General features: G+C 37.4%; 4 protein-coding genes, 1 long non-coding RNA gene and 1 pseudogene across 7 annotated transcripts; 4 read left to right on the top strand and 2 right to left on the bottom strand.

The window, feature by feature from the left end:
• Nucleotides 1-33,092: 33,092 nt before the first annotated feature.
• Ift74 (intraflagellar transport 74) lies at nt 33,093-97,476 on the bottom strand. Its single transcript, XM_048359518.1, has 20 exons — nt 97,328-97,476; nt 94,599-94,737; nt 92,305-92,440; nt 90,580-90,628; nt 87,899-87,997; nt 87,662-87,722; nt 84,920-84,979; nt 83,226-83,287; nt 68,481-68,619; nt 67,153-67,215; nt 63,999-64,142; nt 59,629-59,669; nt 57,142-57,221; nt 48,545-48,598; nt 47,501-47,598; nt 46,608-46,734; nt 40,464-40,627; nt 39,774-39,899; nt 35,320-35,380; nt 33,093-33,693 (listed from the first exon to the last, which is right to left on the bottom strand). Exons 2-20 carry the CDS (start codon nt 94,716-94,718, stop codon nt 33,575-33,577), a joined length of 1,803 nt encoding a protein of 600 aa, XP_048215475.1. The 5' UTR covers nt 94,719-94,737; nt 97,328-97,476; the 3' UTR covers nt 33,093-33,574.
• Nucleotides 71,209-81,539, top strand: Lrrc19 (leucine rich repeat containing 19). 2 transcript variants are annotated; one of them, XM_048359730.1, is made up of 6 exons: nt 71,225-71,315; nt 72,562-72,649; nt 76,049-76,138; nt 78,449-78,962; nt 79,627-79,815; nt 80,637-81,539. In XM_048359730.1, the coding sequence occupies exons 3-6, from the start codon at nt 76,058-76,060 to the stop codon at nt 80,963-80,965; spliced, it is 1,113 nt and encodes a 370-aa protein (XP_048215687.1). In that variant the 5' UTR covers nt 71,225-71,315; nt 72,562-72,649; nt 76,049-76,057; the 3' UTR covers nt 80,966-81,539. The 2 variants fall into 2 exon arrangements, with proteins under 2 accessions (XP_048215601.1, XP_048215687.1); XM_048359644.1 differs by lacking the exon at nt 72,562-72,649 and having other exon boundaries at nt 71,209-71,315.
• An 8,269-nt stretch (nt 97,477-105,745) lies between the features above and the next one.
• Plaa (phospholipase A2 activating protein) lies at nt 105,746-146,399 on the top strand. Its single transcript, XM_048359389.1, has 14 exons — nt 105,746-105,894; nt 112,684-112,877; nt 115,889-115,989; nt 116,073-116,193; nt 118,439-118,606; nt 119,024-119,159; nt 121,853-122,022; nt 124,648-124,805; nt 125,537-125,756; nt 128,030-128,098; nt 137,031-137,099; nt 139,889-139,990; nt 143,849-144,013; nt 145,664-146,399. The coding sequence occupies exons 1-14, from the start codon at nt 105,746-105,748 to the stop codon at nt 146,227-146,229; spliced, it is 2,388 nt and encodes a 795-aa protein (XP_048215346.1). The 3' UTR covers nt 146,230-146,399.
• Nucleotides 146,400-152,654: 6,255 nt separating this feature from the next.
• Nucleotides 152,655-153,414, bottom strand: LOC125361376 (annotated as a pseudogene).
• A 3,700-nt stretch (nt 153,415-157,114) lies between these two features.
• Caap1 (caspase activity and apoptosis inhibitor 1) lies at nt 157,115-188,418 on the top strand. Its single transcript, XM_048359193.1, has 6 exons — nt 157,115-157,516; nt 162,074-162,274; nt 163,535-163,619; nt 164,491-164,566; nt 174,278-174,351; nt 186,988-188,418. Exons 1-6 carry the CDS (start codon nt 157,208-157,210, stop codon nt 187,332-187,334), a joined length of 1,092 nt encoding a protein of 363 aa, XP_048215150.1. The 5' UTR covers nt 157,115-157,207; the 3' UTR covers nt 187,335-188,418.
• Nucleotides 188,419-217,196: 28,778 nt separating this feature from the next.
• On the top strand, nt 217,197-222,841 carry LOC125361047. Of its 2 annotated transcripts, XR_007212893.1 has the most exons (3): nt 217,197-218,480; nt 221,440-222,063; nt 222,431-222,841. It is a non-coding gene; the product is annotated as an uncharacterized LOC125361047 (long non-coding RNA). The 2 variants fall into 2 exon arrangements; XR_007212869.1 differs by lacking the exon at nt 217,197-218,480 and having other exon boundaries at nt 220,707-222,063.
• The last annotated feature ends 3,973 nt before the right edge of the window (nt 222,842-226,814 follow it).

The following is a 226,814-nucleotide window of genomic DNA, read 5'->3' as shown; positions in this document are numbered from 1 at the left end:
AGATTTTAGCCCTCAGCTGCTCCATCTGTTTGGAAAGGTTGAACTGCTCCTCTCATTCAGCCTAAGAAACTCCTTACTACCTTCCAGGTCTCAGCCTCATAAGATCTTCCCAGACCATTCAGTTCCAATTGGATCTTCTCTGTAGTTTTCTCTATTCCCTGCTCTTTTTTTTCATAGTAGTAGTGTTGTTTCCTGTTTTGTGGGTTTTTTTTTTACTTTTTTAAATTCAAATATATTTATTTGCTTTTTCTAATAATAACAGCTTTTGTTTTTTATTTTATTTTTATTGTAAAGGCAATGTACAGAAGGGTTACAGTTACATAAGTCAGATAATGAGTACATTTCTTTTTGAACAATGTTACTTCTTCCTCATTTTCTCCCAATTTTTCCCTCCTAACCACCCCCCCCCACTGACCAAAGTTGTATAGTTAGTTCATTTTCAACATAGTGAATATCATTGCTGCATTTGTTACCCTTTGTCCAACCATTTCTTGTGCCCTGTCCCTTACCCTCTCCAAAACAGATAAACTTACATACAAGACAAAAGGCACAGGAATTAAAAAAAAAAAAAACAGTGACAAAGGAGGGGGGGAAGCAAAATAACAAAACCCTCTTGTTTCCACTTCTTGAAGTTCATTTCAATAAACTTCACTTTATGCACATAGTTCTTGAGCATTTGTGATCCTCTCGTACGAATGTCCTCCTTTGGTCTCACTGTGTGAATGTTTAGGGTCCAGTTTAATTTACCAAGTCCATTTGAAATGTACATTTATAGGTACTTTCTAGTTACAAGAAGTGAGAAAAATATGCAACCCATGTTTCTTTGTATCTCCTTAGGAAAGGTATAATATGATTCTTTCTGATGGAAGCATGGAGTTTCTATATATATACATATATATATACATATATGTATATATATGTATATATATGTATATATATATCACATTTTCTTGATTCATTTGTCCACTGAGGGGGTTTCTAGGTTGATTCCATTAATGCCTTTCCCTGCCTCCTATTGACTGTGTTCTCTAAGAGGTAAGGACTTTGCCTACACGTATTCATCACTGAATTCCCAGAGTTGAGCACAATGGATGAAACATAGTAGGTCTTAAATAGATAATTATACCAAGAAAAGGATTTTGAAGCCAGGCAGACTTGGGACATATCTGTCATTTACTCTCTGTATGACCAATACAATTGAATTCAAATCTCTGAATTTTACTTTTATCATATTTAATAAAATTAGAGGGTGTTAGCCAAGCATTAATGGCTTACTCTTACAACCTTGGCTACTCAAGAAGTTGAGATCTAGAGGATTGTGGTTTGACCCAAGATCTGGGCAGAAAAGGCTCTAAGATTCCATCGCCAGCAAAAACCCAGGTCGGAGTCATGGCTTAAGTGGTAGGACACCAAGCTCTACCAAACAAGCAAAGAAATCATCAAGCCATAAGTTCAAACCCCAGTACTTGAAAAAATGAAGATGTTGAATTAATGAGTATAGATATAGCTATAGCTATAGGTGGTATAGATAAATAGATGAGAATATAGGTAGAAAGAGATATAGCACACCTGACACAAATATATATTGAATAAAGGCATTTTATGAGTTCCTAGTCTACTCACAACCACTACCACCACCACTAAACTACTTTTAAAAAATCCAATGAATATGCTTCATACTTATAATCTCACTTGTTGAATTGAAACTCCCTAGTACAACTACTTAAAAATTTTAAATAATATTAATTTTAATTTTTCTGACAGTACTGGGGTTTAAAGGCAGTGCTCCAGTACTGTCCCTGAGCTTTTTCTTTCAAGGCTAGAGCTCTACTCCTTGAGCACTGTATCTGGCTTTTTCTGAGTAGTTTATTGGCAATAAACTCATGGATTTTCTTGCCTAGGCTAGCTTTGAACAGTGTATCCTCAGATTTCAGCCTCTTGAGTAGCTAGAATTACAGGCGTGAGTCATTGCTGCCTTGTATCAATTTTAGTCTTATATTACTTTGTGGTTTGCCATGATAACACATGCATCTATTATAATTTGGTCCTCTCATTTATTACTCTCTCTTTCCCCATTCCCTAACCCCCCCATTCCTTCTCCCCTTCCCACCCCTCCCCCATCACTCATTACTTTCTATGAGTTTCCTTATACTTTCTTCTTTATACCATAATTCTACCATCTTTTAAAATAATGAGCATATCTATACAAAAGGAAATAGAGGGGAAATCCTTGACAGTTGACCCAGGGCAGTGGGATGTACTTTAAAGCAGTCACAGGTCAAGGGAGGAAAAGAAAGAAAGAAAGAAATCAAATCTGAGGAAATGGTCCTTTCCAGGATCTGAGCGAACAGCCCAGGTGTTCATGGCGGCGTGCACCTTAGCCTGGGCATCCTGCCTGGGCGTCCTGTGTCTCTGAGCCTCCAGTCATCACAGCTGGCATCTTAAGCATTTCCATGAACTTTTCTGTAGCTGAGAGAAAAGGAAGGCTCATCAACAACTAAGTCTTGGCCTTCAGCCTGGACACCACAGTAAAAAGGGGCAACACCCACTCAGGCCCGGAGGTGGAAAATACCAGACCCACTCCAGCCTGTTTACTGTAAGTGCTTCTAGCTATTTCTGCTCTTCTCCTTTCCTTTTCTCCCTCGTTTTCCCTCTTCTTCCTTTTTTTCTTTTTAAGCATCGAAATGTCATATTCTGTACAAGTACTTGGCAAGAATAGAAAATGTGGTCCCTGCTTTTGAAGTTCACATTTGCTCAAGCCAGGCAATCATGCATCAAAACAGGAAAAGTTAACTAAAAAAAAAAAAAGCAAAAACAAAAAACAGGCATTGTGTGCTTAAATCCTGAAGGGTGGCACAACCAGTAAAGGGTTTATTAGATCACTGCTTTGGTGCCTTTCAGGCCATGAAGCATCAATTCTCACACCAATTTTTATTCTCCTAGAAGCTCCTAGGAAGGAGCTCTCTACTTTATTTCAGATGACCCTGTGCTGTTAAGGGAGAGAACCACCAGTATGAGGCAAAAGCTTAAAAATATCAGGCAATCCATCAATGAAAAGGAAAAAGAAAAAGAAATGATGGGAGGGGTACATTGGTCAAGATACATTGTACTCATAAACAGATGGGATAGTTTGTACAACTACTTCAAGATAATTTTTTGTTAAGACAAAACCTAAAATTACTATTCCTCTTTCAAACCACAATTGAGGTATCATTTTCACCATGAAACCTTAACTAACAACCCACCCAATTACATAGCTCACGTAGCTCACCGCCCTAGGATAAGCTCATGTAGCTCACCGTCCTAGGATGAGTCTTGAGGACCATGAGCTACATATCTTGGGACTCTGTGGTGCACAGCTCAGTTGTCCCAACAGCTGTAATCCCAGCGAGTCTCCTCTGAGTGTCCACAATCAGGAAGATGGTCCAGCTTCAGGCCTGAGCGTCAGGATTGATGGAGTCACAAATCTCTTATCCTCCAGCAAGTTAGTCTAATGCTTCAGTGCACAGGCTCAGAAGTCCAGTGGAGCCAATTTCTTTCAAAGCCCAGATGAAAAATGGACGATTACTTCAGATATCTCCTATTAACCAAGTCATTTGTTTTGAGTCTAGATCCAGAGTAGAGAAACCAACTCAGCCATTATTTTTCCCTCCATGTGGGTACTGGTGATCAAACTCACGCCTTTATCGTGATAGGCAACTATTCTACCCCAGAGCTACATCCATATCCCTTACCATAATATTTTGATATGTATAGGTCATAAAAGCATAATGCAAGAATAAGATTAAAAATTAAAAATGATGCTGGGCACCGGTGGCTCATGCCTATAATCCTGGCTTCTCAGGAGGCTGAGATCTGAGGATTGGGGTTCAAAGCTAGCCCAGGCAGAAAAGTCCATGAGACTCCTATCTCCAATAAACTACTCAGAAAAGGCTAGAAGTAGTGCTGTGGTTCAAGTGAAAGAATGCTAGCCTTGAGTATAAAGACTCTCAGGGACAGTGCCTAGGCCTGAATTCAAGCCCCAAGACCTGCACACACACACACACACACACAAAAGAATGTTGATCATTTTGTAGAGTGAAATTTCTTGATTTAATTTACATATAACAAGATAGCAGTGCTTACATATTTTCATTGTGCAACAGATCATTAGAACTTCGTTCATCTTACAAAACAAACTCTAGGAAAAGTTGGGGTAGTACATGCATGTAATCTCACTTATTCCAGAGATCAGATCACAGTTGGAGATTAGCCCAAATGTTAGGGACAGTCCATTTCTACAAACAAGCAGGACTTGCTGGCATATGTCTGTAATCCCAGTTAGTGGGAGAAGAAGGTAGAAAGATCTAGTCCAGTCCAAAGCTGGCCCCAGGCAAAAACATAATAGACCTTATCTGAAAAATAACTAAAGCAAAAAGGGCTGTCAGTGTGGCTCAAACAGTACAGTGCCAGCCTAGCAAATGTGAGGTTCTGAGTTTAAACACTAGCACCATGAAAAACAAAAAAGCAACAACAAATACCCATGCAACAACAACTCTCCATTTGTCTTCCTTTCAACCCTTGTAAATTCCAACTCTACTGTTTCTTCTTTCTTCCTTCTTTTTTTTTTTTTTTTGTACTAGTATTGGGGCTGGGAGTTATACTTACAGCTACACTTTAGCTTTTTGCCTCGAGGCTAGCAATCTACCATTTGAGACACAGCTCTACTTTTGATTTTTTTTTTCCGGGACAATTTGAGATAAGAGTCTCACAGATTTGTGCACCCCACCTATCTGTAAACCATAATTCTCAGCTCTCAGCCTCCTAAAGCAGCTAGGAATACAGGCATGAGCCACCATGCTCAGTTTATGCCACTTTTCTTTTTTTATTCATGTGTTAATAGGCACCTACATTGATTTAGTACCTTCGCTATGGTGAATAGTGCCAAAAAAATCATGGACATGTACGTGACATTTGTGTGCTGGCTTCACTTCCAGTTGCATCATACTGAGGTTCTGCTTTTAGGTTTTTTGTTTTTTTTTTTAATTTTTATTGTCAAAGTGATGTACAGAGAGGTTACAGTTTCATACGTTAGGCATTGGATACATTTCTTGTACTGTTTGTTACCTCCTCCCTCATTCCCCCCTCCCCCTTCCCCTTTCCATTTCCCCCCATGAGTTGTTCAGTTGATTTACACCAAACAGTTTTGCATGTATTGCTTTTGTCGTCGTTTGTCTTTTTACCCTATGTCTCTTGATTTTGGTATTCCCTTTCAGTTTTCTATTTCTAATACCAGTATACACAGTTTCCAATGTACTCAGATAAGATACAGAGATAGTGCAGGTACAACCACAGGAAGGGCATACAAGAGGGTCATCAATAATAGAAGCTACGGTTTCACATCACATGTTGAAAGTAATTACAACAGTGATATAACAGTCATTTCCATAACATGGAGTTCATTTCACTTAGCATCATCTTATGTGTTCACAAGGGTATAGCTATTGGGCTCTTGTGATCCTCTGCTGTGTGCTTTTAGGTTTTTGAGAAACTGTCTTACTGATTCCTATAGTGGCTGGACTAATTTACATTTCCACCGACAGTGGGTTCCTACCTGAAAGGGTTCCCTTTTCACTACATCCTCACAGCATTTGTTTCTTTTTCAGAATTTACTTTTTCTTGTTTCCTTTTTTGAACTTGATCTTCTCTGTTTCCTAGATTTTGTAGAAACTACTGCCATTAATTTGAGATTTTTCTTTTTTTAATGTAATCATGTAATGCTGTAAAATTTCCTATAAGGATTATGTTCGTTTCACCCTATAAATTTTAATGTGCAACTTTATTTTCATTTAGTTCAAAATTTCATGTAGTTTCCCCTTATCCCATGAATCACTTGTGTTGTGTTACTTAGTTTCCAAAATTTTAGGGGATTTCCCAGGTCTCTTTCTATAAATGATTTCTAGTTAATACAGTGGGATCAAAGGGCATGCTTGGGATAATTTTAGTTATTTTAAATTTGTTGAAGTTTCCTTTATGCCTTAAAGTGTGACCAAACTTGGTAAATGTTCCCTTTGCCTTTGTGAATTCTACTATTGGGTGAGATGTTCTTCAGTTTTCAATTATGTTCAATTTGTTTGTAGTTTTGTCTTCTAAATCCTTACTGACTTCATGTGTATTTTTATATCAGTTCCTGAGCACAAAATACTAGACAAAATAATAGACCTATAATAATCAATTTTGCAAACAACTTCTTAATAAAATTTTCCAAGTCTTTTCATTTTCTTACAAATATCATTCTTTCATTATCTTACATCATTTCTTACAGTATCATTCTTTCTGATGGATGAGTAGGATCCCATTGTGTATATGTACCACATTTTCTTGATCCATTCTTCCACGGAACGAGATCTAGGTTGATTGCATTGATTTCATATCTTGACCATGGTTAAAAAAAAATGCCACAATGAACGTGGTTGTCCTTTAGTGTGGCCTGGTTTGTGATCCATTGGATAATGTCCAAGAGTAGGATTGCTGGGTCATAGGGACAGGTTTATGTTTAGTCTTTTTTGTTGTTGTTTTGTTTTTGCCAGTCCTGGGGCTTGAACTCAGGGCCTGGGCACTATCACTGAGCTTCTTTTGCTCAAAGCTACCACTCTACTGATTGAGCCACAGTGCTACTTCCGTTTTTTTCTGTTTATGTGCTACTGAGAAATCGAACTCAGGGCTTCATGCATGCTAGGCAAGCACTCTACCACTAAGTCACATTCCCAGCCTATGTTTAGTCTTTTAAGAAACCTCCATACTGCTTTCCAAAGTGGTTGAACCAGTTTACACTCCCACCAACAGTGTAGTAGTGTTCCCTTTTGGCCAAATCCCTGACAACATTTGTTGCTGTTAGTTTTCCTGATAATGGCCATGAGGTAGAGTCTCAATGTTGTTTTGACTTGCATTTCTTTTATAGCAAGAACATTTCTTCATATATCTATTGAGGGAAGTAAGCCAGATCCATAGAAAGAGGCTACATGGTTTCCTTCATTTGTGGTAACTAGAATGTGCCTATAAATCCACAAGTAAACATACTGAATGATTAAATAAATATATATATATACACACATATATACATATGTATATATGTATGTATATGTGTGTGTGTGCTCAGGCTAGTACTCTACTACTTGAGCCACGTCTCACTTCTGGCTCTTTTGGTAGTTTAGTGAAGATAACAGTCTCACAGTTTTCCTGCCTGAGCTAGCTGCAAACCATAATCCTCAGATCTCAGCCTCCTGAGTAGCTTTGCTATAGTAGTAGGATTGCAGGCATGAGCCACCAATGCTAACAACTTCCTAACTCTTAAACACAAATATTTAATGGGGTGATTCCTGGGATGTAGCTTCCTAGTAGAGTGCTTGCCGAGCACATACAAGGGCCTACCTAGGTTTGACCTCTAACACTGCAATAAAGTAAATATATGAATAAATAAATAAAAGTTAATGTCATATCATGTGAGGAAGGGAGAAGAATCTATAAACCCAAGTGAGGTTCCACCTACCTAAGGCCATTGCTCTGCTAAGACCTTGGGTAAAGCCACTGTCACCATGTCTGACCAAGAGGCAATACCTTCACTTGAGGACTTAGGATATAAAAAGGGAAATGCATTAAAGTCAAAGTCATTGGATAGCAGTGAGATTCAATTCAAAAGGAAAATAACAACACATCAAAAAAATCAGCCTGTTCAAGGCAGAGAGTTCCAAAGTTTACCCAGATCTGAAGGTCAGAGCATTGCTGATCAGCATATTCCTAAAGAACTGGGAATGGAGGGAGATTTGATGGACATTTATCTGGAACACTGGGGAAGAAGATCATTTAATGATTTCAGAATTCTTTTTTCTTCTCCCTCAATCTTTTTTAAAAAATAACTTTCCTATAGTATGTTAAAAATGTAATTGAATTCTGGCACTCCTTCTCTTTAAAGTATCTGAAAATTTGAACTCTAGTGTTCATTATGCACTATCATTGGTTTTCATTGAGCTGATATTTGGTGAGCATGCCTCAGCCCCCCTCCTTTTCCCTGTCCTTTAAAATAATTCCATATGTAAGCTTGGCACATACCTATAACCTAGATATTCAGAAGTCCGACATCTGAGGATGACACTTCGAAGCCAGTGTGGGCAGAAAAGTCCATAAGACTCTTACCTCCAATTGAAGCAAAAAGCTAGAAGCAGAGCTGTGGCTCAAGTGTTAGAATACCAGCCTTGGGAAAAAAGGAAATAAAGTTCAATCCCTAGAAATTTGTTTGTGCACAGAGAGGCCACCATTTTTTTTCAGGACTGTGTATTTTAAGTAGGCTCAACCCATGCAAGTGCTCACAATGACATTCTGATTGGACCTGAAGTTCTAGCACATGATTGCTTCACTCCCAGCTATGTCTTTCAGTGGCAGATGGAAGTTTTTCAGAGAACAAAACTGTGGGGAAATGACCTTTTCTTGACTTGAACCTACTTTTCCAATCTCTGGGTTGGGATCAAAAGAAGAGGAAGGTTTGGAGTCACGCTGGCAGACATGATGAGAGTAATAATGACTTGAAGATGATGCCATTGACAAGTTTTAAGATTAAAAAATAATCTTCTTAAAAGAACCCAGCAAAGCTCTAATTTTCATTAAAAGTTAATGAAGTTGTTCATCCGGAAATGAATACAACAGACAGTGCTTCTTTTAATTTTATTTGTACTTTTTGACCTGGGTCATAGATTTTAAGCAGTATACCAGCCTTATGAAAACAAAACAATATCTATAAAAAACATTTTTAAAGAGACTATATAGCAGCACCAAAGGTAGAGAGAATGACAAAGAGAGCTGGGACAGAGGGAGAAAAGTAGGATAAATCCAAGGTTGTTATTTTGTATAATTTGTGCAAAACATCTAACATAGTACCTAAAAATAATAGTGATAATCAACATCATCACCAAATATAACTCACATACTTTCCTATAGTCCCCACAGAAAAAGCTGAGTCAGGGGGCTGGGAATATAGCCTAGTGGGTAGAGTGCTTGCCTTGTATACATGAAGCCCTGGGTTCGATTCCTCAGCACCACATATGCAGAAAAAGCCAGAAGTGGTGCTGTGGCTCAAGTGGTAGAGTGCTAGCCTTGAGCAAAAAGAAGCCAGGGACAGTGCTCAGGCCCTGAGTTCAAGCTCCAGGACTACCCAAAAAATAAATAAATAAATACATAAATAAATAAATAAAATAAAAATAAAAAAGCTGAGTCAGGCCTCTATTGTAGCACCTGGCCTCTTGTGGACTCACATGCTGCTGTGATTATGAGCTTATCTCTGTATCTCCAGCCATTATCTCTGTAAATGTTTATCGAGTTGTGACATGAAATAGAGATTTTTGGTACCGTTTAGAAGATATTCTGGTTGGAAGTGTGTTTTGCTATCTCAGAAACCCAAATGGAAGGAGCTCAACTAGTCCTAAAAGAACTGTTGGATTACTGCAGTTGTGTTAGTACTGATGGCTTCCATGTCCAAGAAAAGACATCTGAGAGAGGCTCGTTTTGCACGTAAGATTTATACTATCCATGTATATATGTTTATGAGTGATATTGAAGACATTCCCATAAACCTAGTCAGCAATGTGGGCTTGTCACTTTAAAATAGGGTCTTTCACAGTGACGAGCCCATACCGCCACTGTGAAATAGTGTTGATAGCCACTTAGGCTGAAATCGCTGCCATTCATTCCTTGGGGATAGATTAGTGGGTGCTCAATTCCAGGTCATCTGGAAGCCCCCTGTCCTTTATGATGCCAGGCCTACTCAGTAGCTCTGTACTACAAACTACTTCTGAACAGATGCAGAAACAATGAAACACTTACAATGAGATATGTAACTAAGACAGCTCAACATAGAAATTAGCAATTTTAAAGTAAAGAGATGATATTCTTTTCTTCTGTATTTGACAATGTACTAAGTCAGGAGTATAGAATCTGTGCTGTGACTTAAAAACAAAACAAAACACCAGGAAGTCCAAGGTTCCAGTCTCAAATTAAGTTCATAGAATAAACTGGTAATAACTTTATGACTCTTAACCTTAAACAAGAGAAAATCTATTTGTAGGAAAAGCTTACTTAATCATTTATATGTGTTTAATTTGAAATAGAAATTACAATATGGAGACATTTTAATAATACCTACATACTTATGCACAATGTGTGCACAAAATGCTTTTGCAGACTTAACCAACCTATGGTCTGCCTATTCATTGAGCAAAGTAGATCTCTTTTCATATAGTAAAGAATGCTATTAAGAGCTGGATGCCAGTGGCTTGTATCTGTAATCCAAGCTACTCAGGAGGCTGAGCTCTGAGGATTGTGGTCTGCCATTATAGGCAGGAAAGTTTATGAGACTCTTATCTCCAAATAACCACCAAAAAGCTGGAGGTGAAGCTGTGGTTCAAATAGTAGAGCACTAGCCTTCAGTACAGAAGCTCAGGGAGATTGCTCATGCCTTGGATTTAAGCCCCTGGACTAGTGTGCATGCGCACACGTGCACGCGCACGCGCGCACACACACACAGATGAAAGTAATCTAAGATACATTTATATTCTTTTAACTGAACCACCATGCATAATTCAAGTATTCATCTGTTTTCATTTATTTCCAATGGTAATGTTTAATGTATTGTTCCTTATTCTTTACTTCTTTCAGAAATCAGAAACTTGCTAAGCCTCATTCTTTCATCTATACACAACCATGTCTCAGTGCAGTTGCAATGAAAATAAACTTCTAGTTTACATTCTAGATATACATTATCTACTTCTCTCTTCCTCTCTCAAAATCCATTAAAATAAAATAAATGACTTTTTAAGGACATAAAACTAACAAGATAAATAAAATGTAGGCAAAGACAAACCAGGAGACTGTGGAAGCTAGTAGTGGTTGGGAAAGAGTTGATACAATAGACACAGAAATGATACTGCAAAGCAATCATGTGGAACAATACAGACTGCAGAATCATGAAATCACAAGTTAATGACTTGTGGTGGGGAAAGTGAAGCAGAGAGTAGGTAGAACTAGACTTTAGAGTGGAAGGTTAACATACATTTAAAATGTGTTGGGCAAAATGAGATCTCAAGTCACATAGAACAGACTGGGTATAACAAAAATGATGGCAAAGCTGGTGGCCCATACCTGTAATCCTAGCTACTCAGGAGGCTGAGATCTGATGATGACGGTTCACAGCCAGCCCAGGCAGAAATGTTCCCCATGAGACTTTTATCTCCAATCAACCACTTAAAAACTGGAAGTGGAACTGTGGCTCAAAGTAGTAGAGCACTAGCCTTGAGCAAAAAGAGCTCAGAGACAGCACCCAGTCCATGAGTTCAAGTCCCAAGACTGACAAAAGAAATGATGGTTACCAGTGTCACACAGGACAGTGATATGGCTGGTGTGAATATAAACAATGCAGTCCTTTGGAAAACAGATCAAGAGTTCTTTGACTGGTTCAATACAGAATGATCATGTAATCCAGCAATTCCATTCCTAGATACATACCCTTGAGAAATTAAAACATGCCCACACAAAAATTTATACATGATTATTTACAACAACATTGTAATAGCCCAAAGTAGGAACAGCTCCCTATCATCAACGAACAAATGAATAAATAAATATATATATGCAATGGAATATTACTTGGCAATTAAAAATGGATGCATTCCGGAACATTGACAGACCTTAAAAATACTTGCTAAGAATCCAGTTGAAAAGACAGAGTATATGATTCCATTTACATAAAAACTCCAGACTAGTTTTAGTTTGTTGCATGTGTTGAGCAAACTAGATCCTTATATATCACCCTGCACCAAAATCAATTCCAAATGGATTAAAGACCTTGAAATCAAAACAGGCACCCTGAAAACACTAAAGGAAGGAGTAGGAGAAACACTTGGGCTCCTTGGCACAGGACAGAACTTCCTTAACAAAGACCCTGAAAGGCTACAAATCAAAGAAAGGTTGGACAAATGGGAATGCATCAAACTCCAGAGCTTCTGCACGGCAAAGGACATAGCTCTCAAGATAAACAGAAAGCCCACAGACTGGGAGAAGATCTTTACCGGACATTCAACAGACAAAGGCCTCATCTCTAAAATATATGCAAAACTAAAAAAATTACCTTCTTCCAAAACAAAACCGCAAAGAACCAATAGCCCCCTCATCAAGTGGGCTAAAGACTTACAAAGAAACTTCTCTGATGAGGAAATGAGAATGGCCAATAGACATATGAAAAAATGCTCTACATCACTGGCCATAAAGGAAATGCAAATCAAAACAACATTGAGATTCCATCTCACTCCAGTCAGAATGTCATATATCAAGAAAACTAATAATAACAATTGTTGGAGGGGATGTGGCCAAAAGGGAACCCTACTTCATTGTTGGTGGGAATGTAAACTGGTTCAGCCACTCTGGCAAGCAGTATGGAGATTCCTCAGAAGGCTCAATATAGAACTCCCCTATGACCCAGCAGCCCCACTGTTGGGTATCTATCCAAAAGCCCACAAACAAAATCACAGTAATGCCACCAGCACAACAATGTTCATGGCAGCACAATTTGTCATAGCGAGAATCTGGAACCAACCCAGATGCCCCTCCATAGATGAATGGATCAGGAAAATGTGGTACATATACACAATGGAATTTTATGCCTGTATCAGAAAGAATGACATTGCCCCATTTGTAAGGAAATGGAAGGACTTGGAAAAAGTTATACTAAGTGAAGTGAGCCAGACCCAAAGAAACATGGACTCTATGGTCTCCCTTATTGGGAATAATTAGTACAGGTTTAGGCAAGCCATAGCAGAGCATCACAAGGCCCAATAGCTATACCCTTAGGAACACATAAGATGATGCTAAGTGAAATGAACTCCATGTTATGGACACAATTGATATATCACAGTTGTAACTACTTTCAACGTCCTATGTGTAAGTGTAGTTTCTATTATTGATGATGTTATTGTATCACCTTCCTATGGTTGTACCTACACTATCTCTGTAATCTTATCTGAGTATATTGGAAACCGTGTTTACTGGTATTGGAAGTAGGAAATTCAAAGGGAATACCAAATTTGAGAGACACAGGGTAAAAAAAGAGAAATAACTACAAAAGCAATACTTGCAAAACTGTTTGGTGTAAGTGAACTGAACACCTGGGGGGGGGGAGAGAAAGAGGGGAGGGAGGGGGGCATGAGGGACAAGGCAACAAACAGTACAAGAAATGTAAACAATGCCCAACGTATGATACTGTAACCTCTCTGTACATCAGTTTGATAATAAAAATTTGAGAAAAAAACAACAGTTAAAAAAACAACAAAAAAAACTCCAGACTAGACAAACCCATGGAGTCAGCTACTTAGAAGAATGAGATTTGCCAGCCCAACTAGACAAATAATGAGCCTCCTGTCTCCAAATAACCAGGGAAAAATAGGAAGTGAAAGTGTGGCTCAAGTAGTGGAGCAATAGCCCTGAGTGAAAAAATCCAGTAGGAGTGCCTAGGCCTGAAATTCAAACATCATCAGCACCAAAAAAAAAAAAGAAGAAGAAGAAGAAGAGGAAGGAGGAGGAGAAGGAGAGGAAAAAGGGAGGAGGAGGGGGAGGGGGAGGAGGAGGAATAAAGAAGGGAGGAGGGGGAGGGGGAGGGGAGAGGAGAGGAGAGGAGGAGGAGGAGGAGGAGAGGGAGGAGGGTGAGGAGGGTGAGGAGGGTGAGGGGGGTGGGGGGTGAGGGGGAGGGGGAGGAGGAGGGAGAGGAGGAGGGGGAGGGGGAGGAGGAGGAGGGGGAGGGGGAGGGGGAGGAGGAGGAGGAGGAGGGGGAGGGGGAGGAGGAGGGGGAGGGGGAGGAGGAGGAGGAGGAGGAGGGGGAGGGGGAGGGGGAGGAGGAGGAGGAAAGAAGTAGGGGAGAGAGGAGGAAAGAGGTTTAAAAACAATATAGGCCTGCCTTGGAAAGGGGAGTTGTAGGGGCATTGGAGGATGAAAGGAAAGTGACTGGCTGCTATAGGGCACATGGCATTGCTAGGGCAATTAAAATATTCTACAAATGATGGCAGTCGCATAACTCTGTGGATATTTTTTAAAGCACAAATTATATACTTTAAGGTGCTATGTGAATTATCTTTTCATGAAGCTGTTCAAGAAGGCTAAGAGTCTTTTCTGTGGGGTTGGTTAAAAAAAATAGGCTTTCTGGTCCATGGAGTAATGGGCAGTAGAATTAGGCTGCCATTTTGAACTTAATTTAAATTTGGGGTCATCTTTCCCCGTTGGCCTCCTAGAGAGCTGGCGACAGTTTATCTCCAACTAAAAAGTGTAGTCTGGAGAATCAGAGCAGCCTAGGTGAATGAATGTCTTGCTGCAGGGCTCCTGGCCAGAAAAGGAATTGATACTCAGAGCTCCCAGGGAGCCTTTTGGTGCCCCAGTCATTGTCAAGCAGATAGCAGAATCAGAGACTGAGGAAAGTCTCTCATGTAAAAACAGAGTTCAACAGAAACAACCAGAAGAAAAGCAAACCTAGAGGAAACAGAGACTACCATAAGGAAGAAGACATGCTAACTTTCACAAAGGACTATGATTAACAGTAGAACTGTATGAGACAACATTGCATGCATGAAAGAAGAAGATAGTATATCTTAAATATTAAGGTATGTCCATACCACAACAAAAAAACTATTCAGTGTTCCAAAGGATGAGGTATCAAGCCATACATAGATATAATAATATGGATGAACATTAAATGCATGAAAAAGCAGCCTGGAAAGCATACTCCTTGTGTATTTGTATTACATGTAAAGACAAAAGCTATAGTGACAATAGCAGATCAGCAGTTGACTAGTTTGGGGGTGAGTGTTAAATAAGTGAACCATAGTAGATTTTTAGGACAACACTATTCTGTACAATGCTGTCATAGATACACAGCATTATACATTGTTTAAGCCACAGAACTTTGCAAAGCATAAACCTTACAGTATGCAAATTTAAAAATAAATTAAGACCATGGGAGTCTCAGGATGGAACACAGAATATGATGAGAGAAACTATACGCATGACAAATATCTGAAAAAAAAAACTTTCTGAAAGGAATGGAGCGAAATAAAGGAATCATTTAATTTTTTTAACTTCAGCATTCAAACGTTTGACATGGGATTCTCTTAATGTTGGTAAAATTAGGAATGCATCATAAAAGATATGATTCAAAGATGATAGTGTTACAAGACAAACTGTCTAGATAGGTATGTCCCTAATTTTTGAGAACTTTAGCATGTTCTACTTCCACTCATTTTCAGAGAATATGTTTTAAAAAGAGAAAGTAAAACAGGCATTTATGCCATAACCCAGGTCAAGCACTAATAAATTGCATTTTCATAACCTTAAAAAACAGCAAGTGCCATTCCTGTATGACAAAGAAATGTTACATAGATAATGTCCAAAATCAAAGAATTTGTTATCTATTTCAAGTACATATTTATTGGGAATAAATATAAGAATAAATCATTTAAGCACTGAGTTCTACATGTAGAACAGTTTATTGGCTAGGCATCAGTAGCTCATGCCTGTAAATCCTAGCTACTCAGGTGGCTGAAATATGAGACTTATGATTCAGAGCCAATCTGGACAGAAGTCTGTGAGTCTGTGAGAGTTTTATCTCCAATTAATCAGTTAAAAAAAAGCCAAAAGTGGAGGTATGGCTCATATGGTAGAGCACCAGCATTGGACAAAAAAGCCAACTTAAGAGTGCAAGGCCCTGAGTGAGTTAAAGCTTCAGCAATGCCATGAGAAATAGTTTATAGAAATTGCTATGGGCTGAAATACATATGAATTTAAGCATTATTTAGAGAATTCCATTATTTTTCAATGCTCATGAAAATTTTCAGAAAAGTCATCAGAGGATATGAGAGTTTAGGAAGGGAGGTTGAAGTGCAAATAGATAAATAAATGGGTAGGAGAAAAAAGAAAATACCAAGTAGAGGCAGTTACACAGGCAAAGCAACTCCATTGAGACCATGTTATGCAGAGAGGAAATTGGATTAAAGCACTTGTCAGGAGACTTTCAGGTTTATTTTAAAACCTGTCATATACACAAGTTCCACAATCTATATCTGAAAATTTTGTGGCTCTCTTAATGTGAATATTAATTTTCTTTAATATAGAAGTAAGTATAGATCTCATCAGATAAAATCGCTGAGAAAGATTGTAAGAATTGGGCACCGGTGGCTCATAACTGTAATCCTAGCTACTCATAAGGCTGAAATCTGAGGATCCCGGTAGGAGTCAATCCAGGCAGGAAAGTCTGTGAGATTCCTATCAACAAGTAACTACCCCAAAACCAGAAGCCAAACTATGGTTCAAGTGGTAGTATTAGCCTTGACCACAAAAGTTCAAGCCCTGAGGTCAATCCCCAGGGCACACACATGTGTGCCTCACCCATGTGCTCACCCATGTGCTCACTCATGCACTTGTGCACACGCACGTGTGCACACACACATATGTAAGAACTAGAACACTTAAAATTTCCCAGAACAAAAACACATGTTAAGTGCCTGAGTTGGGGTATAAGCAGACAATTCTGGTTTCTTAGTTCTATATTCTTTCTACCTACATGGCTTGATTTCTTATTCATAAATGAGGAACTGAAATCTGCAAAAGCTGCATTAAGTAATTATAATTAAAGACTTAATGTACAGGTTGGAGGTGTGGCTCAGAGCACTAACCAATGAGTGGAAAATGTCAGGTACTACGTTCAAGTCCCGATCTCAGGCCTAGAAAAGAAAGAAAACGTTATTTCTGTGAGGTTTTTTCCATCCCAGTTTCTCTTAAAATAAAAACAATGATAATACAAAACACTAATAAGCACACAGCTACCAGGATCTGTCTTACAGAAACAAGAATCAAACCAGAAAAATAGATTGAGGAGAAACATGATTCTGTCTGGTTTGATTTGTGTTGAATTTCAGTATCTGCTAAATATGCTGTGGGTTTTCAGGGCATCCATCTAAGAAAAGTCGGAAAATAATAGAGGAAAAAAACCACTTGGATCCTGGGCAGATCTTGTAATATATTTGCGTGGATATTTCTTTATTCTAATTTCCAAATTTTCCTTTTCTCCTCCAAGTTGTGAGATGCCACTCTGACACAGGTAATTAGGTTCATGCATTTCCTTGGCTTCATAGTCTAAATTACCTACTAATCATAACCCTCTTTGAAGATTTAGACTTAAAAGAAGAGATATGCACTTCTTAGCCAGGCCCACACTAAAAGATATGCCTGGTCTCCACCTTCACCCCCTTCTCTGCAGTTCAATGGAGAGCTGATGAAGACCAGGCCCAGGACTAAGCCAAGAGCAGATGAAAAGACACAACCCCAGTGCGACTGCAAAGGATATTTAAACCCTGATCCTTTCTTTTCCCAGGAACTGACAAAGAATTTCTCTACCTTCCTTGGAGTATGTCATCCACTTGAATTAGTGTTATTTAAAATATCAATATGAAGGATCTTTTTAAAAACTGACAAATTACAAATCATATACATATGTATATTCTAGAATGTTCTTCTCTTAGATCAATAATTCTAATGCAAAACAAGAAAATAAAGCTGAACAGAAAAAATCTCAGATTTCTCAAAGTGTTCACAAAGCAAGCTAGTAAGAATGCAGATCAACTTATGTGAGAAATATGTTTGCATGTAAATTAGCCCACTTGCCATGGACTACTCAGGTTCTTCTCCTGTTGGGTATGGGGAAAGAGATCTAATCATTTGCAGTGGTTTGTTTTTGTTTGTTTTTGTTTCAGGCAAGCACTTTGCACTTTGCCACTGAGCTACATCCCAGCCCAGTTTTCAGTTTTTATTAGCCAATTTTCATCTCTTGACTATTTTGTTTTGAGACAAGATTGTGTCTATGATCTTTTTTTTTTTTTTTCCAGTCCTGGCGCTTGACCTCAGAACCTGCCCACTGTGCCTGAGCTTCTTTTTTTTCAAGGTTAGCACTCTACTACTTGAGTTACAGTGCCACTTCTGGCTTTTCTGTTTATGTGGTAGTGAGAAATCGAACTCAGGGCTTCATGCATGCTTGGCAAGCACTCTACCACCAGGCCACATTCCCAGCCCTGTCTATGATCTTTTCTCTGGCCCAAGCTGAACTTATACTCTTGATCATCTGGGCTCAGCCTCTCTAGCAGCTGGTATTATAGATATGCACAACTGTGCATAGCTTTCCATCATATTTTTTAAATAATTGTGCAAATTGTCTTTTTTTACATATTATATACCTACCCTTACAGAACTTATAGTTCCTAATGCAAACTAATAATGGTGACATTCTTAAAACATTAATAAGCCAGGTGCTAATGATTCCATGCCTATAATTCTAGATATTTGGGAAGTTGGTATCAGAAGAATCATGGTTCAACGCCAGCCCAGACATAACATGAGACCCTTTTTCAACCAATAACTGGGCATAGTGGCACAAAGCCATCTTCACAGGTATGGGGTGGGGAGAGAGGCTGAAATTAGCGGAGTTACACTCCCAGGCTAGCCCAGGCAAAAACATCTGTGAGATTCCATCTCAATGGAAGAAGTTACACATAGTGTTTACTCTCATCAACCCAGGTATGATGGAAAGCCTAAAAGAGGTGGATCATAGCCCAACCATGGGTTCAGGCATTTTGTGAGATACTATCTCAAAATATCCAGTGCAAAAATGGGGCTATGAGGGTGGCTTAGTGGTAGACTGCCTGCCTAGCAAGCATGAGGTCTTGAGTATGACCCAGTAATAACGAATAAAAAAAAGAAAAAGAAGTGTTAGCCCTATTATCAGGAATACTCTGCTAAATATATTTAGAAAGGAGAAGTGTGTGCTTGTTTTCTTTCTAACTCATAAACCATGGTAGTTTATTCTCTCTCCCCAAAGATGCACAGCAACCTTAGGGAATTGAGCAGTTAGCTCCACTAAGCCTCTTTGCACATTTGTCTAAGGACTTGAAAGCATCACTTGTATCTTTACGGAGAGTCTTCATCCTCCATTCTTTCCCTTTCCTCCCACTGTTGTTCACAGAATAGTGAAAAAAATTTAAGTGGTATGTAACTATGTGCTACACACTACAGCATATTTAGCCAAAAGTAGTAAATAAAATGAGAAGCCAATGAGCTTGAAAGGAAAAGTGCTCAAGAGCCCCATGATTGTACATTACCAAGACGCTCAGACATCCTGTTTTAGAACAGCATTGCTCCTGAGGGGAAAGTCACCTATTGATGAAAGGGAATTTGGGAAATTTTCTATTTCAAGTCTTCTGGCCCTGCCCCCAACCCCTTGCCCAACTCTACTTCCCACTTGTCATAATTAAAAGAAAGGACACAACCCGATGGAATGCTGCTTTGTTTGAAACTTCCTTACCAGAAGTTTATTGTCCTCTCTCGTTTGGAAAAAAAAAAAAAGATAACACATTTAAATCTATATAGGTCTGTGTACAGGTGATGTTTTCTATAAAAAAAGGCATTAAAATTTTCTCTTATTTCTTGCTACAGTGATTTCTCTGATTACTACTAGATCTAGCAATAGCAAAATTAAAAATGCAAATATCCTCCTAAGCTTCTTACTCCTATAAATAGTAAATAAAACATGCTTAGATAAAATTGTACAGGATGCTTATTGATGTACTACCAGTAGTGACAAAAAAAGAAAACAAAATTAATCTTCCCTGAGTTCAAACTCTAGGACTGTCAAAAGACAGACAGAGAGAGAAAGAGAGAGAGAGAGACAGATAGACAGACAGAGAGAGACAGAGACAGACAGAAAGAGGCCTCACAGACTACTTTAAAATGAATGATCATCCAAGTGCTGGTGGCTCATGCATGTAATTCTAGCTATTCAGGAAGCTGAGATCCAAGGATCACGGTTCAAAGCCAGCCAAGACAGGAAAGTGCTTGAGACTCTTATCTCCAATAAAATATTCAGAAAAGGCCAGAAATGGTGCTGGGGGGTCAAGTTGTAGAGTGCTAGCCTTAAACACAAAGCGGCTCAGGGACAGCTCCCAGGCCCTGAAGTCGAGCCCCAGAACCAGCAGAAAAAAGAAAAAAGAAAGAAAGTATTCAGAACAAATGATTTCATTCTCTAACATATACTACAACCTGTAATTTTTAGGACAGTGTTTATAGTTTATTTCTTAGCACTCAAGTTAGTGAATATTATTTTGATTAAAATTCTAGTTGGCATATAGCACCTTATACAAAGATTTAAAAGATAGAACATATTTGCAACATAAACAATATAAATGAGTAGGATCCAGTAATAACAAAATTCCAAAATGGAAGAGAAATAACATAGTAAAAAATGGGCAGAAGATAGGAACAGATAAGTCATAGAGGAAAACAATAATCATATGAAAAGACATTTGACTTCTCTAGTCATCACAGAAATGCCATTACAACAACAATAACAAAACCCTGTAACATTTGAAAATACCAAGTTCAAGAATTGACTGGAGAGAGTGTAAATGAGAACAACTTTTTTTAGAGACGACAGTTTGAAAATGTGCATTCCTGATGACTTCAGTACTTGAGCTTTAGATAAAAAGAGTTGTATGCATGTACACGAAGGCTTGTGCTAAAATGCTCACTTGGAAATAGTAATGGGGAAAATATAAAGCAACCTCAATGTCCACCATTATGACAACTGAAGGAAATCAACTGTAGTTCATTTATACAGACATATAATACACAGCAATTTTTAAAATACAGAATCTATAAAAGCTAACAAGGGACCAGGCATGGTAGTACATGCTTGTAATCTTAGCATTCAGGAAGCTGACACAGCAGGATTTTTTTTGAGTTCAAGGTCAGTCTGGGCTACACAGAGAGACCCTGTCAAAACCAGAAAGCAACAAGGATTGCTTTCAATACAATAATAGGCAAAGGAAAAATCAAGGTACCAAATCAAGGCTTATATTTAAAATTTTAAAGCATATAAAATGATCCTGTATTTTGTATACAAACATAAATGGAGGAAAAGCATAAGAAATAGCTTGCAATTAAGATGTCAATTAATTCTAGTCTGAGTTTGGGAAGAGAAAAAGACAAGACATTGTCAGTTTTGATGTCTATTTCTGTTATCATATTTGTAACAACAGTTATCTGCAAAGACAAGATATTAACAATTTGTAAATTCTGGATAATGGTGTTTGTAAAGACTTTTTGGTATTTTGTATTTTTTGTATTGACTGAACTTTTATTTCTTTTTTTCAACAACATCATACATATTCAATACCATGACTGCTCTTAAAGAACAAATGAATCATAGAGAGGCAAATTATCAGTTAAAACATCAAGCAAAACATAACAGTGTCTTGATCTAAAATTATAATCATGGAAATGGAAAAGAATGGATTTATCAGGTGATGTTTTGGAGATGAAATTTTACAAGCTACCAAAGAAATGAATGTAAAGAGGATGACAAAGGATGATATGAATGATCTCTCTGAATTTCAAATTCAGGTTTGCATGTAGACTTATTTTTTGCTTGGAGTTTAAGCTGCAAACAACGTGCAAACAATGTTGGGTAAAACTGTAGGTAATATGAAACTACCTATGCAGTTCCACTAAATGCCACTTAAAAGTTGCCACATGGAACTGCTTGTTAATCATTTCTGTCATCATGGTAAGAAAATTATATACTTCTGTAGCTTGCTGGGATGTACTCCAATACCAAATAATGCTTGGTTGGTATCTGCCATATTTTTAGTTAACAGTGAAAATTATCACAAATATCCTGGCTTATATCAACATAAATGTATTATTATTTTACAGTTTTTGAAATCAGAAGTCTGAAAGAAGGGTCTATCCCTTGTCTTTTCCAGGTTTTAGAAGCTGCCTACATTTCTTGGCTCCTCCCCCCTTCTTTGACTTCAAAGTACATCACAACCTCTGCCTTGTCACAGTTACTCTCTGGTTTTGATTCCCTTTCTTCTTTTACTTGGGATTACATTCCATCTTTCTGAGGAATGCAAAATAATCTAACCATCTCAAAACCCATAGCTTAATCACATTTGCAAAATCTCTCTTTAGGGAGTAATTTATTTGCAGGCGCTAACAATTAGGGGCATGTGGACATCTCTAGGAGTTTTATCTATCCACCATCACTCTGAAATTTTATTTGCATTGAACTTTTACTTCTCATTTATTCACTGATACTATGATGTAAACATCTGGAACCTTTTTAAAATTCAGAGACAGGCAAGAGAGCTTCACCATAAATCAGCATATTTAGAAATTTATTTCTATTATAGCCAAGTCTTTTGATAAGCGCTAGGATATTTTGTCTTCTTTCAAATATGTTAAATTACACAGTAAGCTATAAATGATAATTTTCAAGTTTTAAGACTGATCCTTAATCTCATTCCCATTTCTATCATCCAAACATAACCTGCTTTTCAGTTATATTCAAGTGTGTATTGTGCTTTTAAAATAGCCAATTTGGTAGGGCAGGCTCTTAGTCTTCATCAAGGATGTTGTTTTTATTCTCCAAGTTTTTATAGCTTCTTTTTTGGAATTGTCTTTAAAGACAGTTCACCAGACACAACGGAAAACACAGCTTGTTATTTTAAGGTCACAAGGTACCTTGCCTACTCTGACTTCTTCCCTTCCCCATTGTTCTAATCCACTTAGTTTCATCCCCACTCCTTCCTCTGCTGGTATTAGTGCCAGGGATCTGTGAGGTGGAGAGGAAGACCCAGGGAGACAGAATGTGTCTGGAAAGGGACAGAGAGTGTGTCCTGCTCACCAAGGAGCAGACTCCCATACAAGTTTTTATGTGATCAGTCCACTACATTTCACAAAATATAACCTGCTGAGAAGCCATGCCATTAAAATAAATGTACGTTCAGAATTATACATAACCTAATTATAACCCCCATTAGTTCCCAAAGTAAATGTTACTTTCAATAAAGCAATATGCTCAAATTGATCTTTGATGTATTATTTTGTAACAGTAATATATAAATTACTGATAATATTACTACAGAATGATCACTAAAAGAGAGAGATGGGAAAATGTCAGAATGCACTAAGTGAGTCATTGAGAACTTTCTAAGAACAGCTTTAAAATTCAAAGCTTTCCAACTCTGGTCATAAATTTTCTAGTTATGGACATGGATAACTGAGAAAACTATTGATATGGCATCATTGGAACTATTTATGAATATAGACTGAAAGTGTTTTTGAATACAAGAGTTATTGAGAGCATAATTCATAAAATATCTGATATTTTTAATTACAGAATTTAAATAGCATTTATTAGACTCTTCTAGCGGCACTATTCAGACAAAAAATTAAGATATTACTATTACCTACATATATGTGTGTATATATATTATTTCTTCTTCTTTAGTAAATTAAGATTATTCCTCAATAAAATATGGCTATACATGAAGAAAAATCAAAGGAAATGCAAAAAGTCCTACTTTAGATTGTAATCTCACAGAGGAAAATTGGAAGTTTTTCCCTTACAAAACAGACTTCCTCTATTTAATGCAACTGCTGTTCAGCTTCCTCCAGGGATTCATACTCTTGCTACTAGTATGTCAAACTTAGTTCTAGACTCGTGTTATCCAGCCACACGTGGCCATATGAATATTTGGAATGTTCCTAATCTGAACTGAGATTTCCTGTATGTGTAGAAGGTACCTCAAAGATTTAGAATGAAAAGAACATAAAGTATATATGAATAATTTTCTGTTTATTTCATGCTGAAAGGGACATTTTTTCAATCTATTGTACTGAAAGAAAGTTAACTTGGTCTTCTTTGCTTTTTTTTCTATTTTTTTACATATTTTGCTCATATCTATAACACACAGTCTTCCTATTAGTCAGAACTGTGGTAAATAATCATTGTAACATTTCTTCCTGTAGGATTAGAGAGCTTTATTTCTGAATACACATTTGAGTAGAAGCATATTTATGCATTAAAATGTATTTAGCTCAAAATGTTTCAGAGCCTTATCTATTTAGTCAGCAACTCTCCAAGAGAGTAACTGTGTATCCTTCTTTCCTAGTGCAGCACTACAGAGGTCTAAATGGCTCACAATTGTGAACACTGTATAGATATTCCAATTTATGCTAAGTTGCAACAATGCCACTTCGGTGCTTCTTTGCATACTTTCATTCTCTCTCTCTATATACATATATATGTATATGTATATGTTTATATATGTATATATGTATGTATGCATATGTATATATTATAGGAGGGGGTGTAAAGTACCTGTCCTGAGGCTTTAACTCGGGACTTTGAGCTCTTTTGCTGAGGCTAGTGCATTACCACTTGAGCCACAGCTCCACTTCCAGATTTTTTGGTGCTTAATTGGAGATAAGTCTAGCAAATGTTCTTGCCTGGGCTGGCTTTGAACCCTGATGCTCAGATCTCAGCTTTCTGTAGCTAAGATAACAGGCATGAGCCACCAACATTTTCAACTTTTTAAGGCAGGAAAGTTTATTGTCGTTGGAATCAAACTTAAACTAAACATATGAGGAAAATTAACTAACCTGATATAAATACATAAGGTTGTGAAAACCTTACTTAAAAGAATCTTTTATAAGAAACATACACTAAGGTAAAATGACAGCCTGGAATCAATTATTTCACTTCCCCTCCAAAGCACCAAATTTCTCAACCATCACCATTCTATTCAGTAGCACAGAGATTTTTTTTTTTAAGATTAAATAAAATACTTGGAGAAATGAAGCATGTTGGGGGCTAAGATGTTTTCTTGTTCAGATCCAGAAGTATAATATTATTTTCCTTATAGAATTTGTAAGACAATTTTTTCCAAGTCCTTCCATTTCCTTACAAATGGGGCAATGTCATTCTTTCTGATACAGGCATAAAATTCCATTGTGTATATGTACCACATTTTCCTGATCCATTCGTCTATGGAGGGACATCTGGGTTGGTTCCAGATTCTCACTATGACAAATTGCGCTGCAATGAACATTGTTGTGCTGGTGGCTTTACTGTGATTTTGTTTGTGGTTTTTTGGATAGATACCCAAAAGTGGGGTTGCTGGGTCATAGGAGAGTTCTACATTTAGCCGTCTGAGGAATCTCCATACTGCTTGCCAGAGTGGCTGAACCAGTTTACATTCCCACCAACAATGAAGTAGGGTTCCCTTTTGGCCACATCCCCTCCAACAATTGTTATTGTTAGTTTTCTTGATATATGACATTCTTACTGGGGTGAATTGGAATCTCAATGTTGTTTTGATTTGCATTTCTTTTATGGCCAGTGATGTAGAGCACTTTTTCATATGTCTCTTGGCCATTCTCATTTCCTCATCAGAGAAGTCTCTTTGTAAGTCTTTAGCCCACTTGATGAGGGGGCTATTGGTTCTTTGCGGTTTTGTTTTGGAGGAAGGTAATTTTTTTAGTTCTGCATATATTTTAGGTATGAGGCCTTTGTCCATTGAATGGCCAGTAAAGATCTTCTCCCAGTCTGTGGGCTTTCTGTTTATCTTGCGAGCTATGTCCTTTGCCGTGCAGAAGCTCTGCAGTTTGATGCAGTCCCATTTGTCCAACCTTTCTTTGATTTGTAGCCTTTCTGGGTCTTTGTTAAGGAAGTTCCATCCTGTTTTGATTTCGAGGTCTTTAATCCATTTGGAATTGATTTTGGTGCAGGGTGATATATAAGGATCTAGTTTTAGTTTGTTGCATGTGTTGAGCCAGTTTTTGCAGCACAATTTGTTAAAGAGGCTATCTTTCTTCCAAACTATTATTTTAGCCCCTTTATCAAAGATTAAGTAGGCGTAGTTCTGTGGGTTCATTCCCGGGTCTTCAATTCTGTTCCATTGGTCTTCAGGCCTGTTCCGGTGCCAATACCAAGCTGTTTTTATTACTATAGCTTTATAATACAGCTTGAAGTTGGGTATTGTAATTCCTCCAGCACTGTTCTTTCTGCTTAGGAGTGTTTTTGCTATTCTAGGTCTTTTATTGTTCCATATGAATTTCTGGATTGCTTCCTCTATTTCATTAAAGAATGGTGTTGGGATATTAATGGGTATTGCATTGAATTTGTAGATAGTCTTTGGCAATATTGCCATTTTGATTATATTAATCCTCCCAATCCAGGAGCATGGGAGGTTTTTCCATTTCCTTAGTTCTGACTTAATTTCATTTTTCAAGGTTTTAAAGTTGTCCTCAAAGAGGTCTTTCACGTCTTTCGTTAAGGTTATTCCTAGGTATTTTATGTTTTGGGGGGCTATTGCAAAGGGAGTTGCTTTCCTGATATCAGCCTCGGTCTTCGGGTCATTAGCATAGAGAAAGGCCGTTGATTTTTGAAGGTTTATTTTATATCCTGCAACTTTGCCAAAGTTTTGGATCAGCTCTAGTAGCTTGGGGGTAGAGTCTATGGGATTCTTTAGGTATAGGATCATGTCATCTGCGAAGAGAGAAAGTTTAACTTCATCCTTACCTACTTGGATCCCCTTTATATTTTCTTCTTGCCTGATTGCTCTGGCTAGGAATTCTAGTACTATGTTGAAGAGCAGGGGAGAGAGTGGACATCCCTGCCTTGTTCCTGATTTTAAAGGGAATGGCTTTAGTTTTTCACCATGTAGAGTTATGCTTGCTGTTGGTTTGTCATAAACTGCCTTGCTTATATTCAGGAATGTTCCCTGGAATCCCAGTTTTTCCAGGGCTTTTTGCATAAATGGGTGCTGGATTTTATCAAATGCTTTTTCCACATCCAGAGATAAAACCATGTGGTTCTTTAGCTTGGAAAAAATTATACTAAGTGAAGTGAGCCAGACCCAAAGAAACATGGACTCTATGGTCGCCCTTATTGGGAATAATTAGCACAGGTTTAGGCAAGTCACAGCAGAGGATCACAAGAGCCCAATAGCTATACCCTTATGATCACATAAGATGATGCTAAGTGAAATGAACTCCATGTTATGGAAATGATTGTTATATCACAGTTGTAACTACTTTCAACGTCCCATGTGTATCTGTAGCTTCTACTATTGATGATGTTCTTGTATCACCTTCCTGTGATTGTATCTACACTATCTCTGTAATCTTATCTGAGTATATTGGAAACCATGTATACTGGTATTAGAACTAGGAAATTGAAAGGGAATACCAAAATTGAGAGACACAGGGTAAAAAAAGAGAAACAACTACAAAAGTAATACTTGAAAAACTGTTTGGTGTAAGTGAACTGAACACCTTATGGGGGGAAAGGGTAAGGGGGAGGGGGGAGAGGGGTATGTGGGACAAGGTAACAAACAGTACAAGAAATGTATCCAATGCCTAACGTATGAAACTGTAACCTCTCTGTACATCAGTTTGATAATAAAAACTTTAAATAAATAAATAGAATTCGTAAGACAACAAGTAGGTGAAGTGGTGGTGGTTGTGGGGAATCGCGCAGACCCCCCAAAATAAAATAAAGTCCTCTTCAGTAATTAACATCTTATAATGTTCTTGACTACCTTGTGAAAAGAAGATGGTAATGAGTAATCTTATTAAAAGTATCTCCTATATTAACTACTTTCATAGATTTGTTTTAGTGTTATTTTTTAATTGAAATATGACTCTTATCACAAATTTCACCCACTTAAAGTATACAATAGCTTAAAATATTCACATTTGTGCAATGAACATTTTCATCATTTAAAAATAAATGTTATACCTTTGATTATCACCACTTCAACTCTCTCATTTCCCATCCCTATAGGGAACCACTCTAATTTACTCTATGGATTTAAATATTGTGAGTATTTTAGACAATACATAAGAGGAAACTCTATCATTTTCTACTTAGCATGTTTACATGGTTCATCATGTTGTAATATTAATACTCTACTCTTTTTTATGACTGAATAATGTTCCACTGTATGTATATCCATATTATATTCATACATTCATCAGTTGAACAATTGGGCTATGTCCACTTTTGATTGCTACAAATAATGCTGCAAATAAGTCTCTAAATACATATTTTCACCTCTTTGTGCAATGTATTTAGGAATATAATTGCTACCCTATAGTAACTTAACTGTGTGTTTGTGTATGTGGTGTGTTTGTGGCACTGAGGCTTAAAGTTGGCACCTTGTGCATGTGAGGCAAGTGCTCAACCACTAAATCCCATTCCCAGCCCAGCCCTTGGAGGTTTTGAGACAGTATCTCACTGTGCAGCCCAAGCTGACTTTGAACTCATGATCTTCCTTCTCCCCAGGATTACAAACACATGACACCATGTGACAAGGTTTAATTTATTTTTGGGGGTGGGGAGAGGAGGGAACAGAGATATGGGATTTGAATTCAAGAGCTTTGCCCTTGCTACATAGGTTCTCTGGTCCCCCTTTTTCCAAGACTGGCCCAGACCATGATCTTCCTATTTGTGGATGATAGGAACACACCAAGGCCCTAGGTTCTATTGTTAAGGTGAGATCTCATGAACTTTTTTCTGATCTGGCAAAAAGGGGTGATGGGGATGGTTTGAGTATACTGTATACAGACGTAGTATATCACAACGAAATTATGTCTAATATACCTAAGGTATGCTTTTTTTTAAGGTATGGGTTTTTAAAAGAGCAAAGTGGAGATTATAGGGTTAAAAACTATGAGAGAAGAGACATCTAGGAGAAGATCATTATTTGGCCTTCTATATTACAAAGGCAGTAACTCCAACACACTCCAGGATGAAGCCTAAATCCATCTATCTACTGTGGCACTTTTGTTATTTCCTCCCAAGGGATGCTTGCTTTTCTCTGTAGGCTACATGGGAAGTTGGAGAAGCTGGAAAAGCAGTTTTCTTTTCCTCTCCTTCTTAACCATTTCCCCTAATCCTGAGACACAAGGTCTCTGCTTTGTCCTTGGTGGGGGTGGGAAGCTATGACTTGGACTCAGGCTGTGCATCAGGAAGACAGCCTACCCAACTGCAGCTTGTTCAGGGAAGGTTCATTTTAACAAGAAGCTAAAGACAAAGGCTTTCAAACATCAACTACCTATTTGATTTAAAAAAGAATTCTGATTGTATCAGATATTTTCATCTACATGTCAGGCTTGGCTTCCTGCCATAGTGAGTTAATGTTGAAAATGATAACATAGAAAATGAGATATATTTCAGCTTGGGTGGTTAGCTCAACTATTGTCTTCTAATCTTAAGTAGCTTGGTAATGGTTCCTGGTTCACTTTCTGCCAGATATAAACTTAGCTGATGAAGTCTGTCCTTCTTCCCTGGTATTTTCATGGTAAGAATATCAAGTTTCACAAAAGTGTGTGTGTGTGTGTGTGTGTGTGTGTGTGTGTGTGTGTGTTTGTGTGTGTCACACAGATGGGCTTCAAGCCAGGGCCTGTGCACTGTTCTTGAGCTTTTTTTTTTTGCTGAAGGTTAGCACCCTACCATGTGAACCACAGCTCTACTTCCTGCTTTTCAGAAGTTAATTGGGCCTAAGAATCTTACAGACTTTCCTTCCTGGGCTGGCTTCAAACTGTGATCCTCAGATCTCAGCCTCTTGAGTAGCTAGGGTTACAGTTGTGAGCTACCTATACCTGGCTTTAGTTTTAAGTAAAATTACTTTGAATTAATGAGGCTAACCTCATTCTAGCTTTTCTTCTTTATGTTTGTCCTGTTTAGTGTGTCTGAATCTCAGATAATTATAGCCCAACTTCTGACTCATGTTTCCTTGAGACTTGCTCTATATTAGACACTCCAAAGGGTATTATTCCCTCATATGACAGTCTCCTTCCATGGTAGGAAGATAAATAAAATGATCAAGCAGAAGAAATGTAGTTATTCTTTCTCAGGCTGTCCCCATTCCTCTTACACAGTAAGGTTTGCAGGACAATCATTCATTACCATGTATTATGAAAGAGAAATGTAGCAAAATATAAGATCTTCCAAAATTAGAATCCAAAATTTTTGTATGTGTTACAAAGCTTATTGTATTTATTTTGAAGTAAAAGGTTTAAAAAGTAAGCCTTTAAAAATGCTGTGGGGGTATAAAAATATATCCAGTATACTCTTCATTAACACAATAAAATTTCTAATTGTAGTAATAAGGTCAATTTGGTTCATAAAAATTAAAAAGAAACCAAATATGGTAGCAGACACTTGTAATCCCAGCACTCAGGAGGCAAAGGTAAGATCATGAATCCGAGCCTACCTAAGACCCAGTCTTAAAAAAACACACAAAAAAATAAAAGATCTCATTTATTTATTGATAGAAAGATGGGAAAGAGACTTGCTAGATTTCCCATGTGGATTTTCATTACTAAAACCACTCAGCATGTTTGTTCAGTCTGCAGTCTCTTCCCACAGGATTTTCAAGGTGTTATTTTAACATAAATTGAGCTCACTAAGTGATGCAACTGACTGAGAAAGAGATGGTTTGTGTAGATATTCATCACTAGTCATTGCCCAGCAGAAAATATTCTTGCTGGATTTGTTGAAAGTCTCTGAAAGGAAGGAAGAGACATTAGTGAGAATTTTCCTCAGATAAACCATGTTTTAGTTTAAAGAAATTCTGCTCAGTTATGTTCCCCAAATATCATATATAAGATGAGTAAGTTAGGGTGAAGTTGGAAACCTTGTGTTTTTTTTCCCCTCAAGGATTTTTTTTCCTGCCAAATTTCCTATTGTTATGAAACAAAACAGAAACATACACACACGCACACACACACACACACACACACAAACCCCTGAGGAATAGGTAAATCTACTAGAATTCAATAATAGCAGTTCCTCATGGCCTTAATCTAATTTCATAACAACCCCCAGCCCCATCCACAAACTATAGTCAAATTAAGTTTCCACTCTACTAGGACCTCATAATAGGGGCTAAGTTTTAATACATGAAGTCCTGGAGGACAATCAAACTATATGCAAATTACAGCGCTAACATCTAGCCTCTTCTTGGCCAGATTTCCTGCAAGTGGTGGATACACTGTCCAACCTGTTCCGGCCCCGTAAGAAGTAGATACATAAAACTTAAACTCATTGCATGTCTAATGTACATCACAAACAATTCTGAAATATTTAAAAGTCAAGGGAAGATTAAATCATCCAAAATCCTACCATGCAGGAAAAAGAAAACCCTAACAGTAAACATACATGTTTTATAGATATATACATATATACACATATAAACATAAAGTTGATAATTAGCTTCAAGGATACAGAAGAAAAAGGTCAAGAACATTTTCGAAATAGAAGAAACTAGCTGGGTACTGGTGGCTTATGCCTATAATCCTAGCTACTCAAAAGGCTGAGATCTGAGGATCATGATTCAAACCCAACTCAAGCTGGAAAGTTTGTGACACTCTTATTTCCAATTAACTACTAAAAACCCAGAAGTAGAGCTGTGGCTCAAGTGGTAGAGCACTGTCCTTGAGCAGAAAAAGCTCAAGAACAGCACACAGTCCCTGAGTACCCACTCCAGGACTGGCACAACAAAACAAAAATAAAAAAAAAACATGTATAAATAAATTTTATGGTATGTATATGGTATCTCAAGAAAAGCTCATTTTCCTGGGATCCTTTATTTCATTCTGAGATTCCATCTTACCCCAGATAGATTGGCTAGCATTGTGAATTTCAACAACAAATGTTAGTGAGGATGTGGGGAAAGGGATCCTTATAGCCCTGCTGTTGGGAATATAAACTGGTACAACCACTCCTGACAGCAGTTTGTCAAAAAATTAAACATAGAGCTGGGAGCCGGTGTCTAATGCTTATAATCTTCACTATTCAGGAGGCTGAGAACTGAGGATTGCAGTTCAAAGCCCTGTGAGACTCTTATCTCCAATTAACCACTCACAAAACAGATGTGGTATTGTGGCTTAAGTGGTAGAGCATTAGCCTTGCACATAGAGGCTCAGGGACAGCTACCAGCAACCAGCGCCTGAATTCAAGCCCCACACCTGACAAAAAAATAAATATATTCCTTACAACCCAGTCATACCACCCCTGGGCATCTATCCAGATCACAAGCCAGGATATTGTAAAGACATTTGTACATTCATGTTCATTGCTGTACTATTCACAGTAACCAAGTCATGGAAACAGCCGAAATGTCAAACAATAGATGAGTGGATCCAGAAAATGTGGTACTTGCACAGCTATTAGAAAGAATGTCATTTTTAGGAAAAAGGATGGACCTAAAACAAATCATGTTAAGTGAGGTAAGTCAAACCATGCATGTTTTCTCTCATATTCACATAGATCTAAAATACACTGAGACATGATAAATTATATAGCACTATAGGCATTCACACACAAGGAGACCATAGGAGGATACTTTTAGAGGAGGAAAATAAAGGTGCAATGCATATGTGTCACTAAGCATATATAATATTTAGCAAAATGAAGTCCAGGAAATAGAAACAAGATTTTTCTGTTGTTGCTTTTGTTTTCTTTTTTTGTCTTGCTCATTTATCTGTTTGGGGAGGGTAATGGAGGGGCACAGAAATGGTAGGACAAAGGGCAAACAAATGCAGGAGTGATAGTGACTAGACTATGTTGAAAATGAACTATACAACTAATGAGTGGGGATGGGAGGGGAAAATTGGGAGAGTAAGGGAAGGGATGACATTGTCCAAAAAGAAATGCACTCTTTACCTGCCTAATGTAACTGTAACCCCTCCATATATCACCTTTATAACAACCATAAAACATTAAAAAAAAAAAAAAGAAACATGTGTTTCAGAAATACTGAGGAGGTTAGTAAATATGAACAGAAGGAAGATGGTTTTAGAGAATACTTTATGCTGGCCAAGGTGACTCATTCCTGCCCCACAGGGAGGATACATCTGCACTTATATCTCCCAGACTCCCCTAAGCTCTGATGTCTACAGTTCTCACCAGTCTGGCTTTTCTTTAAATGTTCTAACGTTTGTAAATCTGTTTGCAGGTTCTCCTATGAGAGTGATGCACAGACCACAAAAGAAATGAGACCACCACGCATGCAGCAATGCTTTCAAACCTCACGGTCTTCCTGACATGTATAAGTGAGAAATTATTATCAGGCTTAGGATGTGAAGATTAAAAGGTTTTTTTCTAAACCTTTGGGATAGTACCTAAGTGGTATATATTTACTTATGGTCTTTATATGCTTGAACACACAGGGCTCTTAAGGAGTACAAATCAGTACTAAAAATCTTCCATCTATCTTATTCTTTCCAGAGCAAAAATGGACAAGGTTGATAGGAGTGCTAAATAGAATCATGTTCCCCTTGTCTACCCAAGAGTTGACACAGGAAACAATTACCCCTGCTGCCACAGACAGGCATACAAGCTATGTGAATATTCATAGTCAATTTCCATTTCTTTCCCTCTTTCCCTACTGAACAAACATAAACATCACAGAAAAGGAGATGACACATTTTTATATGCAAACATTTTATTAAACTATTGTGTTATTTAAGATATAGCTTTCTTTAAAGAGGACACAAAATCATGGCATTCAGAAATTTTGGAGATAACTCTTCAAGAATAAGTTATTTTCTTTTTAGCCAGCTTGTACCAAGCTTAGTAAGAAATCTCTGTAGACCACTGTTTCTTTCAGACTCAGTTTCTGCTAGCAGCATGGAGAGCTTCCATGATGGTTTTATTATACTCTGCAATCTGCTTGGTCACATTTTTAATAATTGGCTGGTAATCACTCTCTTGACTCTTGGTTGCTATGACTAATTACACAAGTTAAGGAGGAACACTGTCAAGAAAAATAATCTGTGGATCAGACAAGAGGTAAATCATATTAGTGTTCTTTCTTACAGTACAAAAATTATTAATTTTAAGGAATGACATACTGTTTCAAAAGACTAAGCATTAACTGAAACCTAGTTAAGTCAAGCAAAATTTATTTCAAAAAAGTTTACCTGTGAATCGTTTACTATTTAATATTAGACATGTCAACCTAATTCTGGACTTAGCACAATCAAATACACAGAAAGAAGCATGTTCTCTAGAATACCAAAGAAAATTTCAGGCAACATTATGGTCTACCCTGTTTCAAAACCACCTGCTTTATCTTGCCTACAACTAGAGTGCTGAACATCACACATTCTGTGATTGCCACAAGTTCCACTTGAAACTAAGTTATACTACCGTAAGCTGGGTTTCATGCCATCACGGAACAGAAGTTCACCAGTACCCGAGAGACCTGTGCTACTACTGTGTCAGGATCTGGTTCTCGAAGGAACAAAGTCCCTGAAGAAGTCAAAGGGAACAGGACACAAATTCTAGGAAGATGTTTGTTATAAATACATGTCCTCAAGTGCTGATATCTCCTAAAATCACTAAGAAAGGTACAGAAGAAGATGAGACTTTAGCAACGCCTTGGGTGAAACATGGATTAAAAACTTGCAAGTCAAACTTCTCATGGTCCTACCTGATTATTTCCCTTCACTGCCTAGATATACAAGGTACAGCATCACAACAAACTAGTACGCATTACTATATCCAGAATCTCCCAATAATGCCATGAGAAGGAAATAATAACACTAGACGTAATAAAACTGAGGCTTAAAGAGTTTACATAGGGCTGGGAATGTGGCTTAGTGGTAGAGTGCTTGCCTAGCATGCATGAAGCCCTGGGTTCAATTCCTCAGTACCACATAAAAATTCAGAAGTGGTGCTGTGGCTCAAGTGATAGAGCCCTAACCTGGAGCATAGAGAGGCTCAGGGATAGAGTCCAGGCCCTGAGTTCAACCCCCAGGACTGATTAAAAAAAAAGGTTATATAAACTGTGCCAACTCTACAACTTGTAAGACTCAACATTTAAAATTAAATCTCATGTCAATGGAAAGGATGACATTGATCAAGATGCATTGTACTCATAAACCCACATGTTGAATTGAAATGCTTTTTACAACTATATAAGGCTATTAAAAAGAACAAAGTTAATACATAAAATTAAATCTCCTGATTTCAAAACTTTTATACTTAAACACACTAGGCTGTATTATGACTGTACTCCTTTTGTGGCTAGTCTCTAAATTGGCAGTTACTCTGGGCTATACACACACACACACACACACACACACACAAGCAAATACACATGCACACACATATGCACACACATATACACACATGCATATGCAACTACATATATACATGTATTCATATATTCTCATGCACACATATATATACATGCACACAACTATTGTAGAGTAGAAAATAAATTATTTATTATGTTCTGACGTATTACTCAGTGTTTTGAATATATTAGATAAGTATGTGTTAAAATGAATTGTACTGGAATTGCTAAATTCCTAGAAAAAGTTAGTCATTTGCAACATTTTAAAGGATACATTCTTTCATAACAAAATTATTTTGCTCATGGTGTTGCCACTTTCTCTCCAAATTTGTAAGCTGAAAACACAAAGGAAAAATGTTAACGGATGCTCACGTTCTAAATACATTACATACACTTTTCAGAGGATAAGAAACATAAACACCCAATTTAAAATCTTATCAATCCTTGCATTATATTGAGATAAAGCTAAGGTAGATAAAAACAAAACAGAGGAAAGATTAAACAATAGTAAATACATTCATACAATATAGAATTCTAGAACAGATTTTATTCTATATGTTTATTTTAATTAGAAAATATTTAAAGTGTTTACTGTACCAATGGAAATGCCAGCTGAAAGACAATTTATGATTTTCCTTTTCCTAAAAGAACTTAAAAGAGAAAAATGGGACACGATGGGAATCTCTCCTTGAAGTCTGGAAGTCTAATGCCACAAAAGTAATATATATTCTAACACTGTCAAACGTTCAGCCACATAGGAAAAACTTCCTTATTTCCAGGGCTAAATTTCCTGTCTAACTTCACAACTGTGATAAGAGCAGAGCTGCAGTGTGAAGATTGTAAGCGGGTTTGTAAAAAGCTGGCACTGTTACAATAATTTCTGCATCAACAGGAAGCTAATGTGGATATTATATTGATGGTTGCTTCCTCAGAAGACAATTTTACTGTTATAGTATTAAACTGTTTTTCTGATTTAATTAACCTTGTAACTCTGGGTTACAGTCTTTCTTTTTTAAGATGCTCATCATCTTTCCCTAAACAAGGGACTGTCTAAAAAAAATGAAACAATAATGTTCTGCTTGTATATTTAAAAAATAATGACTATTTAAAAATTATTACATTGAAGCAACATTAAAATTGTTTCTATTTTGGTGTTAAAATTATTTTGAGGGCATAAGTTCAGTCTGGATGTAGCATCCATGCTTGTTCCCTCTAGAGAGAGAAATCTGATATAAGTATGACTCATAACTAATTGATGATGTGAATACATGTGTTGCTCATTAATACTACTAAATCAAATCCATCTCCAGCAAATAGAATCTTAGAGTGATGATAGTCTTAGAGAAGCAATCAGCATTTTTTGGTAGTAATCTCCAATAATGTTTTGCAAAGTCAAAGTACCAGATACTTTTCTCTTGGTTTTACTCAAAGAGGTGGCCTTCTAATAATGCAAAAGAACTCTTAAGTGCTACACAAATAATGTTATAAAATCCACACCATGTCACCAGGGCAAATACCTTTTACATTATACATCTATGTTATTGGCTTTTTTTGAAAGAAACAATCAAACACAGTCCATTTTGGGAAATCGGGGGGGGGGGGTCACTATAACTTCCTTAAATTATGTTATTATGAAATTCTTCACTGGTATCAAAAGCCAGTTTTTAGTAAAATGAAGATAAAAGACCGAGAGATCAGGTTTTCAATCATTTGATCAGAATTTACAGAAGACAACAAGTAATACAGAGAAGAATCTAACATTGGGGTCTATGTTATGATTTCTGGTTCACAACAAATGGAGGTAAGGAGATGATTAGCACTGAATATGCTGAGTTAATGTGGAACTGACAAGGTAGCCACAGTTAACTCTTGCTTCTATTGTTGATGATCCTCTTGTATCCCCTTCCTGTGGTTGTACCACATTATCGCAGTATCACATCTGAGTACACTGGATACTGTATATACTGGTATTAGAACTAGGGAAGTGAAAGGGAATATCAAAATCGAGAAACAAAGGATAAAAAGACAAACGACTCCAAAAGCAAAACTTGCAAAACCATTTGGTATAAACCAACTGAACAACTCATGGGGGGAGAGGAAAAAGGGGAGGGGGAAGGGAGGAATGAGGGAGGAGGTAACAAACAGTACAAGAAATGTACCCAAGGCCTAACATATGAAACTGTAACCTCTCTGTACATCACTTTGAAAATAAATAAGAAAAAAAAGAATACTGTTTGTCCAGTGATTCCTACCTCATATCATCTATTCTGTAGCAGAGGAAGGCCAGCAGTCCAAAAACATTAGTATTTTTTTCCTAAGAACAATTTTTTTAATCTTTTTGTTGTTGTGGTGGTGGTACCGGGGATCAAGCCCAGGACGTTGCACTTGCTAGGCAAGTGCTTTGCCACTGAGCTACATCCCAACCCTCTGAGAACATTTAAGATAATATTTTTCCTATTTTCCTTCTCTAGTACTTAGCTGCATTCCAAGCAAACTAATTTTGGCATATATAAATCTAGGTTTATATTTTAGAGTAACTGCCAGGCCAATTTAAATTATGCAAATTAGTCATTTCTAAGAGCTGAGACTTCTTTCAAGAATATATAGTGTGGGGCTGGGGATATGGCCTAGTGGCAAGAGTGCTTGCCTCGTATACATGAGGCCCTGGGTTCAATTCCCCAGCACCACATATACAGAAAATGGCCAGAAGTGGCGCTGTGGCTCAAGTGGCAGAGTGCTAGCCTTGAGCAAAAAGAAGCCAGGGACAGTGCTCAGGCCCTGAGTCCAAGCCCCAGGACTGGCAAAAAAAAAAAAAAAAAAGAATATATAGTGTGTCTTTTTATAAAAAAAAATGGTGTTTCCAGCCAATGAAAAAGCTGATGTCAGACAAATATTGTGTTTACACTCAAAGAATTCTTTCCCTTTTTGTGAACTAAATATTAATGTATGAACAAAAAGGCAAATAGCCTGCAAAGTTTTCAGCCTGGTAAATGCACATTTATAACCCAAAGTACTTGGGAGGTAGCTATCAAGAAGATCATAGTTCAAGGCCAGCCGGGACAAAAAAGTAATTATGGCTCCATCTCAACACATAAGCTGGGCATGATGGAGCTCATTTGTTGTTTCAGCTACATTGAAAAGCATAGGTAAGAGGTCAAAGTTTAAGGCTAGCCCAAAGTAAAAATGTGAGATCATGTTCAAAAAGTAAGGGGTAAATAGCTGGAGATATTGCTCAAGTGGTAAAGCACCTACCTAGTAAATTTGAGCCTGAGTTTAAACACAAACCAGAGTTAATAACGGTAGTATGTGGATAGTGGCAAATTAATATGACCTTGTTGTTTTCTATTTAGGAACATATTACTATATAAACTTTCAAGCACTTCATATTTTTAAGTTATATATGCAAACTGCTAATGTGGACTAAGTAGAATAGGCTAATAATCATTCTTTCCTGGACCATAATTGCTGAATTGGCCTATCACCTGTAATGCTCCAACCAAGTATTTGCAAAGTACTTACTGAACAATGTACTAGGCAAGTTACTGGCAGAGGGCTGGGGAAAAATGAACAATAGAGACATTGTATGTGCCTTGGCTGAGCTCAGTCCAAAACTTTACATACTATTCAGATCATTATTGGTAAGGTGAGTGGTAAAGAAAAGTGCTGCAGTTACAAATCTATGCATCCTTTGTAAATGAGGATAATATGATCAAGAATATCAACCATCATACTGCTCTTTGTAGTAACCTAAATATACAACTAAAAAATGACCTAAATATTCAACAATAGGAAACTGCACACATTATATCAGGTAATGGAATATTATATAGCAATTCCAAATCATTTTTAGCCAGGCACTGGTGGCTAATGTGTACAGTCCTAGCTACTCAAAAGGCTAGATCTCAGGACTGCAGTTTGAAGCCAGCTTGGGCAGGGAAGTCCCTGAAACTCTATTTTCCAATTAACCAGCAAAAAAAGCCAAAGTAGAACTGTGACTCAACTGGTAGAGCACTAGCCTTGAGCAAAAAAGCTAAGAGACAGTACCCAGACCTGAAGTTCAAGCTCCTGAACACCTCACCAGAAGAATTTTAAAATGCATATATATATATACATATTGACAATGGAAAATACTTATGATACACAATTAAAACTAAAAATAAGATCTCAAATAATATGTACACTCAGATACCACTTCCACAAAGACAAATGTGTATTTATGTACATATATAATTATGTGTACATATATAATTGTGTACTTGTGTGTATTCTCTATATATGATTATATACATATATAATCATGCACATCATGTATATGAATATATACATGTGTGTATGAATATCATATGTATATATAAAAGGATCAAATGACAAGAATTCTCTGTGGTATTTGATGCAATAATAATCATTATAGTTACTCAAAATTTGCTTTTACAGGTTTTAAAGGTTTCTGCATCGCAAACATTTCTGTTTAACTTCTGAAAAATTTTTAAGCTACTACCTAATATATCATCATGACTATGCCCAGAACAGAGCTTGTCACAGAACGGGCCTAGTAAAGGCAAGAAAACAGTTCAGGTGCTCTCAGGAGATGATGTAGAACCTGGCTGTCTAGAACATACATAAAATAGGCAAAGAAAAAAATGTTTTGCAGAAAAAGTACAGATGGAAATAGGAAAGGTCATCTACAAAGAGAAATGAATTTCAAACTTCCTTTCTAAGAGTTTTTACCTGAGAATGTGTTTCATTTTCTTGCAACTGGGTTTTTAGTGCCTCATATTGTTCATTTAGCTTCTCCATTATTTTTTTAAAAGTATTTCTGCGGGTTGACAATATGGTTCTTTCCTGATGTAATTTCTAGATAAATTCAGAGAGAAGTAATTAACAGGATAAATTCTAGTAAGTTGATATAAATCATATTTGGCTCAAATAATTTTAATGGTTATATTCTGATATAATTCTTCCAAGATTGTGCTGTCTTGAGATCTATTAGTAAAGCTATCCTTCTATGCTATAGTACCATTAACTGTATCAATAACTCAACTCCTGTTACCAAATCTGTCCCTGCCCCACAAATGCTACTTTAAACTAATGAAAATTAACACAGAAAGACCTGACAAGCCACCTGGGGAGGTCTGCCTTCAAATCTACAAATGACAAAGTTTGTACCTCTTGAAATGCGTGGTCTTAAGCAATAGCTTAAATCTTGTGTTTCTGTTTTTGCTTTAACACTTTGTCACTTAAAATTCCAACTACACATGTAAAATCTTTATCATTTTGTCCTACTATGGCACATAAGTGCTCGAAGAATGGCTCAAGTGATAAAATATTTGCCTAGCAAGCCAGAGTCCTTGAATTCAAACCCTAGTCCACCACAACACAAAGAGAAAAACATTAGTCAATTTTGTAAGACAGCATTACCTTTTTCTTTTCTTCACCTGATGATTTTAAAGATGGCAAATCATTATACGTCTCCAAATCAGCTTCGATTTGCTTAATTTTGACTTTCAGAGAATGCTGCTCCTCAATCATCTTACTTTCTAGGAGCTCCATTTTCTGTAAATCTAGCTGTAAACGTTGACTGTCTGAAAGGAAAATAAAAAGTTCTCCTATTGGTAACCAGTTCAACCTGCTATATATCATTTATATGCAAACATTATGGTGATACTAAGTATTATCTAATATTCATGTTAAATAAACAAGAGTAAAAACAGATTTTTTAAGTTTATTGTCCACTTAAAGTTTTTCATGCTCTGTTTCATGTTGTTTTGTTTTTGTGCTGGTACTGGGGTTTGAACTTAAGGCCTGGGCATTGTTCCTGATCTTTGCTCAAGGCTAGTACTCTACCACTCGAGCCATAGCTCCACTTCTGGCTTTTTGGTGGTTAATTGGAGATAGGGTCTCATGGACTTTCCTGACTGGGCTGGCTTTGAGCAATCCTCAGATCTCAGCCTTTTGGAAAGCCAGGATTACAGGTGTAAGCCACTGGCATTTAGCTCAACTAAATCTTTTTTAAGTTAGTCTAATAAAACTGAAAGTTTCCTTATTCCCCCATAAAAGTTTTAAAGCTAAACAATATTGAAATATTATCATTAAACATGCATATACACATGTATGTAACAGTACTAATAGGATGCTGCAAAGAATTTGAATCAGAACTGTTATCTCTGCTTGGGTTGGAAACAGCTGCAACACAAATCACAGCATTGAACACGTAGCTAAGGCTATAGTGTTTGGGTGTTCAAAAAAGGAAATGTGCTTAGTTTATAGCCTGAAATAAAGTTATATAAATTTAAGTGCAAGTTTAATTTTCATATGTGCTAGGAGAATACATTGAAGAACTACATAGACTAATTTTTCTAGAGAAAAGAATAAAATGTTTAGTTTGTATAGGGTAAAGTTTATCTTCTTTTAGCAACAGGTCCTTATGAAAGACTAAAAGCTTCTGAAAGGGAAAAGACAGGAAGAGGATACAGTCTAGTTCCTTCTGATATGCTCTGAAGTTCCAAAGACATGTGGACAGAGCAGCAAAATCTCAGAAGGAGCCACTTTGACCTGGAGGAATGTTTCTGAAACACACTTCCATCAGCACATTTGTGTACTCCCTGGAGTTTTCTTTGCAAAATTAGAAATAAAAGCTACTCCTGACAGATTCCTTGCCTCTATCCATGCCGGACACCAAGGCTTCTTTTCTTTTATTCCTTTGTAGACATTTTTAACCTAGCCACCTTCCTCTCCTCCATATTTGTGTATCTCAGACATACTGTGTATCCATTTGTATAGTGACAGATTATAAAACCAGTAACAGGGGTTTCTTTCTCCAACTCTTCTGCCTTCTAAGAAACAATTTTGCTTCCTTGGGGTGACACTGCCTCATTTTTAAAAAAAATGTGATGCCCTAAAAAATTCAGGCAAGTCCCTAGCATCCCAAAGTAAAAAAGGAGGCTGAATAACAAGGGAAAATGTAAAATGCATTATCTCCAAATGTACACAGGAACATGTTTATAAACCTCCTATGGTGACTTTCACATAGCAGACATCTCCTGGGGTGACGGATGGTAGAAGGGAAGAAAAGGGAAAAAAAAGTCTAGGCTTGTTTTAAATGAGAAAAAAAAAAGATAAAATTATCTGTTGGGGTCAAAGAATTCAACTCAATAAGGAAAATTCCTGGAAAATCTTGACTCTAGTAATAAATTTTATTTTATCTCCATTGAAGCTACTTGTCATTCTCTTTCAACTGTGTATCTCTGGATAACACATAATGCCTCATTTTTTAAAGGAACTGTAAACACACAGTATAAAAGCAGGGAAGGAATACTAAGTTCTAATCAGTGAATTTGTTTCCTGGAATTGATACTTGCCTGTAAGAAATGAGAGTTTCTCAGTAGCTGCTACACAAAGATAGCTGATAGGAGGGAAAAGACCTGTTGAATATCAACCTTAGATAAATAAAAAGTATAAGCATTGTGGTCAAAACACAAAAGAGAGATTTACTAGATGGAATAATAAAGCACAAAATTCTTTATAGAAAAAATGAATTTGGGTGCTGGTGGCTCACGCCTGTAATCCTTGTTACTCCGGAGACTGAGATCTGAGGATTAAGGTTCAAAGCCAGCCCGAGCAGGAAAATCCATGAGACTCTTATCTCTAATACACTACTCAGAAAAAGCTGGAAGTGGCCCTGTGGCTCAAATGGAAGAGTGCTAGCTTGTGCAAAAGAAGCTCAGGAACAGCATCCAGGCCCCAAGACTGGCAAAAGAAAGAAGAAAGAAAGGAAGGGAGGGAGGGAGGAAGGGAGGGAAGCAGAAAAAAAAAAAGAAAAATGAAAGATTTTAAGACATCCATAGTCATGCATGTCCTAAAGAGCTAAAATTAGGATCTTGAAGACTATTTGTGTCACTAAAGAATCATTCACCACACACAAGAAGTAAAGGTCACCCAAATGTTACTGAATGGAAAAGCGAATTTAGTGCAATGGAATGTAATTCCACAGCCTTAAAGAAGAAAGAAATTCTGTCACATTCTACACGTGAAGAAACCATGAAGACATGATAAGTGATAAGAACCCCACTCTCTCTCTCTCTCTCTCTCTCACACACACACACACACACACACACACACACACACACACACACCCCACACACACCATATAAGACTCCAATGATATTTCCTATCCAAAGTAGACAAAAATCATAGAATTCTGGTTACTTAGATTAGGAGACAGGGAAATAGTGAGATGTTGTTTCATAGGTATAATGTTTCAGTTTTATAAGATGAAAACATTCTAGAGTTACAGCCATATAAAAATATTCATATAGTTAACACCAATACTGTACATGCTAAAGATAGTTAAGATAGTGTTTATTATTTTTTTTACTACGACAAAAATATTCAGAGTTAAAGTAAAGTTTATACAAACTAAGTTAGACTGTGTTCCCTCTTGGTGCTTGGCATATAATTCAGACATACAAGTACGACTAGGAAAAACAATCTCTTAACAAATCTCAACATGAAAATACACATTCAATGTATAGAGAACAGCAATAGTCTACCTGTGCATCACTCTAAATTAAATAGTAGCCTAATATATTACCCAGTATGCATTTATAGGTCCACAATGTCTTATTTAGGAACTTTTGTGTAGTTGTGCTTTCAAATACAGAATTCTTGAATTTTTACATGAAGAATGAACATGTTATTATCACATAGTATTCCACAACAGGGTTGGAGGCAAGTACCTTGTACAACCACAAATATGACTAGCCACATTGGTCAGTCAGGCTTGGTTTTGTTGCCAAGTTCTTTTTGGATTTGGGGAATTTAGATAAGGCATTGGTATTCCATCTAAAGAATCTTTAGACATTTTAAATTAGAAAATATAATTAAACCTTCATTTCATATAATCTCACTGCCACGAAATCTAAGTATACAAATTAAACCATAGTTTAATTTAAAGTTACCAAGCATAAAGAACATCCACAGTTAAAATCTATCAGCTCATAAGCAACACAAATTGTTCACATGACTTTATCCTAGCATCTTTATGCTTAACTTGGTACATGTGTCTTTAATCTCCACCTACACCACGGCAATAACTGCCACTACCCCAGTGGCTGCCACTACACACATACACAGCCTTTGAGCATTAGAAATGTGTCCTAGCTGGGCTTGTGCCTGCAATTCTAGCTACTCAGGAGGCTGAGATCTGAGGATGGCAGTTCGAAGCCAGCCTTGGCAGGAAAGTCTACATAACTCTTTTTTTTTTTTTTTTTTTGCCAGTCCTGGTGCATGAACTCAAGGCCTGAGCACTGCCCCTGGCTTCTTTTTGCTCAAAGCTAGCACTCTGCCACTTGGGCCACAGCGGCCCTTCTGGCCTTTTCTATATATGTGGTGCTGAGGAATTTAACCCAGGGCTTCATGTATATGAGACAAGCACTCTTGCCACTGGTCATATTCCCAGCCCTCTACATAACTCTTATCTCCAATTAATCATTTAAAAAGAAAAAGAAAAGAAGCAGGAAATGGAGCTACGCCCCAAGTGGTAGAGCATTAGTCTTGAACAAAAGAAGTCCGACAGTACCCAGGCCCTGAGTTCAAGCATCAGGACTAGCATAAAAAAAAAGTAAAATTTTAAAAAAGAAATGTGTCTTTTCTGAATTAAAATGTCTCACTGATCTATAGGTTAAAATAACAGATACTATGGATTAAATAAATGTACTAAAATCATCTATTTTTACTTTTAAAACATAGTAAAAAAATCTTTTTATTATGCATATATTTGGCATTACATTTTCCTTGAAAAGTACTGCTCTGCTTGCATGCTAGTGAGCATAGCTGATCCATTACAGTTAAACATATCCTCAAGGACATCCTCTAATTACCTAAGACTGGTCTGCATATGTGGCCTGTGTTGCACTTTTTCTTTTTTTTTGCCAGTCCTAGGGCTTGAACTTGGCCTGGGCTCTGTCCCTGAGCCTTTTTGTGTTCAAGACTAGCACTCTACCACTTGAGCCACAGTGCCTCTTCCAGCCTTTTCAGTTTATGTGGTGCTGAGGGACTGAATCCAGATCTTCATGCATACAAGGCAAGCACTCTACCGCTAAGTCATATTCCCAGCCCCATGATGCACTTTTTTTTAAGTTACTGGGGGGCGGGGAGGTGTGCACTGCTTACTATGCAGGCCCTCTACCACCTGAGCCATTCCTTTTTTGCTTTCACTATTTTTTGGATAAGGCCTCACACTTTCAGACCACAGCTGGCCTCAGACACTGATCCTACTATCTATTTCTCTCATGCAGCTAGGATTACAAGTGACCACCATGCCCAATTTGTATGTTGTCACTGGGTTTTTCTAACTTTTCACTCAGGCTGGCCTGGAATGGTGATCCTCCAAAATATCTCCTGAACAGCTGGGGTTACAAGTGTACACCACTATGTTGAGCCTGCCTTAAGTGTACTTCCATGATAGCCTTTTTTCATTCTATTACCAGTTTGTCACACTAGCAGGCTCAGGGTTCCTTGAGAAAATTGATCTGTTTTTTTTAGCCTCTTCCCAACTTGGCCTATAAATACTCTAGACTCTCAACACAAATGATTACATGCTCCCTCCACCCACATTAAAAGATTTAAACCTACAAGTTCTAGGAGGCGAGGATGACCCAAACTTCCCACCTGAGAAAACTCATGGCTGCCAAAAGAATTCACGTTTGTTCAAACCAACGCTTGACAGTAGGGCAGTGACCACTCTTTCAGAGATTATTTGCTAAAAAGGGTTTTACAACTGTGAATCCTACCCCTGCCTCTGGATGTGTATATGCACATATACGTACATAGATATATGAAGTGAAGTATAATCATTTCTGTAGGAAGATGGAATCCTAATTTCCTAAAATCAATGACAGCTGGCCTAATCAGCATTTATACCTCCCCACGCCCCTGACTCTCCCTCTAAAACGCCCAGTCACTTCTACAAATTGAAGTTGAATTCAGTTTACATGGACCTTCTTCCCTTCAGAACTACTGAATTACTGGCTAAAATTTGTCAGTAAGCCTTAGATTTCAGCTTTATCTCTGACAGTTCCTGAGATACAATAAGCCCAGGCATGGAGCCAGCCCAGCTGCTCCTCATTTATGATGGGCAACTTCCTAACAGATCCATTGGTAGTTGAAAACATCTTAGATGGAAAATGTACCTACCTACGATACCTCAAAAATAAGCAATATTGTATACTACAGCATATTGGTTGCTAACCCTAATGACTGCAATGCTGCCTAGGTTTGTGGCTTTTAATTGGCAGAGTAAGAATCACGCACTTCAAAATTCAAAACACAATTTCCAGTATTTCTCTTAGCCTTTGTAAAAATCAAATAAAAGCTATTATAAGAGATCTACATTCAATAAATGGTTTTCAATGAATGAAAGTACGCCAAAGTAACACTAATGAGCTGATGGGACACTAGGCAATCATAAGCTAGATCCTTCCTTTTAGAAAAAATAATGCTATAATTTTGAAGTTCCAATTTAAGAAAATGAAAGGATGTGAAATTCTAGGCCATATTTCTCACCTGAGGTCAGATTCCTAGCTGTATTTTGTGACTTCTGCATTTCAGTAGATTTAAAGTTGAGGTCTTCCTGCATCATCTTTAATTCCTGGTTAGTAATCGAGGATAACTGTTTCATGCGAGTTATATTCTATATTTGTAGAGAAATAATAATAAAGAAGAAAAAAACAACACTGATTTATGAGGCAGGTGCTGGTGGTGACTGATACCTGTAATCCTAGCTACTCAAGAGGCTGAGATCTAATATCTAAGGCAGGGAAATCCATAAAACTCTTTATATCCAATTAACCACCAAAATTCCCAGAAGTAGAGCTGTGGCTCAAGTGGCAGAACACCAGCCTTGGGCAAAAAGCTAAAGGGCAGTACCTAGGCCCATTGCTGGCACACGCGCGTGCATACACACACGTCATATATTTTTCTCCATTAATGGGACCACACACAGTGGATGCTCAAAAACATTTTGTGGTAGATATTTGAACATGTTCATTAGGCACACCTAGAAAAAAAATAATCTTTTTATTTAAGATACAAATTACAGTGTATAAATATATTAACACTTTCCAACAGAATGTCTAGGGTGCACAAATTCCTAAGTAAATGTTCTACAACTTGGATATGCTGTGGAAAAAAATCTTAATTACTCTAGTAAGAATCTCACTGCTGAATTTTCACATTATATATGTCCTCCTCTCTCTATATGTTCTAATTAGCCAATATTAAAATCAAGAACTCAAAGACATAAAATGGCAAGTAAGGCAATTTAGAGAAAAGAATTGAAGTGGATCATTCATGTTTGTGGGGTATTAGGAAAATCAGCTGCAGTAGAATCAGTGAGACCAGCAGGACTGGTGCCTGATACTCACCCATGAGGCAGCAAGTCAGCGCCAGGTACTCACCCTGCTGCAGTGCTCCAAAAGTGTGACAATGTGGGCTTCTATCTGAGCCTTCCTTTCTACTTCCTGATTCTTTGTTTCCTCAAAAGTCTCTATAAAATCTGCCAAATGAAAAAACAGTCCACTTTCAGGTCTGAGGAATACTTTAAAAATTTGAAAGCAAGAGAGGCAGGCACCAGTGGCTCACGCCTGTAATCCTAGGTACTCAGAAGGCTGAGATCTGAGGATCAAGGTTCAAAGCCAGCTCAGGCAAGAAAAGTCTGTGGAACTCTTATTTCCAAAAGAAGCTCAGAAACAGCACACAGGCCTGGAGGTCCACACCCGGGACCAAAATAAAATTGAAAGCAAATACAAATTTACACAGTAACAATATACTTTCAGGCTGGGAATGTAGCTTAGTGGTAGAGTGCTTGCTAGCATGCATGAAGCCCTGGGTTTGATTCCTCAGCACCACATAAATAGAAAAAGCCAGATGTGGTGCTGTGGCTCAAGTGGTAGAGTGCTAGCCTTGAGCAAAAAATGCTCAAAGACAGTGCCCAGGCCCTGTGTCCAAGCTCCAGGACCGGCAAAAAAAAGCTAAAAAAACAATTTCTTAAGACACTAAAGGTGAATATAGTGAAGCAATTAATAAAAATTCAACATTTAGTCAATAAATAGAGGCAAGGTATGGTTGTTCATGCCTATAATCCCAGCACTTGGGAGGCAAAAGTTGGAGGATCCCAAGTTGAAGGCCACCAAGGCCACTAACTAAAGCTGCATAGACAGAGTGATTTAAAAAAATAAAATTCTTAGGCTCCTTTCTATACAAACTATGAATGTAAGTACTAGTTTTAAAATATATCTGCAATAAACAAACACAAGTATACAGACTTCTTTAATATTTTCTAAGCAGCCTTAAATTATCACATTTAATTACTCTTCAAAATACTTTCAAAGTCCATACTTTGGTGTTTAAGTAATTAAGTCATCATAAAAAAATACCTTTTGACTTGGTACAAATGAATAGCAATGTGAAAACTGTATTTTTATAAGATTATTATCACTTACTGTCCATATTTTCCTCCCTTTTTTTAAGCTCTTTGTATTTCTGATTCATTTCGCCTATAAGAAACACAAAACATAACATCAAGTTTTAACTTGCAGTTATAATATTCTAAATTAGTAATTTCCCTTGGGCTCTCCTTGTGCCTGTAGTTGCTGAATATTTGCTATTTTCAATTACTTGAGATTCTTTTACATTACCTTACAGAGTCCTATAGAGCAGCAATGACTTTGTACTTTACTATTTGGAAAAATTGTCTCACTGCAAAGGGCTTGGCTTCCCATTTCTAACCTGGAACTTTTCAGGCTACACATGAGCCCTACTAGTGACAGGAAAACAAAGTTTCCAAGAAAGTAAGTCCATTTCAATTTTGAATAGTTCAGGAGACACAAACTAGCAGGGTTACATCCCTTTGAGCTGTGGTCTAGGTATTTAACAAATTATTAAAATAAAAGTATATGAAAACTAAAGCCTGCTAAGTCTATAAAAACTAAAGCCTGCTACAGAAAAAGTACAAGGGCAACTCATCTAGTTCAGGGACTGGGAAATTCTCTTTATGAAAGAAATGCTGACTCTACACTATAAAGAATGAACTGGAGTCACCTGATAAAAACACAGAAAAGGCAAATGTGAAAGAATCAGCAGAGCATTCCTATGGATGTGCCATGAATCAGGTAGCAGAAGGAACCAAAAGAGTAGTATGGCTATTACATCCAGACAGTAGAGGCTCACACCTGTAATCCTAGTTACTCAGAACCTGAGATCTGAAGTTCAAATTTTCCAGCCTGGGCAGGAATGTCTGTGAGACTCTTATCTCCAATTAAGAGCTCAAAAGTTGGAAGTAGAGCTGTGGATCAAGTGGTAGAGCATTAGCCTTGAGCAAAAATGCCAAAGGACCATTGTCTGGGACCTACATTCAAAACCAATTCAGGCATACACAAAAAAAGATTGTATGACTAAGATGGAAAATATACAGTGGAAATGTGACACAAAGACAAAACACTGTAAAATCCATAAACAGTTTGAACTTAACTTAAAACAATTACTGAAAGATTTTAACCATGAAAATAAAGTGATCAATTTCTTTTTTGAAAACATTTCAGTCAGTAGGCTAGGCACTATGGCTCAATATTGCATAGCAGACATGAAATCACAGAGCAGTTGGTAACCTCTGAACTTGTCATGGCCTAGGTTCCTAGCTGTTTGTTTGAGCTGAGAAACTCTACTTTTCAGTGGTCAAGGAATTAGAGGGTTATGAGAAAGATCTACATTCTAGGCTTTATAAGACCTGAATACCATTTTGTGTTTCTTCTTCTAATCCTATGAGAATTCTTTACGCATTGTTTCAGGTCATACTTTTTCTCAAAACAACACAATGAGGCTTTTCCCTACTATTCCTTAACTATCCAATCCTTAACTGTCAAACCTAAAGAACAGTTTGCCTTGATTTTCAAACTCTTTTATCTACTTAGTTACTATATACATTCATTTATACTGTCTCAGGATATCCTCAAATTTTGTGTATCCATAATTTAATTCATCAGTCTTTGTTCTCCTTCCAAGATCCCATCCCTCTGTATTCCCTATTGCGCTTCAGTGTCTTTACTAACCACTATCTAAGTAAAAGCCTTAGTAATTCCTGCCTCCTTCTCTCCTCAAATCACCTTCCTAGTTGCCAACTTAAAAGGTGGAAATGTTTATCTAGTCAATATCTTTCTACTCTGTATGTTGGCTATCTGAATATCTCAGCAGATTGCCAAGCTTAAAAATCCTGCTATCACTGTTAAGCTGATTGGCTAGACCATCTGTGAACTGTCTATTTTGTGATTTTTCAGTAGAGGATCCATATCTTAGTTGCCCATCAAACGCAATGCACAAATGTGGAAGGTCCTTAAGTAGAGTAAAACTTTTAAGTGGCTGAGCACCAGCTCATTCCTATAATCCTAACTACTCAGGAGGCTAAAGATGCAGAGCACCCATGATTCACAGCCAACCCAAGCAGAACAGCCTATGAAACTCCATCTCTAACAAAACCAACAGAAAGGTAGGCCAGAGATGGGGCACAAATGGTGAACACCTATGCCTAGCAAGCATGAAGCCTGGAGTGATAACACAAAGACCGAAGTGTTGCAGTTCCAAGTTCCAACTCTGGTACCAACCAAAACAACAACAACAAAAATAGTCTGAGCACCAGTGGCTCATGCCTGTAATCTTAGGTACTCAAAGGCGGGCCCTGACTTCAAGCCACAAGACTCGCATACACATGCGAGCACACACACACACACACATACACACAAACAAAAACAAAATAACAGAACCATAAGTGGTAGAAAGCTAATGGTGACAAACATACGCGGGCCCTGATTTCAAGCTCCAAACCAGCTGTGGCTCACAGGCCCACAATGGAAGGGTGCAACTAGCCTTGAGTGAAAAAGCTCAGTGACAGTACCCAGATCCTGCATTCAAGCTCCACAACTGACAGAAAACAAACAAACAAACAAACAAAAACAACAATGGTGATTACAGAAAAGACACCATTGTGTTTTGATCCTCTCTGCCATAGCCAGCCAGTAGAGAAGGGAGATAAGATCTTTTTGCACCCCCCACCAAGGGATTGATTATCATTTGAACATCTGGTATTCAATGCTACTCTCTTTATTCAGTGTTTATAGTCTAGAGATGTCTAAACTTTCATACTCTACAAAGTAGTTCTGACTCTGGAGAATACCATTTTTTAAAATAGGTGTTTACCTCGACATTCTTACCTAATCAAACACACTAGGTATGCAATAGTGATTTAAGGCCCCCAGCTCAGAAAATTTACTACCAATTCCAGAGTTGAAAACAAAAGCAGGGAGGTGGAGAAGAAAAATGGAGTTTTGCACACTCAGATTCCTTTCCACAACTGGTCCTTCTGAGGCTAGATAAGCCTCCCTTCTACTGCTCTTATGTGGTAGCATTTCGTTTCCTATTACATTCTTATCATTCTTCTTAGAACAGGCTTTAGTGCTTCTTTATCCTTTTTAAAGTATTATGCTAACAAACAGGATTCCAAGAAGATTGTCAAATCCCAAGGTCTATATAACCATTTTTATTAATGCAGCTGTTTCCAGAGTGACTTCATATTAATTGGTACAGAGCTAGTAAACCTCTCTAGCATTTTCACAGTGAACCAGGAGATGGTTGTTCCTGACTCCTAGTTCAATTTTAGTGCAGAAACTTAAGAAATTCCTCTCATATTTAGTAGCCCCTTTTCACCTACATTTTACATCATTACAGCAGTGAGCAATAGATTGGTATTTCAACTACTTTTAAATTGTTGTTAAATGAGCACATATAAGCAACGTTTTAGACTAACTTTTGGCTTTAGTCATCACTCAACTTGTCATATATACTCTAAGAAGCATTTTAAATTTTGGCAAAAAATGCTTGTTTATAGACATGGGGACAAGGTCAGATATTTCCCAACTAAACAATTTTTAAGTAGAAATCTGTGGTTTGTTCTTCTGCATCACATGTATATGGAGAATCCACAGAAAAGCAATGGAGAGATGCCATTTGCAATCATAGAAAGTACAATATTAAACTTTTAAGATAAGTACTTTATTTTCTGTATATCATGGAGGAAATACTGCCCAACATATGCTTGGGAAAGTAGTTTCTGTTTTCTCTCTCTTCCCACCCCAACCCACCCCATCATTTAAGCCTCACAGTAAACCTAAAATAATAGACACTATTATTTATTTCTTTAGAAGTTGAGAAGACTTATGATAAATATAAGGCTGAATAGATACCTAAGATCAAAGAATAAGGTAGTAAAGCCTAGATTTGAATCAAGGAATTCTGGTTGCAGAACAATGTTGTGCTCTTAAACTTCTGCCTTAATTTTTTAAACTTTACCTGACATAACAAACAAAAAGCTCCCCAACACAGGCCTTGGAAATCTAATAATAAAGAAATGTCCCTATAGACAGACTAAAGAGAAATATATTCCATATTTTTACTATTGAAAGATATGCATGGAATAAATTCTAATGAATTCTTTCAGAACTTAGAATAGTGATTTAATGTTCCTATAACACTTGAAATATAGTTCTATTATGATATAAATTTATCACTGCAATATTCATGCCTTTGATACATTAGTACTCAGGTGATATTTACTGTATTACCTAACCCATTTTTGGAAAAATACTGGACTGTGCAAGTGAAGGAATAACTTTTAGCAGGTGATTAGGTACACAAATCCTTAGAGAAGTGACTGTGGGTGTATTTTGCTTGTATACGTTAGCCCTCTATGTGATTACAGATTCTCGGAAAATTAGCCCCACCATGTGGATCACTAGAAAACTACACACTCAAGCTTTGGACCTGTCAAGAGAAGTCAACTGTCCAGAGATGTCAAACTAAGACATTTATATTGCCTGTGTTGATGAGGAAACATTTCCACACAATGCTGCCAATTGTATAAAATGGCTCAACCTTTGTGGGGAACAAATTTACAAAATCAATAATGAAAGTTACAAACTCAAATCTTACTCTGAATTTTACTTGTAGAAATCAGTTCTGCAGAAGTATTATACAAATTAATAAACATACAAGTGTATTTACCACACCTTTATTCTTGATCATGAAAAAATGGGAAACAGCCTAAATGTCAATGTGTGTATGGTAAACTCTAATTACATAGCCATAGTCACAAATGGCAGCCAATGGCTATCACAAGTGATTAATAAGTACCAAGTACCACTCTAAATTCTGCTTTACAACCCTTGATATTGACCACTATGCTGTATCACCTTTTAGAATGAAGTAAAACCTCCTCGTATGGAAGAATATACATTGTACATAAATAAAAATATTCAAACTCCTGCTACAAATGCAGTATAAATAAGTATTTTGCTGGAAAATGTGCATCCAACGCAAGAATCCAATGAAAAGTAGTAAAACCACTGTATTTAAGCTCTCTCTGGGAAATACCAATCTGCATACTACAATGAGAGGGCCCAAATAAGTGCCTAGAGTTCAGTTTTTACATTTAGTTCATTGTACATTTCTTTCATATTAGAGATATTTAGCTCATCACACATTTATTTATTTTCCTAGAAACTGTGTTGATGAAAGATAATATGAGAGTAGACAGCTGAAAATACAATGTGGCTGATGCAGCAATGTATTCATGCACAGTGTGATCTGGTGACATTGAAAAGTGTTACTCCCTTAGCCAAGGGAAACAAGTCAGTTATGCTCCATGAGAGAATACCTCATCCCATGAGATCTAGCTCATGGTATATGACTTTAGGCCAGTGAAAAACAGAAAAAAAGAGCATGAATTAGAAAACAATCAGTAGAAGCAAACGGCTGGAACATGAAACGGTTTGACATAAGATAAGAAGGGTGACATAGGTAGACTGTCATGGGATATAAGCAATAGAGTTGATAATAGATGAAAGCAAAAGCAGATAGCAGAGGGACCAGTATGACATACAAAAATTCTTGAACTTTATTTTGTACATGATTACGAAACTCCAGCTAAGGGCTGGGAATGTGGCTTAGTGGTAAAGTGCTTGCCTGACATGCATGAAGCCCTGGGTTCAATTCCTTAGTAACACATAAATAGAAGAAGCCAGAAGTGGTGCTGTGGCTCAAGTGGTAGAGTGCTAGCCTTGGGCAAAGAAGCTCAGGGATAGCCCAGGTGACTGGAAAAAAAGAAAGAAAGAAAGCAAGAAAGCAAGAAAGCAAGAAAGCAAGCAAGAAAGAAAGAAAGAAAGAAAGAAAGAAAGAAAGAAAGAAAGAAAGAAAGAAAGAAAGAAGAAAGAAGAGAGAAAGAGAGAAAGAGAGAAAGAGGAGAGAAAGAGAGAAAGAGAGAAAGAGAGAAAGAGAGAAAGAGAGAAAGAGAAGAAAGAGAGAGAGAAAGAGAGAGAGAGAGAAAGAGAGAGAGAAAGAGAGAGAGAAAGAGAGAAAGAAAGAAAGAAAGAAAGAAAGAAAGAAAGAAAGAAAGAAAGAAAGAGAAAGAAAGAAAGAAAGAAAGAAAGAAAAGAAAAGAAACCACAGTTAAGCAGACTGACATACTATCACTCTGGCAGGGTTACTGTAGAAGAATTAAGAGCAGGCAAAATGGGAGGTGGGATGACCAGTTAGGAGGCTACCACTACAGTTCAGACAGGAAATGGTGAGGTCCTGAACTAACAAGTAACCTAACAAAACCTGCTTGTGCTGTTAAACTAAAAATCTAGAATGATTGCAGTAAACAGAACAAAAACTAAGGCATTAACATGTACCCATTCATAGTACTTATGACACAGATAAATTTATATTTGGGTAAATGTTTTTGCATTATTACACTGAGTAGTAGATTGTTTTATTCTACATTTAAAAAGGGATGAATATTACAAAGCAAAAAGGGAAATGGAAGTGAATCTAAAGCATTCTGCATTGTTTATTTTCAAACAAGCAATGAATTATATTCTTACCTCTAAAATTCATTACATCGGTGGAAAGAACTTGAAATTTATATTTCAGAAGATCAAGATTACTTAGAATATGTCATACAAAGCAAATAAAATCGAGACTATTATTAGATTTCTCAAGGTAGTTTTAATCTATATACGTGAAAAACAATGAGATAATTTAGCAAAGGAAATTATATGGTCAAAGGATACAAAACTTTAGTAAGAGAAGAGGAGTAGTTCAAGAGATTGTACAACATGTTGACTATAAGTTATAGCATGTTGACTATAAGTATAACATGCTGACTATAAGTTACTAATGATTAGGATATTCTTTCTTTAATATGTTACTAGTATTTGAACTCAAGGCTTTGACCTTGGTAGGCAGGTGATCTACCACTTGAACCACACCCCTGCCCCATTTTTGCTTCAGTTATTTTTCAATAGGGTCTTACATTTTTGCTCAAGCATCAGGCTATGATCTTCCTCCCTCTGGCCTCCCTGTAGCTGCAATTAGATTACAGGCATGACACACTATGCCCAGCTCAATGTTTTAAGTTCTTTCTTGGTGTTTTGTTGACTTACAGATTATCAATTTTTAATAAAATAAAATCAAAACCCATAAAAATAAGCAACGCTTTTTTGCAGCTATGAAATTTTCCTTAGCTGTAAGAGGCATACACGAACTGTTTATATGATGAGGCAAGATTGTTCTTACATTGCCAACTAACTCATAAGAGCAAACATTCAATTCTTATAAATGTAAAGGATACTAACTGGTTTTCAGTTAAACTGTGATTCCTGAGCCTTAAGAATCTGACATTTCCCTCCTTTACCTAGAAGTTTGTTAGGTAACTATATTGTCCAACCTCTTCCCCCATCCACAGTTATTCTGCAGTTCCCAAGCCCCCACCACAGAATTTCCACTTATTTAAACTCGAAGTTCCCCTCAGGGGACTTCTGTTCCCTGAGTTAATTTTTCTTTTTTTTTAATTTAATTTATTTATTAATTGAACACAAATTTTTTTGACAAGGTGTTGTGCAAAAAGGGTACAGTTACATAGTAGGGCAGTGTGTACATTTCTTGTGATATCTTACGCCCTGTTTTTCTTTCCCTTCTCTAGGTCAGGTAGACATATATACAATATACAATGTATCAAGAACATATACAGTGGGCTGGGGATATAGCCTAGTGGCAAGAGTGCCTGCTTCGGATACACGAGGTCCTAGGTTCAATTCCCCAGCACCACATATACAGAAAACGGCCAGAAGCGGCGCTGTGGCTCAAGTGGCGGAGTGCTAGCCTTGAGCGGGAAGAAGCCAGGGACAGTGCTCAGGCCCGGAGTCCAAAGCCCAGGACCGGCCAAAAAAAAAAAAAAAAAAAAAAAACATAAACAGTAGCCACGTGGCCAAGCCCAAGAAAATTCGCCTAGGTAATTTTTCAAATCTAAAACTAGGGGGCAGTTAGGGTAGTATTAATTTGTGACTTGATCCTGACTTCCTCCAACTCTACCAATTAATTGTAGTTAATTGTTAACCACATTAAGGAAGTATAGCTTATGACTCTATAACAATCTTATTTCATTTTTTATGCATTCAGTTTCTTACTACTATGGATGTCTTTTGTTTTCATTTCGTTTGTTTTTTGGCACTAGTCCTGGGGCTTGAATTCAGGGTCCAGCCACTGTCCCTGAGCTTTTTCGTTCTAGGTTAGTGCTCTACTACTTGAGCCACACCCCTTCTCCTGGCCTTTTGGTAGTTACTTATAAGTAAGAGTTTCAAGGACTTTCCTGCCTGGGCTGGTTTTGACTTGTGGTCCTCAATTCTCAGCCTCCTGAGTAGCTAGTATTACAGGTGAGAGCCAACGGTGCCTAGCTGGTTTTATTTTTCTTTTTAAAAGTAGTGGATATTAGTTATACAGGAAAGGATTTCGCTGTTACATCTGCAGACATATTTATACCACATTTTAATCTCACTCCTCCCTTCATTATAATAATTAGCATTTTTCAGTTGTTAAAGTTAGTAACAGCGTAAAGAAGTAAATAATAAATCTCCAGTGTTTAAATGAATACTGAGATCCTAGTTAATTTCTATACTGCTATATATCTGTTAGTGCTCATTATAAAAATGTAGAAATAAACCAAAAATGTTACCTTGGTGCTCCTCTAAATCCAGATCGAGTTGCCTAATTTCTTCATTAAGATGATTTATTTTCTCTTTTATATCTGTTAACCTGTTAAAAATGTTATATAATGAATTTATGAAGAAGACATTCAGTAAAAATACTCAATTAGGATGCGACATCTTTCTTAAGTTTCAAATTTCTTATCTAAAAATAAAATGCCCTATTTTGAAAACCAATTACAGGCCTAGGAATATGGCCTAGTGGTAAAGTGCTCACCTCCTATACATGAAGCCCTGGGTTCGATTCCTCAGCACCACATATATAGAAAAAAGCCGGAAGTGGTACTGTGGCTGAAGAAGTAGAGTGCTAGCCTTGAGCAAAAAGAAACCAGGGACTGTGCTCAGGCCCTGAGTCTAGGCGCGAGGACTGGCAACAAAAACAAAACAAATAAACAAGATTTTTAAAAAAAGAAAACCAATTACAAATTTAGAGAGAAAATGATTTCCTGGACCTCTTTTCATTATCTTTTTTGGAGCAAGTATACTCAGAGAACATTTTGTTGTCTAGTCGGCAGACTCTCCTTCAACCTCTCAAGCCTGACTTGCACATTAAGGATTAAAAAAAAAAACAACACAAAAAACAGATAGATAGATTGGTAGGTAGGTAGGTAGGTAGGGAAGGTAAACAGATAATAGATATAATTACAGCAGCTTTCTTTTTCAAAGTCTGCATAGAATTAAGTTTGAAGAATATTATAAAAAATTAGAAAATGAAGAAAAAATCTATCATTAGAATAATATTATACAAGTTAAGAATTTCCCCTGATTTTGTTTTATGCAATCATTTAATCTGGACAGAACTTCAACTTAGAAAAACCCCTACAAAGTTACAGGAGGAACTAGCAATTCCATCCCTAGTTACATACACAAAAGAAGTAAAACTATACATTCATATAACCACATGCGCAGGGCAGGGCACTGGTGGCTCACACCTAATTCTAGCTACTCAGGAGGCTGAGATCTGAGGATTATGGTTCAAAGTCAGCCTGGGCAGGAAAGTTGGTGAGACTCTTATCTCCAATTAATTACTAAAAACCAGAAGTAGAGCTGTGGCTCAAGTTGCAGAATGTTAGCCTTGCACACAAAAACTTCAGAAACAGGGCCCAGGCCCTGAGTTCTAGCCCTAGGACCAGCACACACACACACACACACACACACACACACACACACACACACACACACACACACACACACCAAAAACAACTGAACACACACACACACACAAAAAAAAAAACAGGACAGGGATATTCACATCAACATGATTCATAATAGCCAAGAAAACAGAAGCAAGCCCAATGTCCATCAACTGAAGAATGGATAAAATGAGGCATATATATTCATTGGATACTACTTAGAAATGAAAAGAAATTAAATACTGATACAATGCTACAACATAGATGAATCTTGAAAACATTATACTAAATGAAACCATCCAGCCACACTGGGCCATACACCAAGAAATGTCCAGAATAGGCAAATCTGTGGAGACATGAAGTCCATTACAAGTTCAAGAGCTAAGAGAAGGGACAGGAGGGGTTAAAGTGCGGGGTTATATTGGGATGAATAGACTATTTTAAAATTGGGGTGCTGGTTGTTCAACTCTAAATAAACTAACAAGCTGTGCATTTTATACTTTAAATATGTAAATTATTTGATATAAATTACATACTAAGAAAGAAATAACATACTACTAACAATATACTAATAAAAGGCTATACTGGGTATAGTAGCTCTAACCTGTAATTCTTCTTGGATGGTGAAGACCATGAGATTACAGTTCAAAGCCAGCTTGGGCAAAAAAGTTTGAAAGACTCCATCTCACTCAATGGCTGGGTGATGATGTGCACTGTTGCATGTTTTTTATCTCAGATACAGGCAAAGTAAAATGGCATGCACTTGTCATCTTGAGCATCATAGGGAAGCACAGGAAAGAAGATTGTAGCACTGGGGCAAGATCCTACATTATAAATGATCATGGAGACATGGCTCAAGTGGTCGTGCCCCTACCTTGCAAGCAGGGCCCCTAAATTCAATCTCCACTACCATAAAAAAAAAAAAGTAATTGTATTGCGTATTAGCTCTTATATGCTCAAATGTTTAAAGCAACAAATTGGAAAGCTGCATCATTGTTATCAATGTAAACTACAGAAAAGCTACCTATAAAAAGATATCCTCTGGGCTGGGGATATAGCCTAGTGGCAAGAGTGCCTGCTTCGGATACACGAGGCCCTAGGTTCGATTCCCCAGCACCACATATACAGAAAACGGCCAGAAGCGGCGCTGTGGCTCAAGTGGCAGAGTGCTAGCCTTGAGCGGGAAGAAGCCAGGGACAGTGCTTAGGCCCTGAGTCCAAGGCCCAGGACTGGCAAAAAAAAAAAAAAGATATCCTCTTCTACTTTATTAAGTGTCAGATAAGAACAATTAAACAGAAAATGTTCAAGTATAATGGTACTTACTGTCTCTCCATGCTAGCTATTTCCTGGTTATCTTCTTTAACCTATAAAAACATAAAAAGAAAAGTCTTTAAAGAGTAACTCATGGGTTGGGAATATGGCCAGGTGGCAAGAGTGCTTGCCTCCTATACATGATGCCCTGGGTTCGATTCCTCAGTACCATATATATAGAAAAGGCCAGAAGTGGTGCTGTGGCTCAAGTTGGCAGAGTGCTAGCCTTGAGCAAAAAGAAGCCAGGGACAGTGCTCAGGCCCTGATTTTAAGCCCCACAACTGGCAAAAAATAAAAAATAAAAAAAAAGAGTAATTCATGCTGGGCACAAGTGGATCAGACCTGTAATCCTAGCTATCCAAGAGGCTGAGATCTAAAGATCCCAGTTGGATGCCAGCCCAGGCAAACAATTCCTTGGGACTCTCATCTCCAATTAACTAACAAAAAAATCTGAAAGTGGAGGTGTGGCTCAAGTAGTAGAGCACCAGTTGTGAGCAACAGTGTGAGGTCTGGAGTTCAAGTCCCATTACAGGCACACACAGACACAAGGATAATTCAGTATTAGATTAAAGGAGAATGTCTTTCTACAGATATGTTAAAATGTCAAATCTAGTCTTGTTTTTGAAATCTATTTCTTAAAATTCAACCTTTTGAAGTTAAAGGGAAAATCATTAAGAAACTACTCAGATTTCTTCATTCTTTCTCAAAGGATCATAGGTATCCCCACATCTATCCCCAAGGGCCCATCATCAGATTAACATTCAGACAAAGATCTTAGTTGATGTAAGGATCTGAAATGTAAGGTATCTGAGAGCCACCCTTTGTAAAGGCTACCAGATTTAGCAAGCCAGTTAAAACTGAACTTGAGATAAACAATGGTTAACTTTCAGGCTTTCTATGTACCATATAACATTTTAAATGCCTGCATCTCCTTGATCTATTCTACAGAAGATATATAAATGTGTATGTATATACACACATATGTATTTTAGAATACTTATATGAAATTTAAATTTAACTAATAATTTTTTATATATCTGACAGTCCTACTTGCCAAGGTTACTCTCTCTTCCCCTACCCTAATGATTTCTCTTCAGGCAATTTCATACAATCTAAATTTTAGCATCACTTGGGAATGATTCTAACACCTCAGTAGTTCGTAAATTGATGCATAAGGTTCTAAGAAATCCAGTGGGACTGAAAATTACTTTGGGACCAGCTCATGGTCTCAACCTAAGATCACAAAAGAGTCCCTGATTGCAGCTATATTTAAATATATATTCAATTCTCCTAAGGGTCTCCAGATAGATACGTACTAATTATACAAACTTCAGGTAGTAAAAAAGCTATTGAATATACATGACATGATTTTATTTTTCAAATTTTCATTATCAAACTGATGTATAGAGAGGTTACAGTTTCATACGTTAGGCGTTGGAAACATTTCTTGTACTGTTTGTTACATCGTCCCTCGTTGCCCCCTCCCTCCTCCCCCTTTCCCTTTCCCCCCATAAGGTGTTCAGTTCACTTACACCAAACAGTTTTGCAAGTATTGCTTTTGTAGTTGTTTGTCTTTTTTTACCTTGTGTCTCTCGATTTTGGTATTCCCTTTCAATTTCCTAGTTCTAATACCAGTATAGACAGTTTCCAATATACTCAGATAAGATTACAGAGATAGTGTAGATACAACCACAGGAAGGTGATACAAGAACATCATTAATAGTAGAAGCTACAGATACACATGGGATGTTGAAAGTAGTTACAACTGTGATATAACAATCGTTTCCATAACATGGAGTTCATTTCACTTAGCATCATCTTATGTGATCATAAGGGTATAGCTATTGGGCTCTTGTGATCCTCTGCTGTGACTTGCCTAAACCTGTGCTAATTATTCCCAGTAAGGGAGACCATAGAGTCCATGTTTCTTTGGGTCTGGCTCACTTCACTTAGTATAATTTTTTCCAAGTCCTTCCATTTCCTTACAAATGGGGCAATGTCATTCTTTCTGATACAGGCATAAAATTCCATTGTGTATATGTACCACATTTTCCTGATCCATTCGTCTACTGAGGGGCATCTGGGTTGGTTCCAGATTCTAGCTGTGACAAATTGCACTGCGATTAACACTGTTGTGCTGGTGGCTTTACTGTGATTTTGTTTGTGTTTTTTTGGATAGATACACAAAAGTGGGGTTGCTGGGTCATAGGGGAGTTCTATATTTAGCCTTCTGAGGAATCTCCATACTGCTTGCCAGAGTGGCTGAACAGTTTACATTCCCACCAACAATGAAGTAGGGTTCCCCTTTGGCCACATCCCCTCCAACAATTGTTATTGTTAGTTTTCCTGATATATGACATTCTTACTGAGGTGAGATGGAATCTCAATATTGTTTTGATTTGCATTTCTTTATGGCCAGTGATATAGAGCACTTTTTCATATGTCTCTTGGCCATTCTCATTTCCTCATCAGAGAAGTCCCTTTTTTTTTTTCTTCAAATTTTTATTATCAAACTGATGTACAGAGAGGTTACAGTTTCATACATTAGGCATTGGATACATTTCTTGTACTGTTTGTTACCTCGTCCCTCATACTCCCCTCCCCTCACCCCCTTTCCCTTTCCCCCCATGAGGTGTTCCATTCACTTAGACCAAACAGTTTTGCAAGTATTGCTTTTGTAGTTGTTTTTCGTTTTTTACCCTGAGTCTCTCAATTTTGGTATTCCCTTTCAATTTCCTAGTTCTAATACCAGTATACATGTTTCCAGTATACTCAGATAATGTTACAGAGATAGAGAAGTCTCTTTGTAAGTCTTTGCCCACTTGATGAGGGGGCTATTGATTCTTTGCAGTTTTGTTTTGGAGGAAGGTAATTTTTCTAGTTCTGCATATATTTTAGGTATGAGGCCTTTGTCCACTTAATGGCCAGTAAAGATCTTCTCCCAGTCTGTGGGCTTTCTGTTTATCTTGCGAGCTATGTCCTTTGCCGTGCAGAAGCTCTGCAGTTTGATGCATTCCCATTTGTCCAACCTTTCTTTGATTTGTAGCCTTTCTGGGTCTTTGTTAAGGAAGTTCCATCCTGCGCCAAGGAGCCCAAGTGTTTCTCCTACTCCTTCCTTTAGTGTTTTCAGGGTGTCTGTTTTGATTTCGAGGTCTTTAATCCATTTGGAATTGATTTTGGTGCAGGGTGATATATAAGGATCTAGTTTTAGTTTGTTGCATGTGTTGAGCCAGTTATGCCAGCACCATTTGTTAAAGAGGCTATCTTTCTTCCAAACTATTGTTTTAGCTCCTTTATCAAAGATTAAGTAGGCATAGTTCTGTGGGTTCATTCCTGGGTCTTCAATTCTGTTCCGTTGGTCTTCAGGCCTGTTCCGGTGCCAATACCAAGCTGTTTTTATTACTATAGCTTTATAATACAGCTTGAAGTTGGGTATTGTAATTCCTCCAGCACTGTTCTTTCTGCTTAGGATTGTTCTTGCTATTCTAGGTCTTTTATTGTTCCATATGAATTTCTGGATTGCTTCCTCTATTTCATTAAAAAAATGGTATTGGGATATTAATGGGTATTGCATTGAATTTGTAGATAGTCTTTGGCAATATTGCCATTTTGATTATATTAATCCTCCCAATCCAGGAGCATGGGAGGTTTTTCCATTTCTTTAGTTCTGGTTTAATTTTGTTTTTCAAGCTTTTAAAGTTCTCATCAAAGAGGTCTTTCACTTCTTTGGTTAAGGTTATTCCTAGGTATTGTATGTTTTTGGGGGCTATTACAAAAGGAGTTGCTTTCCTGATTTCAGCCTTGGTCTTCAGGTCGTTAGCATAGAGAAAGGCCGTTGATTTTTGAGGGTTTATTTTATATCCTGCAACTTTGCCAAAGTTTTGGATTAGCTCTAGTAGCTTGGGGGTAGAGTCTATGGGGTTCTTTAGGTATAGGATCACATGACATGAGTTTTGTGGCACATATTTTCAGTGTACATTGTAATTCCATTCCCTTCATGAAGGTACTGATATTACTAACCAAAGAAAGTAATTTGACCACAACCTAATAACATAACCTATTTCCAATAAAATTATCTATTTTTTAAAGACAAATACAAAAGAATTTCAAATTATTCTAATAAAGATCCAAAATATGAAATAATGGATCAAACATACACAAAAACCATACAAAATGAGGATTTAATATAAAGAACACTTTATATGGGAAAATGACTTTTCTGTAGAGGTTTTTTTTATAAGTACCTCATACTTAGGTATTGCTAATTACTTGCTAGTTTTTAATCAACTTATTGGCTTTCTCTTCTACTCATACCACCTCAATAAAACAAATCAACATGTTCAACAAAGCCTAGCATATTAAAATAAGTATTTTTCTTCTACCTGCTTAAGTAATCTCTCCCTCTCTTCCATTGGCGATCCCATGCTTTTGTCTTCTGCAATCATTTGATCTCGATGAGATTCTAATTCATAAAGCTTTTCATGCATCAATACAGCCTCCTGTTTTACCTGGGAATGTGCTATTTCCTGAGAACAAAAATAGAGGAAGTTACTTAGTGCCATTTTAGTTACAGTTAAGGTGAGATTAGACCCTAATCCAATATGATTCATATTATAAGAAATGGGGTTCACTAGGTAGAGCAAGAGGCCTTGAATGACAACACAAATACTGACATGGTGCAACTGCCAGTCAAGTAAGACCAAGACTGACGGCTACCATTAGACACTAGGAAGAAGTCCGAAGTCTAAGGTGAGAAAAGCTCTACTGACAGCTTGATTATACTTCTAGCCCCATAACCATAAGAAAACAGTTCTGTTGCTTTAAGCTACCCAGTTTATGATACACTATATGGCATCCTTAGGAAGCCAACATTAAGGAGAACAGTTCTAAATTTACCTCTCTCTGGTTTAAAAAGAAAATATTTAAAATAATGCAAATAGACATTGTAATTAAATATTTATTGGATAACAAAAAGAACTAGGAATAATGCTAGAAATAATGGTGATAATTTGACATTTGGACCTATTGTCCAATGAGCACTTTTTCTGTACCAGGCACCATACTCTTTTGTTTTGATTTGGATTTTTTAAGACAGTATAGCCTCAAACTCATGAGCTTTCTGTATCAATCTGCTAGCTACCAAGATTAGAGATGTGCTCCACAAACCAAGAAACTCCATTTTTATATGCTATCTTATGTACTCAAAGCATTAGGCTACAAGAGAGAGAATATTATCATCTCCATGTTACAGACGAAGAAACTGGGGATATAAGATCTAAATAATTTTTTGAATTTTCCAAAATAGAAAATAATGGAGCCCAGGTGGCTCACACCTGTATTCCTAGCTACAGGAAACTGAGATCTGAGAATCAAGGCTCAAAACCAGTAGTCATAGGAAAATCTGAGGCTCATCTCCAATTACCACCCAAAAACTGGGAAGTAGAGCTGTGATTCGAGTGGTAGAGTGCTAGCACTGAGCAAAAAAGCTCAGGAAGAGCACTTAAGCACTGAGTTCCAGCACCAGGATGGGCGCACACATAGTGCGCACATGCATGCACACACACACACACACACACACACACACACACAAAGCTAATAATGGTATTTGAAATCAAGACTACAACATAAGCCAGGACAGAATCTTTTCTCAATTCCTTTCTGTTCCCCTTTCTTCTTCCTCCTCCTTTTCTTTTTCTGGGGATGGAAAAATAGGCAAGGGAAATAAGCTTATGTAGCTTAACAGAGCAGAGGGTCAAGTAAGAAAAAGTAATCATGATGATGAAGCATCGTATATGTTTTAAGGTACTCTTTTTACATTATCTTCTCTTTGCCTAAAATCATACACACATCCTCATACTGTATCTTGAAAAAACTGTTCTTAAACAAACAAGATTATGTTGACACTTTCCAATCTTTCACACCTCTCTGAAATAATCATGACAACACTTTGCAGAGTAATAAACACAAGCTAGATATTCAATAAACACTAGCTGATTGTCAGTAATCAGTAATTGGCAGTTTCCTTGAACAATAAACCCTAAAGAAATGAAATTTAGCAAAAACTAAATAGAAAGTGACTTATTTTGTCGCTTTAAGAATACTGTAAATTGTCCTCAGAGTTCATGTTATTTTCTTAATAATATTTTATTGTTATTATTAAGGTGTTGTACAGAGGTTTACCATTTCATAAGTCAGGTAATGTATATATTTCTTTTCTGGGCAACATCAGACCTTCTTTAACTTTCCCCCAGTTTAAAATTATTGTTAATATATATTTATTTCTACAAAAAGTGGCATCAGTACAAAACTAAATCTAAGTCAAAACTCATACTTTTTCTTGTGTAACTAAATTAAACAAGTGAAATAAGATTTGACTCTCTCCCACCCTAAGAAAGAGTGAGAAATTCTATAAGACAGCTGTATAAATATTAACTGTGGTTCTTCCATGAACCTCTAGAGGTTCAAGTAAAATAAATGTGTGCACATGCAGGTAGACAACTAGATATAGATAATCACATTAATATTCTTAATTAGGTAATTTTTATTAGCAAATTCTCAAAAGAATGAACTACAAATTACTTACAGGAATATTCTCCCATACGTGAAAAGATAAACTACAACCTGTTAAATAAACTACACCTGCTACTAATCCTGTCATCATAGCTAGCTGAATCTATAGGAAATCAGGAAAAGCAAGCAGCATAGTACACCGAACTGAACATAGAGGTACAATGAGTGTAGTGAAGTGCCAACAACATGAAAATACAACGACCAACAAATAGACAAATAGGCTTCATGCATAAAGAAATGAAAATTAACTTAGGAAGCAGGGATCAAGAGGACTTCAGTGCAAAGTTAAGGTAGGCAAAAATGTAGTGAGACCATCTCATTCAATAAGGTGGTAGGATGACGTACACCTGTCATCTCATGAAGAAGGCCTAAACAGGAAGCTCATGACTCCTGCCAGCCACTAGTATGGCTCCAATTACAGAGCACATGGCTACCAAACACAAGAATATAAGTTCCTGTGTTCTAGATGAAAACAAACAAAGCCACAAAAAAGAAAAAAAGGCAGAAAACAAACATCAAAACCAAGCATCTCAAAAAGCAAGCAAATAAAAAATACCAAAAGCAAATGTTGCATATTACAGCAGCAAAATCTGAAAAGGGTAAATAAACCTTGCAGGAGGATTACATCTAGGAGTAGAAACTGGAGCAATGTTTTTGGGGACAATCTGGTAATCTCATAATGTGTTTTTAGTTTCTTGTGGCTGTGTCTAAGTGGCCATTTGGTTTCTGCATAACCCTAAAGGTTATTTTTGCAGAGCCCTAGATGGCAGAATGATTTATCTTATTCAATAATTGCATCTAATTTATTAATAATCTAGGATCTAAGAATGGGAAGGAAAACCATTTCACTCCTTTTAGTAAACTGCTTAGTAAATATGTGCAGATATACTTGGATGCATTCCATCAATAGCTGAATTAATTTTCATAGCTGAGTGCTACGAGAAGCCTTATTTGATTTATACTTACAGTTTCCAGGCTTTCTTTTTTCATGCTCAGTGAATCTAGTTGCTGCTGAAGTATATCTAATTCCTAAGGAAAAAAATACACATATACATTATGGCAAGAATTTTCAACATCTTAAATGTAGGTTTGACAGATGTAACAAAGGAAATTTTGCAAGCATTTTAAATTAGTATCTTATATATTAACTGGAATTTATTAAGATTTCATTATTTCTGTTTCTTTCATTATTCCTAAAATCTTTGCTGTACACTTTCAAAAATTTTTCATAAGAGTGTTAAAGTTAACTAGAACCTTTCACAGTGAATTACTACAGTGTTTTAAGAATATTATGTATCAAAATTTTTCAAATTGAGTTTCATTATTTAAAATCATGATTTTTAATCATGATCTTTAACAAAATGTTCATGTTGTTTGTGTAATTTATTTTAAGGTCAGCATCTATATACACACATACCTTCTATGTCTGTATCTCTACTTCTCTATCTCTTCTCCCTGCCCCCCTTCATACACACACACCAACATACACATTCACACAAGTTCACCAAATGGGTAAGACCTCTGAACTAATTACTCATTTACAACCTCAGTCAAAATTAAAAATACTATGGGGGTATTTGGGCAATAACTGCCTGTCTTTAATTTTTGATTATATCATATAAAATAACAAGTAATACTAAAATGTCAGTGAAACAATGTCTGAGGAACCAAAGCAATATTTTTATCAGGCCCAATTCTTTGCCAGCCCTCTAGTTAAAGGTAATCTGACATAAAAAGAACCATCATTGCTGAACAAGGGGAAGGATAATCAATATCACTCCTCGCCAAGCACCTAAATTACTTATTTAAGCAACATGATTGGGAAACAATAATTCAAAATAAGGATATGGCAGATAAGAGGTCTGCTGCTTATTAAGAAGAAAGAAAAATGAAAGCAAGTTAAAAATCTATATGGTGTTGATCCATGATGTTTTTTGATTCTATTAAAATCCCATAAAATTCCAAGTATTTTCTTCTATCTCTATGACATGCAAAAATGAAATATGCACATAAATTAACAAATAATGTTAACAAAGCTATGGCCTAGAGGTGTGGCTCAAGCGGCAAAGCACCTGCAAGCAAGTATAATGCCCTGAGTTCAAACCTCAGTACTGCAAAGAAAAGTTAAAAATGGAGTTTGTTGGAGAGGTGCTTTTCTCAGTTTTAAATACTCTTGAATTAGTTGAGGACCTTGTTACAATAAAGACATTGGTCAGTAGGTCTAGTGGAGATACTGATGTTGCTGCTATCTCATGACTGCTACAAGGCTAGTACATAGTAATAAACAGCATTACCTGCAACAATTTCTCATTTGTGGTTTTCATTTCTAAGTACTTTACTTGTTTTTCAGAGGACATATTTTTTATAATGCCATCTGCTGCCTGTTTTTCTTGTTCGATTTCTTCCTCTACGCTTCTAATTTGTTTTTCTTTCCTGAAATCAAAAGCATGAAATTTTTATGTTATTATATTGAGAGGAAAGCAAATAATTTCAATTAGGTCACAAGCTTCATCTTGTAGAATATTTAAAATATATTTAACTATACTGTCTGAATGAAAGGTCCTTCTAGTTGAATCCAAACAATTCTACTTACACTATTAAAATTTGGCTCATTAACACAGACTTATTTGGTACCTTTCTATTTTCTGTCCCCAAATCCTATTTCTTTCTTTAAAAGTTTTATTGTAAAGGTAATGTAGAGAGAGAGGTTACAGTTACATAAGTCAGGTAATAAATGCATTTCTTTTTTGAACAGCACCATCCCCTCCCTCATTCTCTCCCAGTTTTCCCCCCTCCCAACTTCGTTCTCCCCCAAGTTATAGTTTATTTCCAACACAGTGTCTAGAGGGTTTCACTGCTGAATTGGTTCACTCTTTGTCCCACCACCCAAATCTTTTTTTTTTTTTTTTTTTTTTTGCCAGTCCTGGGCCTTGGACTCAGGGCCTGAGCACTGTCCCTGGCTTCTTTTTGCTCAAGGCTAGCACACTACCACTTGAGCCACAGAGCCACTTCTGGCTGTTTTCTATATATGTGGTGCTGGGGAATTGAACCAAGGGCTTCATGTATAGGAGGCAAGTACTCAGTAGGCCATATTCCCAGCCCCCAAATCTTATTTCTTAACTGTCCATTTTACTACAAAAACCCAGATTATCATAGAAAATTATTAAGGTCTTGTACATACAGGGATACATTCAGGTTATGATACCTGAAACATAAATGGTAATATAGATGGTAAGTTTTGCCAGAAAGGAACCCCACCACATGCATGGTTCAGGCAGAAAGGAGTTTACTGGGGGGAAAGCAAACTGCCAGCCTACACAAGACTGAGGTGTGGGGAGACAGAGGAGAAGGAAGAGGGAAATGGAAAGAAAAGAGCAAGAGAGAGTAGGAGAGAAAAGAGAGCTGGGACCTTGTTGAGCTGGATTATATAGGAAAAGGTGGGTGATATGGCCAGGTGGATTGGACCTGACCTCAGAGAAGGAGAGGGTAACTACCTCCAGGTGTGCCAGTTACCTAGGCAACTCAGGCAACTCAGACTTAAGCAGGTGGAGCCCTCCTAGGGGTGGACCTTACATAGATAAGCTTCAGAATAGTGATTTTCAAGTTCCTTTTAACCACATAATTCTTTGGCTAAGTAAAATCCTTCACAGAAATCTGCCATGTAAATCATAAAAGCAACCCATTCTGACTCAAGTGGAGTCAGGGAATCTATAGCACAATTTGAGTTTTTGAAAAGAAATGATAGCTTTCTGATTGGGTTTCAAAATCTGAATGGCTTATCATAATTTCCTATCTCTCACTCACAGATATCAACTTTTACAGCAAACTCAATGGATCTACATATGCTCACATCATCTACATGCTTGTACACCCAAAGTAGCATAATCTAGATTCAGAAATTCTCCTACAAACTTTATCTCATAATAACCAAATAAAAGATGGATCTGATTAAACATAACCAGAATTTCAGTTTACTTTTTCCTCGTTGTTGGTACAGGCAGTGATGCCTTCCTTTAAATAGTCCATTATAACACATGTGTTTGCTCTTAGCTCACCGAATTTTTATTTATTTTAGTTATTTGGCAGTGGAGTTGGAATTCAGGGCCTTTTATTTGCTGGTTAGTAGTCTACCATTTGAGCCATACTCCTAGCCTGCTTTAATTATTTCTCAGATAAGGTTTCACGCTTTTACCCAGGCTGGCCTAACTGTGATCTTCCTATTTATACCTTTCAATAGCTGGGAAAAGATCACTATGCTAATCTTGTTTGTACAGATTGGGTCTTGGTAGGCAATGACTCCTTCATCTCAAATCATGATTCTTCCCATCTATACCTTCTGAGATGACAGGCGTATATCACCATAGTTGGCCATCACAGAAGCAGAAACGATTAATTCCAATCTGTTTTCTAGATTAAGGACACTAGAGATTGCCTAGAGGAGTTAACCTCTTGGAACTAGTTCATTCTCAGTCTCATGATTATGCACTAGCAACATTGCTTCTTCCTATTGCTGTTGAATATAGTTGGATGTTAACTAATGTACTGTATTCCATTTTCCAGAGAAGAAACTACAGTACAGGAAGGTAACTGATTTTCTGAAGGCCATATTATGGGCAACTGTCAAGTTTTTTAATACTTTGAACAGTTTTCTTCTGTTTTAACTAGGCAGTAAAACAACCAAGGAAGGTGTCATAAAACAAGCAAACAATGAAGCTGAAAGGAAATGGATACAAAACTTAATGGTACCTTTTCCATTTGAATCTGTCTAAGCAGAAATACCTTTATGACTACAAATATTACTTTAGAAATGAAAGTATACATTAATATTATACAATGTAAGACATAAAGTAAAATTCTTCATATTTTAATACATTTCTGAATAGTAATTAAGGAGCATAAATAAACAAACCATCTTATTACACTACAAAAGTCAGAGCTAACTTTAAGAAATGATTCTAGTCAATCTTTTGCTAAGGAAGCTCAGCTTTTTTTTCTTAATCATTTAGTCACTGGGTACAAAGGTTAGAACAAAGTGAAATGCAATCATATGACGAACTTTTTTCATATGGCATAGAAGGAACAGAATACATTTCTTTAGCACACCTGACTTACAAAAGGAAAAAGTAAAGGTAAGATCAGATATATTTACAGGTCTTTTTGTTGCCAAATTTAAAAAGAGATCTAAGTTAAATAAGTCTGTACAAAAATATTTGTCTTTAAAAGTGATTAAAAAAGAGATTATGATTATATTTTCATAATGATCTCAGAAATAATCTATATGTGGGAAATGGCCAAAGGATCTTTCCAGCCTAGAATTGAAATGCATGACAAAATAACTGATTTTCTTTGGAACAGAATGTTTTACGTAGCCCACAAAATTTGTAAGTTTTTTATTTTGAAATATACTAATACTCCAAATATACTGAATCCTGGCATAAATATCTAAAATGTCTAAGGGGGAAAATTATATACAGAATGTACTTAACAAAATTATATATAGCAATTCAAAGATCTTGAACTGGAAACTTCATTATGAGGACAATGACTTTTGTTTACAGTATTTAATATTTTTGTGTATAAAGCTTTTGTCCTGTAATATACATTTTATGTAACAATGACTCTCAATTTTACAAAAATGAGTATAAAGAAACTGATATCCAATTTGTTCTCTATTTTTACTAGTTTCTAAGTAACCACAAATTAAAACTCAACTATCATTTCAATATAAATTTAAAATTGTGGGAAAAAGAAAACAGCAAAAAAGCAAACAAACCTGATTTCCTTTTAAGATCAACTTTTTCTAGTTGAAGGAAATGTCAATTTCTGCATCATTTACCTACTTGCTACTCTTGTCAATATGATTTCTATAAGATGGCCAATAATGCCTGCAGGTGCTTTTGTCTAGAGGTTTACTCAGTGTTGTGATGGCCAGCATTCATTCCTTCCATCAATCATTTTTCTACTAAAAGATACATAAATATGTGAAACAATATGAATACTGTGGACCAAACAGTATATTTCAGAGGTTAGTGATTGTATTGCTTTATATTTGTTCAATGATTTCTTGTTGAGTTCATAACTCTAAGATTTATCAAACAGACAGCAAAAAAAGATTATTTTCTAATTTGTTTATTTTCTTTCTTTTAGTACACTGCAGAAAACAAATATATGGTAAATATAAGATCATCTTCTGTCTCCATTTCCATATAGGCCAAAAGACATTGTCTTTATTTCCTTCCCCATCTGCTTCTAGTTACACCAACTCTTTACTTAAATCTGGCTGTTTTTCATATTTCCTTTAGCCATCCTATACTATACATGTCTGAAAATGTATTCCCCATTTACCAATCTTCATTCAGTTGTGCATCCCACCAGAGAAGTGAGTAAGAACGTCACCACATGCTGAGAAACATTAAGTTGTTGAACAAGTTGTTCAACCATTCCCAGAGGTCATTAAACACAGGTAAACAACCTGTGCTGTAAAGAACTTAGAACTTTGTAAAGAACTTAAGCATTCCCTTTCCTGAACAATGGGCAGAATAAATGATAGTTTGACCTCATTTCTGGCTCTATTACAGATTCTAAATAATCTATATTCAAGCTGCACAAAATCCAGAAAGGAGAGCAGCTTTTTCTAACAAATTTGATTTAACTATGGAAAGAGAAAGTATAAGTGTAACAAGACTAAACAGATCAATATAATGAATACAATGAGGAAGTACAGTAGAATAATCAATGAAATAGTAATCCCAGTTACTAAGGAGGTAGTAGACTTCTATAACTTGAAAACAATCTCCACTGATTAGTTTTTCTGGTTCCTGTTCAGATGGAATACTTTCTTTAGAAAATTTTTAGTAATTAATTATAATTAATACTGTAAGAAGGCACTAAGGATGCCAGGATATTTTTATTCCTTTACAGATGGTCTCCCTGGGGTTGACATTGAGAAAACAGAGGTAGAAAGAGAATGATAAAAGATCAAAGCCATGGATAATGACATTAAATCAAATCTAACTATTCATAAATTAGAGCATGCTCCAATAAGTGGCAATATTTAAAAAGGCATTTTTAAAGCCTCTATTAACTTTGACTTTGGCTCAAAACTTGATTCAAATGAGAACAAAAGATAAAAAGGAGTATAAACTCACAAGGGCTCATAGAACATAAGAGGAGTTAGCAGCAAGGAAATGTAGAAACTAAAAAGTTGATATATGAATGGAAACTGACCAGAAAAGCAACATTTTCCAAAGTCAGCAGTTGAAAAACCTGAAGAGCCACACTTCAGAGACTGGTCCAAAAATTGGCATTACCAGGAATTCTGAAAGTAGAGGAAGAAGAGGAGGAGCTAATGCTTCCTTGGCACTGCCTAGTCAGATTATGTTCCTCCCCTTTGAGAGATTTGTGCAATTTTTTTTGCACTAAATCTTAAGTATAAAAACTTTTTTTTCCTCCACTCAGTTTTTATAATGAAGACTACTGGGGCTCTTCTGTCCAGGTAGTAGGAAGGCCATTTTACGGAATCTAACCAACCAGAGAGAAAAGTTCTAAATGTAATGATATTTAGGTATAAACCCTCAAAAGTCTAGCAAGTTCAGTCTATAGTAAAGTCGAGTGAAGAAGACCTGTACAGAGTTTCAAATGATGCTTTTAGTTCTCCACTCTTCTATGTAAGCCCCAGACAAAGTACTAACAGATATATAAAGAAGGCCCCCAATACACCTGAGAACAGAGAGGCTAGTCCAAGCGGGGAAAAAGTACACATAAAAAATCATGTGATAGCTATTATAATAGATTATCATAAATGGTGTAATATGTAATAGAAAAACACATGCAATAGCATACAACAGAAGAAAACATTGAGTAAAAAAGAATCTTAGAATTAAGAAATAGAAATTGAATAGAGCTGGGTGCTGGTGGCTCACACCTGTAATCCTAGCTACTCAGGCTGATATCTGAGGATCATGGTTTAAAGCTAGCCCAGACAGGAAAGTCCATGAGACTGTTATCTCCTATTAACTACCAGAAAACCAGAAGTGGCACTATGGCTCAAGTGGTAAAGCAATAGCCTTGAGCTAAAGAGCTCTGGGATAGAGCCCAAGCTCAGAGTTCAAGCCCCATGACTGACAAAAGAAAAAAGGAAGGAAGGAAGGAAGGAAGGAAGGAAGGAAGGAAGGAAGGAAGGAAGGAAGGAAGGAAGGAAGGAAGGAAGGAAGGAAGGAAGGAAGGAAGGACACTTGAATAGAAGAGGTTAAGGATAAAGATGAGGATGTGTCCAGAAAGCAGAGAAAAACAGAAAAAGAAACAAACAAACCTGAAAACTAAGCACATAAAACACAGGCAATTTGGGCACTGGTGGCTCACATCTGTAATTCTAGCTACTCAGAAAGTTGAGATCTGAGGATTGTGGTTCAAAGCCCACTTGGGCATGAGAGTCCATGAGACTGTATCGCCAGTAAACTACCAAAAAAGACAGAACTGGAGCTTGGCTCAAAGGTACCATTAGCCTTGAGCACAAAAGCTCAAGGATAGTAGCCAGGCTCTGAGATCAAGTCTCAGGACTGGCACACACACTGGCACACACACACACACACACACACACACACACACACACACACACAGGCCAATTAATTTAGAGGAAAAAATACTGTGCAATAATAGAAAAGTATACTGTTACATGGTTCAATAACTGATAGCTTTGGTTATCTGAATATCACAGGTCATCTGAATATTATATATTCAGATAACCAAGTTGGAAGTTAACTGTTAGGAGGTGAATGTTTGATGTTATTAGAAATTAGGGCTGGGGATATAGCCTAGTGGCAAGAGTGCCTGCCTCGGATACACGAGGCCCTAGGTTCGATTCCCCAGCACCACATATACAGAAAACGGCCAGAAGCGGCGCTGTGGCTCAAGTGGCAGAGTGCTAGCCTTGAGCGGGAAGAAGCCAGGGACAGTGCTCAGGCCCTGAGTCCAAGGCCCAGGACTGGCCAAAAAAAAAAAAAAAAAAGAAATTAAAGTAGAAAGTATTAGAAAGATAGCTGAAAATTTGAAAATTTCCATCTTCCAGAGGTACATGTTAATGAATGTCAATAGGCAAAAGCTAAAACTAAAAAAATACAAGCATATACTTACACCCCTAGGTTTTTGTGGGAGTGTGTGTGCGTGCATGTGTGTGTGTGTGTGTGTGTGTGTGTGTGTACATTTAAAAAGTACATCCACTTCAACTGCTTTAATGCGTACCCTTCAATTGACCTAGAGCTAATGAGATCTCCTCACCAGGGTGGGGAAACTCCTGTCTCATCATTTGGTCCATGATAGAATAGACATGTGTGGGGCGGGGGATATGGCCCAGTGGCAAGAGTGCTTGCCTCGTATACATGAGGCCCTGGGTTCAATTCCCCAGCACCACATATACAGAAAACAGCCAGAAGTGGCGCTGTGGCTCAAGTGGCAGAGTACTAGCCTTGAGCAAAAAAAAGAAGCCAGGGACAGTGCTCAGGCCCTGAGTCCAAGCCCCAGGACTGGCAAAAAAAAAAAAAAAAAAAGAATAGACATGTGTGAAAGAACAGACATGTGTGCTTGTGCCAGTTTGATGATTTATATGGGCCACCGACAAGGTTATAATTATCCAAATAACCCTTGACAGAAACAAAATGTTCCCCACCTTTGCATGTCTCATTTTCAGCCTGGGCTTTGTAGTTTAAGATCAGATTGGGGATGATGAAAAGCAACATGCTTATTTCACATTTTACTTATTCTTAGAAAAAATAGATTTGAAAAGAAGAAAGGAAATCAGAATGTCTTCAATTGCCTTTAAGGTTCAAGCTCCCTATTTAAATGAAGATAATCTCTTTTTTCTCAGGCCTGCAATATGAAAATCAGAGACATGATGACCTTGTTTTGGCCCTTCTCTGTGCTATTATTATCTGACAAAAACCAGGCTTCTGAAACAGTAAGTTTTTATCATTAGTAAAAGTTTTTATGTTTAGTAAAAACATTTTCAAAAGCAAATCTAGCAAAATATCTAAAGGCAAATAACTAAAACAAAAAACAGGAACTCCAAGAATCTGAGCTATGTATCATATATATCCTTCCCTCCTTAGTGGAGATTGAACTTGTGGCCTCACAAGGATCCACTACTTAAGCCATATGCCCCTGTCCTTCTGGCTTTCAGTATTTTCAGATAGTGTTTTTCACTAACTTTGGCCCAGCTGGCCTTAAATCCATCCTCCTACCTCAGTCTGCTGAGTAGCTGGGACCATGGGTGTATGACCCCATGGTGGCTTGTTTTCTGAAATAGGGTCTAGCTAACTTTTGCATTCACTGGCAGGGAAGAGTAGCAGGGATTTACAGTGAAGCAGAAAGCCCACCCATGTAATCTTACTTACCTGAGTATACTCAAATTTATATATACTCAAATTTGCACCCTTTGAACCAAATGCAAATTTAACTAGTTCTTTAAAATTTGTGATCCAAGCTACTGGGAAGATACCAAGTAAGACAATTTTGGTCTAGAGGGCCATGTGAGGTAAATCTGAACAATAAAAAAAATAAAAAGGCTAAAGGTGTGGCTTAAGTACTAGACTGCTGTCCTAGCAAGCCTAAGGACTTGAGTTCAAACTCCAATAGTTCTTTAAAAAAACAAAAAGAGACAGAGACATGATTCAAGAAATGTGTACGTTTTCAGTAGAAATTTAGAGATTAGTTCCAAGACGTAACAACAACATTTATAGAACAAGACCTAAGAACAACATTTAAAAGACAGGAATTGCCCTTCTGTAACAGACCTCAGAAGACTGAGGCAGAGAAGCACCAGTTTTAGACCAGCCTGAAGTACATGGTAAAATCCTGTTTTCAAAATAACAACAAAAACTACATAATAACAGTAAGGATTGAAACTCTTTAGAAATTCATTTATTTAGGAGATTATTCGTGTTGAATAACTACTCTTTTTATTACTTCAACTGCAGAGACAGTCATGACAAGAATAATTTCTTTGAATTCATATCTACATCAACAAAGCACTTCACTTTGTATGGTACATTGAATCATGGCTTGATTTCTGATACCAGATAAATATTTCCTTTTGAAAATGGCAAACATTCTAAATTACTTGAATGAAGTTAAGAATTCAATGTATATCCTACAAAATTAAGAAAAATGAGAGAAGGGGTGGGATGGAAGAGATGGGTGAGAGATGGGGTGACATTGGTCAAGATGCATTGTATTCATAAACTGCTTTGTTGAATGGCAACTCCTTTATACAATTATTTAAATTTAACAAAAAAAAAGCTGGGTCCTGGAGGCTCATGCCTATTACCTTAACTACTTAGGAGGCTGAGATCTGAGGATAGTGGTTTGAAACCAGCTCAGGCAATAAAGTCTGTGAGAATCTTATCCCAAATTAACTGCCAAAAAGTTGAAAGTAGAACTGTGGCTCAAATGGTAGAACTTTAGCCTTGAGCAAAAAAGCTCAAAAACAGCACAAAGCAAAGGAAAAACCCATCAAAATTCTGGATTACTATATTAACACAGCAAACTTTGTAAGGTATTATTTTTAATTATTTAGCAGTCCTAGGTATTATGTTAGTTCCTCAACCACCTATACTATTTTAAATGAATTTTTTTTTCCAGTTCTGGGTCTCGGACTCAGGGCCTGAGCACTGTCCCTGGCTTCTTTTTGCTCCAGGCTAGCACTCTGCCACTTGAGCCACAGCGCCACTTCTGGCAGTTTCTATATATGTGGTACTGAGGAATTGAACCCAGGGCTTCATGTACTTCAAGCACTCTTGCCACTAGGCCATATTCCCAGCCCTAAATGAATTTTAAAATAGTTTTTCCATAAATGTTGGAATTTTATATTAAGATAGGGTCTTAATTCTGAAGCTCAAGTTGATGGTGAACTTGGAAGCTTTCTGTCACTGCCTCCTGAGTATTGAGATTACTACATTAACGAAATTGTTTACCTCATAGTTCTGTACATAAGATACATCAATATTCTTTCTCTAATGATTATGTAATTGCTATCGGAGGACATGTATATAATACAGTAGTCTCTGTGCTCAATTGTATCAGAGCTTCCTTAATCTTCAGTATTTCACCCCAATAGAAAGAAAATTTGTACTCTACCTTTTCACACTGTAATACCAAAAGATGAAATTTTTTCTCAAATGATTTCTAATATCTATATGCTTAGATAAAACTTGAGAAATTCTGTTAAAATTTTCCTGATCATTGCATTTCAATTTTTTTTCTTTTTTAGGAAGTCAAGTATAAATTCACTGAAAAGAATTACACTTTGGTTCCAGCAGATATCAGTAACAATGTTAATATACTTGACCTCAGTCATAACCAAATTACTCTGAATGTTACAGATGTCAAAGTGCTACAGCGGTACTTTTTACTAACTGAGCTCTCCTTGAATGAGAACAGTATCAGTATCTTGTATAATAATAGTTTTAGCAATCTGTCCAGTCTAGCAATCTTACATATCTGTAGAAATTCCATCAATATAATTCAACAGGATGCCTTTATAGGCTTGAATAAACTAAAAGAGTTACATCTATGCCAAAACAAAATATTTCAACTGAACCCAGAAGTGTTTGTGCCTTTAAGCAACCTGAAAGTTCTCAATCTGCAAGACAATTTGATGAACTACTTTGATAGGCTACAACTGCTTCATCTGGAATTAATAGTTTTGTGCGGAAATCCATGGAACTGTACTTGTAGACTATTCAATTTACAGGACTGGTTGAACACGTCAAAGGTAATACTAGGTAAGGTGCCTCAATTTAAGTTCACCAAAACCAAAATGTGATTCATTTTTTTTGGTGTTTTACCCCATGAAAATCTCTCAAGTCATGTTTTTGTTTTTGTTTTTGGTTTTTTTTTTTTTGCCAGTCCTGGGTGCCATCCCTGAGCTGCTTTTTGCTCAAGGTTAGCACTATACCACTTGAGCCACATCACCACTTCCAGCCTTTTTGAGTAGTTTATTGGAGATAAGAGTCTCACAAGGAGTTTTCTGCCATGGCTGGCTTCAAAACTGCAGTCCTCAGATTTTAGCCTCCTGAGTAGCTAGGATTACATTTATGAGCCACTGGTGCCCAGCAAGACTTCTTTTCTTATAACTACTTCACATATATTTTCAAGATATCATGTCACAGTAGGTGACAAGTGCCTTACTTTCTTAATATCAGACCATATTCTGCTTCAGATTCACTTAACCAAAGTCTCAATAATAAAACTTTTACTAACACGAACAGTAATAGATACTGTATTTCAGCTTTATTTTTAAAATAATTTAGCAAGAATGTGCTTCCCCCCTTATTCAGCTGCCATGCAAATACTTGGAGCTTCTCATTGTTAATAACACCCTAAATAAAGCTATTGTTAAACATTTGAATTGTCTATAAATGTTAACTTATTGCTTTTATTTACTAGACCATGAGAACCTCACTATGTGTGCCTACCCAGACAACCTGAAGCACTACAACATCAAAACGGTGCCATTTACACCTGAATGCCACACAAAACTGATTTCAGCTACAGATGAAGATCTTCATATTCATTTTCAGCCCATTAGCAATTCAACTTTTAATAGTTCTTTAAACAATGTAACTAGAAATCCAGGTAATAAATTGGCTTTGAATATTCATATTGCTAAAGGTATCTATCATACTATATAAACCTGAGCAATTGTCTATTTCCCCATTGTGAATACCTATAAACAGGTAAGAACAGTTCCTAGCCAGGTGTTGATGGCTCATGTTTAGAATCCTAGGTTATCAGGAGACTGAGATCTGAGGCATAGTTTGAAGCTGGCCTGGGCAGGAAAATCCATGAAACTCTTATCTCCAATTAGTCACCAAAAAGTCAGAAGTAAAGCTGTGGCTCAAATGGTAGAGCACTAGCCTTGAGGAAAACAATGCATGTACAGCACACAGACCCTGAGTTCAAGCCCAAGGACCTGCACAGACACACACACACACACACACACACACAACAGACACACACACACACACACGGTCTTCTAACTTTTTGCCAGGCCTGTCTTGAATTACAACTCTGACCACTGCCTTCCAAGAAGCTGGGGTTAAAAAGCATGTACCACCATACTTAGCCAAAATTCTTTCGTTCGTGTGTGTGTGTGTGTGTGTGTGTGTGTGTGTGTGTGTGTGTATACCAGTACTGGGGCTTGAACTCAGGGTGTGGTACTGTCTCTTAGCTTTTTTTATGCTCATGTCTACCACTCTACCACTTGAGAAAAAGGTATTCTTTCACCACACTTATCAAATACTTTTTATATCATGTACTAGTGACATTTATCTAAAGAAAGCTATAGTATGTATTTTAATATCAACACTGGACAGTTAACAGGACTGGGGATTGTGGCTGTTCCACTTCTGTGAATTTAACAGAATCTCTCTCTCTCTCTCTCTTTTCCATCTAAGAACATGAACCTCTTGGAAAAAGCTGGGCTTTCCTTGCTGGTGTTGTTATCACTGTCCTGGTGACTTCCCTCCTCATCTTACTTGCTATCAAATGCCCAATATGGTACAAGCTTCTGCTTAGTTACAATCATCATCGCCTGGAAGAGCGTGAAGTAGAAACCTGTGAAGATGGCTTTAATGGAAATGCAAATTCTCCTTCACAGATGTCACATATAAACTCTGAGGACACCATAGTAATATTTGAACAGTTACACTCATTTGCAGTAGATGATGATGGGTTTATTGAAGACAAATACATAGATACCAATGAACTATGTGAAGAAAAATAATGTCTTTCAATGTTTGAAGTTTGAAAAGTACTATCAATCTGCTCATAGGTTAGACATGGAGATTTTTAACGTAACAAAACGGTAGCTAGTTGATCTTCACCTTAATTAATACTACACTTAAATATCTTTAAATTACGTTTAAGATGATATACAACACATTCTGTGAAACAGAACTGGCTCATGTTTATAATGCATGTTTTCTTATATTTCTAAACATATAAAAAATAAGTGTTTTGTAGCTAATAATACCAATTATGTATTGTTTGTAATTCTCTATTTTTTTGTCATTAATTTATTTTTTAGTAAAGAATGACTTGCTAACAAAGCAGAATTATTCCTTAAGGGGTGAGGTGGGCAGTTCCCTTAAGGACCAAATTGTGATATCAGAGATGTTGGGCCTTGGGGATTTATCCAATAAGTTACTAGGTGGCCCTCCTCAAATGGCTAGGTCACTGCACAGAGGCTGCCTGGGTATGTACACGAGCTCATTTGGTAATCATTGCTCTTCTCATTTGATCTTTTCTGCCCTTCCAGGTTTAAGCTTGATATGGGGTAAGCTCCATCAGGAAAAGAGGACACTACCTTAATGGAAGGAACTACTGGGGTTTTAGAAATGTATACAGCAGCCAGAGGCATTTCTTCTATTCATGGTTACAATTTCTCTATGTAGTTCTGGCTAGCCTCAAAGTCCTGATGTAGTTCAGAACGACCTTGAACTCCATAAGCTTTGGCCTCTTCCTCTAGAGTGCTGGGATTATAAGCATAGGTCATCAGATCCAGTTTCGATTTTAAAAATAGAATAATTATCATCAGAACATTTATGAATGCAATCAAAACTAGTTGGTATTTACTATTTATAGGCAGGTTATGTACAAACACATTATTTACAGATATGAAATAAATTACTAATATAACTATTATTAATGCATATAAGCTAATGTAAATATCCTGCTAATAATGTCTTTCATGGACTAAATGGAGCTAAAATACCATAATTCAAATTAGTTTAAGCTAAAATCATAAATGGTATATCTGAAGACATCTTTATTTAGTTTAGATTAGTAAGTTCCTGGATCAGGACATATTTATATAATTTGGTCATTTCTTCCATATACAATTTAGACATTTAGAGGTAAATTAAGAAAACATACATATTAACAATTAAATTTCCATTGTATGTATCTATTTTAAATTTTAAAAGGCAACAGGAGAAAAAGTTAAAATATTTTACAAATAAATAAATGACTCAGAAGATAAGCACAGGGGGTGGGGGGAGAAAAGGGGGAGAGTGCAGTCAAGAACTCATTGTAGAAATGTACCCACTGCCTTACCTATTAAGCTGTAACCCCTCTGTACATCACCTTGACAATAAATAATTATTCAGAATAAAATTATATTAAGTGAAGTAAGCCAGAACCAGAGAAAGAAAAGCTGCCTGATTTCTCATTTGTGGTAACTAAAATGTGCCTATAAATCCACAAGTAAACACATTGGACACTGGAAGATAAAAGAAATATAAATATACTCAGAGATGGTAAACTATGGAGGTATCTAGGTATTCGCACACAGTGAGACCAAACAAGGAGATTCTTAGGAGGGGATCACATAGACACCATAGCTATATGTATTTGGCCATATAAAATAATATTCATTGAAACAAATTCTAAGAAATGGAAACAAGAGGGTTTTTTTTCCTTTGTTGCTCTTTTTGTTTTCATTTCCTTCTGTCTTATTTGTTCATTTGTCTATTGTGAGGGAAAGGGAGGCATAGAAATTGTGGGACAAAGGGTAAGTAAATGCAGCATAGATATTCACTAGACATTATGTTAAAAATAAACTGTGCCACTTGTGGGTGGGGTTGGGAGAGAAAAACTGGGCAAGAGGGAGGGAAGGGGTGGTGGCAATGTACTCTTTACCTCATTTATATAACTGTAACCTCTTTGTACTTAATATTTACAATAACAATAAATATTTTAATGCAATAAAGTGGGACTTGGAGTGTGAAAAAAAAGAACTCATTGTATATACCACAAAACTAAGAAAAGTAAGGGAGGGGGTAGGCTGAAGGGGGATGAGAATGTTGAAGGAGGTGACACTGATCAAAATGCATTGTATTAATAAGCTGCTTTGTTACATGGCACTTTCTTTGTATAACTACTTAAAGATAATTTTAAAAATAAATTTCAAAAAATAAATAAAATAAATTACTCATGTTTACCTACTGAAATTTATGAATCTGACTGAAATAAGTTGAACTTACGCTTGTCTTTCAGTAAAGATGATATCCATACTCTGTGTTTCTCGATCATTTTGAGCTTTAAGCTAAATAAATGGTTAACAAAGAAATTAGTGATTTTAAAAAGTAATGATAAAAATCAAACTTTTTCTGTAGAGGTTATCCTGGTTATGAACTAAACAAGAATAACAAAAAATAAGAGTAATTCTTTCATTAACAAAGAACATTGTCTAACAGAATCTTTTTCCAAGCATAAGCTCAAACCAAAAATATTCATTGCTCTTTAGTATTCTTCCCAGTGATCCAATGTAAACTTAGCTTATTTAAGTAGCTTTTCAAGAATTCAAGAGATCAAAAACAATTTGAGCTGAGTGCCAGTGGCTCACATCTGTAATCTTAGCTTCTCAGGAGGATGAGATCTGAGAATCATAGTTGGAAGCCAGCCTGGGTAGGGAACTCCATTAGACTCTTATCTAACCACCAAATTAACCACCAAAAACTAAGAGTGGAGCTGTGGGTCAAGTGGTCGAGCATTTGCCTTGATAATAAAAAATCTTAGAGAAAGTGCCCTGAGTTCAAGCCCCAGGACCAGCAAAACAAACAAACAAACAAAACACTAGAAATATGCTGAATTCAAAACCATCAGAGTTTTATTCTTAAACCTACTCAACTCTACCCATGTATTTCCAAATTAAAATGTGTACTTATCTCAAATAACTGAATACTTTAAAAAAGGCTTTTATCCTTTTATTTCTGGCATTAAAATATAATTTATAACTTGTAAAGTTAATAATAATGTAATAAATTATTTGAGTCAGAGCCCTAAATTAAAAAGTCATTTTATAAATTCTATCTTTTTCACAGAAGTCTTTGATCATGTAAATTATAAGCTACATAGTTATATTTTGTCACCTATATTTTCATAACTAAATTAAGCAGACATTAACATGTTCTACTATTTTCTACCAAATAATAAATCTAAGAAAACTGAACTAAATTCTCATTAGTCAATCAAAAGTCAGTATTGTACCTGGTACCATATCTATTCCTATTTGTTTTTGTCATAAAACTATAAAATGTGCTATTTATGTCCAATTTGAGTATTCACCTCCATTTGTGCAAAAATCAAAACAGAAATATTGATAACTAATGTATATGCAAGTAAATGTAGTTGGCTATTTCTAAATCTAATACCAGTTTAAATGAGATCTTGTGGACAGACCTAAAGCATTCACCTGGGAGATTAAGAGGAAGAAAAAGAGCAACTAAGGGAGTTGAACAATAATTTAGAATCAGTGATTCCTATTTGTAAGGTTCACAAGACTTTTACTGAACTCTTTCTAAGCTGAGTCCTAGCAGATCATACCTGTAATCCATGCTACTCAAAAGAGTGAGATCTGAGAATCACAGTTCAAAGCCAGCCCTGGCAGAATCCATGAGAATGGTAACCCCTTTGTAAAACTACTTAAAAATATGATTACAAAATAAAAGTCCATGAGACTCTTATTTTCAGTTAACCAACAAAAAGTCGAAAGTGGAGCTATGGCTCAAGTAGTAGGAGAACCCACCTTAAGTAAAAAAAGCTAAGGATCAGTGCTCTGAGTTCAAGCCCCAATACTGTTACTAAAGCACCAAAAACCCACCTCTTCTGAAACATAAATGCTTTGTTTTGGAGAATGATTCATATGTATCTATTGCTTACATTGATATTTTCTTACCATGTTGTAATCATTCATTACTTCTTCCATTTCCGTATTGGTATTAAGTTTATCTACCAACTAAAAACAAAAATAGAAAACAAATTCGATTAATCTTAATCGCCTGCCTAAGTTACAATATAGGTGTTCAAATTCCCAAATTATGAGTAGTAATTTAAGTATTAATACTTCCAAGACTTTTATTTTCTAGGATATGAAAAAAACATCAAGCTAGGATAAGCAGAATATGAGAAAATAAAGCTATCTATGCATTTGGCCAATAACACTACATTTTTAGTTTGAAAAGTGATAAGGAATGAAATGCTTATCTTGCAGATCATTCCTTAAAGAGCTCTGCCTGCTTTGGAAAAGATAGCTAAGCTTATAAGCAAGGATATGAAAAAGAAATGTTTTAGAATGATGTGTCAGGGTATTCTTTTCCTCAGAGAAATGTTAAATTTGCATATTTATACTATTAAAGTATGAAACAACTTTCTTTTCTTAAGAATTAATAAGAAATCAATAAGGCAAAACACATACAGCATACTAGCAACCCTACTTCAAAAAGTTAGGCAATTTCCTGGCACTGGTGGGTCATGTCTGTAATCCTAGCTATTCAGAAGGCTGAGATCTGAGGATCATGGTTTGAAGCCAGGCCTGGCAAGAGAGTTCAAGAGATTCTTATTATATTTAGAAGAGAACAACATTTTCTTAGAAAATCTTACTAAACAGTAGATTCTACAAAGTGTTTAATAAAGATTATGTGTGTTACTCAATGAATTTAAGAATTATAATACACTATGATCACCAAAATATTACTGGTAAATATAATAATAATTACTGAGTTGCTTTACCATAATGTACCATAATCATGAATAGTAAAATAGATCGTCACTTTCATTATATCTAAAGACCACTGTTACCTAACAGGTACCTAATGTACCTAACAGAAGGAAGAAAATTTTGACAGTATACTAACTCTATTTTCTCTTCTTTTGTTTGTTTATTTATTTATTTATTTATTTATTTATTTTTGCCAGTCCAGGGGCTTGAACTCTGGGCTTGTGCTACCCTGAGTTCCTTTTTGCTCAAGACTAGCACTCTACCACTTGAGCCACAAGACCACTTCTGGCTTTTTCTGTGATTTTTTGAAGATGAGAGTCTCTCAGACTTTCTGCCAGTGCTGGCTTTGAACCATGATCTTCAGATCTCAGCCTTCTGAGTAGCTAGGATTACAGGCATGAGCCACTGGCGCCCAGCTCTAACTCTACTTTCATAAAGGCAACATTACAACAAAAGACTGAAGCAGTTGTCATGAGTACCAAGACAATCATTTCTTCTTTTTCTTTCTTTCTTTGTTTTTCAAGACAAGGTCTCACTCATTCACCTCTGCTGTCTTCCAACTCATAATTTTCCTGGCTTACTAAATTCCAAGACCTGTGAAAATAGATGTGAAAATAGATGTCCCACACCTTAACTATTTCTTTGTAAAGTCCATAATGGGAAGCATTCTTTGTGGAACAATGTTCATATTATATTCCCATTTTGACAGAATATATACAACGAATAAAACATACCGATGGAAGAAATCTTTGCTACATAAATTTTTTAATGTCATGATAGCAACACTCCATAGAAAGGTAAACTATATTTCTTAAAGCAATAACATTGTTGGTACTCAATACAGTTTTTCTTATCTTAATATCTCTGAGAAGAAAGGTAACTGGGGCCCATACATTTTTAAAAATGGGCTCATGTTTGGTATCTTAGATACTCAAGAGGTTGAGATCTCAAAGCCAGCTCGGGAAGCAAATTCCATAAGACTCTTATATCTAACAAACCACCAAAAGTAGATGTGGAGCTGAGGCTTCAGCCTTGAGCAGAAAAATCTCAGGCCCTGAGTGCAAGCTCCAGTCCCTTTCTCCCCCACTTCCCCCACCACCACACACAAAAAAATGGAAGAATATATGTCAGTCTACTAAAGCAAGGTATTTGGGGTGAGAGAAATTAATATGAAAAGAATAGGGCATCTTGCCAAGTGCCAGGGGCTCATGCCTATAATCCTAGCTACTCAGAAGGCTGAGATTTTGGGATCATGATTTAAAGCCAGCCTGGGCAGGAAAGTCCATGAGACTATTATTTCCAATTAACCACCAGAAAACTGGAAGTATAACTGGGAGTCAAGTGGTAGAGTGCTAGCTTTGAACAAAAAACTTCAAAGACAGTGCTAAGGCACAGAATTCTAGCCCCAAGACCAGCAAGAAAAAGAAAAGGGACATCTTATTCTCTACACATTTTACACAGTAAGTATATATTCATGAATTATTTGGTATTTAGAGTATGTATTCTAAGTAGCAAAAAATAAAATACAAATATTCAAAGCAAATTCTCTGAGAAAAGAATACATTGGGAGAAAACAAGGGAAGAGATGACACTGTTCAAAAAGAAATGTACTGGGCTGGGGATATAGCCTAGTGGCAAGAGTGCCTGCTTCCGATACACGAGGCCCTAGGTTCGATTCCCCAGCACCACATATACAGAAAACGGCCAGAAGCGGCGCTGTGGCTCAAGTGGCAGAGTGCTAGCCTTGAGCAGGAAGAAGCCAGGGACAGTGCTCAGGCCCTGAGTCCAAGGCCCAGGACTGGCAAAAAAAAAAAAAAAAAAAGAAATGTACTCATTACCTAACTTATGTAACTAACCCCTCTGTACATCACTTTTACAATAACAATAAAATTAAAAAATACTTTTAAAAAAAGGAAATACCATGTTGTAGTCTGCTAGTTGTCCTTGAAACTCTTTGATTTCAACAGCTAACGTCTCTGCCCTGCAAGCATGGAATACATTTAGAAATAAAGAGATGAATAGTAGGAACACCATGAATAACTATAAATTCAGTATTATGTGTACCAAATATTAAGTGAGTACTGAATTAATAATTGTTCAATTATATGGATAAATTACAAGAGGAGAGTATGTACATTTAACTGTAAAATTACTTACCTCTTTTCATATGACAAGTATACAGAATTTTCTTGATTGTACATTTCTATTTCTTTCTGAAGTTTATTAATTTCAGTTGTAAGTTCACTTATTTTACTTCTAATTGAAGAAAAGACAGAAAGTCAGTAATACTTCTAAGGCAGAAGATTCCTTTTCTAGCTAAACAAAACATACATTTCATAAATGTTAACAATGACATCAATGGATTTGTGAATCTCATTTTTAAAAGAGAAAAGCTTCAGCAGTTCATATGACTAAGAATGAGGATTGTCCCATCCTATTCTACTCAATCGATGAGAAAGTGACATAGATTCTCTAATCACTAAAGTGAAGTAGCACCAGAATGGAAGCCTGGTCAAGCTGGTCCAGTCCATAGACAGACATAGGTACCTAGTTATCCTCCTCACAGTTCATGCTACCACTGCTAGTTTAGGTCAGTGACTAATACTCTGTGAGAAGTGCTGTCTTGGGTATAGGATGTTTAGTAGCATCCCTAGTTTGCATACTAGTAATATGTTCTAATCCCATTTATGACAGCCAGAAATACATATGTACACAGTACTGCTGGGGGATAAAATCAGTACCAGTGAAAAACACTGCTCTGCAGCTAACAATTATACACATTACTAGCATTATTATTTGACATGGAAGCACAGGTCCCGAAGAATCAAGGATAAACAACAGCTAAGAGAAAAGTGGTTTGAGGCCAGCATGGACAAAAAAATAAAAATGAGAGATTCTATCTCAGATATTTCAAATTCTATCTCAACACGGAGGTGTGGTGATATACAACAATAACTACAGTTTCTGGGGAGGCAGAAGTAGGAAGATCACAGTTTGAGGCCAGTCTCAGGCAGAAGCACAAGACCTTATCTGAAAAATAAAGCAAAAAAAAAAGGGGGGGGCGAGGTGGTCTGGGGACTCAGTTCAAAGTGGTAAAGTGCTTTCCTAAAGACCTGAGCTCAAATTCCAGTACCACCAAAAAAGGACTAAGAAACAACAACAACAACAACAACAAAAACCTTAATGGAAATAAGAAAGACAGGGCTGGGAATGTGGCTTAGTGATACAGTGCTTGCCTAGTATGCATGAAGCCCTGGGTTTAATTCCTCAGTACCACATAATCAGAAAAAGCTGAATTTGAACTGTGGCTCATTGGTAGAGCTCTAGCCTTGAGCAAATAGAGCCTCAGGGACAGAGCCCAGGCCCTGCGTTTCAGGGCCAGGGCTGGGGGGGGGGGGGGAGGGGATGTTGAGAGAGAGAGAGAGAGAGAGAGAGAGAGAGATCAGATAATGAGCCAAGAATAAGGCAGGGGCGGGGGGAATGTTGAGAGAGAAAGAGAGAGAGGCAGGGGCAGGGGGGGGATGTTGAGAGAGAGAGAGAGAGAGAGAGAGAGAGATCAGATAATGAGCCAAGAATAAGGCAGGGAAATGAGACATGACCAGAAGACATCTATCTGAGCAGAGAAAAGAAAGATGAATAACGATTTTTGTTGTTGTTGTTTTGACACCAGTCATGGAGCTTGACCTCAGGGCTTGAGCACTGTTCCTGGATTTTTCTTCTCAAGGCTAGCACTCTACCACTTAAGCCACAACTCCACTTCTAGATTTTTGCTGGTTAACTGGAGATAAGAGTTTCACAGGTTTTCCTACCTGGGTGACTTTAAACCACAATCTTCAGGTCTCAGCTACTTGGGTACTTAGAATTATAGGTCAGCTACCAGCACCCAGCTGGTTAATTTACAGCTGTACATTTACAGATATACAAGAAAGATTATGAATTATTTAAAACTGTGCCATTTACAACAAATGCGGAAATATGTATTATGTAAAACTCTGAACTGATTAAGGTATCATAATAAATATACACACATCTACCTTTTCTTACTAGGGACAGTAGATGTTTCAATGATAAAAAATAATACTGACAAAATGCATAGACAATTATTTTTGTCATTAGATAAGAAAAAGGTAAACCTTCAATGTGTTCGGTTCTGAACGATTAGGTCACCTTCAAAATTCATTTTGAAACTGAATTTCCCAATTCAAGAGTGTTAATAGGTGGAACTGTTAAGAGGTAATCAGGCCATGAAGGAAGATTCTGCCCTTGGGGATGGGATGAGTGCAAGAGGAAGCTGGGTAGGCCTCTTCTATCCTGTGAGGACACCCAGGTGACACCATCCATAAGGAACAAATCCTCACCTTCCAGTACCTCAATACAGGGTTCTCAGCCTACAAAACCATGAGGAATACATTTCTATGATGCTAACCAGCCCTGGGTATATTGTTAGAGCACAGATGGAGACATAATACAGTTCACACACATGCAAATATCCTAGCTAATCAGGAAGCTACACCTGGAAGATCTCAGATCAAAGCCAGATGAGGCAGGAAAAAAGTCTACAAAACTCTATCTCCAATTACCTTGCAAAATTGCTGGGCTTAAGATGTGGCTCAAGTCAGAGTGTGCCAAGCATGAACAAGAAAGAGTTAAGACTGGGCCCTGAATCCAACTCCTGGTACTAGCACAAAAAATGTCAATCTAATTGTATTACATCTATATTGTATTATCACCAAATAAAACAGAAACTGTTAGGCTATAAAGAAATTCTTAAAATACCTAACTATTGTAGTAAGTACCATGTTCATGATTCTGCATAGAGAGATGTTGATTTAACATACCTAAGAAGTCCAAGATAATAAGATTTGTCCAAAATTTGCCTCTGGGGACCTAAAAGAAAAATTGTGAATGTGTTTGATTTCAAAATGTAAAACATAGCCAAAGATTACATGCTATAATTCTCACAATTTGCATGAAGATCCTACTACATCTAGATCAATCTGAAATGGAAATCTAGTATCTTCGGATCATTACAATAAAGAATGCCTGAATTAACCAGTCATTGGTGGCTCATGCCTGTCATTCTAGCTACTCAGGAGGCTGAGATCTGAGGATAGCAGTTTGAAGCCAGCCAAGGCAAGATGGGCCATGAAACTCCAATTAACTACCAACAGTTCTGGAAGTGGAGCTGTAGCTCAAGTGGCAGAGTGCTAGCCTTGAGCACAAAAGCTCAGGATAGGGCCCAGGCTCTGAGTTCAAGCCCCAGATAGACACACACACACATACACACACAATAATATAATTTTGGCTCCTTTTCTACAGATTGAGATTAAGCAAGTATTCCTAAATGACAAACTGCTTTTCATATTTAGCAAATTAGTGGTATAAGAAAATTTAAGTCTCCTTAAAAATATGGCATGCTATTAATCATCCCTATAGGCATTGGTCCTAGACTTTAGTATGGATGTCAAGTCCTAGGGATGTTCAAGTCCCTGATATAAAGTGGATGCATATCATCCCATAAATGTTTACTTATCTCTAGGTTATTTACAATATGGTATACAATGTAAATATTATGTAAATAGTCAATAGGCTTTATTGTTTAGAGAATAGTGACAGGAAACTCTTTGTACATGTTCCATATAGATGCAGATCTTTCCTATTCTTGATTTGCATTTGGTTGAATATGTAGATACAGACCCTGTGGATATGAAGAATTAGTTGTAGTACTGCTGTGTTCAAATTAATTTTATATCAAGATATTATCTTCTGTCTTGACAAATTTCTTCTGACAATTAAATTAAATAAACAAAATACCCTCTTTATAAAAAAGTTAAATTTTGGCTGGGAATATAGCCTAGTGGTAGAGTGCTTGCCTCGCATACATGAAACTCTGGGTTCAATTCCTCAGCACCACATATATAAAAAAGCCAAAAGTGGCACTGTGGCTCAAGTTGTAGGGCTAGCCTTGAGCAAAACGAAGCCAGGGGCAGTGCTCAGGCCCTGAGTTCAAGCCCCATGACTGGCAAAAAAAAAAAAAAGTTAAGTTTTGGCTTATACACTTTTGGCTACAAATCAAATTTCTGAATCATAGCATACGGTGCTTTGTTATACCTTACTAAGAACACAGCCATAATGATTCAGTACAGATGGATGCATTACCTCATTTCCTTATTTACACATTATAGTGGAATAGTAATTACCAGAAAAATAACATTTTGACTCACTTCCCATAAATACAGATACTTTAACATTGTTATTTTTAAATGGAAAAATAAAATTTCTGAGTGCTTCTATACAATTCCAGAAATCTAATTCTCAATTGTGGGCTTTTCTTCAAATTATTTCAGATTTCTCCATATGATAGCAAAGCACCTTGTTCAGGAAAATGAATAACAAAATAGCTCATATGTAGATATAACTTTCTAGTTACATTGTATTTTCACATTCATTCAGTTACAACATGTTACTAAAGAATGAGAACTACATGCTGTAGTTTTTCTCATTTAGTAATTTGGTACTATAGTAATTTTGTACAAAATATACTCATTTCATAAAATAGATACCTTTCATCCCAGTTTTCATTCCACTCAAACCTTGTTGAGTTACAGGCCGATCAGCAACTTTGATTTGAGATGACAAAACTCCACCAGTCCCTAGAGGGCCACCACGAGAACCAGGTCTTGCTGTTCCAGGTGGCAACTAAATGATAAGCAAGATTACACTTTTGTAAAATTGGGGGAAATAAACCACAAATACTGTACCTCTACTACTGTAAGACTGGAAAGATAACTTCTTTAAAAATTAAAATGCTGGGGCTGGGAATATAGTCTAGTGGTAGAGTGCTTGCCTTGCATACATGAAGCCCTAGGTTCGATTCCTCAGCAACAGCCTTGAGCTAAAAGAAGCCAGGGATAGTGCTCAGGCCCAAACGACTCCAAAAGCAATACTTACAAAACCATTTGGTATAAACCAACTGAACGACTCTTGGGGGAGAGAGGGAGAAGGGGAGAGGGAGAAGGAGAAATGAGGTAGGAGGTAACAAATTGCACAAGAAATGTACCTACTGCCATACATATGAAACTGTAACCCCTCTGTACATCACTTTGACAATAAATAATTATTTTAAAAAATTAAAATGCTATGCAATTTGTAAATTATTCCTTATATTGTTTGAGTATCAGAAATATTTAATACTATTATTCTATATTAAACATAATTTTTAACATTTAAAATTCTATGAATATTAAACATAGTGCTTTCAAAGTTTAAATCTATTTATAGTTTTTATTTATAATATCTTCAAACTGCAAAATAACTAAAAGTCCACCACAGAAAATTGTTAGTTATAGTGCATTAAAAGAAAAAAACAGTTGAAACAGTGTATACAAGTCCTTTTTTTGTTGTTGTTTTGGTTTTTTGTGCCAGTCCTGGGGCTTGAACTCAGGGCCTTGGGTGTTCTCCATGAGCATTTTTGCTCAAAGTTAGCACTCTACCACTTGAGCCACAGCTCCATTTAGATTTTTTTAAATTTATTTTGTTGTTGTTATAAAGGTGAATTACAAAGGAGTTACAGTTATATAACTCTGGTAAAGAGTACATTTCTTTTTAGACAATTTTACTCCTTCTCTCACTTCCACCCAGTTTTTCCCTCTTGTCCCCGCCCACAAGCTGTATAGTTCATTTTCAATACAGTCTCTAGTGAGAGCCACTGCTGCATTTGTTCATTCGTTGTCCCACCATTTCTGTGTCCCCCTTACCTCCCAAAGACAGATAAATTAATCAACAAGACAAAAAGAAAAAAAAACTAAGGAAAAAACCTCATTTCCATTTCCTGAAGGTCATTTTGATAGATATTATCTTATATACCTTTCCAGGTTTTTTTGTTGTTGTTGTTGTTGCTTTGTTTTTGTTTTGTTTTTTGGTAGCTAAGTGGAGATGAGAGTCTGTTACATAGTTTCCTGCATGGGCTGGCTTTGAATCACGATTCTCAGATCTCAGGCTCATGACTAGCTAGGATTACAGGCGTGAGCCATCAGTGCCAGGCTCACTTTTGTTTTGTTGTGGTTTGTTTAATTTTTTATTGTTATTATAAAGGTGATGTACAGAAGGGTTACAATTAAGTAAGGTAAAGAGTACATTTCTTTTTGGACAATGTCATCCTTTCCTCACTTTCCCTTTTTAAAAGTGGAGGATATTAAAGGCAGTAATGTACCCCAATGTGGCAACACACATCTGTAATTTCAGCACTTGGGAAGCGAAGGTAAGACGACTGATAAATGTTGAGGCCATTCTCCGTCTTACCACAAATAAAAGTAACAGTGCTTTTTTTTGTTGTTGTTTTTTTTTTTTTTTTGGCCAGTCCTGGGGCTTGGACTCAGGGCCTGAGCACTGTCCCTGGCTTCTTCCCGCTCAAGGCTAGCACTCTGCCACTTGAGCCACAGCGCCGCTTCTGGCCGTTTTCTGTATATGTGGTGCTGGGGAATCGAACCTAGGGCCTCGTGTATCCGAGGCAGGCACTCTTGCCACTAGGCTATATCCCCAGCCCAACAGTGCTTTTTTTTCTACATAATGATATAGTTAATTTTATACAATGTTTCCAGTATTAGCTTGAGTATATATTATCTTTAGAATCAGAAAAAAAACATGAAGTACTTGAGTAAATTATTACAGTTTTAATAGTAACAACAGGTACCATCTTAACAATAATGTCTCCCAAAGTTATTTTTTAAAAATAGCCACTCAATCACATTTTGTTTAAAGAATAATGAAACAACATTTTGCAACATATTTTTAGAGGTTTTTCTGACTTCTACTATAGTATATAAAGAAGCATTCAACAGACTTGTTTTAAACTTACTCCAGTTCCCACTCGAACATTTCCTGATGAGGGTCGAATTCCAGAAGGAGGCCTTCCTGCTAATCCAATTCCACCCCGTGAAATAGGGCGAGATACTGCAGATTTGTGGTTACTGGCCATGGTTTGTAAGCTTTAACCTCTGTTTGTAAAGAACAAAAAGTTTAATTCTCCTCTGACATCCTGTATAGCAAGATATCACTGGTCCATCATCCTTTTCCCTCATACATTTAATTCAAGACTATTGGCATGATTCAAGGTGATACAGCACCTGTCTAGCAAAAGCCTAGGCCCTCAGTTTAAACACTAGTAAAACAAAATAAATAAATTTAATATGATATTTAAAATTGCATCTGTAATGATTTTCTTGTAAACTGTCATTCCAGGTACCCTTTCAGCTACTTACCTGTTCAAATCTGACACTAATTCATAATTATGCAATTGGTTATCACATGATTCCATTCTTATCTCCCTGTTATCCTACCAAAATGCAAGCCCATTTAACTTTCTCTCCTTGGTGTTTCTGGTTCTTAAACAATCAGCAAATAACTTCATTTCCTGCTATTTTTAAAAAGCTAGAACAGGGTACTGGTGGCTCACACCTGTAATCCTAGCTATTCCGGAGGCTGAGATCTAAGGATTGCTGTTTGAGTGAGGAAGTCCATAAGACTCTTATCTCCAGTTAAACTACAAAAAACGGGGCGGGGGGGGGGGGAGGGTGTTCAAATAGTGGAGCACTAGCCTCCAGCAAAAATGCTCAGGGACAGTACTCAAGCCCCAGGACTGGCAGGTAGGACATATATTCCGTCATCTTTGAAGCATACAAACATACTGACATCCATTCTGCCCTCCAGTCTCAACAGCCATTCTCCCTCTCATTCAATATCTATCTCTATTCTAATTTTCCCTTTGAGTTATGTTATTTTTGGATACTATAGTCTTATCACCAGTATCTATGATTCTGTCCCTTAAACTAGGCACCAAATCTGATTATTCGATCATTTTCTAGGTATTTCCATTCAGAAATAGCATGATTACTTCATAATGAATACATTCACACTGAACTTAGAATCATCCCATTCCACGAAGCTCTTTGCCTCTATTTCTGTTAACTCATAAGACAAAGGAATAAGATTATTTTAAATGGAAAAGGGAGTTTTATGAAATGACTTTCCAGAAGGAAGATTGGATCTGACCAAAACAGTTTCTCTAAAAGCCAGTAAAGTCAGTATCTGTTTCCAGTACAATTCATCATTGTTACTCTAACACTGTTACTCACTGTTACCCTACTACTCTAACACTGTTATTCTGGTAACTTTGAGAAAATGTAGTATACACAGGAAGTGATTTTCTTCGCCACAGCTTTCCTGTAGTAGAAAAAGTTTAGCACTTTGACAGTCTCAGAGGGATTAAGGGAGAGGAGGGGAACTAGTAAAAACATATGCCTTGAACTCTACAGTTTTTCAACCAAATAGGCGGGGTAAGGGGTTATTTAAACAATCCTTCGGGTCCATAATGAATTCGGTTCCATAAGGATTAAAAACTCTACTTCTGACCGGTGTCTAAAGCCTGTAATCTTAGCTACTTGGGAGGCAGAGATGTACAGAAAGTTTTGATACTGGCTTGTCATAAAGTTCACCAGTCAAGTTTAACCAATCGCTGGGCACGGTCCAGCTACAAGAAGCAACAATAGGGAAACAGCAGTCTAAACCGGGTGAGCATAAAGGGAAACCCAACCTGGAAAATAATCAAGGTAAAACAGGGGTGAAGGCATGACTCCAGTGGCAGAATGCCTTTCTGGGAAGCAGGAGACCCTGAGTTCAACCCTTGGTACCGTAAACAACAACAAAACAACTACATCTGACAGCTACCAACTGTGTAGTCTAGACATCCTGACACATCAGGTAACGCTAACGTATGTGTTGTCTTATCTCTCCAACAGAAGAGTGGAGCTGGGTGTTGGTGTCTCATGCCTGTGATCCTAGCTAGTCAAGAAGCTGAAATCTGATGGTCGAATTCATGAGACTTCTCTTTCAATTAACGACCAAAAGAGGGGGCAGGAGTGGAGCTGCGGTAGAGCACCAGCCTTTAGTGAAGCAGCTAAGGGGCAGCCCCCAAGACCTGAGTTCAAACCCCAGTACACACACACACACACACTCACACACACACGGCCACGAGCCCTACCTCGCAGAGTTGCTGTCAAGATGATAACTAGAGGGGCTGGGAATATAGCCTAGTGGCAAGAGTGCCTGCCTCGGATACAGGAGGCCCTAGGTTCGATTCCCCAGCACCACATATACAGAAAACGGCCAGAAGCGGCGCTGTGGCTCAAGTGGCAGAGTGCTAGCCTTGAGCGGGAAGAAGCCAGGGACAGTACTCAGGCCCTGAGTCCAAGGCCCAGGACTGGCCAAAAAAAAAAAAAAAAAAAAAACAACAAAAAAAAACAAGATAACTAGACAGAAACTATCTGACCCCTGGTAATCTAATAAATCCCGAAAATCCCTCAGCCAGGGGTCGCTCTCCTCAGATCCCTGGGAGGAGGCGGCGGCACATCCTGTGTCCCCCCTCAAAGTGGGCAAGCGACCCGCAGGCGGGGCGAGGGGCCCGGGTGGACACCCCAGCGCCCAGCAATTCCCATTTGTTTGGTTTGGGAGGGCTCGGAGTCGCCACAGTCAGCTAACTGGCCCAAAAAAGGAGGAAAAAGAGAGGGTGTCCCGGGGTTTGTTTCTCACCTCCGCGGGCGCGGAAGGAGGGTAGGTGGTCGCTCGAACCTCTCAGAGGCTTGCCAGAATCGAGGAAGCCGCTAGCCACCCTTCGGCCCAACCTGTGGGGTACGGAGCCTACCGAGGCACCCAGGCCTCCCCAGCCGCCCCGGTACGACGCCGCGTATCCTGGCAACGGGGGCGGGGCTAGCAGGTCCCTTCTCCCAATTGGCCCATACGCCGTAATTTAAAACGGAGGGGAAGTGTTATCGCGATAGTTGAAGTCTCAGGGATGCTTCTTGCTGTTTTGTTTTGTTTTGTTTTTTCTTTCAGTTTTCCATTCTTTTCGGTAAAAAGAATGACTAGGAAGCAGCAGAGAGCGGTGTATGGGCACGGCTTGGCTGTGTGGATATTTGAGAGGAACCTGCATGGGTTTTTGTTCCAGCTAGTAACCTCAGTGCCGCAGTGGTGAACTGCTTCTGCTCTTGAAGGATGGTTTGAAGCTTCCTTGTTCTAGGCAGCTCGCTGTGCCTTCTTTTTACCCTGGTAATTGTCCTTCCATCTAAGTGTGTGAAGAAGAATGTGTACTAAGTGGAACGTGCTCTTTAAAGAATTATTATTATTTGTAGTTAGTATGTAGCCCAGGCTACCATTTACACAGCCCTGGGAATTGTGATCCTCTGGCCTTGAGATTCCACAACACCTGGCTTAAAAAGAATTAGTAGGGTTCTTCCTCCCCCCCCCCCCCCCCCCCCGCACATTGAGACACTTTACCTCAAATCCTGCTTCTCTAATAAAATGATTTACTTGTTTTTCCAGTTCATACAGGGAGCTTAAATGTGTTTGAAAAGAAATTATTTTGTACATCATTCGCATCCAAATTTCTCCTGTATATGCTTGCTTTCGAGGATTTTAAAATCATATAATCCAGACCAGGGGACAAATGCGCTGAAGAGGCGGAGGTTCAAGCACCCAGAGTTGGAGGTTTGGAGGCCAGTCTGGGCTGCATAGCAAAACTCTTGTCAGAAAAAAGAAAAGGAAGGAAAGAAGAAAAGAACTCCAGAATGAAATGTCATGTGGCTTGGCTCTCCCTTAAAGTGTGTAAAGAATTTTTCATGTAATTATCTACTTTACAGTCCTCATGGTCTGACAGAATTCCTTCTTTACTTTTCTAGCCTCTCTGGAGAAAATCAAAATGATTAATATTAGCTTTCCCAGACTTTCTTATATACTGCTTGTTAGACATCCCTCTCTAGCTCTGTAATACACTCCCCATCCACAAAGGTGAAACAGAGGCAGGACTTCAGGGAGTCTATGTAAGTGAGGGTGATAGCCAGACCTGCCACATCCAGTTTCTGAGACTTAGAGGTCTTTCAGCAAAAACCAAGTCCAGCATCAGTGTGCTGGTGCAAGGACATTGTCTGTGCCTCGGGCCCTTATTAGTAGTAAACCCTCTAGCTTCTTCAGCATCCTGTGAGCCACTTGATCATCATTACATAAATTCCTTTTCTGTGTCCATAGACACAGAGGAAGAAGTAAAACAACAAAGAGCATGAGTGTGAGAGAGTAAAACTCCTAGTTCAAGCACTAGCAACACACACACACACACACACACACACTTTGGATGATAAACTTTGGCACATTAAAACTCAAGCTGACGGTAGCTCCAAGTCTGAAGTGCTGAAGGCTGTTGAAGTAGATGCAGGAGCAAAACAAAGAATTTATTTTACTTGGTATGACAGCAAATCCCTGCTGTCTATACTTCTCAGGAAGCTAAGGCAGGAGGATTGCTTGGATCAGGAGTTTGAGGTCAGCCTAAACAATATAGAATAACCTCACCTCAAGAGAAACAAAGTTTTAAAAAAAATTATTTGGAGCCAGCACCAATGGTTCATGACTGTAATCGTAGCTACTCAGGAGGTTGAGATCTGAGGTTCATGATTCAAAGGTTGTCCAGGCAGGAAAGTCATTGAGACTCTTACCTCAAATTAACTACCAAAAAGCCAGAAGTGAAGCTTTGGCTCAAGTAGTAGAGCATTAGACGAGCAAAAGAGGTCGGTAGCAATGCCTGGGGGCCAAGTTCAAGTCTCAGGACCAACACATACACAAGAAAATAATTTGGCTAAAATTTGAGCAATAACCTTACTTGGACTGTTCTAGAGGGAAAGTGAAAGACAATAAAACTAGTGGCTAGTTGGCCACTTGTTACTGGCTATATTTAAGTTATATGTTCCTTACATAAGAACCTAGGTTATTAGAGCTGACGCAGTCTAAGGACCTCCCATTTATTTAATACACTACATACCATCCCCATTGTAACTGTCAAATATCTATATCTCTCTCTATATATACATACATATCTACATCTAGACAGATAGATACTTGTATTTGTAAAAGAGAAATATGTTCAGAACTGTAGTTTCAGCTCAAAAACGAACCAGGATGCTTTCAGTTACATGTTTTTAAAACAGTTTTTCTTTTCTTACTGTCCTGTCTCTCTCTCTCCTCTTCTCCACTTCTCAATGTTTGAGAATTCAAGAAGAATGCATTTACATCTCTGGGAAAGGTCACCATGCTCTTCTTTTTATCTTGCTGACCTCAGGAGTGAAGGAACATTTTGCATAGCAAGAAATACAACTCCGGAGGTGAGTAGCAGTACATCAAGTAATACAGAGGGCCCCTGGCCACCAAACAATGGGAAGTTAAGTTTCAGTATGTACAGCCAGAAACTCACACTACAGAGCTTTCATCCAAGAGCCACTCCCCCTCTTGAAGAAAGCGTGAACCCCACCCCTAACATTGTATAAAATGTATGGCTCTTATTTTACCTGAAAAAAATAATAAGCCTTTATTTTCTTTTGGACAGTACCCTGCTCTCATTATTTGTGAATTAGCATTGAGTTCAGGGGACCAAACTTCTGGTACCATATTATCAAAGACAAAGCTGGAGTTTGGTATATGATTTTAATACATTGCAGCAGGAAGAGTGACGGAGGAACTGAAATCTACATTGATTTGAACAGAGACACCATAATAGTTAAAAGCATACACAGGTGAGGGTATTTTAAAAGAAACATGGGGGGAAAGGCAAGCAGGTGCCTGATGGAGTCAGGATCTCCAGGCTGACCTTGAACTCACTATGTAGTCCATGCTGACCTGCAGCTTGCAAACTTGTTTCAGCCTCCTCAATGTGGGGATTAAAGCCTATACCACTATGCTTGGCTCAATTTTCTGCTCTTTATAAAGTACTCAGCCTAAGGTATTGTGTTATTGCAACCTAAAAGTACCAGGAAACTAGGAAACTTGAGAGGACCAGGGGGGGGATAGATGGGGAGATAATGATAGAAGGGATGACACTGATTAAGATGCATGTTGAACAGAAACCCCTTCAAAGATAATTTAAATACTTCCATTTCCTTAGTGTTGTTCTTTCTGATAGAGGCATAGAATTCAATTCATTGTGTATATGTACCACATTTTCTTGATTCATTCATCTACTGAGGGCCATCTGGGTTGGTTCCATATTTTGGCAATGGCAAATCGTGCTGTGATGAACATAGTTGCCTTGCGCTGGTGGCTTTAGTGTGGTCTTGCTTGTAATCTTTTGGGTAGATGCTCAAAAATTGGGCTGCTGGGTTATAGGGGAGTTCTATGCTTAGCCTATTGAGGAACCTCCATACTGCTTTCCAGAGTGGCTGAACCAGTTTACACTCCCACCAACAGTGCAATATGGTTACCTTTTGGCCACATCCCCTCCAGCATTTGTTATTGTTAGTTTTCCTAATAATGGCCATTCTTACTTGGGTGAGGTGGAATCTCCATGTTGTTTTGATTTGCATTTCTTTTATGGACAGTGGTGTTGAACACTTCTTCATGTGTCTCTTGGACATTCTCATTTCTTCAGAGAAGTCTCTTTTTAGGTCTTTAGCCCATTTATTTAGGGGGCAGTTGTTTCTTTGAGGATTTATTTTGGGGGAATTTAAATTTTTGAGTTCTATGTATATTTTAGATATGAAGCCTTTGTCTGTTGTCTGGCCAGTGAAGATCTTTTCCCAGTCTGTAGGCTTTCTATTTAACTTGCAAGCTATGTCCTTTGTCATGCAGAAGCTCTGCAGTTTGATACAATCCCATGTGTCCAACCTTTCTTTGATTTGTTGTGTTGTGGAAAAACATCCTACTAAGTGAAGTGGGCCAGACCCAAAGAAACAAAGACTCTATGGTTTCCCTCATTGGTAATAATTAGTACACCTCTAGGATAGTGCTAGCAGAAGACCACAATAGCGCAATAGCTATGTACATATGAACACATAAGATGATGCTAAATGAAATGAACTCCAAGTTATGGAAATAAGTGGTTTACCATTGTTGCTATTATTTTCAACATACCAAGGGAAACTATGCCATTTTGTTTGTCTTTCTTCCCCAGGGTTTTACCCCTGATGTGACTGTTACTGATTTCAGTACCCTAGGTGGTGTATATAGGTTTATTGGAACTAGGGAAGGGAAGGGGAACATCAAAATGGAGAGACAAAGGATAAAAAAATGAACCAATGCAACAGCAATACTTACAAATCTATATGCTACAAACCAACTGCACAACTCATAGGAAGGGGGAGGGAAATAGGGGAAAAGGAGAAGAAAAATGAGGGAGGAGGTAACAAGTTGGATAAGAAATGTACACACTGCCTTACATATGAAACTGTAAGCCCTCTGTACATCAATTTGACAATAAATAAATAAATTTTAAAAATTACAAAAAAGATCATTTAAAAATTAACATTTGGGGGTGTTGGGAATATGGCCTAGTGGCAAGAGTGCTTGCCTCGTATACATTAAGCCCTGGGTTCGATTCTGCAGCACCACATATACAGAAAACAGCCAGAAGTGGCGCTGTGGCTCAAGAGGCAGAGTGCTAGCCTTGAGGAAAAAGAAGCTAGGGACAGTGCTCAGGCCCTGAGTCCAAGCCCAAGGACTGGCAAATAATAATAATAATAATAATAATAATAATATAATAAATAACATTTTTAAGTGCCACGAATAACTGTGAAACCCATCTAGGTTTGCTAATTGGTGCCTAAGTTAGGCTTCTACCCTACACAAGAGGCTAGGAGTGTTGTATAGTAAATTATCTGAGAAGCCACATTTTGCAGGGTCAAATCTTAGAGTCTTTATTAGAGCATTAGCAGTCTGCAGGGAGCCAGTAGTTACAAAGTCCTGCAGCCATCAAATACATTTAACACTGTCAGAAAACAGGCCAGAGAAGAAAGATAGAACAAAAACAATACCAACAAACCAATTCAGCTCCAATGGAGAGCTGACTTGTAACGCCACGATGACCAGAGATGAGCCAGAAAACAGGACACTGGACATGAAGAGGGAAGACATGTGGCTTGGGGTCCTGGCACCTGAGCTGGCCTAAGCCTAAACAGGGTCAGGTCAGGGGACTGGGCCATAGGAAGTTCCCAGTCCCAGGCACTTGACTGACAGGTTCAGTAACCTGTAGGCCAAGTGCCCACCACTGTCAACTAGGGGTTCAGGAACATTTATCACCTGAGGATGGGACTTCTCTTCCTCTAGGAATTCAGGCACTCCCAACAAGACAAGATGCCAGGTAGTACAATTCACCATGTGGTCAGTGATGGTGCTAGCCAAATCTTACCTCCATACTACCGGAGAGGGGGTTGCTATCTGTACGTATTGGCTCTATGAGTCTGTCTAGACAGACTTCAGACTTGCTGAGATATGAATTTATGCTTCACTGACTAGCTCCATTTCAGCAAGACTGAGGCAATTGTCTTCCTATTTGCCAGCCCCTTCTGGTAAATAGGGAGTGAAGCAAAGGAAGGTCAAAGGATCTTCCTTTCAGCTCATCACTTTAACGTATAGCAAATGTCAGTTTTGTTAAAAATCCCTTGTTTTATTTTGCCTATCTGAAATGATTATATTAACTTCAATTTTATTCTCATGTATTTGTGTGTGCGTGTGTGTGTGTCTTGTATGTGTGCATCCTCATGCACTACTATTGAGGCTTGAAATCAGGACCTCATTCATTTGGATTTTTTTGTGTGTGCCAGTCCTGAGGCTTGAACTTAGGGCCTGGATTCTGTCTCTGAACTTTTTTTTGCTCTACCACTGAGTCACAGCTCCACTTCTGGCTTTCTTCTAGTTAATTGGAGATAAGAGTCTCAGACTTTTCAGCCTTGACTGTTTTAGGAATTCTAGGAGTTTGGGCTCCATATCAGAGAGTAAAGGGGAAAAGTTTGGTAAACTATATTTGATTGGTTAAAGTAGAAAATACAGAGGACAGTTTGGCAGATTTTTATTGGTTAAACTTGAGTTTCCATTTATTGATGAATAAGGCTTCAGAGTGAGAGCCGTTTTAACTTGATGACGTTCAAATTAAAAACTTAACGAGGCAAATTATTGAAATGAGAATACAATTTCCCTTTGAGGGTTATTGTGCGACAATTGAGCAACTATGCAAAAATTGCTGTATAAGTGAAAATATGAAGTAGGAAAACATTCATGGAGGGCCTATTATAAAGAGAGGGGTAACTAGATTGTAAAGATTGAAAAGTCCTGAGGAAATTGTTTTGCAGGTAATATACATATGTGAAACCTTTTGAATCCAGTAAACAGTACATAGGAGATAAATAAAATTGTATTGGTCACACAGAGGAACTTGAAGGATCAAGATGACAAACTGGTAGTGAAATATGACAACTAAAGACAATAACTTGCTTTGTTGTTTGTCCTTTAAATAAGCATGTATTACCTATGTAGCCCAGGCTAGCCGTGATTTCACCTTCTTCCTATTCCAGCCTTCTGAAGAATTGTAGTAGAGAGAGAAGGGAGGAGGAGAGGGAGGGAGAGGGAGAAGGGGAGGAGACCTAAATAGCATGATGTGCCTAGGGAATAGTCAGAAATTCAACATAGCTGAGGTGGTGAGGTACTAAAAGGAGATGAATCTAGTAAAACATTAAGAAGTGAAAGACCTTCAGAATGTATTCTAAGAATGGAAAGATGTCAGACATTGCTGAATAAAGGAATAATTAGATCCAGTTTCTAGAAAGACAATCCTATTTCTATTTATTTATTTGGCTGTGGGGCTTGAACTCAGGGCCTGCACGCTGTCCCTAATCTCTTTGTTCAAGGCTATCCCTCTACCACTTCCAGACAGCACAACTTCTGGTCTGCTGATGGTTAACTGGAGATAAGTCTCACAGGGACTTTTCTACCCTGGCTGACTTTGAATCCTGGTCCTCAGATCTCAGCCTCTTGAGTACCTAGGATTACAGGCGTGTGCCACCAGTGCCTGGCTTGATAACCATTTTTAATGTGTAGGGTTTGGCTGGACATCAGAGGTAGACATAAGTAAGAAATTTAAGGAAGAGACCGGTAGGCAGAGAGCCATTAAAGCAAAAAGCTACTAGGGGGACCAAGTAAGGCTTTGGGTATATGGAGATGATGATGGGTGAGAATTGCTTCCTAATTAGGCAAAGACATTGGGGTAAGAAAGGAAGGTAAATGACTAATTGGGCTCATTTTGGCTAAATAAATATATTGTTTGTTTTTGTCAGTCGAAGGGCTTAAACTCAGTGCTGGAACACTAGAGTCACAGATCCACTACCGATTTTCTGGCGATTAATTGGATAAGAATTTCATAGGCATTCCTGCCCCGGCTGGCTTCGAACCGTAATCCTCAGATCTCAGCCTAGAGTAGTTAGGATTACAGGCGTCAGCCACCAGATTCCAGCAAAAAATAAATTTTAAAAAGGCAACATAACAGACGAAGATGGAGAAAACCGGGTAGGTAAATACTAAGAGTAGGAAAGAGTCCGTAGCTCTCCACGAATCTGGTGGTGCAGCCCCCAGCACTCGTATTTAAAATATCCGGTTCCAGCGCGCCGGCGTGAGCGCTCGGGCGCGAGGCATTGTGGGACTTATAGTTCCATCCGGCTCACGTCCTGAATTGCAGCAGTCCGCCTGGGGGGAATCAAGAAGGCTAGCTAGAGTCTCAGAAGGAACCGAGAGCGCGTGGGAGTGGGCTCGGCCGTCTGGGCCAGAGGGCCGAGGGCGTCGTCATCGCTCCTTCCGCCAGCGGCCTGAAGCGCAGGTGCGGAGCGAGCGCCCTCCTCACGTCGGCGTCCGCCGTCTCGGGACGCACACCCTAGTGCGTCATGGCGGGCAGCCGCCGATGATGAATTCCGGCGTGCCGGGCAGGCTTGCTGTGTCACTCAGCGAGCGCGGCGCGCCCCTTCCTCACTGCCCTTCCGCACCGGCTCTCCGAGGCTTCCGGTCTGCCGTCGCCCCGTAGCCGCCACAGGCCCGTTCCCCAACCCCGCCGCCGTCACCTCGCAGCCTGGCGCCCGCCGTGCCGGCCCGGGGCTGTGATCTCGTGTGGGGTCCGGAGGGTGCGGGCGGCCGCGTGTCCGACCCACGCGGGCCATGGCGAGCGGCGCGACCCGGTACCGGCTGAGCTGCTCGCTCTCGGGTCACGAGCTGGACGTCAGGGGCCTGGTGCGCTGCCTCTATCCTCCCGGAGCCTTTGTGTCGGTGTCCCGGGACCGCACCACCCGCCTCTGGGCCCCTGACAGGTGAGCGCCGATGGGTCTGGAAGCCGACACGTGGGAAGAGCGCCCCTCGCTTCCCGCGGTTATACCTCTTCCCCCCCTCTCCCTTCTCTTCTCCCGGTTCCTGGCACCACTCGCCATGCAGGAAGCCGCGAGATTTAAGTGGCACGGGTTTCAGATCGACTGGGGTGGCGGGGAGGGGGGAAGGGGAACGGGAATGGGACCAGAGACCTACCTGCCTCAGACCACTGAAGAGTGGGTGACCTTGAATAAAGACAACCTTTGGGGGGACGAAGTATCTCGATTTCGTTCGAAGGTCTTAGAAGCTATTTTTTTTTTCCTCTTAAGAGTTGAGAATTGACTAAAGCACGTGTAAGTCTTACTAAAGTTAGGCTATGCAAAGCATCTGGAAGATCCCTCCACCTCCATGTTGCGCTGTAGTCTCCCCTCAGATTTTTTTTTGGTGTGTATTAGCTCTCAAAAAGCTGCATTTAAACAGAGTTGGTGTGAATCCTTTTCCTCATCGACCAGGTTGGTTGGTTAGTCTGAGGTCCATGATGGTCTTGGGAAGAGGCAATGAAACGCATCAAATGTTTGTTTTGTGGGTATGCCCTGTTTTCTGGAGGGAAAAGATTTATCAATGCCTTAAGTTTTATCGGAGAGACAGACTGTCAACCCCCTCCCCCAAGAGTAAGAACCGAAAGGTTAACATCCAGTCAAGATCAGGTTCTAGAGTCCAGAACTGATTTGGCTGATTATGGGAGGAACTTGAAAACAGATTTCAGTTCACAAAAAGAAAAAAAAAATCAAGGTAACTTTGTTATTAAGTTTCCTATTACTAGATGTTTCAGACTGTGTAGCCATACTTAAATTCCGTTGATTGTCATTAAGTGTGTCCTATTCTGCATACTGGGGAGAATAAGATGACAGACAGGTTGCCCTGTCTATGGAAATTTTTTATAAGTTTCTAGGGAATGTGGATCAAATAACAAAACAAAATAACGGAAACTTGGTATGCTTACTAAGAAGGATAAAAGAATGAGGAGAAGGATGTTAAAGAAGGAGCATGAGAATATGTGTTGTGTAATTTAAATTTAGTTTCAACTCCAGGAAATGGAAACAGGAGGTTTTTTCTTTGTTGTGGTTGGTTTTCTTTTTGTCTTGTTTGTTCAGTTTATCTGTCTTAGGGAGGGCACAGAAGTGGAGGGAAAAAAAAGGTGAACAAATGCAGCAGTGATACTAGACACTATGTTCAAAATGGACCTTACAACTTGTGGGTAGGGATGGTTGACAAAAACTGGGAGTGAGGGAAGGGGTGACATTGTCCAAAATGAAATGTACTCATAACCTGATTTAGGTAACTGTATCCCCTCTGTATACCACCTTTATAATAATTTAAAAATAAATTTATTTGTTTTTGTGCTGGGTCTTGAACTCAGGGCCATGAGTTCTCGCTTGGCTTTGTTGCTCAAGGCTGGTATTCTACAACTTTAGTCACATCTTCACTTCCTGCTTTTGCTGGTTAATTGGAGGTAACAGTTTCTAGGATTGTCTATCCTAGCTGTCTTGGCCTCTTGAGTAGCTAGGATTACAGGCATGAGCCACTTTTACCTAGCTTGCTTTATTTTTTTAAAGCTGACACCGCAGCATGTAGGTGGTCTTGGGAGAGAGCAATTGGAGAAGGTTCAATTGGAACCATATTCCAGCAGCCAGAGGAACAAACCCTGAGGCCCTGGACTAAGAAAGGAAGGTCCCAATGTGGGCAATAGGATCTGATTTACTTGTTGAAAAGTTTCTGGAAATAGGAAAAGGTAACTGTGCAAGTAGATCTATTTGGCGACTTTTGCAGTAATGATGCCAATGCATGATGGAAAGGTAGACTAGGAATATTATAGAGCAAACTCCTGTATTTAATTGAATGAGATAACCTCTGTAAGGTTGCTTCCAACTCTTCAGATTCTATGGTATCCCAAACAACTTAGTAACACTGATAGCTCTCTATATTTGAGAACACAAAAGTTTTTAAGATGGAGTCCACTCCCTCAAAATTCAGCTAAAAAATTTAAAGGCTAAGTGGTATGTAGCATGCATGCTTAGCATGCAGGAGAAAGGAGGAGAGTAAATAAAAAGTAAAATCAGGCACAGAAAGATAAAACATTGTAAATGGATTCTTGTTTTAGTACTTGACTCTCGAATCCTGTCATTAAACTTTTATATGTTTTGTAGGACTGCTAGGTTGAGGAAAGTTTTAAATCAGAAATGGTTGCATTGGGCTGGAACTTATGTTAATTTTGGGCTACACCTTCTGTTTGTAAACTGGTTTTCACCCAAGTAACTGTGTACAGTGTGTGTATGTGTCTGTGTCCATCTGTCTGTCTTTCAAAGTTTCTTTTTTTTTTTTTTTGGCCAGTCCTGGGCCTTGGACTCAGGGCCTGAGCACTGTCCCTGGCTTCTTCCTGCTCAAGGCTAGCACTCTGCCACTTGAGCCACAGCGCCGCTTCTGGCCATTTTCTGTATATGTGGTGCTGGGGAATCGAACCTAGGGCCTCATGTATCCGAGGCAGGCACTCTTGCCACTAGGCTATATCCCCAGCCCCTCAAAGTTTCTTGATGTACCTATTTGAGGTTACATTTTGCCAGGCATAAAATTAAATAGAAAAGGAGTGAGATATGATTAACCTGAGCATTTCCAGATGTTCACGTTAGAAACTCTTCAGTCTAGTTGATTAAGCATCGTAACTGGAGTGTCTCATCAGTACACTTAGTGTCCACAGGCTGACAATACTGATAGGTGTGTGTGTGTGTGTGCGCGCGCGTGTGTGTTGGTCCTGAGGCTTGGGGACACTGTCCTTGAGCTTTTGTGCTCAAGGCTACTGCTCTACCACCGGAGCCTTTTGACTTTTCTGGCTTTTTGGTGGTTAATTGGAGCTGAGAGTCCTGCCCAGGCTGGCTCTGAACCTTGGTCCTCTGATCTCAGCCTCCTAAGTAGTTAGGATTACAGTCATGAGTCGCCAGTGTTGGCTATGACAGTTTTTTCTTTCATGGTACATAAATGAGGTTAATGAAAGGTTTTAACATGTTTGGAGCCAGGTAGTAAATGCAGTTTATTTTCCTATATAAATTGTTGATTTGGTTCTGCATCTGGATAGTAAGTATAGGGGTAAACTACAAATGATAAGGAATTTATTTCTAGAGAGACAAGATATCATAATTGTCTAGAGGGAACTAAATCAGATGTCTTTTGTTTTATGCTGGTAATGAGGATTGAACCCAGGACCTGGTTGTTCCTTAAGCTTTTTCACTTGGCATTTTGCCATTTTAGTCACGATTCCAGTTCCATCTTTTTTTTGCTGGTTAGTTGGAGATAAGAGTCTTACAGACTTTCCTGGGCTGGCTTTGAACCATGATCTTCAGATGTTTTTCTTTTTTGGTTGGTCATAGGGCTTGAACTCAGGGCCTGGGTGCTGTTCCTCAGCTTTTTTGCTCAAGGCTAGTGCTCTAGCACTTTGAGCCACAGCTTCATTGTTAGTTGTCTGGTAGTCAATTAGAGATGAGTCTGATGGATTTTTTCTACCCCAGCTGACTTTGCATCACAGTCCTTAGCTCTCAGCATCCTGAGTAACTACGATTACAGGGTAGGATTATGGACATGATCCACTAGCACTCAGTTTTAAATCTGATGCCTTTAGCCATGGTCCACTGAAACCCAGAAAGTCTTTGAACCTTTTGAAGGCCCATCAGAATAGAGACATTATTTTGAGGGTATACATTTAACCAAGCCAGCCAGTATGCCATTGCTTCACACTAAAAGTTGGCTTCCAATTAAATTGGATTTTCAAGGCTTACAAACTTCTGGCCTTTATCTTGCTTTGCCTTTTGAAAACTACTCATTGTTGAAGTCTGAGCTTCATATTTAAGACTATGTTCAATATTCCCTGACTATGCAAAGACAGAAGTGACCTTGCCTTCCTGTAAGTGCTCAACACGTTTTGTAAATGCTCAACACAGTTCTAAGTCAAATAGTTGTAGGGGGCTTATTAGGAGATTAAAGTCCTTCCCACTGAAACCCCATTTCCCTTCTCCCATCTCATAGGCAAGATTTTTCATCTGACTGTCATTTTTACATCTTTTTTTCAGTCTAAATGTCAGTATTTCATTTTCTAAAAATTTAGGCACAATCTATTTGTTTTTACAAAGTAATATGAGAATTAGGTTATCTGCCTTCTTCCAGTCCCCATCCTATGTATGTATGCAAGAGTGTGTATGCATGAGCCTGGAGTCCTTTCTGTGCTGGGTTCGTTATTTACCTTATTTATCTCTATCTATCTATCTATCTTTCTATCTGTCTGTCTGTCTGTCTGTCTGTCTATCTATCTATCTCTGTGTATCTATGTATCTATGTCTAAGGACCTCCCATGGTTCAGGCAGAAAAGGGCTTATTGGGGGGGAGAGCAAACTGCCTGCCCACACAAGATGGAGACATTTAGTAGGGGAAGAGAAGAGAGAATTTATGGTTGAGAGAGATTATATAGGGAAAAGCGGAAAGGTGTGGTCTCAGCTGATGTGGAAGTGATCTGAGAGCCTAGGGAACCTTTCACTGGCCCAGGGTGTGTCAAGAAGTGACCTCAGTCTGGTGTTCTTTGCTCACTCACAGGTAATTACTGGTTTGGGACAGGTTATTTCTGGTGAAGGCTCTGTGCTCTACTTAATGGAGAGGGGCAACAGGCCTATCCTCACTGGTAGACCTAACTCTGTCTATCTGTCTATGTTGTGCCATCCCCAGAATTTTTTTGCTCAAGGCTAGCACTCTACCACTTTAGCCAAAGTTCCACTTCTGGCATTTTTGGTTGTTAATTGGAGATTAACTACTGGAGAAAAGTTGTATGAGCTTTCCTGACTATTCTGGCCTCAAACAGTAATCCCCAGATCACAACCTCCCAAGTAGCTAGGTTTCAGCCACCTGCCCCTGGCTACTAAGTCATTATTTTCTAACTGTAAATTTTGTCTACTGATGAGCTGTGGAATGAATGATGGTAACTTTTCTTCATCAATTTCATGAAAATAAGTAGCTGTAGCTAAGAATTGTTTGGTTTTTAACTTTCACTTTTTTCACTTTAAAAAATGTGTTTATTCAAATCCTTTGTCGAAATTGATTCTTTGGACACTTTAAAGACAGTGTTCCTCTTCTTGACATTGAAAACTTTCTGACCTGATTTATCTGCACAACTGATCCTGTGATTTCCCTTTTTTATTGCCCTGAAATTCCCTTTTTAGAGCTCTCTAATTGACTTCCTATCATTACTCCCTTTTCACTTATCTTTCCTTTTTTTGGTCAGTCCTGGGCCTTGCACTCAGGGCCTGAGCACTGTCCCTGGCTTCATTTTTTGCTCAAGGCTAGCACTCTGCCACTTGAGCCACAGCGCCGCTTCTGGCCGTTTTCTATATATGTGGTGCTGCGGAATCGAACCCAGGGCTTCATGTATATGAGGCAAGCACTCTTTCCACTAGGCCATATTCCCAGCCCTCACTTTATCTTTCTTGGTCCCTTATTGAAGCAAAGCCTCCAAGGAGCTTTCTGAAGCTCTTTGTGTATAACAGTAGACCTTCAAAGTTTGAAAATAACCTAACTCTGTTTGCTACTGAAATAGCACTTTTGTTTTTTTGTAATCCTTGTGAGTACTCAGTTTGTGGGTACCATGTATCTTGGCCATTATAATTGCTTTCATCATTCTCTCCCATCTCCCCATCTGTTTACCCAATTCTATTTTCTGGAATGGCAGTTTGAATGGCTGTAGCATTCTCATTTGGGTGTTGTTTTTCTTCAGAACTTTGGAGCTTTGGTTCCATTCTGTACACTCTGTGGTGTCACAGTTGAGAAGTTTTTCTTTTTCTTTTTTTGTACTGGATCATGAACTCAGGGCCTGCATTCTGTCCCTGAACTTTCATCAGCTCAAGGCTAGCACTCTACCACTTGAGCCACAATTCCACTTCCAGCTTTATTGGTGATTGACTAGAGATAAGAGCCTCCTGGTCTTTTCTGACTGGACTGGGACTTCAACAGCAATTCTTGTTTCTCAGCTTCCTGAGTGTTAGGAAAATGGAGGAGAAAGGAAGGAAACAGGCTGGATTCAAATCTTCAACAACCTAGGACTGTTTATTGCCCATGAGGGGCACAGACCTACCCTTGAGTATGGAGTTTGTGGGGGAGGGGCTGGATTTGGGTTTGGGCTTCTATGGGTCTTAACAAGGAAGCTGGAAATTAAAACAAAACAAAAACAAAAACAGTCTATGGTCTCTTGGGGGCCAACAGTGGTGTCCTTGGCCAGGCCCAGAATGGAATATTTCACCTGGGAATGTTTCAGCTAAGGAAGGTCGGAATGACCTGCCTGTGGACAAGCATGTGTTTTGCTTGACTTGGGGCAATAAAGGGGAGTCAGTCCTTTACTGAGGAGCTAGGATTATATATAGGTGTGAGCTACCAGCATCCAACTTCTTTTTCGTACATGTTTTGCTCAAAGATGATGGTTTGCCACTTGAGCTACAACTCTCTATGTAGCTTTTAGCTGATTCATTAGAGATTAGAATCACTTGGATTTGTTTGCTTGGGCTGGTTTTGAATTTCTGTCCTCAGATCACAGCCTCCTGAGTAGCTGGGATTACAGGCATGAGGCACTAGTGTCCAGCTCAGTTTTTAAGATAGTATGTACTCCAGAGGTCACCATAGACACTACATATGAATGAGGACATTGATAGCTGTGTCCTTGGGTAAATTAGGGAACAAATGTATAGCTACTAATTACTTTGTCTTTCCAGTCCTAACAGGGGCTTTACAGAAATGCACTGTATGAGTGGCCACTCTAATTTTGTGTCTTGTGTATGCATCATACCCTCAAGTGACATGTACCCTCATGGACTAATTGCCACTGGAGGAAATGACCACAATATTTGCATTTTTTCACTGGATAGTCCTATGCCACTTTATATTTTAAAAGGTCACAAAAATACTGGTGAGTATAATACTCTGGTATTTTTATATTTGGAAGTTTTATCACTTGTAAAATGTATATATATTTTTTTCTCAAATTGTCAGTGTATTGTTCTACCTAGGGCTATGCTTATTTTACCTATAGGGGGATGATCTTTTGTATCATCTTATTTATGTAATTCCTATTACAAATATATTTGTAAATTTAAACATCAATATGTATATTCATATAAAAAACATATTTGTTGTTACAGTACTGGGGATGAACCCAGGGTTTCATGTATGATAGACATATGCCCTGCCTCTGAGCTACATCTCCAGATGATATGTATAAAAGAATGTTCAATTGTGTAAGCAAAGAGCTATGTAGTTTTAATATACTTTATGATTTTGTTTTCCATTATGTTATGTATAAAAGATGCTTGTCCTGGAAAACTAAGACTATTTCTTTTCATTTTGGCTGTCTTTATGCCTTAAGCTAAGACCTAGAGGGAGTGCGGGTCTGATATTTCTTGAAACTAAACTTTGTTATTTAATTATGAAAGACATACATACAGTCTTAAAGGGAAAACTATGCAACAGGAATATACTCAAATCTAGATTCTGTATTTCCTTTTTGTATTTTTTCTTTTCTTTCAGATAACTACTTTTCATGAACTTTGTTTTTTCAAAAAAGCTAATAGGTAGATTTACGTACCTCTTTTCTTATATAAAAGATTAGCTATACGTGATATTTTATCCTTATTTTTGCTTGATAACAGTCTTGGAAATTACTGTATTGCATTAATAGAAACCTTTTTTGATTTTATAGCTGTATAATACGTTATTGTGTAGCTGTGTAATTACTTTGGCTTAGTCACCTGGTCCTTTATGGTATAGACATGAGTGGTGGACATTGGGTTTTGTGTTAGCACCTGTAGTGTCATTACAGATAGCTGTGTGCAGATGTCATGTTCTTTTGTGATATCTTTTCTTCTAGTATCACATCTGTTACATTTACATATCAGTAGATACATGCATAAATTAGTTTTGTTTGATATAACCAGATCTTTTTGTTAAGAATTTTACCTGTTTTGCAATTATAGCAGAACTATATGGGGTCCCCATTTCCCTAAGAACAAAATATATTGTCAGGTTTTTAGGTTATGGCCAAAATGAAAAGTGAAAAATGAAGCTTTAATACAGGAGGGGTTTCCTTTACATTTAGGCTGTATTATATTAAAACAAGTCCCAGATCTCCATTGCATAATGTAAGAGTACTTTTCATTCACTCATCATGTTTAACATGAATCCGTAAGGAGATAGACTTTTCTCAGGGACTCAGGCTGATGAAACGACAATATGGTTAACAGCACACTGGCTCATAAGAGCATATGCCTTTCAATAAGGAACTACTATTCCATCTGCTCACAAATGTTAGTGTCATAGCTGTGTCTGGCTGCAGCTGGAGCAGAGAGTAACATCCTCTTATGTACCTGAAAATGCCCAGCTACCATAATGTGCCTTTGGGGCACATTATTATTCATATTGCTTCCTGTCCTGCAGGCAATGCTATACAGTCCAGAACTGACATCTAACATCAAGCCATAGTTAAGCGTGTCTGGGTGATGTATAGTATTCTAAATATCATGGGTGTGAGGACAATCTGGCTACAACATCTGTCACTCCATTGATTGCCAGGGTTGATACAGCTGATCTGGATAGCTAGGTGGGTGTCCCCTTTCTCCATCACCACTCCATGTGTGTCCCTTCCGAAGCTGTGAGCTCAGGTGAAGAGGATGACCATCCCGGATAGAGGAGGACCAGTCTTACGGTCAAGGGTATATCAGTAGCTGTGCTCCCTTGCTAGAACCTCCAAACAATCTCTTAAGTATCAGGCAAATGCTGCTCAGGTAGTTCTACATCAGGCCCATGAAATTCCTCTTTAATTCAGATATCTGTGAGTCCCAAAGTTTGCATGACTTCCATACGCAGTATATAATTGTGGGAAAGGAATAGGATGACCAGAAGAAAGCTACTGCTCAGAGAAGGGTACAGTGCAAAATAGTAGTTTCTTCTTTGTAGCCCGTCTGAAATCCAGGTAAGTGGCTGCTTTCAGAACCCGTACTCTGAGTTTAAAAGGAAACATAATGAATTTTCTTTTTCTCAGGAAAAAATTCCTAATCCATTTCTTTGTAGTTCTACTTCAATTCACTCTCCTTGTCCCTCACTTGACTGAATTCTTCCTTTTCTAAGATAATTTTTCATATTTATAATTTTCAGCCTGTATAATTTTATTTCAAGGAAATAGGATACTTAATGTTTCATCAGTTGATCATAGTTCTTTTTTTTTGTTGTTATGTACATAAAAGTGACCCTAAGTATCTAACCAACAGCATTTTAAAATTATTTGCCTTTGTTCATTTGTTTGTTTATTTAGACAGAGTCTTCCTGTATAGCCCAGGCTAACCTCAAACTTATCCTTCTGCATCAGCCTGTTCCATGCTTGGATTACAGGCATGTGGTACCACATCTGGCTGTACTATTCTCTGTCCGTTCTTAGATCTAGAAAGGAACATAGAGTCCATTTACTCAGACTTTTTTTTTTTTTTTTTTGGCCAGCCTTGGGGCTTGAACTTAAGGCTTGGGCACTGTCCCTGACTTTTTGCTCAAGGCTAGGCAATCTATTGCTTGAGCCACATCACCACTTCTTGCTTTTTCTGTTTATGTGGTACTGAGGAATTGAACCCAGGGCTTCATGCATGCAAGGCAAGTAACTCTACCACTAAGCCACATTCCCAGCCCTGTTTTCTTCATTTTGCTAAGTAGGAATTTGTGGTAAAATATTTATCATCTCTTAGGTCATATGGTTTGTATATGGTTCAACTAGACATGTATTCAGACATTTTGTCATAGAACCATGTTTCCATACAGTGGAAGTATAATTGGTTAGGTAGCTCTCACTTTAAAAGTGAGACATTGTAATACTTTAAAAACTTACAATAGTAAGCATGTTACATGAAAATTTGTTAACTGCTGACATTTTCCTTCTAGTTTGCAGTCTTTCATCTGGAAAATTTGGAACATTACTTAGTGGCTCATGGGACACTACTGCTAAAGTTTGGCTGAATGACAAATGCATGATGACTTTACAGGTATTTGTTTCTGTGTGAATATTCTAGATAATGAACTATGGAGATTCTTTGGCAGTTTAAATTGTTACCCATTCTATTCACAGGGCCATTCAGCAGCAGTGTGGGCAGTAAAAATTTTACCTGAGCAGGGCTTAATGTTAACTGGATCAGCAGACAAGACTATTAAACTGTGGAAGGCTGGAAGATGTGAGAGGACTTTTTCAGGTAAAATCAGAATGGACAATTTTTATGATATCCCTAAGTTTTTAGTTGCTCTGATGACTTTGTTTTTCTCAAAAGTTCATAAGCTTAAATAAAGGTGGTATTTGAAAAGGTTAGAAATTACAAAAAAAAAAATTGAAAAAACCTCAGTGTATTTCAGTGATTTAATATGAGCACTTGTAGGGCTAGGCACAGTAACTCATGTCCGTAATCCCAGCTTCTCAGAAGGAAGATATATAGAATATCACAGTATAAGGCCACTGCACGCAAAAAAAATTTATTAAGATTCATGTCAGTCAATAAGTTGGTTATTGCAGTATGAGATTAGTGCAGACAAAAAATTAGTAAGACCCTATCTCAGCCAATGATTTAGTTGTGATGGTGTATGCACCCGTAATCCTAGCTATGCAGAAGGCATAGTTGGCCCTGGACAATGATGTAAAACTTTATGTCAAAGAACTAAAGCAAAAAAGGGCGGAGGACGTGGCCCTGAGTTCAAATCCCAGTACTGTCCCTTGAACAAAAGAGGAATTGTAATTCTTTTCTGAAAGTTGATATTTAATTTTTTAAGTGATGAGGCTTTTAAAACAAGCATGTATAGGCTAATAAATACTGTCTAATTTATATTATATATGTGTATGTGTGGTACATATTATATGTACCTTCTGATAGGCAGTTATATTTTTAGTTACCATTTTAACATGGGGTGAAAATTAAAGCATCAGACTTATGGATGGTGGTTAGCAGTATTATCTTCATATCTGGAAAAGGACATCATTAATAGGTATTAAAGTACATCGTTTAATGATAACAAATTATAGATTTGGTTAATGGCTTAGTTTTGGGTAGGTAGTTTTTTAAAGCTCTAGCTATTAAATAACTCATGCTGGAGCATCTGCTGTTTAGTGTGTGTGTGTGTGTGCGTGTGTGCGTGCGTGTGCGTGCGTGCATGCGTGCGAGAGCACTGAGAATTGGACCCAATGCCTCGTCATGCCTCAGTCTCCCAAGTCCTAGGACTATGGGTTTATGTCATCACTCTTGGTTTGGTGTGAGATTTTGGGTTTTGTTTTTTTTTTGTCAGTCGTGGAGCTTGAACTCTAGGACTGCACACTGTCCCTGTCTTCTTTTTGCTTAAGGCTAGCACTCTACCACTTGAGCCACAGCACCACTTCTAGCTTTTTCCGTATAGGTGGTGCTGAGGAATTGAACCCAGGGCTTCATGTATACAAGGCAAGCACTCTACCACTAGGCCGTGTTCCCAGTGCTGTTCCCAGCACTTTTGGGTTGTTTTTCCCCTTCATTTTTTTGCTTAGAAGTTTATCACTATACTGAATAATATTTCAAGAAGCTCCTTTATATTTTAGTGATTTTTCTTTTAAGTTCTGAATTATTTATTTATACTGTTATTGTGAAGGTGATGTACAGATGGGTTATACTTACATAAGTCAGGTAAAGAGTACATTACTTTCTGGACAATTTCACCCCTTCCAAGATGCCCCCTTATACAAATATAAGTATAGATAAAAAATGGATGAGTTATATAATTAAGCATTTCTATATTTCTGGCTTTATAAAATGTATGTCATATATTTGTGATAACTAATCTTAAACTGAGAATGAATATGGAAGTATTTTGACTTGAATCTCACTTCCATTATTAGTTTTGAAGTTTCAGGGTATTTTATCAAATTTATCCTGTTTTTTTTTGGTCAGTCCTGGGGCTTGGACTCAAGGCCTGAGCAGTCCTGGCTTCTTTTTGCTCAAGGCTAGCACTCTACTTCTTGAGCCACAGTGCCACTTATGGTTTTTTCTGTTTATGTGGTACTGAGGAGTCTAACCCAGGGCTTTGTGCACGCTAGGCAAGCAGTCTACCACTAAGCCACATTCTTAGCCCCTGTCATTTATGTTTCATATTTTCTTGTTACAGCTGTGTATTGTGACTTTTGTTATTTATTCTTGTTATTTTGAAAGAAAACTTGAAACTGAATTGTGAAAAGAAAATAAGGAATTTTGGGGATCCAAGTACTGTTTCTGGAGTTCTTAGAAAATAATATGGAATAGATGTGATAAATGTAAAGTGACTTCCCAAGTCTGGTAATTTAAAAATATTGCCTGACTAGAGGGTAGCTCCTTGGGACAGCAAAATTTCTCTAACTTGAAAAGTCAGTTTTAAAAAATTATAATGTTAGTAAAATATGTAGTGCTAACAACGATATATATGTGTATATATATATTCTTTTTAATGTAGGGCATGAAGACTGTGTCAGAGGGTTGGCAATTTTGAGTGAAACAGAATTTCTTTCTTGTGCAAATGATGCTAGTATCAGAAGGTGGCAGATCACTGGCGAGTGTCTTGAAGTGTACTATGGACATACAAATTACATTTATAGCATTTCTGTCTTCCCTAATTGTAGAGGTAAGATTATCACCTGCCGTGCATTTGAAATTTTGTATTATACATTATTTCATTCCATTCTTGACATGGGAGAAGAAAGCTCATTACTTAAGTCAGCTATTATTTCTTATATGTTTATTTCTTAGTGGAGAAAATTGTGTGACCATCTTTGTATTCAGATTAATTGGTTATGTTCTAAAAAAGTTTTTGAGCATCGCATCTGAGGAAAGCTTTATATAATTTATTGGTGCAAAGTATAAGATAGTAAATGAATGAAAATGTCGTTTTTCAAAATTGTATATACGTGATAAGTTAGATTTGCAACTAATTTTTAAATATATTGAATGTAGGGATGTTAGTATATCTAGTTAGAAAGATGTTGTTTATATATACTTGACTTTTATCTAAACATTTTTTTCTGGTTTTATTTTATTTTAGATTTTGTGACAACTGCAGAAGACAGATCTCTGAGAATCTGGAAACATGGGGAATGTGCTCAGACAATCCGACTTCCAGCTCAGTCCATATGGTGCTGCTGTGTGCTGGATAATGGTGACATTGTGGTTGGTGCAAGGTATTTATATTCTGGTCACTCAATAAATTTTATATTTAACTAAGCTTTTGGTAGTCAGTAGAGTACACAGAGGTAAGCCATTGAAATTTCAGATGAACTGAGAGGATTATATGAACATAAAGTATACTAGCGATAACTTTTATACTTTTATAACTTTTATGGTGATATGTGCTTTATTACAAAAGTAGTTTTTATTTTATTTTTTGCCATTCCTGGGACTTGGTCTCAGTGCCTGAGCACTGTCCCTGGCTTCATTTTGCTCAAGGCTAATACTACTACTTGAGCCACAGCACCACTTCTGACTTTTTCTGTTTATGTGTTACTGAGAAATCAAACCCAGGGCAAGCACTAGGCAAGCACTCTACCACTAAGCTACATTTCCAGCCCCTACAAAGGTATTTTAAAGTTTAACTTACATAGTTGTAAAAATAGTCAATGCAGACGAAATTAGATAAAGTAGAGTTCATTGTGGTAGAACTTTCTGGAGAAGCCCAGTTGGAAGATTTTGGAAGATGATGAGTAGTAACTTTGTAAAATTAGTTATAGCTAGATACTGGTGGCTCATGCCTATAATTCTAGCTACTCACTAGGCTGAGAACTGAGAATTGTGTTTTGAAGCCATCTTGGCTAGGGAAGTCCATGAGACCTTCCATCTAATTAACCACTAGCAAACCAGAAGTGGTGCTGTGGGAATGCCGCCCTTGATTGAAAAAAGATCAGTAATAAAGCTTAAATCCTAAATTTAAGCTCCATGACTGACAAAAAAAAATAATTAATTATGAGGGGAATTATATATTTCCACACATTTACAATATATTCAAATCAATCTCCCTTTTCCAAGACAATCTCAAAATTTATTACTGCTAGTTCTATTTCTTAGTGGCTCACATTTTGGAAGTGGTAGAGAAAAAGTTAAATAAGAAGAGATAAAGAGGGACTGGGAGTATGTCCTAATGGCAAGAGTGCTTGCCTCCTACACATGAAGCTCTCGGTTCTATTCCCCAGCACCACATATATGTAAAACGGCCAGAAGGGGCGCTGTGGCTCAGGTGGCAGAGTGCTAGCCTTGAGTGGGAAGAAGCTGTAGGGACGGTGCTCAGGCCCTGAGTCCAAGGCCCAGGACTGGCCAAAAAAAAAAAAAGAAGAGATAAAGAAGTATTTGAGGAAATGTATCCAGAAAAGGAACAAAGACTACTCTGCCACTGAAGGCAAAAAGAAAAAAAAAGTGTGTGTGTTGGGGTGGGGAGGGGGATGAGGCAACCTAAGGGATAAAAATTCTAATAAAGTCCAAGAGCTTTTTTTTTTTTTTTTTTAAACTTGGGCAAGGTGCTGATTTGCTGTTTTAGGTATTCTTTTTCTCCCAAGCATCTTAAAAGTTAAAGAAAAATATCAAGAAAGCAGCTAAGAGCTGGTGGTTCATGCCTATAATCCTAGCTACTCCGAAGACTGAAATCTGAGGGTTGCAGTTCAAAGCCAGCCTGGACAGGAAAGTCCCTGAGATTCTTGTTTCCAACTAACTACCAAAAATGTGGAAGTAGAGTTTTGGCTTAAAATGGTAGAGTGCTGGCTTTGAGTACAAGAGCTCAGAGACAGTGCCCAAGCCCTGAGTTAAAGCCCCAGGACCATAACAACCAAAATAAATAAATAAAGTGTAAAAATATGTTAGAAAGTTACAACGAAACATTCTCCAGGATTGAGTAGAATTAATAGAATTGAAAGTAGCTAACCTATTTCTCTTACTTTAACTTTTAGAATTGAGAAATCTTGCAAATGGTTTTGTCAGAATAAATGTTGAGGTCTTTCAGTCTACAAAGAGGCCATATTTTTCTTTGGTTGAGATTAAATTACTAGTTACTGCCATAGTAAAGAATACCATGCTTTCTAATGAATATTTGGTATTTTATAAAAAGCCTTTTGGAAAGTAAACCCTTGGTTTGTGTTTCCTGTTTGTATTTTTAATTGGCTTATACTAGCTATACAGTGAGAGGAGGATTTCATTATTTGATCATTACACATCGTTGTACTGTATCCCAATCAAGTTTCACTCCTTTCCTTATGTGTTCTCTGCTACATCTTCCTACTATGTATGTGTTTCTTTTTTTTTTTTTTTAATTCTTTTGCTCGAGGCTAGTGTTCTCAAGTGAGCGAGCCATGGCTCTCCTTCTGACTTTTTGATGATTAATTGGAGATAAGAGTCCCATGAATTTTGCTGCCTGACCTGCCTTCAAACCAAAATCCTCAGATCTCAGCCTCTTGAGTACCTAGAATTATATGTGTGAGCCACCAGTTCATGACTGTTTTTATTTTTTTGAGATTGTCTGTCTAGGTAGTCCAGGCTAGCCTTGAACTCACTATACAGCCCAAGCTACATGAAGAGATGCCAGGCTACATTTAGAGATGTGCACTACCACACCTCTTTGACCCTTGCCCTATAGTATAATATCTATGTAAAAGTGACTTTAACAGTAAGCACTATTTCTCTAAATAGTAAGCATTTTGAAAATTGTTTTAAATATATCTTTCTTTTCTCTGCCAATAACTTTTTTAATACCTGAAATGATAATCAGTAATATGTGCTGACATTGGCATAGTGCTATACTCAGCAATAAATGCATAGTAATGTTTTTCATATTTGTAAATGCAAATTATTGTACTGTGGCAATGACTTTTAAAATTAGTGTTTTTCCTCCTAGTGATGGTATTATTCGAGTGTTTACAGAATCAGAGGACCGGACAGCAAGTGCTGAAGAAATCAAGGCTTTTGAAAAAGAACTCTCTCAGGCAACCATTGATTCTAAAACTGGTGATCTAGGGGATATTAAAGCTGAGCAGCTTCCTGGGAGAGAGCATTTGAATGAACCTGGTAACTATTTAGTATATCTGGTAGTTTAAAAATGCTACCATGTTTGCTTTTGGGAATACTAAGAATGATAAAGAAAAGAAATGTTATTCTCATTGATAGAGACTTTTTTGGAGATTTTTTTTTTTTTTTTTTACTATGACACAACTGCTATGAGAAAACTCATGCTCCTCTACCTCACAATTTAAGCTTTAAGTGAAGTTTCTCATAATAGGAATATTTTATTTTCTATGTTGGTCTTGGGGCTTGCACTTAGGGACTTGGTGCTGCCCCTGTGCTTTTTGAATAAGGTTAGGGCTATATCACTTGAGCCATACCTCTATTTATGTCGTTGAATTGGAGATAAAAGTTTCCTGGAATTTCCTGCTCAGGTTGGCTTGGAACTGCAATCCTTAGCACCTGTGCCTTAGGTACAAGTGGTTGGCTGGAGTTTTTCTTTTCAATAAATTTCCCCGCACTTAGCTCAGAATTGATAAATATTTAAAAGTAACACTTTTTGGGCAGTTGGATTTCATGGAAGAGGTTGTACAGACTGAACATGAAAATGAATTTAAATAAAGTAATTATATGTGCCAGGTGGCACACTCTTGTAATTCTACCAATCTGGTTGGCCAAGGTAGAATCTCAAGTTGAGGCTAGCCTGGACAAGTTAGCAAGGTCTTATCTCAAAATAAAAAAAGAAGGGCCATGTGGTGTAGTTTAGTGAAAGATGGCTTGCCTAGCATGCACAAGTTCCTAAGTTTAATTTTAAAACAAGAGGAGGAGGGTAGTAAAAACTCAGGGCCTGGATGGTTTTTTTTTTGTTTTTTTTTTTCTCTAGGCTAGTGCTCTACCACTTGAGCTACAGGACCACTTCTGGCTTTTTTGGGTAGTTGATTGGAGATAAGGAGCTTATGGCTTTCCTGCCCTGTGTGGTTTCAGACCACAGTCCTCAGATCTGTCTCCTGAGTAGCTGGGATTAGAGCAGTGAGCCACTGGTAGCTGTTTGGCTTTCCTTGTAGTCTTTAAGCAACTACCACACGTAGACTACATATTTACAGCTGGAAAGACTAACATATCCTCTGTTGTACTACATTATCTGAGTAAGGCTGAACTTTATTTTAATCAAAACAACAGATTATTAAGAGGAGAAATGATGAATTAGGACAGAACTGGCATATATCTTATCTGCTCAGATTCTGATTTTACTTAGTCATGTGATGTCGAGGGACTGCTAGAGGGAAGGAGCTGGTAATGAGGTCTAGCCACACCTCTGTCTTAAGGAAGAGCAATAGGAATATTAGGAAGATAACCACCACCTAGTGCCTTCTTCAGAAGGGAGACATTTAAGTAAAGTTCTTAGGGAAACAAAGAAATAGCTGAGCACAGCAACATCCCTCTGTTTCTAGCTAGTTGGGATGCTGAGGCTGGAATATTGCCTGAGTCCGGTAATTACAAGCTAGCTTGCACAATATAGAAAGACTGTCTCAAAAAAAACCCAAAAAGTTGAGAAGGTAAGCAAAAGAGCCAAATCTGTATGAGAAGTGTCATAAGTAAAATAAATAGCTACTTTAAGGCTTTTAGCATTCCTCTTTGAAGAAAATGGCTCTAGTGGAGTGATGAAGGATTTAGAATCCTACAAGGGAGGTCAGAGAGGATAGAGAGGCCTTCATATGCCACTCCAGGAAGTTAGTCTTTTACAAAGAGTAAGATGACAAGCCTCAGAAGAGTTTTTTGCTGAACAGTTTTAAGACTTAACCTTTTGAATGAATTTCTGTGGCTGCTGTGAGTAGGACCTGAAGCAGAAATTGGAAATCATTCAGTCAGTCCAATTAGTAAACAATAGAGTCTTGTAGAGTCTTGTAGGGATAATGATAAAGGTGTAAAATCAGCTTTCTAGATAGACTTTCCTTTTAAAGGACAAGCTGAGAGGAACTGCAGAAGGATTGGCCATGGGTTTGACAAATGTCAGACTTCTTAACAGTTCTGGCCTGAGCTATTGGAAATATGGAAAACCTTTACTGCAATGAAATGTCTGATTTTCTAACCAACTTGTTTTACTTTAGTGAATCGGTTACTTTCATTTTTTTCAGTATTGGGGATTGGACTTGGTGTTGCCCTTGCTTGGCAAGTGCTCTGACACTTGAGCCACATGTCCCACTGGAATCACATTTTTTTAAGTCCTTATTTAATAAAACTTCCTTTTAGCTGCCATTTTCTTTTTGTCATTTTCTAGTAACATTACTAGAAATATTATTTAATAAAGGTTTCGCTTCACCAAAATACAGGCTGCCTTTTATGGATAATCTTTATTGCTAAGAATTTGTTTTATCTAAGCCGGCTGCTGGTGCCTCATGCCTGTAATCCTAGTTACTCAGGAGTTTGAGATCTGAAGATCATGGTTCAAAGCTAGCACAGGCTAGAATCTTCTTGAGACTCTAAATTAGCCACCAGGCATGTGGAAGTAGAGCTGTGGCTCAAATGGTAGAACAGTAGCCTTGAGTGATAAAGGTCAGGGACAGTGGCTAGGCCCTGTTTAAGCCCCATAACCGGCCAAAAGAAAGGTGGTTTTGTTTTTTTTTTTAATCTAAATGTTTTGCAATTCTGCTTTGCCATTCTACTTTTTATTTTCAAAAATTTTGTCTTAAGGTACCAGAGAAGGACAGACTCGTCTAATCAGAGATGGGGAGAGAGTGGAAGCTTATCAGTGGAGTATTAGTGAAGGGAGGTGGATGAAAATTGGTGATGTTGTTGGCTCTTCTGGTGCTACTCAACAAACATCTGGAAAAGTTTTATATGAAGGGAAAGTATGTCAACTTCTACTTTCTAATTACCATTTTCTTAAACTATTAAGCAAACTAAAGGTTTTCTTTTTCTCGTGCTGATAAAATTTTCTTGGTGTTCTGCCTTTTAAGAGTATATTACTGTGGGAAAAGTTTCTTCTTTCCCTATCATGAAGTAGATTAAAACAATAAGAGCACAAGCTTTCTATGTAGAAAACTGCATGTAGCAGATAAATTAGCATAATCTATCTTTTAGAAGTTCCCATATATAACTTCCAGTCATTTGGGATTAGGAGTTTCTGTGCCTGATGTTTAATACTTGACTCTCTTTATCTTGGCAAGATATGAAGGACCTCGCAGAACCTTACTTACAGTGCCAGCAGAATGGGCACTGTGATAGCTGCTTGGTCTTGAGAATAACAAAGAAACCCTCCTCAGGCTCTGGAATAAAAGACAGTTTATAATCTATCTTGTGTCTCTACTACCTCTGCCCAGTGAAATACTAATCGTATAGCACTTGCAGACAATGCAGTTCATTTGCCAATAAATAAGTAAATCGACACTATTTTGTAGCACGTGCAGACAAAGCAGCTCATTTGCCAATAAATAGTAAATAAACACTATTTTGTTATGTATCTTCATTTAATTTGTATGTCTTCTCTGTGTATATATATAAAATCTGTGTTTTGTTTTTTGAGATTAACATGCAAATAAGAAAATTGGTAATCATTTATCTTTGTTTCATATTCTTATAGGAATTTGATTACGTTTTCTCAATTGATGTCAATGAAGGTGGTCCATCCTACAAATTGCCATATAATATCAGTGATGATCCCTGGCTAGCTGCATACAACTTCTTACAGAAGAATGATTTGAATCCCATGTTTTTGGATCAAGTGGCTAAATTTATTATTGATAACACAAAAGGTCAGACATTGGGACTTGGAAACACTAGCTTTTCAGATCCATTTACAGGTGAGTTGGGGTTTGTATTGGGTGCTACATATTCTTCATTGATAGGTTTTATTTTTATTTGGGTTTGTTAGGGGTTTTGGGGGGGGGGTATTGAGGATGGAACCCAAGATCTTGAGCATACCTAAACACATTCTTTACAATGAACTCTACTCCCATTTTTCTGATGTGTAAATACCCCTTATGACTAGCTGTTTAAGTAAAAACCATGATCTAACATTCATATTTTATAAGCTTCAAGTCAAACAGTATTTTATTTTATAGAAATACAAATTTCTTGAAAAATACAACTTCACTGTAAACTAAATAAAATTAAGGTATTTTAAAGTTTGAAATGTATATGTAAGCTGTATATAGTCCTCTTACACCCCTGTTCTCTACTGCCAAGCTATATATCCCCTAGACCCTACTTACTTTTTCATTTAAAAAAGTATACGTTATTTTGAAATTTAGTAAAAAAGGCATTTCGTTTTCACATGAGGCCAAACTGGTTAGTTGTGTGTTAACTAGGACTGAAGTCTGGGTGTGTAATGTATATTTCACATGTTCATTTTAAGTTATTTGTAATACAGTAAATGAACTACCTAAAATATTATTAATGGGTTTAAGGATCCACACCAGCCTTTAAATTATAACCTAAGTTGTAGTAATAATCTGCTTTCTGGCTCTCACAAAATAATTATGATATAAGAAATAGAATCTAGAGAACTACAATATAGGAAGAAGTAGAATGTCTCCTTTTTGTGTAAGGCTAATTATAGATTCTTTTCTTTTTTCTTTTTTTTTCCCCAGTCCTGAGGCTTGAATTCAGGGCCTGAGCACTGTCCCTGACTTCTTTTTGCTCGAGGCTAGCAGTCTACCACTTGAGCCACAGCGCCACTTCTGGCTTTTTCTGTATGTGTAGTCCTGAGGAATTGAACCTAGGGCTTCATGTATACGACGCAAGCACTCTACCACTAGGCCATATTCCCAGCCCCTGTGTAAGGCTAATTATAAATTGAAATTTCAAAATAGGAACTTAATATTTTTCTCTGTGGGGTAGTGGGTGTTGCTGGGGATTTAACGCAGAACATTGTCCATTCTAAGTAAGTGCTCTTTTTAGTTTAGCCTGCTAACAGCTGACTAGTTAGATTTTGTTTTGTTTTCAATTTTAATTAGCGTACTTTTCTTTTTACAAAAATGAGGATTTCATTGGTATATTTCCACAGGTGTACAATGTAATTCATTTTGGGGCTACTATGTTACTCAAGCTGGCTTCAAATTCTCAGTCCTCCTTGCTGGGCAAGCAGTCTTGCGATAGAGCTATACCAGGCTCCCTGTCATCATTTCTGACTTTTTCATGTGCCAATGCTTTTACTTGTTCTACAATAACCCTACATCTTCTTCCTGTCTCAAATTCTTGTATACGTGTTCAGTTCCATGTTTCTAAATTATCTCCTCTACTTCTATCTTTGTAGTGCAAAATTCCATTGCTCATTCTATTGCCTGCATGTTGATTTAGTTGTTACTAAATTATAAATGATTTAACCTTCAAATCCTTGTACTTATTAGCACACATACAAAAAAAGTGATTCTACCTGGATATTTCTGTTGTTGGAATTTCAGACTACAGGATGGAAACAGTAAAACACATTTTAGGAAATCTGTCAGCTGCTTGACTTGTTTTGTTCTTTAGGTACCAAGCTCATCAGAATGTTGACATATCTTTTTATAGATCTGATTATATCCCTAGAGGCACAAATATTCTCACATACCCATATACTTATAAATGTGTAAATGGGAATGTTTGTAACTTTCATTCACCTTGTGATTCTTTTCTTCAATGAGTTAAAAACTTAGTGGATGCTAGCTACTTTTTTCCTTATCAGCAAGTATACTATTTGACACTTGAATTAATGAGCCCAGGGCTTTTCTAAAACACTTAATGCTTTTGGTTTGGATAGCAACTGTAGCAGCAGCATTCTAGAATTTGTATGTTTGTATTATTACCGTTAGAGTTCACCTGAAGTTTTCATTGCTATATTTGAATCCACTTAATATTTATGTATTTGGCTAGATGAAAGGTCATTAAAGTTAGGAAAAATAAACTTATGGTAATCACTGAAATTTTCGTTTGTTCTCAGCTATAAGGCTACTGACTAATTTCTGTTATTCTACCATGTTGACAGCTTTGCCTTGCAGTTTTTCCCCCCAAATTCTTTTAATGTAAGCATTGTGCTATTCATGAAATTCAGGATTTTGCTGTACTTAGGATTTCGTTTGTTTTGCATGCACAGGTGGCGGTCGGTATGTTCCAGGTTCTTCAGGATCTTCCAATACTCTTCCAACAGCAGATCCTTTCACAGGTAGGATACAGATTTGATTACTATATCCTTCACTAGATAGCAGTTTGCATTATTTGGCTTTACAGTTTTAGAAGGTTTTTTTTTTTCCCCCTGATCCTGACTTGAACTCATGACCTGAGTGCTAAGTGCTATCCCTGAGCCTCTTTGTGCTCAGGGCTCATGCTCTCTATCCATTGAGCCGCAGCGCCACTTGCATTTTTTTTCTGAGCAATTTATTGGGGATGAGAGTTTTACAGAATTCTGCTTGGTCTGGCTTCAAACCATGATCCTCAGATCTCAGCCTCCTGAGTAGGATTACAGGCACAAGCCACCAGTATCCAGTGAGGTTTTTATCTAATAATATAATTCATTTATTCTATATTTTCACTTTTAAGAGATATCATTTTGACTTCTAATTTTTGAATTTTTTTCTGAAAGGTTTTGTTTTTCTTATGTTGATTTCCATCTGATTTTTAAATTGCATACTATTTCTTGTTGGTTTTGTGTGTGTGTGTGTGTGTCTTTTTTTCTTTTTCAAATTTTTATTATCAAACTGATGTACAGAGAGGTTACAGTTTCATACATTAGGCATTGGATACATTTCTTGTACGGTTTGTTACCTTGTCCCTCATTCCCCATCCCCCCTCCCGCTTTCCCCCCATGAGTTGTTCAGTTCACTTAAACCAAACAGTTTTGCAAGTATTGCAAAGTATTGGCCAGAATTTTATTGATAATTTTTGCGTCTATGTTCATCAGGGAAATTGGTCTATAGTCCTCTTTCCTTGATGAGTCCCTGCCTGGTTTTGGGATGAGGGTTATACTGGCTTCATAGCATGTGTCTGGTAGTGAATGTTCTCTTTCAATTTCATTGAAGAGTTTGAGAAATATTGGTGTGAGTTCTGTTTTGAAGGCCTTGTAGAATTCTGCAGTGAATCTGTCTGGACCTGGGCTTTTCTTGGATGGGAGCTCATTTATTGCCATTTCTATTTCAATACTGGATATGGGTCTGTTTAGAAGGTTTTAATCTTCATGGTTGAGTTTGGGGATATGAATTTTTTCTAGGAAATCATCCATTTCTTCCAAGTTCTCGAATTTGTTGGCATAAAGGTTTGCAAAATAGTCCCTTATTATTTTCTGAATTTCGGTTATTTCTGTGCTGATGTTACCTGTTTCATCTCTTATCTTGTTTATTTGAGTGTGCTTCCTTCGTTTTTGGTCGTTTGCCAGGGGTCTGTCTATCTTGTTGATTTTTTCAAAGAACCAACTCTTTGTTTTGATTCTATCGATGGTTTTTTTGTCTCTTAATTGATTTAATTCTGATTTGATTTTAATTATTTGCTTCCATCTATTGACTTGGGGTTTGGCTTGTTGTTCTCTTTCAAGGAAATTAAGGTGCTTCCTTAAATTATTGAGTTGCTTTTCCTCCAGTTTGTTGGTGTATGCACTCAGAGATATAAATTTTCCTCTGAGTACTGCCTTTGCTGTGTCCCAAAGGAGCTGGTACTTTGTGTCCTCATCTTGGTTGAATTCCATAGACATTTGAATTTCTGTTTTAATTTCTTCAATGAGCCACTGATGATTCAGCAGTGTGTTGTTTAGTCTCCATGAATTTTAGGATTTTCTGTGGTGGCTATTTGAGTTGAGCTCTAATTTTATTCCATTGTGGTCTGAGAGAATGCAGGGAATGGTTTTGATACTTCTGAATTTGTAGAGATTTTCTCTGTGCCCTAAGATGTGATCTATTTTGGAGAATGTTCGATGTGCTGCGGAGAAGAATGTGTATTCTGTTGTTGCTGGGTGGAATATTCTGTAGATGTCGGTTAAGTCTAGTTGGTCTGTGCAATTTTTCAGTTCTGTGATTTCTTTGTTCAGTTTTTGGCATGTTGATCTGTCCAGAGGTGATAGAGGAATGTTAAAGTCCCCAACTATCAATGTGTTTGGGTTTATGAGTGTTTTTAGAGTCAGTAGTATTTGTTTGATGAGGTTGGGTGCTCCTGCATTGGTGTGTAGATATTTAGAATGGTTATATCTTCCTGTAGTAGAGATCCCTTTACTAATATGTAGTAACTTTGTCTCTTTGTCTCTTCTTTGTCTCTTCTTACCTTTTTTAATTTGAAGTCAATTTTGTCTGATACTAGGATTGCAACTCCAGCGTGCTTATGGGGGCCATTTGCTTGATAGAATTGATTCCAGCCTTTCACTTTTAGAAGATGTTTACTTTTTCTGGATAGATATGTCTCTTGGAGGCAGCAGAAAGATGGATCTTGATTTTTGATCCAACTTATGAGCCTATGTTGTTTGATTGGAGAATTAAGTCCATTAATGTTGAGAGATAGGATTGAGAGGTGATCGTTTGTTCCTTTCATTATCACTATCTTGTTAAAAGTTGTGTCTTCCCATTTCTTGATCTGATGTTTACTATTTAGGGTTCATTTCTCTGTCTGTATTGGGATCTTGATTATTTTCCCTGTATAGTACATCGTTGAGGATTTTCTGTAAAGTTGGTTTGGTGGAGCTATATTGTTTCAGTTTTTCCTTACTCTGGAAGACTTTTATTTGACCTTTGGCTATGAATGAGAGTTTAGCTGGGTACGGTATTCTGGGGTGGTAGTTACTTTTATTTAGGGTTTGGCATACCTCATTCCCGGCTCTCCTTGCTTTCATGGTCTCTGCTGAGAAGTCTGGGGTAATTCTGATTGCTTTTCCTTTATATGTGATTGTTTTTTTCTCCCTAACAGCTTTAAGGATTCTTTCCTTGTACTCTACTGATCCTGTTTTGATCACAATGTATCGGTAGGATGTCCTATTCTGGTCTGGTCAGTTTGGGGTTCTAAATGCTTCTTGTATCTGTATAGGCCTATCCTTCTGGATATTTGGGAAGTTCTCAGGTAATAGTCTGTTAAATAGGTTGCCTATCCCACTAACTTCTTTCTCCAAGTTTTCCTCAATACCTATTATCCTTAAATTGGGCTTCCTGATTGTGTCTTGAATCTCCTGTAGCGATCTGTTTTGTTGATTGGACTGGATTTGTATTGATTTTTTATCTTTTTCCATAGATTCTAGGGAATCTTCAGCTCCTGAGATTCGATCCTCTGCTTCAGTTAGTCGGGACTATAGGCTAGCTGCTTGATTTCGAATCTCTTTTCCTTCTGACTGGTCTTTCCTGATGATTTCCATGTCATCTCTTAGGTCTTGCATGGACTTCTTTACTTCATTAATTTGGTTTTGAGTGCTGTCTCTCAAATCTTTTACCTGGGTAGCTATCTTTTCATTTGACTCTTGAATTTCATTTATCTTTCAATTTGTTGAGGCCATGAAATCATCTATTACTTTATGGAAGGATTGCTGTATTGATTGAAACTTTTCATTTAACATGTTTATCAGTAGACTTTGTAGAGCATTTTGAGGGTTCTCTTCTTGTCTGATTGACTGCTTTGTTTCCTGCTTGTTTTGAGTGGGAGAAAAGACTCCATTGTTTGCCATCTTTCTTGTGTTTCTTCTGTCCATTTGGATTGGGAATGCCAATCTACAAGCACCTGTGAGCACTGTTTAAGACCCAAAGCAGCCCTTACCAAGCACTGTTGTGTAAATCTTATTAGTTCACAATTATATACAGATACCTTGTAAACCTGTTATAAAATTAGATTTGGTGTTTCTAAAGAATACAATTTCAATATAACAACCAATCCTGGGCCCTGTTTTCAGTAGTTACTTATTTACTGTTACAACCCTATGAGAAATTCTTGTTCTTATATTAAGTTCTTTTAGGACTGGCTTTCTCTATGAACCCCTTTGATTCACTCAGATTAAGCAGGGATACCCCCTATCCAATAACCAGGAGTCAATGGAACCTGGAGGTCCTGGCAGTAAGTCAGGAGGAAAAGTTAGAGGTAGTAAAGAGACTAGAGTAAAATGTATTGGGGTGGGGGGGGGTGATGATTTTGGTTTAGTTTCAGTGACGTGGAAATGTGGAGAAGAGTAGAATCAGTAGAAAGAACAAGGTTAAAATGATAGACAATGGAGAGTTAGCAGAAAAGAGTGGAGGTGTTATTCATCGGAAAGTAACTTTTAAAGAAAGAACGCATAGAGAGAAATAAAGAAAAAATACTGGAAGACAGATGCACAAAACAGAGAAAAATTATTTAAAAAAATATAATAAAAAATAAAACGGAAAAAACCCAGAAAAACGAACAACCAAAAAAAAAAAAAAAACACTTGATAAAACAAACAGGTAAAAATGGAAAACAAAAAAACCAATGACGTTTCAGAAGTGAAAAAATTTTTAAAAAAGTTTAAAAAAATGTTTGAAAAGAAAAAGAAAATGGAGTCCTCCTTGTTTGGGTGGTCTTTCCCCAGTCTCTGGTTTCCTTGTGATGGTCTGCATTCTAATTTCCTGATTGGCTGGTTTACTTGCTTTCAGTTTGTGTGGGGTGGATCTGTTCTGACCCTTCTCCCCTGTTGGTGCTATCCTGGGTCTCTGTGTTTCGCACAGCTTGCAGGTAGGCCTTAGGCGTCCTCTGTAGATGGGGATGTGAGCAGTCTCGGGAACCGTGGCTCCTCTGTCTGCTGTGGGGCTGTGGCCTTTAACACCTGGCTTTGAATAGGCTGTGTACTCAGTAGGGCAGGGCACCTCTGGCCTGGTTTACCAGGCTGAGAGTTGCTTGCCTGGGGGAGGTTCCTCTCTTCTGGGCAGGGTGGCCGCCTGGCGGAGCTTGCTATGGAATTCAGCTCCGTTTCGGGCTGGGAATTGGACTTCCTCATTGACGGGACCATTTATCTGTATCAGGAACTGTTTGTTCTCCTGTCTGATGTTTCCGTGAGGCCGGTAGCTGCTCGCAGCTTTTGCTTTAAATTTAGAAATTCCGGCGGGCAGGGCGGGACACCTCTGGCTAAGCTGAGGCCCAGGAAGGGCCTTCGGCCTGGGCAGGGGTCGTTGTCCTGGGCGGAGCTGGCTCTCACTGGTTGGTCCCTCTTGCCCTTTTCAAAGATGGCTCCTTTGTCCTCGCTTTCTCCAGGCCCGCTTTAGTTCTAGTCTGGTCTGACCCTATGCCAGTGTCAAAGATGGCGCTTTGCTCTGGTGGTGGGGGAAGCGCTACCTTCCAGAAGCTGCTCTGTGGGCGCAAATGAGAATATCTTTCGTAGGGTACTCATGCTTTCTCTGCGATTTCAGCCCGTCTGTGTTCAGCCGCCATCTGGAGGATTTCTCCCTGGTCTATGCTGTGTGCTTTAGCCGTGGGGAGTGTGGGTCACTGTGCCGGGGCTGGCACTGGTGCGGCGGCGGTATGCCGCCCGGAGCTCTAATCTGTGTTTTCAGACGAGCGAAGTCGATTTTTCCTCCCTGGCCAGAATCCCTGTACGGTTAGAACTTACTCTGGCTGTCTTTCTAGCAGTAAAAGTTTCTGTGGGGTGAGAAAACTGTGATGTCGGAGGGAGCTCAGCTAGGGCTCTGCTGCTCCTCTCCCGTCTTCCTGGAAGTTCCTGTGTGTGCCTGTTATGAGGCTTGAACTCAGGGCTTGGGCACTGTCCTTGCTCAAGGGTAGCACTCTACCACTTTGAGCCTGAGCTCCACTTCCAATTTTCTGGAGGTTTATTGGAGATAAGTATCTTATGCACATTGCTGCCTGGGGTTGGCAAGCCGAGATCCTTAGATCTCAGCCTCCCAAGTAGTTAGGATTACAGGCGTGAGCCACCAGCACCTGGCATTGCATACTCTTTCTCGAGTGATTTTTTTTTCCTTCTGCCTGAGATAGAATATTTAAAACAGTTGAGGTTTAAATGTCAAATAGACTAGATTTAAAATCTGGATCTCCCACTTGTAAGAAGCTGGTAAGGTACCTGTCTTAGCCTATGCTTTTTATCTGTGAAATTAGATAATAGGGGAATCCACCAATCAAGACAAAGCATGAGTGCCATCATTGACGAGTTGCTACCAAGCAGAAAAAGAGCCATGTGAGTCCCTGATACTGGATGGAACAATGCAATGAAGGAGTCTGTCCAGGCACATTTTTATTTAGTATGGAAAGGGGCATTCCACCACTCAGCTACCAAAGATTAGTCTTCGTAATCTAAGTTATTAATGGTCTTCTTGAAGCCCCTAAGGCGTCTTTTTATCTGTTCCAAATGTATTTACTTCGTGAGGTATGCAGGCAGTAGTTGCAACACTGGCAAAAAGAATTGCCTGAATCGGGCCCTAGTGCAATTGAAGAAGGTTCTATTTCTCAGAATAGCCAATGATGTTGGATCTTCTGACATGTTCTTGGACAATTTATTCAGTTTAGGAAGAAATATATAATCTGTGATCTTCTCTTAGCCATAGATTGAGCCAATACACAATCCTAGGTCAGTGACATGAAACTAAATTGCTCTCATTGAGTTTCCTTTCTGCCATCAATGACTTGGTGACTCAGATGGAAGTGGTTTCATCATGTACATTGATTCAGTATACTAATATAAACACTATCAAGCTAAATGCTGTGACAGTACAGTGATTGTGAAGAAAATCTGTGGGCATAATGTGATTTCACATGCTACTAAGGATCTAGAGAGGCTAAAATGAAGACTTCATATTTGTTAGCTATTCACATCAACAATTGTGAAGGTGTGTTGATATGTAGTATGCAAGCTTGAGAGTGTCATCATATAATTAGGACCACTAAACTATATTTTTTTTGTGTGCTGGTACTGGCCCATGAACAAAGGGCCTGGGCACTGTCCCTGAGCTTTTGTCCTCAAGACTAGCAATCTACCACTTGAGTCACAGCTCCACTTCCAGCTTTCTGGTAGTTTTTATTAAGAGTCTCACAGATTTTCAAAGCCCAGGCTGGCTTTGAACCATTATCCACAGATATCAGCCTCCTGAGTAGCTAGGATTATATATGTGAGCCACTGGCAACCAGCTGAACTATCCTCCCTCCCTCCCTCCCTCCCTCCCTCCCTCCCTCCCTCCCTCCCTCCCTCCCTCCCTCCCTCTCTCCTTCCCTCTCTCCTTCTCTCCCTCCCTCCCTCCCTCCCTCCCTCCCTTCCTCCTCCCTCCCCCCCCGCCCCTGGGGCTTGAATTCAGGGCCTGGGCACTGTCCCTGAGCCTCTTTGTGCTCAAGGCTAGTGCTCGAACACTTGAGCCACAGCTCCAGTTCCAGCTTTTTCTGAGTAGTTTTCTGGAGATTAAAGTCTCAGGTACTTAACTTTCCTGCTTAGACTGGCTTCAAACCATGATCCTAGGTTTTAGCCTTCTGAGTTAGGATTAGACGCATGACCCACCATGCTGGCTTGAACTATACTTTTATACAAAATAGGTAAGCCAGGTGTGGTGGTACACACTTGATACTAAAGCACTAAGGAGACTGAGACAGGAAAATTAGCGCAATATTTTTTGTGTGTGTGTGTGTGCGCGCACGCGCGCACGTGCGCCCGTGCACACACGCATGCACTCACTAATCTTAGAGCTTGAATCCAGGGCCTGGTTATTGCTCCTGAACTTCTTTTGCTTAAGGACAGTACTGTAATACTTGAGTTGCAGCTCTACTTCTGGCTTTTTTTGGTAGTTTATTGAAGATAACAGTCTCCCTGACTTTCCTGCCTGGGGTGGTTTTGAACCTTAATCCTTAGAATTTAACTTCCTGAGTAGCTAAGATTACAGGCATGAACACTGGCACCCAGCTTAGCACAATACTTTTTTTAAGTTATTAATTTGTTGTACAGAGGGTTTTTAAGTCAGGTAATGAGTACATTGCTTTGTTTGGAGAGTGTCACCTCTTCTTCTGCTTTCCCCAGTTTCCTCCTCACTGCCCATAATTACATGGAAAACAATGCTTTTTAAGTACTTATCATAATTGTCTAAATCAAGTTATGCCATTGATATATATAATGATATATATATATCATTATTGCTTATGTTATTTCCCCAATGTGGACTAATAGAATTGGGGCCAAAATATTTCTCTATCTGGTTTACAATTTAAGGCTAATCTTGTTTTTTCCTTCTCATTATTTATGCAGTCCTCAAACCTCTAATGCCCATTAGAATGATCTGAGGAGCTTGTTCTGTACCTAGGGATTCTGTTAAAAATACTTATACTCTTATCCTGTGCTCATGGATTCTGATTAAATGGTCTTAGGAACGATTTGCTCTGTTATTTTTAAATGTTTTCTATTTGCTTCAAAGTGGAGTCAATTTAGAGCATATTAAATAGATAACTCTCAGGTGGTCAGAAAACCATTTAGAACAGTGGAGGACTGTATTCTGTCTCTTGATACGTTGGAAGGTTATTCATTCTTATAAAATAACTGAATTCATAATATTTAACACTTTAAGTATATGCATGTAAGTTACTAGAATGCTGTCTGGCATATAGCTAAAACTCAAATCTAAGTTCAGATATTATTGTATTCTTCATTACTTTAATCTTCTGCCTTTCATTTAGTTTTTTAGTTTGTTCACCTTTTCTGTGTACAGTGCTCTGGGTATGCCAACTAGGTCACAGATATGAACTCAGATAAAACAGAAAAATAGACTCTCTTCCTTACTTTCTTGATGTCTGTTCCAGGGCTTTGAACATCTCCAGATCCTGCTGACTTGACTCTTAAGTTTATATTCATGTTTCTTCTTGCATATAGTCACAAGTTCTCTCTGTCTAAAATACAGTCACAAGTATAAACCTCAAATGTGGGACTGTTTTAGTCTCCCTAACTCTTTTCTAAGTCTCCTGATGGTTTATATGCCATTTAATGTCCTATTTAATGAAATGGATTCACATTTCAGTCATTTGAGAATTACTTTTTTAGCTAACATTGAGCATGTAGATATAACATGCTTATCTAACTCATAACATTTATGTACATAAAGACGCCATTTGGAAGTGTAATAATACTGACAGTAAATTATATAAAGAAGGACTAGTTTGAACTTTCAAATGCATAATTCCCTTTGCTTACTAAGTCTATAATTACATTATAGGTGCTGGTCGTTATGTTCCTGGTTCTGCAAGTATGGGCACTACTATGTCTGGAGTGGATCCATTTACAGGTGCATACTTTTAATTCCTTTTCTTTCAAAATATTAAAATTCATTGAAACTGCTTGGGGTGTAGCTTAAGAGTACACTGCTTGCCTAGCATGTGTGAGGCCCTGAATTTTACCTAGCACTTCAAAAAAAAAAGAAAAAGAAGTAAGGGAACAGCTTTATTTTTCACTGAAATTTTCATTTAATGAAGAATAAGAAAATAGGTTATCATTTTTTTGTCTGATAACTTTTTGAAAAATATTTTTGTTATTACAAAGGTGATGTACAAAGGGGTTACAATTACATAAGCCAGATAAAGAATACATTTCTTTTTGGACAGTGTCACCCCTTCCCTCTCTCACTCTCCCAGTTGCCTGATAACTATTTTAGTAGTAAATTATTTTCTTGGCATAGCTTTTAGAATTATCTCAAAATTGTCTTCTTTCACTATACATTACAATCATCTGAAGAACTTTAAAAAATGTAGCTCAGCTTCATCCCCAGAAATACTAACTACTCTGATACTGCTCTAGGCTGTTGTTGGCAATAGGAGATACATAATTTTCCAGAGTATTTCTAATGTACACTCAGGATTGTAAACTATTCTTTTATTTCTGAATCCATACCACCCTTAGAATCCATACTACCCTGTGTTTATTCTACTTGTTTACTTTCTCCTCCATTCTTTGTTTTTGGTTGTGGGGTTTGAACTCGGCCTGGGCACTGTCCCAGAGCTCTTTTGCTCAAGGCTACTAGCAATGCCACAATGCCACTTCAGAGAGAGGAGTCTTAAACTATAGGGAATGTTACTAATTGTATTAACCACTATTTTCCTTAATAAGACTTTAAAGAATTTCCCCTTATGATTTAGATTTGGAATATTTGGGCTTTTTCTGAGCAAAGAATTTCTTTATTACTTAATAATAAACTTGTATCATCAACAATGATTTAAGTGTTCTTAACAATCAGCCAAGATAGTTAATATTCAGATACCTATACATTTTTTAATGAGCCACTAAATATGTATGTTTTCGTTTGTTTTGGTGGTACTTCTGAAGTTTTAACTCAGGTTGCTTGACAGGTGCCCTACCACTTGATCTATCTATGTCCCTTGCCTCCTCCTTTTTACTCAAATTTACAAATAGGATAAATGTTTAGTATTGTTTACTTGTAAGAGACTGAGATTAACAGTATTCTTTCCCATTTGTCCAGAGGGTTTTCTGTTGTTTTTTAATCTGCGGATTGAACTAGAGGCTCTGTACATGCTACACAAGTCAGAGACAGGATTGTAATGTAATCTTGCCTGCCCTGTAAAATTAGGGTCTTCTTCCTCTTTCAACCTTCTGAGTGCTGGGATTACAGGAATATATACTACCCACACCCAGCTGAGTAGGGTTTTTGTTTTGGGGGTTGTGTGTATGTATGTGTGTATGTTTAAACAGTATCTGTATTGGACCTTTGGGGTCTGTCTATATTAACCTATGCTTATGAAATCACAGTCTCCAGATTAGTTTCTCTGTGGTCCATATTGCAATCAGTGCCCTTTTTATAGTTTACTAATTTATGCTTTCTTTTTTTTTTAAGCTCTTAGATAGCTTCTCATTGAATTTTGTCTTTCTTCTATCCAGCCTATTCAAGCACACTGTGACATTTTGAACATACTTTCTGTTTCAGGATACTTAAATTCTGCTTTGTTATTTAGATTACAGGTATTGATTGTTCATCTCCCTTTTTTCTTTTCTTTTCTTAATAAAATATTTATTGAAACATTCTTGAACAGTGAAATGTTCCTGAACATACCCACATGTGTCCTTTCCCATATCACCCATTTTTTTGGTGTGTGTATATGTGCCTGTGTGCCAGTGCTGGGGCTAGAACTCAGGGACTGAGCATTGCCCTTTACCTTTTTTTAAAATCAAGATTGGCATTCTGCAACTTGAGTCACACCTCCACTTCTGTAATTGGAGATTTAGAGTCTCGTGGACTTTCAAAGCCATGATGGGTAAAAAATCATGATCCTCAGATCTCAGCTTCCTGTGTTGCTAGGGTTTCTTGGTGCCTAACTCATTAACTATTCTGTCAGGAGACCTCACTGTATCCTATGCTTTGTCGTCAGAGAACTTATCATTGTCTTTAATTGGATACTTGACATTTCCACTCTCCTTGACATAGATTGTAAATTTTAATATCAAGAGTGCAATCATTGTCTATATATCATCTTTATCTGATCATGTGAATAAATTTTATACTTTATTAGTAATGTTTCATACTTTTTTCTTGTTTCATCTTTCTGTTAGAACAAAAATGAAGTACAAGTTAAAACTCAAGACAAATTAGGTTTAATTTATATGTGAAGTCATATTGTTTCACTAAATATTTCTGAATTTTCATTTTTTTATTCATCATCAGATACTGATGATGTATGCTTAAGTTGGCAGTGGGGCACTTACAAAGATGATACAGGGATAAGAGGAAATGTTAATGCCCAACTGAGAATGTTTGAGAAGAGATTGAAAAGTTTTATGTGTTTTCGTGTGCTTTGACCTTTTTGAAACATATAATTTAGTTTGAATCTTAAAACAGAAAAGTAGAAAATATAAGATGTTAAAGGCCCTTTGCTACATTTAATTTTCTGTTTCTAAAAACAAAATTATTATATCAATAAATATCATTTTTTACAGAATTGTGTGGATGAATTTTTTTGGGGGGGTTGAGGTTGCTTATGGCATGTACCAAAAATAGTCCCTACAACTAGACAAATCTCATTTTTGATCATGCCTTTTTTAAAAAATAATTTTCTATTCTGAAAATAGGAAATAGTGCCTACCGATCAGCTGCATCTAAAACAGTGAATATTTATTTCCCTAAAAAGGAAGCTCTTACTTTTGACCAAGCAAATCCTACACAAATCTTAGGTAAGTCAATTTTAATTAATTTTCTTACATACTACAGAGTTATGGGGAGATTGTCAAGGCTATTTCTCCACCTGACATGCTAGGAATTGGGTGCTTATGTAGAGAGAGACTCTTATGGTGAGTCTGTGCAACTGTGTCAACTACAAATAAATGTTCACTCTGTCTGGTGATGTTCATGAAATACTTTGTAAGAAAATGTTCTTATGATGACTTTAGTGAGAAAAAAAAGCTGTTGGGAACAAATGTAAATCCTACCCCGAGGCCTTAATGCTTTTAAGAAAAACAGTAATGATTATGAATGAGTAAAGAATTTGAAAAATAAAGATCTTAACAGAAAATTTAGTAGCCCATGGAGTTAAAAAAAAGTCATTTTGAGCTGCTCATTAAAAGTGAAAGTGCCACTACTGCACCCTGGTCTAGGAGTACACTATAATAAGGAGGAAGTTTCTGCCCTAGGAGTGGAATTCTGAGCAGTATTACTTATTCCTCACAAAGTTAGTGCTTGTTATCTGTGGCTTGTATCTTGTAAGATTACAAAATACTTTAAGATTTTGTTCATAGGTAGAGGTGTGGCTCAGTGGTAGAGTACCTAGTAAATATAAGGCCCTGAGTTCAAACCCTCGTGCCAGCAATAATTTATTTTCTTTAAATAAACCAGGCATGGTACTGTGTATCTATAATCTTATCTTTCTGGAGGCTGAGAAATTTGATCTTTCAGGACAGCCTGTTTTATGTATGGAGACTCTGTCTGAAAAATAAGAGAAATGGGAGGTGGAGACTCATTCCTTTAATGTTCTTTGAGGCTCAGAACAGGAGGATCATGATTTAGGACAGAAAAGATTATAGGATTCTTCCTCAACCCATAGCTGGACACAGTGGCATGGTGCAAGTCTATAATCTCAAAGAGGATGGGATTATATAGCCTAAGAGTAAGTAGATCATTACTTAGGTGCTTACCTGGACTGAACAGAAAGAAAGACTCTATCCTAAAAATAATGAGGAAAGCCATGGGCCTGTGGCTCATGCCTATATTCCTAGCTATTCAAGAGGCTGAGATTTGAGGATTGACATTCAAAGCCAGCCTGGGTCCATGAGACCCTTGCCTCCTATTAAGACCAAAAAACTGAAAGTGGAGCTGTGTTTCAAATGGTAGTACACTAGCCTTAAGCAAAAAAGGTCATGGACAATGCCCAAGCCCTGAGTTCATGCCCCAGTACCAGCATTAAAACAAAATGGTGAAGAACTGGGCTGGAGGATGACTCTGGTGTCATGCTAGCCCAGCAAGTGTTAAGCGCCGAGTTTGAAATCTCCAGTGTTGTAAAAAAGTAAAGATAATTTAAAGAATAACTTCCTAAATAAGAGGAGGGAGAAAAAGGAAAGAAGAGAAAGAATACTTTCCCTGAAAAACTTGTTTATCTGGAAATAAAGAGAACTATTTGCTACAAAGATTATGTATGGTGGTAATGAGCTGAAATGACATCCTTAAAATATAGGGTAAAGTTTTATTATTTGTATTTAATTTCTTTTTTTATCATTATTTTCCTTCATATTATCATTATAAAAGTAATTTATAGAGTTGGGTATGGCAGCATCTGTCTGTAGTCCTGGTTGTAGGTTCAGGATAGTCAAGCAAAAAGTTATTGAATCCGTATCTGAAGGAGTAAATTAGTGCGATGTATTTAATCTTCTCTGTGAGGGAGGTGTAGAAAGCTTGGTGTTTGAGGCTGGTCTAGGCAAACACAGAGTCCATATCTGAAAAAGAAAGCTAGCAGGTCTTGATGTGTGGCTCCAGTGGTAGAATACAAATCTGAGAGATTTCTTTTAACATTCCTTAATTAAATTTGTTTTCAGTTGTTCATTCATGTTAAGTGTTTGAATACCAAAGATTATGAAAGCTTAAGTCCTGGTTTTCATTTATGACTGTCAAAACACTACATTTGGATGTTTTATCATCTTTAATATTGGGAAAAGATTATTGAAGAAAAGTGTTAAATGAATCAATTTAGTAGTAGTAATGAAGATGTTATAGAATTATAAACCCAGAAAGAAAAGGCAACAGTTCTTTTTTTTTGTTGTTGTTTTGCTTTACCAGTCCTGGGGCTTGAACTCAGGGATGCTGGGCACTGTGCCTGACCTTCTTTTGCTCAAGGCTACCTACCACTCTACCACTTGAACCACAGTGCCACTTGCAGCTTTTTCTGTTTATATGGTACTGAGGAATTGAACCCAGGGTTTCATGAATACTAGCAAGCACTCTACCACTAAGCCACATTCCCAGTCCCGGCAATAGTTCTTTTTTGAATTGATTATTCAAATAATTTAGTGTCAAATGTACATATAGAAGTAAATCAGTACATTAAATATTTTCAATAGACATTTAATTCTTCAACTATGTCATTGACATTATAGATGTTGACATGAGTTGGCTAAAAATTATATTACAAATTTTCTCTTTGGGAAATAGGAAAGTGACTTGGATGTATTTAATGTTATTGATTATAAAAATAGACCTCCAGATAGTCTTAGAAAATAACAAGTAAAATAAAAATCACAGTAACCATTCTTTTACCATATATAAATTATGTTAAAAAGCTCTCATGCAATCAAGTGTTCAGTGTATACTATGTAGAAAATGGATTATGCAACTTAAGGGCTGGAAGGGGAGTGGGAAACTGGGGGAAAGCTAAGGAAGGAGTGATATTGTCCAAAAGAGAAATGTAGGCATTACTTGAGTTGAGGAATGATAACTGATAACCCTTCTGTACAACACCTTAATAATAACAATATGTTAAATTGGGCGTTGATGGCTCACGCCTGTAATCCTACCTGTTCAGGAGGCTGAGATCTGAGGATCATAGTTCAAAGCCAGCCTGGGCAAGAAAGTCTGTGAGACTCTTATCTCCAATAAGCTATTCAGGAAAAAACTGGAAGTGGTGTGCAGTGGCTTAAGTGGTAGAACACTAGCCTTGAGCATAGGCCCTGAGTTGAAGCCCCATAAGTGCCCACCCCCCAAATAGTTAAAATGTGTATATGTACAATTAAACAACAGCTCTCAGTCTTATACTTTTATTTTTTTATTGGTATTACAGTTTCAACTCAGGGCTTTATGTCTGTTCAGCATATGATCTAGCACTTGAGCCACACCTCCAGCTCTTTTTTTGGCTTTGGTTATTTTCTGGTAATGTCTTGTGTTTTTGCTTGGGGTCCTGCTTCAGACTGATTTTCCTCCCTATAGCCTCATGTGTAGCTGAGATCAGAGGGAAGCTCCACCTTGGCCACAAGCCTTATTTAGTTATTTTTTGGCCAGTCCTGGGGCTTGAACTCAGGGCCTTGGCACTGTCCCTGAGCTGCTTATGCTCAAGCTAGTACTCTACCACTTGTGCCACAGCAACACTTCCAACTTTTTCTGTTTATGTGAAACTGAGGAATTGAACCCTGAGCTTCATGCGTGCTAGGAAAGCACTCTACCACTAAGCCACATTCCCAGTCCTGTAAGCCTTATTTTTATGTGTGTATAGTTTTTGATAATTGCCAAGGAAAGTTTTAGTATTGTGTAATAGGATGTTCCTAACTAAAGTTGTTTTTTTTTGGGGGGGGGGATAGTCCTGGGCCACTTGGACTCAGGGCCTGAGCACTGTCCTGGCTTCTTTTAGCTCAAGGCTAGCACTCTACCTTTTGAGCCACAGTGCCGCCAGGTTTATCTGTTTATGTGGTGCTTAGGAATCAAACCCAGGGCTTCATGAGGCAAGCACTCTACCATTAGGCCACATTCCCAGCCCCTAACTAAAGTTTTTGTCTTTCTATATTATCTGGCTAGCTATATTTAAAGAAATTTGAAAGTTTGTCTTTGGATTCTAGGAAAATTAAAAGAACTGAATGGAACTGCTCCTGAAGAGAAAAAATTAACAGAAGATGACTTGATACTTCTTGAAAAGATACTGTCTCTAATATGTAATAGCTCTTCAGAGAAACCTACGACACAGCAACTTCAGATTTTATGGAAAGCTATCAACTGGCCTGAAGGTAAGTAAGCACTCATTAAAATGAAACTCAAAAGTTTTCATGTCTATCCATTTTCTTGATTCTTATAGATTATATAAAAGTTAACCTGGTAGTTCTAATCCAAATTGTGGAAAACTTCACACAAAAAAGATATGCTAGATCACTAAAACTCATAATACTGTTTGGTCACACCATGCTTTTGGGGAATCCCTTATCTGAATTGCTTAGGACTAGAATGCTTTCAGATTTTGAAACATTTGCATTAACTTTACTACTTAAACATCCTTAATCTGAAAATCCAAAACCAGAAATGCTTTTTGGTACTTGTGCTTAAGAATTAAGGTGTACATCCCCATCTTCCCCCTAGCCACTGTATTGGGCATTGAACCACAGGCATTGCACGTGATAAGCAAGTGCTCTACACTTGGCCTACCTCTGCCCAGAGCTCAGATTTTCAGACTGAATTCTCAGCGTATCATGACACTTGTATATGCACCAGTTTGTGAACTGTTTTACAGCACTTTTGTCTCTTGGAAGCTATGCGAGACTGACCTGTTAACTCTCAACTATGAACAGTAGTTATATAGGCTTGTCTTCCCATTATTGTCACTTGTGTCTCTTCATAACAAAAGTATTTTCTCCCTCCTCAGTTTGATTTATTGGAGAAAAGGTTTTACTGTTTCCTATTTTTCTACCAACTATCTCATATGATATACTTGGCTGCATATTTAATATGTTCCTCTCTATATTCTGTATTTTTTCCTAGTGTCATAATTAGATTTGTGTGTGTGTGTATGTATGTATGTATGTATAGGTGTAGGTATACTCTTTTTATATGCTGCTTTCATATTATTGACCAGATCAGATTTTCTCACTGTACTGATGCTAATATTCAATGCATGTATTTTAAAGGCATCTAATCAGACCCTGGATTATAAAACTCCCCCCCCCCCCCCCATGAGCTTTCTATCAGTGTTTGTTAACTACAGTTATTCTTTAAAGAACTGTCCCTACTCAACTTTGGGTTTCGCTATTCAGTTTTGTAAAACAAGGTCCCTGTCCCCACTGCATTAATTCAGCTCACTATTGAATACATATTGTGGGTCAGACTGTTCCATAACCTGACAAAGTTACCTTATTTTTCCAGCAGGCTTGTTTTTGTTTGTTTTGTTTTGGGGTTTTGTTTTTTTTTTGGTCCCTCTTGGTGCTTGAACTCTGGGCCTGGGTGCTGTCTCTGAGCTCTTTAGCTCAAGGCTTGTGCTCTACTGAAGTTACCTTATTTTTAAAACATAAATAATCTTGTTGGAATAAGTATAGACTATATATAAATTAATAAAAAATATGATTTTCAGGAATATTTGCCTTTTTGGGGGGCGGGGAGTGGGCCAGTCCTGGGGCTTGAATTTGGCTTGGGCACTGTCCCTGAGCTTTTGTTCAAGGCTAGTAGCACTCTACTACTTGAGCCACAGTGTCACTTGCAGCTTTTTCTGTTTCTATGGTACTTAGGAATCAAACCCAGGGCTTCATGCATGCTAGGCAAGCACTCTACCACTAAGTCACATTCCCAGTCCAGAAATATAGCATTTTATAAAGCATTTGTATTTTGTAGTAAGAAAATAAAATCCTTAAAAATTGAGCAAAGAATTGTTAATGTGTTTTTCTTTTTAATAGATATTGTCTTTCCTGCACTTGACATTCTCCGGTTGTCAATTAAACATCCCAGCGTGAATGAGAACTTCTGCAGTGAAAAGGAAGGGGCTCAGTTCAGCAGTCATCTTATCAATCTTCTGAACCCCAAAGGAAAGCCAGCGAATCAGCTGCTTGCTCTCAGGACTTTTTGCAATTGCTTTGTTGGCCAGGCAGGACAAAAGCTCATGATGTCCCAGAGAGAATCACTAATGTCCCATGCAGTAGAACTGAAATCAGGGAGCAATAAGAACATTCACATTGCTCTGGCTACACTGACATTGAACTATTCTGTTTGTTTCCATAAAGACCATAACATTGAAGGGAAAGCTCAATGCTTGTCGGTAATTAGCACAATCTTCGAAGTTGTACAAGACCTAGAAGCCGCTTTTAGACTTCTTGTGGCTCTTGGGACACTTATCAGTGATGATTCCAATGCTGTACAATTAGCCAAGTCTTTAGGTGTTGATTCTCAAATAAAAAAGTATGCCTCAGTATCAGAACCAGCTAAAGTAAGTGAATGCTGTAGACTAATCCTAAATTTGCTGTAGCAATGGAGAATGCTGGCCAAAGTTGTAAATTGATTAGTGTTTTTTTTTTCATATTTTACATGACTGATTATAGATAACTTTAAAAGGAAAGATACCGTGGATTAAAGTAAAATTTCAGATCTTGTAAAGTGCTGGGAGGGGAAACAAATAAAGTTTTTGCACTGATGGAACTGTGAGATTTTTCCTGTGTAATGTGGGCAGGTTTCCAGATTAAGAAAGAAGTATAATCAGTGCACAGTTCAGCACCATGTATACTGAAAAGGTCAGCATGGCCCTGTGGAAGGATTTCTCAAGAATTCATGAAGCACTCCATATTTTTGTACTGTCTCAGGTCCATTGTATGAACTGTGAGCAAGGTTTGTCTATATTAAGCACAATTGTTTATAAAGTATTTCAAATAGAGAACAACAAAGAACTATACCAACAACAATCCAATTACAATGTCATTTTTTTCACTCCGATAACAGGAGAATATAAGTGCTTTAATTTATGTAACTTGGCTTTTACTGTTCCTAGATGACAAACTTAATTGTTGACAGTTATCTTCTGTTTAACTTGTATACTTATTTTTACTGTTGGATGCTGTCAACAGATGACACATTTCAGGGTCTTGTTTAAGGATTTACTCTAAAACTTGGAAAAATTATGTTTCTTGTAAGTTTATATACTGAAAAGATGTAAAAATAATTTCTTGATTTTTTAAGTGATTTGTAAATAGAAAGTATGATCGATGGTTCATTTTTAGATGAAAAAAGCAAATTGGTAAGCTATGTTAGATCACATATCAATTCAAACAAATGTGGCCTCTTGGATTATAGGTTATATATATTTTTTCCTTATGAAAAGAGGTTATTTCACTTGTCATTCAAATTTTGAAATTGGATTGTTTGTTTTTTGTCATTTTCACTACAATTTAACTGTAGATTCTTGTTTTTATTCTTTGTGGTAACGTCATTGTTCATTTCAGTTTTAATATTTGATTGTGAATTTTTGGTCATTTTTTATTTCAAAAAGAATTTTGGAACATGTTGAATTTTATTAGGCAGTTATGCAAGCAAGTATGTATTCAACCAGACTATTTGAAAGTGCAGATCCCATCATATGAAATTAGTATTTTTGAGTATGGTACAGACAATGTACTATACATCTTGACATTTAATCCTCAAGACAGCTATAAATGAGAGCTGATACCTTCAAAAGTAGAAGCAATAGAATGGATTCTGAGATGAAAAACGTGAAGTCAAGAATACTTTACTCAAAATGCTTATCATGTTCTGTAGCTCCCTAGAGAAGAGGGCAGAGATGTTTCTGAACACCCTAGCAATGAACACAAAGAGGGAAAGAGAAAAGCATTAATTGCACAATTTAGTATGTCTAAGGTAATTAATTTTAATCTTTTGGGGGAGTTGGTACTAAGGTTTGAACTCAGTGCCTTGTGCTTGCTAGCTAGTCTACCACTTAAGCCACACTCTGTCCGTTTTTGTTACAGTTTGTTTTCTGATAGGGTCTTGAGCTTTTGCCTAGGTCTGGCCTTAGACTTTCTCTTATTTATGCTTCCTGAGTAGTTGTAATGACAGGGTGTAAGCACACCATAATCAACTTGTTGGATGAGGTTTTGTTAACCCTTTTCCTAGGCTAGCTTTGAATTGAAATCCTGATGTCTGCCTCCCAAGTAGCTGGAATTATAGTCATGTGCCACTGCATCTGGTATATAGAACAATTTCTTAATAGACATTTATTTTTGATGTTGGAATCAAACTCGGGGTTGCGCACATAGCCATGTGCTCTGTCAACTAAGTTACATCCTCAGCCTTGTAATTTCTGTTTTTGCCAATAAGATTTTGTCTAAAATAGTAAACAGCATTCTCAATATTTGTGGTGTAAAAACTATATATAGATTGTGATGGGTGCTGGTGGCTATGCAGAAGGCTGAGATCTGAGGATTAGGGTCTGAAGCCACTCTGGGCAGACAAGTCCCTGTGGGATTCTTATCTCCAATTAACCACTCAAAAAACTGAAGTGGAGCTGTGTCTCAAAGTGGTAGAGGGCCAGCTTTGAGCAAGAGATCAGGGACTGCGCCCAGGTCCTGAGTTCAAGCCCCACAACCATAAGAACTATAGGTTTCCTGCCTTAATACCAAACTGCTCTTCCTCCTAGTAGGGTAAGAAAAGGTTTTGATCAATTAGATTAATTGCTAAAATGAACTTGAGAAATATCAAAAGTAAATGAGAAAAGTTGTAAATAGAGCACTTTGTACCCTGAAAATTTTAAATTGAAACTTCCTGGAGTGTAACAAACTGTAAATATTGTTTGCTGGTTCCGTTAGGTATTTGTGCTTTTACTTTTTGTTTGAACTAGGATTTAAATTGGTTGCACTAGTATTTTGAGTGGCAGTTGAAAGTCAAATGACAAAATAGTTTAATCCAGGTCAGTCTGATTCATTACCATATACTGCTTTCTTGCTAATGTGTCCAGTTTCATATGTAATTGTAAGTACAAACTATGCAATGTTTTGGACAGCCTTTGAATAATGAGTGGCTATGATCTCTTAAATGTTTGTAATGTAAGGGGTGGCAAAGTGTAAACTGTTTGCTTCCCGTCACTGCATGTCTTCATTACAACTTTATTTCATTCCATTTGTACATCTTAGCAAAAGGAAAGATAATCCCATTTTAAGGATGTTAAATTTGATTTAGTTATATTTGATTTTTAAAAAAAAATTTTGTTTGGTTTTGTTTTTGGCCAGTCCTGGGGCTTGAACTCAGGGCCTGAGCACTGTCCCTGGCTTCTTTTTGCTCAAGACTAGCACTCTGCCACTTGAGCCACAGTGCCACTTCTGGCTTTTTCTATATATATGTGGTGCTGAGGAATCGAACCCAGAGCTTCATGTATATGAGACGAGCACTTTACCACTAGGCCCCAGCCCCGTGATTTAAAAAAAAAATTTACTTTTGCTAGTCCTGGGGCTTGTACTTAGAGCCTGGGTGCTGCCCCAAAGCTTCTTTTGCTCAAGGCCAGTGCTCTACTACTTAAGCTACAGCGCCACTTCATTTTGTTTATTTGTTTTGTTTTTGTTGCCAGTCCTGGGGCATGGACTCAGGGCCTGAGTACTGTCCCTGGCTTCTTTTTCCTCAAGGCTAGCACTCTACCTCTTGAGCCACAGCGCCACTTCCGGCATTTTCTATATATGTGGTGCTGAGGAATCGAACCCAGGGCTTTATGTATACGAAGCGAGCACTTTACCACTAGGCCACATTCCCAGCCCTACGCCACTTCATTTTATTTTATTTTGATGAGTAGTTCATTGGAGATAAGAGGCTCATGGACTTTTCTGCCCCATCTGGCTTCAAACTGAGATCCTCAGATCTCAGCCTCATCATCTCCAGTTATCCATCTCAAAAGCTGGAAGTGGAGCTGTAGTTCAAGTGGTATAGTGCTGTCCTTGAGTGGAAAAGCTAAGGAATCATATCCTGGCCTTGAGTTTTCAGATAAGTTTTCTGGGACAGAAGTGAGATGGAGGTAGGTTTCTTAGTGTTTATAACTGCCTGGTTATTTTGTGAGGAAATTAAAAACTGATAGACCACTAGTCTCCCTATAAATCTTGAGAGAAAAATTTCCCACTTGAGATTACACAAGATCTTTCATTCTTTAAAATAAATGTCTAATGCATTCTTCTGTAGAAAATTATATGCAATATAGCTGTGGCTGTAAATTGAAGTTTTAATTTAATTTTTTCATGATTTTCCCTTTAATGTTCATACATAAAAATTGAAAGTAGTAAGTGAATATTCAAAGACTTGCCAAGTATGGGTACTCATTTATGATGGGATTGGCATCAGAAATTGGCAGTACTCTAGTCAAAAATACGTGTAATGGCTAGGCATGGTGGCTCATACTTGTAATCCCAGCTTAGCAGAAATTTATAGAATCTCCATTTGAGGCTAACTTAGACAAAAGTTTTCAAGAACCACCTTAAGCTATCAGCTGAGTATTGTGGTTCATTCCCATGTATGTAGCTACTCAAAAGTCTCTAGCCAGATGGATCTTAATCCAGATGGACTAGTAAAAAAAAAAACTTAAGTCTTAAAACCTAAAGCAAAAAGAGCCAGAGGCACCAAGTGCAGCAACTCATGCCTTTAATCATAGCTACCAGGAGACTAAGATCTGAGGATTGAAGATTGGAGCTAGGTAGGACAGAAAAGTCCCCTGGGAGAGACATCTCCAATTAAATACTTAAAAACTGGAAGTGAAGCTGTGGTTCAAAGTGGTAGAGCACTAGCCTTGAGCAAAAGAGCTCAGGGACAGCACCTAGGCCCTGAGCTCAAGCCCCATAAACAACAACAAAAAAAGCCTGAGGCATGGCTGAAGTGGGAAGACCCTGAGTTCAAACCCAACTACTCAATACCACCCAAACAAAAGTCTCATGTAATACAATAACCTACTGGGCACCATTGTTTAATAACAGTATAGTTCCTGTATAGTACTGGTTGGTTGATGTTGTGCTTACATGGCTACCTTGTAGCTGTGGCACACTAACATTGATCATCATCATGAGGACCATCTTCACATACTCCTTGACTGGCAGAATTTCAGAATTTTTCTTATTTGCCTTATGAGTGTCTTAAAACCTTGGTTTTAAACATACAGTGTAAATCAGGGTTTTACATTTTAAATTAGTTATTGGTTATATGCCTTAAAAATTGTTACTGTAGAATATGAAATACTCCACAATTTTAAATTGTAAAACATTCTCGCAATTCTTTTTTTTTTTTTTTCCAGTCCTAGGCCTTGGACTCAGGGCCTGAGCACTGTCCCTGGCTTCTTCCCGCTCAAGGCTAGCACTCTGCCACCTGAGCCACAGCGCCCCTTCTGGCCGTTTTCCATATACGTGGTGCTGGGGAATCGAACCGAGAGCTTCATGTGTAGGAGGCAAGCGTTCTTGCCACTAGGCCATATTCCCAGCCCTCGTAATTCTTTATTAGTGTGTGTTATACTACGTTACCTCAAAACAGCACACACAGACTGGTAGCAGAGATCAGTGAACACACCGCCTCCCTAGGGTGTGCAAGGCCTTGAGTTCTTGTTCAAAACAACAACAAAAAACCCTCACCTCCCACGTTTTTATTTTTATTTTTAAATCTCTTTTAGTCCTGGAATCAGAATCCTTTGCCTCACATCAGGCTGTAGTTAGTGTATCAACCAAGGACAGGGGTTTAGCTACACAAATAAACTGGGAAATGATCCATTTTCAAATTCACATGGTTGGTGTTCAGCTTTTTTTCCCTGAATAATTACTTATTGTCAAAGTGATGTACAGAGGGGTTACCGTTTCATATGTAGGGCAGTGGGTACATTTCTTGTACAATTTGTTACCTCCTCTCTCATTTCCCCCTTCCCCCCTCCTCCTTTCCCTCTTCCCCCATAAGGAGTTCAGTTGGTTTACACTAAATGGTTTTGTAAGTATTGCTTTTGGAGTCGTTTGTCTTTTTATCCTTTGTCTCTCAATTTTGATAGTCCCTTTCCCTTCCCTAGTTCCAATACAAGTATATACCATATCCAGGATACTCAGATGAGATACAGTGATAGCCTGGGGACAACCACAGGAAGGGGATACAAGAGGATCAACAACAACAAAAAAAGCTATGGTTTCACATGGCATGTTGAAAGTAATTACAACAGTGACATAACACTCGTTTCCATAACATGGAGTTCATTTCACTTAGCATCATCTTATGTGTTCAGAAAGGCATAGCTATTGGGCTCTTGTGATCCTCTGTTGTGACTAGCCTAAACCTGTGCTAATTATTCCCTATGAGGGAGACCATAGAGTCCATGTTTCTTTGGGTCTGTCTCACTTCACTTAGTATAATTTTTTCCATGTCCTTCCCATTCCTTAGGAATGGGGCAATGTCATTCTTTCTGGTAGAGGCATAAAATTCCATTGTGTATATGTACCACATTTTCCTGATCCACTTGTCTACTGAGGGGCATGTGGGTTGGTTCCATATTTTAGCAGTGACAAATTGTGCTTCGATGGGTGTTCAGCTTTTTTTTTTTTTTTTTTTTTTTGGCCAGTCCTGGGCCTTGGACTCAGGGCCTGAGCACTGTCCCTGGCTTCTTCCCGCTCGAGGCTAGCACTCTGCCACTTGAGCCACAGCGCCGCTTCTGGCCGTTTTCTGTATATGTGGTGCTGGGGAATCGAACCTAGGGCCTCGTGTATCCGAGGCAGGCACTCTTGCCACTAGGCTATATCCCCAGCCCGATGGGTGTTCAGCTTTTTTAGGGGTTGTTAGAGAACCTCAGTTCCTAGTTAGCTTTTGGCTAGAGGCTATCCTTGTTTTGTATTTCAGTGTGACAATTTGCTTCCTCAAAATCATCTAGGGAAAAAGCAAGTAACTGGGACTAAAGTTGGAATTTTTAAATGTAATAACAAAAGTAACATCTCAGTGTCTTCTAATGGCTAGCAGTAGGTTACTCTAGAGGAATGGGTTATTCAAGGATGTATATGAATGCCAGGAGAAGGATCACTGGGAGCTATCTTCAGAGTCTGCATACGGTACCTTCTATGTCCCACCAAATAACAACTAGATGGAGAGGCTTGATTAGATTGAGGTTCAACCATTTGGTCAAAAAGACTGGATTGTGTATTGGCTACCTTTATTTGATTGCATCATATTTGAACTTAAGTAGTAAAAATAGTATTTTTCATTTAAAAGTTTCATTTAATGAAAGTTGTATACAAGATTACTTTGTTCCTGCATCTTCTCAGTTGTTTCTTCCTTATATTTGCCCTTTTCCTTGCCTAAATGGCAGGATTTGGCTTTCAGTTCCAGGATCTTTTTGTGGTCTTTGGTCAGTTTCAGCCTGATGATAACCACTTTGCTGGGGTGAATGCCCATACAGACAGTGGTGCCATGGGCCTTTTCCCATTGTGCCCATTCCAAGTAATGACATACTTCATCCTGTAAACCTGGACCACTTTGCCAATCTGCTTACCTTTATAATGTCCTTGTACAACCTGCACTTGATCATCCTTTTGGATGGGCATAGGTTGCACACTGCAGTTCTGTCTCAGCTCTTTAGAAAGAGAGGAAGACATAACCTTCCTGCTAATGTGGGAAGCTGCATTGAAATTCTTTTCCAGTTCTTGCTTCATTCAGAAGTGACAAAGGCAATGAATTTCATTTTGACTGCTCCGGCTTCAGTGATGGCCAAAAAGGGGAGTAAAATAGTATTTAGGATATGGTAGATAATACAAGTTTTAAAGAATGCCCAGGTCTAGGGCTAGGAATATGGCCTAGTGGTAAGAGTGCTCATCTCGTATACATGAAGCTCTGGGTTCGATTCCCCATCACTACATATATAGAAAACAGCCAGCTGTGGCTCAAGTGGCAGAGTGCTAGCTTTGAGCAAAATGAAGCCAGGGACAGTGCTCAGGCCCTGAGTCCAAGCCCCAGGACTGGCAAAAAAGAAAAAAAAATGCCCAGGTCTAAAGGGGATACATACCTATCATAGGACTAAAATGAGGTGCTGAGGGTTTAAACTTACCTGTGAAACACTTTAGTCTCACAAGAACCCCCATAAAATTTTAGAAATTTTTTTTTGTACTTAGCTGGAAGACACACTTAAAAGACTGGATACCTGGCCCCTCCAACACCTCCCTACAAGGTAATTGGGATTCTGAGATTTGTAGAAGAGTAAAAAATTGATGCAAGGGTGACCTTGTGTTACCCTTGAGTAATTGAGGTCAAAAGCAGCATGCTTCACATCCCTTCTCAAACATGGATACTTAGTAATGAACTGGTAATAGTTTGAAACTAATGAAGCTTTAAATATTGATGATAGGCTTGGGCAATTATATACCCTTTCTTGGCATTTTATTGTTTGTAGATACAAAAAGCCTGGATTGTGTGCTTTTTATCATAACTACACTTTTCATTATCTTCAAATTCATTGTCTAAGGTTCTCTTCAATATCATAATCTCAAAAGAATATCTATCTATCTATCTATCTATCTATCTATCTATCTATCTATCTATCTATCTATCTATCTATCTATCTCCATCCGTCTGTCTTTGTCTGTCTAATGTGCCAGTCCTGGGGCTTGAACTCTGGGCCCTAGACATTGTCCCTGAGGTTTTTTTTCTCTTAAAGCTAGTGCTTTACCACTTGAGAAACAGCTCTGCTTCCAGATTTTTGCTGTTTAACAGGACATAAGAGTCTCATGGACTTCCCTGCCCATTGTACTCCTCAGATCTCAGCCTTATGAATAGCTAGCATTATAGGTATCAGCCACCACTGCCTGGCTGAAATGTACTTTTAAAATTATTGTTATTAAGTAGTTGTACAAAGGGATTACAGTCCATAAGTCAGGTTATGAGTACAACGCTTCTGGGTCAAATCCAGTCTTTCCTTTGTTCTCCCTCATTCTCTCCCTAAAACATTTTTTTTTTTTTTTTTTTTTTTTTTTGGCCAGTCCTGGGCCTTGGACTCAGGGCCTGAGCACTGTCCCTGGCTTCTTCCCGCTCAAGGCTAGCACTCCGCCACTTGAGCCACAGCGCCGCTTCTGGCCATTTTCTGTATATGTGGTGCTGGGGAATTGAACCTAGGGCCTCGTGTATCCGAGGCAGGCACTCTTGCCACTAGGCTATACCCCCAGCCCTAAAACATATTTTTTAAAAAATTGCACAGCGGGACAAAGGGTGAACAAATAAATACTACATTGCTATTGCTATTCAGTAGCTACTATGTTGAAAATGAACTATACACCTTGTGGGCAGGGGCAGTCAGAGGAAACTTGGAAAGAGCAAAGGAAGGGGTGACATGCTTAAAAAGAAATGTACTCATTACCTGATTTATAAATGGTAGTCCTTCTGTACATTACCTTAATAACAACAATAACAAATGTAAACCAATAATTTATTTTCCTTTGGTGCTTCATAAGTAACATGGAGCTGGACACTGGTGGCTCAAGCCTGTAATCCTAGCTACTCAAGATGGTGAGATTTGAGGATGCCACTTCAAAGCCAGGCAGTCATGTCCATGAAACTCTTACCTCCAATTAATCTCCAAAAAGCTGGAAGACAACTGTGTGTGGCTCAAGTGGTAGAGAGCTAGCCTTGACCAAAAGAACTCAGGGATGGCACCCAAGTCCTGAATTCAAGCCACAAGACCGACAGACAACAGGAGGGACAGACAGACAGACAGACAGACATACAGACAGACAGACAGACAGACACACACACACACACACACAGGCACACATGTAACAGAATAAAGTCTCCAAATGAGAATTAGGAAAATAAACATGCACAAGAACTCCAACCTTCTACAACTCCCTGAAATATACTTTCTAAAAACAACTTGTCCTGATGATGAATGATGAGTAGAAACTCCTTTTTTCTCATTTAATTTTTTATTGTTATTACAGAGGTGATGTAAGAGGGGTTACACTTTCATAAGAAAATCCTCCTTTTCTCCCATAATTAAAAAGCAGGTTTTTTTTTAAATGAGGTTACTGTGTAGGAGATCCAACTTTAACAGGTTGATAGGCCAGAAACAATAGAATATAATGGATATAGGTAGTCAGGGTTGATTTTAAATCCTCATTTGTATGGCCTTGAGTACAGATCACTTTGCTTAGTCAATTTCCACACACACATAAAATGTAGTCAATAATATTTTTCTCATGTGATTGTAAGATTTAAGGGAAGCAATACAGAGCATGTCATTTAAGTCTTTTTGTGTGTTTTGTGTGTGTGTGTGTGTGTGTGTGTGTGTGTGTGTGCCAGTCCTGGGGCTTGAACTCAGTGCTTGAGCACTGTCCCTGGCTTCTTTTTGTTCAACTTGAGCCACAGCACCACTTCTGGCTTTTTCTACATATTTGGTGCTGAGGAATCGAACCTAGGGCTTCATGTACAAGATGCAAGCACTCTACCACTAGGCTATATTCCAGGCCACCTCATTTAAGTCTGTGCATCTCTTTGTGGAGTATGACACTTGACCTCTCCATATTCATTTTTGTGTCTGAAAAATTGGGAAAACAGTATCTAGCCCATTTAAAACTCATTGTGGAGACATCTTTGAAATGAAGGAGCGATAACGCTAAGCAAATACAGTATATGCTGTATTGCTACTCAGCTGACTTGAAATCAATGTGCAGTTAAGAATCTAGCAGGTCATTTCTGAGAAATACTAAAAATACATGCCTATGAAATACCTTTTATAGTGACATTTTAGAAGTGGCCTCTAAATATGTGCACAAAAATTTCCTAATTTAGGTGAGCTGCATTTTGGCTCAGATTTTCAAATAGAAACTCCTTTTCTTAATTCTCTATTGTTACAGTTTTCAGTATCACAAATGAAGTTTGGAGATCAATAAAAAACAGAAATCAGAACGTATACTTCTAATCATTAGGGATTCTCTGACCTTCAGATATATTTGTAAATTGATAAACACTAAAAAGAGGTTTTAAGAAGGCACAGAACGGTTACAAAATTCCACATTCTGTCTTTTAAGAAAAAAAAAACGCAAAATAACCTCAAGGGGACAACTAATTAACAACTCGGGGGTGTGGGGGTGGGGAATGGGGAAGAGGTGAGAGGGAGAGAAAAATGAGGGAGGGGGTAACAAATTTGAAAAGAAATCTACTCACTATCTTACATATGCCACTGTAACCCCTCTGTACATCACCTTGACAATAAAAATGAATTAAAACAAAACAATATTAACATAAAAGAGAAATAGAACAAAATAACCTGAAGAGGACTACTGACTGTACGCCCCAGAGGCCTAGGCCATACCTCAGAGCCCTACACCGCCTCCGGAAATTGCCTTAGACGTTCTGCGCCATGTCCGGAAGTGACGTAACTCTGGCGACGGGAAGCGCTCACCTCCCGCTGCTGCCCGCCTGTAGACCGGGTTCCGTTGCCGCTGAGACGCCGAGGTTTTCCCCCGGATGACTGGAATCGAGGGATCATGACGGGGAAGAAGTCTTCCCGGGAGAAGCGGCGTAAACGGAGCAGCGAGGAAATAGCACCTTCATTCACGACCCCGGACCTCGTCCCGGCCCTCGCCAGTAGCGGCACTGGAAGTACCAGCGGCTGTGGCAGCGCAAGCGGCTGCGGGAGTGTTAGCTGCTGCGGGAACGCGGGCTCCGGTGGCGGCGGCGGTGGCGGCGCGGGCAGCGGCGCGGGGAGCGGCGCGGGGAGCGGCGCGGGGAGCGGCGAACGCCGGAAGCGGAGGAGCACGGACTCGTCCTCCAGCGTGTCGGGCTCCCTGCCGCAGGTGCGTGCGCGCAGCTACCGAGGCCTCCCGAGCCGCCGCGCCTAGGGGGCGCCGGCCCCCACAGGCTGCTCATTCTCGAGGTTCCTCCTCCGGAGTCCCCTGGAGCCCCTGCTCTCGTGTCCTGAACTTCACTGTTTCTGGTTTTACGAATAAGCTTACCTTCCTGTGTGGTCTTCCTCAGCTTCCCTGAAGAGCGTTATGATTGGTCCGGTCACTGCCCTGATGAACCGGACACTGACACTTTTCAACAGTTTTGTTTGTTTTTAGTAAATTCTGGTTAACTGCATCGTTCTTACAGATGACAAAATTTTGAGGCCCCGAACTGAAGGAACTCTTTACTTTTTTCTTTCTTTCTTTCTCTTTCCTTCTTTTCTTTCTTTCTTTCTTTCTTTCTTTCTTTCTTTCTTTCTTTCTTTCTTTCTTTTCTTTCTTTCTTTCTTTCTTTCTTTCTTTCTTTCTTTCTTTCTTTCTTTCTGTTTCTTTCTCTTTCTCTCTTTTTCTCGCTCTCTCTTTCTTCCCTTCCTCCTTCCTTCTTCCTTCTTTCTTCCTTTCCTGTCTATCTGTCTGTCTTTTTCCCTGGAGTCATGAGTTTGTTCATCTCTCCTTGTTTTGAATCCAACGTTTGACTACAAAAGCTATCAACCGGCAGAAATATCGCCACTTAAAAAACGTTTATCATTTACTGTTATAAAACTTAAGGTTTACTTAAAACTCATCCATCGCAGAAATAAAGGCAAAAGTTTGGAAGTCTCTTTTCATACTTCACATTAATAGATGGTAGGCAGCCAGACACCAGTGGCTTAAGCCTGTAATCGTTGTTATTCAGGAGGCTGGATCTAAGGATGGCAATTATAACCCAGTCTAGGCAGTAGTGTCAGTTAGACTCTTTATTTCCAGTTAACCACCAAAATGCTAGAAGTAGGGTTGTGGCTCATGGTGTAGAGCTCCAGTCTTGGGGAGGGTGGGGGAAGGGGGAAGCCAAAGGACATAGCCCAGGCCTTGTGTTCTACCCCTAAGTACGGGCACAAAAGAAAAAAGTAAATCTGCAGCCTATTTAGATTTTCCCTTGTTGGATCTATGTCTTTAAGTTTCTGCACATAAGTTCTACTAAACTGAGTAATAACACTTTGTTGGTATGATTTCTGTATATAGTGTGTTACATTGTAGTGACTTCCCAGTATTCCCTTATGTCTTTAGGTGTTCAGTTTTTTTTTCTTTTTTTCACTGCACACAATACCAAACTACTTTAGGATAGAATCTCAGACGTCAAGGTCAAACGATATGCATTTAAAACAGAAAAAGGTGGGCGCTAGTGGCTCCTTACTTTAATACTAACTATTCAGTAGGCTAAGATCTGAGGATTCCAGTTCCATGCTGAACATAAAATTCTCAGACTTCTTGCCTAGGCTGGCTTCAAACTGCAATCCTCACACTCCACTGGCATCTGGCTTCTAAGAGATTATTTCCAATTAACTAGCAAAGAAGCAAGAAGTGGAGGTGTGGCTCAAGTGGTTGGTAGAGCAAGCCAAACAGCCTAAGTTTTAGTCCACCAGCCACAGAACAAAATAGTCATGAGGTAGCACCAAATGCTTTCAAATATAAGTAGCAGTTTATTGTCCAAACACAGCATGTCAATATAGGTTTCTGCATATCTTCACTAATAATGGATATCCATTTTAAATGATCTGTTAAACTAATGGATTTAATTAACATTCTAGTTTCTATTTTCTTGATGAATACTGAGACTGAATACCGTATTTGATTTTTGTGTAGTTGTACATACATATATACCATTTTTTTTTTCTGGTTTTCAATCTCTCTCTGAGAAACCCCACATCTTTAGGTAAAGTTTTGGTTTTAAGCTTTTTTGTACTGCAGAATATACTGCAGGTGTTACTAGAACATCCAAGATGCTCTGGCTTAAGTACATTCAATTTCTTTCAAGTCAAAGCTAATACTTTGCCTTCTAGATTTTATAATTGTTTAGAAATGTTTTTCTTATTCCAAGATTATTAAATTATTCTGTATTTTATAGGACTTTAGAAAATTACAGCTCTAAGTGCTTTTTCTTTGGCTGTGGAAGTATAAAAAGACATTTTTACTTTTATGCTTTCTTCTACCTAGCACACTTGCATATTAATTTAAGACTCAGAAAAATGTGTTCAGTGAGTTTTGTCTTTTCTAACACTTGTATTTATTCTGTGACTTTTTTGCTTTATTGAGGGCTTCTAATGTGGTATGGGATATTAACAATGATAATGGGCATTCTTTTCCCATTTGTACTTAAAGTGGGAATGTTTTTGTCTCTTCCCGCTGCCTTGCCCCCTGCTCTTGCCTTCCCCCTCTTCTTTCCTTATTTCCCCTTCCTCCCTCTCCTTTTTTGAAGCTTTAAGTATTGAACCCCCCAGGGTCTTGCACATACCAAGTAAGTCCTCTAGCACTGAGCTATTCCCACCTTGTCAGAACATTTCTCATGTTTGTTACAATTTACTTAATTTTTTGAATACAAGCATTTGAACTCAGGCCTTGCACTTGGCTTACTTGCTCTCCTGTACACTACCACTTGAACTATGCCTCCAGCTCTGCTTTATGCTGTTAGTTGGAGATGGAGTCTTGTGGACTTTTCTGCTTTGGCTTTGAATCTCAAGCCTCTGGATCTCAGCCTCCTGAGTACTTAGGATTGATTACCTAGGTATAAGCCATCAGCTCTTACTGATTTGAAAAAAAAGTAGGGAGTGATTTGGTTGGGGCTAGATTAGGAACTTTTTTCAGTTTTCTTCCTAGTTTACTGGGGGTTATAGTTTTATCAGATGGCTTCCTAATACTCTGTTGTGGTGATCATGATTTTTCTCCTTTAATTAGATTATGTAATTTTACTAAAAATTGTTAACTGTCCTTGCAGTCTTGGTGTAAGTTATACTTGATGTGTTGATTTTTGTTTCTTGCACAAAGTTGGAATTTATTATGCTTGCTTTTATGTAAATGTTCTTGAGTTAGATCAGCCTATACTTTTTATTGTCAGTATGTTTGAAAATACTTTGGTTCCTCAAATGAACTTTTGTAAAAAGAAAACAAAAAACCAAAAAACTTGGGTAAGTTTTTTCTTTTTAAGTTCTTTCAAAGAAAAAAATTTTTTTTGTTTAGTTATGAATTTGGGATCTTATGCTTGCTTGTCATGCTGGCTGTGTTGGCCCTGTACTACTTGAGCCACACTTCCAGCTTGGCTTTTTGTTCATTATTTTGGAGAGGGAGTGTAATGTTTTGTCCTGCTTGGGTTAGATTCCATTATGGCTTTGAACCATGATCCTCAGATCTCATCCTTATGAATAGCTAGGATACAGGCATGAGCCACCAGTGCCTGGCTTATGGTGACATTTGGTGGGGGAACTGTGAACAGTTTTCTTTCTAGAGCTGCAGTACCATTTTATATTTCTGCTGTGTTCCAGTTTTTCCATATCATATTCTGATCCATTAATACAAGAGCTGATCTATTTACCTTCCAGTGTAATTATCATAGTATGTTTTAAAACTTGCCCTGTTGTGGAACATATAACAAAGAAAACTACCTGACTTACATAATAAGGGAGATATTCTTGAAGAAATAACTTTCAAATTTATACCTGATAAAGCATCTGAACATGTTGAACATGTAGTGTCGTATAGGCGAAGAAGAGGGAAGGTGTAGAGGATGAGAATGTACAAGCAGGTTCTGTTTGAGTTATTCCAAGAAGTTCATTGTGTCTAGATTCAAAAACATGAGGATGACAGGCCGGGTGGGCCATACCAAGAGCCATGTGAAATCATTGAAGCATTTTAAACAAAAATGATTACATATCCCTTCTATGAAATCCATTCTGCTAGCAATATACAAAATAATACTTCATGCCAGATGTGGGGTCTATTTAAATGGTTATTGCTATATTCTAGGAAAGATCATGATAGTTTGGACCAGTATTATGGTAGTAGATTTGGAGAGACTGGATAGAATTGGGAGATGGGAGGTAAAATTGTCAGATGTTTAAATTACTGAAATGATTTGCTTCCTATTGAGTATTAATTAAATTATTTATATTGGTTTAAAATAGAAGTAGCTCATGGTATCACTTTGTGATATTTGTCATTTGTAACATTTTACTGCTATTTCATTTCTCTATATTTATTTAACCAAGTGGCAATGAATACTATATGAAATATAAAATAAATTGTGATGTAAATGGCCACCTGAAGAAGTATCCTAGTTCTTCAAAAGTCTAAAATTGTAGGAAGTCTTTGATGTTGAGAGTATTTTCATTTGTGTGTCTTATGTTATTACAATACTCTTTTTTTTCAGCTGTCCCTGAGTTAATTTTAGTGTTAGCAGTAAAATCAAACAATGGAAAACACGAAATATTCTTTACAGTAGCTTTAGATAAGTGTGCAAACAAGAACTTTGGAAATAGCTAATGAAGGATAATTTACCAAATGAAAATATATGATGTCATAAACATAATATTTTCACACTGTATATATGATAGTATTATATATCAGAATATTAATAGTTCTTTATTTTAATTTTAGGAAACCAAATCTCTTTTGCCAACTTCGGAAAAAGAGTTATTTTTGGCAGAGCACAGTGACCTTGAAGAAGGTGGACTGGATTTGACTGTGTCATTAAAACCAGTTAGTTTCTATATATCAGATAAAAAAGAAATGCTTCAGCAGTGCTTCTGTATTATAGGAGAGAAGAAATTACAGAAGATGCTTCCTGATGTGTTAAAGGTACTTCATTACTGTACATGTGCATAGAAATCAAAACTTTTTATAGCAGTCTTTTTACTGAATGCAACATGTAATTGGATATTTTCATATGAAATAAACATGAAAAGAAGTAAGGGAATTTGGAGAAGTACAAATGGCCTTGTATATTTAAAGATTGTAAAGAAAAATGTGTGGGCAAGAAATTTACTGACCTTATGGGAATACTGTTAAATTCAGTTAATTTCGTTAAATTCAGGCAATAATAGTATTTAAATTTGAATACATTCGGTCTACCTTGGTGCTTTAAAATATAATACACTGCTGTATAGCAGTGACAGTTTATAATAGCTTATATTTTATCAAATTTAAGAGTTTTTATATAGCTATTTCTGAAATTATTTAGGGAAGTGCATGTAATTTTTACAGTTGTAGAAATAGTCCTGGGACAAGTTAAGCCCAAGATCAAATACCTAAGACACATAGGGACAGGACCTGAATTTTTAAGCGTTTGGAAGAATTACTTATAGGCTACTATTAACATATAGAACTACTTTTATTTGTTCTTCATAATATCTATATGTACTATCAAATTCCTAAAATATTTATCAGTTTTTCAGTTTCCATCCTATGAAAAGGTTGATATAAATCTATTTGAGATGTTCATTTATTTTATTTATTTATTTTTTTGCCAGTCCTGGGCTTGGACTCAGGGCCGGAGCACTGTCCCTGGCTTCTTTTTGCTCAAGGCTGGCACTCTACCACTTGAGCCACAGCGCCACTTCTGGCCATTTTCTACATATGTGGTGCTGGGGAATTGAACCCAGGGCCTCATGTATACGAGTCAAGCACTCTTGCCACTAGGCCATGTTCCCAGCCCTCATTTGTTTTATTATAAAACTTTTCTAACTGGAATTTTAAAAATTATTAATTTAAAATATTTTGTGTGTGTGTGTGCCAGTCCTGGGGCCTGAGGGCTGTGCCTGAGCTTGTTGATCCTCAGATCTCAGCCTCTTGCACAGTTAGGATTACAGATGTGAGCCACCAATGCCCAGCATGGAATATATTTTACAATTGTAGTTTTCCAATTTCTTTTCTTTCTTTGATTCTCTTTTTTTTTTTTAATTCTAATACTTTTATTTGGGGAGGGAGGGAGGAGGGAAGTAAAATGTGAGAAGGATGAGAACAGGTAATCTTTTGTTTTAGTTTGTTTTAAGTACTAATTTTTCAGTTTCTATTGAAATTATAGTACATAAATTCAATTAAAAATATCATTTCCTTTAGAACTGTTCAATAGAGGAAATTAAAAAACTATGCCAAGAACAATTAGAGCTACTATCTGAAAAAAAAATCCTGAAGATTCTTGAGGGTAAGAATATTTCTACATTCTGCTAACTTACTAAACTGTATAGCATTTTTTTTCTTTTACTTGAATGTTACCTTGATTTCATTATTGAGTAATCATTGAAGAATATTTTCTTTTTGTGCTGAGAAATACAATTTACATGTCAGAATAGAATCTCCTGAATAGATTTTATGTATAAAGTATGATATATAGAAAATGTATATATAATATATAGAATACAACATAAGATTGTATACTGTTATAAAGTTAGGAAAAAATGTTTATGAAAAATACTATAAAAATTACAGAGAACGCAAAGATTTTTCTGGAAATAATTTTACATTTTTCTTCTTTATAGTATTTATAGTAACTATTGTATATTATTTCAGCTCAACTGTGGCTCAGATGAAATTTGTGGATGCCCATCTGAAATAACTCTGTGATCTTAAACCTTCTAGAATGTTTGATTTACAACCTTTTCTTTTCCCTCCCTCTCCCCTCATCTCTCTCCCTTCCTCTTCCCTTTTCTCTTCCCCTTCCTTTTTTGGAACTTTGTAAGGATTTTAGCATTTGCACTATAGATGAAACAAACAACAGAGACTTGGAGTTGCCAGAGAAAAATAATTTTTTAAAAATAAAAACTAATTAAATGGATTTTATAACTCTGGAAATAAATTTGTATATAGGAATGTAGTCTCAGTATATGAAAACATTCTTATATATGGCAAGACAAGGTAATGAAGAAAAAAATAGAAAAACTTGTTTTAAATGTAAACATATAAAAAGTGTAACTATAAAGTGTTCAAACATGCATTGCTTTTAAAGATGGAACTCTATTATTAAATCATTCTTACTTTTTACAAGCATGTTTTCAATAGTTTATTTCGTTTATAAGGTGACAATGGTGTGGACTCTGATATGGAAGAGGAGGCAGATGATGGCTCCAAGATGGGATCTGATTTAGTCAGTCAGTAAGTTCAAACATTTTTATTTTCACTTCAAAGTTTCTTTGTTATTCCTTTGGAGGTGTGCTTTACATCAAGGATTTTAGTGATTTAATTATATAAAATAAGTTCTGGTACACTGTGGCACAGTAGGATGGTAGTAGATAACAGATACACACTATATTTCAAAAATCTAAAAGTCCTTTGAATGATTTTACCATAAAGAAATTATAAATGAGGCCGGGTGCCAGTGGCTAACACTATAATCCTTGCTACTCAGAAGACAGTTTGGTGGGATGGAGATTTGAGGCTAGCCTAGGCATAAAGTTCACTAAACCCTTTCTCAACCAGTAGCTGAATGTAGTGGTACAAACCTGTCATTCCAGTTATGGGAGGCTGAGATCAAAAGAGGATCCATGTTCTAGGTCAACCCAGACAGAAATGTCACAAGACCCCAGTTCCCAGAAAAAGCTAGGTATGGTGGTATGTGCCTGTCATCTCAGCCATGGTGGGTAGCAAAAATAGGTTATGGTCTAGGCTGGCTCTAGGCAAAAAGCAAGACCTCATATTGAAATATTCAGAGTAAGCTAGGCACTGGTAGCTTATACCTGTAATCTAACAGAGATCTAAGGATCATAGTTTGGGCAGGAAAGTCCATGAGACTCTTCCTCAATTAACTTCCCCCAAAAGGTCAGAAGTGGAGTTGTGGCTCAAGTGGTAGAGTGAATGAAAAAGCCCAGGGGAGGGGCTGGGGATATAGCCTAGTGGCAAGAGTGCCTGCAACAGCCAGAAGTGGCGCTGTGGCTCAAGTGGCAGAGTGCTAGCCTTGAGCGGGAAGAAGCCAGGGACAGTGCTCAGGCCCTGAGTCCAAGGCCCAGGACTGGCCAAAAAAAAAAAAAAGAAAAAGCCCAGGGGACAGGCCCAGGTGCAGAGTTCAAAAAATAAAGTAATGGAAGGAAAGGAAAGGAAAGGAAAGGAAGGAAGGAAGGAAGGAAGGAAGGAAGGAAGAAAGGAAGGAAGGAAGGAAGGAAGGAAGGAAGGAAGGAAGGAAGGAAGGAAGGAAGGAAGGGAAGAAGGGAGGGAGGGAGAGAAGGAAGGATGAACAAAGAGAAGGAAAGCAGGAGGGAGGGAGGGAAGGAAAGAAAGGAAGGAAGAGAGAGAGGAAAGGAGGAAGAAAGGGAGGGAAGGAAAGAAAGAAGGAAGGAAGGAATGCCAGAGGTGAGTAAAGTGGCAGTTTCTTCCCTATCGAGCACAAAGCCCTGAGTTCAAACCTCAGTATTGAAGAAAAACAGAAAGTGTAAAAAAATTATAAATATGGGTATGTATATTTAATTCAATATAAAAGTATAATTTTTGTGTATGGAAACATAGTGACCTGTTAATAGGTATACTTTTTATATATTTTAATGTGTTTATGTATCAATTAAAATAAGTAGAAGAACTGGAAAAATAATGTTTGTATTTAATTATAGGCTATTGTATGTGATCTGAGCTTCTTTAAGTTAAGCTAGGCTAAATTACCATGTTTGAAAGGTTTAAATGTATTCATTTTATTTTTGACTTAATATTTTCAACTTAAGAATATGTCTGATTCGGAAGTAACTCAATCTAAATTGAAAGAACATCTGAACTTGACAAGCAGGGCCTAACAATGAGCTTTGGAGGTAGAATAAGGTGCCACAAGCTAAGGAGTGTAGGTGCCTTTTTGGGAGCTGGAAAATACAAGAAATGGATTTTCCCTGAAGCTACTAGAAGGAATGCAACAGTAGTTCTACCTTGATTCTAGTTCTCTAAGATTCACTTTAAATTTATGACTTCAGAACTATTCAAGAATAAATTTTTGTTTTAATCTATTATATAATTTGTATGCATTGATGTACACACACCTGCTGTGGTGGTACATACCTAGTGTGCTGTCACCCATTTGTAGGGACAACAGGAAAATATTATATAATTGCTTGGCTTATCTTGTTTTTGTGTGTGTGCTGGTACTGGGGCTTGAACTCAGGGCCTAGGTGCTGTTCCTGAGCCTTTTTATTCATTGTTAGCGCCCTACTGTTTGAACTACAGCTTTACTTCCAGCTTTTTGGTGGTTAGAGATGAATGTCATAGTCCTGCTTGGGCTGGCTTTGAACCATGATCTTCAGATCTCTGCCTCACTAGTAGCTAGAATTACAGGTGTAAGCCACTAGCACTCGATTATTGGGACTACAGTTACAGATTGGTTGTTTAAAACTATAAAGGGGTTTTGTTTGATTTAAATGTTAATTTTTTTCTCATGCTGTTTAATGTACTTTCTATATAGTATGGCAAAAATAACTTCCTAATCCATCCCATAGAGAAAAGTGAAATAAAAGAAAAATAGGCAAGAGTGAAATTAAAAAGAAATATGAAGAAGGAAAGTGGTGAAGGAGGAAGAAAGGCAGGGGAAGGAACCAAGGGAAGAACAGTGAGAGACTTTTTAACATTTAGTCTTCCAGTTATTGTTGATATGCTGGTGAAAATTAAACCTCACTTATTTTTACTCTCATTGTAAGATTTAGAAGACCTTGCTTGATCATCTTTAAGGTGGGTTTCAGGTCTTTTGTTTTTAAAATTTCTTCTTTTGAGATGCATTACTGAATTATTTCCACCCCAGTTTTAACTAATCAAGTACTATTCAGAGCCCTCATTATTCAACTGTGATGTCTCTCCTAGTTTTATTTTAAGAAGGTGATAGAATGTTTAATGAACTGACTAGAGCATGTGCATCTCAAATGTCAGTTACCCTTTTACGACTATTAGTGAAAGTTAGAATCTTAATTTTTCATGACTTATTTTGTCTTTTCTTTTACATTATTAAATGTTTAAAAGTTTTTGAAATGGTTTCCAACATTAAAAGTAATAATAATAAACCAGCTTGCTGGGCACCAGTGACTCACTCTTGTAGTCCTAGCTGCTCAGGAGGCTGAGATCTAAGGATTGTGGTTTGAAGCCAAGCCTGGGCAAGAAAGTCTATGAGACTCCAGTTATTCACCAAAAAAGCTGAAATTGGAGCTGTAACTTAGATAGTAGAGTGCCAGCCTTGAGTAAAAAAGTTCAGAGACAGCACCCAGGCCCTAAGTTCAAGCCTCAGGACAGGTACTAAAAAAAACTCTAAAATGGTTGGAGGTGTGTCTCAGGGGTATAGCACCTGCCAGCAAGTATGAGACTCTGGGTTCAGAATGAAGTACCACCACCCCCTTCCCAACAATTGAATAGGAATTATATTTAAGAACTGTGTTGATACAGTATCTGTAGTTTGTATATATATGTATTTATCAAAAGTAAGAGGTGATATTGTCACTCTTGAGATGAAAAACTTTAGCATCTATAATTCTATATTATTTAAGAACTATTAGGAATGTAGCAATAATTGGGAAAGTTAAGGATTAAGATCAATTACTTGGGAAAAACAATGCTTCTAATAATAAGATAATATGCAGACCTAGAATTAAGAGTGCTTTCTCTATCCAGAAACAGGCTGGCGAAGAAGCTTTAGTATAGTTAAATGGCACTAACAACATGAACAGGTATTTGACCTATAATGTTAGATGATTAAGCTCTAAGCAGTGTGTTTGTAATGAAATTTAAGTCTTGAATAGTGCAGTGAGATAATCAAAACTGAAAGAATAAAAGTGCAAACACTTCAGGGAAATCTTAGCAATGTTTTTGAATTGCTTTTGCTAAATATCTTTAAATGAGTATGATTTTATTGAGTGATATTGAGGGAGATGTCAGTGAAAATGAAGCTATATTTCCCTGTAGATAATAAATAGCATTGAGATAATTTTGTAGTTTTAGAGGACAGATTCAAAAGTACAAATTCTCAAAGTAAGTTTTATTACAAAGTAGGTTATTTATGAATGTTGTGGCATAACTTTTCCTAACCACTCCTACTTTCTTAGCAGAGTATTGGTATATTCTCAACTGGCTATCTAATTCTAGTTTTGAATTCATTTTTTTTAAATGAATTAACTTCTACATAGACTCCAATAGCTCCTGCATGTAGTCCTAGCTAGTTAGGAAGCTGTGATATGAGGATTATAGTTCAAAACTAGTCAAGAGTAGGAAAGTTTGTGAGACTTGAATCTCCAGTCAACTACCAGGAAAAAAAAAAAGGCCAAAAATGAAGCTGTGGCTCAAAGGAGCAGTAGCCATGAGTGAAAAAGCTAAAGGAGATTGCCCAAGCCTGGAATTTGAGACCCAATTCTGGCACAAACAAAATATTTTCTAAATAGGTCTGAGTTTAGGAAATATGTTTGCAAAGTAAACCACTTTATTTTCACCATATGATTTAAATGTCTTGTAAAATTTATATTCTTTTTTTTTTTTTTTTTGCCAGTCCTGGGCTTGGACTCAGGGCCTGAGCACTGTCCCTGGCTTCTTCCCGCTCAAGGCTAGCACTCTGCCACTTGAGCCACAGCGCCGCTTCTGGCCGTTTTCTGTATATGTGGTGCTGGGGAATCGAACCTAGGGCCTCGTGTATCCGAGGCAGGCACTCTTGCCACTAGGCCATATCCCCAGCCCTGTCTTGTAAAATTTATAGAGAATTTTAAGAATTACAAAAAATGTCCATTTAAGTTAGTATTTTATAAATATAAAATGTGAAGGCTTTGCTTAAAACAGAAAATATGGCTATTAAGATGTTGATGTGATTAAAAAGAGCAAATGGGTTTCATCTACTTAAACTGAACTAGTTAAATATAATAATCATGTTTCTTAAATAGTCTACAAGTTATTACACCCTTCAAAACAGGAATGTTTTTCTGTATATTGTTTATAGTAAGGATAGGTATATTAGAGAAGATAGAACAAAAGAAATATAAAGTAAAAACATAAATGTAATTTTCTCTGTCTGAGATATGTAAAAGTCCCTCAAAGATACTCACATTCTGTTTGCTCAGTCATTAAATGTTAATATATCCATTATAAGGAGACTTTGAAAATGTGATGTAAGAGTTTTACTGAGATGAGATTTTCTAGGATTATTAGGTTGGGCTAAATGCAGTCATAAGTATCTTATATGTGAAGAGTGAAGGACATTTGACATAGAAAATACTATATGATAAAAGCATAGGGAAGCCAGTTAGCTTTGGCGTTACATGAGGGAGTGAGGCCATGAGTTTGAGGACAAGAAGAATGTAGTTACAAATGCTGTAAAAGTCAGAAATCATCTTCCTTTGAGCATTGGGAGGGAATGAGGACTTGCTAAGACATTGGCTAGTGATACATATTTTGGATTTCTTCCCTACAAAATTAGAAGAGAATAAATTAGAAAAGAATTAGAATTAGAAATAAATTAGAAAAGAATTCCCTACAAAATTAGAAGAGAATTTGTGTTACAAATTTGTTGCAGCAGCCATAGGAATCAGGTATACCATGCAAACTCACAGAACATCTAAATTCAGTCTACACATCTGGTGTGTGGCTGGGTAATAGGGGGAAAGATAGTTTATGGACTCAAGATTCCCTGCTTCAAAGGTAACCATTATTAAGTTTTCTTGTGTTCTTTCGTTGGGAAATGTTATGCTTTCCTATAGTGTCTTCATGTATCTAGTGTACTATTTACTGTTTTACTTACTTGAATTATAAATATCTAACAGTAAGATGCAGTAAGAATAAGTTTTTTTTTTTTTTTTGGCCAGTCCTGGGCCTTGGACTCCGGGCCTGAGCACTGTCCCTGGCTTCTTCCCGCTCAAGGCTAGCACTCCGCCACTTGAGCCACAGCGCCGCTTCTGGCCGTTTTCTGTATATGTGGTGCTGGGGAATCGAACCTAGGGCCTCGTGTATCCGAGGCAGGCACTCTTGCCACTAGGCTATATCCCCAGCCCAAGAATAAGTTTTACTTTTTACCATTTCCCATTCTCCCTTTCTATAGAACAGAGTAAACCTGATGTTTGTGTATCCTCCTAGAGGTATTTCATATACTTACAGATCATTGTATATATGTATATGTGTATAATGTTTATACATACATGTACATATGTGGTATGTACATGTATATGTTACACATATATACTTATACATGCATTATATACATATGTGTATACATTGTAGACACAAGTGGTAACACCCTGTGAAGACTGTTCCTTAATGTTTTTCTATTTAATTTTTTCCATATAGTAAGCCTTTTTTTCCTTAGATTTTGAAGGTGTGTCAGAAGAAAGATGTGACTTGAAGCTAGGAATGATCCTCAATTTAGAGCCAACAAATAATCAAACCTTTATATTAAAATTTCCTAATATTTTTCATTTGGACAAGAAACTGGTCCTCTGATCTTCTTTAGAAATATATTTTAAACCCTTATTAATTTACATGTGTGGTTGTTCTTAATTAAGTTCCACAGATCTCCCCAGTGTATTACTTTGATTTAAAAAAACAACAACATGGAGTTGTGAGAATGGATAGATTGGATAATTAACTATATTGGGGCAAAAGAAAATAAATTTAATTGGTGTTAGTTTGATAAATTTAGGAGTACAGGTAGTGTTCTATAATTTAAAACCATGCTTTTAAATTAAGTTGCTTAAAAATAGAGAATTGCAGATGGGAAAGGGAGTTAGAAAAATAAACCAAGCTTTTTCTTTTGTTTTAAATGGAAGGAAATACAGAGATCATGACAGTCCCATCAACCCAAATTGTCTTTGGCAATGAATTATTTCCTTTGTCCTCTCTTTTCTCTCCAGTTCTTTGTTATAAAATTTTTACTTGGTCTCAAAGTAGTTGATAGATGTATTTAAATATAAATTGAAACTGTTTTCCTACTTTTTGTACCTAGTCTGTCTTATAAGAGCGTAAACTTAAATTTTCATAACTGAAACCAAAAAGACAAATACATGTATGTTGTAGATTTGTTATACATTAAGGCATTTCCTTTTTTATAACACCTTTTCATGCTATTTAATGGCTTTAAAATGGATTAGATAACTCTGAACCTGTAAAGTAATTTGAATTGTAATATCTACATCTTAGAAAAATTAGCTAGCATGGATCTTTAAATTTTAAACTGTTGGAAACTATTTCTGGAGTTTGCTTTGCTTTGTTTCGCCTTTCAGGGGATATGGATGTAAAAAGCCTCCATCATTTCACTTTTCTGCCACAGGGTGGTACACTGTACCTACTGTTTGAAACTGCTTGCCGTCTTCAACAGCTTGATCAAATGTAACTTCACACAAACTAGAATTTTAGAGAAGCTGTAAAGCAATGTAAATTGATTATAAACAAAAAAGTTTATGATAACAGATAATTTTTATAGACGAGTCTAATTTTATTTAAAGTATGTTTAATGGGATTTGATTAGTTTTTGTTACATTTTATTACTTACATTTTTATTTGGAAATAATTTCAGACAGTGAAATCCTGCATGAATATAAGAAATATCCATATAGCCCTTATATAGATTTATCTATTAATATCATATCCCATTTGTACCTTTTGCCTTTCTATGTGCCTGAATACTATGAAACATTTGAGGTATAAGTTACAGACATTATGACTCTTTGCCCCTAAATGTCAAATGTCCTTTGCCCCTAAATGTTTCTCCAAAGGACATTGATACTCTGTTACATAACCATAAGTATCAACTTCAGGAAATTCAGCATTAATTATTTCAACTTAGTTCAGTTTGCCCTTTATAACATTTCCCCCTCCTGTTCAGCTGTGTAAGGTCAGTTACAACATCTCATTGTCATGGTTGTTTAACCTCCTTTAATGGAATTATTTCCACAGCCCTTTTTATTTTATAATATTAACATTGAACTTCTCTTACTAGAATATTACTCATTTCTATTATGGTTTGTGTAGTGATTCTTCATTATACATATTATATACATTCTGAGCCACAATGATGGGTGATATTTCATTTTCATTACAGTATTACACGTGTTCACCTGCTATTTATAATATACTGGAGTTTGAACTCAGGATGTAAGTTTAATGTTTTTTTAGTTGTTTAAGTTTAGTGTTTTGCAGATTTGTTTCAATTAAATTAGTTTTTAACTACTGAGTAAAAACAAAATTTTATTGTATTTTTATGGGGTACCATATCATATATTGGTACATATTTAAACTTTTTTTTTTTTTTTGTAAATGTAGCTGAGTGACTGTAGATGAAGAATGGATTGTTATTCAGGGAGGTATAAAAGCAAACCAAACATTTCCTGTAAAGCTTGATATTTAGGTTAATGATCATAATAGGAAAAAAGTCTCATTTGTCAGGAATGCTAGAAGTGGCACATTTTAATATGATTCCTAGTATTATTCGTTATTCTGCTCCTGGGTTGCCAACGAAAATTGGGATTTGTGAGTGGTTTGGGTGAAAGAGTAAAAGCTAGAAAAGGTGATTTTAGACAATGGAGAAGTGTGAAAAATAGAAACAGAGCAATTATAAATCTCTCAGATGTTATAATTCATTAATATCAAAGTTATGTAACTTTTTTGAGAAAGATTTTACTACATAACCCAGGCTGGCGTGGAACTTTAGATTATTTTGCCTCAGCCACCAAAGTGTTAGGATTGCAGACATATATCACCATACCTGGCTCCACGGTCAAATGGCTTTGAGTCTGTTTGAGTTTGTGCAGTATTAATACAAGCTTTTTAAAAAAAATACAAAGTAGGACTGGGAACATGGCCTAGTGGCAAGAGTGCTTGCCTTGTATACATGAAGCCCTGGGTTCGATTCCTCAGCATCATGTATATAGAAAATGGCCAGAAGTGGCACTGTGACTCAAGTGGCAGAATGCTAGCCTTGAGCAAAAAAGAAGCCAGGGACTGTGCTCAGGCCCTGAGTTCAAGGCCCAGGACTGGCAAAAAACAAACAAAAAAATTAAAAAATAAAAAATACAAAGTAAACACACAATCAGCATATTGATTGGAAAGAATATTATAAGCTTTTGAAACAAATGATCAGTCACACACGCCCCTACAGACCCCTTTAGGTTATTTGAAGGATTTGTTACTGCTACCTAGATACTGAGCAAGAAAATTTCCTACAAATATGTTAGTCTTAGGGTGTGTATAAAAGTTCTCAGCAGAAGGTTATAAGTGCCTGTTTTGGAGAAAGTAATCAGTCGTTTCACCTGAATATTTGCACTTAGTTCATTGACTCTTTTGCTGAAAAGCTATTTGTAGAATCAGTATTAAAGTTGTACAATGCTGTCTTAAGTGGTATGATGCTATCTTACTTAAATCATCAGTTTAGTTTTCTATTTCAGAACTTGGTGAATTGACACTTTTTTCACGATTATACATTTAACCCATTTACTTTGATTATTTAGTATGTTACATGTAGAATGTGTATTTTCATATACTGTAGGCATCGAAGCATTTGAGGTATGAAATTAGATGAATATAATATAATTTGAATTCCAAATTCCCATGAAATTTAACAGTGGAACTTGAAAACTTATTGCATACTGCTGTGAGTGATGAGTTCTCCCATTAGCTACCCTGCAGAGTGTTGGAAGGGAGAAAAGAAATGCCTCCATGTTCCTTCCAGGTTTGCCCCTTGATTTTACAAAGAAATATATTCCTTAAATTGGTAGTAGTTTATAGCTGCTGACACTTAAGTTCATGTTTCTGAGTCTTGGAATGTACTAACTTGTACCCTGGGGCTTACAGGGATCTATTGTGTCTTCCCAAGTATCTCCCTTATTTCTATGAACTTGGGCAGTAGATATTTAATTAAAATTTTCTTAATTTATTTTTATTCCTCAGACAAGACACCTGTATAGATTCTACTTCATCCCTGAAAGAAAACAAACAACTGGAATGTTTGGAGTTAAAACAAGGTATGGCTCAAATATATAATTTATTTTTAACATTTGCCGATGATAATTTTCCAGTGTTTCATATCATCCCATGTTACAGATAAAGAGCCAGAGTAATTTATTTGGGCCAAAGTAAAAAGAGGAAAGAATGCATCCTTTATTTTACGATATTCTTAGCTACTGGAATAACCTTAGTAATGCCTGGTTGATTGTAGACTTCACCAGAAAGGTTTTGTAATCTTGAATAGTTTTAATTGAGTGATTTCTGTTACATAGTCTGGGTAGCTTAGAGTTATACATGGAAAAAAAACCTGACAACTTTTTTTTTTGGTTATTTGCATTTTGAGACAGGATGTTATGTAGCTCAGGTTGGCCTTGAAACTCCAATACACTTGCATATTCTTCCCAAGTCCTGTTTTACAGGATAACTTTTTTCCCACAGACATTTACTTTGTCCTTATTTTATTTCTTTCTTGAAGAAATAAAGTAGTAAGTTTAAATTTATCTTAGCCTTGTCGATTAATAGAAATAATCTTTTACATGGCTTCTGGTTCTCGTCTCTATTTGGAAAATCCCAGAGTAAAAATAAGTTAATTTACAGCTACTCAAACATCACTTCACATTTTTCCCATTTCCTGTAAAATTAATTCAAAGCATCAATTATCTGTTGCAAGTAAGAGGACTGAATTTTCGCTATGCACACATCTAATCTTTGATGACTTAGGATAGTTTTTGTAAAACTAACCATAGGAACTGATTTGGTAAAGAGAAGCAGATAGTCTTTTTAAACTGTAGTCTGTTATTAATGCTTAAAAAGGTAAAATAATGGTATAATTTATATGTACAAGGGAAAAAACAACCCTAGATTAATATTTCTGAAGGTCTTGGAAATTCTTATGCTTTCCAGAAGTTCTTTTGTGTTAGCCTCATACATAGCCAGTACCTTTGTACTATGATTACTTCTGAGCAACTTCACAACTCAGATTTGGTTTGATTGGCCTTTATTATATTCAACAGCATGTTATATACTAACACTTTCTCTATAACTTAATCATATAACTGCTATACTTCTCATATAATTAAAGTGTACTCTTTCTTTTATTAGTTTCTAGATGTGTTTGTATCAAACAGTATGGATAGTATGTTGTTAGTTCATCTGGGGAGGGACTAAGTCATATAAAGATATAAAAGACTAGAATGAATCGAGTCATTCCCTTTCCAATGGAAAAAGTAGAGACTGCATTGCACAAGTTAGCTAAACCTGCATTCTAAGGGAAGATATTTTTCTTGAGTTAAGGTACTCAGGAGTTTTGTAGAACTACCTTTCTAGTATCAGCCGCTTAGTTGCTGTGATTTTCTTATGGTATCTTTAATTATTTGGAAACCAGTCATGGAGGTACAAAGAAAAAGACCTCAGGCCTTTTATGCTTTCAAGCCTATAAACTATACTGAGGAACTCACACCAGATACCTTAAACCCCAGGAACACCTATGACATCAAGTAGAGAGGGTCAAGAACTGAGATCAAAGCTTAACTACCACTGTTGATGGCAGCTCATGCTCACTTATGCTTAGCCTGTAAATTGTTTCAACTTTTTTTTTTAAGCAAGGAAGTAAGTCAGTAGTAATGTGACTAATATGTAAAAGTTGCATAGTGGGATAATCATGACTTACCTAGAAGGTTTATTTATTCAGATAAATATTAGCATAGTTGAAATCTGAATGAGATAGTAAATAACTTGCATGGAGTTATCAAGATACTGAGGTGTCAGGAAATGCAAATCTTAGCAAGTTAAATAAAGATCATTCCCCCCCCCCCCTTTTTTTTTTGGTCGATTGTGGGGCTTGAACTCAGAGCCTGAGCACTGTTTCTGAACTCTTCTGCTCAGCAGCTCTATCACTGGGTTTTCAGGTAGTTAATTGGAGATAAAAGTCTCATGGACTTTTCCTGCCTGGGCTAGCTTTGAACTATGATCTTCAGATCTCAGTCTCCTGAATAGCTAGGATTACAGGCATGAGCCACCAGTGTTCGGCTCATTCCCTCTTTTCTAACTGAGCAAATGATTATCTATTTGTAGCATATAGAACTCTCAAAATGTAATACTGTATCTCTAACTTTTCTCACATAGTTAGCTATTCTGCTCACAATGAGTTTCATAAAAACAAAATGGCCCTGAGTGCATTTTCATTTAAATAGTTTGATCATTTAAGACAATTTATAATTTAGTACTAAAGTTACCTTTTGTTCAGTAGACCAGAATATAAAGTAGCATTGAATTTCTTTTTCTTTTTTTTTAATTTTCTGCTGGTCACAGGGTTTGAACACAGGGCCTGGCCAATGTTCCTAAGCTTCTTTTGCTCAAGGCTAGTGCTCTTCCACTTAAATTACAGTGCCATTTTTGGCTTTTTGGTAGTTAATTGGATATAAGAATCTCACTGACTTTTCTGCCTGGACTGGCTTTGAACTGTGATCTTCAGATCTCAGCCTCCTGAGAAGCTAGAATTGCAGGTATGAACCACCAGAAGCTGCTCATATAGTTTTATATTTAATATACTTGTTAAATAATGGAAAAAAATTTCATGTAATTTAAAAAATTGCAGAAATTAGTAAAACACCAGTGTCTTTTTCTTAAGCATCATGACTGACAAATGAGAATGATAAATGTTTATAATATTTATGATATAAAAATACATAATAAATATATCCCTTCTTGGAAGTTGTCATGAAAAAACCCCATAAAACTATATAAGAAATGGCTGAGTTGGATATTTAGATTGGAGAGAGAAATTGAGTTGAAGTTTCTTGTCATTATTTTACAATATTTGAAGGGTTGTCAAGTAGAAGAATGGTTTGTCCTGCATGATCCCCAAGAATAAAAATGGGAATCATAAGATAAAACTATCATTGGACCAATATTTTTGGTTCCATTTATGTCAGATTATCAGAGCTGTCAGAAAGCCTCAGTGAAATTCCTGTTGCTGATGGTGTTCCAACAAAGGTTGCATACACTATCACCTGGTGGCACTGTTGTACAGCAGATTCAAACTGTACTCTGAAGTTTGGCCTTAATCTTTAAGTTGCTTTCAAACTGGAAGATTTTGTAAAGACCAGCGCACATTGTTTATACTTGGAAGAGTGCATGCATATATAAATATATTCTTTGTTTATTTATTTTATGCCAGTTTTGAGGATTGAAGTGGCCTGGGTACTGTCCCTGAGCTTTTGTGCTCAAGGCTAGAACTCTACCACTTGAGTCACAGTTTCACTTCTGGCTTTTTAGTAATTAATTAATTGGAGATAAAAGAGTATCCAGGCCTTTTCTGTTTTCGAACCTCAATCCTCAGATATCAGCCCCCTGAATAGCTAGTATTGCAAACATGAGCCACCAGCATCTGGCTAATAAATATTGTCTTAAATTGTTCAGTGGAAGCCAAGTGAAATATTCAAACTTTTTTCTATTACCGCTACATTTTAAAATTCTATTAGAGAAAAGAAAGGATGTTTGATTTAGTTTGTAGGCTGTTCGATGGTTCTTTGAAACATTTTCATTTGAATATAGTCATTAAATATAACCAGTCATAATGTAATTATATGGTATGGAAAATGATCAAAGTTAACACGACATTTGTTACATTTACAGTGAATCCTGTACATTAGTTTTTTCATTTGAAAATTATTCTTCCTCATTAGAGGTATGCAAAACAAAATATGCACATGAAGTTTTGTTTTGGTTAGGCATATATTTTTCCATTAATAATGATCTAGTTAGCTGGGGTGCTGGATGCTCATGAATGTAATCCTATTCAGGAGGCTGAGATCTGAGGATTGTAGTTTGAAGCCAGCCTGGGCAGGAAACTCCGTGAGACCCTTATCTCAAAAAAAAAAAAAAAAAAAAAGAAAGAAAGAGAAAATAGCAAGGAAAGAAAGCCGGAAGTGGCTCTAAGGCTCAAGTGGTAGAGTGCTAGTGTTGAGCACAGAGAGGCTCTGGGACAGAGCCCAGGCCCTGAGTTCAAGTCCCATGATCATAAAAAAAAAAGATCTAGTTTTCTGCATTTTTATTTTGGGCTTCTAGTTTATGAGTTGCTTTATTGCTAGACAGATTTAAAAAGAACCCTCTGAAGCTGAAGCTGTGCTTTGGTGGTAGAGCACCAGCCTAGCTACATATACATGACCCTGGCCTAGGTTACCTCCAGAAATGAAAAAAAAAAATTGTCGTCTTTTAAGCTATTCAGACCAGAGTATGATTATTACATTCTTAGGAGGTACAGGGAGAAAGTAAGTTCTGAAGGCTGATTGTACAACATCATGATTTTATGAGAGTGATGTAATAATTGTATACTTGAAAATGGCAGAGATAGTATATTTTCTTTCCACAAGAAATAATTAAGGTGTTAGGTTTGTTAATTAGCTTAATTTACTAATTTCACAATGCATATAAATAATTAAAATGCCTCGTACATAATGAATATTTGTACTTTTTACATTTTATATACCTAGAAAAAAGACTAATTGCTTACTAATTACTTCTAAAGTAATTTAAAATTACATAGGTTTTTCTATCATTTAGCAAAGGTTTTAAATAAGAGGCCACTGAAATTAATAAGATTTTTATTATTTTTTTGATCTGAAATGGGTACTTGAACTCAGTACATTATGCTTTTGCTCATTGGCTAGCACTTTGCCAAGTGAGCCACACCTCCAGCACCAAATTTTGTTACTTATAAATAGTTTCACAAGGAGTTTCAATTCAACATGTTAGTGATGAGTACAATGCATCTTAAGTCTTTAAGATGAGAAGTAGGTGGAAAAATCCAACTTATTTTTCTTGTTCTTGTTATAGTACTACGGAAAAGCTAAAGTAGGTAGAGTCTAGAATAAAACATAAACAAGTAAGTTTGCATTTGAAAAGGGGGTTGAAAAGCTAGGAGTATGATGGCACATACCTATAATTCCATGGTTCTTTCTTTTGTACCCAATATATCCATTCTCTCCCATGATGTATATTCATAGGGCACTTCAGAGGTTGTACAGTTCAAATCTTCAACTGGTATTTGGCTTCCTTTGGAGTATATCTCTCCTTGCTTGCTCCTGTCTTCTTTGTATCATACTTCCATCTTTTTCCTGACTTCCAAAGGATGAGTGTTACAGGTTTTCTTGGTATTCTTTTGGCATTCTTTTTTTCATTTCCCATAAGGTGATCTTACATAGTCCCAAGACTACCAGCTGCTAATTCAGTTCTGCAATTTAGACTTCTTTGTATCACTGTATATGTATGCACTTTACCTAATATATATTCGGAAAGCTTCTTAAAGTTAACATGAGCTAGACTAAATTCTTCTTTTCTGTCACTCCCTGCCCCAAAGTCACCAACAGAAAACACAGCTTTGCTTCTTCAACAGTCTTTTCTACCTCAATAAACAGGCATTACACTGTACTGAGTTGTCAGGCCAATAACCTTGGAATCACTTTTGATTCCTTGTTTTAAAAATCTGATGCCCTCATTTCTGTCCCACCTCTCCTGAAGTCTTTTTTTCCCCCCCACAGCAGTCTGAATGATTATTTTAAAATGTAACAATGACTACATCCCTGTTCTGATCAAAGCCTTCTAATAGCATTTTATCGCAAAACAAAATCTGATGTCCTTCCTTCTCCTTCCTTGGGCCAGTAAATGGTAACATGATGTGCTGTGTCGCTCCCTCCTTGACTTTTCTCTTACATGCCAGGCTCTCTCCTGTGTCAGAGGCTTTGCTCCTTCTGTTCCCTCTGTCTGCTTGTTCCTGCCCCAGATCATAATGTGGGTCTTCCACATGTCACTTACACCCTAGATTAAATGCTACCTGGTCTGTCTCAACTAGTTAGCACTACTTTCTTTTTTTCTATTCAGTGCTTATAAACCTAATAAGCCTAGAATTTTGCTGGGAATTGATGTCAAGTTTCCTGTACTACTGTCTTGTAGGAGTCACCTTTGTTTGACAACCAGAGCTGCGTTGCTCTGTCACATTTAGTTCCAGCATGTCTTGAAATAGAAATCTTATCTATTGTGACTTCAAGTTTTATCACCTGTAATCCAATACATCCACATCTTAGATATCAATTCATTTACATCAGTAGCAAAAGTTACACGTGCCCCCCCCCACTTGTTTTTTTTTGAGACAGTTTCTTAACATGTTCCCAGGTTGGACTAGAACTCACTGTGTAGTCCAGTTTGGCTTTGAACTCAACATTCCTGTGCCTTACATGCAGTCCTAGGGATTAAACCTAGGGCCTTGTCTAAGCTAGACAGTCATGTTATCATTTGAATTATGCCCCAGCCCTTTTGTTTCCGAGATAGGATCTTGTTATCTTTCCCAAGGCTGGTGTTGACTTATGATCCTCCTGCCTCTGTGTACCTTGGATTATAGGTATGAGCCAGGAGCATGTTACCATTGTATTACTTTAAAGTAAATCCCAGACATACTCATTGATAAATATTTCAGTACAGATGGTTCCTGGCTTGCAGTGGTTTGACTGTGGTAGCGTTAAAAGCAGTATGTATAGAATCAAAAGTCATATGCGTGCATGTATGTGTATGTGTGTGTGTTAAAAGCAATATGTATAGAATAGAAAGTCACACATGCATGCTTGTCCTAAGGCTTGGACCCAGGGCCTGGTCACTATCCCTGAGTTTTTTTGCTCAAGGCTAACTAGTGCTCTCCCAATTGAGCCACAGCTCCACTTCTGGCTTTTTGGTGGTTAATTGGAGATAAAAGTCTCACAGACTTTTCTGTTTGGACTGGCTTTGAACCACAGTCCTCACATCTCAGCCTCCTGAGTAGCTAAGGATTATAGGCGTGAACCACAGGTGCCTGGGTGGAACCATACTTTGAATCCAGAATTTTGACCTTTTCCAGGGCTAGTGACATAGTGATTCCCAGTATAGTGCTGTTTTATACTTCCCAGCCAATATACATGTTCTGAGAACATTTAAATCAGGCTAGTCTAAGCCTTTTAGGGTTGGTATGTTAAACATATTAAATGCCTTTTCAATTTATTGATAAGATTCATCTGTAAATAACTGCATTGTATGTTGAGGAGCATCTGTAGTTTATAACTCTCTTTGCAGTTTGTCTCTTGAGACTGGGTTTTTTGTTCACTTTGTATTTTGCTTGGTTGTAACTATTACTATTCTGTGGTCTCATATTTACTCTAAAGTGGTAGATTTAAGGCTGGGGAGATGGCTCTGGGGATAGGATACCTGCTTCACAGTTAGGATACCCTGAGTTTAAAGTGTTGCCAGAACATAAAACCCTAACTAAAACCAAGTCTCACACTTACTTGGACCTGTTTTGGTGCTGGGGAATTGAACCCAGGGCTTCATGTATACGAGTCAAGCACTCTTGCCACTAGGCCATATCCCCAGCCCCTTGGACCTGTTTTGGACAAATTCAGATTTGAAGTTTTGGGCAAGAATGTTTAGAAGCAATGCTGTATTCCTCCATAAGATAGCACAGAGTGTAACGTTTTTATTCTTTTGTGATCCTATTCTTAGTATTGTATATTGTCCATTGTCACTGATGAAAATATCCTTGTTCTATGAAGTTAGTTACTACATTCTATCTCCCCAAAAGTTTGTGTTGGAAATTTAATCCTTAAATTCATGTTAATAGTATTTGGTGGTGAGTCTTTGGGAGATGAATGAGGGTAAGATAAGTCATGAATGTGGAACCCTCATGATGTACCCTCTGTTTCTTCAGTGGGTTCTTGGCAGGGAAGGGATTATGTAATGTGTATGTGCCATCTTTAGTAGAAATTCAGAAAACAATTTACTCCCTGTTGACTTAATGCAATAATTCACTATCAAGAGGTTTCATAGGCATGTTATTTATAGAATTAGATTTCCTCCCTCCCTCCCTCCTTATTCCCTTCCTCCCTCCCCCTCCCTTTCTCTTTCCCTCCCTCCTTCCCTCCCTCCCTTCCTCCCTCCCTCCCTTCCTTTCATTATGGGATTTGAACTTAGGGTTTGAGCACTCTCCTTGAGTTTTTGTGCTCAGGCTAGCACTCTACCATGTTGAGCCACAGCTCTATGTCTGGTTTTCTTCTGGTTAATTGGAGATTAGTGTTTCCCAGTCTTTCCTTCCTGGGCTGGCTTTGAACCACAGTCCTCAGATCTCAGCCTCCTCAGTAGCTAGGATTATAGGCATGAGCCACTGTCTCCTGGCTTAGATAATCTTCCATTTTATAAATAAGAATTGTTTTTGTCAAGTTGATCTATTAGCAACTAAAATACTTTATAAACACTTTAAAGGTTTAAGGTTTAATTTGGAAAGTCCTTTTGAACTTTTAAAACTATATATATTTGAGATGTGATTAGTTTATGTTTGTTTGCTTTCATTGGGTATCCTATTTAAAACATTTAAGAAAAATAAAATCCATGACTTACCATATTTTCCCGTTATGTAACTGAGAGAATCCATGCTGTTTTCAGGCATTAAGATTTGTTATCAGTGATAGTAAAAATATAGGTATTGCATTAAGTTTTTTCCCATTTCATTGTATACTTTTGTTTAATGTATCAAAAGTATATTACTTTGAAGAATAGAATTGTATTGTTATTATTAAGGAGGTGTACATAATGGTTACAAAAGTCAGGTAATGAGTACACTTCTTCCACTTTTTCCCAGTTCCCCCTCCCGTCCTTGCCCGTAAGTTCCATAGTTCATTTTTTACATGGTATATGTTGAATACCACAATTTGATTTGTTCACACTCCCATTTTCCATTTCTGTGCTTCCTTTTGTCTCACAAAAAGACAAAAAACAAAAAAATAAAAAATAAAAATAACACCAATAATAATAACAACAAAAAGTATATTACTTTTAATCATAAAGTGATTTGGATGACACAGTTTTCTGCCTTAAGAATGTAGAATGTTCTGTGTAAATGCCAAACATTTTGCCTTAATGATTTTAACCTATTTTCATAACTGGCTTATTGACTAATATAAAAATATTTCTTTGGTCAATTATTCCATGTATTCATTCATCTGTGTCAGTGATGTATTGGAGAGGCAATTGATTCATATTGCTGTCTAGATACTGATTCTAGATGGATTATTTAAACTCTTTAGTGTTGGTTGTAGAGTTTTGGCTGTGAAACAACTTGGTAGGACAGCAGATAGAAGGAAAATAAAAGAGAAATGGTGAGAGAATAGTGACTAGCATTGGCAAATAGCTGGCTGGGACATTAGCTGGAAGAGGTGAATGCTTGGGAAAATTTGGCACTTTCTTACTACCTTTTCCTTTAAGTCTTGAAGCCCTTTAATCTTTCCCCATAGGCTATCCATTTCTTTCTTTTTTTTTATTTGTGTTGCTTGCTGTAAATGGTATGTAATATTTTAGTTGTCATTTACCTTAATGGAGGTACAAAATTAATAGAAAGAATGTATCTTATTCTCTTGTTTCTTTGTGAATTGTATCAAGTTACTCTATAGCACTTCTTTCCTAAAAGGACAGTAACTTTATTTGCTGCTTTTCCTACATTGCTTATGATTATTATGCCTTTTATACTTAATAGTTTGAACTTTATTGTTTTAAATTGCATTTAAAATATTAACCCCGATATATTGGTATTTCATTTTTCTTGTGAGATATCAGTACCTTAGTTTATGTCATGTATACATCCAACATTTTTTAACTTTTATTTTCCTTTAGGGCTTTAAGAAAGCTTGAATAAAATAAAAGCTTGAGTGATTAAGTCATCTTAAGTAGTAGTTTCTTTGTAAAGATAAAACATTTACTTAGTTCACAAACTGACAAGATTTTTAACAAATTATGTTGTGTGATTACTTGTAATTATTGAATTTTTGAACTTTTTGAAAATGAGTTGTAAAGCTTTATTAAAGTAGATAATCACATTACTTGTTTTTATCCCTTAGTACTGATTAAATTTTATTGAAACGAATAGGGATTGATAATTTGTGTGTGTGAGTGTGTGTGTGTGTGTGTGTGTGTGTGTGTGTGAGAGAGAGAGAGAGAGAGAGAGAGAGAGAGAGAGAGAGAGAGAGAGAGAGAGAGAGAGAGAGAGCGAGCGCGACAGCCCCTGGGGCTGGAACTCAGGACCTGGGAGCTGTCCCTGAGCTTTTGTGCTCAATGCTAGTGCTCTGTGACTTGAGCCACAGCTCCACTTGTGGCTTTTTACTGGTTAATTGGAGGTAAAAGTCTTAAGGACATTCCTGTCCAGGCTGGCTTTGAACCACAATCCCCCAGATCTCAACCTCCTGAGTAGCTAGAATAACAGGTAAGAACTACTAGTTCCCGGGCAATAATTTACCTTTTGAGGATTGTCACTGTTACTCAGAGTCAGGCCTGTGTGGAAATTTGAAGATTTTTTTTTATAGGATTCATATATAACTTAAAAATGGCAACCATTTCCTTCTAAAAACACCTGCCACATACAAACTTATAGAAAGTAGGTTCAGAAGGATAGAACATGACCACACTGAAATTTTAAGGAATTTGAATGAGACATTTGAGGTAAAATAACTTATTTACTTTGAGTGTTATAATTGTATTAAATGCACTAAGCTCCCTACTACTAATGATGTGAGTAATTATCTTTGGAAATATATTCATATGTTTGCAAATAATGCTTCAAAAACTGAGTCAGAATGATGAAAATTACTAGGCCATATCCCCAGCCCCGTTTTGTGTTCTTTTATGAGTCACTTGTCCTCAAGTTTTATACACTGCTTATGATAAATCATTTCAGGTGTACAATTCACAACATTTTGGCATATGTAATATAATATTGGACGGATGGAATCTATGAATGCCTTTTTAGTATTGCGTTACAGAGACCTCAGACCATTTGGATCTTTTGATAATTTTGAAAGTAAACAGAGTACCAAATTTACAGAACACTATTTCTTTAGTGATAGATGTACTACTTTTTTTATATAAAGATGAATAAAGCAAGGTCTAGACTTTTGCCACTAAAAAGTTTGAAACACACTCATAAATTGCAAATTAAAATGTCTTGTCCAGGTATTTCTTCTTTGAAATTTTGAGACTGTTTGTAAATCTTTTGATCCTTCTTCTCATGTTGATAGCTTTATAAAATAATATTTTGTAAGCTTGGAGCAGAAAGTTTTTTTTTAGCTGTAGCTCATCAACAAACTGTATGAAGAGGTTTTTAAAAATGATCCAAATTAAATCAGAGTATATTGCTTGGTGCTTCTGAGCCACCAAAAATAGTTTTTGGAAACTGACTTTTTCCTACCCCAGGAAAAAACAAAACATTCTGTTATCCCAATTTTCCATCTGACAATCTTGTATTATAAATGAGTTTTCTCTACTCTTAAGAAAGCTGTTAAAGCCATCATTAAGAATCCTTCCTAGCCAGGTACCTGTGGCTCACACCTGTAATCCCAACTATTCAAGAAGATTATATCTGAGGATTGAGGTTGAAAGCTAGTCTGGGCTGACTCTTAATTCCAATTAATTACACCAAAAAAGAACCTAGAAGTAGAGCTGTGGCTCAAGTGGTAGAGTGCCAGCCTTGAGTGAAAAAGCTAAAGGATCTTGTCCAGGCTCTGGCACATACACACATGCAAATTATTCCTTAAACAATTATATTAGGGGGCTGAGAATATGGCTTAGTGGTAGAATGCTTGCCTAGCATGCATGAAGCCCTGGGTTTGATTCCTCGGTATCACATAAACAGAAAAAGCTGGAAGTGGTGCTGGGGCTCAATTGGTAGAATCATAGCCTTGAGCAAAAGAAGCTCAGACCCTGAGTTCAAGCCTCAGGACTGGGGGGAAAGAGAGGTGGAGAAAAAGAGAGGGGGGAGAGACAGAGAGAGAGAGAGAGAGAGAGAGAGAGAGAGAGAGAGAGAGAGGAGGGGGGAGAGGGAGAGGGAGGGAGGGAAGGAAGATTATATTAGGGACTACAGTATAAATAATAGTAAATAGTGAGTACTCTTAAGTTGTAATTTTGTCTAAAGTTGGGTAATATCCATACCAGAGTGAAGATGATTAAGTCATGTTCTACATTTGTATTCTGTTTCTTAGCATCAGTTACAGAACTTTTGTTACAAATGCATTTTTTAAAATGATGGTGTATTATAACTCTATTAATTAAAATCTCCTTCATAAAACTGACTTTGTTTTTGAAAATGACTTTAGGCATTCTCTTTAATTCATGGATTCAGAACCAAATGCTTGAAATAACATGAAAAGTTGGGGGTGATAGTGCACTGTCCAGGTTGTTGCTGCTATTTTCTTCTTAGTTCCTAATAAGATATTTTAAATATCTTCTGGAATGAAAATAAATTTACTTCTTAAGCAATACTCTATCCCAAGGGTTCCTAAAGACACCACTGAAGCTTTACTGTGGTAAAAACATTATGATATTTTAATCAGAAAAATAGAGAATGGGAACTCTAGATGATGGGATTCGTTTTCTATTGCTTCTGCGTTCCACATTGTAATGTCACATCACATACATTAGGATTTCTGTGAGATTCAGTCTTGAAATTGAAGCTTTGGGGGAGTAGGTAAAATTGGTACTATGGACTTCGTGCTAGGAGGTGGGTCAAAGCAGCCATGTAGTCACAAATAACCTAGGGCTTTCAGGTTACATGGTTCTTTCCTCCCCCTTTTTTGTTTGTTTGTTTGTTACAGGTAAAGGGGAAGATAGTGATGTACTCAGTATAAATGCAGATGCTTATGACAGCGACATAGAAGGCCCATGCAATGAAGAAACTGCTGCTCCTGAGGCCTCAGAAAATACAGTCCAAAGTGAAGCAGGTCAGATAGATGACCTGGAGAAAGATATTGAAAAAAGTGTGAATGAGATTCTGGGACTGGCAGAGTCTAGCACAAAGGAACCAAAGGCAGCCACCCTGACTGTTCCTCCACCAGAAGATGTTCAGCCTTCTGCTCAGCAATTGGAGCTGCTGGAACTTGAGATGAGGGCAAGAGCAATTAAGGCCCTGATGAAAGCTGGTGATGTAAAAAAGCCAGCCTAATTTCACTTCACTTTGAATTGTAGGTGTGCTTGAATGAAGCCATGTGATATAATTTTGTATCTGAAATTTCTTTTAGGTCTTTTGTGGTGTTTCTCATGTAACTCTTAATAGATAAATTCATCTTAGATTTGAAATACTTTTGTTTTTGAAAAATTTTCTATTTTATATGTATGTCTAAATTCATGGCAAATATAATTGGATAGCGTGAGACTTCTTTAGATGATTATTTAGTTATGTCTGTAAACGAATCTCTTAAAAGCCATTAGCAAAGAGTCCTAGTATTTTTTCCCTTTTTTAAAGAAAAAAAAAACCAACAACAAACTATTTCAGCCAATACACTGAAATGCTTTAAGAAAAATTGAGCAAGCATGTTTATCTTAAGGCTACCTATATTTTGCAACTGAAGGTTAAAATTATGGCTTCTAGATTTCCTAACAATAAAATAAATTTAGTTTTGTGTAAATGTACTTTAAAAATACATGTTGTTTTGAAGATGCCTTCTGTGAATTCAGACTTGCTCCTCCAAATTCAGTAATAGTTTGCATTATAAGTCTTAGAGCTCTGAAATGGTTGTGAAAAGATTTTTTTTTTTGTAAAGAAAAAGAGACATAAATGTATGGCAATTTCCAATAGTACAAAACTATGTATGCATGCTTAATTCCAGCAGACAAACCATTCAGACAGGTGTTTAATCCTATTAGGCCCTTGGTTTCCTTGTTACTATTTATTTTTAATTATAAAAGGAACATTTTCGTTCACATTCCAACAAACTATCACGAAATTCTGAATTTTTATTATAAAGGGTTTCATTTTATACTATTGCTTAAAGATCTGATGTGCTATAATTCCATGAATTAAAATAATAAAAGACTATAATTCTGGATCTGAAGACTTGATACTTTTCCCAAAGCAAAGTTAATTTCAGGAACCTTTCATAAGTTGATGTTAAAATTAATTTTGTATAGTTTCTGTAAACAGCATCTTGCCATAAAGATAGATGCTTTTCCCATTAACAATTGCAATGTTTGATACCAAAATAGAATTAGGTAGGGTCTCTTAGATTAAATAAATTAATTTTTTCTAAAATATAAATCTGGACCTGTTTTGTATTTGATAACAAATATAGTGTATTTTATTTATAAGCCATGCTTTATGCCCATTATGTATAGAAAGATTATGCTTATATACAACTTACGATGATTGTGTTTTATTAGTTGACTTGTATGTTAATTTTAGAGACTTTTTTAATGGACATAGGTGAATGGACTTAGACTAAATAGACATTAGTGAATTATTGGTGTTATACCTTTTTGTTCCTGAATAGGTCTTTAACTCTGGTCTCTTCTTTCCTCTCTGAATTTTTCTCTTTTTTTTTTTGGTTGGGCTTTTTTTTTTTTTAACTGTATTTTTTTGTCTTTTCTTTTTTGGTTCTGGGGATTGAACCCAGGACATTGCACTTGCTAGGCAAGTGCTTTGAACTGAGCTACATCCCCGCCCTCCTCTCTCTGAAGCTTTGAAACACTTCTTTTAGTCTGAAACACTTCTTTTACATGGGCATAATTCCAATCATTCTAATCATTATTGCTTCAAGATGAAAAAGTGATTATAGTAAAATAATTTTTCTACTACAACTTAAACTGAAAGTTAAATAATAAATAGTACAGAATGAACAATAGTGTCTACTAATTATAAAACACAGTACATGGCATTTGTGTGATTTAATATCCAAGAATACAAGAAATTCAGAGTATTGTTAGGTTAGTTATTACTTTCATGAAGTAATGTATTCCTTCTATTTAGTGTACAGACTAGGTTAAAGGACATTTGATTGGAGTGGATATGTGTGAGATAGAATGAACTGAATGAATTAACAGTTATTTTTATTTTGCTTAAGAAAAATCAACTTTTTATCTTATTTATTGTTCATATTGGAAGACTTTGAGAGCTTCCTGAAGTTGACTGGCTCATAAAATAGGAATAATTTTAGAAATGCCTAATGGGAAAAAATATCACATATTGATTATATGCTGCTATTTAAATAATCAGCTCACAGGTATTGAAAGCCTCTAATGTCTTTAATCTCATTCAGATCTTAAACCCAGTAATGTTGCAGTATAGATTTTGGTGTGGAATAGACTGATAAAGATACAGCTGTTGCTGCTTTTCATGCTTCGTTCCTTTCTGTTGTCAAGGTAAGGAAAACATTGAGGCACCATTTGGGTAGTAATTATAAAAAAAATGGCGTCCATTTAATGGTCATTAGTTGTAATTTCTAACTAGAACCTTCACCCAAATCATCTTTTTGTTTGTGTTACTGGGGTCCTAAACTCAGGACTTCATGCTTCCTAGCAGGCACTTTAGCCATGTTCCTTTTTTTCCCCCTCTGTTGCCAGGGTTTGGACTCAGGGCTGACTTGCTTGCTTGGATGGTGCTCTATGAGTTGAGCCACATCTTTGCTGTTATTTATTTACTTATATATTTTTTGAGATGGAGTCTTGTGGACATCTCTGACTTTGGCTGGTTTTGAACCTTGATTCTCTGGATCTCAGCCTCTTGAATAACTTGGATATGGGAATGAATTCTGGCATCTGACGTTTTCCTTTTTTTGACAAAAGATTCTACATCATCCAGGCTGGCCTTGAACTTGACATTTGGTTAGAGCTAGTCTCAGTCTCAAGTTCCTCCTGTTTCAAACTGCCACATGTTAGGATTATAGGTGTGTGCTGGCGTTGGCCAATTTTTTGTATGGCGACTGATAATGGGCCCTCTGTATTTACAAGCAGTAGTGCCAAGGATTAGGCCATGGCTCACTTTTTGATATCCTACATATTTAGATGTATCTTGAAAACTTGAATCTAGAACTTGAAAAACTTGAAAACTAGAATCCTAATAAAACATTCAGATTATGAAGAATGACCCAAACCATCACATCTCTTTGTTGATCACCACCAATTATTACCAGGCAGCATATCTTTTCTTAAAAGTCTTTCTCCCAAAATGTATTTTCAGCAGACTCTAGAACCTAAGGCATGGTAACTAAGTTAACGTACTTCTGAATCATTTGAACAGGAAGGCAGAGGGCAATAAAGTAGGTATTTTTCAGATCCGTATTCTAGGTAGATAAAGAAGGGATAAACTTGCAGTTTGGACAAAATATTTGTGCAGACTAAAATCCTTTTAAATTCCCAGTTGTGTCTCATAAAAAAGAGGAACAGCAGAGTTCAGATATTTGTCATTTTTTTTCAACTATTTGTTTTATTTTTTTATTTAGACAGTGTCTTGCTTTCTGGCTGGCCCAGTTTGGCCTTGAACTCCAGGTTCTGCCTCAGCCTTCTGAGTGCTGGGATTGTAGGCATGTGCCATCATGTCCAACTTCTGTTTAATTTTTATTCTTTGTTTATTTTTATTCAGTTTTTAATGAAAATAGGTCCTTTTTTTTTTTTTTTTCCATTGGAGATAAGAGTCTTATAGGCTTTCCTGCCTTGGCTGGCTTTGAACTGCGAGCCTCAGATCTCAGCTTCCTGAGTAGCTAGGATTACAGGTGTGGGCCACTGGTGCCTGGCAAAATAAACATTTTTGTATTGCACTTATAAAACAGTGTTCCCCAAAGTATATATGGAGCTATAAAAAGGATGATAGATATAAAAAGAATATTTGTTGAAAACGACACATTGATTAGTTTGTGAAAATAACCTTAATTCTAATAACAGATATTGCTTGCTGGATGGATCACACAAAACAAGTATTTGGGGATGAAAATATTTCTTGAATATATGTAAATTTGCATGGTACACCATGAGAAATTTAATTAGTGGAAAAGCAAGAAGTGTTCATTCAAACAAGGAGGAGACAGATTATTCAGGCAAGACTAAATACAGAAGTGAGATGTCGCTACATTGGAGTTAAGGAACAGAGAAGACCAAGGTTTGAAAAAATCCACAGACAGCTAGTTTGACTTGAGTTTTGATTTTATTTTCTACCTCAGATGTTAAACTTTTAAATATTTGGATTTCAGATTTCCAGTTTTTCTTTTTTCCTGGTACTGGGCTTGGACTTTGGGCCTGTGCACTGTCTGTGAAGTTTTTCAGCCCAAGGCTAGTACTCTACCTACTGCTTGAGACACAGCTCCTCTCTTGGCTTTTTTTTTTTTTTTTTTTGTGGTGGTGGTGGTTAATTGGAGATAAGTGGCTCATAGACTTTCTTGTTAGGTTGGCTTTGAACTGCAATAGTCAGATCTCAGCCTCTCGAGTCAGATTACAGCCACCAGCACTTGCCCTTAATTTTCCTTTTTATTTTTAATTATCTTTAAGTAATTGTACCAAAGGATTATTGTTCACCATGGCAGTTTATGAGTACAGTGTATCTTGATCAGTATCGCCTCTTCCATCATCCTCCTTCATTCCTCCCACCCTACCCATCCCCTCTTGTTTATTTTATTTAAATATTTTTTAGGTTCTATTGGGTTAGAGACCAGGAGGAACTCAGTACCTCATGGCCTGTTTAATTTCTTAAAAGTAAAAGGATTTTTGTTTTGGGTTTTGGTATAAAAGTTGAAGTTGGCCTGGGCACTGTCCCTGAACTTTTTTGCTGAGTCCTAGCACTCTACCCCTTAAGCTACCACTTCACTTCTGGCCTTTTGGTGGCTCATTGGAGATAAGAATCGCACAGACTTTCCTGCCCAAGTGAGTTTTGAACTGTGATCCTCAGATCACAGCTTCCTGAGTAGCTAGGATTGCAAGCATGAGCCACTGGTACCTGGTAAAGATCATTGTTTTAACTTCAGACTTTATTTTTCCATTTTCTCTTTATACTCAAGCAGATTTGGGGTGGGGGGGGAGCGGAACAGGGCTTTTTCTATATATCTCAGAAAACTTTAAAGTTGTGATCCTGCTTGAGCTTTTAAGTATTGGATTATAAGCATGTACTACCAGGTTTGGCTATAGCCCCTTTTATTCTGTTTATTAATTTTTTGTGCCAGTACTTGGGGTTGAAATCAGGGTCTGGAGCTGATCCTTAGCTTTTTCTCCCAAGGTTGGCACACTCTGTCGTTTGCGCCACTCTTCTATTTCTATTAAGAGTCTGCTCAAATTTTGTTTGTCCACAAAAGAGTGTAGCTTTGAATCACAATCTTCTGATTGCAGTCTCCTGAGTAGCTAGGAATATGGTTTTGAACCATATTAAGTCAAAATGCTTATTGTCTTCTCCATTCAACTCACCCTTGAAATTCAAAATGAAGCAATCTGTTCAGCCTCTCTTTCCCCATTGATATTGCTAGGTATGAGCAATGATTGAATTTTTTGTATCTTTCCTCTACCTATTATAGTCTTCATTGTCAATGATCCCTTGGTAAGTATAATAGTACGTTTACTCATTTTGAACCATAAACGTAGGTCATTGTTACTTTACTGTTTTATTTATTTCAAAATGTTATTTTAAGTTAAACAAGATCCTCCCGCCTCTCCCCCAAAGTTTATTGTGAAAAAATAGCACTTTCTTGGCTTTTTAGGTAACCATTTTTCAGATCTTTTAGCTGTGTCTTGTATTTATTATACTGTTTGATGGTATTTTATCTGTAGGTTTTATTCCTTGATCTATTTTGAAATATGAAGGTTGAGCTCTAGTTTGTCTATTTCTAAACAGATACCTTCCTTCTTCCTTTTCCTTATATCATGAAGGTATTTCCAGTAGTGTGGCTTAAACTTAAGGCCTCATGCTTGCTAGGCATGTGCTCTAGTATTTGAGCCTTGCCTCCAACCAATATACTGTTTTGATTATATAATTACTATTCACAACTGTGCTATACAGTATCTCTATATTACATTCTTTGTGGATATTTGTAATTAGTATTTTTTTATTTCATTTTGTCAGTGTTCTGTGAAGTCATAATTAATTTATACCAAGGCTGACCTCTGTAAGTGTAAGTCTTTTCAGTAGGTTCAGATACATTGTCTAATCTATCATATTTTTCTTTTAAGTCATTCCTTCTTGGAGTTGTTAGTGCCTAGGTAAAGGAAGTTACTTCAGTAGCAAAATAATTTTTATAGGCATATTATAATAATTTTGTTGTCAGTTGAAACTTTTATATCACAAAGTATGTTGTTATGATAAAAACATACAACTTTACAAATTCAGAAGGACCAGCATTTTATTTTATTTCTATTTATTTATTTATTTATTCATTCATGCATGCATGCATGCCAGTCCTGGGACTTGAACTCAGGCCCTGGGTGTTTTGTCAAGGCTAGGAATCACAGTGCCACTTCTGGATTTTTGGATTATGGGCGTGAGCCACTGGCTCCCAGCTTTTCTTTTTTTAAATATTACTGTGTCACTTTTAAAAGATAAAGTTTTTTCTTTAACAATTTGGTATTTGTTAAATACGCTTCCATTTTAGCGTGTCTTCTCTGGGATCTATTTTTATAAAATTCAAAAAAGAATGAGAAGTCTTGTCCACTTATTCTCGAGTACATTCAACATGGAATTATTAAATGAGGTTCTGTTTCTGTTGTAATGATCATTAATATTAATGGAAATTTGGTTTGATCAGTATACTGTAATATGGTTTCAAGAAAAACTAAAACCTAACCAACCAAAAAAGCCTCTTGCCTGAAGAGAAATTCCGGAAGCATCAGTGAACATGTGTTTTTATGTGTTAGTGAATAAGGCAGTTTGGTGTAGTTGAGACCTATAAAGTGATTCTTTTATTGTTAAGCACCTATATAATAAGCTTTTTTGTGGAATTTTTATTGTTTGCAAATATGGAAGAACACCACTAAGATATCAGATTATAATTTGATAATAAAGTCCTTTGACTTATTCATGATTATGTAAACCTTCATGTTTATTTCTGCAACAAATCTGCAATATATAGAAAGAGATAAAAGTATTAATGCTCCCTTATTTACAGCCAAATTTAAATGTTAAAATAATGCATTTTGTTGCTATTAACATTAAAATATGTAAACAGAATACTTATGTATTCTGAAGCCTGTGGAAAGGTTTCTGTTGGGCACTAATCATATTGCTGTTGTCACTGGAGAAAGAACCAGAGACTTCATGGTTATGAAAATGTGGAGAACCCTAATAACCCTTTGTTTTTTAAATACATATCCATATAGTCAACTGTTCTTTCAATATACTTAGAATGTCCTCTTTTCCCACTTACTCTGTAGGTGCAATATTGCCCTTGTTAGAATTGAAGATCACTAGCTGGGTGTTGGTGGCTCATGCCTGTAATACTATCTGAGATCTGAGGATCATGCTTCAAAGCCAGCCTCGGCAGAAATGTCCTCATGAGACTCTTTATCTCCAATTAACCACTCAAAAACTAGAAGTGGTTCTATGGCTCACATGGTAGAGCACTAGCCTTGAGTAAAAAGAGGCTCAGGGACAGTGCCCAGGCCCTGAGTTCAAGCCTCACAACTGGCATAAAGAAAAAAAATTGAAGATTACTTTTGTTAGGATATGTATTATAACCTATGTGTTACATAACTTAGTGCTTTCCATGTTGAGCAAATGAAATCATCCCTCCCTGATACAGAGTATGTTTATATGAACCTATGACAGCTCTAAGAATGTGGTTTTCACAGCTCCACTCATCTATGAATTAATACTAATTAAAACTTTTAAAGTGTGCTGGCCTTTACTAAACAATTGTTATTTTTTGAGTCTCTAAAATGAACCTTTACTAGAGAGCATTGATGTGGAATTCAGTAGCTCAGATTGAGAGGAAACTTGTGACTTTAACACTTGTCAGTGTTAAATGCAGTTTATTGCTAATTTGATTGTAATTATTTACCAAAATTATTTGTGAGCTATCACGAAATTGAAATTTGACTGGTTAATGTATACTTAAAGCTTATGGAACCTCAGGTGAGTAGAAAGTGAGGGGTGAACATGAGCCATGTTTACTTAGTTACTCTGGCAGCTTTGAAGCAACCCTACTGGATTGGGCTGCTGGTCTCCCTTCTCTTTCTCTTTCACTTTGTTTGTTCTGGTGCTGAGAATTGGACTGAGTGTCTTGTGCTCTCACTTGACTTTTTTCCCCCTTAATTCACAATTATCTAACAGTTGAGCCATACTTCCAGTCTGGCCTTCTGCTGATTCTTTTGGAATGGAGTTCCATGGACGTTCTTCCCTGAGCTGGCATCATACTTCTATCTTAAGATCTCAGCCTCCTGAATAGCTCAGATTACACTTGTGACCCACAATCACACAAGTACTTCATTCCTATTTCTTTCCCTGTCCCATATTCTGACCCTTTAGTTTCTTCTTTAACTGATCATTGACATAAAGGCCTGTTTGTTTGTTTGTTTTTAAATTCTTTCACTTGTAACTTAGAAATTGAAGAAAATAAGATACCATAAACCTTACTTAAAAACTTATTTTTGAATCTTAAGTAGATAACTGAGTATTTTATAATAGAACCGAAAAATAGATTTTTGCATAAAGCCTAGTTTCAAATATCCACAAATTTAATGGTTATTTATTGTATATAGTTTTCAAAAATATTCCTTTTGAATTAGTGCTTTTTCTTTTTAGAAAGGTTATAGTTTGTTTTTTAATCATGCCACTCCCCTCATGCCCCGCAATCATTTGTGAGATATGGTCACTCAAATATTGGGTTATTTTTCTCCTACCTTTCTCTGTAAACCTGAGAGAAATAATCAAAAATAACTTGATGTTTTGAGACTTTTGGAAAATTATTGTTTAATTCCTAATTTATTTCACTCTTTACGTGGTTTATTGCAAATAACTTGGACAAAAAAGAAAACTATAGAGATGAATATTCCTGCCTAATCTGTTGGTGTCCTGTCTTCTCTAACATTTAAAAAATCATCTGCTAAACACATTACTGGAACACAGACACTTTTTATTCATCACATTATATGATATGTGCATGTATATGTGTACACATACATATTTATGGTACTGTTGGCAAGAGTATAAGAAAGCATGAGATATCACGAGAAATGTACTCACTGCCCTGTTATATAACTGTACCCCTTGCACAACACCTTGTCAACAAAATTTAATTAATTTTAAAAAAAGTATAAGAAATAAAAGGCAAACCACAATCTGGAGAGAGAACATTTGTACAAGTATGAAAGCCATAAGATCGATACCTTTACGATTTCAAGACCACCTACAGATAGTGAAGAAACTAGAAAGTCTTAATTTCTACAATTATAACTTCAGAGAATGCTGGAGGTGTGAGAGAGTGCTGAGAGGTAGCGTAGAGGAAACACAGACAGCAAAGAGAAATGACAACTGACAATAGAAGAAGTGTCAGCCATAGTTATGAGGCTCTTGGAGACATGCCTTGTCATGGTAGTTTTGTGTAAGTATCACAATACATTACAATTGGTACTTCTTTTTTTTTTTTGTGGTGTCGAGGATCAAACTCAGGGTACTTGGAATTCAAAACCTTTTTAGAAATTCTTGTTTCATGCCAGGCAGTACCCTACCACCTATCCTTATCACTCCCTTTTTTTCTTTTACTGTTATTGTAAAGGTGATGTACAGAGGGGCTACAATTACATAAGTCAGGTAATGAGTACACTTCTTTTTGAACAGTGTCACTTCTTCCCTCGTTGGCTCTCAGTTTTCCCTCCTGACCACCCCCCCGTACAACTGTACAAGTTGTACAGTTCATTTTCAACATAGTGTGTAGTGAGTATCACTGCTGCATTTGTTAACCCTTTGTCCTGCCATTTCTGTGCTTCCCCTCATGCTTCCCCAACATATAAACTTATATTCAAGACAAAAGGTAAAATAAAAACAATGACAAGAAAAAAACCTCGTTTCCATTTCTTGGAATTCATTTCAATAAGATCATTTTATATGATTATATTCACATAGCTATTGAGCCGTTGTGATTCCTAAGAATTTTCTTTCTATCCCTTGTTTTTGAGACAGGATTTCACTATGTAACTAACGCTGGCCTTGACCTCATTATGTATCCTAGGCTGGCCTCCAACTTGTGATTCTGTCTCTTGAGTGCTGAGCAGGTGTATACCACTACATCCTGTGATAATTGATGTTTCTAATGACCTATCAGTCTGTAAGAAAGGGTACATGCACAATTGCATGCATATAAGTTTTGTTGTAAAAGTGTATAAAAGATGCTGTTTGGTGTGAGATGACTAGGGGGAGCTGATAGTTTTTTGTTTGCTTTTTTTTGAATTATTGGAAAAATGAGGCATTATCTTCATGCAACTTTTGGAAACACTATTATATCCACTTACATTTGCTTTGATTCCTGGTTCTAGTCACATTCTTTAAACTTGGTAGGAATTATATGTTTTGTTCACTGAAACATTTGCATAAGACTTGTACTGTATGATACATGGCTCCTTAATGCATAAAATAGGTTTATCACTGGAAGCTGAAATCAGTCCCAGAACTAGTATGCCATGTTTGATACTTTAAAGGTAGAAATTCAGTGGGAAATGTAGTAAGGGCCAACAGACTTTTATGCTTGGTAGGGGTAGGTAGCACACTTAGTTCACCCGTATTACTTTAATATTCTCTTGACAGAGTCTGCAAATTCTTTTTTCAGTAGAAGTAATTGCCATTTTATGATTCAGGTGCCTAATATTAATAGGATTTTCCCCTTTGTTTGATTAAAGTAAAATGATGAGAACACTGTGACTATGTTTGAAGTAAAATATCATAATATACCTAGCATGTACCAAGTATAGGTACCTTATCTGAAAGAATTCCCTCATTCCATAGTTAAGAAATTCCTAATTCAGCAATGATATTCACTAGACACTATGTTGGCAATGAACTTTACAAACTGGGGGGAGGGGAGTAGGGGGAAATGAGAGAGGGGATAATGGTATTTCAGAAGAAATGTACTCAGTACCTTATATAACTATAACCCCCCTGTTCATTACTTTTACAATAAAATTTTAAAAATAAAATAATTTTTTTAAAATTCCCTGGATTTGCTGTCTCAGACTTCTTTAGAAGTCAGCGCAGTACTATAGTGAACACTTTGTCAGTGTGCCTTTTAAAAAAATTTGCATTTGTATTCTCAAAAGGAAAGGTCTCAAATTATATTTTCATAATGGTCCCTGTAAACATTTAAATCTAGCTAGTCAAAGCAATGAATCTTTTGTTGCAAATGTATAAAAACAACACCTCAGTAAAATAAAGACAATAAACTTAAAATGTTCTTTCTAGACTTTGTGTCTTGCTTTTTTAAAGTGTGGGGCTGGGAGAACAGAGTTGAAGATTTTTATATTTAATTGAACTAACAGCATGTGCTGACAAGTAATAAATAACAGTGATTCTCAGCAACTAAATAAATTGGTTTCCACAAGCAATGATTCATCTTCTGTCTTTCATGGCCATCAGACTAAGAGACAGCTTTTTTGTCAGCTTATAGGAAAACTATTTGATGGCATAGCATTCCTTTTCATTCCTGCATGGCACTATTACCTTCAATTATAGATGCACCTAAAATGTTTTAGTGGAATAATTTAATCGTTTTCATTTGTGTAAAACATTGTGTATTTTGTAACTGCTTAGTCTATGCATTTGCAGTATTCTGGTAGAATGGTTTTCCTTTCTGTTTTTTTATTTCCTTCCCTATGAATTATTTGAAAGAGTGTTATGCTGAAACAGTGTTCCTCACTGTATTCCTATTGGTTTATGTTTACAGCTTTGTTGATATGTCATTCATACCCATAAAGTTCACTCTGTAAAAGTGTACTGTTCAATTGGCTTTTATGGAGTTATGTATCTGTCAACACTGACTTAACTTCAGAACATTTTCATCATCCTAAAATGATACTTTCTACTCAGGGCAGTCACTTCCCATGCCTGCTTCTACCTTGCCCCTGGCATCTAGTAATACACTTTTTATCTGTATGAATTTGCCTACTCTGGACATTTCATGTAAATGGACCATATAGTAAATGGTCTTTTGTGTCTAGATTCTTTATTTTCAAGGTCTGTCCATCTTGTCACATATATCTGTTCCTCATTCCTTTTTATTGCTAAATAATACTCCACTGTGTACATTAGAATTTTCTTGATTACAAGTTTTGTGTAATTTGAGTGAATGTGGCTAATTTTTATTTTTCTCTCTTTTGCTTTCATTTGGAGGGCCACTGAGATTCTTGGAGTTGTGCATTGATCGTTTTTATAAAACTTGAAAAACTTTGGCCATAATTTAGTCAAATGTTTTAATACTCTTTTCTTTGGCAATTCCAATTATACAACACAGTAAAAAGTTAGCATATCTCACCGATGCTATTTTTTTTTTTTTTTGGCCAGTCCTGGGCCTTGGACTCAGGGCCTGAGCACTGTCCCTGGCTTCTTCCCGCTCAAGGCTAGCACTCTGCCACTTGAGCCACAGCGCCGCTTCTGGCCGTTTTCTGTATATGTGGTGCTGGGGAATCGAACCTAGGGCCTCGTGTATCCGAGGCAGGCACTCTTGCCACTAGGCTATATCCCCAGCCCTCACCGATGCTATTTTTAAGAATTGCCTTTGTCTTTTAAATGTACCACCTTTATTCTGCATCATTGAACCTACCATTCATTCCATTCAATGTATTTCTCATGTCAGACATTGTAGTATCATTTTCTTGCTTTTTTTTTTTTTTTTTTTTTTTTTTTTGCCAGTCCTAGGGTTTAGACTCAGAGCCTGGGCACTGTCCCTGGCTTCTTTTTGCTCAATGCTAGCACTCTACCACTTGAGCCAACGTGCCACTTCCGGCTTTTTCTGTTTCTGTGGTGCTGAGGAATGGAACCCAGGGTTTCATTCATGCAGGGCAAGCACTCTGCCACTAAGCCATATTTCCAGCCCTGTAGTATCATTTTAAGAAGTTGAGTATGGATTTCATTGTAAGAAGTTGAGTATGCATTGTTTATACCTTCTCTGTGTTATTGAGATATAGAAAACAATTTTAGTGACTATGTTTTAAAAGTCTTTGTTTTCTCTAGTAGCTGTGCCATTTCTGAGCTTGTTTCAGTTGATTAGTTTGTCTTATGATGAGCCAGTTTCCCTTCATGATTTTCTAGTTTTTTTTACAGGTCTGGCAACATTTGATTGAATGCCACATATATTGGATTTATTTTGTTGGGTACAGATATTTTTATTTACTATACATAGGCATGGGCCTTTTCCCTGAGCCACAGTTAAGCTTCTGTACATAGTTTGATCCTCTGTGGTGGCTTCAGTTAAGAGAGGATCCACTTCCAAACTCATATGATTTGGGAAGCTTTTAGTTCCCAGTGGGTTGTGATTTACAGGCCTTAATCTCTTACTGGCCATCAGGTAAAGGCCTTTCCTCAGTTCCTTGCCATATAGGAACATGGCTTCTGTCTTCCATTAGTGTTAACAAGCAAGAGAGCAGACAGGGTAAAGATGAGAAAGGATAAAGAAGTGGTTTTGTTATGTCCACCATTTTTGCTCTAGTCCCATTTTCAAAGGAGCAACCTAGAGACAAGAATACCAATGGGGTGGAGTTAATAATCAGCTTCCAGGGGCCCTTTGTTCTACCTAGATAGAAATCATGAGTAAGCAAGGAGGGTCTGTTTAGTGTTGACAGTCTCCTTTGAGTACCCACAGCATAGTGGTTAGGGCAGACACAGAAGCTTACAACTCCATGCTTCTTTGAGAGCTAAGGGCCTATTGCTCCAGGCTGTAGAGGCCAGAAGTTCTAAGTTCTGAGTACTCAGGGTAGAGGCTTATTGCTCTGGACTTTAACCACCACTGGCACTAGCATTTGGCAGCTCTGATGATTCTTGCTTCCAGCATCAATGAGCAGCAACAAGAGACAGCACTTCTGTTGTTATAGCTCCTACCTAGATTCCCTTGGATGTTGAGACCCTCAGCTCCCACAGAGACTAGTGATAAGGCTCTCATTCCTAGGATAGACAGACACTTGGCCCTTAAGGCTTGGCATTGAAACTCTTTCCTCAACCAGGGGTTCACAGTCTCTTATCTGTGCTCAACTGTTCTATTTTCCATCATTTCTGTCTCTGGCTGCTCTCTGAAACTCTGCAGCTTCCCTTTGGCCACTCTTAATGCTGCTGCCGCGCCTTTGCCAATGCTTCTGTTCCCGTTCCTTTTATCATCTCTTCCTGTTACTAGTTCAGCCCACTCTGCTAATGATTAAGATTAAAAGTAGGCATGGAAAAATCACTTGAGAAAATCTTTTTAATGGCCCTAATGTTGCAACATAAGGGCACAGCCCAGGAGGGCTGTCTCCCAGCCATCTCAAGCTAAGCAGACTAGCCTGCTTATACAGCCCAAAGTGGATGTCTTAATAGGGTTTTTGCACCAGTCATGGCACTACCTTCCATGAAAATAAGGGTTGTGTTTGCGTCAACTGTATACTTTTTTGCTGGACTCTCAGGAGAAGTGTTCCTTTTTTGGGTTGGCTGATAGATTTTTTTTTTTCTTTTCCTTTTTAGCTGATAGACTTTTTTTTAACAAGGTTTGTTGACAACAAAATGTGTGGGACAAGCTGTTTGAAATGGTTGTGCCTGAAAATAGTGGATCTTAAGAGTTATGCTTTGTCATCAAGTACCTGTGATTACCCTGTAACTTCTTCAAGGAATCAGTGAGTACAGTAAGGCTGGCTGCTGAAGGAGGGCTGCCCTCTGTTTAGGGAAGGGTCTAATAGCTATCACTTAGGAAGCCAAATTGCCCTGTCCTCCAACATCTTAGCTCACTTAAAAAGAAAAGGTAAACATTAAAGGGTGCTTACAATAAAGACCTTTCATTAACTTTAACATTGTTTTAATAATATTTAACAGCACTCTACTCTTAGCCAAATACCCATAGAATTGGGTCATTTCATCTAACTGTCATTGGTAGCCATCCTCTTCTTGCTATAAGTAACCAACATGGTATTATACAAAAGTTTGGTTATAGTGCACATCAGAATTTCCTTTCCTTTCCTTTCCTTTTTCCTCTTTCCTTTCCTTTCCTTTTTCCTCTTTCCTTTCCTTTCCTTTTACTTCAGCCACAGCATTATTTTCTGAGTAGTTTGTTGGCGATAAGAATCTTACAGACTTTCCTGCCCAGGCTAGCTTTGCACTGGGATCCTCAGATAGCCTTCTGAGTAACTAGGGTTACTGGTATGAGCCATGAACACCTAGCTGCCAGAGTTTGTTTTCAATGAGAATTTTTCTTTGGCTGGTTTATTCTGACTTATGTTTAGAATAACAGAAAAATACTCTGTAGGGTGTTTCTCTAGTACGTTTTCTCATAAGGATGCTTTGGCTCAAGTATACTCTCTTTAGGAGACTAGCCTTGGTCTCTTCACCACTCTATCCTATATATTTTCCCGTTCCCTACCTTCAGGGCAAAAAAATTATCTTTATTTTATGTGATAGATTATCTCATTTTGGAAGTATACTCATTCTGCATTTCAACTATCTAGAGAAATAAAATGTAGATACATTCTCCATATTCTGTTTTTATTCAGGAGAACCTTTGCTTGTATAGGAGCAGAAGTTGTGGAATTGTCCGTTGGTAGTGCTTCTGCTACTCTCATTGTTTTGTTTTGTTTTTTGCCAGTCCAGGAGCTTGAAATCAGGGCCTGAGCACTGTCCCTGGCTTCTTTTTTTGCTCAAGGCTAGCAATCTGCCACTTGAGCCATAGCACCACTGATTTTTTGTATATATGGTGCTGAGGAATTGAACCCATGACTTCATGGGTGCTAGGTAAGCACTCTACCACTAAGCCACATTCCCTGCCCCTACTCTCATTGTTTTTAACTGTGTTTGGACTTACAACATTTTTTCCCCTCTTATTTTCTCAAAAGCAGATAATTGATGCTGCTAGTAAAATTTTAAGAATCTTTTGAAAGTCTTCATTTGCAATGAAATACTGTATTATCATCTGTTTTGCTTAGTGTTCTAGGTAATGAATTTTTTAAAAAGACTTGAAATGATGAGAGCTTTTGGCCTGTACTAATCATCAAAGAAAAAATATTGTATGTGCAATTATGTTATGTACAATTCTGTGATTGTCATCTGGTTATAAAATGATGTTTATTTGTATATGGTTTAATACAAAAGCAGATGGTTAATAACTTCTGTCTGCAACCATAAAAGTAATGAGTGTAAAAGTTTTTTTTTTAATCAAGTGGACAGGTGGGCAATGACTCTATTGCCATCTTTGACTGGTAAACAGATTTTAAACAATATGAAACTATTTAGAAACAATTTACTGGTGATAGAGCAGGGTTCTTATCTGTCTCAGTGATACTTCTTTGTTCTTCCTGGAAATAGTGAAGTATTACAATCTTTCTTTTCTGTAGTGGATGGTCCTTCCTTGTACCCAGCAAGAGATTCTGTGGCCCTTTGTCGAGTCAGCATTAGTTTGACTAACTGAAAGAGATAAAGTTCCTAAGAATTTATAATATATGTTCCTTGCCACTGAGTGAACAAGAAAAATACATACCCCTCAGTGCTGACTGGCTGGTAATTTCTGAAACATGATGCCACAGCTTCTCATAAATAACGGAGTAACAGAATCACGGAGATTTTGGCAGAGATCAATCTCTAGATGGATGAGTTAGTCTGTAAGCAAATAGCTCCTCAACTTCTTTTGACTTTTAAGAACGTTCTTTATGTTTTCTAGCCAAGACTCTTGACTTTCAGTGAGTCCTTAGAAATCATAAAAATTTTTGCAAACTAACAAAGACTAACAGAACAGCCACTAATCACTGGTGTATGCGATATGTTGTATTTAAGTGGGAAACAGGGAAGTTGTCCTTGTACTGTTTCTAGAAAATTTCCTTAACTTACTGTCATGGAAATTCACTGGCACTGTTTAGGGAGTTGAATTTAACTTTAATATCAGGAAATGAAAAAGGAGTATAGATTTGAGAAAACTTGCCAATAAAATATGTGGCAGCCTAGTTTGTGTGTGTGTGTGTGTGTGTGTGTGTGTGTGTGTGTGTTTATGCCCATCCTGAGGCTTGAACTCAGGGCCTGGTCACTGTCCTTGAACTTTTGTGCTCAAGAGAATTGCTCTACCACTTGAGCCACAACTCTACTTCCAGATTTTTGGTAGTTTATATAGTCTTTATCATAGGTATGCCAAGTAACTTGTATAAAACCATAAACTGGGGAGCTAAAGATGTTCTCAGTCTTTGCCACATTTCTCTAGTAAATGTGTCACAGGGACAGAAAACTCACAGCTCTTTCTGTGAAGCTGGCATTACAGGTCTAACCCCCATCCATGGCTTGAGATGTAGTATTCTTTTTACTCAGGCTGACGCCATATTACAATTTTCCCGATCAAATCCCAAAATTGCTAGAATTATAGGTATGAGCACCAAACCTGGCTTGGCCAAGAACTCTTAATCATTATAGTAATAAGTTCATGATGTTATTTAAGGTATGTTTTATTTGTTCTTTTAACCTTTTTTTTTTTTTTTTGCCAGTCCTGGGGCTTGAACTCAGGGTCTGAGCACTGTCCCTGGCTTCTTTTTGCTCATGGCTAGCACTCTTCCACTTGAACCACAGTGCCACTTCTGGCAGTTTCTATATATGTGGTGCTGAGGAATTGAACCCAGGGCTTCATGTATACGAGGCAAGCACTCTTGCCACTAGGCCATATTCCCACCCCCTTAACTATTTTTTTTTTTTTTGTCTTTTCTTTTTTGGTACTGGGGATTGAAACTTTTCTTGAAGTGTAAAGAGAATAAGATCATCTGGTCTTTTCTATTGATACTAGAACAGGCAGAGGCTAGAATTATACCTATAAACACTAAAGTTAGAAATTAAAACATATCGGGGCTGAGAATGTGGCCTAGTGGCAAGATTGCTTGCCTCTTATACATGAAGCCCTGGGTTTGGTTCCCCAGCACCACATATATAGAAAATGGCCAAAAGTGGCACTGTGGCTCAAGTGGCAGAGTGCTAGCCGTGAGCAAAAAGAAGCCAGGGACAGTGCTCAGGCCCTGAGTTCACAGCCCAAGACTGGCAAAAAAAAAAGAAAGAAAAAAATTAAGAAATATCAAGCTAGGCACTGGTGGCTCATGCCTGTAATCTTAGCTACTTAGGAGGCTAAGTTCTGAGAATTGCAGTTTGAAGCCAGCCTGAGCAGGAAAGTCTGTGAAAGAAAGCCAGAAGTGGTTTTGTGGCTCAAATGGTAGAGTACTCACCTTGAGCACAAAGAGATTCAGGGACAGTACCCAGGCCTTGAGTTCAAGCTCAGGACTGGCAAAGAAAAAGAAATATCTAAGTTATTTTCATTGTTTAATACCAGATGAGAAACTTCTCAGCAACCTTTTCCCTATTTAGCTTATTTAGTGTGTTTTTTACAAGGTTGTGGTAGTGTTTAGCTTTATAGGCCTTATATGGTTTCCAGTCTTGGTTCCTTCTACTGCTAGAGTTAAATGGGACAAAATTACTAAAATTGCATACTGTCAATTTTTGAGACTCTAAAGTGAGTTACCAACAGCTATGTGAAGAGATGTGGTGAGGTCTGAATGGGTTTAACATGAATAAGACCTGATATGTAGCTCCTAATTTGCTATCTTTTGGAAGCTATACTTGAGCTGACACTTGACCACTTGAGCCATGATTTAGTGTGGCATTTTGCTGGGTAATTGGAGAGGAAAGTCTCTTGGACTTCTCTGCCCACCTTGGCTTTGAACTACGATCCTCAGATCTTAGCCTCTCTAGTGGCTAGGATTGCAAGTATGAACCACTTGAAGCTTGGTTTATTTATTAATTTATTTTAGACAGTTCTCAGATAAGTTAGGTGCCCAGCTAAGTTTTAGACCAATTAACTACATAAATTCTTGGAATTCTTTCCATTTTATTACTATCTAGCATCAGCTTAAAGTCAGTAGTAAGACAGCTTATGTTAACCAGTTTTAGAACTAGTTTAAATATATTTTTAGGTTTAGGCTAGGTTACTGAAGACATTTGTGTTGCCTTTAAAATTTTTATTTTTATTATCTTTTAGTAGTTGTACAGAGGGGTTACTATTCAACAAATCAGTTTATAAGTACAATATATATATATTGACTGATGCTAACCCTTTCAACATTCTTTCCCATCCCTCCAACCCAACCCCTCTTCTTGCATTGCTTTTTCATACCTCACTTTCTAGAAGTGCTGAACTCATCTGATATGTACTCATGTGATCAAGTTCACTCTGCATTGATTCATTTATCGCATACTATATGCAGAACAGGGGTAAGTGCTTCTAATCAGTTAAAAAGGCAAAAGTACCTGCTTGTGGCATTTAGTAAATTTAAGCTTGTTAGTGTATTTCTAAGAACTAAGCAATTAGCCTTTACTGTAATTATAACTTGAATTTTAATAAATGATCAAATAGTTACCATAGTCACTTGCTGCCATAGTCACTTAAGTTTTACTTTTTTATTATTTATAACAGTTTTATGAAAGTTTCAAATACATGGCTTCTTTTAATTGAGTTGTTTGTCTTCCCATTGTAATGGCACAGCTCTTTCTGGGATTCTAGTCCTTTGTTAGATACATGTTTTGCCAATGTTTCATTTTGCCAGTGCTTCTTTGAGTAAGCAAAGGTTTTTAGTTTTGATGAAATCTAATTTATATTCCTGTTTCCCTCTATGATTATTGTGACCTAGGAACCTATTCTTTATTTGCTAAAAGTATTTTTTTAGTGTTTTATGTTTAGGAATATATATTCCCTTTTTTATTTCCATTTTTGCTATTTCCCAGAATTTTTTTTTTTTTTTTTTTTTGGCCAGTCCTGGGCCTTGGACTCAGGGCCTGAGCACTGTCCCTGGCTTCTTCCCGCTCAAGGCTGGCACTCTGCCACCTGAGCCACAGCGCCCCTTCTGGCCGTTTTCCATATATGTGGCACTGGGGAATCGAACCGAGAGCTTCATGTGTAGGAGGCAAGCACTCTTGCCACTAGGCCATATTCCCAGCCCTATTTCCCAGAATTTTTTGAGAGTAGATCTTTTAAACAGTCTAACTAAACAGTTAAAATTACATATATGTACACACACACACATACACATATATACATACATATATATATGCAACTAAATAAAATCTAATTGGGTTGTGAGAATCCTATTAAAGTGTCAATGCTGAGGAAATATGGAATCAATGAAGAGATCAGACCATCATCCATAGGTCTGGTTGGTTGTTGAGCATGTAGTTTAAGAATCCTAGGGCTGGGAATATGGTCTAGTGGCAAGAGTGCTTGCCTCATATACATGAAGCCCTGGGTTCCATTCCTCAGCACCACATATATAGAGAAGACCAGAAGCAGCGCTGTGGCTCAATTGGTAGAGTGCTAGCCTTGAGCAAAAAGAAGCCAGGGACAGTGCTTAGGCCCAAGTTCAAGCTCCAGGACTGGGAAAAAAAAAAAAAAGAATACTAAAGTTGCCTCTGATAAAAGCTTAAGCTTGACTTTAGAAGGCCAGGGAAGAAAGTAGACTGTTGTGTGTGCCATGTCACAGAGAATGTTGAGAAAGCAATCTTGCTCATGGAAGCTGGGAGGAAAATTAGAGAAGAAACCACATCCTCCTGCATACCCTCCTTCTCATGGTCCCAGTTGTCTTCACACCTGTTCCTTCAGTCTCACACCTTCAAATCAGACAAAAGACAACTCTGGCCACATTCCTTCTGGCAAAGATTGGGTTTGTATTCCTTTAGGAGGCTGGCTGCCAACTGCCACATGAGCAGAGTGTAATACACTGATGAGTGAGCAAGCCTTCTGATAGTCTATTCGAGTAAGGGATGTGGTCCATTTAAACTCATATAACATTTGCTCTGAAAAGGGATTTTCACAAACTTTCCACTTAAATAACTGTGGATGAACTGTGGCCAACACAATGGAAACTAAGCAGAGCATTCAACCCCAATGTGTGGTTGTTGGGCAACCACACATAGCCACAGTTCAGCCTTAATACACTGTAGAGTTCTTCCTTGAAATTTGCAACCAGATTGTAAAGTATTCACCTTTTAACATCCAAATATTGAGAGCATTTGGCTCTTGGTTTAAGCCATACCTCTAGGCAGAGTAGGAATATATTTTGCCAAAGTGAAGAGTATTCTTGTAAAAGGCTAGACTGGAGCATTCAAAATGTGCTTCTGGCTTACACAAACCATAGAATACTAAGGATCTTTGTGTGTGTGTGTGTGTGTGTGTGTGTGTGTGTGTGTGTGTGTGTGTGTGCGTGCGTGTGTGTGTGTGCGCACGCGCGTGCATTCCTGTTGGTGATAGCGTTCTATGTTGTTATGATTCCCACAAAAGGTTTTTTTTTTTGATGAACTTAAAAAGTTTTTAATATAAGGGTTATATTATCAACAAATGCTAGCTTGAAAGAACCAAATAGGATTTTGGAGATTACCCTTCTTTAACAATGCCTTAAATTTTTATCTCCATATCCATTCCTCCTTGCTTTTTTTCTCAAGACATTATGGTTTATTGTGTCTCCATGAGGTACCTTGCATGTGATTTACACAGTGAATGGCCCTGCTTTCAGAGCAAGTTAATGATATAATATCCCCATTTATATTCTGAGCAGTCAACACTTTCTAGCTCTCAGAATAATAAAAGCACCTGCATTTAATATACATGGAAGAATGGGGAAGCAAATAGCAGATAAGGCACAATCAGGTAAGTGTAATCAGATAAAATATCACAATATTATAGTAGATCAGCATCTGGTAATGACTTGAATTTTGAAAGACTGACAAACAGCATGGCCTAAAGCAGCCAGGCACCTCATTCAGAGCAACTCTTCCCAGAGCTGATTGCTCTTCTCATGTGCTTTCTGGCACATTAAGTAGGTAGAGTTTCTTACTTTAACTCTTCTAAAACTACACTCTGCCATTGGAAAAACACTAGCAATATTCCTTTTGAGCTCAGATTGGAAAGAAAAACAAATGATGTATCTAAAGATAAAACCTTGTATCCCTGCAGTTATCACAAATTGATCCAAATCAATTTTTATTAAAGAAACAAAGCTGGGTGGCGCATGCCTATAATCCTAGATACTCAAGTGGCCGAGATCTAAGTATCATGGTTCGAAGCCAACCCCAGATAGAAAAAACCTGAGACTCTTTATCTCCATTCAAAACTGGAAGTGGAGCTGTGGCTCAAGTGGTAGAGAGCTGGCCTTGAGCTAAAAAAAACCTAAGGGGACAGCACCCAGGCCCTGAGTTCAAGTCCCAGGACTGGAATAAACAAACACAATAACATTAAAAAAATATCTTATAGTACTAGGCAGAGCTTTCTTTTCCACTTCTATACTTTGCCTGCACAGTGTTGACATTTTGTTCTTATTTTCTTGAACAGCAGAAGAAAACTGTGCTATTGGAAACACATTGGGCCTTGGAAGTTGGTAAACCTAGCCTTGCTGCATCTCTGGAGTATCAGAACCACACAGATTGGTAGGAGCTTTCAAACTGGCCCAAGTCAGAATGAAACAAATCTGGTTTGTACAGTGAGATGTATCACTTTTCTCTTTCATTTAAGTTATTCTTTGTTGTAAGCCAGTGATCTCTTCATTGAACTCATTTCAGCTTCCCAGGTGATCCAGAGGCAGAAAAAGTGCCAGCAGTCACATGTGAGTGAGGACCCTGGTCCAGAGGGAGTAAGGTAGACATGTGCTCAGTTAACATTGTGACCTGATGTTGGCATCTTCACCATATGAGGCCCAACCAGAGAGATTGGGATTTGCCTTTTTCTGCTGCAGGTGAGTTAGGACATAAAAAAATGGAATTTACAGCTATGCCCTCCAAGAATGGCTCAGTTCACCCTCCTTTTCCTCACATTTATGCCGCTGTTTGCTGTTGTGAGGGTGACAGCTCTTGTAAATATGAGGATGAAGGTGATGAAATAACTATTGCTTTTAGAACGTGTGTGTGTGTGTGTGTGTGTGTGTGTAAATAATTGTTCTTAAAACATCTCTCCTTTTCCACCTGTCTTGGTTGGACTCCCCATGACAAAATACCATAGACTCTGTGACTGAAACAATAGCAATTTATTTTCTCCCAGTTTTGGAGGCTGAAGGCCAAGGTCAGGGTGACAGCTTGGTTGGGTTCTGATGAGGCTTCTCCTCCTGGAATACAGGTAGAGGTCATCTCACTTGTATGCTTCTATGACCTCCTTTTGTGTCTCCAAGTGCAGAAATGATAAAAGCAAGTCATCCCTATTATCTTTCCTTATAATTGTACTGATTTCATCACCAGGGCCTGACCACCATAACCTCATCTAAACTGATTCCTTGCCAAAGACCAATTTCCAAATACCATCAATCACAAGTAAGGGTTAGTACATTCTATAAATGAATTTTGGAGGAAACACAATTCAGTCTACAGATCATTTAATTGTATTTTTGCAGTAAAATTAGTAAGGATGAGTCAGAATGCTGTCTTCAGAAAGGTGGACATGAAGATTATTAGTAGTTCAGTCTGTAATAGAGCACATATCAATTGATGCGAGGTCTTGAAGTCATGTTCTTCATCTCTTCACCCATGCATGGTCACTCATCCCTGTTAAACCTACATTGGGCTTAATAAGAGGAGAAAGTGTTTCCATCAGGAATTAAAGGGAAAAACAGAAACTTTCAGAATGCTTATGGTGTCAGCAGTCTCTTGTACTTTCTTTTCCTTTTTGTTGGTGTTACTAGGGCCTACTATTTGCTAGGGTGGCACTCCAGTACTCTAGCCACACCTCCAGCATTGCTTTGTGCTAGGTATTTTTGAAGAAGGAATCCAGCCAACATTTCTACCTGGGCTGGCCTCTAATATCCCAGTCCCCAAGATCTCAGCTTCTTGGGTAGCTAGGATTACAGGTGTAAGCCTCCAGTGCCTGGCTCCTTGTACTTTCTATTATACTTTCTATCTTTGTTGTCGAATGGATTGCTCACTCATTTAAAAATGATAGATTAACCCATAAGGGCAAATTCATTCACCCGGGAAATTTTCAGTTAGGTTTTAATACCTTGGTTGCCAAAGCAACTGATTTTCAAAAGATTTCTTATAAAAAGAGTAGAAAACATGAAAGAGTTTGTGGAGAATCATGGGTTAATTACAATACCCTGTATCCCAAGCATTCCATTTTGTATAATTTTTTTCTTTTACATAATCCATCACTGAATGCTTTGGGGAGATGGGTTGAGATTTACATTTTACAATTGAAACAGTAAGCTTCTCCAAGGTCATGAGATGAGATCTAGATGATCAATTTAAGCATGAATTGTACAATATTGAAAGCTGAAAATGCCTTCCCCAATAGCTTTTAAAAAATACATAGTCGAAAAGGAACAATCAAAGAAGCCTGTTATTATTTTAAGTTGCATTTCATAAGTATGGGCCATAAAGCTCAATGTTAGCCACACTAAAAAAAGAAAAAAGTATTGTTATGTGATTGGTGCTGATTTATAGTGTGCAGCTTAGATAAAGCATGATTAACACTCTTTCACCTTTTGAATTAAAAACATTTCTGTTTATGCTGAAGCCACATGAAGAAGCATTCCACAAGTAGCAATGGAGATAATGCCATCAGCCCTGTTGGTTGGTGGTTCTACTTCCATTCCTCAATCTTCAGTGTTCTCTTCTTGGAAGGGATGCTGATACAGGGAACAGTAACAGGGATATCTAACATATGGTCTGTGCATTGATCATCATGAGTATTAAAATACAGGTTGTTTTAAAGTGTAGCACAACTGTGCTATAGTTGAGTGTGAAGCATAAGCCTTTCTACTTTGAGACTGAGGCTTAGGCATTTTGCCTCTCTCATCCCATTTTGGGTTTGTGAAATACTGACTTCTTAGAAATTATAGTGGGAAATAGACTGAAGGTAAAGACTGGGAGATGTGTGGCTTTAATGGAATTCATTCTTTTTTTTTCTTTTTTGGTACTGGGGATCAAACCCAGGACGTTGCACTTGGCTAGGCAAGCACTTTGCCACTGAGCTACATCCCAGCCCACATTCATTCTTAAAGAAAGTAAACATTACCAGTCTGAAAGAATGTGTAATTACTTCCTGAAGACTGAATATATAGGTCTTTTCCTCTGTGTATAATTTGCATTGAAAAAAGTATATGTGGGTATATATATATACATGAAAATTTATTTTTGTCTGATCTTGGGGCTTAAGCTTTGGGCCTGGGTGCTGTCCCTGAGTGTTTGTGCTTAAGGCTAGTACTCTATCACTTGAACCATAGGTCCACTTTTGGCTTTTGGGGGCTAATGGAGATAAGAGTCTCACCAACTTTTCTACCTAAGCTGGTTTCAAATGGTGATCCTCAGAACTTAGCCTTCTGAGTAGTTAGGATTATGGGTGCAAGCCACCAATGCCAGGCTTGTATTGGGCATAGGATAACTAAATAAATAAGCAAAGAAAAGCAAAGAAATACTATTTTTGTGCCAGCTTTAATAATAGTCTATTCATCTTATAGCTTATCTCTAGATATTTATCAGAAAATTTTGTGATTATGTAATGGATATAAATATTATCCAATGAATTATTGTTATAACATATAAGTAAATAAATCTAAATAGGTGGCTTAGGAACCATACTTCATTGGAGATTAGAAATTGTTAAATACCCAAATGATTAGTAGAGAAGACCCATCTAAAAAAACAGCAACTTAGCTGAATAATGAATGTTACAATTAACATATTCTGCGAATCTGTCAATACTATGGCACGGCATGTCCTTGTTCTTTTCTGAAATTAATAATGACAGTCACCAAGACCCTATTAATATTCTAATAGTCAATAGGCACTGGCAAGCATGCAGCAGGGAAGAATGTAAATCAGTGGTGAGGAATGCCTGGCCATCTCAGCAAAGTTTACATGAGAGCTTTGCTTTCTTAACCTTCACCTATGTTTTTTCCCATCCCACAACCCAGTTCCAGCAACAGTCCTACTTTTGAAGCAGGGGATGTGATTATGCAAAGCAAAGCTCATAGAGTATATAGGATACTTTAGGCTCACTATTTCAAGAAATTCTTATGTTCATATTATTGTGAATCCTTAAATGCTCTGTTATCTGAAAAATAGTAGGAACTGTTACAGCTGGGTCCTGGTAGCTCGTGCCTATAATCCTAGCTACTCAGGAGACTGAGATCTGAGGATCACAGTTCAAATCCAGCCTGGACAGGAATGTCCATGAGACTCTTGTGTCCAATTAACTACCAAAAAGCCAGAAATGGAATTGTGGCTCAAGTGGTGGAATGGTAGCCTTGAGCAAAAAGTTCAGGGATAGCACCTAGGCCTTGAGTTCCAGCCCAGGAACAGGAAAAAAATATGTACGTGTGTGTGTGTGTGTACGTGTGTGTGTGTGTGTGTGTGTGTGTGTGTGTGTGTGTATCTATGTATCTATCTAACTTTTACAAGAACTATAACTGGGAGTTTGACGAAATAGATTTTTTCTTATTTTAGTCTGTGCAGTCTCCTTGTTCCAGTATCATTTCCAATTGTTTCTCAGTAGAATTGATGTAATGTGTGTAGACTACTAGAATACTTGCTTACAGGAAACAATAAAACTGAATGAGAGGAAGGGGTAATGTTGTCCAAAAAGAAATGTACTCATTACCTGAGTATATTTATATAGCTGTAACCACTCTTTATTTCACCTGTATAATAACAATAAAGAATAAAAGCTTAAAAAAACTGAATGAGAGGAAAATCATTATTACTACAAGAAAGTACTTAAAACTTGTATCCAGCCCAAAGTAGGTCCTATTTTATGAGGCTTTTTTGTTTTGTTTTGTTTTTAAAATAATTATTTATTGTCAAAGTGATGTACAGAGGGGTTACAGTTTCATATGTAAGGCAGTGGGTACATTTCTTGTACAATTGTCTTTTCTTTCTTTTTTTGATTCCGAGAGGTCCATCTCCACAGGACACGTGCTTGGCCTTCCTGAGTGAGTCATGATATATATTTTGCAGCTCGTATATGACGTGCCTCAGGTAGAGTTTGGAGTTGGAGATGTATTAATAGATCTCTCCTGTAAGAATATTCTCATATAATTTGATACCAAGAGAGGTTGTTATTAAGAGTTGCAGGATGGCTCCTCAGAAGCCATTATTACATGTGGTTGTAGAATCATTTGTCAGAGACCACATGGGACTGAGAAAGATTATGGTAACAATACAAAGTATTTCTCAGTTGAAATTCCAAATCTGAATACCACAACTGAGAAGAGTTGCAATTGGTGGGGGTAGAAGGAGAAGAGAAGCCAATGGCAAAAGAGACGTGATTCTTTTTTTTGTTGTTTTTTTTTTTTTTTTTTTTTTTTTTTTTTTTTTTATGCCAAGAAGCCAGAATCACTGTGCTCACCCCAAGGCTAATATCTGCCAACATAGGTTTGGTAATGGCTCCTGGAACCAGCACAAGATCAGACTTTTTTATTTTGTTCTCAGAGCCGCCTTCTTCTTCTTCTTCTTCTTCTTCTTCTTCTTCTTCTTCTTCTTCTTCTTCTTCTTCTTCTTCTTCTTCTTCTTCTTCTTCTTCCTCTTCCTCTTCCTCTTCCTCTTCCTCTTCCTCTTCCTCTTCTTCTTCTTCTTCTTCTTCCCTTTTTTGCCAGTGATAACTCATTTTAAAAAAGGAAGAAGTATTCTCAGAATGTTTTAAGTAACTTGACCAGAGTGTCTACTCCAAAGTTAATGCAGTTTTCAGCTTAGCGTACTTGGGTCTTATAAAATTGTTGGAGAAAGAAGGTGCTTTGCAGGATTCTAGCATTCTGAGGTTGATTCTGAGAATACCTTAAGTTTTCAAGTATCCTTTAAAATCTTTGTTTACTCTGCTTGCTTGGTTGGTAGTTAGATGAGAAGGGCTTAATAAGATGCAGCTCAATTATTAAGAAGGAACATGTGGTGACTATTGTCTTTTTCATTTTGGCATCAACTTTAGCGATCTCAGAACAATTTACTCAGATTATAGTCTTCCCTTCGTAGTCCTAGTCAGGGATCCAGTTCACATGGATCACTGTCACCAGGCTTTAACATGGAGAGGGCTAAGATCGGATTAATGGGAACATGAATGAGGTGGCTCATGACAAGAGCTTCCGAGAAGGACGAGCTATGAAGTACTTTAACAAGATGACTTTACTTTTGGGAATAAATTGAAGTACCTGAATATTTTTCTTATCTTCTTGGACAGGTTATGTAATGGAGACTTTGAATTTTGACTTTGAGCTATAAGAATACAGAGATTTTTCTCATTCTTTCAACTTATGCTACTCATTTATTTTTTGCATCACCATTGCACGGTATGGACAATATCACCGGACACTCAGTGACAGAAACTGAGAATTTAAAAATAGACAACATGAGGTTGTACAAACATAGTTCCTTGTTGAAAATTATTTTGACCACTATATCTCTGTTCAATTTAAGCTTGAGTATTAATCTTTTTTTTCTCTTAAGAAATGGCTTTGCCATTTCCTACATAATTTCATAAAAAATTCCATTCTGTGCATATTAGGTAACATAATGAATTCTACTGAATAATCAACAAAAAATATTGTCTCTAAAGTAAAACATAATTGTCTGCCTACTGAAAAAATAGTCAATATGTTTAATGAAATTAACAGCAAGATAAACTTAGAAATCAGACTACTCAGTAAATTTTTAATTTGTCATTGAAATAAGTTATTTTAGAATATGTCTCTTTCAAAAGTGTTACATTTGATTTTAGATAATCAATCTCTTGTTTAATGTGTACTTAAAATAAAGGTAATCTTAATGGCAAAAAAAAAGAAATGATAAAATAATGGCATTCACAGGGAAATGGTCAGATCTTGAATGAATAATGTTGAGCAAGACAAGCCTAGAGCACAGAGGACAAAGGCGCATGGTCTCCCTGATATGTGGTTGATGGAGGAGGAGGGGAGAACAGTAGAGATCATGTCTGTAAAATAACAAACTTCTTTTCAAATGGTATTTCTACATATTTTGGTCAGTGACTTTACATCATGCCTCTAAAACCAAACAATTACTAAATAAACATAAAAAGGTCTAGGATAGACCTGCCAGGAGCACAATAGCTCAACAGCTACATACATATGATTAAATAAGATGAGGCTAAGCAAAATGAACTCCAAGAGATGGAAACAGGAGAATTTTACTGTTGTCATTATGTTTAATGCACTAGGTGAATTTCCTTTGACGTACCCCCTGTGGTCACTGTATATGATTCTGGTACAATGGATATTGTATATGTGCTTATCTGAACTGGGAAAGGGAAAGAAAAATGAAGGAGGGTGTAACAAATATGACAAGAAATGTATTCACTACCTTATTATGTAACTATACCCTCTCTGTACATCACCTTATCAATAAAATTTAATTAAAAAATAAAAAATAAAAAAAAAGAAATGGCTTTGCCATGCATTAGCTCTTACTGGGAATCCTGTTACTTTTTTGTTCCTAATTGTTCTTAGGTAGGTCTCTTTGGACAACTTTAAGGGCTTAAACAACTCTTTTTCTTTTTTTAAAAAGGTATTTGTAAGCTTTACAATTGATACTCTAAGCTATAATCTATCTCTTTCTTGGGCCATATGATTCTGAATGTGTGCACATGGCAAGTGGGTAGGTGTGAGTGAGGAGTAGTATGAGTTCAAGTAATGAGTGTGCAGTGGAGCACTGGTGAGCTATCCTAATGGTGAGAGAAGAGAGCAGCATCCTATTTCTTTTCATTTTGAACAATAAGGAAAATAAGTGAAATTAAGAGGAGGATGTTGTTTTAGGCTTGAGTTTCTACAAAGAACTACAGTAGTTTTAATAACACCTTTAAATGTTCTTGTTCAGTATTCCTTATGGGTATAATCTTATAATGTATAATGTTATAGTCTTATTAGTCTCGATTTTTTCTTCATTGTTGTCAGTATTAATGAGTAAATATGAAGAAAATTTGATACATTTAGGTCTTAAAATATGTCAGACTATGAATCCTTCTGCTGTCTACTCTCAAATATGTGGCAGAAAGCAAGTAGATTCATTATGTTGTTTTCATAAGCATCTAATACATACATACACCATGTAAGTGGGACAGAAATTATTCATATATACAAGTTTGGTGATTATATCAAAGCTTAATTATGAGCCTCTTGCTTCTCAGACTCTATAGAGAACATCGGTAAACTGGCTCCTAAAATTAAGAATCTGTCTCTGATGTGTTTGTGTATATGTCTTTGCTAGAAGAGGCAAGTAGCCTTCTACGCTGTGCTTAACCAAAATTATCTTTTTTTTCCCCATTGTCTTCCTTGTATTGAATTCTTATTCTTTCCTTGACCTCCACTTTTAGAAGGACCCTTGTGTTGTTCTTGGGAAAAATTTTCCTTTGTCTTGTGTTAAATTGCTATATCCTCTATGAATACATATAATTTGTAAGCTACGTGATTGGTATAGCCAATATTTAGTTTATATTTACTTCTTTCTACTGCATAGGCTGTTTTGGCTTTTAAGAAAATATGGAGTACGTTTCTTTATATTTGGATGCAGTTGAAATGTAAAAGCTTAACTGTAAGACATGAATCAAATGTGCTGTTCAGACTAATCTATTATTCGGATATACCTGAAACTATATCAATTAATCTTAATCATGTCTATTCTTTTAAATTGCATATCTTATTATTAGAAATGGTTTGAGAGCTGAGATGTAATCTTCTAAATGAAGGAATAAAAATAAGAGCAGGATGAGCCAGCTAGCCATTTTTCTTCCTAAAAACTTAAAATAAATGGAGACCAAGAAATGTTAGACATCGTTAAATAAATCAAAGGTCTTATGACATCTCTGATATTTTATTAACAAAATTTTGATTTGATTTATCTATTTAAAATAACTAGCAAGGTATTCTGTAAGTGCTAAAACATAAATTACAAATGCAAACCCTTGATTTATGTTAATGGTGGATAACGTGTAGGGCATGGTGAGTGATCACAGAGTTTTGCAGTGTTCCTTGAAGCAGGGATAAAGTCATAAGAAAGTACTGAAGAAAGCAAAGTGCTGCCTGCAGCTCCATTTGGTGATATATAGACGGTGTCTTCTAAGAAAAGATAAAATTGTGATGATGTGAACTTTCACTTCTCTTTCAGACATCTCCAGATCTTAGTGGATTCTGCTGGGCAGTTCTAAATGTGTGCATGGATTTCTGAAAGGATAACATAGGAGTTTTTAGAAAAGTATCTACTCAGGTAAATCTGGGTCTCTATGATCTTCTATTTTTCTCAACAGCGCCTTCAGCTCCTCCACTTTCTAGACCCTGCACAGTGTCTGCAGAACTGCCAATTCCCAATTCTGTTCTATCTCAAATAAGCTTTCTCTGCTCTTTACCTGGGCTGCTGAGAATTACAAGAGAGAAATCACATGGTTATGCAAATTGGCAACACTCTATGTTTTCACATACAGTCACAAACTTGGGTTGGTTTGTATGAAGCAGCCTTCCTGCTGTTTCTCCTGCTTGCCCCTATCTGATCCTGTTGGTCTCTTACCTACTGTTCAATACAACTGCCTCAAAGGACTTTTCCCAATCTCCTCATCTCAGTATGTTTCTGGTCTTTATAGTGTGTGTGTGTGTGTGTGTGTGTGTGTGCTGGTACTGGAGCTTGGACTCAGGGTCCTAGGCATTGTCCCTGAGATTTTTTCCTCAAGGCTAACACTCTATCACTTGAGCCTTAGCTCCACTTCTGGCTTTTTAATGTCTAATTGGAAATACAAGTATCATGGACTTTCCTTCCTGCCTTGGCAGGCTTCAAACCATACCTCAGATTCAGCCTAATGAGTAGCTAGTATTACAAGTGCAAGCCACCAGTGCCCAGCTATAATTCTTTTATAGTATTGATTTGACTTACTTTTGTCCCTACAACTAACTTACTGTGCATAGGGACATAATCTGTTTTATTAATTGCAATAGCAGTACACTATCTGGCATACAGTAAGCACTTAGGAAAAATTGTTAGGCAAATGAATTAATTGTAAGATGTCATTTGAAAAGAAAAACATTGCTTAATTTCAAAAAGTATAAGCAGCATTACTTGAAATGGACATGGCCCAAAGCCCAAAATCTGTTCTTTTAAAAGTTAGGTTGACTTCCCTTTCAAACGAACTTCTTATAGGTGGATAGATGAACAGACTTTGTCCTCAGCATGTGGAAGTCACAGCAGTGAAGTCTCTTTGTCTTCTGGTGAAACAGGATCAGACTCTGCTGCAGGGTGTGGCTGGACCACAGCCTCCTCTGTGTCTGTGCCTGGACCTTTTCCCCACTCAAAAACTCATATTGGGATGAAGTGAGCGAGGGTGAATGTAAGGCCTTACAACATCTATCTTGAATCTATGCCAATTTATATTAAGAGGCAAAAAACAAGCCAATTACAAATTTAAGAGTTTTTTTTATTTGTTTTTTGTTTTGTTTTGTTTTTTGCCAGTCCTGGGGCTTGAACTCAGGGTCTGAGCACTGTCCCTGGCTTCTTTTTGCTCAAGGCAGCACTCTACCACTTGAGCCACAGCGCCACTTCTGGCTTTTTCTATATATATGGTGCTGAGGAATCGAACCCAGGGCTTCATGTATACGAGGTGAACACTTTTCCACTAGGCCATATTCCCAGCCCCAAGAGTTTTTTTTTAAATAGTGATGAATTGCATGCTACACGTTTCACAACTGATTAATACATACCAGTGTGTCATGACACTTGCTTTTTCTTTCTCTTCTCTTCTCTTCTCTTCTTTCTTTTCTTTTCTTTTCTTTTTTTCTTTTTTTTTTTTTTTTTTTGTGTGTGTGTGTGTGTGTGTGTGTGTGTGTGTGTGTGTGTGCGCCTGTGCTGGGGCCTGAACTCAGGGCCTTAGACTCTCGCTTGGCTTTCTCTGCTAAAGACTAGCGCTGTTCCACTTGAGCCACACTTCCCATTTCTAGCTTTTTAACCTGTTAACTGGTGATAAAGTTTCTACTCTGGCTATGAACCATAATCCTCAGCTCTCAGCTTCCTGAGTAGGTAGGATTATAGTTGTGAGCCACAAGTGCCTGGCATGATGTGGTTTTTTATTGTGTGTTTAGCAATTAGTCTCAAATCTCTAGAGAGTATTTTATTATTTACATAGCTCTTAGGGGAGAAGAAAATGCATGTAGTTGAGAGAGTAAAGAGGTTCTTTTGGAAGAAATAATAATGCAATAAAGCCTATATTGATACGTGCTAGGCATTGCTTCAGTAGCCCTGTCTTTCAAATTAACATAAATGTATTATTTAAGGAGAACTTTATATAAATGAAGATATCAGATAGCTTTGGACTAAAAATGCAGTTTTATGTGTTTCAAATAAATTAACCTTTAACATTTTTCTATTGTTCATCTAATGCAGTTTTAAAATGATTTATAAGCTTTTGCAAAAAGGAGAACAGAAATAACAATTCATCTTTTGGTGTCTCTTAGTGTCTTCTTTTGCAAGGCAGCTCAACCAGCCTTAGTTAAGCATTAGTGTCTATGCCATTTGGGAGACAGCAGAAAAGCTCAGGGCCACTCTAGACCATAAGAAGTTATAGTAGAAGGAAGAAAAAGACCCACCCAGGAAATAAACAACTTATATGAGCTAAGTTGTGGACCCTCATGAATAAATAATAACTTTTCTTCTGCTGTAACTCCTACTATGACTTGTCATATTTAGAACATTTTATTTAAACAAAAATCTTATACCCACAGTTACAAAGATAGTATAGAGAATTACCATATATCTTACTCAGCCTCCACTAATGTTATCAGCTTATGTAACTATATGATATTTGCTAAAACTAGGATATTACCACTGGTACATTACTATTTACTAAGCAATAAACTTAATAAAAACGCTTTATACAGACTCAGAATTTACTGCTGTTAATATTTAGGTATAATCTTTTTATCCCACTAACATTAACATACATCACATGTTTTAGCAGAATACATGCTTAGTTTCGGACCCATTCTTTCTTTAATCCTTTAGCATATATCACAAGTTACCCCATATTGTTTTGGTGTTTAACATGTGCATATTTTTTATCATGTGAATATAGTTCTGGTTAACATTAACAGATTATTGAATGCTTGTTTCAATTTTTCCTCTCATAAATGATACTCTGATGATTGTCAGTGCACATGAATTTTATGCAGTTTTCATTTTTTTACAGGCAGATCACAGGGAAGGAGGTACAATGTGAAGATCTAAGGATTTCCTTTTTGCTTTACTTTACCTGAAGAGGAACACATTTAAATGATACTGCAATCTCTAAAACTGCAAATGAACATCTTCTGCTGCTCTAGTGGACTGACAGCCCTGAGGGAAAGAAAGTACAGTGAGATCTCTGGCTCTCACTGAGCTCATGCAGCAGAAATGATTAGCAGGTACTCATGTACAAATGCAGCTTTCAACCTCAGCCTTTCACATGTGTTCAAAGTTCCTTCGACTTCTCGGGAAGAATATTACAGCCTCATTATCTTTTGATTTGTTTTCGAGGGTGGCATTGCTAGGACATTTTCTGTGGTTGTGGTTGACCATTTTTATTTTCAGGATTTTATTTGCTACTCCTTTGTCTCTGAAGAGGAAGTTTTATTACTGAATAACAGATATCAACACTAGGGAAAAAGGACTCCCAATTGTCTCTTGTCTTCCAGAACAGATCATTCATCTGTTCTGAGACCTGAGTCCCTAAGGGCCAACACCTCTCAAGCTGCAGGCAGCAAACCACTTCATGGGATCCCTGGCTCCCAAAGTTACATGCCATGTGGCTGGACAGTGTGAGTTCTCTACTCAGGTAAGAGCATTCAAGGAAACAGAATGCGAACAATGGAAAAATAATGGCCTCTGGAGTTAGACCTAGGCTCAAATACTGTATGCAGAACCTGCCAGGACCTCTTTGACTTTATACAATTAATTGAGTTCTGAAGCCTAGCTCTCCCAACTGTAATCATGAGCATTCTGTACAGGCTCTTTCAGTATTTGGATAAAATGTGAACATGTCTGATACAGTACCTGGCACATAATGGCCCTGGAGAAATGCCTCCAATGATCCTCCTTGCTAGTTGAACCTCTTTTGTTTTAAATGTGGCATTTGTGATAGTGAAAGCTTAATAAGTATCAATGGAATGAATTAATGTCTGTTTCATTCTTTCTTCTCCCAGGGTTGCAGACCACAGAAACCACTGGATAGAATCTCTTGGCCAAATACTTACATTCTGAAACCTAAGAGTTAAAATGGCCATTTGTTTGGTGAGCCAAGGAGGCACGGAGCTGCGGGGTGCACAGAAGGAGTGTTGTGGATCCTTTTTCTGGACTTGCAGTCAGATGCATCAGCTCTGGAGAGGAAGGCAGGATCACGTGGCACAGCATAGCTGCTGGGAAATCCTTATATGTATTGGGCACTTCAGAAGACAAAGGGATTGTTGGGAATTAGAAATATTTTTTTAAGTTTTTGTGTTTATGTGTATATTTTATTTGGAAATGTTTATCCTGGTACATTCGTTTAGATAGCCCCAGCTTTAAGGTTTTATTGAGGAATAATAGACAATAAACTACACAGTTTTTAAAGGGTACAGTTTGGTACAATTTATCATATATGTATATACACAACTGTGAAACTATCACCATGATGAAGACAATGAATCTATCTATTATCCCTGGATATTTCCTTATGCCTTTCTGTCAGTCCCTATTTATCTACTGAACTGCTTATGTCACTGAAGATTGAGAAATTTACATAAATGAGATCATACAGTATGTACTCTTTTGCATGATTTTTTTCACTCACCATAATTATTTTGAGATACAAGTACGTGTTGTATTATATATAAGTATAGTCATTTGAAGACCGGCTATAAAAGCTCAGGTTGGACACAGAGGAATTCCCTAATTACTTATAATTTCCATTTTTCTGTAAACTTCCCACTGTGGTAGGTTTCCATGAGTCACAATGGGACTACTGTGGAAGTTTGATAAAAGTCTGGCATCTATTTTGCTCTAAGGTAAAAACTTTTATAATATCCAGCTTTGTTTAGATGCTCCTTAACAGGAATATTCAAAATGTGGAAAGTTCACCAAGGTTGATTTTTAATTTTTTTTGGTCAGTTATGGCTTGAACTCAGGGTTTGGGCACTGTCTCTGAACTCTTCAGCTCAAGGCTAGCCCTCTACCACTTTGAGCCACAGTGCCATTTCTGGTTTTTTGATGGTTAATTAGATATAAGAGTCTCATTGACTTTCTGCCCTGGGTTGGCTTTGAACAGCGATCCTCTGTTGTCAGCCTCCTGAGTAGCTAGGATTACAGGCACGAGCCACCAGCTCCTGGCTCACCAAGGTTTTATTGATTCAGAAAACATAATTTTGTTTCTCTATGATAAATTAGAATAGTTGTTTTCTTAGCAAATTTCAGTTTGAATCACGCTGTCCTATTTCTTAACTATGTGATACTGGGCTAGTTACTAAAATGCTTTGAGGTTCAATTTCTTAAATGCTTTTGAGATTTCTCTTCCCAGTTTACAAACTGTGAATAATGTGCTGGTTCATTGTCTTAAGGGTTAGAGGCGTTGATGTATATAGAGAGTTTCCCACCATATCTATACTTGCCAAAGTCTTATACCACTGAGGTTACCATAAAATAATCCATAAACCACCAATAATGACACATAGCCAAGTACAAACAGGTGTGCTAAGCTTTGTGCTCACTACAAAGCTTGAAATACTAATTCATCACTAGCTGATATCTTGTATCCCTCGGGGGGACTTATTCTTTCTCTATTAAGAAACAGTAATCCAAAGGCAAATGATGGCATTTAATTCTGTAAGAATTATTATGAAGTAAATGAAATATTTGTCCTTATTAGAAACATTCTGTGGAGAGAAGATCTAGGGCTATGGTTGAGCTCCATCAGCTGAGTATCCATATGGAGTTTTAGAGTTCAATGATGAGACATGCAGGAACCACGAAGTGTAAAGGAGTCAAAGTAAATGTAATGAAGAGCTCCATGGGGCGCTGTTACTCATGCTAAGATGACAAAGCCAGCTGTGTGTTTACAGGCCTTGCGAAGCTTATCAGGCACCCACATTTGGCATGCTCCTGCCATCCCCTACTTCCTGCAAGGCCACCAGCTTTCCCGAAGAGTCTGGAAGTGCTACTTTGTTACCAGTAATATCATTTTCTTCAGTCTATTGGATGTTTTGGAAATATGGTCCATGTTATGGGTCAGTACTTGGGTTCTCTGTTGAAGCTTCCAAGCCCTTGGCTGTAGGAGTGACAAAGCAACATCTCTGCTGGATGCCTCCAGCAACTTTGCTCAGGTCATCCAGTAATGAGCTCTCTCTGCAGAGGAATCTTAAAGTTCTACTGGTGGACACAGATGCCACTGCACAAACTTCCAAGAAGATTGGCACTGAGCAAAGAAGTTCTTTTAGCCTTGTTTTTAGAGTGACAGAATCAGACAATCTTTGTTTCTTTCTAGAAGGTTACTGGGAGGTCTGTCTTCTGCAGCATAATTTAAATGGCCTCCAGTTTTGCTGGTTTAATCTCTCAGCCCCCTCCTCCAATCCACCCTGCTGGAACCAAAGGATGCTGAGAGATGAGAGGACTGCGTATGTCTTGCTTCTTGAGTCCAAATGTTGACACATGTCTTCTTTGTGTGTCATTGTTTGACCCTATCACTTTTGCAGCACAGAAATAACTTTTGCTCTGTCATAATTCAGCTTAAAGGTAAGGGTGTAACAATTTCAAGCAAAGCTCAAGTGTCCCTGGCATCTTTTTGTAATGTAGAATTGTTCTTTTGTGTCATTAGTGTTTAGTTCATAGTCACATTAGGTCCTTTTTGCCTTTGTTATAGCACATCTATCACTTCTACTAGTCTCTGTTGACTCATTCTAGGTTAGGATCTGTGCTAAATGCTTCAAGGGTGAATCTTCCAAACCATCTTAATTTCATTGCTAATTTAGAGACAAGGGAAAGAGGTAAAGTATGAAAAAATGGCTATTCTCTAGCATAGAATATACAAAATAACTTATTAGAATTAGCATTATGTGTTTACATTTTGACCCTTGTCCCTTTAGAGGAAGCATCCTATTTATCTTTGAGTCTTAGCATAAACAGAGATTTGGGGGCCTAGTAAATGCTTAATAAATCTTGGTAAAATGTGTGAGTGATTGGCCAGTTGATCTGAATCTCCTTAAGGGTTTACAGTAGAGCATAACTGAATAATGGAGCTTTAAATATTTCATTAAAGTCTGTGTGTGTGTGTGCACGCGCATGCCCGTGCACTGATCTTGAGTTGTACTCTTTAACTGTTTTGCTTATGGCTGGTGCTCTACCACTTGAGTTATACCTCCAGTCCAGCATTTTGCTGCTCTGACTGATTGGAGTTTCACAGACTTCTCTGCCTGGCTGGCTTTGAACTGCAGCCCTCAGATCGCAGCCTGACGAGCAAGGATTATAGTCATGAGCCTATAATCTGACTATATGTTGCTAACACAAGCATGAACAATTCTTATATGATCATGCAATTAGATTATCCTGGAACAATTAGAGCCTTGCTCCTAGGAATATGAAAAGAAAGAAATGTGATAAAGACAGTGACTGTAGATTTTCTGTTTTAATACAGAGAAACATCTCAATTTCAACCTCATTTCCCTTTCCTGCTTTACTGGGGAGAATGACCTTGGAGGAGAGAGAATACACTCTGAGCAGATAGAACAGCCTTGGCTATAGCCCAGCTCCACCACCGGAGCACAGAGGAGAGCCCTCTGATGTCTCCTGAATGATTTAGCTTTATTGCTATTGTCTCTCTCCCCAAATTGCCTTCAGGATGAATGTTCCAGCCAGAAACCATAGAGAAGACACCAGCTTCCCAAGTACCTCACAAGATGCAGATGCTCTTCTTATGGAACATCCCTCACTTTGACCATTAATGGGGGCTGTATTTTGCACCTTACAAAGAGAAAATTACACTGCATTGGAAGTTCTGCTCTCTGGCTTAAGCAGTGAATTAGATGAGGAATTCAGGCTGGGTGCTTTCCTACTGGGCATAATACTCAATTTATTTTCATTTACATTAATTTCTCTACATCACTGGCTGCACAGACATTAAACTGTTAAATGCAAGCAATTCCCCATTGCTTGATACAAATAGAAGTGTTTAATGAATAATAATAAAAAGAAGCCTATGGATGAAACCAAAATGCAAAATTGTGAGAATGCAATTTCCCATTGCATAGACTTAGCAAACTTAATTTCTCCCTCTCTCCTTCTCTGCCTCTTTTCCTTCTCTATTCCTTCCTTCCAAATTTTCTCTGAAAAGACAGACCATCTACATTTAAGTGGTACAAAATAGAATAATGCAGTATTGTTAACATAAGTAATAAAAAGCTTGGATGTGAAAAATCTTTATGGAGGATTCCATGAGAGTAGCCCAAACTGTAATGACAACAACCACCAATCTTTTGGTTCTAATGTTTGGATAATTGGTTGCTGATATGAAAGAAGATTTTAATTTATGCATTTCTTTTTTTTTTTTGGCCAGTCCTGGGC

Source organism: Perognathus longimembris, chromosome 1 (genome assembly GCF_023159225.1).
Source record: "Perognathus longimembris pacificus isolate PPM17 chromosome 1, ASM2315922v1, whole genome shotgun sequence".
In the NCBI taxonomy this organism is placed as follows: Eukaryota; Metazoa; Chordata; class Mammalia; order Rodentia; family Heteromyidae; genus Perognathus; species Perognathus longimembris.
Note: the sequence above shows the minus strand (reverse complement) of the source record. Positions and strands in the feature narration are given on the sequence as shown.

Coding starts and splice junctions, on each gene's coding strand:
- Plaa (XM_048359389.1), top strand. CDS start 105,746: ATGGCGAGCGGCGCGACCCGGTACCGGCTGAGCTGCTCGCTCTCGGGT. Junction 118,607..119,023: donor TGTCTTCCCTAATTGTAGAG/GTAAGATTATCA, acceptor ATTTTATTTTAG/ATTTTGTGACAACTGCAGAA. Junction 139,991..143,848: donor AAATCCTACACAAATCTTAG/GTAAGTCAATTT, acceptor TTTGGATTCTAG/GAAAATTAAAAGAACTGAAT.
- Caap1 (XM_048359193.1), top strand. CDS start 157,208: ATGACGGGGAAGAAGTCTTCCCGGGAGAAGCGGCGTAAACGGAGCAGC. Junction 157,517..162,073: donor TGTCGGGCTCCCTGCCGCAG/GTGCGTGCGCGC, acceptor TTTTAATTTTAG/GAAACCAAATCTCTTTTGCC. Junction 164,567..174,277: donor GGATCTGATTTAGTCAGTCA/GTAAGTTCAAAC, acceptor TTTATTCCTCAG/ACAAGACACCTGTATAGATT.
- Lrrc19 (XM_048359644.1), top strand. CDS start 76,058: ATGAAAATCAGAGACATGATGACCTTGTTTTGGCCCTTCTCTGTGCTA. Junction 76,139..78,448: donor AAAACCAGGCTTCTGAAACA/GTAAGTTTTTAT, acceptor TTTCTTTTTTAG/GAAGTCAAGTATAAATTCAC. Junction 79,816..80,636: donor CAATGTAACTAGAAATCCAG/GTAATAAATTGG, acceptor TTTCCATCTAAG/AACATGAACCTCTTGGAAAA.
- Ift74 (XM_048359518.1), bottom strand. CDS start 94,718: ATGGCCAGTAACCACAAATCTGCAGTATCTCGCCCTATTTCACGGGGT. Junction 87,998..90,579: donor TATTATCTTGGACTTCTTAG/GTATGTTAAATC, acceptor TTCTTCAATTAG/AAGTAAAATAAGTGAACTTA. Junction 83,288..84,919: donor TAATGAATGATTACAACATG/GTAAGAAAATAT, acceptor CCATTTATTTAG/CTTAAAGCTCAAAATGATCG.